At 38.8% G+C, this 288,358-nt stretch overlaps 2 protein-coding genes, 1 long non-coding RNA gene and 1 pseudogene across 8 annotated transcripts; 3 read left to right on the forward strand and 1 right to left on the reverse strand.

Annotated features, from left to right (window-relative positions):
* The first annotated feature begins 203 nt into the window (after positions 1 to 203).
* Positions 204 to 71,726, forward strand: LOC132771466 (uncharacterized). The gene is made up of 4 exons (XR_009631073.2): positions 204 to 361; positions 61,770 to 61,815; positions 63,915 to 63,991; positions 71,111 to 71,726. It is a non-coding gene; the product is annotated as an uncharacterized lncRNA (long non-coding RNA).
* A 1,848-nt stretch (positions 71,727 to 73,574) lies between these two features.
* On the reverse strand, positions 73,575 to 136,763 carry RBM26 (RNA binding motif protein 26). Of its 5 annotated transcripts, none has more exons than XM_067466867.1 (25): positions 136,307 to 136,763; positions 124,860 to 124,978; positions 122,776 to 122,912; positions 122,197 to 122,285; positions 121,453 to 121,670; positions 119,039 to 119,299; positions 117,708 to 117,947; positions 113,716 to 113,853; positions 112,833 to 112,973; positions 111,396 to 111,504; positions 108,323 to 108,482; positions 107,530 to 107,694; positions 105,922 to 106,053; positions 104,126 to 104,197; positions 100,360 to 100,488; positions 98,694 to 98,768; positions 95,521 to 95,691; positions 95,236 to 95,340; positions 94,410 to 94,619; positions 92,908 to 92,994; positions 89,750 to 89,863; positions 85,088 to 86,187; positions 83,752 to 83,824; positions 82,235 to 82,430; positions 73,575 to 75,082 (listed from the first exon to the last, which is right to left on the reverse strand). In XM_067466867.1, exons 1-22 carry the CDS (start codon positions 136,375 to 136,377, stop codon positions 86,098 to 86,100), a joined length of 3,033 nt encoding a protein of 1,010 aa, XP_067322968.1. In that variant the 5' UTR covers positions 136,378 to 136,763; the 3' UTR covers positions 73,575 to 75,082; positions 82,235 to 82,430; positions 83,752 to 83,824; positions 85,088 to 86,097. The 5 variants fall into 5 exon arrangements, with proteins under 5 accessions (XP_067322968.1, XP_067322966.1, XP_060625495.2 ...); XM_067466865.1 differs by having other exon boundaries at positions 73,575 to 76,762; XM_060769512.2 differs by having other exon boundaries at positions 73,575 to 82,430.
* Positions 136,764 to 170,041: 33,278 nt separating this feature from the next.
* On the forward strand, positions 170,042 to 214,580 carry NDFIP2 (Nedd4 family interacting protein 2). 2 transcript variants are annotated; one of them, XM_060769510.2, is made up of 9 exons: positions 170,042 to 170,285; positions 193,606 to 193,765; positions 193,988 to 194,124; positions 198,865 to 198,924; positions 202,293 to 202,380; positions 205,960 to 206,084; positions 209,244 to 209,310; positions 210,890 to 210,995; positions 212,387 to 214,580. In XM_060769510.2, the coding sequence occupies exons 1-8, from the start codon at positions 170,232 to 170,234 to the stop codon at positions 210,991 to 210,993; spliced, it is 795 nt and encodes a 264-aa protein (XP_060625493.1). In that variant the 5' UTR covers positions 170,042 to 170,231; the 3' UTR covers positions 210,994 to 210,995; positions 212,387 to 214,580. The 2 variants fall into 2 exon arrangements, with proteins under 2 accessions (XP_060625493.1, XP_060625494.1); XM_060769511.2 differs by lacking the exon at positions 198,865 to 198,924 and having other exon boundaries at positions 170,044 to 170,285.
* Positions 214,581 to 264,460: 49,880 nt separating this feature from the next.
* Positions 264,461 to 273,281, forward strand: LOC132769967 (eukaryotic translation initiation factor 3 subunit G pseudogene; annotated as a pseudogene).
* The last annotated feature ends 15,077 nt before the right edge of the window (positions 273,282 to 288,358 follow it).

The following is a 288,358-nucleotide window of genomic DNA, read 5'->3' on the forward strand; positions in this document are numbered from 1 at the left end:
TTTGTACATTTCTTCTGTTTTTTTCCTCCTTGATAAACCTATTTTATTGGCTTTAAGTATGTTTTAGATTATCATTTTAAAATGAAATGTTATAATTGCAACTTTTCATGCAATTTTTTTGGACAGAAAGGTTGTACTGAAATGAAATTAATTAATTCATTCATTAGTCAGTTAATGAATTGTATCTTGTTCTTTATTTTTCAGGCTGCAAGTGGAAAAGTCTGTAGCTGATGGAAAGTGTGCCTCATAATCAGACAAGTCAAATGCTTTATTTGTTGAAGTTGCCAAATGATTTTGATATAAAATCAGACAGAGCAACATGTGTGTGCTGTTTGTAGCATCCTGGAATTTCTTAAACAAGGTGAGTATTCATATCTCTCCCCATACAAAGTTAAACACTACTTATATGGGGGCCATTTCGAATTTACAAAGGAGGGAGGGACAAAAATAAGAGAGCCCTCCACCAATACCAATACCACCTACCTGTTGTGATTTTCCAAGCCAAATTGAAGATGATTTGGAGCAAAAGTGAAACCTCAAGGAGAGACACTGTTGTATAAATTTACTTTTACATTAACCAGCTAGTGGAGAGATGGAGTAGCGCAGAAATGTTACATATTACTACATTTAAACAAGAGAACATGAAACTAGTCTCTATTACTGAGTCTTGAACAATTTAGAACCAAAAGGATGTGCTGAGAAAAATGACGGAGAACAACTGTTGTTGGTCAGCACGGTTTCAGGAAAACATCTTCTTTTTTTAAAAAAATTAAAGACCTACGTGTAATTGTTGTCCCAGCTAAAGGAATTCCATTGAATCAGTTGCTGAATAAGTCAGTTAAAGCCCTTTCCACACAACTGAATAAAATCCCACATTATCTGCTTTGAATCAGGTTATCTGGCAGGGCAGACTCAGATAATCAAGTTCAAAGCAGATATTGTTGATTATCTGCCTTGATATTCTGGGTTATACGGCTGTGTGGAAGGGCCCTAAATCCACACTGCCATGTAATCCAGTTCAATGTGGATTTTATACAGCTGTGTGGAAGGGCCTCTCTTTGTGAGTACATTAGAGCTCTCCAGACATCTGGAGAGGACTTTCTCTTAAGGTCATTTGGAGAGAACAAGCCAAAGGGCCTTCTCACAGCCCTTCTAGATAGGTCCTATACCCCAGGATCTGATCTCAGGTTTTCTGTTTATCCCAGATTATCTGGCAGTGAGGACTGAAACAGAAAATGTGGGATCAGATCCAGGGATATAGGGCCTGTCTGGAAGGGCCCTCAGGGGCTACTCCCAGCCTCTGGAACTATCTTCCTAGAGAGATAGTTGGCAGGTATTAACTTTTTCTGCCATTTATAAACACATGAGAATGGAGCTTTTAAAGCTAATGTGGCTGGAATTTTCAGGGGTGTGCAATTTTTGATAGATTTAGTATTTTAACAGCATACATTGTTTAATTGTTTATTAAATTTTATATTTATATTTGAAGGTCTTTGGACTGTTTTAAGTAGTGTGTATATATATATATATATATATATACACACACACACACACACACACATACATACATATATATTCACTGCCTTGATTCCCTATATTAAGAGAAAGTTGGGATAAAAATAAAGTAAATAATAAAATAAAATAAATAAAAAAAGGCAATCAAACTCTCATAAGAGATCATTTCAATCTACTCTTTCAGATCAACGGCACCTGGTGGCTTCCTCATCAGTGGGGTTTCAAATCTGGTCCAAGTCTTTCTCCAAACTTGAAAAGCCTTATTCTAAATATTAAACCTAATTGGAGATTTAAAATTTGGATTCACTGTCCATTGATACAGAAGTCACCAGCCATCACTGTGTGTAGCTGTAATCCAATCATTATTACTTTGGAAGACATCCCTTTGAGCTCAGTGACCTATCTTCTTAGTTGACATAGGATTACAATGTAAATGATTCAGGTCATCTCATATTTCTACACATTGAAATATCCAAGAGTTTGTTCAAACTGGGATTTTAAAAAACTGTAAGCAAAAATAATACAATTTACTTCACTTATTATGTTATAAATGAAGTGCCTTGTAATAAATTTAACATTAAAAAATCATTTCCGGCAAATTACTCCAATAAAATCAATAACTATTAGGCTCAGCTGGAGAAACAAATAAATTACAAACTATTGATGACTTGGGGGTGGATGTAATTGTCATTGTAAAAAAAATAAAGAGATAGAGAAAAAAGAAGAGAAATAAAGACCTTTTAATTAGAGAAGAAATGAAAACGCAAAATATCTAAAGTGGCAATTTAAATCTGTAAAAGTCTTAAGTTGAGAACAGTCCTTTATGCACTGCTTTTACATTCTGTAAACATGTGTGCTTGTTTCTATATAATTGAGCTACACACAATATATGATATTCTATCTATCTATCTATCTATCTATCTATCTATATAAAGTCCTACCGTTGTTGTACAAAGATATATACATTTAAAACTCCAAAACATGCCCTGGATGTTGAGAAACTTGCATGCTCAATTTTCATTTTTTTAAAAAAAAAATCTTTTAACTATTAAAAAAACTAGTAACTATTTAGACAGATTTTTTTCGGCATACTTTTACAACAGGTATACCACGTTTTCTCAATAACTAAGTCTAGCCTTTCCTTCAGCTTGCAAAACACAGTACTGCCAAGAACACTTTTGCCAGGGATAAAACAGATATTTCTTGGTGTATTGACATCACAAATTTGGGGTGCTCTTCTCCTTGAGCCTCTCCAAACTCAAGTCTGGCTAAATGACTTAAGGCTTAGGCAATATTTATTCTAGATATTGGATGGGATTATCTCTATATATGTTACTTTATCACCAGATGAAAAACTTGGTGAAGATACTCTTCCTTGATCCAACAGTAGAAATATGTCTTAAAATGTTACTTCTATAAATATCTCATTGCAGTTAGAGTTCCACTCATGGAACCAGTGTTGTGTGAAATTCAAATCTTGGATTACAACTTTGGAGAACAGGGTTCAAATTCCTGCTTGATCATGAAAACTCATTCTTTGTACTTGTAACGATAACTTTTAGTTATGTCAGAAGTGAATTGAGAATACATTTTTAATATATAGAAAAGTTACAAACAAAGTTAAAAACTTCACATTATCCTAAATTTCCTTTGACTAGAAGCTGGCCACTTTGAATGCCTCTGGTGTCACTGTATGAAGGTCCTCCATTGTGCATATGGCAGGGCTCAAGTTGCAGACCAATAAGTGGTCTTTGGTTTGCTCTTCTCTACGCTCGCTTGTTATGGACTCCACCTTGTAGCCCCATTTCTTAAGGTTAGCTCTGCATCTTGTGGTGCCAGAGTGCAGTCTGTTCAGCGCTTTCCAAGTTGTCCTGTCTTCTGTATGTCCAGGGAAGAATTTCTCTTCTGGTATCAGCCACTGATTGGATTTCCGAGTTTTAGCCTACCAGCTTTGGACTTTCACTTTCAGAGGTGTTCCTGCGAGTATCTCTGTACTATTTCTTGATTTAAGGTCTTGGCTTGCTGGTTGATATCCAAACAGAAGATGGGCTGGAGATGTCAATGCCTTGGTCCTTTTACACCACGACATTAACTAAAACAGTATTAACTCCACAACAAAAGTAACTGGAAGTTACGGTTCCATCAAACTTTTCCTTCTTTTTGTTACAATTGTGCCCTGAGACCTTCAGAAGAGGCCCTTGCTCAGGCCCACCACTCATTTTGGATCAGAGAAAAGGGTAGTGGATTTTGTTATGAGAAAAGAGAAGGGCTCCAGTCATATGTTTTAGGCTGGAACTACTGCAGCTTGTTGAGTTGGCAGGGCAACGCAATCTCTTCTGTCTCATCACTGAAATATTCTGCCCCCCCCCCCCCCCTGGACTTGGTTTTTGCAGGGCAGGAGTTGCTCAGCACAACCATGGTATTCCCAGGTTGTTAAAACGGCCATTGGGTTTATTTTCATTTAAGTGGTTATGTTTTCAGCATGTACTGTCGGCATGATATTATTAAAAATGATTATTATTGATTCCACACTCTCTGCTACACAAATGTTTTCCAATACATCTAATTTGAATTACTAAACTGATTTCTCATGAGTAATACTAAGAGATTATTACCACCAAGAGGAAGATGTGTTGAACAAACACCAGAAGTACAGTGACATCTGAAAGCAGGTTCCAGAGAAATCTCTAAAGTAATAAAGTGTGGTTCCAATGGCAAAAACTACATGCCAAACTTTGTGTGTAAAAGGCACTTTTCTAAACACACATTTTATGACACCTTGGCTTTCCAAAGCAGCTTCTCCTGCAAAGTTGCCTCTTTTTCATCTCCTGCTTTCTCTTCCAATAACTAAATGTGACTTTTCATTAGAGCCCCCATTTAGACGTGTTTTCCCTCCCCCTCCCCACAATTTGAAAGATGGAAAAAATAGCAAGCACCACGGAAAACCTGCTGCTGCCATTACCTTGATTAAGGCACAAAACGTTAAAAGCAAATTACTGGGAAAGTATGAAACAATTTGCCCTTAATGTTTCAAGTCATATCTGTAAAAAATATGACTTAAATATAGTTTTATTAATAATACATATTCTAATTAAACGGCTAGAGGTGCATCTAGCAGGAAAAAATTGAATCTTCACCAGGTTTCACATACTGGTATGATTCATGGGCAGTAAATATGCAAAGCATTATGCCCATAAGGCAATCAAATTGAAGAGCTGATATGCATGTTTTTAGCTAAAAAAGAATGAAGTTTAAGGCTGGGGAAGGGAGGATAAAAAGAAAGACTTGCTGGATCAGGGAATGTGCTAAACTTAACTATTCCATTTTAGAAAGTACCATTCTCCCACCAGTAGAAATGCTTCGCTCCTGTTAACATTTGCTTGCTCCCGAACAAGTGTTTGTTATTGCCTTCATTATTCTCATGGCATAAGGTTCTCCTGCGTCTGTACATATGTAAAAGAACAATATCATAGAAATGAGCCATAAAACCCTAGGATAAGAGTTATTGTGTCAGTGTAGCTTAGCATGAAATGTTTTTCCTGCACACTGGTTTGGGGTTTGAAGCACTCCATGATCTGCTGATTTGTGGGCATGGTTTCACCCTGGTTGTTTAGAAGCTCTTGACAAGAGAAAGAGAGAAAGAAAGAAATGGGAAGGAGGGGAAAGGATATTTAAAAACGCAAAAACATACCCTCCAGTATTTCACAGATGAAATATGCGGCCAGGAGCCAGGACACTCGTATCAGAGTGAGGTCAAGACAGTAAAAGTTATTGACAAGGAAAAGTGTACCAGGAGACACAATAGCTGTTTGCTTTTGCCTGAGCCTACAGCCCTGAGTCCCCTTTGGAGGACATAGGGCAGGATAAAAATAAAGATGATGATGATGATGATGATGATGATGATGATGATTGGCAACTTTTCTACCCGTGCTCTCTTCTCTCCCCTGCTGAGTTAATGAAATGCAACAATGCTTGTACTTTGAACTCAGTTTGCAGCAATTTGAGTATGAGGTTGATGACAAAAGACATAGTAAGGATATATCAACACATTTTAGAAACAGGAGAAAAAAGTGTGAGGAAGAAGTTTAAACACTATCAAATCAGACAGTTGGAGAGTATGCGAAAGGAACTCTGCAAGTGTAGTTTGCTCTGTTGCTTTACATTTTTCTACCCATTTCCTGAATTGTGATAAAACTGCAAAAGAACCATTATACAATCAAGTTATATTAAGGATCACTAAAATGGAACCATTTTTGGAAAGTGTTGTGGGAACGACAGTTGTAGCAGGAAATGTAGCAACTGCTGAAGGCACAGAATGATTGAAGTAGGAGACCCAGGCTGGATTACATATGTTTGTACATTGCTGGAGCATCCACTCGGTTACATCAAGTCATGACCTGCATGCATGTGAAGGGGAAAAATAAAGTAGTTTGCAAATGTGAGCTTCAGGTCTGGAATGGGTGCAAAGGATGAGTTAAGTGATTTGTATCGGACAGGCCCGTAGCCAGGATTTTGATTCGGGGGGTGCTGAGTTTGATTCGGGGGGGGGGGTGAATTTGATTCGAGGGAGGGGGCTGAGGATCTACTCTAGCAAACCTTTTGTATGGTTATCCCAATAGCCCCATGCATATGGGATATATTGAGCTCTCGGCATTGCTGCACAAAATGATCTAATGATTATAGCGTAAGCTAGAGCCACTCCATAGCTGGCCAAATTGAAATGTAACGTGGGCATGGAACCTTACCTCTCTTTTATACTTCCACTATATATTAGAAAACTTTTTACCCAGGCTAGATTTGAGCAGCTTGACATTAAGTCCAAGTTGGGATGACATCAGAATATTCCCTACACGAGGAGAACCTGTGGTGTTGTGAGGTAGATGCAGAAGTGGAGGACTCAGAATAATTTTTCTTAAAATGTCCCTACTACAATAGGATCCAGTCTTACTACTTAGAGTCTCTGCTGGAGAATCATACTTATTTAGAGATTAAGGAGAAATTTCACATCCTCCTATAGGGTTCAGATAAAAACTCTATTTTAAAATTGATCCTTTTTACGTAAAAAGCACTGGCCATCCTTGAGAAGATGGAAGCAGAGAGAGGTGACCTTGCTGCCATCAACAAAATTCAAACTTAAAAACTTAATATGGACATGCCACTAGTTTTACCTGCCCGCACCCCTGCCCAAACCCTAATTTAAGGAATTAATCAATTTTTAATCTTTTAAATTTTTTTATCTTGTAGTTGCACAATCATTTAGGAGTGGGTTGACAGGCCAGTAGGCCAGGATGCCTTGTATTCACATATGGTTTTACTGTATGTATGGGCAAGTGTGTATGTTTTGTATGTTTTGCATGTTTTGATATGGTCAAAACTCACTAATCAATAAAGAATTGTTGTTGTTGTTGTTGTTGTTGTTGTTGATGATGATATATTGAGCATGGTGATCAGATCATGATATGAATAAACATAACAGTTTAAATAATGTACCAGTAAGGCCTTCTCGCAGGCTACCCTGAGAATTTTGGGTACTACATGCCTGGTATCAGAGAACCTTGGGCTTGAATTCCAGCAAGCTTACTGTTTGTTCAAACTCCTCCTTCTCAATCTAATCTATGTTGCATGGCTGTTGTGAGGATATAGCAGGCAATCCCATCCATGTGTGCCACCCTTCATTCCTCAGATAAAGAATGGGACGTGTTTGATTTGAGCATTTCACAATAACTCTGGAGACTGGGAGGCTTTGGGCAAGTTACACACTCTCAGACCTCTCTCAAAATCCAATTAATGTACAGTGCCTCACCCCAACCCAAGCCCTCATTAGATGAGAATGGCTGCTCCTTAAAGATTACAAGAATTGTGATCCTTTATTTATGGTGGACAGTTGTGATGGTGTTAAATGTAAACTAGGAATGTACATATGGTCCATGCAATTCCCTGAAATGTGAGATAGGCATTCACTTGGAAGGTGGTGGCTTCTATATCAATAAGGCATTGAACCCTTGTCAGTGTTCATTTGAGATTTTAAAAAGATGTCCAAGATTCCTAAAATAAGTTCAGTGCTTCAGGTGGCTTTTTTAACATTCTAGTCCCTAAATTGAACTCCCCTCTCCACTGGCAAGGAACCCATCAGCCATCACTGCTATCATGTTCAAACACCTTCATTAATCCTGTGACTGATAATTAGACAATGACTCTTTAGAAAAGTGACAATGATTAGGAAACATCCACCAGCATGGTTTTTCTAAATTAGGGAATGGAGCAGATACTTGCATTGGCATTATATATGTCAGAGGAACAACACATTGCTAATTGGCTATGTCTTCCTACTACATGTTGAAAAATTGGCATCTTCTGAAGTGTAATTTTTGTCCCCACACCTCCGCAATGGAGCAGCAGTGGAAAAAGAAATGCAAGCATGGGAAGATGGTTGTACACATATACATCGGTTTATCCTGAGTTTACCTTTTTGTAGTTTCACAAAGTTTCCACTAGATGGAAATAAGCTTACATGTGTCTTCACTGTAGTAATAAATGTTACAAAAACATTCTTACTAACTTTATTTCCATGAATTGTTACTACTTAATGATTTATCTCGTGTACTTTCTATTTAGATGGCTAGATTTGGAAAGGGGGTTGTAAACTTTTGCACCATTGTCATGAAGGAACAGAACAGGCCTGATAATTCTAGGATATAATCCCAGCAAAATTAAGCACTATTTAATTTAGGACTATGAGAAGAGCATGTTGACTCCACATTAAGGCCCACTTACTCTAGCATTTTGTTCTCATGTTCTCCAACAGAATCATTCTCTCTCCATTTTGTCCAGTAAATAGCATTCAGAGCTATGCTGTAGGTGATCCTGGAGGTAAGAGAGAGCAATTGTCTTTTTCACACATATGCAGATATTTCTACCATCAGAATTCATGTTTTGGATTGTAAAATAAAGGAAATTAAGATACTTCCAAGAATGAAAGTTTCCAGATCCCTCGTCCCTCTGAAGTCACTATCCAAGTCCTGAAAAATGCTGGTAATGTGAGCATAATGTTGGGACATTTTATCATATGTGGTAGTCTTGTGGACAGGCCCAGAAATATTGGACTCATATACTTGTTACGGGTAAACTTAATATCGGAATTTTATTTGTTGAGAATCCTGGGCAATTATTTAAAAAGAAAATCCAGGAACTGTTACAATATATGATAACTGCTGTAAGAATTGATAGAAGGAATCCATTTTCCCAATGTAAAAAGAATGGCTGCTGAAGATCTGTGAAATAGCCAAGATGGCAAATTGATTATGCTGATTAAGGAGATCTCTGGCTAACATTAAGAAAAAAATGGGACCTGTTCATCACTTTTTCACAACAATGATGGGTACATTTATCAACTGTGGGATTCATGAATTAGTAGAGTGTTGCCAAAAGTGGAAGTGTGATCACATTATATTTTAAAGAGAGTAGGCCAATAAAAGTTAACAACCATCAACTAGGAAGTTTTAGTCGCAGTTTAGTTGTAGTGGAAAGTATATAGTTTTGTATTTTTGGTAATTTTATACATACAATTTGCTTATGTATGTATTTCATTTTGTCTTGTTCTTAAATTTAAATAAAACATTGTTACGATCATATTATTTGAAATGAAGAAGAGAGGGCTGCTGCAGGTGGAGGAACCATCCTGTATCATAAGAAGGCCCATTAGATTTGGGCTGGTTCTTCCGTCCCCTGTGTTTGGTTCATTTTAGGATCTCCATAGGTTGGAAACTACTTGAAGGTGCACAACAACAAATTCTTGAATAAAGTAAATCAATAGCAGGTTCCTAAAAGCACTGTGCTGGAAGGAAGATTGTGGTAGAAGACATTCTGATTGGCATAACTAGCAGGGTCTCCTGTGATGACCATAGAGATCCCACAGACTTGTAATTGGAAGGCAACTCACAGGTAACCTAAAATTGTTCCAGGAATGGTTTATCAGCAACAACCCTTTTACTTTACGTGGTAACTAACAGGGAGCTATTCCAGTTTCTTCAGCCCTGGTGCAGTGTGTGTTTTAGTTTTAATATGGCATATAATAGATTAGCATGGAGGTACCAGATTTCAGAAGTAAAGTAGGATCAAATTTGCTTAGTACTTGAATGGCCAAACCACCAAGGAAGAATGGGCCAAATTTAAAGGAAGGCAATAGCAAACAATTGTATTCCTTGCTTAAGAGGACTATGAAATTCATAAATCAAAATGTATCTTGAAAGTACATACAACTGCTGTTAACATGGAGGAAGTCAGGAAATGAAAAAAACCCACATAAAGTTCTTTCCTTTCTTAATGAAATTCAAATAAATCTAGGCCTCGATTAACAAATCTGTTTTTATTTTAAATCCTTTCCATCCTAACTGTAAAGAAATTGCTGATTTTGGCATATTATAATCAAAAACCAGGCTGCAACAATATTCCTATCTATTGCTAAAGTAAAAATCCCACAAGGATGAGGACTCCCTGCCTTTTTCCTAGTGTCTTCCCTCTCCTTGCTATCTATGGTTTAGTGCTGAAACAAGAGGCTGTGCTGTGTCCTATGGAAAAAGGGAGGGAAGCAACAAATCAATAGTCCCTTTAGCAGAAAGCAGCTGAGTACTTCCCTGCAATCATCAAATTTACAGCAAGTTTACAGGCAGCTTATTAACTACCCAAATCAAGCGCATGCTTTAAATAATGCATAGCAATCTGATCAAGATGAGCAGGTTTGTGAATAGATGCCATTTGTTTGCTTCATAGAAAAATTGGGTTCCATCAACTTAATGTTTTTCCCCATCTAAATTTAATATGTGCTTAATTTCAGAGTGAATGGTGATCAATGTGTCCAAATGACTTTTAAATGTTTAGATATGACTCTCTTAGCCTTCATGTCTTTGTTTGTTCTTCCTTCCTCCCTTCATTTTTTTTCGTAACTCATAATAACTTTGATGGGACATTTTTTGTGTGTGAAAAAAAATCACAGTTTGACTTTAAATACAGAATAATAAGAATGAACAAAATGTCAGAGTTATGGATTATGGGAAATGTGCAGGTGGGTTCATCTATGTCATAACTATCAATTTATTATTGCCTCACTCCACTTTAAAGAAACCTCCAACCAAATACTTTAACCCTTGTATACCATTTCCACTTTACTATGCATTTTCAGTAGTGAATGACTATGTGCTTCAATAGATACTTTAGATTTTTTTTTAATATTGTTATGTCAAGAGATAAACACTTTGGTACATATTGGAGAGTAATAAATTGTGTTGAACATTGATAAACTAACGCAATTACCAGCAAGGTCACAGAGTCAGCTAATTTAGAAATATCAGTACTAAGATTTTTGAGTGGTCCCCAGGAGAACTGTGTCCACTTTATTAAAGCAGGAGGGTGAGGAGAAAATGGTACATTAGGATTGATCTTTTGATCTAATTGTGGAACTTGCCCATGCCTTGTTTGGCCAAAAGTGCTTTGTAAGCAAAGAGGAGTTGCAGCTCAGCTAATTGAGGAATATCCCTTACAAGCTAAAGGGATTGTGGGAAATAAAAAACAAATTACAACTTGCACAGTTTTATGGGGCTACTTATCAATGGAAGGTGTAAATACTGCACAATTAATCTTCCTCTCACTACCCAGGGAAAATGTGCAAGTGGTGACACTCCCAAAACCATCTCTCAATATTATCATTGTTCTTAACAATTTAGAAAGAATTTACAAACACATCAAAAGACTAGACCACAAGCTGGTTATTCCCAATTAATTCCACTGGTCCTGAAATAAACAGTTGGGAATATTATTCCATCTATTTAAACATTGTGTCTGTTTTTGAACTAGCCAGATACCATTTGGTTACCACATACTCTATAACCATAATCATAATCTTTATTTATATCCCTCCACCATCTCCTCAAAGGGACTTGGGGAAGCTCATAGAAGCACTACAAGTGAGAAACATAAAATAAACAGTGCATAAACATGTAGACTTTATGCTTACATATAGGCTCTAATGTATTAATATCATTTAGCCATTAAATGACATGCTATTTTTATCTCCATCTTCCAGTTGATGGATGGGTACACAACTTTTACTGGGTTGCATCACATGAGAAATAGACCCAATATCCCATCAAAAAGATATTAAAGATCAATTAATTGAATCCAGAGTTCACACTACTAGGCATGTTCCTGTCTTGTACAGACTGCTCATGTTTCTCCTCCAAAGAGCTGAAGTTTTGTGTCTCAGCTACATAACTCTGTTCAGCCCAGTGGCATTACAGAGCCCTCCTCGGTTCTTCCCATGTCAAATCTAACCATGCTGGAGTATGGCATTCATGCACATTGATGATTCTATTTAGCCCTACATTTATGTCAAGGAGAAGGAGGCTACATTCTGTACAAACCCAGAGCATGGCATTATCACTTTAACTGCAGCTCTATGTGTAAAATAAGCCATTTGGTCTTTCCTTAAGCAAATTATCAGTTGCTGTTGGGTCAAATGACAAACTGGTTCTAGTGCAAGAACAGCCATTCACTGATAAACAACAAGATTGGCAGAATCGGAGATTGTAGAGATGACTTTAGGTTTTTGCTTTAAAGGAGTAAAAGTGGATGAAATGCCACAAAGTGCTGCATAGTTAGATAAAAATGATTCTGTGGTTTTGGAGGGAGAAATAAAAATCTTTCATTGGGTTTTCCACTCCTCCTGCATGTACAGTGGTTAATCCATGCTATTCCTGGTGCGCCCCTTTGGAAGAACATCAAAGATTTTTTAAAAAGCAGCTCCCTTTGCCAGCTTCTTAGGGCCCTTCCACATAGCTATATAACCCAGAATATCAAGGCAGATAATCCACAATATCTGCTATGAACTGGGTTATCTGAGTCCACACTGCCATATATCCCAGTTCAAAGCAGATGATCGAGGCAGTGAAACAAAGGATTTTAATGTATTGTTGAAGGCTTTCATGGCTGGAATCACTAGGTTCTTGTGGGGTTTTTGAGGCTATATGGCCATGTTCTAGAGGCATTTTCTCCTGACGTTTCACCTGCATCTATGGCAAGCATCAGAAGTAGTGAGGTCTGTTGGAATTAGAAAAAATGGGTTTATATATCTGTGGAATGACTGGGGTGGGGCAAAGAGCTCTTCTCTGCTGGAGCTAGGCTAAGAAAATCCAGCAAATGCTACGTTCAGCAAAGGACAAGAGGGATCCTCTCACCTCTGCAGGAGTCTACTGTATACCATGCAGCTGTGGACAAGTCTACATAGGGACCATCAAACACAGCGCCCAAACATGAATCAAGGAACATGAAAAGCACTGCAGACTACTTCAACCAGAGAAGTCAGCCATAGCAGAGCACCTGATGAACCAGCCTGGACACAGCATATTATTTGAGAACACAGAAATGCTGGACCACTCCAACAACCACCATGTCAGACTACACAGAGAAGCCACTGAAATCCACAAGCATGTGGACAATTTCAACAGAAAGGAGGAGACCATGAAAATGAACAAATTCTGGCTACCAGTATTAAAGAACTCTAAAATTACAACAGCAAAACAGCAGAGAGGAAACAACCAGGCACATCTTAACACCTCTCAATAAAAGATTCCCCCAGGCTCAGCCAGGCCTTCAAATGCTAATGAAGGTGGCCAGTTGAAACATTCACACCTAGCTCCAAAAGAGAAGAGCTCTTTGCCCCACCCCAGTCATTCAACAGATATATAAACCCATTTTTCCTAATTCCAACAGACCTCACTACCTCTGAGGATGCTTGCCATAGATGCAGGTGAAACGTCAGGAGAAAATGCCTCTAGAACATGGCCATATAGCCTGAAAAACCCCACAAGAGCCTAGTGATTCCAGCCATGAAAGCCTTTGACAATACATTGAACATCTCTATGGGAGAAACTGTTCCAAGACAAAAAGATTTTAATGTTAAGATAAATGATTATATATGTGTATAATCTATTTATGTCCTGGCGTTGAATGTTTGCCATTTGTATGTTATGTTCCACCCTGAGTCCCCTTCGGGGTGAGAAGGGTGGAATATAAATGTTTTAAATAAATAAATAATGTGGGATTTTATACAGCTGTGGGGAAGGGGCCTTAAACGCCAAGACTTGCTTCCCCTTCTCAGACTTAAATGGAGCCAGCCTCACCCTATCTCCAAAGTGACATTCCCACTGCTAACAGTCCCCTAATGAATCCGACTAGGGGAAATATTACCAATAGAGGCTGGAGGCTGTGATATCACAACAACAAGGAACCTGTTACAGTCTTTAATTTATGTTAGAAAGGACTATTTTTAGCTGACCCTGTTGACAGAAAAAGTCCACCACTTTATATAGGTCTTTCAGAGTTTAGACATTTAGGCATCCCACTTTTACAGCAGTTCAGAAGCCAAAACATTCAATTGTATACAGTCTGTAATCAAGAAGCATGAATCAGAACATAGTCCAAATAGAGAGCTCGGTGAGAAGGCCAAGATCTTCTGAGGAAGACAGACTGAGAGGAGGGGCATGATATCAGACCTCATGTCTAAATGAGCTCCTAGGCTGTTGGAAGTACCGTTGCAGCAACAGCAATAGATGTTCTTGGGGGTGACATGGAGCGTAGTCAGCCCCTTCACCTTCCTTCTTGGCTTTTCTAGACCTTTGTGTACTTAGGTTTTTGTTGTTGTTCATTCGTTCAGTCATCTCCGACTCTTCGTGACCTCATGGACCAGCCCGCGCCAGAGCTCCCTGTCGGCCGTCACCACCCCCAGCTCCTTCAAGGTCAGTCCAGTCACTTCAAGGATGCCACTTAGGTTTTACTTCTTCCTTTTTGTGAGATACCTCCCTGTATCTTCTTCACTGAGGTACAGGGAGTGAAGAAGCACATGGCATTCCGTAATGAGTGCTTTAGGAGAAGGAGGTGCATGAAATACTCTATAATAATAGCTTCAGGTGACCTGCACCCATGAAAAACAGATTTACAGACTTTTATAACCAAGCTAGTAACTCTGTACAATATTTGAATGGAGTTCCTGAAACAATAGGTGTATGTTTTTCTTTTTGCATTACAGCAGGCATCTGGAATACTTATTTTTATTTTATAGCCATAAAGTCACAACACTAGCTAGTTGTATTCTGCTATTATAAATATGAAATACAAAGGCAGCAAGTGGCCATTGACCTGATTTCAAAAGCTCTCCATAAACATTAGTCTCTTCCTTGGCAGCCATCTATGCAGAAAGAAAGACAGAAAGAGAAATGGGTGGTGGACAAAGAAACCATGAACCCACAATGGAGTGCAGCTGTTGATTGCAAAGGATTCCTCACTCCTGCCCTAAGAGGTCCCTATGCCTAGATTTTTAAGTACAGGGTTGGGAGGAAAAGCTGTCCTCATCTAGGTCTAGATATCGGGAAATCCATCTTCTGATTCCTTCTTCCATGGGTTGTGAGAACATTGGAAAATCAGGAACAAGTAGCACAATTATTCTGTCCCATCCCTTTTGGTGATCCAGCCACTGGTGGATCTGCTTCTGGTAACATTATATAGTCTATACAAGGCTATAAAGGAAAATTAAACATATCTCTGCATGCTCCATTGATGGCTATTTTATTTTAGAAAAGCAAAATACATTGGCTTTCTTCATGGACAAAATTAAAAGTTTCTGAAAGTCAAAAATTTGGTTCCATTTACAGAAAGCAGGGAACATGTTTTCTCTGGGGAAAATACTGTTTATTGTGATAAAATGTACATTTTCTCACAGAACAAGTCTCAAAATGCAAAAAGGTTTTTATGTTCATGTCTGAAATATGAATATTTACATTCCCTTTTTCTCCTTACTCAGGACTAAATGGAAAAATCACTAGGGAAACATATGCTAATTCTCTTTATATCAATATGATCAAAATGTTTAATGGCTATTATTAGAACTGAAAAGAAAATATAATCAGTTATTTCATAATCTGTCAAACATTATTTCCTAGTTTATATCCCAGTCAGTCAGAGCTAGTGTCCTATGCTCAGCTATGTTTAAGAAATCAGAAAACAGGGACCCAAATATTCTTCTGCATGGAACCATCCATGAGGAATATTGAGTGTCAGCCCTGAATACATTTGTTGTTTGCACATACATTCAGTACCTGCTGACAGCTATGATCAACCCATATGTAGGCTTTTTGTCTGATCTCCTGAAATGGCAAACTCAGGTACTAAAACATATTCTATGATTCACTCCATCTAGACACCTGCACAACCTGCAGCCCTTCAGATGTTTAGGCCTCTAACTCCCAGAAGCTCTAGCCAGCTGGTTCAATGGCCAAGAATTCTGGGAGCTGATGCTCAAAACACCTGGAGGGCCACAGGTTGTGCAGGCCTTATCTAGACATTTCAGTAGTGGTCTTGAAGGACACTGTTCTTAGGGGTGAACTAGTCTCTTTGATTTGAATGCTATCTTATGATCTTCATGTTGTAATATCTGGTCTCTGTCTTATATTCATGACAATATGAGCTGAAGTTCATCATTTAGGGAAAGCTAATTTTTAGTTGTAATTCATCCTATGAAAACACACAGTTACTGCAATAAGCAAGAATATGGATACTTGCAGTGAACTATCATAGTTTAATACAAATTTCCCACAGAAGGCCCTCCCTTCTGCTTCTTCAATAAAAGCTTTTTTGTTCTTATGAAATTTACAAATAAAGTCCCAATTTACATGTGTTAATTAGAATGATTTATTCTAAATGGTTAATTACAGCCACATTTACATTTTAAGTGATTAGTTTTACAAGATTTGCAGACTTCCAATTGTAAAGGCTGTTAGTCTCATTAGGATTTCAAGCATTCTCCCATATGGGCAGAGCAATTAATCTGTTCAACCCCACTGAGTCATCCAGTTTAGATAATTCTGCACACAGCCGATGCTGGAGCATGCATGCATAGGCACACCCCACTCGGTGCCATTGTTCATTACAACTGATTTCTTCTTTTAGTAGTAGTATTCCAATTAATATAGATTGCATGTTCTAGTTTGGGAATTATGTATATTGGTGCCACACAGATGAATTTCCTTTCAAACTCAAATATATCTTGAAGAAATTGTCTGGATAGAGCTAGACAATATCAAAATGCCATCAGTTGGTGGCACAGTCAAGCAAGTAACCGGGATTTAACTAGTATACCTAGATTGAGAGCAGAAGTGGAGCATGACACTTCTCCTCCGCTGGTCTGTAAATACCCATATTGTGGGGTTTGCGTCAGCTAAACGATGGGCTTGGTGGAGTGAGGGAGGGCATGTGCCATAATTTTACAGTCCATTTTTCTGATTCAAGGTCTGCCACTTTTGAAAGCTCCAGGAGGCCCATGCTGTCCTCAACATGGCAACATCAATATAACACTAAAATGTGCCTTCCACCTCTACCATTAAAATTGTGTCCTATTTAAATCAATAACCTTTCCTCTTCTCTTTCCCTTTGATGTGACTGCACTACAGGAGTAAAATAGTGCTTCCCCCCCCCCCCCTTATGAATGATCAATTAATATAGCCAGAAAGGTACCTTGTGACATTATGGTCTGACTTAGAGATCTATGAGATGTGATCACCATTAAACCTAAATATGTATCATTTTGTACTTCCAGATAATGTACAATGGATTCTTGGTCATGTATACGATTTTACAGAGATTATATTGTAATTTGCCAGTATAATTTGGTGCAACTAATCATTTGGTTGATGAAAGAAAATAGACTACTGACTTCATTAAACAGTAAACAATGAAGTAAGGGTGTTGCAGGAGGGGGAGCCCACAATTTCATCTAGAATTAATTCTCATCATTACTCGCTTGGATAAAAATGGAGATCTTAAAGTGTTAGAAATTGCTGCCTGGAGGGAGGCTGGGTTGGGTTAATCATTTAATATATTTTTTCTCTTGAGGGAATTTGAAATTACAATAATTTTAATCTATGTTTCTGCCTCTTTGGCTAGAATTGTAAATAATAATGTAATATTTCAAATTAGTTCCCACCCAACCAATTGATGCAGAGACTTTTGTTTTGTTTTAGTTTTTGATACAGTGATGTGCCAAATGAGTGCTAAATTTAGGAACTCTGTGTATTACAAACAAACTTCTCCTACTTCATCTGTCCCATTTGATTTCAGAGCATATATTCTCAGCCAGGAAAACTAAGAAGCCATTGTGAGTGAATATATTAAAGGAGGTGCTATGAAGAGGGAGTACACTTCTCCCATTCCTGAATTTCTGTGGTTATGTGAAAAAAGGCAGCTTTTACATGCAGTTTAAACTGCACCACCACCACCACCCCGCCACCACCACCAACACCACCACCTTAACATATGATCAAGTTTGCATTCCCTTTGCCTTTTGATTCCTCTTTTCTCTCTGCCACAAAATACTTTTCCATTCTGGCTCCATCACTGGAAGAAACAGGTGTAATTCTAATTTAAATAGTGTTTCTATAGAAAAATGTATTACAATGTAATATGTGAATATTTCAGAGCTTGGAGTGTTACTTTTAACATTATTAGTTGCAGAAGTAGTTGCCAGTCCTACACCAAAATCATTTTTATGACTGTAGATTTTTTAAAAGGAGCACATTCACACTCTTCAAGAGCAATTAAAATAGTTCCCCTTTTCATTACTTTCCAGGTTCTGCATTCACCCAAGAGTGGCTGCAATTGCCACCCTCAATACCTCCCTTCTCTCACAGACTTTGATCAGATCGAGAAAAGGAGGGATGGAGGCTTTGAACACATCTCCTTTGGGCAGGTCTTTAGGAATTCCAAAGTTTCTAGAAAAAGCTTTTATCTATTCAAGTTTTTCATAATGATTAAAAGCTTTTGACTGTTAACGCTTACTCAGGGTATTTAACTTGCTCCACAACTGACTATATACTTGCTGTCCTTCCAACTGTAGGTCTTCTTTCCTCAGACCTTCCATCACCATGGGACTTATGTCTTCAATAGGATTTTTGGAAAATGTTTGTTAGCTCTCCTTATACATACATACATAGCATTCAAAGGGAACATTGTCTTCTTGTCCTGAGCAGCTTACAGCAGGTAGTAAGAATGTCTTCATCATCAATGTAGAACAATCACTTTCAGTCATTCGGAAATAGAATTCTCTGAAATCCATCCTTTCTCAAAATGTGAAACAGTAAAAAGCTATAGACAGATTTATTTATTTATTTATTTATTTACTGTATTTATATACCACTTTTCTCACCCCTGGGGGGAGTCACAGCAGTTTCTAACATAGTCACAGCAAAATTTAATGCCAAACATACATGTGAAAAACCAAAACATAAAAAAATAAATCAAAAATAACATAAAAACATTTAGACAATAAAACATAGAACTAAAGCATATTAATATAAACATTAAAATCACATAATCTAAACCATAATCTGAGGCCATTCCAAATGTCAGTTTGCAGATGATCCCTGTTCATTTATTGCACTGTTTACTAACCAAAGGCTTGGTGTCACAGCCATCAATTTACTTTCTTTCTGATGGCCAAGAGGGAACGTGCTGATCTAATTTCACTGGGGAGTTCCAAAGCCGAGGGTCCACAACTGAGAAGGCCCTGTCTCTTGTCCCCACCAGCCGCACATGTGAAGGAGGTGGGACTGAGAGCTGGACCCCCCTAGAAGATCTTAATCTCCTAGATGGTTCATAGAGGAAGATATGTTCAGACAGGTAAGTTGGGCTTGAACTTTATAGGCTAAAGCTAGCACTTTGAATTGTGCTCAGTAGCAAACTGACAGCCAGTGGAGCTGATGTAACAGGGGGGCTGTATGCTGCCTTAGCATGGCTGCCACCCATTGGACAGAAGCCAAATTCAACCAAAGTGCTCCCTGGTCAAAAAAGGGTTGGGAACCACTGATCTAGAACCATCATAATCTTGATCTGATGGTTTGTTCTTTCTCAATTTCTCAAGTTAGATTTCAAATGGTTGAGTAAGGTTCTGTACATATATGTGTTGTATGAAGCTTGTTGCTCAGCATTATTCATATAGTTAGAATGAAAGGTTTAAAACGGGGGGGGAGAGGCAGGGTAAAAGGTAACAAATATTCCATTTGTTAAGTTGGTTTTACTTCTATAAACCTAATGCCAAGGCAGAGTTCCCCTGAGACTCTGGCAAGAGAAATCTCTAAGCTCTTCCTTTGAAATCAATCTAAAAATATTTAACATGGTATAAATCCTGTAATAGCAGAATGCATCTTTGTTAGTTCTTGCCAATATTAAAATGATTTACCGAAAAGCTGAGAACTCCATAAACTCTATTTGTCACAAACATCATCATCATTATTAAATTATTCTCAGGTCAGAAAATTCATCAGGCCAGTAAGCAAAAAGTATAACTGTGCATTAGTAAAGTAATCTTATTTTAACTGAATTTCCACAAGCTCTCTGTCATTTTAGCACTTCTTAAAAAATAAAACCAAAGTGCTTCTTCCACTTCAAAAAGCCTCATTTCATATATTTCAGAAATCGTTGCTTTAACACATTTCGAATGTATTTTCATGAATATTTTATCTCAGAAAGCTACAAATCCACTTCAAGTCACAAACAATAAAACTGTGCAGTTAGACTGCAGACAGTAGGCAGCCTATTTTCAGTCACTGCAGAACTCATGGAGATTTTTCTCAGTCATACATAAACACTACAGGGGCCCTAGCAGGAGGCAAAGCCAGGTGGCCACCTTGGCTGGCAATGAATTTATCCAGGGAGGGTGACAATGAATTTTGTCAATGTATTTTGTGTATCATGGAAAGGCAGCAAGTTATTCTTATTGCATTTTACTGGCATTACATGGGGGAGAAACTTGTGGGATATTCATCCCTCCCATGGCTATAACCATTGGTTTCTTTATCTTAAGAGCAAAAGCTTTTGGGAACATTGAGGACATTAAGGGCATTGAGGACATTGGGGACAATGGAGTTTATATTTCTGAGGCTGTTCTGCTTACCCCCTTCCCCCTAGAAACAGACAGAAGTACTATCTCTAACCACTAACACATAAGGTGATGAAGAGGCATAGAAACAAAATTCACCTCTGGTGACAGTCCCTGTCACATGACACCGCGTGTTTTCTGTTACCGCTCTGCCACTTCCCTATGATGAAGCCATCCCCAGCTATTAATGGACAAAACTGTCAGTGGTCCTTGATCACACTATGGATCCTTTGACTTACCTTATGCAATGGCTCGAAGTGCTTCTGTGGCATGCTAGTGATGTCAGAGGGTGGGATTGTTCTTCTCACCCACTCCTCCCTTGCTGAAAAATAGATTTATTTATTTATTGTGTCAGAAGCAAATTGAGGGTACAGTTATAATGTATTTAAAAACACAAACAAAATTAGAAACTTGGCATTATGCTAAATGTTCTTTGACAGAAGCTGGCCACTTGGAGTGCCTCTGGTCTCACTGTGATAAGGCTCTCCATTGTGCATGTGGCAGGGCTCAGGTTGTATTGTAGTAGGTGATCTGTGGTTTGCTCTTCTCCGCACACTTATGTTGCGGACTCCACTTCATAGCCCCATTTCTTAAGGTTAGCTCTGCATCTCGTGGTGCAAGAGTGCAGTCTGTTCAACGCCTTCCAAGTCACCCAGCCTTCTGTGTGCTTAGGAGAGAGTTTCTCATCCAGTATTGGCCACTTTTGTACTCTCGCTTGCTGAGGTGTACCTGTGAGTAGATCTGTAGATCTTAAGAAGCTATTTCTTGATTTAAGGCACTGCCTTGCTGGCTGATATCTGAAGAGAGGATGGGCCAGGGATGCCAATGCTTTGGTCCTTTCATTACAGGCTGCTATTTCCCAATGGATGTCAGGTGATGCAATACCAACTTTTTCATATCAGGGATGACTTGAGAAACTGCAAGTCACTTCTGGTGTGAGAGAATTGGCCATCTGCAAGGATGTTGCCCAGGGAATGCCCAGATGTTTTACCATCTTGTGGTAGGCTTCTCTCATTGTCCCTACATGAGAAGTTGGATCTGACAGATGGGAGCTCACCCTGTCCCCCAGATTTGAACTGCTGACCTTGGCACAAGGGTTTAACCAATTGGGGCACTGAGGGCTCCTGCAATACTGGCTAAGCAGTATAATTTATCCAGTCATGTTGGGCGTAGACATCCTGTGATAATGCAGAATGTCTCATTGAGAGCCACATCCACTGTTTTAACATGGTGAGGTGTATTCCACATTGGGCATGTGTACTCAGCAACAGAGTAGCAAAGCACAAAGGTTAATTTACCTATATTTAATGTAATTGCTAAGTGTTTTTTTTTAAGCAAGTGGGAAGGAAGCAGCACAGAAGAGTGGTATTACAACACCCTCCAAGAAGTGTGGCCTCAGACAGCTGAGGTCTTGCAGTTTTGTGATGACAGCAAGAGGGTGACAATACTAGTAAATGGAGTATGCTGTGGAATAGTGACTTCATGTGGTAAAGTTCTAAGTGAGTTTGGAGTTAGGTTTACACAAATGCAAGAGCTTCATAATCCAAAAAGACACAATGGAAAATACATATTTAAACACATTCTAGCTCCCCATTGCTGCTACCCACCATTCTAGATCGCTGCTTCTTAAACTGGGTCCCTGACCCCAAATGCAACAGTTTCTGAGTGCCATCTGTTTACACGAATCTGTTCAGAACATCTATACTCCACAAAAAGGAAAATTGGCCTGTTTAGCAAGCTTTGCAAATGCTAATTTATTATCAGTAAATGCTGTATTTTTATACCTATTTTTTTAACACCTGGGGTCATGTAAAAGTTTCTGAGGTGGAAACCAGTTACCATTTTTTTCCTCTCAAGTTGAAAAGGGCCATGAATGGAAAACATTTAAGAAGCCCTATTCTAGACAACCACATTTGGGGATATACAAAAGCCTATGGGAAGCCATCAAAACATGCATTCTTCTTTGAAATAGTGGAAACGTACAATAAGGGGAACTGTTAAAATAGTATCAATAGGTAGATAAGAGACTTTTGCACACCACTCCATCTTTGAAGATGAAAACATGATGAAAAGGATTTCAATTTAAGTAGCAGAAGAAAACAGATTACCATTGAAAATCTGCCCAGTTGGTCATAGCCGAACAGTGCAGCATTTTGACATGTTGAAAAAGAAGTTCATTTAGATTCAACTTTCCATAACTAACTATTTCGCTAATGGACTGCTAATGGAACTGAATGCATTTTCTCGTGAAGCTGTATATTTGTGAGGCTTGCTGAAGGGAAAATGTGTTCAAAATCACAAGTATATTTTTAAAAAAACTTACGAATTCACTTTGGTTAATGCAAAGATGCATACGTTTTTAAGCCTTATAATTCATTTCTGAGGGGGAGGTACGCACAAAAGTAAATTCTGAAATTGTCCACGACTGAAAGCTCACATATTTGAAAAATGTGGGTGAACATGCTTCAGTCAGCCTCCAAAAATGCATGTAAAAAGTGGTGGAATTGCAATTGAAAATATACACAAGATCCAAGTAGAAAAAAGTCTTGCAACCCAATGCATAAATAGTTCAGACTAAGAAATCTGCTGGGGATTTTAGAAACAAGATGGACAGATGTTTCAGATCCTGAGGGTTTTGCCTTAAACACATTTCCACAAATACAGACTGTATACCAAAATGTTCTGGAAGGCACTGTCACATTTTAAATGTTTAGCCATATTACATTCTAGGAACTTCCCTGCATCTTTTTTATGACATTCATATTGTTAATCCACTTTCTTCTATATAAATCTCTTCAAATAAATAAAACTGAGATATAAATCAAGCACCACATGAAATAGGATACTAGAACCTTCAAAGACTATATTCTTCAAAGTTATATACAATTCAAGATGCAGACAAAATAAGGTGATATTTTCTGTATTAGAAAACACAAATCAAAACCTGAATGTTAATATTTTTTATGATGTAGGTTGTGGTTTTATAAAACTTTTGGGCCTAAATCTGGTTGCTAATCCCAACTAGAGTTGTCACACATGCCTTCACATAATTTCTGATTGATGGCAACCTGAATCTATCATGGATTTTGGGGAGACTGAGAGAATGTGACTGGCCCAAAATCACCCAGTGGGTGTCCATGGCCAAGCAGGAAAAAAAATCCTGGCCTCCATATTTGTGGTCCAACACCCAAACCATACCCATTGAATCAACTGCTGAATATTTACATATCCTTCATTTCATAAGATCTACTTGGATTGGGGTTAATATCTAGCTTTGCCTAACACATGTTAGAAGGTCTTAGAATTTGATTGTGATGTCAGAGTCCATATTAAAATTAATATTTGGGTATATAAAAGCCCACTTTGAGAAATTCTGCATCTAAAAGCATACTTTTCTCTCCTACAGGGTTGTTGTTATAATTTTAGGTTACTTGTTTTATACTTTTGTCCTGTTTTTACCTGTTGTATGTTATATGTTCACCCTGGAGTGCCTTGTAAGCTGCCTCAAGTCCCTTCAGAGAGATGATGGTGAGATGTAAATAAAGATTATTATTATTATTATTATTATTATTATTATTATTATTTAGTTGATTTCTTATCAAAACTGATGATACTGTTTCAAAAATGCTTCTTTGAGCTAATATTTGATGTAATAGGAACAAGTGCAAGGAGAATGAATAGTGATCAAATGGGAAAATGAATATGATAAAAGTTGCAAAAGAGTTTAAAATTTCCCAGTTTCTCTCTTCTACTTCTACTTTTCCCTCTTAATTTCAACTTACTTCAACTACTATGAACTGAGTTCAAAATACAAAAGTATTTTGGACTCAACTTCCCAGGTGGATCAGGGGAAAGGAAATTGTTGCAGTCTTTCCCAGTTTGTGCCCTCTTCTTCATGAATAACTTGCCATCTGGGCCACACTCTGATGTTGCTTGGCCACATGTTTTCTTCTGTGGGATATTGAAGTGTATGATTGCAATTGAAACAATACTTGCTTTTAATATAAGTTTTTGCTCAGATTATAGTTATCTTTTGATGAAAAATCTAACAGCTTCCAGAACAGGAAAGATTTGAGCGCAAAGCCCCAAACACCAGAACTAAAAGTGTGAAAGGGATCCCAGCTCATACTGGTAGCCAATGAAGAGATCTATGTAAGGAAGGAAGATTGGATCATTTTGAAATATTTAAAACACTTTGGACAACTTTCTTCTGCATTAAGGCGAGAGGAAGAAGAGAACAAGAAGAAAAAGCTGCCAGTAGGTCATTACAATAATCCTGGACAGGCAGATGGGCAGTATCAATGGTCAATAAGCTACAGTTCCTACAGCTGTTCAAAAGATGGAAATTATATGCTTTTGCTATTGTCCCAGTAAAAAGAAACAGAAAGAAACAGAGGTCTGAGGTTGTTTACAAACAAAACATGATTTCTTCAGATACCTGAACTGTGTGAAATATTAAACATTTTTTATTCTCGTGGGTATGGTGGCAAAATAAGAACTAAATTATATGTTATGGACTCTTTCATACTACATAATGATAATACAGTGGAACCCCTACGTAAGTGCATTCCAACTTAAGAACATTTTGAGTTAAAAGTTGTTGCTCAGCCTGGGTTTTTTTTTGACATAGGAGCAACATTTTGAGTTAAGAGCCAGCACCAGAGGGAGTGCTAGCATGAGAGTACGGGGCTTTAGGGCTTCAAGGGAGCAGGCTCTGTGCCTCGTGCCCCCATGCCTCATGCTCTTGTCTGCTTTTGGAGATTATTGTCCACTTTGAAGAACTTTGCATTAGTTGATTTTTGTCCCTGGTATGTTTGGCTTTGTGAAGAGAGAGAAGAGAGAGCAAGAGAGGGAGGCAGGCAGGAATGAGTACAGTATGAAGGAAATGATGCTTCTGCCTCTTCACCTTATGCTTCCTTGTCACAACATTTTAAAGTTGAACTTTCTTTTTTATTGTTCCATGTGAATGTGCAGGTTTTGCCTTGCTGTTATACTGGCCAACACACATTTTGTTACATCAAATGTGCTTCCTTGCCACAATGTTGTGCTTCTACCATTTTCAAGCTGTTCTTTATTTTTAAATTATTGTTCCATGTGAATTTGCATTTACACATTATTTGTTATTTATCAAGTATATTTTCTTATATAAAACATGTAACAAAAATAGTTAGGGGAGAGTGTTTTGGGCCCCTGGAATGGATTAATAGCAATTCAATGCATTTCAATGGGAAATTTGTTTTGAGATAAGAGCATTTTGACTTAAGACCTCAGTCACAGAACAGCTATTGCTGTACTTTGATACCACTTCAATTACCATAGCTCTGTTTTATGGAATTCTATAACTTTCAGTTTTAGAGAAAAGTATTTCGAATTCTCACCCAGTGAACTTGTCTAGTGCTCTACTACGCAAATGCCAGAACTCCTTAAGATGTGGAAAAGCTAAACGCAGGTCCTGCTAATGTTCAGGACATTTACCACCACCACCACCCCAGAGGAAAAACTGTTTGATTGGGAAAGTGTCTGTGGCAACCATGGGCATATTTTGCTTTTTTGATCTCCACAAGAGAAATAAACAAAACAAAAAAACTCAACTTGAGAGAATGTTTAAGTTCCCTGCCAAGACAGCTTAGGGGCCTATAAACCTACTCTCAAATAAAAAGGAAAGTAATCTTTAGCTACTCAGGGTCTAGTGTAAACCTCAGAATATCCCCTGGTTTCATGTACAACATATCCCTACTAAATTTATGTTTGGCAGCCAGTAGGCATGATGGGGAGAAAATAAAATGAAGACTCACAGTTTCCAGAGACTGTCCATTGTGCTTGTAAATTGACTAATATTAATTTGTGGATTTTTTTAGTATGTCATTCTAAATATGAATCAAAATCAATGAGATGCAGGAAAGTAATGAAAAGGAAGTTCTCTCTCTGCCCAGTCCCCTGGCCCTGCAGTGGCATTCACTTGGGTGCTCTTTGAGACCAATTTCATGTATGAATTGATTGCCAAGAAAATTGTAAAATAACCAATTGATTTTAATCAATCTAATTGAGTTAAGGGGCTTTTAAAAATGAATATGTATGGTTACAAGAAGTGAAAATGCTGGTGCAGAACCATGCCATCAATGGTAATTTAGTTTTGCATTTGTTATATGCAAGGAACAATATTTAGCTGAATATTGCATGAATGGAATCTATATGTCTTCCTCATGAGTTACAAATCCTGATGGTGACTGAAATGCTCAAAGGCCTCTCACCAGCCCCTATTAAGAAGCAGCATCCCACCCCATATGGCCCAAAACCAATTGGTCAAAATATGCATAAGGGAACAATATGAGCAAAGAAAATAGAGAGTTCCGCTATGTGAACGTGGCCACTGATAATGCCTGGTGGCTTCTGTGTCCAGGTTGGAAGAGAAAAGTATCCCATATGTCAAACCCTATTCCCCAAGCAGTTTTAGCATCTTAGACAGTGCCTTTAAAATTTGAAACAAAACTCAGGAAAAAAATGACTGGCTTTTGGTACACAACCCATGAAACTTCACCATTGGCCACACTTTGTATATATGCACCGACTGCTGTGCATCACAGCCCATAGGAATCTTCAAAGGTCTGGCTAGTTTCTCTCAGAAAAAACAACAGGAGTATTAGGGCACCTTAAATCTATGGTTTTCAATGGAAACAATATCTGGACAGTTACAGACTAGTTTAGCACTTTTTCATGTATCACTCTTATAAAAAATATTATTTCGGTGGAGACTGAGGAGACTAGATAAGAAGTGCGAGTCGAATGGTCATGCCTATGTTGCTTGCAATAAATGTGTTCTTTGGCATTCCTTCTTTAACAGAAAATTTGGTACTAGAAGCAGAAATCACATGGAAAAAACAAGGATAGGTAACACAAAATAAGAGCTGTTCAACATTTGTTTCAGCAAACATTTTATCCAAAGTAACTGCACACACAGATGAAATAGAAATCAGGCCACTAAATCAGTTGCATAAGTAAGCAAAAACTATTCGAACTTTTTAGAGACAACTTGAAGGCTTCTTTCAACATGTATCCAGGGTGATTTTATTTCATTAATTACTTTTCTTGTGATTTCTCTTTGATAGCCAAAGGTAGAGGTCTATGCTTTTTTAATATCCTGGGGGTAGATTAAAGTAAGGGGTGTGAGAAGCAGGGGTTTCTTAAGAATAATGCCCTAAATATGCCTCGTAAAATCCCCATTGCTGTCAATGGGCCAGATCTTCCTGATCTTTCAGCTGCTGAACTGAAAAACTGATTTTTTTTTCCCCTAGCCAAATTTGAAGGCTCCCAAAAAACCGATGGCGGGGGGGAGTGCGGGTCTGAGCAGGTCTGAGCTACCCAAAAAAACCTTTCCTCCCGTGGTGGAGGAGGAAGTGCCTTCTGATGTTTCCGCCCCACTTCAGGAGAAATGTGGGTGGGGCCTGCTGAGCATTGTCTGATGGTGCTCAGCAGGCCCCATCCAAACCCCAACCACAAGCACCCAAATGGGGCTGTTTAGCCCTATGTGAAGAAATCCCTTGTAGTGTAATGTTAGATTTTAAAAAATTGTGACAACTAGTCTAAAATTTGTTTTTTAAAGAAGCTCACTCAACACTCACCCTAGGATTGTATGATCTAGAAATCATTATTATATACGTAGATGATGATTTTATTACACATAAAGAGGGGAGGCAAATATCCAACTCTTTAGATGTAATTTGACAGCAGCTTGCAGCATCCCTAGACAGTCTGCAGCACAATATCTAGAGGTCTCCACAAACCCCACCCTGGCACAGGATTTTATATATATCTACTCAGACTCAGTACTGAATTCAGTAGGGCTTATAATCAGGTAAGTGGAGGTATGAATACAGCCTTAATATCTAACTGATTAATTGACTAAACATTATAGTCATATATATTATCCTTTTAATAACTGATATTTAAACACCCCGTGCTTGTAAGCTCTTCAGAGGAAGAATAAAACTGTGTGGAAATAATACATCTTTGTTTTTTGTAATTAAGTATGCAGCTTAAGCACACTTACAAATGCCAGAGGTAATGATTCCTTGAAGTTTATCGTTCATGGTAATTCTTTCAGCCTACAAAAAGGCAAGTAACACTGTGACCAAACAAAATTAGAACCATAAATCAGATTAGTCCTTTGCTTGTTTTTTTCATACTAAACAGTCAGTTCAATAAATCACTTGGCAAGGCCGATGCATTATGCTTAGTGCCTTTCTTGTACCTACATCAGCACAATGGTATGTTGTAAAATGCTCTTTGATATATGCAAAGCAAATCAATGGAAATTAAGAAGAACATTTACTGTTTTAAACCTAGGGCTCTGATCCGTGTGTGCTGCTATTATTGGAGGTTGAGATTGTGGTTACAAACCTATAGAAGTCAGAAAGCAGGAAAAAAGAAGAAATAATTTGACAACTTTGTTATGGCAGTTTAACGAAAAGTTCTAAAACCTTATGCACTATTGTTACTTACCTTGATTGTCAAGCTCCCAGGCTCTGCTTTTTTTAAAAAAATGTATAGCAGAGTCTTGCTTATCCTTTGCTCATCCAACATTTTGTATTATCCAACACAGTCTGCCTCCCACCCAGATCCGCAGCTGTTTCAATACATTGTGATGTTGTGGTGCTAAATTCATAAATACAGTAATTGCTACATGATGTTACCGTGTACTGAACTGCTTTTTCTGTTTTGGTGCTTAATTTGTAAAATCATAACGTAATTTGACGTTTAATAAGCTTTTCCTTAATCCCTCCTTATTATCCAACATTTTCGCTTTTCCAACGTTCTGCCGGCCTGTTTATGTTGGATAAGCAAGACTCTACTGTATGTATTCATTAAAGGATTCTTTATTTGTTACTTTATATCATAAGTAACAGGGGCTAATACAAAACACAAACAGCTCTCATATAGTCAGGTATTTCTTTGATAGATGAGGCTCAGCTATAGTTTGGTGAAGTGTGAAAGTTAGTAACTGGCCAAAGGGTATTTGGGGCTTGTCTGCATGGGCCAACCCCCCTCCCACCCAGGTTCACCTCAGATGCATTGTTGGCAGTCTTTATGACACACAGCAACAATTGCAACCTCATCACATGAGCAAAATTGCCTCTCCTACAACCGTTTCACTTCAGTTCAGGGACGGAGCCCAATGGATCCCATCAGATGATGTTGGATCTACTTCCGTCAGGCTCCATCCCTGAACTGATGTAAAACCGTCATAAGAGGGAGCTGCAAGAACATAGAAGGCTTATTCTGTTCTCTTTGAGAAGAACAGGAGGAAGCTGGACAGTGACACTTCCCCCATGTGAAGAGGTAAAGGGCAATGTGGGTGATGCTGGGCATGGGGCAATGTGTTCCCCACACTGGATTTGCCACAATACAAGGTGAATCCCTCTGCTATCACCCAGCTTACTGATCTCAATGTGATGAGGTCTAGAGTGAGTATCCTGGGGGTTCTAACCCAGCATTTGGAAAATGGGGCATACTGTGGAAGCTGCTTGAAGCTCCAAAGTATCCCAGAGCTTTGGGGAAGCTCTGGGATAGTTAGACTGAGTCCATTTTGGACAAATCCTCAGTCCAGATGGACACTGCTGTCATCACTCTTTCCCTGTGCTGATCAGTGCAGGGGAAAGGAAAGGTTCATCCCTGTGTCACTGTATTTGCCACTCCTCACCAGCCATGGAGTCCGGTCAAAGCTGCTGGCCATCACAGGTGCCTTTGCTGATGTCAGAACTGGACGTCTGCATGATAAGCAAGAAGAAGGGGTAATCGACTTACTCCTTTTTGCTAGGTTCAAGATGCTTCATTCTGATATCACAGAGGTTACCATGAAGGACAGGAACTTACGTGGAGCTTTTCACCCAGCTGGGAGGATGAGATGACAATCCAGTGGGACTAGTGCAACACTGGCCAGCCTGGACAATGGCCCATTTCAGCACATATGTGCTGGATCTAGGGGTGCTCCAGGCCAGATTTACACCAGACTAACCTACCTGGCATAGAAGTAGCCTTACTGAAGATGAGCATTATAGCTATGTAGGGCCCTTCCACACATTCCAGAATATCAGCAGAAAATCCCACAATATCTGCTTTGAAATGGGTTATCTGAAGTCACACTCAGATAATGTAGGATTTTCTGCCTTGATATTCTCGGATATAGGGCTGTGTTGAAGAGCCCCTAGTTTGCCAAACAATGAAATGTATGGAAGGGCCCATAGGTAATATCATCCCAGTATCTTTTTTTACACTACACTACTCTGTGCTACTTTAACTCTCATGCCTGCATTCTATGAAATGCTGAGATTCGTAATTTTGGTGAGTCGCTAGGTTCTGGCAAATGTTTTGGAATGCCTCTTAAATCTACAAATCCTAAGATTCCCTAGAATGGAAGCTTGGCACCGTAAGTGGTTTAAAAGTACTATAAATAGGTATTGTGAAAGGCATTTCAATCACTAAATTATATTGCTTTTTGACTAATGAATGACAAATAGTAGGACTGTGCTTCAAATTTGTTCAGATTTGGAATTCAAAACGTAACTGATCTGGGAAAATTTTCAACAAAAATGTGAGTTATCCAAATAGGACTGATCTTATATCTTCAACTTTTGCAAATCCACCAGTAATTAGGATTGAGTGATACAGAGGTATGGATATAAGTGTATTGCCAAAAATTAATGCATTTCTGCCCAAGTTTTCTTTTAAGAAAAATGTTTTGTGATGCCCTTCAAATTAAATCTATATATACATATAAAGCAAGACATGACAAAGCCCCCCTTAAACATTTACTGTCAATGCAAAGAAGCTAGCAGGATGGATCAAATACATGGGGATTTTTGAGGAAGATGCCAGTTTACATGGACCTGTGACAGAATTCCCTGTTTCACACAGAACATCTGACCAGCACTGTATTGTCACCTGTTTATGGTGCCAGAAATCACAATCGTTATGTCATATTAGAGCAATGGTTGTTACGCCAACACCTTGAAACTGAATTAAAAGCAATTATTTCTTCAGTGAACTTTCTAGAACAGTCTCATCTGTAACCTCTCTCTGTCTTTCTCTCTCTTTCCTGGTTTTTGAGAATGTCCTTATGAAAACAGTGCATTAAAGTATGCTGAAGTGCTACTGGCTATAATTAAAGTTCTGTCAGCCTTTCCATTATAAATCCCCTCTTCAAGGTTTAATATCTCAGCGGTTTGTAATCCCATTGGGCTAAACTTGGCACAAGAAAAAAAATCCTCCTCCACAATTTGTCCCCCTAATATATTTAATTTGTATGCTTAAATCCCATAATTCTACAGAAATGCCTGATTGGCAAAAAATAATAATAATGACAATTCTTGGTTTACTTCTCTCTCCCACTCAACCTGCAATTTAAAATAAGAAAAGTATGACCTAAATCTTGCCCATCACAAAAAAGGGATGAGTGGATAGGAATAGAATCCATTTTTCAGATAACTTCAGAAAATAAAATAAAGCAACTCCCAACATGACACTGGATTTCCTTCTATTTTTCTTCCTTCTTATTACAAAGATGCTGTTCAAGAGGAAAGATGAAAATTTTTGAATGGTTGTGCCCTTTTTGAAAATGTAAATAAACCTGGCTGCAATCTGTGAAAGACTTACCATCTGCTTCCTAAACATTGAAACTCTTTGCTGTCAGTTCTTGTGGTTTTTTTCGGGCTATATGGCCATGTTCTAGAGGCATTTCTCCTGACGTTTCGCCTGCATCTATGGCAGGCATCCTCAGAGGGTGAGGTCTGGAGCTGGGAAAAAAGGGGGTTTATATATCTGTGGAAAGACCAGGGTGAGACAAAAGGCTACTGTAAGATGGGCTAGGTGTGAATCTTTTCAATTGACCACCTTGATTAGCATACAATGGGCTGACTGTGCCTGGAGCAAACTCTTAATGAAAGGTGATTAGATGTCCCTGCCTGTTTTTCTCTCTGTTGTTTTAATTTTAGAATTTTTTAAAACTGGTAGCCAAATTTTGTTCATTTTCATGGTTTCTTCCTTTCTGTTGAAATTGTCCACATGTTTGTGGATTTCAATGGCTTCTCTGTGTAGCCTGACATGGTGGTTGTGAGAGTGGTCCAGCATTTTTGTGTTCTCAAATAGAATGCTGTGTCCAGGTTGGTTCATCAGGTGCTCTGCTATGGCTGATTTCTCTGGTTGGAGTAGTCTGCAGTGCCTTTCATGTTCCTTGATGCGTGTCTTTGCTGTCAGTTTTTACTCTTATTTCATCAGTTTTCTCTCATTAGCTCAAGCTGATTCACACAAGTTTTCTTAATTTTATTTTCTCTGGGAAGGCATGACAGTGATCCAAGGATCACTCAGAATTTGGCAATATTTTCTTTTGTTATATATCTTCAAGTAAGCCTATGGCAACACTCTCAAGGCTTTTTTTTTTTTGCCAAGATTTCTGGGAAGGTTGTCCACAGCATTCCTCCAAGGCTACAAGAGTATAGCTTGTCTAAGGCCACACAGGGGATTTCCATGGCTGACTAGAGATTCAAACACTTGTTGGCTTTCATTTGGTCAAATGCTTCAAAGGTGTGCAAGATTTTGAAGTCTCCAGGCAACAAGCACCCATATATCTTCATTGCTGAGAAGAGAACCTAAAACCTCATTAGACTTAAGGGGGGCGGGGGTTGGATTTAACATCCTAGGATGCTTTCACCTCATCGAATGGATGGAGCTTCACTCTGGTCATCACATGATGTCATGTGACTTCCAGAAGAGGCCCCACCTCCAACTGGGGTGAAAGCATCACTGGATGCTTTCCCCACAAAATGGGAGGCCATTATGGTGTCTCGCTGGGAGGATGACACTTCCTCCATGTGATGGGAAAAGTGTTGCTGAGAGGGAGCTGTGCATAAGCAATGGATTTGCCCCACTGCCCCCTTCCTTTGTTGGTGAAGTGGAGCACTTTGTCTGGCCTTTGTAATAAGGACCCAGGTCTCCCCTATCTAATTCCAGGACTCCATCTACTGCACTGTGCAGGCATACCTTAATTAACAAAGCCTCTGACAAACAAACTCCTTTTCCAAAGTGTTTTATGTGTGCTCAGCCCCCAGCACTTTCTATTTGCCTAGCTGGAAGTTGTTGGTTGTATATAAAACAATTAGCATTGAGTGGATAGTGAAAGAGGAACACAAGATTTCAGTCCTAGGTTGCAGTACACAATACAATAAACCCTGAAGTTGGAAAGAGTGATAGAGTTCCCCCCCCCCCACACACACACACACATTTGTGGGTTTAACTTTTCTAGATTTGATTAATATGTTCTCTTTAAGAACCTCTAGATCCCCCAATACAACTCTGTGATCAACCTCTGGTGAAAGATGACCATAGAGTCACAATGGAAGACATAGGGATTCTTAGAGAGGTGTTCCCTAAAGATGAAAAAAATAATTTCCCCCACTTTCCTGGGAATTCTGTGCCACTAATTGCAGTGTATGTAGAGGGTGTGAACCCTGGTTTTGTTGGCTTTTCTTTAAAAAAGTCCCAAGAACTGTATTTCAGTCCACCAGGGATCAGAAGTTTTGAAATCAAGAGGAAATAGTACATGCTTTCAAGTTATAGACACATTTCTCTTTGCTCACTAAGGGCCTGTGTCTGAAACAAATGAGTTTGTAATTCCTTTTTGGCCAGTTTTATTAGAATTCATATAGGTGAAAATATAAAGAAGATACATGGCCACATCAGTACACATTATTCACATCCATAAAGTTTAGAGAATCTGTTCTAGGGAGACAACAAAACATTTGGAAAGTTCAGAAACATGGCCCAGAAAGTTGTGAAAAAGCTAAACCTTTTGAGACAAACGCAAGTAATATATGAAAACCTGTGAAATATGTTCTTATTTGTTTTTTGGAACAAACAATGGTTTTGAGCTTTCTGTTGTTTTATTAAAGTAATGTATTTATTGAAAGAAGCCATATTTCACAGTTTGGACGGGATGTTAAATTTTATTTGATTGTCAAAAGTGATGGGTTTTTTAAAAACCTGAAAGAATGGAGGCCATAAATTAATATGCAATATCATATTGGCATCAACTCTTTGACTTCCAGACTACTCTAATGCGATTTACGCAGGATTTCCCTTGAATGGTAAGCAGGCTCTTCTGAACATTTCTTCTAAAAACAGAACCATGACAGCTTTCCCAACAGAACCCCTCCTGATGTCATGGAATACAACTCCCATAATCTTGAACACACAATAGCCCAACACATCAGTAGGGGCATGGGTTGAGGAAGACTGAATTAGACCACAATGAAAAGTCTTGTCATCAAATCCATCTGTGGCAAAATGGGAGTATTTGAAGTAGGAAAGCAACAGAAAGGAAATCATGTTGTTGAATCCTTTCTCCATACCCCTGAATCTTTTCCTACAGGCCATTGTTATTCCAACAAGACTCTGAGATAAGCATTGGTTTTTATTGTCCTAAACCTCAACTGTGGAGAAATGACTTTGGGAGAGGCAGAAACTAGCAAATACAGACAGCCCGATTTTCATCCACTGGAGAATTCTGTTCTCTGACTATCCTTATGGTATGAAGAGTGAAGACAAAAGCCATGCTATTGTCACAAGTAATTCTTCCATCAGAATTAATCTGGTTAAGAAGATCAACACAGACTATATGTCATATGGCTCTCTTCTCCAAGGCTGGATCTGCACTGCCATATACTCCAGTATCTGATCCCAGATTATCTGCCTTGGATTATATGAGTCTACACTGCCATATTATCCATGTTAAAGCAGATAATCTGGGATTGTAAATTGGATTATATGGCAGTGCAGAATGGACCCAAATCTCCTCTAACAGCTAGGAGCATCAGCTGCCTGAGATGCTAGACTTACTGAACGTCATGATAGGTCCAGCTCTAGCTCAGTAGAACATCCAATGCTTTATGAGTTGCAGATGGCATATACTGCTGCTGCAAATCTTGCTGTATGCCTTTAAGTTGTTTCTGAATTATGGCAACTTGAAGACAAATCTATCATGGGTTTTTTTCTGGGGCTTAAATGGTGATTCATCCAAGATCACTCTAGGCCTCCATGGCTGAGTGGAGAATTCAACCCTGGTTTCCAACGCTCAACCTACTCCACCACACAGGCTCTCTCTTGTGCATGCCACAACATAAAGGGGTTGCTCAGTATATAGAAAAAAAATGGAAACGCAGTCTGAGATTTGTGAAATAAAGAAGATGAGAAAAACAATAAAACCCATAATACTCAATAAATTATAAAGAATATTAAGAGAGCAGAGAAATGACACGAATAAGTGGATAGCATGGGGCTTTGAGAAATTAGGTAATAAAGGCAGTAATAAACAAACAAGTGACAAAGTAAAGTAAAGGAAACAAGAAAAAATGAAAGGGAAAACATGCTAGTCCCATTACTCTCAGGTGTGGAAATATAAATCGCTTGCACAGGAGCCAAGGTAGTCCTTGATCTTTCATCAACACTGCTGTATAATTCAGTTTCTGAATCCAGATTATTTTATTTGAATTGGATTATATGACAGTGAAGACTCATAAAATCCAGGGCAGATAATTTTGATTCAAAAACTGGATTACATGGCAGTGTGGAGCCACCTTAGTTTCTGTGAGTCAGTGGGAGACTAAACTCCTCCAAAAATGTTACTAGTTGAAGCAAAATTCTTCAGGTTTCAATTAGAATTTCAGAGATGTTTCATTCAAAGACAATCTTCAAATTTATTAGCAAATATTTGTAATTTATTCTTTGATAAATTAATGCTAACCCTGTACATTTATGTAAAACTACCCTGCAGAAATTTATTAGGTGACCTTGGACCAACTCTGATTCATGGTGGCACTATCTGCAGGTGTTCTTGGCAAGATTTCTTCAGTCGGTTTGCCATTATTTCTCTCTGAGGCCCCATTTACATTGCCATATACTCCAGTTTCTGAATCCAGATTATCTTCTTTGAGTTGAATGATAAGGCCATGTAAATCCATCCTAAAGCTGAGAGAATGTGATTTGCTGAAGGTCACTCAGTGTTTTTTCCATGGCCAAGTAGGAATTCAAATCCTGGTTCCTTAGTCCATCACTCAAACCATGTGCTGTGTAAATCTAATAAATACATCCAGCAACAAAACCAACCCCCATATGATTGCACTCAAGACAACAGTGTGATGTTCTTTCAGCATAATGACTGTAATTGACATCTGTTTACAAAAAGATGAATTATACAGCTGTTCAAAACAAGTCTTTGTATAAATCACAAAGATTCCTCTTCAAAATCTTAGAAGTATAGCTAGTTTCATAATTCAGCAATGTTACAATTGTACACTTTTCCACCCATGCATGTGTGCGATAACTTTGTGAATTGATTGCAATCAACTTGGGAGTCAGTCTGAACTAATTAGCAGGGGGATTTTAACATAAATTGGATGGATGGAAAAACCTATTCAATTAAACACCTGTTTGGTGAAATAAGTTTATCCCAGTTGATTAATGAGCCTGCAAGATTAAAGAAAAACTCCCAGGAACAATGCTTTTATCCATTGGGAAGTTAAGTCAGAATGGCTATGTGCTCTCTCTGCCTTTTCTGGAAAAACATCAGATTTCCACATAACGGAAACTATTCATAACAGTCTCCAGTTATAAAGCAAATTATTCAGAAACAGGAGCGGGCAGTGAAATGTCGTTAAGAGAGGATCATCAGTGGTTTCTTCACACAATGTAGAAAAAGTTAATGCTAGAATTCAAGGATGGGGCACAAGACGGCCCAGCCAATTCAGGGATAAGAATTTCAGGACTGGTTCCAAATTTAGGAAGATTAGGATATTGTGATTGGATCCAAATTTACTCATTAACATAAATTAGAACTAATTCACAGCTAATAGTCTCAAATTGGTTTACTATTGATTTAGCTCCACGAATGTTCTTGAATTGCAATGTGCCACCCACATTCATGGGTATAACACCTGCAGATTCGATTATTTGCAGGTGTGCTACCAATCCTCCGTTCACCACTTCCAAAGCCCACAACCAGTTGCAGTGGGAAGGTGTCCAGGAGGGTGACTGGGACTGTGATCAGGAAATGAGCCTCTGCTAGTCTTTTCCTCCTCCTTTTCTGCCTGCCTACTTGCTTCTCTCTTCTACAACTGGGACACATGTGAAGGCACCAGTAGCAGTGGGAAAGAGTCTGAGAGGGTGACTGGGGCAATGGACTTGGAGCCGAGCCTCCTCCCTCCCTCCTCTGCTAGCCACTTCTTTCCTCCCTCTTAGGTTTTATACATACAGATTGAGCATCATTTGTTTGAAATTCTGAAATCCAAAAACTCCAACATTTTCCACATGGATGACTGGGATAGTGGGTCCTTTGACTTTTGATGGTTCAATGTACAAAAAATGCATTTTGTGCACAGCAGTATTAAAATATTGCGTAGTTAATCTGTATCTCATTTTATTTTACACTGGAAGCTGCCTTGAGACCTACATCAGAATAAAGGAAGGGTATTAATTAATTAATTAATTAAATAAGCAAGTAGATCTGGAGTGCATCGTGCCATATTGTTCCACATAAACATGTGGAGATAAAAGGCTGTGCATGATTCTGTTTCACAATTCAGGGTTTGGGAAAAATTGGCAATCTACCAGCCAGACAGTCAAAAATGGATCGGGCAGGGGGCAGCCCAAGGCTTAGCTGGAATGGACCTCATGGTACTAGATCTTTTGGTTACATTCTAGAGATTCAGTTGTTCCATGATTGACAAGAGCAGCCGTGCTCATGTTTTTTCCCCCATTAGCCTTGAGAGGAAGAAAGCAGATCGTGTGTCTTTTTGCAAAACTGGTCTATATATAACAGGGTAAACTCCTCCATTTTTCTGTCGTTGCTTAGAATTGCTTTTTGAGAATTCGAATCTTTTTCTTCTGCATTAAATTTTCTTGGTGAATATCTTCCTTATACTTCTTTTATTCTACTAATGTCGTCAGGGAGGTGTGAGTGGGCATGCGTTGGAGGGGTATCCATTTTAAAAGGGCATTTTTGTGTGTTTCTTGAATTTTTTTTTAACTTTTTGTTTTAACCTGACTGGGTGGGATAGTGTTAGAGAAGGGAAGGATAGCCTGACTCCCTTGAGTTCCAATGGGGAGAATATTATTTCAATTTCAATTCCTCCCCAGCCCTACCTTCTGGCTTCTATTCTCTGCCCTGCACCAGGAGCCTTCCTCCCCATGCCTTCCACTCAATACAGTAATAGGATACAAGGGCAGGCCAGACAGGTAAAAGAGTTGTGTTTTTCTGGGCACAGAGCCACTCTACCTCTTTTTTCCATACCCCAGGCACCCCAGATGCCTGCAGTTTGCTCCACCCTTCACTTACACCTTCCTGGTGAGGCGCCCCTTCACCTCACCATCGGGACCGCATTAAGTCTACAAATCCTGATGAATGGATTTTCTTCTACCATACTTGTACAGCGTCACCCTTAATGCTTTCATACAGTCGCTGCATACAGCAGGGACACAGCCACTCCCATTTTTGAGCTCCCCCCACCATATGCAGCAACCACAGATTCTCCAATCCGGATTGGAAGTTTCAGCACCTGCTCTATAAGATGACTCCCGGCATATAAGACTACTCCCGCATATAAGACGACTCCTGTGTATAAGACTACTTCCGTGTATAAGATGATCCCCGTGTATAAGATGACCCCTGACTTTTGAGAAGATTTTCTTGGGTTAAAAAGTAGTCTTATATGCCAGAATATAAGGTAATTTCCAAATTTATCCCACAGATTAATTCTGGCAAAAGGGTCTACAAAGAAATATTGCTTTTCTCGTCCTCTCACCTCTCAGCCTCAGGCTACTAGAAGTTTGAAAAGAACAGTCACTCATGCAAAATGTTTCCCTGTCATATCGTATTTATTAATGTATGAATTATAAATGATTCTTGAATAAACCAAAATTGATACAAATCAAATTCTAAATATATTAATCAAGATTTACAGCAAGGCACATTGCAGATTTCCCAATGAATATTTAGATAAACATCACCCAAAAGATGAAGCAGAATGATAGGAGGGAGACATGACAGGCTAAGAGATGACTTTTAAAAAGCCCATGCAACAGTTACCTGTTAAACAAATCTTCTGCCAAAATAGTGTCTATAAAGTGGTCAAAAAAGTGACTTGTTTGTTATAAGTCCCCAGAATCCCCCATTCTGCATGGCCAGTAGGTTCTGGATACGATAGTCCAAAAAGGCTACTAGTTTGGCTTCTTTCTTTGCTGATCACTACAGAACATATAGATTTGATTCATAAAAATGTGGGAGCATTCTTCTTTCTTTCTCCAGACCAACTTTGCATTTCAACAGTGGAAAAACAACACAACAGGAGCAATTTCCAGTGTTCCGCTGGCATGCACCTTGAAGAGAGTTGAGACATTAAGGTGCTGGAAGCAAAGAGGTATCAATGCATGTATAAAGTGATTAGTGAGATCAGACAGTCCAGATCACTGCTTCTTAAACTGTAGGTACCAACCCCAATCGAGGTACCCTTAACCCAGTGGTTCTCACCCTGTGGGTCCCCAGGTGTTTTGGCCTACAACTCCCAGAAATCTCAGCCAGTTTACCAGCTGTTAGGATTTCTGGGAGTTGAAGATCAAAACATCTGGGGACCTACAGGTTGAGAATCACTCCAACCCAACCGTGGAGTCCCAATTTTTTTTGGCAATACTAAGTTTTCTGCATGCCACCTAGTGGCTGTTTTAGACATTTACACAAATCTGTTACTACAGTGTACTCTGCAGAAGATGCTTCAGCTGTACTTCACAAAAGAAGGAACATCAGCCTGTTTAGCAAGCCTTTCAAATGCTGGTTTGTAAATGTTTGATTTTTATACCTATTTTATCCACTAATATACCCGTGTATATTATGGGTCATGTAAAAATTTCTTGGGCAAAAGGGGTTGTGAGTGGAAAAGTTTAAGATGTCCTGGTCTAGATAATGTCTGCTCATGGTTTTAACCTCTCTTTATCTTTCTTTGGTTTTGTACTCAAGGCTTTGACTTCCTTCTTATCTGTTGGCATGACTTCCTCCTATTCTCAAGAAGTTAGTCAGCTTCTTTGTTTTTTCCATTGTCTGGGAAAGATCCACCATGAGGCTTCAACTCTAATAGTGGATATTAGCTTACACCCATATATGACATTCAGCTTTAATGAACTCTTCTAACCAAATTTAGGTCAACTTCTTTTGTCTATAAAATCATAACATAGTGGTAGAATATTGACCTACAATTCTGGAACAAGTATTTAGATCTCTGTCCAACCATGCAAACCTACTGGGTGACCTTGGACAGGTCACACACTCCTAGCTCCAGAAATCTGTTATAGATTTGCCTTAGGGTTACCATAGGTCTGAAACAATGTTTGTACCTTCAAGTTGTTTGTTGTGTTATAGTGACTCCAAACATTTCATAGAGTTTTATTTGGCAGGGTATACTCAGAGATGGTTTTGCCAGTCCCTTCCTCTGAAATATTGCCTAAAGTACTTGATATTCATTGGTTGTCTTCCATTTAAGTACTAACAACAGCTGACCCTGCTTAGCTTCCAAGATCTGATGGAAGCCTTTAAAATATTTAATCACTCATTCTACTATTTAATCATAATGCTTTTATTTATTTAGTTAGTTAGTTACTTATAACATTTCTACTCTGCCTTTCTCCACTCCAGAAGGACTGAAGGCGGCTTACACTAAGGCAACTCTTCGATACCTTCCCAAACAAATTTAGAATACAGATAACAAATAGTTCTACACAAACTTCATTCCATCTTCTTGACTTGGCTCTCAAAAGTACATGGACAGTGTCACAGAATGAACAGGGGAGATGGGGAGAAGTATCACTTCACACCAGGCCTAGAGAGTGGCCCCAGAAACGTGATGAAATATAAACATTATTTCTTCATACTGCCCAACATTTCACAGATAAAATAGCATGCCACATGTTCAAACAACTTCAAAGTTGGGGCAAGATAGCAAAAATTATGAATGAGAATGAAGAGACAAGCTAGAAATATACCTTTCAACATTTCGGTGAATGTAGACACATGTGACAAAGGACACATGTATAAATATGTGAGGGGAAGTCATAGGGCGGGGGGAGCAAGCTTGTTTTCTGCTGCCGTGGAGACTAGGATGTGGAACAATGGCTTTAAACTTCAGGAAAGGAGATTCCACCTGAACATTAGGAAGAACTTCCTATCTGTGAAAGTTGTTCAGCAGTGAAACTCTCTGCCTTGGAATGTGGTGGAGGCTCCTTCTTTGGAGGCTTTTAAAAAGAGACTGGATGGCCATCCGTCGGTGCTTTGAATGAGATTTTCCTGCTTTTTGGCAGGGGGTTGGACTGGATGGCCCATAAGGTCTCTTCCAACTCTAGGATTCTATGATTCTAGGTGCAAAAGGTTTAGAATGAGGAAGAACAAGCAAGCACAAGCGCAAAGATGCAGCAGTTTGCTTTTGCCTTAGTCGATTCGGAAGGACAAGATTTTACCCTGCCATTCCTCTTTACCCAGTGAGTTAACTGAGGGCATTTTTTTTCACTTTGAACTCAGTTTGTAGCAACTGGATTAAACTGAGGCTAAAGGGAGAAGGTGAGAATAAGAGAGGAAACCCAGGACATTTTAAAGGCAGCTGAAAAAGTAGGATGGCTGAGGATTCATCACCGAACACGTGGTTTAGTTATGGACTTGTTTGAAGCAGAGGATGGGGAACATGGGAATTATGCCAAATGCTTCATAGATTAATCTTGAGGGATTTGAAGGAGGAGAAATCATATCACAAATGTCTGAAGTACACAAAGGGCATTGTGGAAAAAATCAGTCTTCTGAAAAGAAGAGAACATATAGGCCAAAATGTAGCAACTCATCATGCTGATTGGGAGTTGTAGTAAAAAAAATAAATCCCTAATTGGTCAGAGATCTGATTCAGTCCTAGAATCTAGACCCAGTCCTAGATATGCAGTGCTTGTGGTGGGCAGACACTACTTAAACAGACACACACACTCTTACACACGCATACAGAAAAAACATTGTAATATGGAGAAAAAACTGTTAAAGGTTCCCTCTGGAGATCTGTGTCGATATAGAGCTGTAATTCCATCAGAGCTCAATCAAGACAATGAAAGGCGAAAAACAAAGAACTCTAAAGGGGCTCAGATTTCTCATGGCTGAACTATAAACTGATGAAATATACAAAGGATAGACAATATAAACTTCTGCTGGGGTGCCAGATTCATTTTTTTAATGGCTTTTCACCACCCCCTGCCTGCAAACATCCGACGTTCATAGTAAACAAGTATATGAGAGGAAATATTGCTAGTTTAGCAACTGGGTTTGCATTTCTGTGTACTATAAAGAAAATGCTATAAATGACAAATGTTCTGGACTGAATTAAGACTACAGCTTGCACATTTTCCCCTTGCTTGGTGAAACTGTTGTTATTTCTTTGGGGATACGATATCAGTTTTCCTTCTCCCTTATTCCCCAAGTACTTCCATACACACAGAGAAAGAGGTGTTAGTTAATTTTGCTCCTGGGATGGCAGTGCGGAAGATGTAGAATTTCCAAACCTTCACTTAATGTCTGTGGAAATGAAGATATCACTGGAGGACCAGTGTTCAGGGATTTGTAATGCAGATGGAATAACTCCTGGAGGTTTTTTTGGATTACTTGTCATCTATTTTTTAATGCTCTCGTTAAATTAACAATAATTACATTAACATACAAAAATATTTCTATCACGGCTAGAACTGGATCAACAGCAGTCATTAGGAGAAACAGAGCCATTCATGAGCTTATACTGCAAAACAGCTGGTTGGAAACTGAAACTGTTTTCAGACAATCCTATGAAAATATTCAAAACTTGTGACTTATTCCACTATAATGTTCAAGGAGTGGAAATAATCATTTATTTGTTTTCACATATTTTCTGCCTCCTGGGTAACATCACAAGAGGATTTTATGCAAACATTTCAAGACTTTTCTGAAATAATTTTACGAAAAGATTTGCACATTTTTTTAAAACACAAAATACAAATGTTTTTATCCAAAAATTTCCCCTGCATTTTAAAAATTAAAATTGGCTTTTTACTCTAGCACACTGGTTTTTTAAAAAACCTAGCAGTTGCTGAGGACAAAAATATCTGTGAATATTCTTTACCTTTACAATAGTTTTATCACTTTTCTGATTCTTCCTATTCATCTTCATGACATCAAAAGAAAGGTGTGAGGTGAACAGATTATGAAATGCCATTTCCTTTAGATTTGTGCTCAGTACTCGAGAAAACATACCCTCCAGCTTTCCTGATTTGTCAGGGACAGCCTTGATCAACTCTCTATCATCCCGCTTTTTCAGCTACATCTAAAATGTCCCAGTTACTTTTCCCTCCTCACACTTTCCCCTTTCCTCGGCTTACCTAAATTGCTGCAGAGTTCAATGCTAACATTCGTTTGTACTCAGTTAACTTAGAGAAGGGAAGAAGGAGGGAACTTTCCAGTTGCAAGGCTTGAAGTGAAATCAGCAACACAAGTCTTGTATACTAAGCTTTAAAGGAACTATCCAGAGTGCTGAACCCTATACTGTACCCAAAATAAGTTCAGCATATTGGATAATAGGGATATGTGATCTGTTAAAAATGGTTCAAAAGTCATTACAAAATTGGGGGTTTTGGAGCTTCATTTCTAACGTGTTTCTAAGTATACTTAGTGAAAATATGTGGGACACCAAAAAAATTCATTACTATAAAGAGAGTAACAAAATTTCCTTACTATTTTATTACAGTAATCGCATGTGTGCATAATTACTATAATTGTGGAAAATTCAGGGGGTCCTATCTTCCTCATTTTCAAAGCTGTTAGGGTGAAACTTGCTACAATGGTAGAACACATTAAACCACCAAATTTCAGAATGTTTCATTTATCCACAAATTTTTGGCAAATTTTCAGTTTTTATAAACAACTTTTTTTAATAATGAAGAAAATCTGTTCCTAGTTTCAAAGTGTTATTTCCTGTGTAATTGTGTAGTGCTTACTTTGACAGTAGTTGTTCTACTCTATAAACTTTGTTTTTGTGGTAGAAACTTCGCTAAATTGTAGAATATTAATAAATGTATTGAAACTGTGGCTGGGAGTGGCTACAGACCAATCTCCTCTCCTGATTGGTAGTTTCTAATGCTAATGCATACTGGGAAATGTAGTTTAGGGCAGATCCTGTTGAATTCTTTGGCATAGGGCTCTTCCACTTCCCAAAACACAATGCTCCCTCTTTTCAGTGCTCCTAATGCCGAGATGCCATTAATTCCAGGGAGAGGAATGGCAAAGCAGGTGGGCAGGCAGGCAGCCTTTTTGGCTTAATGGCTTTGCTTTCTTGCACTGAACATAAAACCAACTTTGGGAGCCTTCTGAGATGTACAAAACTAAAATAAAAAAACTGTGGGGTAAGTTTTAATTTTAAATATTTTGTGTGGGCCACAGAAACATTTCGGATATGGCTTCCAACTTATAAAACTTCCAGTTGTCTTAAAATTGACTCTTCCCATTTTTTTGCAAATGCCTATTGGATACTGAGAGTCAGTGTAGTGTAGCAATTTTAGTGTTGGGTCAGAATAGTGGGAGACAGAAGTCTGGAGTCAAAGGTTCAGCTATTGAAACCCACTGGGTGAAAGAGAAAGAGAAAAGCTAATTCCCTTCAGGCAGATTTTTCCAAGAAAACCCCATGATAGGTCCATCTTAGGGGTTATCATAAGTCAGAAATTGCTTGAAGGCACACAACAACAATAGTGTTGGATAGCTCTGTGAAAGTCTGGAATAAAACCTTCAGGGGACTTTTTCAAGAGGGCTGCAAATAAAATTTTTAATGTTACAATAAAATAGTTTAATGTGGTTTTTAAAAGGCCAGGAAGGACCAACACAACCACTCAATAACATTTTTGCAGTAATGAAGAATATCTCACTTTTTATCAAAAACTGATGTTTTAAATCTTCCAAGTCCCACCTATAGCCATCTTTACTCAATGTAAAGTAGAACATTACATTTATTGGTATAAAGGATGTTGCTTTTAACAAGCTGCTTCCAAGTTCTACTAATACCGAATGTAGTACAATACTTCTTCAACTTGTTTTGTAGGAGTTTCTTTGTGTTGATGGGTTCAAAGACGTCCTAGTCAGTTTTAAAATGGGTAATGACTACATAAAGTATGATAGGGATCACTCTTCAGAACAGCAGAAGAAAGCTTTGATTTGCCTTTTACTTCCCAAATACAGAAGAGTGTCAACATCCTTAGGGAAACCAAGTAATGTAGAAAAAGCAACAGATTTCCTTTCCTTGACTAACCCAAATACACGTATTTTAATTCGCCACTGCTGCCTTCCATAATGCAATTCCAGGCTTCCAACTCTGTGGCACTGTCAGTAAAAATTAATTTTAAGAGTGGCACACAACAGCGACTCGAGCCTTTTGCCTTAATTTACTTCTGCGCTAAGAGCAGAGATCAGATGTAGCACCACGGAGGGAAAGGATGGACGGCTGTATGCTACATTGTAGGAGACGACAGTGCTAAATTAATCATGCTCTATCTGGAATTTGCAATTCTTTCAGAGATGCTCAAGATGGTATAAAAAATTTAGTGGTTCACAGTGAAAGCAGGCAAGAGGTTGCAAAGCAGAAAGCTTCAGAGGGCACTTTAAAATGTGAAAGATGCATTACAGTTTCTCACACATGAACATGGTAACACATCTGAATAAAAAATATAATAAAATCAGGAGCAGGGTCCAGCAAATGCATCTGGGAAGGGACTTCATCCCCAAGCAGATGTGCTGGGCATAACTGACAGTCCCATTCAATTTAGGATTAGTAATTGAAAGGGAATTCGTGGACACAGTAGGGCTTTAAAGCAGGAGGGAGGAACCTCTGACCCATGAGTCTAATTCGGGCAGTGGAGATTCCCCATCTGCCTGGGAGTTTCTGTCCATACCCCAAACAGATATGAAAGTGAACAGGATATTTGTATGGATCAAAGGCATACAATGATTTGTAACCTAGGAAGGTTTTGAAGGAAGCTCTGGCTTACAACCCTGAAAGGCTTTGCAGAAAAGATCCGATTTGTAGCCCTGGGTAGCTTTGAAAAAATCAAGTACTTTCTTTTGCAGCCCTTTAAGGTTTTGCACAGACAGACATTCTGTTTTGCAGCTCTGTAAGGTTTACGGCAGGGGGTCTCCAAACTAAGGCCCACAAGCCGAATGTGGCCCTCCAAGGTCATTTACCTTAGGTCGCCCTAAGTCTAATTTGATTTGAAGACACACAGCAACAACAACAACAACTCTCTATTTAACAACACACATTATTTATTTATTTATTTATTTATTTATTTAACAATCCAAATTAACTTGACTATCTCATCAGCCAAAAACAGGCTCACACTTCCCATTGAAATATTAATAAGTTTATGTTGGTTAAAAGTGTTCTTCATTTTACACATTGTATTGTTCTTTCATTTTTTGCACTACAAATAAGAGATGTGCAGTGTGCATGGGAATTTGTTAATTTTTTTCAAACTATAGTCCAGCCCCGCCAGCAGTCTGAGGGACCGTGAACCAGCCCTTGGCTTTAAAAGTTTGGGAACCCCTGGTTTAGAGTGTCACAAAACCTGGGACAAATTAATAAGATTTATTGTTGGCCTGCACATTTTTTCCTTGGTCTCACCATATGCCTTTAGCTCTGCTCACTACAGAAATGCAGTCTTGATACTTCTCCCCAAAGAGCAGAATGCAACATCTTTTAGCATTTTTCTTTTGTTTATATTACTATAAGCAAGCAGAGCTTATCATTACCCAAGCAAAAACACCCCAGCAGCTGTATATGGGGGGTCATCCAGCTCCTGTTGAGTCTATTTTTGCCGCCTGTTGGAGACAAGACTAGTAATGTTGGGGCTGGGACACAAGTCCTGTTGTTTTTGGAAAGTTCCTATACACATCCAACAAAGCACAAGAATAATGGAGGATCTCTCCATTATGACCAATGGGTTATAGGTTGTGTAGACCTGCCTAATAAGGATATCAAGATGAGATACAAAATGAGGCTTTTGTCAATTCCAAGCTTACATATCTAGATAGATGTTAGATGAATTGTGGGAAGTTCAAGGTAAATGCTATGAAGGACCAGCCCTACCATGATAAGAGGTCAATATATTTTATGTTTCATAAAAGGGCAGCAAATTATTATTCATTTATTACTAGGGCTAGGGAATGGTGTTTGCTATATTTTCTGGCTCTATACACCAAAATTAGCAGGCTTTGGGCTCTGGGTACCTTGACCTGGTGGATGGAAAGTAACATCTATTGCTCTGCCTCAAACAGTAAGATCTTTTGAGCTGGTCGCTAGTTTTGACTTCATATAACATTGTTGTCAAAGCCTAAAAAGATAAAGTATTGCCCCAGATCTGTCCATCTTTTCACAAAATCATCAAATAAGTAGTATACAAATTTAGTCTGGAGATTCTGGTTCCCACTGAGCCTTTAAACTCACTGAAACAACTTGTATCACTCACTGCTTTTCAGCTTGACCTACTTATATTAATTTTCCTATTTCAGTCCTTAGTGTTTATGAGTTAAACTGGTGGTTTTTTCAGCTAGTGGCCATAAAATCCACCAACTTAACCACATAAATGAATTTAGATCCCAGAATATAATACACCAGCTTTATTCCCATGTTTTAAAGTGATTTCAGTTAAAGCTGTTCCTTTTAATTCCCATAGTTACTAATACAATATAGTGTTTTCTTTTTTACAAATCTTGCTTTTCCATATTACATTGTCTATATTTCCATCCCTCATTTCTTTGTGACAATGGCATGCAAGCCATGAGTACAGGAGGTCAGCAAACTGTCTGAGCAAAGTATTATTTTTAGAAATTAAGCCTCATGAGCCAAATTGGGCCATTTTAGCTCCCTTTCACCTGTACTGAGTCATGTTTTGTTGTGAGTCCAAATAAAAGGAGACCTACGGTGAAGGTCATGATGTGACATTGCCTCTTGCACTGTTTTTAACAATGTTCCAAGATTTCAGCTACTTCCTTGCAATGTACAGCTGTTCAGTTTTTCAACAAACAAAAAACAAAAAGCCAAGCCAAAAGCAAAACAGTCTTCACAAATCCATTACCTTTTTTTGTCAGAGTATTTGTTTTTTGGGGTTTTTTTTGTTCCACCCAATGTTATCATACAGGGACAAAAAATGCTCAGTGCTGTGTGTGTTTGAATGAACCATGATACAGCCAAGCAAGGGTTCAACACTGGTTTCATGTAGGTGCCAAGTGAAAACCAGGATGTTCACCAAAGTCTTTGAGCCTCATAGATTTATCTCAAATTCTAAGGCATGTGGCTTTAAAACTAATTAACCTCCTGTAATGTTGGGGTGTGCTGCTGTGCCGCTCTTTTCTTTAATGTCCCAAAAACCTCCAGTGTCTTTTTATTCAATCAAACACTGGAAGCAAGGAGATTGTTCAACAGGTTTATTTGATCAAATCACCATGCTGGATTAACAGAAGATTCGTGCCACATCTTTATATCTTTCTTTGTTCTTTTCTGGTATCAGCTGTTATCAGTATTTCTGCACCTGCTTTCCTCCAATTCCTCTCCTGCTTGTTTCTAGACATTTCCTTTTGAACTTTCCCCTTTTCTGAGCTCTCTGCTTAGGCTAGCAACTTTGCACCCTAAGCCCCCCTCCACTCCTAGTCCTTTCACTAACTTATTAGCCATGCTTAATAATGTTTTTAACTTTATTTAAACTGTATTTGTTGATTTAAATCATTTTAACATATGTCTAAGCCATCCTGAGGTTGGGGGGGGGGGGGTGTAGCTACCAGCTGTTGACTAATTTACAGAGAAATCGAATTTTCCCCAAGGAAACACTGGACTTCTCATTGGAGTCAAGAAATCTGCCACTCTAGAAGAAATGAATATTGTTGTTTGCTTTCAAATCATTTTTGACTCTAAAGTGGAACCTATCATGAGTTTTCAGAAACTGAGGGTGTGATGTTCAAGGTCACCCAGTGAGTTTTCATGGCAGGAGCAAGGATTCAAACCTTGGTCTCCAGAGTCGAAGTCCAACACTCAAGCTACTGCATTATATGGATTAATACCTTAACTTTAATTACCACTATGAAGGTAGTCCTCAATACATTGTTATTCTCACAATGGTCAGGGAAAACCCTACAACACACTTAATTGAAGCTGAAGTTGGAGATTTAGAAAATGCTAACTCCCCTTTAGATTTTTTTTTTAAAAAAAACTTGGCATTTTAGTAGCGGTTTTTATTGAATACTTATTCATGGTGCTACAGCAATTTGAATGTTGGTTGCATGATGCAGAACTTAATTAGATACTAAGTAAGCAGTTCATTAAATAAATCTTATCCTGATTGTTCTGGGAAATGCCAGATGTAAACATTGTGTTTCCAAATGCAGGGCTCAAGTTGGGGTGGAGAGAGAAAGAGTTTCCTTGCAATTAGGAATAAAGATGTCTGGTTTTGTGGGTGTCATTCCTGCAAGACAAAATTTTATTACTTGGATTTCCATTTGGAAAATCATTATATCTAGATCTGCTGAATTATAACCCTACCATGAAATAATATTGTGGAAACACTAAGTTAAATTTGGGAGGGAGTCCAAGTGTTTTCAGCCATAATTGTATTCATCTGCTACAATAGCTGCAGTTGGATAACATCACATCATTGGGCAATAGCTCCTCAAAAAGATATAAGCTGGGAGCCACAACAAAATCAACAACCCCCCAAAAATGTACATTGTGAATATATAATGATGGTTCTATTCACTAACAAGCAGCTTTTTAATTATACATGGGCTTCCACAAACACGTTAGTTCAGAGAGGCTTCAATTCACCAAGGCCTCTTTTCCTCCACTCAGGGCTCCCGGTTTGAAACAGTTTTGCTGCTATTGAAACAGCTGTGCAATTTCATATGTGGTCGTGGATAGTTTTAATGGTTGCATAAAATGAAGAAAAGAACTGAAGGATTATTGCCCTGCCAGTTTCACATAGTACAACAAGCCAGGCTCAGCTTATGTGAGCACACCAGATAAAGTCCACTACAACTGGCACCTGCCAGTTACCAAAGATTTTTGGCAGTTGTTTCATTGACATGATGCAACTGAGTAATATTATTGAAAGACAGAACAGAACCATTCAGAAGGCTAATGTGTGGAGAATGAAGCTGACTACTTCTTGCTTGAGCTAAGATCAGGACTAAAATCAAAGAACATAAATGACAAGGGAACAAGTCGTGAGGATCAAGAAGCTTGGTAAGAGTAGGTGTTGTTTGATAGTTGAACAGGGAGCAATGGGGTCTCTTTCTCTGGAGATGTCCCAACAGTTGGTATTGTCATCTACAAATGATGCTTTTATTGGTTCCTTCATAGCAGAGTGGGGTTTGGATAGATAAACCTGAAGGTCTCTTCCAATTCTGGGAAGAAAAAGTATATGTGCTGGAAGAAAAACATGTGTTGGGTCGCATGCCAAGCAAAAGCCAGGATATGAATTAAAATAAATGAACACATAAAATAGGATGAGTGGATCAAAAGAGAAAAAGACTTGAGCAGCAGTGTCCAACCTCTGTATGTACTGGCTCAGTAGGCTAGCACTTGGCTGAAGGAATCCTCACACAATTAGTTGGGATCCATAATGCATTGATGGAGAACACATACCCGGGCACAGCCGATTGTGATGCAAAAAATCTAAGAGAGAAATAAATTAGAATGTGAAAAGTCCTCCATAATGCTTTCCTCTTCTTTATATAGCAAACTGGCCAACCTACTCAGAACTTCGGGGGGAAATGCTTTTTGGGCAAAGATTATAGCATAAACTAGCCAACATGACCATAGTCCATACTAGCTGGGAGATTCTTAGAGTTGTGCACTAAAAAAAATATTTCTCAAGATCTGTTATTTTTCCTGAATTAAGACTAAAATAACTAAGGACTGAATAATTGGCTTCAGTACCAGAAGCTGAAAATGAATTGGCAGTGTAATGTGGCAGTATAAACATTCAACATGGCTGGGTTGAAACATGGCCATACAGCCCAAAAAACCTACAGCAACCCAGTGATTTCAGCCATGAAAGCCTTCGACAATACATTCAACATGACTCTAGACCGAGAGACATAATAGTACCACTCTTCTGCTTTAGTTATATCTCAGCTAGCATACATGTTGATTTCTTGGCACAATTCAAGGAAAATATTGTCAACATATCCAGGAAGGGCAATCAAAATAATACAAGGCTTGCAAATCATGTTCTATGAGGAATATGATTTGCCTGGAAAAGAGAAGGTTAAGAGGTAACATGATAGATACGTTTAAATATTTGAAAGGCTGTCTTACTGAAGGTGGAGCCAGCTTGTTTTCTGTTGCTCCAAAGGCTAGAATACAGAGTAAAATATCCAGATGATAGGAAGAGAGATTTCATCTAAACATTAGGAAGAACTTCCTGAATGGAAGAGCCATCCAGCAGTGAAATATGCTGTCTCAGAGTGCGGTAGCATCTCCTTCTCAGGACATTTTTAAGCAGAGGCAGGATTGCTGTTTGTTGAGAGTACTTTGGTTGTGCATTCCTGCATAGCAGAAGGTTAAAGTGGATAGCCCTTGTGGTCAATTGTATTTCTAAGTTGCCATGTTGTGTATATTGGCATTTTAATTATATTGTCATGATTCTAATTTATAAGCTGGCTTGAGTCCCCACTTGCGGGGATATGTGAGGCATAAATACAATAATAATCATCATCACAGTCATCATCATAATGAAAAGATTTACAGCACTGATATTATATAATTTAAGCATTGATATTTATTTATTTATTTATTTATTTATTTGCTTGCTTACTTACTTCATTTCTATCCTGCCTTTCTCGACCTGGGAGGAGACTCAAGGCGGCTTACAAATCCGGCAAAAATGTAATGCCTCACAGGTAAACAAAACACATCTCATACAAATATAAACAATCTAAGCATATAAACAATTAAAACTCATAACAATCTATCAAACAAATTAAAACCAAAAATAAAATGCCAAGTCATGATCTCATGTCCAAATAATTTTCCAAAATCCATAGTCCATTATTCAAGCTGTTGAAGTCTCATTCTGTAGTTTCCTATTCACCAAATGCTTGAGTAAAAGCCAGGTCTTAAGTTTCTTTCTAAAAACCAGGAGGGATGGGGCCTGCCTGATGTCACTGGGGAGGGAGTTCCACAACCAAGGGGCCACCACTGAGAAGGCCCTGTCTCTCAGCCCCACTCATCACACTTGCGAAGGGGTTTGGATGGAGAGCAGGGCCTCCCCAGCAGATCTTAAAGCTCTTGTAGGCTCATAGAGGGAGGTACGTTTGGACATGTAAGTTGGATCAGAACAATAATTATGGAACAAGATGATTTTTCTTTAGGAGCATTTTCACATTCTCCATATGCAAAGGAAATGGGAATCTCTAAACAGACGAACCCAACCACTTATCAAGCACAGTAGATCTTCCCATCCCCACCACCCACCAATGAATAGCAGGCACTGTAGGCTATACTTCAGAGGAAAGAACGGGCAAAAACCAGTTCTCAATACTCCTTGAATTTTGAAGTTGTAGTTCTCATACATCCAGACAATATTGTGGACTCAAACAATGATGGATATGGACCAAACTTGACATGAATACTCAATACCCCCAAATGTGAACACTGGTGGAGTTTGTCAAAAATAGACATTTGGGAGTTGTAGTTACTGGGATTTATAGTTAACCTACAATCAAAGAGCACTCTGAATCCAGCCCACAATGGATCTGCACCAAGCTTGGCACACTACCTACATGGCCAACATGGAATACTGGTATGTCGGGGTGGAGGCTGTTTTTGAATTCTTCGAGTTGTAGTTCACCAACACTAAAAAGAAAGAGAAGGGCAGGTGGAGAGATCTTCAGCCTTCTCTGTCAAAAGGGTTCCTATGACCATCAGAAATATGTGGTTTTTGATGGTCTTTGGTGACCCCTCTCAAACACTGGATTAAAGGAATGCTGAGATATAAGACTAGAAATTGGGAAGAAGAGGCACTGGTGAAACTAAAGAGATAATTTCTAAAGGGAAGTCTGTAGTGACTCTTTTTAATATCTTTCCTTGGCCCGGTTTCCTCTGCATAACCCTACCAAGCGAGCTAGGCAGCACTTTCGACACATGAGCATGCCCATCACTACAGTCTCCTGTGTGCATTGTTTCAGTAGCACTCCAAGAGAGCTGCTTTTAAATGTTTATATTTTATTCAGAAAGCTTAATTGGGAGGTTTTTACAGCTCCTGATTAAACAGCATATAACAAAAGGAAAAGTTAAAAACTGCTGGCAAATTGCTGCTGGCAAAAGAGAGATTCAAGCAGCCAGCCCCAAACAAAAAGAAAACACATAACTGAGAGGAGGGGGAGACTAATAAACTTTTGACATTCACTGCACTTTGGATACATATGTCTTTTTCCTTTCTTAATTTCATTGACTTACATATCTACTAAAGGTTTGCTTTTTATAGACTGGCATTCAAAGCAGTTCCTCTCTATCCCAGCAGAAGGAAAAAGACTTTAATATAAAACCAGTCTCAATAAAATAAGTAAATAATGGCTGACTGCAGACAAAGGTTTATTGTGGAAGCACCAGGGACCATTCACTAAAATGTTATAGGCTGGTAGTCATCTGTGTGATATTGTCATCCATTTGTAAACACCCTGTGTTATCTCACTATTGCTGCCATCTTCATTTACTTTTTACTGGGGAGTGTCCAAGTGTTCTGAGATGGACAAAGACCCTTTCACATGACACAGTGTGACCACTGTGGTGTCATTTTAACTGCATATTTTGTTTTCTTTATAATTTGATGAAGCTCTAGAGGAGCTGTCCAGCACAGAATTCTAGACCACTCCTTCAACTCCAAATCTCAGAACTCCATTAGATGCTGACATGGCAGTTAAAGTGGAAACATAACACTATATGTCAGTGTTTCTCAACCTGGGGGTCAGGACCGGGAGGGCTTGTGAAGGGGTGTCAGAGGGGTCACCAAAGACCATCAGAAGACACAGTACTTTCTGTTGGTCATGGGGGTTCTGTGTGGGAAGTTTGGCCCAGTTCTATTGTTGATGGGGTTCAGAAGGCTCTTTGATTGTAGGTGAACTATAAATCCCAGCAACTACAACTCCCAAATGTCAAGGCCTGTTTCCCCCAAACTCCACCAGTGTTTGCATTTGGGCATATTGAGTATTCATGCCAAGTTTGGTGCAGATCCATCATTGTTTGAGTCCACAGTGCTCTCTGGATGTAGGTGAACTACAATTCCCAAACTCAAGGTCAATGCCCACCAAACCCTTCCTGTATTTTCTGTTGGTCATGGGAGTTCTGTGTGCTAAGTTTGTTTCAATTCCATTGTTGGTTGAGTACAGAATGCTCTTTGATTGTAGGTGAACTATAAATCCCAGCAACTACAACTCCAAAATGACAAAATCAATCTCCCACCCCCCACCCCCAACCCCACCAGTATTCAAATTTGGGTGTATCAGGTATTTGTGCCAAATTTGGTCTGGTGAATGAAAATCCATCCTGCATATCAGATATTTACATTACAATTCATAACAGTAGCAAAATTATAGTTATGAAGTAGCAATGAAAATAATTTTTATGTTTGGGGTGTCGCCACAACATGAGGAACTGTATTAAGGGGTTGCAGCATTAGGAAGGTTGAGAAACATTGCTATATGTCATGTGAAATGGCCCAATGGTTCACAAAGTCTCATGTATAGATGCCGTTAGCACTATGCTTCCATCTTGTTTTAAAGAGATGTGATTTTGACATGATAATAATAATAACAAACTTTATTTGTATCCTGCCCCATCTCCCCAAGGGACTCAGGGTGGCTCATAACATTAATAAATACAGTAAAATACATTAAAAATAAATAAACAATAGACAATAATAACACATTAAGTCAATATAAAACAAACAAAATAAGCTAAACACAAATAAATAAAATTAGCATTAAAATCTAAAACATTAAAACATTAGTTAGAACCACTGTAATTCCTGAGTTAAAAGGGGCCTACTACTCGGGATGAGATTTATCCATATAAGCAGAGGCCTTGTTTACATTCATTCATTTATTTATTTATTTATTTATTTACTATTCTTGTATACCGCTGTATCTCAAGCCCGAGGGCGACTCACAGCGGTTTCCAAACAGCAGACAATAAAAACAGCAGTAATCAATATACAAAACAGTTAACTACACAGTTCCATTAATAACCAATAAGCAATCAACAATACACAATTATCGCATTTGTTGACTAATAATTGCCAAAAGCCTGTTTAAACAGCCATGTCTTCAAATCCTGCCTAAATGTCCCGCGTAAATTGTCTAATCTCCCTGGGGAGGTAGTTCCATAGTCAGGGGCCACTAATGAGAAGGCCTTCTCCCTCATCCCCACCAACATTGCTTGCAATTGGGGAGGGATCCAGAGGAGGTCCTCCCCAGCTGACCGTAAGGCCTGAACAGCTTCATAAGGGGAGATGTGGTCGCATAAATATGCAGGACCTGAACTGTGCAGAGCTTTATAGATTATAATCTCCACTTTGAATTGGGCCCAGAAGGAAATAGCATGCACTTTAAGATTTCCATGACAAAGGCCTGGCTCAACATGCACTTCATTTAACCCATGTGATCAGTTTCATTTTTATCACATGTTTGCTTTTCAATCACCATTTGAAATAGCACGAGAGTGCTTTTGATTTCCACACTTCCACCAGTTGGGAAGATGTGGTCCTCCACTCCCATTTACTTTTGCTATTAAGCAGCCTGAGAATGAATGGCATGAAATGGAGTCTACCAACTTCTGGAGTCCACAGCCTTCTTAATCTATATTCCTATAATACAATGAAACCTCATTATGTACTGGAGTTTAGTTCCAAGATCCCCCATGGGCACAAAATCTTTGATTGCATAAGACCACAGCATAGTAAAATGGTGTTCCTTATATAAAATAATAACACTCTTGTTGTTTTAATATTTTCTCAATTTACTTAGAATCTCAACTTGAACCTTCTAATGGAAATCTTAAGGTGCTTGCTACTAGGCTCAGAACTACTCTTGTATTGAGGACAGACAATAAAAACAAGTACAACTTGCACCGCTAATTGCCAACCAAGGCAAAATGCTATGCTTATGAACTGAGGCTAAATATGGGAAACTAAAGAGACCAAAATCCACTAATTGCAGAAATGCAAATGTATCTAAACACATAGACACTCAATGTATGCACACAAATACAAATGTCAACAAAACAAAGGATTGTTACATTCACATTTAAAATAAATAATTTGTTTTCTTGAAGGATGAAAAAAAATCTTCACGTGTGTGGAAATAGTCCTTGTGTCTTTACTACAGACAAGTAGATTTCAAGTCCTTGCACAGTAAATGTCCCATTTTCTTTATTACACAAGAATAGACTCCAACATTCAACCAAGGGAACCCATTTTTTTCAATTTTAAATATGGGATACCTCAGAATGCTCCATTACAAAATGTCTATATCCCAAAGACAATGATACCCAAACAAGATCACAAGTTAAAGAAGTACTGGTGGGAAATATCAAGATGTGCTAAAACTACAGAATTGTAAAGAATAAGATGAGTACTGTCAACATACAAAGAGCAATATATATTGATGAAAGTGGTCAGACAAGAAACATTGCCTACTTACTGTGGTTGTGAGTCTGAAGAATGGCAGTACTATGCACCTAACATAAATTGGGGTGCATAGATAGATCATAGACACATAGAATCCTAGAGCTGGAGGGGACCTTGTGGGCATCTGGTCCAATCCCCTGCCAAGAAGCAGGGAAATCACATTCAAAGCACCCCTGACGGCCTCTGCTTAAAAGCCTCAAAAGAAGGAGCCTCCACCACACTCTGGGGCAGAGATATGAATGATGAACCTGGTCAGACACAGGAGTTCCACAGAGACAATTCACTTGCCTTGTATAGGGGAGAAGGAGACATCAGAACCATCTATCTGGGACAATATAGCAAAGATGAATGCAAGTGAAAGGAAAAGGAAAGAATTGCTGCAAAAGAAGAAACAGTTTCTATGTGTGTGAGAGAAATGACCAGTCATGGGATTGCCATCAGGAACATATCAACGGTGAAACACCACTTTAATAGATGAAGTGTTGCTGGATGAAGGACATGTTTGTGGATGTTTTCATGAAGCTGTTCCTCAGAGATCATCAAGAAGATGTATGAGAGATTACTTTTGTGGACATGGCATTGAAAACATGGACAATATGCTTGCTCAAGTAATTGTGTGCCTGCAGAGGACAACTGACTGTTCTTTCTTTGGCTTGTCTGTTCTGTTGCTTCACCATCATTGCACGACAGCTTCAAGAAAAATACAGGGAACAAAATCAACCTCTGTACACGGCATTCATTGACCTTGCAAAGGTATTCAACATAGTGAATCAAAGTGTTCTTTGGACCATCCTCCAAAAAATCGGGTGCCCTGACAAATTTGTGAACATCCTGCGGCTCCTCCATGATGATGACATGATGGCAACAGTCTTGGACAGCAATGGCTCTCCAAGTGACCCATTTAAGGTGGAATCAGGTGTCAAACAGGGATGTGTTATTGCCTCAACCTTATTTTCCATCTTCATCGCTATGATACTTCATCCTGTTGATGGGAAGCTTCCCACTGGAGTGGAAATCATCTATCAGACAGATGACAAACTATTTAACCTCAGCAGACTGAAAGCTAAAACCAAGGTTGCAACAACATCTGTTATAGAACTCCAATATGCTGATGACAATGCCATCTGTGTACATTCAGAAGAAGACCTACAAGCCACTCTAAACAACTTTGCATATGAGAAGCTCAGCCTGTCATTGAACATCAAGAAAACCAAAGTACTCTTCCAGCAGGCACCAGCCAATCTGTCTGCAATGCCAGAAATACAGCTTAATGGTGTAACATTAGAAAATGTTGACCATTTCCACTACCTTGGCAGCCACTTCTCCACAAAAAGTCAACATTGACAATGAAATACAACACCGCCTGAGCTCTATGAATGCTGCATTTTTTTCAAATGAAGCAGAGTGTTTGAGGGATACCAAGGTGCTTATTTATTTATTTATTTATTTTATTTACTTTGCTTATATACCGCTGTTCTCAGCCTGGGGGCGACTCACAGTGGTGTACAACATAGGAGCAACAAAATTCAAGACACAGTATAAAAACAATTCACAATCCAGCAATTATACAAAAACATCGTCATTACTACGAAAACCATTCAGCGTCGTCTCATCGTCCAAACCACAATCCAATATCATAAGGCTATTGTCCTCCCAACCCTGATATATGCCTGAGAAACGTGGACTATCTACAGATGTCACATGCAACTCCTGGAATGATCCCATCAGCGTTGCCTCTCAAAAATCCTGCAAATCTCTTAGGAAGACAGGCAGACAAATGTCAGCATGTTGGAAGAAGCAAAGACCACCAGCACTGAAGCAATGGTCCTCCACCATCAAGTCCGCTGGACCGGCCACGTTGTCCAAATGCCTGATCACCATCTCCCAAAGCAGCTACTCTACTCCGAACTCAAGAATGGAAAACAGAATGTTAGAGGACAGGAAAATAAATTTAAAGATGGGCTCAAAGCCAACCTTAAAAACTGTGGCATAGACACCAAGAATTGTAGAGCCCTGGGCCTTGAGTGCTCTAGCTGGAGGTCAGCTGTGACTAGTAGTGCTGTAGAATTTGAAGAGGCATGAATGGAGGGTGAAAGAAACGGGCCAAGAGGAAGGCGCATCAAGCCAACCCCGACCGGGACTGCCTTCCAACTGAAAACCAATGCCCTCACTGCAGGAGAACTTGCAGGTCAAGAATAGGGCTCCACAGTCACCTACGTACCCACCACCACATACACCTGGAGAACAATCTTACTCAGACAACAAGGGATTGCCTAAGTAAGTCTGTCACTTCACCACCAATCGATTGATACTTTTGAGCTTTGTTCATTTGTCCCATCCTCCTCTTAGTCATGTCTCCTATGGGAGAAAGCCACACCTTTCTCTTTCTCCCTAAACACAGTTGACTAGTAAACTTTGTTCCATCAGAGATAATATCTTTTTCATATGTCTGATGATTTCAAATACTGGAATTCAGATAGAGAACTGAATTTGATAATTCAATTGAACTGCAAACCTGTACTTTTTTTTTTATTAAGAATGAGCCTCACCGAACCCATTAGATATAATTATTTACTAGATATGAAGAGGTTTGCAACATTACCTTAGATAAAATAGTGTTTGAATTCAATTGAGAGATTGATTTGCATTTTCCTAATGGATAGACTCAACCAAGGAAAGCCATGGTGCTGAGTCCGCAATATCTGAGTGGTGCTGTTGACGACAGGATGACTTGTAGGTCTCATTTATAGGATCACCATAAGTCAAAGTTGATGTGAAGGCAGCCAACTAAAACTAATATAACAGTTAGAGCAAACTTATTTTCTAGTCTTCTAAAGGGAAGGACCCTAATAAATTTATTCAAATTACAAGGAAAGTGGGTGATTTTGGGATCCCTTCCTACACTACAGTATAAATTGAGAGCTTCCACAATTGCATCTGCCTTTTAAAATAAAATGGAAAATACAATTACAGCTGCATCCTTTAGTTGTTTCCCAAAACTTTAACTAAATTCCATGTGCCTTGAGTTTGCTCACATGCTATTTTGAAATATGGATGGGCTTAAACTAATTGCCAAACATTTATACCTTCTCAAAAGTTTAGGAGTGCATTAGAGAACAACCTTCCCTTTGTACTAAACTGCTGGAGTACATGCTTACTGGAAGTAATTGTTTCTTGAGATGATAAAGTGAAGTATTTTTGGAGGAGGCTTAAAATAAAACTCTTTAATTAGTAACCATTATCTCTCGAATAAAAGATTCATTGGTACTAAGTCTTTAAGTCAAACTAAAGAATGCATTTGATCCCTACTGAGCCTCCAAATGTAAAGTTTAAAATGGAAATTAATGTAGTTTGTTCATTCATGAGAAGTCACACTCCTGTTGCTAGTTTAGATGGTGTTCTTTTTTATATAAATACAACATCCTTATTTTTAGGTACTATCCATGTCTGATGCGCTTCTCCTGAACAATTTATGTCTAGTTATTTTTAATATGGGAAATCCACATGGTGCCTGTATGCTTCATGTTCACATACATAGGCCATTGACAAAGACAGTTTCTGTGGGAGAATCTCCTGAATTACAATGACTTGGTAAAGTAGAAGGCACAGAAGGCAGATTCCATGCTCTCTTTTCCCACTACAGCTCTCTATGTCCTATCTCAAGTACCTCGAGTGAATTGAATTGCTGGGAAAAGAAGAGGAATCACTCAAATTCAATTCACTCGAGTGAATTGAATTGCTGGGAAAAGAAGAGGAATCACTCAAATCAGACTAGAAGTTAACTTGAGTGGGTCTTCTGTCCCCTCTTGCAGTTGCATCCCATTCCTTATTGTTCAGAGCATTCCCTCAATTCCCCAAAGAAACATTTTCAAGGATGCTGATAGCTCTGGGAGTTTTCCTTCTGTGAATATTTTTTAATTTATTCTAGGACCATTATCAGAGTTACTCTTCCTATTCCAGTGTTTCCCATAGACGAAAGAATTCAACTAGATCAAGTGTTGCAGTAAACAGGAATAACACTGCACAAAGAAAAGGATGTACACATGCAACCATGTTCTCTATGCATGGCATCATAGTGTCTTGGCTTCAGGGCCAACCTACCATCGGGTAGAATACAGCAACAACCTCAAGCAACAGAAATGGATCTTTTCTTCAGGGCCAAACTTTTCATAAGGCAGTTCTAGTTATTGAATGGATACTTCAAAGAATACAACCAACTGAGCATTCATTTTGGCACTAGTGTAATATCTTCACAGAATTCTGGTTGATATTTGGAATTGATAAGGAATTTATACAATTTTTGAGACAGTACATAAGTTTCATGGGACCAGGATAGGTTTCCATTCTTACCCCAAGAACCTACCATCTCAAATAGCTTGCGTGTGCAGATCTTGCATGCTTTTTGCCAGTTGCTCCTTATCACAGGGCATTCACTATCTACCTTTTGCATTATAATTGTTTCCATTTTTCATAGGTGCAGGGACTGAGGTCAAGAGTGTGGACATTCCTGTATAGAGAAGGTAAATGATGGAGTTGAATTTGAGCCTATAAGTCAATGGTCCAAGTTCAGCACTCTGTGGACCATTAATAGCTTTAGGCAAAGAAAGCAGTAACACATGGAAAGTTATTGTACCTAAAGCACCTACATTAACTAGGTGTGCTGGATATAAATCAGATAACTGCCATTCCATATACATATTACAATAGAAAGGAGCAGATACACACAAGAAAGGCAATGAAAGGAAAATTGGAGGATGAAGATTAGAGAAGAACAGGAGAATCCAAAGCGGAGTCTCATATAAACCTTATTGGGAATAGACAGTTCTTCCTTCCTTGAGTTCTTGGTAGATGAGCAGTAAGGATGCAAACTTTTTCAAATGTTGTTTTTGTGGATAAGAACAAACATTTTTTATCTCTGTGTTGTGAGAATGCCCAAGAAATCGACACAATTTGAGGACTATTTGCAGGTTAGGGTTTATTCTGTGAAAAATAAACATAAAACAGTCTTTTCTACACAGAAATATTGTTTCCTGCATAGGGGAATACTTTCTGTGCAACCCAACACCCTAGAACACTTCCACATTTTCACACAGAATAAATTCCAAACTACAAAAATTCTTATCTATCACAGTTTTTTCCCCCCACTGGGAATAAAATATTATTTCCTCCCTTAAACATGGTTTAGGGGCCAATGTCTCAGGCCAAATTGTTCTGTATCTAGTCTGTCAAATGTTCTCCTTTGGATCATTTTCCTCTGATGAAGAATGTGCTCTTTGGTTATCACTTGTGGAGAGACACTATGTTGTGTTCAATAGATAAAAATCTAGAAATTGATATATATATATATATATATATTTTAAAAACAGTTTTAAGGAGGAAAAAGAAAAATTTATTTATACAAGTGAGATGAATTTGGTCTTGATCAATTTAAATAATCAACAATAGAAGATTCCAACCCTTCAATTTACATATATATTCTAATAATCCCTGTTTAAAAAACTCCCAGCAACACTGGTCTATTTGGACTGTAATTTCAAAGGAAAATATGGCTAACATAAACACACTTAACATTAATGCTCTGTGTAAGAATAATGGCAAATTACCTACTTTTGGAGAGCAAAAGACAGATGAGATCTCAGTTCACTTTCCTGATATTTATTATTTATTTATGACATCTATATGCCACCCTTCTCACCCCGAAGGGGACTCAGAGCAGCTTACAAGATATATTCTGCATACATACAATATATTATATTGTTAGCATAGCAAAATATCAGTATTATATATTACTGTATTGTACTATACCATTATATTGCATTATTATTAACATTACATGTAATATAAATACAAATAGTTTTGACATCTACCCTTGAATAAAGAGATCCCCCCCCCAAAAAAAACAAAACCAAAAAAACCAACAATATATGGTGTAAGAGAATACATTTCATTTTACTAATTCCTGCCTAATTTTCTAGGCCTGTTCTCTAATGCTAAGATACAGGGGGATAGATTTAAATTTAACATTAGAAAAGACTTCTTACCAATGAGAGTGGTTTGACAATGGAACCAATTGCCTAGAAAGGTGGTTGTGGGTCTCCTTCTCTCCTTCAAAAATAGTCTAGATAACTACCTGCTAAGGAGGCTAGCAGATGTTCCTGTAATGATCTGGATGTTGGAGTTGGTGGTCTAGAAGTCCCCTTCCAACTCTAGCATTCTATTATTATATTTAATTTTGATTTATTGATTTCACTTTCTTCAGTGAATTACTATAACCACAAATACACAACTGGCAGTTTAAAAGTACTCTTCTTCATTATTTTTTAATAAGAAACAATATATGCACAGCCCTAACCTGGACAGGAACCACCACATATGGAGTCAGGTGGGGTTTTAAACTTTTTACCCAAGCTGCTTCTTATTTCAAGATTTACTCTTTCTATATGGAAGATAAAAGGAGAAGCTCCTCTGATCCTCCTTTTCAGCTGCCATGTCTTGGGGATGCAGGCTTGGAATAAGATTTGCAGGGGAAAGTTAAGCATGGCACATTAATTCAAATTTGTGGTGCCATGCTGCATGCTTGTATGTAATGTGTCCCATGTATTTTTCTTTTTGCTCTCAGATGATAAGTGAATGTGTGTACAACTCAAACTTCAGCAGGACGAGAAGTATATGAGACTTCCTCCAATGTTGTCTAAGGTAAAGGTAAAAGTTTCCCCTGACATTAAGTCCAGTCATGTCTGACTCTGGGGTTTAGTGCTCATTTCCATTTCTAAGCTGAAGAGCCGGTGTTGTCCATAGACACTTCCAAAGTCATGTGGCCAGCATGACTGCATGGAGCGGTGTTACCTTCCCGCCGAAGTGGTACCAATTGATCCACTCACATTTGCATGTTTTTGAACTGCTAGGTTGGGAGAAGCTGAGGCTAACAACAGGAGCTCATCCCCATCCCATGGATTCGAACCAACAACCTTCCAGTCAGCAAGTTCTGCAGCTTAGCGGTTTAATCCACTGCACCACCGTGGGCCCTAATGTTGTCTAAGAATAGCAGAATTCTTATTCTGGTAGATGTAATAAGAAACAATCCAAGAAGGATCTAAATTGCAACTTTGTCTATGTCGCTATGTTGGTCTCCGGGAAATAAGGGAAATTTCAGTGTCTGCAATCCCATTACAGAAAGGATGGGCTACTAAGACTTACAAGATTTCTTTAAAAAATAATTAAAATGTGGTTCTACCTAATGCTGAAAACGGAAAGTCAGTTATAAGTGAACGATCAACTGCAATATTTAAAAATGCTTTTTTCCCCTTGTACTGCTTTCCATCCTTCTCCCCAAAATATCATGCAGAGGGTTCCATATTTCCCTGAAAAAGAAAACTGCCCAACAGCTGATCGTTGCCAGTCTTTTAAAAATATGACTTATACTCCCCGAAGCTTTGATGCAAAAACAATAATTAGATAGAGGTCATCTACATCAATACTATAAAATTGCAAAGAACAATATCCCAGGTAATTGGTCTTGACCAATGTAAATAATGCCCGTCCCTTTTATTTACCTTTAGTTTCCTCCCATAAAGAGCCTACTGGGCTGGAGGAAGTAAGAGCCTAGCAAAAAACTGAATCCCCATCTATCAGTATTAATCTCACACTTTACTGAGGCGCCATCCATTTATCTTGCAGACACAAATTAGAAATTCAAGAGTTTTAACAAATGAGCCTGCAAATGTAAACTTATTAGGCCATATATTTTTACTACACACTGTGCAGTGCCCTCCACAAAGCTGTCCCTTCAGAGAGTGTTTTTCTATTTTGTGTTATTGATGGCAGCTAACTAATCACATTTTTAATGTTGTCTTTGGGGAGGGCTGTTTGAGTGCATGGGCAAACTAAACTACCCAGAATAAATCTACCTTATTAAATGGTTGAAATTATGTGTCTTTTACGATAAAGAAACTCTCGAGCATTGTTACATTTGCTAACCTGCTTCTTCTCCCCCCAGAAATCAAAGAGACTTGGATTAATTAAAATAATACATCAAAACTGGGGATTGTACCAAACGTGTCTGGGTATGAGGGAACAGACAAGAAAAATTGGTTAATTGGTCTCTTTATCCCTATTCACATGCCATCTCCACTGAAACCGGCTAGCCTTTAAAGAAAGTCTTAAGGCTAAGCAAACTGAAGCCAACAAGGAGCCAAAGCACAAAGGTTTTGGATCTACAATGGATACACCTATTTTTATTTTGTGAAATAATGCCTGATTATTTCTCTTAATTACTGCAACCAAGGCCTAAATCAAAGGTTAGAACTGTATGAGCTGCAACTCCCAGCCTTCTTCATCATGGGCTATTATGGGGATGGCTGCTAGGAGCTGAAATCCCACCAATATATTTAGGGTTTCCCAATACCCATACTTGGGCAAAATCAAATTTCTAGGCTCATATAAAGCTGATCTAGCTGACCTGTCCCAACGCATCTCCCTCTATGAACAATTTAAGATCTTCTGGAGAGGCTCTGCTCTCGATCCCACCTCCTTCACAGGTGCGGTTAGTGGGGACGAGAAACAAGGCCTTTTCAGTGGTGGCCTCTTGGCTCTGGAATTCCCTCTTCAGTGAAATTAGATTGGCCCCTTCCCTCCTGGCCTTCAGGAAGAACGTAAAGACATTGCTATGGGACCAAGCCTTTGGGCAGTAAGTAATGCAGCACAAGGAATGAATAAGAAATAAGTGCAATTTGACAACCAGAATGGCTTCAGACTATGATTTTGGATCACATGATTTTAAATGTTAATATTAAGATGTTTTAATGCTCTGTTTTAAATTGTCTAAATGTTACTTATATTTATGTTTAATTGTTTTAATTTATAGTTATATGTCATTGTTTTAGTTATATGCTTTGATTGAATGTATGCTGCCATTGAATTTTGCCATTATTTGATGTATATCGTTTTGAGTCCCCCCCCCCCCCCCCCCCCCGTGGTGAGAAAAGCGGTATATAGATATAGTAAATAAATACATCCACTCAATGGACCACCAATGAATTATCTGGCCCTTTCCTGATAGATGTAACTAAATTAGATTGAGTCTTAAGGATTAGACAAAAATTAATCTTAAAACCACATGTTGGAGCACTTGTCTAAATGTATAGTAGTTAGATCACAGCTTTAAATTTGATTTAACGGGCTTGTTTTTTTCTCCAACATGATATTTTCTATAACCCCCATTATTCCCAACCATGGACACACTACCTGTGGATGATTGGGTTGCAGTCTACCATGTTTGAAAAATGCCGAATTGGGGAAGGCTAAAGTCAGTCATAACCCTTCAGAATCCCTTGATGTAAATCAATTTTCCCATGATCCAGACATTTCTCCACTCCTTCTTTCTCCTCTTACTTTCCTTTTGATCAACCATATATGGAGGGAGAAATCAACTTTTATAACACTATTGCAGGCATGGCATCTAGTTGGCAAGAACAATGGGGAAAATGACTATTTATTATATATTCTTTTCAGTTTGGGAGCCTCAAGAATCAAGGTAGCATATTCTCCTATTGCATTTTAAGTTATTTTCATGTTTGTTATTCTGTTATACATATAATATGGACATTATGTAATAGTGATCTGATAATGATTTGCATTTTTCAACAAGTTCTAGAGGAACCATACGGCTGTCTAAGCAGCCTGACCAATGACATCTGTTTTGTATAATCTCATTATTCTTAACGTTGAACAAAATGCTGTAATTATTCTAGAAGCTTTTATGACTTTGTGGAAGGGCTTGTTAAATCATTTTAACCAACGATCTGTAGAAACGCTAATTACCATTTTATGACTCCCATCCCAGCAGCAAATACAAACATGGACACGATTGAAATTTTCATCATAATATATCAATGATGTGATTTTTTTCCAAAACACTGGTCAAGTAAAACAGGACTAAGGTAGCCAAATTTAAGCACTTGAGCTTATAGTGGTTTATCTCAAATTCTTAATAGTGAGATCCGAAGGGGGAATTTCACAAAGCTTGGGAAAATGTACCTTAATGGACTACTGTTCTCAGAATCCCCAGTGGCCAAAATGTTGATACGCTAGCACTCCACCAGGGAACTACCACCCAGAAATCCCATGTAAGGGAGGAAGGGAAATGGAAGCAAATTGGTAAATAGTCACAATTGTCCAGGTATTCTGTATCAAGGAGACCTCCATCCTGATTTTTTATAATTCCCTTTCAGCCTTGTTGACACGTTGCCCAAATCTATAGCTACAATTGATTCCTATTTGACAATTACGGAGTAAGGATACAACAAAGAGAAAATTAATGAAGTAACTATCATGTATGGTGTGGTTTTAAATTTTTGGCCTTCTATCAATAGTAGAGCCCCATGGCACTCAGCAGATAAGAGTCCAATGCTGCCGATGACACTTTGGATTGCCAAGATAGAAGTGATCTCAAGAAGGGAGCTGTTGACTTTTCGTCAGCCCAAAGGGCTATGTCTATTGACTCTACCCAACTCTCCAAAGGGAGAACTCACCCATGTGCAAAGTGGGCACCTTGTTTTTTAAACTGCTTCAGAGTCCCAAACCACTTTAATTCACTCTTGTACACAGTGTTACATATTCTGTCTGTCTGACACTAGCAATCCCAAATCCAGAGCCCTTCCTCCTTTAAAGGAGGCCCAAAGTGTGTATCTTTTGGCTTTATGATCCTAGGGCAATTGGTAATTTCAGTTACGTTTGCTTTTTCATGTGTTGGGAGTGGTGAAGAGAAGCAACTTCTCTACAATTGCTCTTGTGGTGATAGGATACGCTCACGGGGTCATGAATAATCTTCCTGGGAGACAGGGTCTTCATTTCTCATTGACCCATGATGTCATGGATGACTGTACATTTTGCTTCAGGTACCCAACTATCTTGGGCTGGCCCTACAATGATCCGAAGTCAAAAAGAAAAATCTTACTGTTTGCGATTCATGTCTGATCTCTTGGGATAAGCTTCTACAAAAGGTGTTACAGTAAGAAATTATGACTAGGAGTTGAGTAAGGAAGAGGGTAAGAAAGCCCTGCCCCTAAATTCCCCTAGTTAGACGAAAGTCAACTTCTTGCAGGGGAATAGATTTCCAACAAGAGATGCATGACCGTCACAAATCAAAGCACATAGGAGATGCTTGCTAGTTTCAATAGACAGAGGGAGAGCAAGCATTGGGGAAAGAGGTTATTTGCCCAGGTAGGCAAGGGAAAATGAGAAAAATCCCTGCACAATACACAGAGGTACTAATGGAAGCAGGAGAGAGGACTGCTGTTAATCAAATGTCAATAGATGTCTAATAGGAGGATAAAAAGGAGCTGTACATTTGAGACCTAGGGGAACTGCACAAAACAGTTTCCCACTAATATTTGTTCAAAAATTAAATGGATTGTTAGACTTTGCACATATTTTATGTCAGCTTTGTCCAAACATTCCATGAAGCAATTTCAAAATCTGGGCAAGAAAAAAGAATACCAGAGAATCCTCTAAAAGTGAACTCAGATCATTATTTACAAGCTCGGGAAGCATTAAAATGAGACAATAAACCAATGTAAACTGTCTAAATTATCTCATTCTTTTACTTCTGAGGCAATATACTTGTGTTAAAATATCAGATCAGTCATTATCTTAGTACTACTGAAGTGCTGTTTGATTTATACAATAATAGTACGGTTAACAATAGTGAAAATTACAATAATCTCACATCAAAACCAAATTAGAGCCTGAAAAAAAGAAATAGAAGATATCAAAAGCAGTCTGTCCAAATAGAAGCTGTTCAATATCATAGAAACAGGAGGCTTTGGTGGAGTTTGGTTCCAGGACACCTCCACAAGCATACAGACACACGTTAATACCAAAATGTGTGGCTTCCCAAGTCCCATTATATACAATGGTGTAGTAAAACAGTGTCACTTTATAAAATGGTTTGATTTGGGGAATTTTTAAATATTTTTTGCAAGCTGTGGATGGTGGAATCCATGAAAGTAGAATCCATGGGTACAAAAGGCTGATTGTACAAAGAAAAAACAGTTGATACCTATTCAAACACTATTCTTTATAACTTGCTCTTTTAACAAAAATCACATACAGAAACATTGTGTTTCTCTTCCTTCCCACATGATGAAACCACATGGATTATAAGAGATATGCTTTTAGTTTAAACTTGCATGAACTTATCAATGGAAGAGTTTAATTACTGTGGATTCTGAAACAATCAACAGAGCAATACTATTTTAAACAGTACTGAACCGAATGTATTGTATGTCATCCAAAGATCCTCAGATATAAAATTTTAAATACAAAAAACCTAAATTTTAAAGAAACATGTTTTTCAGTAATTTTTAAGGCAACTGTTTAAATAACAACATATTAAGAAATCAGGTGAGGGATACACACACTTCTATAGCTGCCCTTCATAAGTTGCTGTTAGGTTTTTGCCAACTCTTTATATATATTTATAAGATAAAACAGTCTATCAGTTAAAAATACCTCAGAGCTTTTATTCACGATAGACCCTCTAAGTAAGGGGGAGATCCGTTTACACAGAATACATAACATGTAATATTGGAATGCCACAAGTAGGAACAATTCATATAACCTGGGGCATCACATACAGATGTCTATATTATGCATCTGTTACTGCTGGCACTATAGAGGGATGCAAAATGGAGTAGGTAGGACTAGTTTAACCGTTAAATTTTAAGATTTGGATGCCTGGACATGTGGGGACACCCTAACATCGTAATCTAAAGAGTGACAGTGTGGGTGTGTTCTGAAGGACCAGCTGAAAAAGTTCTTTACCTTCTGTTTTAATGCACTCACAAATAGTATCCCTAGAACCTTCTGAGAAACACAGTCTTGGGTGGAAGGAGGATTCTCTCTCTTTCTTCGCAGTCAACAGAAAGGTTGCACAACTGTTTCTTGTCATATGTGACACACCCATGGTGAAATCCTCAGAAAATTAAGGAATTTTGCAAGGAATCTGCTTACAGATTTGGAAAGGAGAATTAGAATGCAGAACTGGTGGAATGGAGAAAGCAATTTTGACTGATTCCCGCATGTCACCCCATCCACCCAAATGTGGCCAGATGGGTCTCTGCCTTTTCCCAAGGTTTTTTCCTATTTTGATCACATGCATGGGTCAGGAATCCAGTACAATAAGACCATTAAGCCAAAGGTTAGAAATTAATTCCCTCACCTAAAATGTTTTTTTTTTCTTAAAAAAAAAGATATTTTGAGACAGGCAACCAGAAATATTAAAATATTTTATATCTATATGGTAATAAAATTTCTCAGAATATTAATCTAAAATGCCAGGCTGTTTGTTTAAATTAGCAGTGGATTTAATTAGTAACTTTAGCAATACATTCTAGCACATAGGGCACATAGAATGAGAGGGAAGAAATAGCAATCCCACCCAGCTCACAACTGGAAAAAAAAATCAATTTAGGGGATATGACGGCAGTTGTCTTACCAGGTTTTTAATTATGTGTTTGTTTGCCAAGGTGGCCTAATTTAGTCAAGTAGATGAGGCAACATTAAAAGCTGGTAGGAGAGGTAAGTAATCCCCAGGGTGGGCAGCTTGTGCAGACAGTTTAAAAAGGTACCCGTACAGTTGCATGAAGCCGTGGAGAATTTGAGAAGGGGGTCTGCATGATAAACAGCGAAAAGGCAGCAAATCAAATTTTTCACAATTAGTTGAACAACAACTGTGACAGGTTCAGCGCTTAACGTTTTCATTTGTGTGCTCAAATTTGGTTATCTGTCCTCTTTTATGCAAATGTGATGTGACAGGAGAAGCTGAGAGCACTCAAGCAGGCCGATCACTCACAACAGGAGCCGGAGCCACACAGCTGAGAGGCCTGGATTAAATGGACTGAGAGCTGATGGAGAAGTGACAAGGAGGAGCGGTGCAACTCTCAAGAAATGATTTAAAACTTCCCCGGGATGAGGAACGGAACCCACGGTTATAACCTTTAACGCCACTCTCCCATATCCCTAAGCAGAAAGACACAACTCGAATATATACCAATTCTTGGTATACTTCATTAAACCTGATGCGTTTGTCCTCAATTAGGAAGTGGAAAAAATACATGATGAAAATTCTAATAATTGGGTTATGCATCTCCTTAAGTTTCACTTTATGGAAGAATGCTTGGGGAGAGAAAGAGGAAATAGTGTGAACAAAGAAAAAAGGTGTTAGCTCAAGAGTACTGCATCACAATATATAAAGCAATTCATATTAAACTTAATATATTTTTCCATGTATAGATTCAGCAATAGAAATGGTTCAAGCAATACAAACAATTGGCCAATCAATTTTATGGCACATCAAAGAACGCAATGATTATGATGCCTGATTAAAGCGGAAAGGGTATTTGCAACCCGATCCTAAATCTCTGTTCCAAAACCGTGCATTGGATTTTGTTAAATACTGCAATGAAAGAAAAGTTCTGTTCAAAAGAAGGTTATCTGGATAACATGACAGACGATTAAGTGGATCAACTTTTTATAGTGGATTTCATTCATTTGTTGACAACAAACACCCATTTGTAAATATAAATCAAAGGGGAAGTTGTAGCTGGATTTTCTCCATCTTGATCAAATGGTGAATATAGTCATGACACAATAGATTGCTAAGAGGTTGTCTACATAGAGCCCAAAAATGTACTCACTCCACTTCAAGTGCTTTAGAAGTGCATGATGTTTAACCAATATCACAATGGAAATGCTTCTTTTAGGTGTTAATAGCATTTTTAGGAAACACACTTTTTGTCTTGAGTTTTAGAAAAGACTATTTTTTACACCTATGTCAGGATCCAGATGGAATTGGAGGGAAGCTAAGTGGACAGATTGGTGAGTCCAGCAAGTTTTGTGTGTTTCACCATTTGTGTGTGTGTTCCATTCAGTGCAGATTATCAAAGGCTAGCAGGGTTTCTGAAATTGAGGCATCCCTTTCAGAACCAACAAATGTATGTATAGATGGGAGATCAATGATCATGGCGGGAAGGGTCCCAAAATGGTTTAACTTGTGTCAGCTTCAGTGAGTGTGACTGTGTGAGCAGGTGAGTGTGATTGTGTTATCAAATGCATAATTAAGCTAATGAATGCATGTACCCTCCTTCTGCCTTCCATGTTTGTTCATCTTCCCATCTGAATGAGCAAAAGAATGGCTGATGGCTGATGAGGGAGATGTGGATGCACACACTCTCCCTGTCATTCTCATCCAATCACCTTCCCATCCAAAGTGTGGAATGTGCCCTCACTCCATCTTTCTTGCCCGATCTCACCCCTCTCCCCAATCAGGAGGGTGTGCACGCTTTCTGGCTCACTCACTCACATAGGTGGAGATCTGCATAAATACATTATTGGTTTAAAAAAATGCTGACACAAGGTAAACCCCTTTGGAACCCTTCCCACCATGATTTTTGGCCATCTCACATTTCCTAAGGTCAGAACAATATTTTGGGCCGATTTATGCCTACGAATAAGTGACCCAGAATTTTGGGGTCAATTCTGTGGCACATTTTTTTCAATTTATAGAAAAGTATATATAGTAGATACTTCAACATCTTTTCCTAAGATTTACATGCCACTATTGGAAGGCTCCCACTTCTCTGTGAATAAATCCCATCGAACTCAAGGAAGCCTAGAAGTCTGTAGTTATTTCAACTGCTCTACCATCTGGGGTACTTGAGGTAGAATGCCATAAAACCATGCCAAGTGTATCTCATTCACTACTATTACAGTTTGGGAAAATGGGATTTTAAAAGTGGCATTCAAAGATTGGACCTAATAGAGCACCAAGTCTGAACAGATTACAAAACAGACAAATAAAACCCCTCAAAATCATTAATACATTGCCAGAATAAAAGCCAAGTCTAAAGACTGCCTATCTAGTCCTTATTCAAGTATGTACATACTCTCAAAGATGTTTATCTTCAGGTTTTCATAAGATCAAATTCTAATGTACAATTAAAATTTAGAAGTTTAGCTGCTGGAGAGAGAAAAAATAAACTGCTAATACATAAACCATTTTATGCTAATTGAGAAAAGTACTCCACAAAGCAATTTTACAGATCATGAATGAATAATCTTGGTTTCCAGTTAAGAAGAATCTTAGCTACCAGCTAAGAAGAATCTGAAGATGGAAGGAAAAACAGACAACCTTCTTGGTTTTAGAGAAGACTGTGAAAACCTGAAAAGAGTGAACATATCCTGAGAACATTCTGTCATAACAAAAAGTTGAAGACAGCACCAAAGTAACTAAAAATATTTATTAGAAAAATATAGGAAATCAATTTTAAGAGTTTTCTGTAAAAACCAAAATAACACAATCCATTTCTAAGACAGAATTAAGCAAGGATCATTGCAATGTAATCATTACATATGTGCGGTCAGCAATATAACACATTGTGGAAGAATCCCAAATTTCCCTTTTGAGCACACATGGAACTTGGAAGGGAGGGGGGACTTTCAAAATTAAAAACTTTTTGGATTTGGAGACTTAAAGCAAGGAACCATTTCAAAACTAGTGGAGCATAAGAAACATCTCATCCTTTGTAAGAAGCAATTTATAGGATTCTAGTATTGCAATTAAGTCTGTGTAGGAAGACAGAAGGAAATATCAATCAGGATACCTAGTCATAGTCACAGCTAAGCATTAAGTGCTGTCTCCCTGGCACACTAAGGGCAGAGACACACTAAACCCTCCTTTCCTCACATATTGGCTTTGGACAAGAAAGTCTTGTACTGGCAACCTATATAGGGAAAATAGTCACTCTGGGGTGCTTGAGGTAGAATGCCATGAAACCATGCCAAGTGTATCTCATTCAACTGCCTTCTTCAAATATTAGCTAGCCTGGCCTCCAGAATCCACAGGCACAGAAAAAGCTGATACCCCATCTCCCCTGAAAATGGGATATGATGGAAAGGACTTTAGCAGCACAGACTGAACCTAATGGGGTGATTCAAAATGAGGAGAACCAAGCAAAAATGCCTCTCAGCAAGAGATCAGAACTAATCTGATGCCAGTGTGCAAGACAACAGCACCAAGCTTGCCTGTAAATTAGTCTCACTCAATAACCTTTGGCTCCTCTATGACATGTTTACATGGAATGAATGAGTGTACACATGTTGTTTTATACAAAACTTTAGATTTGAACATAATTCAAAACTTGATCAACAAAAGATCAAAGTTAAAAAAAGCCTTATTTTAGGAAGGGGGAAATATGTGTATTCATTTTCTTTTCAGCCAGAACAAGACAAAGAGAATGCTAGCTCAAAGGGATCCAGTGTAGTGGGTGGACATACATAAATGAATAACTGCATGTGAGCTATTGCATAGGAAACAGGTAACTATGGCAAAATTCCTTCCCTTCCCTTTTCAGTCTTTCATGCCACCTAAAAAACACAACCAAATGGTTTCCCAAATATGCCAGAACAGTCTTATGGATACCCAAGGGTTTACAACAGTTGGGAAAATCTGTCCTCGATAAAACTGAATCCCCTTGTTCTGTCAGTGAGAAAGCATCACTGAAAATTGCCCTTTGCAACTGCTTGCTTGCACCTCTCCCTCTGAACTCCTCATAATATCAAGACATTTAATATCAGCAATTCTTCAAGTCTGAGCCAGAGCGGGTGCCCACTTCAAAATCAGCTGGGAGTCATCCTTCATGTTCAGAAGAGCAGAATCAATCTTAATATGCAGAAGGACGGAGTTTCAAAAATAGTGCTATTAGCTGTGCAACTGTATGACAGCAACGCCTAGAGATGGAAGACCAGCAATACAGATTTAATAGATCCAATTAGGTAAAGTTGTTTATGTAATCCAACACAAAAGATAAACCATTATGAAAGGAATGCATCTTAAACCAGGCAAGTAATCCCAACACATAACCATAAGTATCATCAGCATAAATCTACTAATGCATTGATATTTCAGAATAAGTAAACTCTCTACAAACTGTCCAGTGACAATTCTATTGAGCAGAGAGAGGGGGAAAATCAGTTCAAGAGCACCTGCCCCTGATGGGATCAAAATGGACTGAAATGCCCTTAAATTCTCCCTTGATTTTTCATATGCTAATAAGGGCAATCTTGTCCTAACTTGAAGTAATGCCCCTCTTCTAGCTCTTCTCATGTTTGGAAAAAAATGTTATCTACAGTCACTATTGTTCTATTTATTGATTCAATATTAATACATTAATCTAATAATGTTATTAATGTATTTTAAATTAAAATAAATAATAGAAAGAATAAAAATTAGTGTATAATTGTTATCAAATTTTCAGGACAATGTACAGAATTCATTATAACAATTAAAATTAGTATATTAAAACATAGTAAACTGGACATACTCAATATTAAAATCATCAACTTTTTGCTCAAATAAGATCTGAATATGTAACAAAACACGCATCAGGTATTACACCTGGCATATTGGACAGGAAAGGATATTCCAAATATGAGGCACCCCAACAGAGCAGCAGAGTTGTCATCTGATAAAGCTAAGAAACCACTACTTGAGTTTTGCTTCTAGCTGTGTCATCTTCCATGTTGCTTTCTGGAAAATATATGGCTACTTAGACTGTTGTCATTGAAGCATGGAGAAGTCTGAACAAATCCCAGTGGGAAGATGTAGCTAGAGCAATGTTAGAGCTGATATGTTTTTAGACTTGTAATGTGCCCCTTCCATCTTCTTAGTGCCCCCCCCCCCCCTCTATCAGTCTTCCCCTACTCGGTTCCATACCTGTTCCATTAACCTGTTAGTTTAAACTGTGATTTTGAACTGTTTTATAATCTGTTTTTAATAACTGCTTCACTGGGGACCTGTGTTTTCCTTCCCAGGGCACTTGTATCCCACTTTGTGCTGGTCAGAGACCGTAATAAAGTACTGTATTGTATTGTAAGAAATTACACCTTTGTTTGTGATCATAAAAATATATCTAACGTGCACTAACAGTGACACAGAAAAAGAGGTCCATTAAATCAAATTCAGTGCAAATGTTAACAGGTTAAAAGCAATGAGGGTTGTATGATGTGTCAAAGATATAACAAGATAATGTGAACAATACATGAATCTATTATGATATGTTAAGGGAAATATATGAGAAAACAAGATATTTCTCTTGTGATCTGTGGGATGTGTATTATTAGCACAAACAATAATACTTCATCTACCACCTGTTGGGTTATAGGAGAGGAAAATTTGGAACATGATGGTTATAAATAAAACCATTACTTATAACTATCAGTGGGAAGTAAAGGAGTAATTCAACAGGCACAAAAAGAATTGGCTCATTTATCCAATATTGAGATTGATACATAAAGCAGAAGAGCTAGCAACAATGTTGATGCGTTAGAATTACTATGCTCTGTAAAATCAATTTGATGTGTTGTTTCTTCTAGTCAGTATGATTTCAGCCAGCGTTAATGATATCTTGTCTAGGAAAAAAACAAATAGCTGTTACCAACAGAAGGAGAAATTAAAACTGGAGATACAGACAGATTTAAAAAATGAATGATGTAAGAACTATGACAAGCTGAATAAATGGGGAGAAAAAATAAAGAGAACAAAAAAGGTGGGATGAGAATTATGGAGAACCATTTGCCTCAGCTGTCTCTAAACTATTATTATTCCCAAGTATAATTTCTGGAGCAATCAAAGATTTTTTTTCAGTATTTTAAGATATTCAATCTTGCTATTGGTTGTTGTTTTGATCATTGTTTTAATTTTGTTATAATGCTGTTGTTTTGATTTTCTTTTGTTTTATATTGTTGTTTTACATATTAATATGTTATGTTTTAACGTATTGCTGGGCCTTGCCCCATGTAAGCTGCCCCGAGTCCCTTCGTTTTTAAGTTATTATTATATTATTATTAACACTCTGGAAAATGTTTTCTACTGTGGTCTTGAAGAAGAAAGTTTTAAAATATTAAAAGAAAATACTAATTCAAAAACTCTTTAAAAACTGCCAAATGCCAAATACAAAAGCACATGGCAGAAATTTTAATGCATCCTTTAAATTTCTAAGAAGAATGGCCATGTTTACCTGTTGGAGAAGCAACAACAACATATATTACAACATGTCAGCAACTCACCAATTTATTACGGAATAAACTATTGTGGATCAGAGCTGATTTCCCCATATGTGTGGACTACTGTTTAATTAGCATCTTTTTTTCTTGTAAGTTGGAAGGTAACATTTTAAATTTTATTTTAAATCATCTGCATAACCCAACAATATTTGACGTGATTGCTCCCATTTCAAAATAAGTTTGATACGAACATCAAGAATGTATTAAAGCTTTTAGTATGAATTCTATAGTAAAAACTGGAGAAATGAAACAGATATATGGAGTGACTGGCTAGCTATGAAGATAGACTCATGACAATTGGCAGCTTATAGGAAGAAAAGACAAAATTTCACCTAGAAAAACAGAATAGAAAATTGCACAGCTCTAGACTCCCTCTCTGTAGAATCAGCTATTCCCTTTTCCAACCATGTTGTATCTATGTGATGTACTCTCTGCAGCCACTAAATGTATGAAGGACAGATGATGCAGTGTCGGTGTAGATAATAGACCTTCCTATTGGGAATTAATAAAGAGTGCCCTCAGTGCCTTCCAGATCATGACACCATAGCCAACTATAGATTTTCCAGAGAGCAAAACAGCAATTGACAATGTTACGACTTTCCTCTAGCAAAATGAATTACAATCAATTTTTTGAACGTCTTTCAAAGCGAAGTAGAAAGGAACTTTAAACTTTTCATGGAAAGTTTTTACATGCAGGTTTTGCAATGATGTAGATAGAGATTTTCACCTAGCTACATAAGCAGTCACTCATTAGATTAGGCCAACAAGAAGAGGAATTAATTGAAGATGAGTTGGTAAGTGCAAAGGAAATGAATTTTGTTCCATTCATGTAGACAGAGTGCCCCCTAGCCCTCAATCGAAAAAGTGCACATATAATATTGGTTAACTTTAAAATATTTCATTTTTCAGATCTGGATTAAAAATATTGATTTTGTGATAAGTAAGGAGAAAGACCTACAAAGGAAGGATATTTCTGAAAAAAAATCCTGTATTTTCCTTGTGATATTCTTCTAGAATCTGGCTCCAAACTACAGGACTAGGGCATTGGAATGATTGAATTTTTCCATCAGGAAAAGAATTACCTTGAAACATTTTAATATCAAAATACACCTGTGAATCAACATCACCATTCAAATATATCACTAGATTAATTTGCCATATCCCTCTATGAATCATGAACAAATTGGGTTTGCAAGGTTTTGATTTTTTAAGTTTATAACTGTTCACTCCGCACTATGTTATACCTCTGATGGAACAGCACTGTCACCATATAAATCTAAACTGGAAGTACTGTTTCTAGTCACTATATAAACTGTTCTCATTTTCAGTTAAACCTGTTTGAATCTTCTCACATTTCCTGCCAACTCAAGAGTAACAAAATATAAAAAGAGGGTCTTAGCACTGTTGCTATGCACCCTCAAGCCATTTCAGATTTAGACAACTCTAAGTAAAATTATCACAAGGTTTTCTTGGCAAGATTGGTCAGATTTGCCATTTCTTTCTTATGAGGCATAGAAAGTTAGATTTGTCCAAGATCACCCACTGACTTGCCATAACTGAGCAGGGATTCAACCCTTCTGTCTCCCAAAGGCCTACTCAAATTGGGTCTTTGACAATTGACTCTTCTCTTTTTTTTTTTTGTTCCAATGACTGCTACGTTTGGCTTAACTAGCATTCTGTCTATTATAGGGAAGTGTGGCAGGAAGTCAGAGCCAGATACTTTCTAAATATTGATCTTGAAATAAAGCAAAACAAGGAGCTCGCTACATGGTCATTACACTCACTTCCTTTCAATGTGTAGTTTTATTATACTGAGTAGTATGCAATTCTAAAGACTTCGTCAGATAGTTTTCAAGCTGTTTTCATGTGTGGAGCTCCATGGAGGTCATTACATGATGTAAGGGCACTTCTGGTGGGACTACATGGTGCTCCTTTTGCTAAATGCATGGAAACAGAGCCCAAAGACCACCTGCAGGAGTTGGTTCTACTCCAACTTCAAACTGGAGAAAGCAGGGAGACAACAGGGAAAGGTATAGAAAGGACATGGGATGGCTGGTCACCCCAGAAAACTGGGAAAGACAGTAGGGAACGGAGTAACACGGTTCACTCTCCTCCCCCCCCCCCTTTTTTTGGTCGTGTCAGGAGCAACTTGAGAAACTGCAAGTCACTTCTGGTGTGAGAGAATTAGCCGTCTGCAAGGACGTTGCCCAGGGGACGCCCGGATGATTTGATGTTGTTATCATCCTTGTGGGAGGCTTCTCTCATGTCCCCGCAAAAGGAGCTGGAGCTGATAGAGGGAGTTCATCCACCTCTCCCCGGATTCAAACCTGTGACCTGTCAGTCTTCAGTCCTGCCGGCACTGGGGTTTAACCCACTGCGCCACCGGGGGTTCCTGCTTTTCCCCAACCTATCTGATGAAGTCTTTAGGTATGCCATGCTTCAGACAGCTTACAAGAACTGACCCATGGATATTGCAATTGCCTTAAAACTGCTTTTTCTCTTCCTGCCCCCATCAGTTTTGTGAAAATTGATATGGCAGCTTCCTTCTTCAACTGATTATCTGAACATTTGGGGGGAAATGAAACACATTATGAGTGTGAGTTGAAAAATGGCTGCCTAACACAGAACTGCCTGACAGGAAATGTGAAACTGCAAAAAAGCTCAATAAAAAAATTCAGAATGATGCCAAAAGGGACTCAAAGAATACTTTTTAATCACTTTTGTCTGATTTGCCAACCACAACATTTTCTAGACAAACCGGACCTGTCTTGGTTCATTATGTCCTAGGAACTACTAAATTAGAATATGGCAGCTAACTTTACTGGCTATCTACTGTAATAAAAACTGAACTTTTATTTATTACTATAGTTATTGTATTACTTCCTGATCTTTTATTACAAGAAATATCAATAGTGTTTTCCCCCCAACCTTTAAGGGGTTCTATAGTTTTGGGATAACTAAAGAATTGCTTTCTATGATGATTATTGCTAAAATTGTTTGTATTTTTCTGCAAGCCAATGAACTGATGTGAAAAGTGGCTTGTAGACAAGAATTAGACAAGAACTGGAAATGAACGTATTGGTCACAGTACAGACTTAAATAATATACATAACCCCATGAAATACAACGGGAAAAGCTGGAAGTGTAAAACTAAAAACATTTCTGAACCCCAGGAAGAATTACCTCTTCTCAGAATCACAAGACACCCTTGTTGCTGCTTAATTCTTTTTAAAACAGGACAATCCTCTTATTTTGACTAAATATTTCAGCCAGAATCCAACTGAACGAACCTTTGTTACAATATTTTAAAAGTTTGCACATAAAGAAGCATTTATTTTTTTTGATAAAAGCAATGTCTTATTACATGAGATTATTCAAAGGGTAAATAAGTCCAAATTCATGTGAAATTCAATCACAATTGAAGACTTCACTGTATCCTGACAGAACCTGTAGGGAAGTCACAAAGCCAAATTTGTTCCCAATCAATTAATCTGTGGCCAATAACTAATTACAGTCACTTTCCTACGTTTGTTGGTTTCCTTTTCATGGGATTATTTGCAAGTTTGTAGTTGATGCTTAATTAGCTTGACCATCTTACCTCACCCACTCCTCCTATCTCTCTATTGCTGCCCTGCCAGCAGAACCAGCACCTCGCTCCCATCCTCCACTTCCACCTCAAAGCCTCATCCGGTCATTATTATTAATATTACTTTATACTCCACTGCTTCTCTCCAAAAAAGAGACTCAAAGTGGCTTACAGTAAAACTGATACAATAAAATTTAAAAACATACAAACACTAAAATAAAATTAAATATTAACTGTATTAAAAAAATAAAGTTAAATATTAAATGCCTGTTTAAACCAGCCTAAACTAGCAACCCTAACAATAACTATGCAGAGGCAAATATCATAAAATCGACTGTGCACATTGTGAAGCAGCTCCTTTTTGTTGATCTCTTTGCCAATCAGTTAACTTGTATGTGTCAGAGCTCCAGCATTACAGATGTAAAATGCCGTCAACTCTATGTAAATATTAAAAATATCAAAATTATGCCTATTGTCAGAAAATAATTAACAGTGCTATTTTTAGGAAATAGTTTACCCTAGGGTTTACCCTAATATAACACAGTATTACAAAGCACAATAGTTGTTGTTTTTAAACACTGGGCAGCTAGCAAAATATAATGATCCCTTACCAAGTGACTTTCAAATCAAGTAAATGCAGGTACTGAAACTATTTCAAACTGGAACCTTTGAACTGGAACCTAGATTTCAAATTTCATCTAATAAGGAAGTCCTGATGTTATCTCTCCCTCCCACATAATGAAGTATACTCTCAGAATTAGTAGAGAAGATGTTTGGCATAAGGTTTTGTGCTAACTTTGATTGTTATTACTTAAGAGGTCACAGATAAAAAGATATGATTCCATTTTTTTAAAAAAAATCTTAAATGTTAAGCTTAGCATTAAATTGCGGACCTGACAGAACACTATTCTCAGAATAGAAACCTCAGAAAATTGGAGCATTTGATAAAGGCAAGCAGGGGAGACATACTTCTTTTGTGACCTTCCTTAAATTAATCTATCTTACAATTCCAACCCACTGAGTCTATGCCAATATATAAAAGAGGCAAGTTAGCTATGTCTCTGTCTCGTTACACATTTACCAAAGTGACACTGTGCTAGACCTGTTCCTTGCCCTACATACGATCATGGGTTATCCTTCCTATTATCACTTTCCATCCAGTTATTTGAACAACTTTTTGGAAAAGTTGCATGCTTAGTAAACCAACATGCTTAATTAATATTGAAGGGTACCTTCATTTATACTTTTCTAAAGGCAAAGCATTTAAACATCAATTGTATTCTTGCAGCACAAAATTGTTTTCCAATTCCCAAATGATGTGGACAGAGTAAATATGGTAAGCTGATGTGATGACCAAGTCACATTTCAAGAAGACTCAAAGTACTGGAAAATCTTTGCAGCTGAATACAGCGCTCCTTGGAGGGCTACCTGAAAAAAAAAGAAGGAAACATTTCAAAACTATTCTTGCATTCATTTATAGTTGTTGGCAACATAATGCAACTAGTGTCTTGCAAAATCAACTAGAATTGTGTCAGAAACCAAAACATAGCACAAATGCTAATGATTTATCATCATGTAATATTTTACCATCCATCCTGCTTCTTTACATCCGATGCGGCACAGAATTGTGATAAAGATGTCCTCAGATTTTGGCAGGACTCATAACTGGCTTTCCCCATGAATCCATGCAAACTGCATTTGCAATTCATCTATATTAAACAATTGTCACCATGGACACATGGATTAAAATTAGTCAATATAATGTAAGATCTATAAGAGCACAAGTTTATGCTTCAGATTTCTAGCACTAATAATCTAGCATGCACTTTAGTCTTCTTTGACGATTACTGAAAGCTGAACAATCAAAGCTATTAATTTGCTTAACTAATAGCTTCTTCAGAACCATGTGACTCCCATTCCCACCTTCATGATGTTGGAAGAGTTTAAAGAAATAAAATTGTCATGGTTCCATTGTATACAATTAGAACAATGGTTTAAAAATTGGGGAAAAAATAATAGAAATGGAAGCCAACTTAATCAATTTGAACAAATAATACAGAAGGGAAGGGCTGTAGAAGAACATGAAAACTTGAGAGGTATAATTAGCAAAATTTATAAGATATTAATTGAAATGAATAAGGGAAAAATAAAAAAGAATACCCTTAAGGAGATTTGGGAAGAAGATTTAGGGATAAAAATAAGTGAAACAGAGTGGCAACAATTATGGGGACAAAGACATTTAAAAAATCTATCAATACGGGTTAAAGAAAATTATTACAAGTTAATATGGAAGTGGTATTTGACACCAGTAAGAATAGCATATATGAATAAAAATAACTCAATAAATTGTTGGAGAGGGTGTCAAGAACCAGGAACATATGTACACATGTGGTGGCAATGTAAATATGTAAATAACTTTTGGGAGAAGGTATTTAGAGAAATAGAAGATATAATGAATATTAAAATTGATAAAAGTCCTAGTATAGCTTTATTATCATTATATAATAAGAAGCAATTGAAAAAAGAGGATAAAGAAGCGATAACAAATTTATTAACAATAGCAAGATTTGGAAAAAAGAAATGAATATAGAAATAGAGGAGTGGTATAAGGAAGCATGGAAATTAGCAATAAATGATAAGCTGACATGTATATTAAAGGTTAAAAAAGGTATATGGAAACAAAGCGACTTTGATGCTGTATGGGGAAAATTTGTGGTAAATGGTTTAAAAAATAAGGAAGGAAAGTTACCGTCACAAGAAGAAATGAGATTTTGGACAGATGATATGTAAAAATTGTGGCTTGAGACGGGTGGAAGGGAGCACTGTGGTGAAAATAAAAAGGGGGGGGGGGATATTTAAGCAGAACAATAAATAACATGTTAAAGAGAGTGTGTTGTATAAAATGTAACAGTAATAACAAATGTATAACAAATGTAGCAATTGTGATTAATCAATAAAAATTATTATAAAAAAAGAACCATGTGACTAATATTTTCTTGAACTTGGGCTTATTTTATACAATCTAAAATCTAAAAAATTAACAAAGCATCTTCTTTGTAACCATTTACAACACCAATCATTACAATTAAAAGAATCTTATTACAGTTATTGCTATTTTTTTCTTAAACATATAGTATTTCAAAGGAAGTCTCCCTAAGGATTTGATTGGGAACATTTTTGTTTAATTTTCATTTTTTAACATGACGCATTATACAAAGAGTTTGAAATGAGGGAAAAGGCATCAATTCTCAATTTAACTATTCTAAGAAACTTAAATTGAATCATAATTTAAAACAAAACACAGCACAAATGGCCCATTCTAGGAGAAAGCTTTGGAACACTAAGCTTTGGAATTTCTGTGAGCTGAGGGTTCATAGTAGGAATTTATTAAGGTTAGGCTCAATGGTAAGGTTTCTTGTATTCCCTGAACCTGTTGTGAATTTCAGCCTACTTTTCCCAATCCCAATGGTGCAACTTACAATTAGGAAGTTACCATGGATTTTTGATACCTTCCCCAAAGAAACTAAGCAGAAAGGGTCTTTTGGCTCAAACTTAGATTGGCTGGGACAAAAAGCACCCCAAAGCAAAATGTATTGCTTTTGTACTTCTGCTTTTGTATAAAAAAAACTGTAGATGGCAAGTAAACAACTGCCAGAATTCACTAAGGCAGTTATAAATGCATTTATGTAGAGTCATGTACTCATGATCGGCTTCTATTCACAATCTCTATGTGTTCACTAGTTTGGTGAAACCTAGAGACCATTAAATTCCGCCAATATTATTTTACCAGACAGCAGATGCTGTGAGCAACAACTGTGCATTCCCCTTTTGATCAAGAAACAGCCAAGTGACACAGGAACGTGTTCCACATAAGGAGGAATTGCAACAGGAACTCTGCATCTGACTGTCATACCAAAGGACACTCACAGGAGGGAGTCATAATATCAATCAGCTGCATCTGAATTAAGAGGAAAAGACCCTTGCTTGTACTCTCCTGTGATGGAGAGCTTTATTTAACTCTTTGTATAATGTGTATAACATTTAAGTGGTTAATAGTACATTAAATCAAACATGCATATACCTACCAGTCATCTTACTTCACTTTATTTCTTAAACGTGAACCTTCACCACACAATGAGCAAGTCCTCTTCAGTTCCCAAAATATGAGACATTATCTCGTTATGGAAAGCCAAAACTCTCTCTGAAAGTCACATTCTGACACGGAGCAGTTTGAAATTTCTAGTGTGCTTTAAAGTATTTTGAGCACATAATATATACATAAACTAAACCAATTGCGTTAATTATTTGTTTCTGATGTAGTGTTTTAGCTCATAAAGAAAGAAAAATAACCATAGTGATTCAGCTCTTTTTGTGAGTATGGGGGGTGGGGATCACCACTTGGAATGGTCTCAATTCTTTTTTTTTCTTTTTTAATTGTTTTTTTTTCTCTGTCATGGGCTATGATGTTCATTATTGCTTTTTTTCTCTTTTTTTCCCAAGACCATTCCATTACTTTATTTTTTTAAACATCTTAAGGTGATAAGGAGATATATGCAAAGCAGTTGTACACTGTATCATTAAAACTTATACGTAAAATACGTACACAAATCCAACAAAAGGCTAGTACATAGTAAAGCCTAAGCATACTACTATGCAATATTATGAATACATAACTTTAGAGACTTCCGTTTAGTACTGTTATCTATCATTTCTGAAAACATTCACAAAGATCTTAAATGCAAATTTCCATTCCGTATTTGGAATAAAACAAAAAACAACCTGTTATAACAACTCGTGGTCGTTTTGTTGTGTGACCAACCCCTTAATTTACAAAGAACCCAAAGAATTTGGTACTGTTTCTGTAGAATAAAAACATTGCATATGTTCCTACTGTGATGTCGTAAGCAATCATTTACTGAAATGTAAATGCAAGTTCAACATCAATCACACAAATATAGGATCAATCAGCTTCATGTGTCTTATCTGAAACCCATCACTTTTACTGAAACTCTTTGTAGTACAAATATGCAAAAGTACATTAGGAAATGCTAATGTAACATAGGTACAGTCCTAGCACTGTTAATAACCAGTTGAATCATCTTCTCCAAGAACGAGATTCATTGTCGTCATCATCTTCATCATCATCTTGAAGCAAAGAGTCATCCACCAACGATTCTTCCTGAAACTACAAAGGAAATACTGTTAAGACATTGGAGGAGGAATACTCCCTCCTTAGAAAAAGAAGTGGAGGCATTTAGATTCTTGTGCATAAATTGCTAGCTACTGGCAAAACACAAGATTTATGTATATCAAAATGTTTTATATATCAGCCATCAACAATATTTATTTCGTTCACTGTAAAGGTACCAAAAGGAGATATATACCTTCTGTTGAAATTCAATTTATGTCAATAGCTTTTGATGCGGCAAAGTATATAATTCAACTGTGAAAAGTCACCTTAATAGCTTGGATTTATTATTCAATTGGCCAAATCATAGTTGCTTTCCTAGTTAGAAAACAAAGACCAATGTCTAAAATCACGACAATGACCTGAATGTATTCCTAAATGAGAAAGTGGGCATGTTGTGAACAGGAGCTCCTTTGAGTCAAATCAAAGCTTCGCATTTTCTTCATCATGTAGCCACACCATTCCTGTAGATTTCTGGCTTATTCTTGCCTACAAATCAGGAAATGCAGCTTGAAACAACTCTAATATGTTAAGCGGGTGAGATAAACAATCTATGTGTTTTGTTATTGGCATGACTGAACAGTCTGTTGTGACCCACAATCTCTGGTCTGTATGCAATAATAAACCAGGTACTAGGAAAAGTGAAATTTTAAACTCATGAAGAATTCTCTTCCTCCCTCCTGTGAAATAAGAAAGGGAAACTGTATGAGCCCAAGACTTTCCTAAGGTTGACAAGGAGTCCTGGGTTCGCATTATATGCAAATATACCCAGTGCCTATATTTAGCCACTATTTTTTTAGCATTGGATCAAGCTAAAGCATTGTGTCCTCTCTCCCCTTTTGGCTCAGATAAAAGGAAGAAATGAACAATGCTGGCTTCCATTTTCAATCAGCTACAGTTTACTGTTATATGTGTGTCTGAATAAACTGTGGTTCGTCTCTAAACCAGACGTAAGAATTGTGTAGTACATAGACCATGTGTGTGCCTTCCAGGTTTTGCATAATTCAGTCCCTGATTGTGCCTCCCACCCCAGCACACAACTCAAACTTTCAAATGATGGCTTTACTTTAAATCCTAGTCCCACTCCAAAATCTACAGCCAAATCTCATTGACCACATTTTTGGTCTCTCATGGGGCTGAACTCTGTTTCTGCATATCCTGTATAACCCTGAAATAAACTATGCTTTGTTGAAACAACTTCAAATTGAGGTTAATGTTTGCACAAACTGCAGTAAACATGAAGTATAATTCTAGGTTAGTACATAAAGAAACACTTGAAATGGAAGTAATTCTTTACATCTTTCTCCATGTGAGAATATCAAATGAAGGGAAGGGAATGCCCAAGGCACAATTGCAGACAGTAAGGCCTTGGTATTACTGGTGGTACCAAAATCCATGGATCCTCAAGTCCCATTAAATACAATGATATAACAAAATGGTGAACCTTATATAAAAGAGAAAAACGTGTGCTTTTTTAAATTTCTTTTAAATTTTTCACTGTGGATATGAAGGGATTACCATATAGGAAATGTGCAACTATGCATTAGAACTATGTCTCACTAAACTATTATGCAACTCTTGACAGACCATACAAAACATATCAAAGTCCATGTCTTCAACTCAGTAAATATACAGAAACATATGAATGCTTTTGATTTTTCCAAAAAATCTTTTAGAGTTCTTCAAAGACGGGCCTAGTTATTAATCCTGAGGATGGAACCTACTGATGTACTACCAGAAAGAGGAAAAAGGCCTTCCCTCCTATCAGAAGACAACAACTTTATCTGCTTTCCTTTGCCACCACTCTGGGAGTCTGGGAAAGTGCAACTGCTGGCATCATTGACTGTTATTAGGCTGGAGAAGTGCAGCAACACAATGCCCTAAATTTCTTGAAAAGGACAGAATAGAGCCTAAATAAAAAATGTCAGCACATGACCTTGCTTTCTTCTATCAAACCAAAACAGACATAATTATAAAAAGAATAATCAGGGAAGAATTTAAATAAAGTTTAAAAATGCTATTTTTTTTAAAAAAAAAAAAAGAATATGCTTCTACTCCAAGACTAGAGCCAATCAACTCCAGGTGAGAAGTTCTCAAAGGAATTTTCATAAATGAAGTATGTATCTTCCAAGAGGTGCTTACACAAAGGTCAGAACTAAAGAACATAAATAAAAGAATAATGCCCTGACACCGGGAACAGCAAATATGACAAGATTTATGGCGAAAGCAGTGTAGGTTCTCACTTATAATTTACTCTACAAGCTGATACATCTAGGACCTGGTGATTACAAATATTCAATACCAATACTCCTAGGTGTCTGTATGAGAAGAAGTAGTGGATTTTTATCTCAGGAAAGGCTGACATTTAAGAAATGCAAAAGGCTTGAGGGAAATCTGATTGGAAATCCATTATGTATGGGAATTTATTGAAGAAAAGAGAGAGCTGGTTCAGTAATAACAGAAGAGAACGCAACTATAATCAGATTAAGTAAACCAGAAAAAAGGCCAATATCTGTAAGGACCGGAAACATGTCTTAAGTAAAAAAAAGACTTTAAGGATATGAGTTGCTAAAACTACAAGAAACTGTAAAGTTTGAAAAGGTGAAATCAAAGAAGACCAGGAGGAAGAATGTGGTTTCAACATAGTGGAAGTAATTAAAAATCTGTAAGGTAAGGTCTGTGTTTCAATCTCTTTCAATGGATGCCAAAGTAATGGTGTGAGCATGCTGCTTTTCGTGAACACCAGTTTGGTACCACAACCTGAAATCTCTGCTTAGTCATAAAGCAATCTGGACAGCTCTACTCTGGCAGATCTACTCTCACAGAATTTTTGGGAGGATAAAAATGAGGTAAGTCTGAACTACCTAAAACAGTAGAAAGGAAAGAAACGTGTGATTTAAATGTTATCGCAATTTACAGTATCTGATAAATCAATGAAATATAGAAATACAAGCATTTCTCTTTAAAAAAATCTTAAAGTATTCCTATATTTAAGGTTAACGTCTGAACAGAAAAATATTTTTTTGAAAAGACAATGCAAGCTTTCCAAAATCATTGGCTATGACAGTACTCCTCTGCAAATAATCTGTCTCTTTTTTATCTCGCCCGAGTTTTAATTAGTTTTAATTAGTCTCTTTTTTAATCATTACATGTAGCCCGCCCATTATTATTGTGATTGCTTTTTATATGCTTCATTACACTACCCATCTTTATTAACAATCAATTAATACTTTCTTTGAACATTTCCCCAAACATTTCAGTTAGGGGAAAAATGAAACTGGTGGGCTGGACAGAAATATTTATATAGATTCCTTGCCATCAACCATGAATTATATTCAGTTATTACTGACTTCATTTAGTGAATTTTCCCTCCTCTTCTAATTTCTGACAGCCAACTCCACCAATCAGAAAAGGAAAATGGTGTGGATCACTGATTATGTTAGTATTGCAAAGCCACCAACTGATTCAAGACTAGAAATAAATCTACTTTGGTTTTTTTAAAAAAGTCTTCTATGTCTTTTTCTTAGTGTATGGAATAATTTAAAAATCACACACTCACTTCTTCTTCATCTGGCTCTGGCTCTTCTGTTTCTACAGTGGACATGTTAGTGATTGGCTTGTTCCAGGCTAACTTCAAGTCCTGCCCTTTGAATCGAGCTCCATGGATAGCAGCCTAAAAGGAACAACATTGTCTTTGAACACTCTGTTAGGAAGAAAATGTTTTCTACTATAATTAATATTCCAAAGAGAACAGACGTCAGGGCTACAGGGCAGATGTAAGAACACCTCTTCATGCTAAGCTGAGATTTAAGAAACCATCCCAGCTCTTTCTGTTTGTGGGGACCACATTCTGCATATACAATTTTAAGAACAGTTCACCATGCCACTTTAGCAGTTTAAGCATCCTATCAAAACCAATTTGTAATAAAGCATACATGTTTCTTTCTAAAAAAAAAATTTAAATGCCACTGCCCATGCCAAACTTCTTTCGGGAGTTTTCAATATAGACATAAGAAAGCTCTCTGCTGGGGTTATGGCAGGCTAGAAAGCAGAGCAGGTTTACTAGCATACAACAGACTGGAGTTTATTTATACAAAGCAATGCCTCTAAATAACAAGAGTACACAATGCAGTATAGAGAACTGCTTTTTCTAAGTCTTGAATTATAAGGAAATGAAGGTAATGTGATACAAAGCAACCAAGTGCCTCTGAATAACTTCTCCATTGGTATTTTGCTTTGGAAATACTGCTATTTTTTAATCTTCTTGTGTGACTGAAGCCAGGGACTTCCTCAAACAAAATGAGCCTATGTAAAATAAAAATAAGACTAAAATAGTGAATGTAACATATTTTGCTGAAAAGGATTCCATTTTTCAGCAAAGATCTAGTAATTGAAATGTTAAGAAAAAGAGTTAACCTATGGGATATTTGTGTCTTCTTAGGCACCACATGCATTAAGTGGGTGCTTTGGAAATAGTATGTTCAAATTAAAGTAACATGAACTAGCATAAATCAGCGTTAGCAACATTCCGAAATAACTGCCACAGTCACAAAAGATTTATAGTACAATCTGAAAGTACAGCATAATGTGAAATGTGGAAACAATTACATGCTCAATGACATCTGAACATGAATTGTGTGATATTAAAGTCCCCAGGTATAAATTTTAAATCTATACATATAAATTTATGATAAATTTTAAAAGATTCCATGCCTATTAAAATGCAGCTCTGGAGAGGTTTTTTTGGCCCATAGTCTCATCACAATGTCACAAACTAGCATTTTTAAGAATATGTGACATTTGAGTTCAGAAATAACTTGTAATCTTTGAAAGAAATTACTACAGCATAAAAATGCAACGGTTTATGATGAGGGAATCCTCCTCTCCCAAGCGCAAATGTACATGACCATAAAACTTAAACCTTTTTTATTCAAGGCAGTAAAATATTAGCTACCATTATTTCAAAGAAAGTATTTATGAAGCTGTAACTTCTTTGGTGATGAATATTTACTGGCAATTACTATTTATAATATATTTGATTTACTAACAAGTAGAAATTAATTGTGTAGATTTATGCATATGAACCTTCTTTTGATGTTTTCAAATCTATCAGTTTGCTATGGTTTTATTTGAAAAAATGCTCGGCTACTATACCAAACTTATACTTCTTCAGAATTCTGTGAAAAGCGAACAGAAGTGTATTTTATGTGACATGAGCTTATTAATTAATTAACTAACTAATTATATTTCTAACCCGGGGGGGGGGGGGACTCAAGGCGGTTTACAACATATTAATGGCAAAATTCAATGCCAGCATACATATAGAAAGGAAAGAAAAAATAATTAAACACTAACATATAACTATACATTAAAATAATTAAAACATAAGGCATAAACAACATTTAAACACTAAGACAAAAGCATTAAAAATATCTACTTTATATATATTAACATCACATGATCCAAAAAGCTAATGTAATCAATTTCAAACTCTCCTACTCTGGTTTCGTATGAATCTGTCACCTACTTGAGAGTTTAATTTTTAATATCTGAGCTGAATACTTTCTTCATAGATATAAAATAGTTAAATACTATTAAATAACTATTAAATGCTACAATTCATCAGATTCACAGACAGGTCAACAATGTCACAAATAATCCAAAACTTTCTGGATACTTTCATACACCACACATTTCTCCAATTAAAAATTGAGGTAGAAAACTAAGAATAGTCTAATATTCTAAAGTTAATAAGAACTAGACAGAGGCCAATCTTTCCCACAAACTACTAAATAAATAAAAGGCCCCCTGGTGGCGCTGTGGGTTAAACCACTGAGCTGCTGAACTTGCTGACTGAAAAGCTGGCAGTTTGAATCCAGGGAATGGGGTGAGCTCCCACAGTTAGGCCCAGCTTCTGTCAACCTAGCAGTTCGAAAACATGCAAGTGCGAGTAAATCAATAGATACCACTTCTAGAGGAAGGTAATGGTGCTCCATGCAGTCATGCCGCCCACCAGACCTCGGATGTGTCTATGGACAACACTGGCTCTTTGGCTTAAAAATGGAGATGAGCACCACTCCCTGGAGTCGGACACGACTGGACTTAATGTCAAGGGGTAACCTTTATCTTTACCTTTTTACTAAATAAATGCTGAAAATTAAGACCCACGACACTCTTCAGTATAGATATTCCTACCATTTCCCCGTCACAAGCTGCAGAAACAGTGATAGAATGATGTGAGGAACACTTCTCCCCAATTTTCTTACTTTGCTCTCAGAATGTATTTAGTCACTTCTGGTGTGAGAGAATTGGCCGTCTGCAAGGACGTTGCCCAGGGGACGCCTGGATGATTTGATGTTTTTATCATCCTTGTGGGAGGCTTCTCTCATGTCCCCGTATGAGGAGCTGGAGCTGATAGAGGGAGCTCATCCGCCTCTCCCCGAATTCGAACCTGCGACCTGTCGGTCTTCAGTCCTGCCGGCACAGGGGTTTAACCCACTGCACCACCGGGGGCTCTCACACCAGAAGCGACTTGCAGTTTCTCAAGTCGCTCCTGACACGACAAAAAAAGAAAAAGAAAAAAAAGAATGTATTTAAATAATCTAAGCTAAAGGAAAACCATTACTATAAAATGATATAGCATTCCAATAGAGTTGTTTAATTTTATCCTGTTTTCTTACACAAAAGAAAAAGAAAAGAAAAGAAAGACGGACTTACTGCTTCAGCCTCTGCTCTTGTTTTGAAAGTGATCACTGCATGGAGAGATGAATCATCTATCTGGCAGTCTTCAATTTCACCATATTGCTTTTTAAGAGGAAGTAAAGAATGAAGGAGTTGAAATATTTCTTCTCCACGCAAATATTCAATTGCTAATGTGATTTAACAATTCCAAATCTACCGTGACAGTAGCGGATCCAAAACAATTCCGCAAAGTTTTAAAAATGGGCATAAGGCAAACAGAAACATACCACAAAACTTATACAAATTCTAAATAGCTGAGGAAAACAAATATTCAATTTTTGAAAAGGCCACAGAAACTACAGATTACACTACATAACAAAATTTGAAAAAATTCTGTTCTTTGTTTGAAAATGTTATTCCTATTTAATTGTGCGGTACATTCTTTGAAAGTAGTTGTTATAACTTTGTTTTTGTGGCTGCCACAAACTATATTGAATTGGTTGAGACTCTACGAGATATTAATTGAAAAACTATAGCAAAATGTTCTGTAGGATGTCCCACAAAAAAAAAAAAAGTTTTTGGCATTTAATATACTTCTTCCATGTTTTTATGACAGAAGCAATTAGGAAATGACATTTATAACCCAGGAACAAAAATTGTGTTAGACAGTGTAATCAGTTTCCTTGGCTTAAAGAATTATTATGGTGGAACGTCACATTACTGTCAAAGCAAACAATTGTGCTAAACAAGTCGTATGTGTAGTGAGAATTATTTGTGAAGAAGAAACATATCTGATAGGTCAGTCCTTCCTTACAAAATTTGGAACAAAAATTCAAAATGTCATCGTTAGTCATACCTGAAGTTTATCTGGGAATTTTTAGTGAAAAGAAAATTCTTAGACTACGCCATGTGAAACTGCCTTTAGTGAGAATTATGTGACAATAAAATCTGTGCAAGAAAACCTAGCTATCAAACATTTTAATGAATTACAATGGCCTCTTAGTTTATTTTTCTACAATGGACAAACACACATAGCAGCAAGACACTAAACTAAGCTCCATTATGTGAAAAGTGGTATTAGGTGTATCTCTCTGAAAAAATGATTACTGTTTAATTATTAGAAAACAGACAAGTTATAAAAGCCATCGAAACTAACCTTGTCGTCAAGACGACACCCATCTTCTCCTGCTTTTTTTAAATAGTTTTTTTTATAATCTAGGCGAAAATACATTTGGCATTTGCCTGAACATTCTTCCAGAAACTCAAACTATAAATCTGATTTCACAACATTCTTCCTAAGTATCGTTTAACTGGCCAACTCCCAACAGCAGACCTCATGGAAAAAAGGAAGACATAGGTGGAAACAATAACCCCTCAACCGCTGCAACCCTGTAAAGAGCTCCAAAACAAGCTTTGAAAGGTTGTGAACCCATTGAGAGTGAGTTTTTGAGTAGTGTAGTTAAAGGAAAAGAAAGCATAAGAAAATTAATTAGCTCAAAAATCAACACCAATAAAAGAACCATAAATGTGGTACATACCGCGAAGTGAGGAAGGAGATCTTCACGGTCATTCTCGGTAAAGGCAGAGATTTCAAGTGCTCTGGGACGGTGATCCACAACAGCATGAACAGGAACCCCTCTTCCTCGACCACGGCCCCTTCCTCCCCGGCCTCTCCCACGGGACACTCCTCGGCCACGTGAATGAACTCCTCTTCCACGACCCGATGAGAGGATTCCTCGTTTTGCAGCCTAGCAATTAACAAACAACAATGCTTGACATTCATGTAGACCAGGCATGGGTCAACTTCGGTCCACCAGGTGTTTTGGACTTTGACTCCCACTGGCTTTTAGGAATTGTGGGAGTTGAAGCCCAAAACACCTGGAGGGCCAAAGTCTGTCTATGCTTGATGTAGACCAATTATGTAAGATTTGTTTGTGTTTCTACTGCCTAACTTGCAGGGGTTCTCAAACAAAAGGGGGATAAACATTTCAATGTAAGTCAGACGATTGCAACTTGGGGACTGCCTGTATATTTACTTACTATACTATACTTCTTTTAAAGCAGTGATTCTTTCCACACACAAAAGGACACAGAACTACTATCACATCAAAACAGCAACAGTGCCATCTATAGGTTCATTCTAAAAATGCATACAATACACAAATATTCTACAAGGATGTGTTTCTTTAGTAATTAAAATTCATGATAGCAACAATAATGATTTCAAATACTTAAATCCACAAAATCTCACTTCTTTAAAAATAGAGGCCCATGATTTATTTTGAAATTAATATACTTATCAATGATTAAGTTTACACAGTGAACAATTTGCAATCTTGACTGTCAAAACTGAAATAAACTTACTTCCAGTTGCAGTTCTGTGTACTTTCTTCTTAGTTCAGTAACTTCTTCCCCAGCTTGCATCTTCTTATACAAATCCAATTCAGTATCCAATAGCTCTTTTTGCATCTAAAGAATTATTGAAATGATTCAGAATGTATTCCTTAATTTGTGTGGGGGAAAACATGGAATTCAATAACCCATCCTCACATATAACACTGAAAAAGCAAGTCTTGAGCAAAGACATTTATGAAGAGAAGGAAAAAGAGAATGGGGGGGGGCAATATAAAGAAAATAACATATGAATACCTGTACTTTTGTCTTAATGCTTTTCAATGGAGCATTTGCTGGGGAAGAAACTCCTTTCAACTCATCCTTTAACTTGGTGATGCTATTAGTCAAAGTTTCTAAAGTTTTCATGATTTCAGCTTTATCCTCAGTTTTCATTGTCTTATTTTTTTCCAGCTTTGAAATCAGCATCTATCAAAATTAAATGTGTTAATATTTATTTATCGTGTCGGGAGCAAGCCAAACAGTTGTATTGCATTAAAGACAAACAAACAAACAAAACACAAGGCTTGCAGACTTGGTATTCTATTAAATGTTCTTTTGTTACTAACAATCTACAGAGAAGTCTATCTATGTACACAAAAATGCCTTAATTTGATCGTGTTAAATTCAATTTACTAACTCTCAAGTTGCAATATATTCTTCCCCATAGAAAGCCACTAAGGAAAGTTGCTAAATATTTGAATTGTGTAAGAACACAGTCCAGTAAAACTAAGGAAATGGGGGAAGAGGAGGTCCGATTTGAATAAATTGACTATGTTATGATATAGACTGTAGGGATTGCCATTGAACTCAATATATTCAAAGGTAGATTTTGAGAACTCTTCCTTACAAATTTCTGCTTTTTGTAATATTTGCGTAGTATTTGCTAAACTTGTTGTTGTCAAAGTATTAATGGAAAAATCTAGTAGAGCTTGCGGGAAGTAATTAAAAATAATTGGGAAATAATTAAAATTAATTAGAAATAATTCCAAATGATAGTAATGATAAAAACATACAATACCTAGAATTAGAAATATGTTAAAAGTAATTAAATATTTAAAATAACCAAAATTATGAACTGAGAAATAATTGGGATGTAATTATGAATTGTTGTTGTTCATTCGTTCAGTCGCCTCCGACTCTTCGTGACCTCATGGACCAGCCCACGCCAGAGCTCCCTGTCGGCCGTTATCACCCCCAGCTCCCTCAAGGTCAGTCCAGTCACTTCAAGGATGCCATCCATCCATCTTGCCCTTGGTCGGCCCCTCTTCCTTTTGCCTTCCACTTTCCCCAGCATAATTGTCTTCTCTAGGCTTTCCTGTCTCCTCATGATGTGGCCAAAGTACTTCAACTTTGTTTCTAGTATCTTTCCCTCCAGTGAGCAGTCGGGCTTTATTTCCTGGAGGATGGACTGGTTGGATCTTCTCGCAGTCCAAGGCACTCTCAGCACTTTCCTCCAACACCACAGCTCAAAAGCATCGATCTTCCTTCGCTCAGCCTTCCCTAAGGTCCAGCTCTCACATCCGTAGGTTACTACAGGGAATACCATGGCTTTGACTATGCGGATCTTTGTTGCCAGTCTGATGTCTCTACTCTTTACTATTTTATCGAGACTGGACATTGCTCTCCTCCCAAGAAGTAAGCGTCTTCTGATTTCCTGGCCACAGTCTGCATCTGCAGTAATCTTTGCACCTAGAAATACAAAGTCTGTCACGGCCTCCACGGTTTCTCCCTCTATTTTCCAGTTGTCAATCATTCTTGTTGCCATAATCTTGGTTTTTTTGACGTTTAGCTGCAATCCGGCTCTTGCGCTTTCTTCTTTCACCTTGATTAGAAGGCTCCTCAGCTCCTCCTCGCTTTCGGCCATCAGAGTGGTGTCATCTGCATATCTGAGGTTGTTAAATGTTTCTTCCAGCAATTTTCACCCCAGCTTTGCATTCATCCAGCCCCGCACATCGCATGATGTGTTCTGCATACAAGTTAAAAAGGTTGGGTGAGAGGATGCAGCCTTGCCGTACGCCTTTCCCAATCTTGAACCAGTCTGTTGTTCCGTGGTCAGTTCTGACTGTTGCTACTTGGTCCTTGTACAGATTCCTCAGGAGAGAGACAAGGTGGCTTGGGATGCCCATCTCACTAAGAACTTGCCACAATTTATTATGATCCACACAGTCAAAGGCTTTAGAATAGTCAATGAAGCAGAAGTAGATGTTTTTCTGAAACTCCCTGCCTTTCTCCATTATCCAGCGGATATTGGCAATCTGGTCTCTTGTTCCTCTGCCTTTTCTAAACCCAGCTTGAACATCTGGCAACTCAATTATGAATTAGGAAATAATTAAATATAATTAGGCAATCAGGAAATAATTAAAAGTAATTAAAATATAATTAAAAGTAAATAGGAAATAATTAAAAGTAACTAAATAAAATTAATGAAAAAATAAAAGAAATAATTAAATGTAGTTAAAATAATTGGGAAATTGGAAAATAAAAAGTAAAAAAATAATTATAAAGTAATTAAAATAATTTAAAAGTAACTACATAGATGTTATTAAAATAGGATTTAATTAAAGCAATTAGGAAATAGCTAAACATAATTAAGAAGTAATTGGAAAATAAATAATTAGCAAGTAACTAGCAAGTAACTAAAAGTAACTACAGCTCTCGGCTTAGTAAAATGGCTGAAAAATTACGGGACCTATAGTGAAAACTAATTTTTTAAACCCAGGGTAGGGAACTGTCAAATTAACAATTTGTAAACCACTCTAACATACTGAAGGTGAAGAGCAGAATATAAATACTCTGCTCTTCAGAGTATAAATTAATATTTCTTTGCTCTTCTAAGAGAGGTCTTCTAGCTGGTTTATACTTCTTAAGACAATATGAATAAACGAGTACGAGGTTGGAAACAAGTTCAGCCAAGAGACTATGAGCACTACAAATTTCTTAAGTGTATATCTGGAATCATTTCTATAGGTTGCATTCAAATAGTGCATTTCTGTTCATAATAGGATTATTTACACTAAAAACTGAGTGCACCCTATTTTGTGACCAGATTTCACTGAATTCAGCCTCGTTTTCAAGCATAATTTAAAATCATCAGTTCTCTGAGATAAAAGACCACAGGACACAGAGGCAGAGCCACCATATTACCATTTTCTCCTTTATTTGCTTAGTCTATCCCATCAACAAAATGGTTCTAAATATTCAATTGAAAAGCAAAAAGAGATTATTCCTCCACCCCAAGGTTTAAAAACTTTGCTTGAATATTTACACAAGAACTGAAAATATAGGGAAATGTTGCTTCTGTCTTTCTTGAAACTCCACTCCATTGTTTTCAGACCACAGAATTATACTGTAATATTACTAGTCCTCAATTGCAGATTTCATGATAAATATTCTTCAGCAGCAATCCAATCACAGTACAAAAACTTTACCTTTTGTGTTTCAATGTGCTTTTCTAAAATCTCTTGCTTTTTCTTCCTCACATCTTGCTGAAGTCTTAGTGCTTCCTGGAAGCATAAAAGCAAAGAATATTTCCACGTTCTATAAAAGTAAGTGTTTGCAATTACACTGCTTATTAAAGAGATGATCAACTACAAACAATGTGTGTAGTATAAAGCATTACATATTAAATTAATATTTTGGAATCAGATATGTGCCATATATGTGTTTTGTGAAGAATTCATACATATTAACATATTGATTTGAAAGAACTCTGAATTCCTCAAAAGGCAAAAGGCGACTGCCAATAGAAAACACTACAAAATACGTTTCAGAGTTTTTTGTTTTTTTTTAAAAAAAAGAATAAACAGACCATGACACTCTGGCAGAAAAACATTCTACAGTGTAAGGTTCAATATTATATTTTAGCACTGTTGTAAGAAAGCATTATACTGGTTTACGGGACCTTCAATTCTGTTCTGCTCCTCTTCTTTTATGCCAGCAATTGTTGTGATACTGATTTAACTAAGAATAGTAAAGGTTCACTTGCTTATCACTAGACAGCAATTTTATGTGACAAAGGTGACCAAACCAGAAAGTTCAAGAGCTATTCAAGAAGGAGCTTACAGTAAAATATGAAGCACATTGAGCTTGCCTTATCAATGGGCTCATGATTTTCAGTCTGAACCCACAGCAAATTCAAAGATACACAGCACAGTACATTTGGAAGCATAATAGGAAGCACAACCATCCAATGTAACAAGGTTCCTTCACAAGGAAGAAGTAGTATTTCTCTTTCCAACATAAAACTGTCCCCTGCGTTGTTTCATAATGTTTATGCATCATGGCACACCAAATCTGTATAAGTTTCACTAACCATGCAGAATTTAAACATAATTTCCTAGCCATCGTTACAAACTACCAGTTGGATGTAATCCCAGTTAGCAAACACACACGTGCTACAAAACATTTCACCAAAGACGGAAAAGATACAGGAGAGAACACACAAGGACTTCTGATCTCCCAATCATGGTTAGAAGGTCACAATCATTGTATTGCCCAAGGAAAAGCACACTTCACCTATGACTTGCAAGTCTATGTACAAAACAGAAGAACACATTATCAAAGTAATAGCCAATTAGCCTCCAAGCCTAGACCACATAAAGGTATAACCCAGAAAACTTTTAATGGTAAATGACCAAAAATGCTCTATTCCTCAAAAATGTTGTTCAGGAAAATAGTTTCAGCTTAATTTTATAGTGTAAATGTACATCAATATATCCCAAATTGCAGGTGGGGAGATAGTTTTCTAAACTAGATGCAGGCGGGGCCGTAGCTGGGGGGGGGGGGGGGCATTAAAAGTTCAACCCTGCCCTCAAATGTGTCAGGTTAAAAAAGAAACCTGGTTTACTCATAAACTGGTTAACCAGTTAAAATTCATGAGTACACCAGGTTTCGGGGGAAGGAATGTTAGAACCCTTTCGGGAGGATTAGAATCCTTAACCACCCTCCCCCCCCCCCCCCCGCTATAGCCCTCGATTCAGGGTCTATGAAACAGAAGATAACTTTCTCTATGAAATGGATAAAATACTTATTGTAATGTTGCAGTTCTCTACATCAAATATTGTTGTTTTATAAAAGAAGCGTAGTTTAATTTACCTGTTTTTTCTTCTGTGCTTCACTAGAATCTAGCACGGAAGGGTTAACAACAGGCAACGTTTTCTGAGCTGCCTTCAAAGCAGCTGGATTATACACGGTTTTTGTCAAGCCAGTAGAAGTAGACAATACCTACAGAAAGAAACCCTTTTATTTTGCTGACAAATTTTGAGTAAATGACAAGTAACTGATTCAAAGCATTACTATAAATGCTGTGTTGCTGCGATCGTGAAGACTGGAAGAATATAAAAATGTGAAAGGGCTAAAAACACTTGTATACATCCTAAATGTCAGGAACCTTGTATACATGTTATGGGAAAACATAGCTACAGAACTTGGAACCTGAGCCCTGCATGCAGGTTGAGTCTCTCCTGCCACTGAGAAATACCAGCCTTCACAATGTTACTTGCCATGGAGTTCCCATTGTATTAATCTAACAATAAGCTGGAGAAATGTTTACAATTCACATAGTTTACAAAAGCAGAGAACTCTTCAGCTGGCATGTATTAACTACCTCTATCAAATGCCCAACTGTCAGTTATACTCTTAAAGCAATGCTTCTTCCACCATGTGATGTGTCGGGAGATTTTCTCCCCACTACGCCAAGGACAGGCACCAGTTTTTTCTTTCTACCTGGGACACTCGGCAGATAATTCCTCAGAGATCAATACCACTCCAAGGGACCACCACCTAAGGTTACAGAAAGACACAACAATACTCAACAGCCACTGCATGTATCCATTATTGAATTATGCTAGCTTTAAAAAAAAAAGCCAAGCCATCACTTAGCTGGAAGGAACATGCCAAACTGCATGATGTCGGAAACAGTCCCCCACACACTCGGTAAAACTGACTTGGGGAGTTTTCCTAACCTGCAACCTGTTAATCAGTTAAATCAGTGGTGTGCTACTTGTGGCTTCTCTGACCCATTGGCAGCATAGACTCTGGAACAGATAAGATACTCATTTGTGCAATACAAGGAAAAACAATATTCCAAGTTTGCTGCTTTTCTATCACTAATAGCAGTAGAGAAATAGCTCTTAGCAGCAACTACTAAGCAACAGGAAATGTTTTTCTTCCCTACTGCCAGCAACTCTCACTCCGAAAAAGGAAGGGAAGTTTAAACCTCGTCATCCCTGCAAGCTGAGATGATGCAGAGCAGGAAGACTGACAGTGTATAAATATGTGCATGCTCCTAGTCACTACTTTGCTACATTCATTTAGCTAGGGAAGTATGTCCATAAGAATAACATATTTCATGAATAAACATAACCTTAGCAGATATTCATGTTCTTCTAAGTATTTATTTTGAGAGAAGAACTTTAAAGTTCCTATTGAATAGTGTATAAGTCTAGAAATTTTAGTCAAAAAATCAACCCAAAAATGTTGTTCACCTCATCCATAAGTAAACTTGAGAAAAAGTCTTATTTCTTATAATGAATGCCTAGGTGATAAAATGGTGGCTGCTGCCAATGACGGCATTAGTGCTTTTCCTGCAACAAACATTAACCCTCAACTTATCAATGTGTCACATCAAAATTTAAAATTTTGACTCCAAAACCTTCCCTCAACGTATATACACGAGGTCAACTAAAATAAGAATATATACAATATGAACCCCTACTGTACTGACTATAAAATCCAATCCCCCCCCCCTCGCAATACACAAACGGCTCTAAAACAATTATGTTTCAGCAAAGGATGAAACAGAGAACTGCCATTTTAAAAAGAGTCCAAAGCTCCCTTAAGTGTCTGTCCATAGAGTAAATCATGCCATTCTTTGAACCTGGTCCACTTTTTGCAGGTATGTACAAAACTCCAGCATTAGGGGAGTAATTGTTCGGTTTAGTATATAATAATAATAATAATAATAATAATAATAATAATAATAATAATAATATATTTTTTAAAAATTGTACCTCACCATATCTCCCCAAGGGGACTCAGGGTGATTTCCAACAGAAAAAATGGAAAAACATTCAATGCCAAAAGGTGAACAGTAACCACTAAACAACCAAACTAAAACCAATAAACAAAACAATATAAGAACTTATGACAATAAAATAAGATATTCAAATAGTTATAAAGAATGAAACCAATCCAAATCAGACATGCACCCACATAATAAGGATCTAATATTTATTTATTTATTTATTTATTTATACATTTAATAAAGCTAAAATACTTTAAAATTATTAAATAAGGACTGCAGTATCTAATGTTTAGGTCTGTGATGAAGCGTGCATGGAGGCAAGAAGGTTGCATTTCACGGCTCAGTGTAGGCTAGGAATGGGTAGATTGCCCTCTGTGTTAATTTCAACAGGATTGAAGTTTGTTCTACCCTAACTGGATCACTGAACACACACGCACACACACGTATATGTATATTTTTAAATCAACATGAAATTCTTTAGCACACAATAAAACAAGTTCATTGGGTGATCCAAAGGTTGTCTTGTAATCCTTTCTTTTGAAACACTTTTTCCATTCATCTTGGACTTGCTAAAGAACAGGAGATTCCATGTACCTCACAAGGACAAAGATGGCTATCACAAGGACAAAGTATGAGAAAAGAGATGGCTGACCCACAGGTACATTTTAAGAAAGGTTCTTCTTAATAGCAATATCAAAGAACCTATTTCAAAACCCCACACCATCACAATCTATTCCAAATGGATAGCCAAGAAAAGAAAACAGAAAACGCTTGTCTCATTCAATTGAAAGGATTTATAACTCAAATTTAGCTCTATCTGGTAATTTGTTTCATCCCACATAGGAAGAGTTTTAATGATGTTAACCAAATGGTTTCACATATGCACTCTATTTTGGAGGGAAGAAATGTTTTAGTGGTTTGTTAAGCAATTTTACAAAGTATTGTAAAAACTCACAGGGTTGCTGTGAGTTTTCTGGGCTATATGGCCATGTTCCAGAAGCATTATCTCCTGACATTTCATCCACATCTGTGGTAAGCATCCTCAAAAGCTGTGATGTTTGTTGGAAACTAGAAAAGTGGGGTTTATTCTATAACTGCCACGAGAAATGCATTCTGAGCCACCAAAACTTATTTTGAATATTTACAAAATCTGCCAGTTTTTAAATATCCCTATACTCATTTTTTTTGCTATACTGATTCTCCCTACACCTAATCCTTCAAATAGTTCTGGCACTAAAATGTGGATATAAGTGACTCTGAAGCACTTATACTGATTCATCAAGAAGAAGAACCTAAGCTCACATTCAAAAGGCAGGAGTAGGAAAATTGAAAGTCAGTGTCTACCTTCAACAATGGGCCAACATCAGAAACAAACTACTGTTAAGTGTACAGCCTGCTAACAAGTTCTGTGTTTTTATGGAATGAGGCAGCACACTTCAGCATGTTACAATATCACAGACTACCTCAGAATTCTGAGCAAAAATGTTTGTTGGAAACTAGAAAAGTGCCTACAACAGCCCATCTTTAATCTTGCCATAATTTGGTCCATTCTGCATTCAAATATCCTATCTAACAGTACTAAAATCTACCCAATCATACAAAGGCCCATCCAAACAGAAACAGTTTAGGTTTCATAAAGATGCCTACACAAACACATATTTTATCATTTAGCATTTCAAATGTTTCCAATCAATTTCAAAATTATATCAATGATGGTATAAATGCAAGCAACCATCTTGCATTTGCAACATGTAAAAAAAATTCTACAGAAGCAGAGTTGTGGTATTGTAGTTATAAAATAGTTATATCATAGTTCACTCAGCGTTATTGCCTTACCTTTTCAGTAGTTGGATTAGGTGGTTTAGGCACAAACCCAAGCCTGTCCTTCACAGAGAGTTTTGCTACATTCTAAGAAAAACAGAAATAATTATTTACAAGTTTGCCATCGAGGTAGCATTTGAAGCACATTGAGACCAAGTAGTCAGTTTCACTACTAGGATGACAAATGCCTATTCTGACAGTAATAATAAAAATGAGAGAGAGTAGATATTTCTATCAAAGGTCAACCATGTTAGCTTCTGGTAGCAAATAATAATAATCATAATGGTGGTGGTGGTGGTGATAGTAGTAGTAGTAGTAATTGTGGCACCTTAAAGACTAAGAAGTTCAACAACTAACTTTTTTTTCATGCCAAGAGCAACTTGAGAAACTCCACGTTGCTCTTGGCATGAGAGAAGTGGCCATTTGTAGGGATGCTGCCAAGGAGACGCCCAGATGTTTGATGTTTTACCATCCTAATGGGAGGCTTCTCTCATGTCCCTGTATGAGGAGCTGGAGCTGACAGTGAGCTCAACCTGCTCTCCCCAGATTCGAACTGCTGACCTGTTGGTAAGCAGTCCTGCTGGCACAAGGGTTTAACCCACTGTGCCACCAGGGGCACCGAACACTTAACGATGTTAATTTGGTTTGGTTTATTGAAGGCCAAGATGAAATACTTTGGCCACCTCATGAGAAGACAGGAAAGCTAAGAGAAGACAATTATTCTGGGGAAAATAGAAAGAAAAAGGAAGAGGGGCCAACCAAGGCAAGATGGATGGATGGCATCCTTGAAGTGGCTGGATTGACCTTGAAGGAGCTGGGGCGGTGATAGCCGACGGGGAGCTCTGGCATGGACTGGTCCATGAGGTCACAAAGAGTTGGAAACAACTGAATGAATGAACAACAACACTGAAGGCCAAGTAGCTTTGCAAAGTCTTGGAATCAGACAGACATACAAGCTTAGGAAGCCATGCAGTAATATAGTTGTGAGCATCTAAACAAGAAGTCCAAGAGTTCAGAGAAGGACCTGATGGTGTGTAAGATGAACAGGAATCCAAAAAGAGCAATGATGTCCTGACTCCAGACTAGGATGTGTTTAACCAATGGGGGAAGCAACACCATTTTCTCTCATGGTTCCCTATTTGGGGTCAGGGACCACAGTTTAAGAAGCAGTGCTTTATAGTCCCTTGAGCTGATTAATGATATATCCCAGTTCTCCAGAGCTGAGAGGACACTGCGATGGAAAATGGAGATTGCTATTTTCCTGATTTCACTGGATTCTACTTGTCCACAAGATATGTCAAAAGTACTGGATACTCTCCCTAGTAACTCACATGTGATACTCAGATTATTAAAAATTTTCCTCACACAATTACAGCATTGTTAAATGTAAATTATATATTTTGCTCATGAAATAACTTGTATTTTGTAATACTAATATAACATGCACTAATACCATATCCCATGAATTTTCACATTATTCAACTAGCATGGGAAAAGGAAATTCCTCATAAATAACAACAGTATTACCAAGTCAATATATGAGCATTAAAAAGTCTGGTTTTTCTGAGACATCAGTTTTATTAAGTTCTATTTCAAGTGTGAAAGCTATTTACTCAACTTGGCTGCACAATTTTAAACAATCCTTACTACTATAATATGAGTGATAAATTCAAATTTCCTTTCCAGATTTTTTAAATAAAAATATCTTAATAAATATAGGTCACCCACTTAAGACTGAGGGATTCCTAGTTTAAATAGCATATTGAAGTTCACTTTAAAAATCACGTTTGTAGCATAAATGTTATACCTACCTGAACAGCTTCTGCACCTGCACTCTGAGCTTCAGCAGGTTCCATGTTACTGACAGGCACTGGACCCAATCGCTCTTTGACAGACTGCTTTATAACAGGTAAAATGGGCTGCTGGGGTAAAGGCTGTATAACCTTAAAAGGAAACCAGGTCATCAGAATAGGACATGGAAGACTGAATAATGGTTAAACATTCAAGTACGAATATTCCTATTCTTACCATACTCTCTAAACTCAGGATCCACATAACATATTTCACCAAAGTAGCAAATACTTTAACATCAGTAAAACAATTTATAAAGTTACAATACCAGAAGCCAAATCAAAAAAGGTCAAACTTTCTAACTGAAAAAAAAATCAGCTCCAACACTCTGTTCCTATTTTGTTTTTACTAATGGCAGACCAAGTAAAGTTCTCAGAGTTCAGATGTCAGAATTAAAGCAAAATTCTTTTCAGTATCATGCTACAAGGAATCTTGTGGCTGAGGCTCAAGAGATACTTGCTTCAGTGACATAAAGTGATGTCATGACCAGGTTATTATCATACAGTTATGGTAAATTGGTTACTAAGGGAACTCTGACACAGTTGTATATTAAATCTTCATGAAAAATATCAAATATGTATCTCCTACTGCTATATTTTGCCACCAACACTTATAAAATATTTAATTTACAGATTCTTAAGGGAAGTCAAAATACATAATATTTATAATAAATTTATTGTCGTAGCCAGCTCAAGTAGATATTTCAATGATAGAAGGTGCCAGGCATAGTTTGGATACTGTGCGGTTTTTAAAAGAAGGCATACAAATTATTTTAAGTTATTTTCTGCTCTCATAAAATATTTCCTTTCTTCCTTTGCAATTTCAATTTCTTGCAAACCTTCATTGACATCAGTATGAAACATTCCCTGGAATGTACGTTCCCCACAACTCCCTTGAAGGTATGGGAACATTTTTTGGTATAAAGAAGAAAGCTTCCAGGGTTATATTCTTTTTTCTTTCACTCACTATATTATCTGATACATACACTGGTGCATTTGTATTTATAAAGAATGTAAAGCCTCCTGCTAACCAGGAGTATTTATCACAAATAAGTATTTGTCACTTATTTCAATAAAACTTATTTTTAAATACATCATTATTAAGGATTACAACCTTGACCTTGAACAAAACATAATTTGTTTTCCTTTATTTTGAGTATTTCTCACAGCACCAAGTCATGGCACCATGTCAGGAAAGAAAGGTACAGACTGGGCTCATTGGCAGGAAATAAATCAGTAACAGTATATGGGGATGGGGGCTTAAGATAGAGCAGTTTTTCCACTTTTGTGGGGATCTTGTATACCTAAATCCTGCAAGAGTTGGGGGGCCAACTGTATTCCAAAATGTGAAATAATGAATTTAACTTCCATATATTTAAAGCAAAAGGATAACATGTCAGTATTTGAACTTTTTAATATGGTAATTCTTCTAGTCGTGTGTATTATGAGACTCCAGTAATAGAGATGTAACAAATCTAAATGCTGTATTTAACATCCAAAACAACCCGGAAGACTTTTAAAGTCTAACCAGGCTATCAAAATAAACTATACCCCGTTCCCTGGTATTACCTTCTGTACTGAAGCTGGCATGGGTGGAACACTGCCTTCTCTGTGCCAGTACACCTTAATGAAACGATTATTCAATACAGCTTCTGTGCTTGAAATAGCTTTCTTTGCCTCTTCATGGGTAGCAAACTGGATGAGAGCACCTTCTGGATCTCCCTGGTAGGCAACCTACAATTGTAACAAATAAAACTAGTAAAACAAATTGTATCATAAAATCCAATCTGATCTAACAAGTGTGCTATATACACAAAATTGAGACAGGCACCATCCCAAGAGACTGACACTCTATCACCTAAACACAGTCTCACTTGAGGTGAGGTGACCCACAAAAGGGAGAGAATAAATCAAGAGGGCTAAGGGAAGAAGAAAGGGGCTAATTTGGTTCTCTGGTGGTAATAAAACAAGAGTGAATGCAGAAACTATATACATTTTACATTTGGTTTTACACTAAAACTGAAATGAAAATCACAGAATTTCTAAAACTTCCTGATAATGAAGTTCTAAATGGAGTCCACAACATCCAAGTGTGGAGAAGAGCAAACCACAGACAACCTATTACAGTGCAGACTGAGCCCACCCACATGCACAATGGAAGAACTTCTTATAGCAACACCAGAGGCTCTCCAAGTGGCCAGCTACTGGTCAAAGGACATTTAGTATAATGCCAAATTTTTAAACTTTGTTTGTGTTTTTAAATACATTACAACTGTACCCTCAATTTCGCTTCTGACATGATAAATAAATAACTGGTAACCACTTCTAATACTACAATAAAATAGTCAAGTTACCACTTTACCTGCAAATTCACCAAATTTCCAAATTTGCTGAAGTGTTCGTTTAGTTTGCTGATATTGTTCAGCTCTGGAGGAACTTTCCTCAGTTCAAGTTTGGTATTTTCATTTCCAAACTGCACCTTCTTCTGAAAAGCCGGACTGTTCGTTCTGTTAAAGTTTGGCCTGAAACCGACAACGTTAAATATTGATTTGATATTTATAGCTCAAATGGCTACTTAACTGGATCAACAGCCAGGACACCAACATAATACATTCAAATGAACTGCCAGAGGGACAGAAGTTCTCTACATGCAACTCGAGACTCCATTATTGAAAGAAAAGTGGGATATAAAATCATCACTGTTTGGCTTGGGTCCAGGTTATCTACAGGACTGCCTTCTCTGGTATAATCAGCCCCTTGGGACACTTACGTCCTCTAGGAAGGGTGTTTGCTCCAACCAACCAGAACCCGGCAGGCAACCATCAGTCAGAAAACATTGTCATTAGCTCCCCTGAGACTGTGGAATTACCTGTCAGAAGAGCTCCAACAGCTAAACGTACTGTCAAAATTTAAGACGCAAGTAAAGACCTAGTCTTCTGAAAGGCCTACCCATTCAATTTTGAACTGTGAATTTTAAATTTGCATTCTAATTGATTCATGTATTAATCTTTAATCATTGTATTTTGTAGTTTGGTAAATGTGTTTTGACTGTATTGTACACACCTTTGAGCAGTGCAGATAGGCGAGTAACAAATAACATTTATTATTATTATTATTATTATTATTATTACTACTACTACTACTACTACTACTACTATTATTTCATTATAATCATCACCATCATTATCATACAACATGCTGAAATTCCTTTCCACAGGAGGCTAGGCTGGTCCCTTCTGTTTTACTTTGTCTGCCAAGACAAGACTTTTCAATGTGTAGTTACTTACAGGGAGGATTCTGAGAGGGAGGATGCTTGATTTTACATCTAATGCTTTAATATTGTAATTTTAATTGTTATTTTTTTTACTGTTTTAGGGTTATTTTTTATCATCTTGGGTTCCACTCTGAAAGAAAGGGGCTATGTAAATGAAAGAAATACATAAAATAAATTTACAGTTTTGGCTTCAAGCTGTAGCAGCATTCATACTGATGCCAAGTAACTATGCCAGAGGGAAGTTCCACTCCAACAGGATACTGGTCTTCTTTGTGGCACTAACCCCCTCCCCCATTTGGAATGACTTTACCTTTATTTATTATAAATAAATGGCCATACCTTTATTTATTGTAAAATTACATTATATATTATTACAAATAGAAAATTATATAATAAAAATTGAATGAAAGTTCCAAAGGCTGTGCAACACAGGCAACTGTATTTGCATGCACACACTTACTGGCTTTGACTCTGCTGGCAAAAACAAGGGCGGAAGAAGCTGAACACACCTGTGTGAGGAGAGGAATTCGGAAGCAGCTCGGGAGTAAATAGTAAGCTGGCCTAAAGAAGGCGGCTTGGAGGAGCAACAGCAGCCAGTTAAGTGGGAGGACTGGGGAAAAAGTCATGCCCCACCCTGGCCCAGACTGAATAATTTTGTGTGCTTTACATGGTCCGCAGGGAAGACACTCCCCAATCCTGGGCCACCCTGGCCTGGACTTGCACACCAGTCAAGGAAGCAATCAATATATTTTGAAAAGAGGAGGAGATGATGACAAAATTGATATGCAAGATTGCCTAGAGTTCCCTCTGAGGCCGAGAGAGCATGATACATTCAAGGCAACTATTAATTAGAAATTTATTTTAAAGGAGGGATTGTCTGCAGCTTCCTCTGCTGTATAGTAATTGTGACTTGAGGCCATGAGAGTGTGGCTCATCCAAGGTAACAATTTATTAAGGATCTATTTTAAAAAGAGGGTGGGCAAGCCTCCTTGAGATTGTGTGTAACTTGCTCAAGGTAACCCAGGAGGCCCTAAGGCTGAGTGAGGAGATAAACTCTGCTTAGTGTGACCACACCAACCCTCAAGACATTATTCCCTGCTGGGAAATTCATGACAAAATCGCCATGGGCAGAAACACCCCAAATTGTAAAATAAATTCCTGGGAGGCAAAGGCATAGTAATTAGAACCTTATTATCCACTGGGACATAGAACAAGTGGGAACAAGCAGGGAAAGGCTTAGGAAAAGCAACCTGTCTCCCACCTCCTGCAGTGCTGCCAGTTCAACAGTCCACCTTCATCCCTGTGCCAATCCTGCAACCACAGTAAAAAGGTTGCACTCAAATCATGGCCAGGGATCTTGTGGAGCAATGCAGCACTCCTGCTGATCCAGCCTCAGAGAGAGCAGAAAAAGGGACAGAGGAAGGCAGGCAGGGTTTATAAAACCTCTGGCCCTGCTCTTCCCCGTGTCCTGCCTCAGCAGGCATATACACCAGGCAGTTAACCCTGGTATCTACCCAGGGAGGTCACCAAAGGTTATCCCTCACCCACAATAGCCATGGCTGCAAGGTCTTGGGTCAATTTTGCTTTAATGGCTATTCTAACACCGCACCTTAGATTTGGAACATGCCCAACTTTTGTATTATCAACTCCTGACATCTTTTCTGTGTACTATAATTTCCTAAATATTTATTAAATATTTATATTTAAATCCAGTTTCCACAAGGATTGTTAAAGGCACCAGATCTAATTTAAAGCATTTGTATCCTGTCCTCCTCAACCCCCGAAGGGGGACTCAGGGCGTCTTACAATTGGCAGTCATTAAAGCACAACAATTAACATAAACAGGTCAACAGCAGTAAAAAAATACATTGAAATGCAATAAAAATAAATTAAAAATATTGGCCTTTAAAATATTTACACAACCAAGTCTGAGTCTGCAGATCTAAGTCAGTATTTGGTTAGTATTTAGGTGGGAGACCAAGGGCCAAACCAAATGGTTTCAGGGCTGCAATGCAGCCCCCGGGATGCACATTCTCCAACCTTGTTTTAAACCAAAATTGTGTATCATGTAAAGACAAAGGCATAAAAAGAGAGGCAAATCTGAAATACAATGCATATTCCAGGCATTAATATATGGTTAACAGATCGAGCAACTACTCACTTGTCAAACCAGTTCTTCTTTACTGGGACTCCATCACCTGAACCAATAGTTCTTTTCCGGGACTCAGAATCTACTACTATCCTCATGCTGCTTTTATTAGGAGGTTTTTCTGTGTGAAAGAAAAGAGTACACTGATTAATTTTTAAAGGATGTTTGTCTGTGCATTTTATAGTAGGAATTTCTCTCCTTATTACCATCAGCTGACTAACTGCATTTTTGGAACATACTATGTGCTGTATTTCTTCAAACCCAAGGTCCCTTTGGTTCAGCACTAGTCTCCAACAGATACCAAAACCAGATGCTTCAAAAGGAAGTATAAGAAACCCCACAGGGCAACTACAGAATACATTGCCCAGAAAGCAACATTTCTTTTCAACTCTAGATATTTAGCAGATGGCTTACGACTTGAAGCCTGAAAGGGATTCCTTTGATATTTTCCAATATTTTTTTAAGAGAAGGGAGGGGACAGAGAGGCAGATGTAACATGGAGAGAAGATCAGGAGTATCTTGCAAGTCTGCACACACTACTCTCTTCCACATGGATCTCCCTACCCTTTTTCAAACCCTATTTATCACACAATCCTCTGATATCCAGGATTTAGGTAAGCCCTGCTGTTCCCTAAATCACAAGCAAACCTCAAATAAGCTTCCTCTAGGCAAACTGCCCTTTCTTAACTGTGTAAGGAACAAGATCTTCTAGTTCCTACTACACTAGCTCTTCTTCTCTAGGAAACTACAACAATGTCCTCCTTTAGAATGTACAAGGAAATTAAAATAGCAATTCCACTTCTGCGACATGAACAACATGTCAAATGTGATCACAGCCTGTTACATTCTACAGAAATGTAATGTTAGGAGATAAGGATCACCATCTGCACCATGCATTTAAGACAACCATTTTACAAGAGCTTGTGTAGCTTTCTGGAATCAATCTGGAATGAGCCAAATGTGTTACTTGAATTGATTAGTTCCTGCAACAATAGCAACTGTTTAAATGGTTTTAAATGCTTATGTTTTATTTTATATATTGTTTTATTTGTTATATATGCTGTTTGATTTGTACTGTTTTAATATGTTGTGAGCCATTTTGGGTCCCGTTTAGGGAGAAAAGCAGGATATAAACGAAGAATGGTTGTTGTTGCATAAATTTAACATTATAAAGCATGTACAGAGGAAGTAAAATGATGACATCTCTTCAGGGGCAAACCTAGGATTACACTGTTATTGAAGACAGTACATAGAGAATGCTCATTCTTCAGTCTATCTCCCTATAATAATCATGCACCTCCTAGTCAACCTGCAACTTATATGGCGAGAGAAAAGGGCACTGAGTGGTGAACTCTCACTTTAACTGCTTAGAGCCACATGCATCTGCTCATCTATACTTTAAGGCAATAAGAGTCATAACAGCAGAGCTCAAGAAATATTTCACAGTACCTCTTGGTGGCAGGTCCATATCTCCTGATGTAAGTCCTATCAGATTTGGTCTTTGGGCATGCACCCTATGTCTATACATAGGTCTTGAAGTGCTGGTTATACTTGGTGCTTCAGGATTGTAGCCATCTGTATCATATGTTTCTATTAAAGAAAAATATATAGTTGTACTAAAATGTACAAAGGGCCATGGAATCCCACATTTTCAAACTAAGGATAAATATCAAACACAACAGACTATCTACTGCTAGAAAGTCAACAGAGTGTTTTAGAAATACAAAGTTTCAAATGTACTTCTTAAAATGTATCTTGGCCCCCACTATTCAAAGAAGAGAGATCTGACACCAATTCGAGTCCGTATCAACCAAAGCAGCTCTTTAGATCCTGCTGAAAGTTTTAGATGCAAGAGCATTTTGATGTGTTCAGTATGAGACTGAAGGAAACAAATACATTAAATGGATCATCAGGCTCCCAGAATAGTTTGTCACAAACCATTTCCTTGTGACCTTGGCTATGAAACTACAGCATTTTACTCAAATAGGCAGATTACTATCCAATACTACATTATGTTTATTCTTGTGCCAATAACAATATTCCCTTGTGGGACAATTAAATGTTAGCCAATTAAACCTTCCTGATGACATGTTTTTATCAATAGAATAAGGGGAGTGATTGCTCCCACCACATGCCCTTGAAATTTTCTGCATAAAGATCAGAACCCTCTGCAAAGCAAATGAAAAATCAAAAGGGAACTGCAGAAGGAAAACAAAATCCCACTGCATTCATGTGATATTCATTTTACAATATTCTGAACAGCCACAAAATCTCTGTAATTATAATAAGAATATTCTGTATTATCATAAGCAAAACAATTCTATTACCACACCTGTAAAAAGGGAGGGTGGAGCAGGAGGTGACTGATGATGAATACCCGTTGTTACAACTGTAGGAACAGAACTGGTTGCAGAATTTGGAGGGGCATCCATACCAGAGGGCTGCAAAGGAGGAAGAGGAGGTGGTGGTCCTGCCAAAGAACAATGTAACAAAGCATGAAAAATGAAGCAACCACCAAAAATATAATACAGTTATATCTAGACCAGTGCTTCCCAACATTTCTTTTATAAGGGACCACTTGACCAGGGACCACTCTCCAACAAAAGTACCAAAAGGGTTACAGTTTTTAGTCAACTTTAGATTGGGTTTGGTTATTTGGGGTGCTGATTCAGAAAACTGCATTGGATAAACCAAATCAGCTCTAGTTTCTGATACAGAACATATGCCATCCAACAGTAACCATCTGCTCGCCCACAAAAAAACCATATTTAACAATCTAGAGCTGATGTGGTAATAGTCATCTTTCGTGGGTAGTCAGCCTCTCCCATCCCAGCATCGCCATTGCTTCGGCACTATAAGAGGATTTTGTGAGCCCAGTGTTCTCGTTGCTGCGTGGTTTCAAGGCAACAGTGTAGTAATGGTGAGGCCACGGACCATATTTTCGTTCTTGCGGACCATGTATAGTTATTTATTTATTTACCATATTTATATCCCACCCTTCTCACCCCTTAAGGAGACTCAGGGCGGCTCATATATATAGCAGCGATTCGATGCCACATGGGCATACATCAAGTAAAAGAAACATATACATTAAAACAATCACTAGAAACATATCAAACATTAAAAACCACTTATTTAAAAACACAAAATCCGATACCATAGTCCAAGTTATATAGAAAACTCAATGCAGCTAATGTAATGTACAACTCAATGGGACAAATATGCACTTGTTTCCAAATATGAAAGAATTTTAAGACCACTTTAAGCATATAGATATATGTTTTAACGAATGGCGTTTAAGAGCTAAGAGTCTTGTTATGCTCTCAATCTTATGCCAAATAAAGCCTGCTGGTCTTTACAAGATGTCAAAATGTGTGTTGTTCTGGTGCAGCACATGAGTATTGGCTACTCCTCTGGGAACTGTTCGAGCCTATAGCTTCCAGGGAAGTAAACATCCATTCCATGTTGGTTCACTAAGCAGTATTATCAGAGAGTTCTCTTTAGCTTCAGATGAGGACTGCTGGTGAAAGGCAATATGCCAGTACTACCTATTATTTATTCCAGATTACTGCCTGAACTTCAACAAATCCATACTTCAGCCATCAGAATTTAAACTGAAACAGGCAAAAGAATCTATAATAATGCTCATCTGACAGGTATTCTTTTCAATTATTTTCAAGATCCATTTCAAATGTGCTAGTTTTACCTTCAGTGTCTACATACTCCAGACCCCATATAGCTAAAGGTGCGCCTGTTTGTACATCTCTTTTTCTCAAGCAATAAGACGTTTTAACCTATTTTAATCTATTTTGAGATGTAGCAGATTGCTATAAATTGTGGAATTTTTGTAATGATGGAAAACCCAGATGTTGAACTCTGTCTTCTTTCACGTGATTTTAAAAGGCAGATGAAAAATCATTTATTTCAGCAACCTTTTATCTTAATGACATTTTAATCTCAAGCACTGTAGCGTTTCAGTCTTGTCTTGCGCTGCTATAAAATGTTTTAAGTTATTTGTTTGATTATTGTTTATTATTTATTATGCCTTCGATTGATTTGAAACTTAGTTATAAACCATTCAAAGAATTACTATGCAGCAATATATAAACTTAATATACACAAATATTCATTTCTCATGCTGCTGTTATTTGCTCCCTAGAGTTTTAAAGCATTCTGCAGCCTTAATGAGATAAACAAAATTCAAGCATGACTAATTTAATCTACATCCAGATAAATGATTGCTGTAACATGAAATGTTACAAACCATCTATACTTGTGTATAAGTTGACATCATGTGTAAATTGAAGGCAAGTTTTGAGGTTAAAATTACAGATTTTGATATGACTGTGGATATATTGAAAGCCACTCTCCAAAGGGGAAAGATCCAGCATTACCTCAGGAGGCCAGCCACCCCTAACTCTGACAATTTGCTGCCTTTCCCCACTTCTATCCAGAGAAGGAGATGGTTACTTTTCCTATATATAACTTATTATATTACAGTATTAACCCTTATAAAAAAGGAACCCTCTTCTCTGAGCAAAGTGGAAAAAATTAAAGGCTTAATCTGCTCCAAGAAAACCTGTCAAGAAAGAAAAGAAAAAAGGAGTGGGGGAAAGGAGTTGGAGAAGTGAGAGAAGCAAAAGCGAAAGATTACTGGCAGGGTGTATTTCTGCTGGGATGCTCTAGAGAATACAGCTGATGTGAAGAAACACAGAAGAGGAATAGGAGTGGGGAATCAATTAAGGTGAGGAAGCAAAGAGTGTTTGAAAAAGAAAGGAGGAAGCAAGCACAGGGGAAGGAGAGGAAAAGTGACTTGATGTTTAGGAGAGCAATGGTGGTGGTTCTGCTGCTGCTGCTGATAGTACTGAGTCTGCAGGGTGTGGGCTGGAGAAAGGAATGTGGTGGAAAGGAGGAGACAGGAGGGGCAATGTGCAGCAGACAGCTCTCAGTCTCCCAAGAGCAAGGTGAGGGAGAATGGCTTTTCCCATAGATTAGATCCCAACAATTAATGAGCTCCCTCCACCACCCCACCCCACCCCCCCCCCCCCCCAACAATAACACACAGCTACCAAGATATGAGAGAAAACAATATGTTGGCACATGTTGTAGCTCAGCAGCAGCCAGGGGCTGATGGGTTCACTGATGACTTAAGAGTCAGATGGGATTGTGGGCTTTCCTGGGATTCATTCAGATGCAAGGCCTGAGAATGTAATTGCCTCTGAACCTCAAGTAGGACAAATGCAGGGCCTGAGAAGGTAATTGCCTCTGAAACTCAAGGCCAGTCACAGGAGTGGGAATCAGCTTCTCTAGATAAGGAGTCTAGCAAAGATGAATGAGAAACACCCCTAGGAAAGGACCTGGCTATACTGACCTAAGCAAGGAAGCATATTTGCAGATTAGAGCAGATAGTTAGCTTTGTAGATCAACACAGCAGAAATTCAAGGGCAGATATAATGCTTTCATGTCTGTTTATTAGGAGCTAACAGACACTCTGTTTTCAGTTCAGGCAAAGTGGCTTTCAAGTACAGCCAGGCCTGTGTTCTCTATTCAACTCTTGGTTTTGGATTCTAGTATTCTGGGAGTTCTCCATGATCTTGTTTTATATTATTCAAGTTTTTCTTATGGATTTAAGGTGCCTTTGTATTTTGTGATTATTTTTGGACTGTGTTGCTTTTGGATTACTGATTGCTGAATTTTTGGATTCTACGCATACTCCTGCTTTTTTTTTTAATTATATAACTTTTGTGTATTTTTGCAATAAACTGTTTGCTTCTTCTTAGAACTCATGTGATGCTATGTTCATAGGTGGCTTCAGGCCTGGGGTGTGACAGCACAGCAGCTGTGAGCCATCAAGTCCAACCCAGGAGTAGCCCCAACACCACACTGATGTCAAACAGGAGCCAGGTAGTGTGCTGTCCCCCACCCACCTCATCAAAGAAGGTGATCACAACTCTCCCTCTCCAACCACCCCCCCCCCTCCTTCTTAGTTTTGCCAGCAGTTGTCAGTGTGTAAAATGATGGGAGAAACTCAAGACTCTCAATTTTTGAAATCAGCTAACCTTTTCTCCCCTCATCCATCTTTGCTTGGAAAAAGGGGATGCACTATGCTAGGCACAGGACCCGCATCTCTGTCATGGTTTACTGTGGGTGACACCAACTCTAATGACACCACTGTCTGACACCGACCTATGGATAAATAAACTCATTTCCTGAGTTACATTTTCTCAATTTAAATGCAAATATATACAGCAAACTCCATCATTTAAAAATACCTAGGAAGGGAGCTATATAAAACAAAAATTACTTTTAAAAGGTAAGTTTTACCTGTAACAGGTGGAAGGCTAGGTGGTAGAGGGCCTGGAGGTGGAACGGGCGGCCTAAGGTTTACAGGAGGAGGAGTAAGAATCGGTGGTGGGGGAGGAAGTCCTGGAGGAGGTGGTCCTTCAACAACCGGGGGCTGTGCAGGAAAAGGCAATATGCCCGGAAGGTTCACATCTTCTACAACCACAGGGTCACTTCCATGATCAAAAGGACACATATCTCCTCTCATACAGAAACCCTTTTCTGAAATGATAAAAACAAAGGATTACTAAGAAAGCCTGAAATATTATGTGAAACAAATTAATAGTCTCCTGCTAAGTTTATATTTATTTATGTTTTCGAGACATGACATTGTACTTTGATAAACTTATTTACCATGAAGAAAAGAAAAACATTTTATCTTCGTTCTACTTTATTTAACTTGTAACAAAGCAATATATAAAATACGAATTATATTAAAACACTGAATGAGAATATTAATTTTTTCATACATAGCAAGCTTATTCTCATAATTATCTTGAAGTAATACAAAAATTCCCATTTTATTAGCAGGAAATACAAATAAGTGAATGGTCTTAAGATACAGAAAACTATTCTTTCCACATTTGCTGTTGAACCTTTGTGGATTTGGTTATTTGCTGATATGTCCATTCTAACAGGGTCTTTGATACTTGCATCCATCTCAAGATCTGTTCTATTAACGTCAGGTTTTCTCAGGATCAACCCTTCAGTTGATGGCAGGAAACCAAACTGGTGCATTGGCTGCAGCTGCATTCCCCTGCTTGTTTGGTCAGGCAGAAGAAAACAGGAATGAACAGGAGAATGCAAGGAGCGCGGCTGCATCGGTGTTTCTCACTTGTATACTCACTTGGAAAGGGAATGTGACAGAATGCAAAAAGGGAGGTCAGGTGGTATGCTGATTTCTGGGGTGGACAGAGAGAGCAAGGTAGGGAAGGGCAGAGGAGGCAGAAGCTGGGACAGGTTGATAGGAGAAGGGAAATGGCAACAAGAAGTGGCTGCAGCAGCTGCTCTTACCACAGTAGCACTACCTCTGTCCTTCCTCGAAACCAACACACCACCTGCCTTCTCTTCTCCCTCACCTACATTCAAGGGAATGAATATTTGTGCAAATACATGCAAGCCAGGATCAGCCATCCTGCCAGTCAAGAAGTGTTAATACAGTTTGGAGGCCCAAAATACATTCATAGTATCCATGGTTTTCCCATTTTCATGGGGATCCTTTGCCACAATTCCAATGAAAGAGTAGGTCGCCTATACAGCAATCATGAAAATGCTCACAATATGAATACATAAATTAACCTTTCTAGACTTACCATCATAGTCTCTGCACCGTTTCTTTGGCAGTGGCGGTCTACCATAGGAACTATGGTCCAACTGTTCTTCATGAAATTCCGACCAACTTTCAGTAGTATTATTTCCATGGTGAGCAGGAGCAATAACTGTTATAGTGCTACTTAGTGTAGGCACAGGATAGTGACCAGATGAAATGTTTGTAACAGAAGAAACAGGAGTATAATTGTTTTCCAATGGCTCTGTTCTTTCCAAATCATATTTTGGCTTCCCAAGATCCCGCTCTGCAAGAAAATGGAAATATTTTAACGGTTTAAAAGATTTTAAGATGAATGTACATAACAAGTCTAATATTGTGCTAGTTGACCAACTTAACTAAAATCAACAAATAAATAATAAACTTTATTTATATCCTGTCAACATCTCCCAAAAGGGACTCGGGGAGGCTTTCAAGGCATTACAAGTGTAGTATATAACATAAACGGTACATGAGTATAAAAACAATACCACATAAAAGTTATAAAAACAACCAATATTAACACATAAAATAAAATAAAAACACAGTTTAAAACACAGACCATCTGTAGTTAAAACTGTCTTCGAATCACAACTAAAGTGCCAAAGTGTCAGATGCTACATGCTGTGTTTCAGAGCAATAATAATTAAAATAGTCAACTAATCCAAACAATTTGAAATTATTGTAAATAATCTGATAAGACTCTTATTATATAAACTGGGATTTAAATAAAGATAACTTGCAATACTTTCAAACTGGACAAAATGAGATTAGTTAACCATGTTAATTATTCTTCCTCTGAAACAGAGGTGTCATTTTCTTTCATTTTAACCCAGGGGACAAACAGGTCCCATTTATTCTACTACAAGGAAAATATTAAGAAATATTCTTATTCAGAAATATAATCCATTGGCCTAGAGGAAATGCTAAAACAAAAAGCTCTATTAAAAGGATAGAAATTAATTTAAAATGAACACTGAAAATGAAACCTTGCTACTAACAAAAATAAAAGACCTCAGAATAAATTGCCACTTTAAAAGAGAAAGATCAGATCCATTTTTTAAACAAATTTATTGAAAAGTTTAGAGAAAGTTATTTGCCTTGGCAGGAAAAAAAACCCAAAAAGGAGGTTCCAGACCATGACTACAAATATCCTCTCTAACAGTTATCTCACTCACTTCAATTGAATTATTTGACAGGTCTAGGAAAATAAACATTATTTTATAGCAAAGGTTCTGTCCAAAGTTAGAACAGAGGTTTGATTGAAGTTGTTGATGTGTGCTTTTGAATCTGTTCTGATTTATAACAGCCCTATCACAGGATTTTCTTGGCAAGATTTTTCCAGAACGGGTTTTGCTTCAGTTCTTCTCTGACACTGACAGTATGACATGAATTAGGTTTCCATGATAGAACAGTGATTCGAACCCTGGTCTTGCTCAAACCACCACACCACACCAATTCTATTGATTGAGGGGAATATGATCAACTTCATCAAATGTGTCAATTGCTGCGCAGCCATTCTTTTCTCAAACATTCCCAGGGGGAAAAAAACTTAAGCCAATGATCAGAGATCTTACAGATGCATTCTTACTGCACTCTTTCAATGGTATCGGGATAGTCAGACTATACCTTCTATTAATTAAATTCCATATTCTCTAAATGAAGCTTTACAATGTTCTGGGCTTTGCTGGATTTCTCCTCCCTGCTAAATTTAACTGAGAGAAGAAGAGAGGTATTTCAAATAAAGGTAATATTCAATTTTCACTTCTACCTATAGGGTACAAAGTTTTTAAAAAGTTTTAAGAGGGCAAACTGTGTCTCAACAGATTCCACAATTCTGACTATTTATTTACATGAGGGTAAACTTTATTGAAAGGGTTCTGGGAATTGAGGTCCAAAACACCTAAAGGGCACAAGCTTGAAACCACTGCATTAGTGTGTTGGCTGCAGTGTGTCAACATTTTAAGGTACAATATCATACCATGCTTATTCACCCACAAGTGGAACCTCTTCAGTAAAATTTACCCTCATGCAAACAAATAGCCAGAATTGTGGACTCTGTTGAGACCCTGTTTGCCTTCTTATAACTTTTTAAAACATAACAAAAAAGGACAAAAATCTTGGAAATGTTATCTTACTAATCATATACTTCAAAAAATATAAATGAAACGCTTTCATGAGCTATGTTGTGTCCCCATACATTTCATTAATACAACTTTTGCATGTGCTTATATCCCTTATAAGGGGTTGTTTTGACCTCTGGCTTGGTAATAAAACTGAATTACAGTGCTGCAAAATGAAGCATGTCTAAAAAGTGTGTCAATCTCATGAAACGTTTGGAAAGCTTTGCAGTAGTGTCAAATCATAGCTGTGGGATGGTAATAATAAACACTGCAAAGCAACGTGAAAACTAATAATTACCTCTGCTCCTTGTTCTGCTTCTTGTTCGACTCCTGCTCCTGTCCCTATCTCGATCCCGCAACCTTTCCTTGCTCCAACTTCTACTGCGGCTTCGGCTGTAGCTCCGGCTCCGCCCCCTTCTTCTGTTGTAACGGTCCCTATAGGACTCTCTCCGCGGAGGATTCCGATCATACTCTCTCTTGCGAGAGCGCTCGTCCTTCTTTCTTTCATCCCTGCTTCTAAATATTTTAGATTGTTATACAGAAACACACTCAAAGTTCTAAATAAATTTGGAATCAACAATTTACATCAAAGACAAAACATAACCATAACCATTTGTATAAAAAGTGATGGGTACAGTCATTAAAACTTTGACATTGGTGCAAATGGCATTTTAAATTTCAATATGGGAGGAAAGAAACAGATACTAGAATAGAAGTATTTTTAATTAATTTAAAGTTGGGTCTCTGTGATGTTTTGGACTTGTTACATGTTATTACATTTTTTAGATAAAGTTGTTATATAGGCACTATGCAGTAGATATTGTAAGGTAAGGATCTGCTGGGAGAGGCTAAGAATGGAACACTGAGAGCAAGTGGAGATAAGTCAACTGTCTGAGAGGATTTCAAAAAGGCTGCTGTTTGACATCTGGTAGGAAATGAGAGTAAAGTAAGATTTAGGTATGTGTTCATTGGATTGAATAATGAGAATGAGGGATATCCATTCAGAAATCTGAAGCAATTATCAACTTCACGTGAGAATTACCTGGTTTCTCGGTACCGTGAACTTGATTGAGGGGGACTATGATTTAATCTTCTAGAAAACTTCTTCTCTCGTTCTTCTTCTTTAATTATCTTGACAAAAATTATGGAAAACAAGCGTGAAACAGAATTGCCATTCCAGAAACCAAATTGCCATTTTCAAATCCAGCTTGTAGAAAATTATACCAGAGCTTGATCTCTTCACAACTACAACCTATGCTAATACATTATATGCAACACTTTCTCCCATACTGAAAATGTCATGGCCAAAAAGTTATAAAAGGTTGTAGTTGTGAAGAGTTCAGGCTCTGGCATAATTTTCTAAGACTCTGGTATAATTTTTTCTGAGACATTTTTATGTTAATGCACCCTTACTAAGCGTTCTTCAACACACAATTTTTAATCAAGTCATATGATTTATACCTATAAGCTTCATATCTCTATGATATACATTCTTAAGATCTTTAATGAGCCCCTCAGATCACTATCTCAGTTTTAGATGCACTACAAACAGCACGTCAAATATACAAACCAAAATACAAGATACAAATTGAACACAGAAATAAGCACAAATAATTACTACCTCTTCCTTTTTTGTGTCTTTTTCTTGATGTTGAAAGAAGTCTGGCTTTAGGCTTCCAGATGACGGCTGTTCTGGTGGAGGTAGATAGCTTTTTGTATTCACAGCATCAAAAAGTTTTTCCACAAATATTTGAGTCTCTAAATTATAGCAAGAAAGATACACAAATTATCACTTCCATATTATTATTATTATTATTAAACTTTATTTGTACCCTGCTAGCATCTCCCGAAGGACTCGATGCGGCTTACAAAGGCCGAGGCCTCAACACACAATACAACAATACAAAACCTAGGCAAATTAAAAACAATTAAAGCAATCTAAACAACAACAAACAATGAACAATCCACTAAGACACGATGAAACTGGGCCAGGCCAGAGTAAGGGTACAAGAGTTAAAAGTGCTGATGTGACGGGTGGAATATGAGGCTTATGGGCAAGTGCAGTGTGCGGTGTGCAGCGGTCTTAGCTTTAATAAAGTGCTTATGGGACTTGGTATTGGAGGTTTCCTATTCGGGGAAGGCACATCGGAACAGCCAGGTCTTCAAGTTCTTTCTGAAGACTGCCAATGTAGGGGCCTGTCTGAGATCTTTGGGGAGGGTGTTCCAGAGTCTGGGGGCAACCACGGAAAAAGCCCTGTCTCGTGTCCCCACCAAACGCGCTTGTGACGCAGGTGGGATCATGAGCAGGGCCTCTCCAGATGAACGAAGGGAGCGTGTGGGTTCGTAGATGGAGATGCGATCATGCAGGTAGGCTGGTCCCAAACCGTTCAGGGCTTTGTAGGTAAGCACCTGCAGCTTAAATTGGGCTCGGAAGATAAACGGCAGCCAGTGGAGCTCCTTGAACAGGAGGGTTGACCTCTCTCTGTAAGGAGCGCCAGGTAACATCCTAGCTGCTGCTCGTTGGACCAGTTGGAATTTCCGAGCCGTTTTCAAGGGCAGCCCCACATAGAGCGCATTACAGTAATCCACCCTAGAGGTGACAAAGGCATAGACCACTCCGGCCAGGTCAGTAATATAATGGATAATACTAAGAACCTAATTGTTTTGTGCCAATAGATTAAATGTCCAGTCTGCAGGATATAAAAAAGGCATTGCAAGAAATCAAACCTTATTTATCAATAAAAAAAACTTTATTTATATCCTGCCCCATCTCCCCATCAGGATTCTGGGTGGCTCACAGACATAAAAAGGCAAATATTCAATGCCTTGTACTGCTATAAATAAGTAGTACAATTTAAATAAAATACAACTTAAATAGTATAAAACAAATAGTTATAAAAACAATAACCATTCTGTTTTATGGGGGGCTTTTATCTTGAGGCAAACAACTGTAACGATAACTGACAACATTTGTTACATTTCAACCTTGCCTTTGTCCAGGGAGTTCCCTACTGTTATCCTTACAACTTCAGGTAAGTGAAAACCAAAGGTGACTGTGCCAAAGTGAGTTTCATGCCCAAACAAAGCCTCAATCTCCCCATAATAATTCAATAATAATAACTGAATTATAGTAACTTTTAATACTAGTAAGAGCCAAACAGCACTCGTCTCTGCCCTGTGCTATCTGCTCTATCAGATCATTGGGACAATGCTATCCCAAACTTTCAGACTTGAAAAGACAGTTTTGATAGCATCATAATACACTGCATTCTCCAATCAGAGAACCCCTGAAGCTCAAAGAAAGAAAACCTGGAAGAAAGTATTACTCAAATGCTATAAGCAGAAATGATTTCAGATTAGCAAATATTTAAAGTGATGGAACAGGTTTTATAATCACAACATAGGACAATAGTAATCTTTCAAGGCATTTCAGAACATAGTTGAAAGTGGGAAGCATGCAATAATTTGTCTAATTACAAACAGCTACTAGATCATTAAGAGCTTCCAAAAGTGATGCTTGTTGTATAGCAAAACCATAATTACTGTATCTGGTTTGTACTGCTCTCACTAAATTTCTATGGAACACCATGGCTGTTGGTTTTTATATGACCTATGTAGTGCACACTCAGGGCAATATGTAAGTGAATCCTCAGTACACAGTAGGAAATCAGAACCCATCACAGTTTTGTGTTCACAAGAACTTACCCTTTTGAAGAAACACATCTAGCTGGTCAACACACAGTGCCTTCAGTTCTTTCTCACTTTTGTCTTTTTTGACCAAGGCAAGAACATATTTCGCTAGGGCTGAGGGATCTGCATCACATCTGCAAGTGGAGATTAATACTATCAGTAATTAAGATACATTTAGATCTTACTTCAAGCTGGTACACTATGTTCCATACTTTCACTGTTTTATTGTTTACTTCGCTTGAATGTATACTGAAGAGGCAATTTCTTAATTTCGTCTCTCACATTGTACTACATTTTGAACCATCACTGTGATCACAACTAAATCTTCACACAAAGAGTAAACTATCTTTACTGAAAAACATAAAGTATGTGAAAAAAAATTCCCTGGACTTAAAAATTACTCACAAGCCAAGCTTTTTGAAACATACTAAGCTTCCTCTAATTCAACTTTTAAAATGAAACATTTGAAAAACTGTTAACTATCTTCCATGATTGTTATGTTAGTCTGTTAAGTTTTGAGACTGCCATTTATGTATTATATTTTATTTTTGCTTTGGGCTTTGTACTGTGTTTTATTTTCTGTAAGCTGCCCCAAGTCCGGATTGGAGAGGGAGCAGGATATAAATAAAATTGTTTATTATTATTATTATTATTATTATTATTATTTCATACACAACAAGATTAGCACACAGGAAATAAGATCACTATGCTGGCTTTTGTATTTGATCACAGGTCGGACACTTCCCAAGTATTACTGTTGTTGTTTTTGATATGCTTAATCAAAATTGCTTTTGATTTTTCCATTCTTGTTTTTATTTTACAAATATTCTAAGTATTAAATTTACAGTTCTTAGTTACTATTTCTACAGATAACTATTTAGCTCTTTATATTTCACAAACAGCAAGAGGAAAATAAAGAGTACTGAAGTTATAATCAACAGACAAAATGTTTAGTCTCTTTGGAAGTACAAAGCTAAAGCCAGCTAAGAGGTGATAGAGTTGATAAGAGTTTTTATCCAAATAATGGGATTGTGACCCACATCAAATGCTGATAAATCCTACTATAATATAAATCTAATATATTTAATCAGTCCTGTACAATGGCCTATGTCAAAGAAGACACAAGACTATAAAAAAGGCTATTAGCACTCATGCACTAGAAAACTTGCATTGCAGGGTCTGCAATGTATTTTTATCCCACACAAGTATTCCAATGTACTGTGGGATCAGAGGTGGCCCTAGGTAATTTTCAACGGCAAGCAAACAGTATTTTGGTGCCCCCCCCCAACCAATCACTGATACATATTTTCTGTTCGTCATGGGAGTTCTGTGTACCATATTTGGTTCAATTCCATCATTGCTGGAGTTCAGAAAGCTCTTTGATTGTAGGTGAACTATACATCCCAGTAACTACAACTTGCATATGTCAAGGTCTATTTTCCCCCCAGAGCGCCTCAAGAGTGCCCCTGGGCAAAATCAACTATACTGCAAATGCTTACTTTGCGTAATGGGTTGAGCCGCCCCTGTGTGGGATATCAAAATGCCCTATCGCTAAAGGACTATATTTTATTTTATTTATTTATTTGCAACCTTTCTCTCAGAAAAGAACCCAATATGCTCACAAAAGAAATCAGATAAACTATGACAATACCATTCTAAAAACAGTTAAAACCATCACATTTAAATCAGCATCATGTTAATTCAAAAGTATACAAAAGTTAAAAAATAAAGTAGACATTTCAATATCCCACAGAAGTATTCCAATGTACTGTGGAATAGTTTCCCTGTGAGTGATTATATATGAAAAGCTCCCTTGACAAAAAATAAATACTATCAAGCTGATACACAGCAGGACTAGCCTCCCACAGAATGGAATTCCATAATCTAGGTTCAGTCATGGAAAAGTCTTTCTCTCGTGCTCTCACCAAGTGGTGGCTCAAAAAGTAAACACTTCTCTGTAGAACTTAAGATTATGGCAGGTTTATATAGGGAGATAGTCTTTTTAATAGACTGGACCAAAGCCATATTGGGGTGATGACCTACACTTTGAATTGTGCCCAGAAACCAATCAGTAGCCAGTGAAGCAATTTTAACAAGTGAGATGCATGTTCTTTGTAACTGGCCCCATCAGTATTCTAAATCCACCGAAGTTTCTGAACAGCTTTCAAAGGCAGTTTTCATGAAGTGTGTAATAATAGTCCAAATGGTATATGATGAGATCTGACATATCAAGGAACAAGTGAATCTGGTGCATTAGTTTTCATTGTGCAAATGTACTACTGGCTACTGCCAAAATATGTTCGGAAATGAGTTCGAGAGAGCCCCAAAGCTATGAGTCTGAGAATTCAATGAGAATGTAACTCCATCCAAAAGAGGCAAAGTCCCTATTCTGTAATCTGCTTATTGACTGACCAGGAGAACCCCTGTCTTTTCTGGATTAAGGTTCAATTTGTTTGTCCCCATCTAGTCCATTACTGACAACAGACATTGTTTCAGAATTGCTACAGATTCCTTGGACTCTGAGAGCAAGCTCCTCAGAGATATTCTGTACTGCATTTTCCCCTGAATATCATTTCCCTTATATCCTCAGAGCCTCAGTTTTTCTCCAGATTCACGTTCTACACACAATATAGGTCGCAAATGAGCAAGACATCAAGCTGGTGAAGGAGGCGAGGAGCTATGAAATTGTGAGATGTACACATATCCAACAACTCAATATGCATTTAATAATATTCCAAAATACAAAAAATATGAAATAGAAAACACGACTAGCCCTAAGCATTTTGGATAAAGGATACTCAATCTGTAATTTTCAATTTCAAACTTCCAAATGATCAATTCCAGCAGTTTCATGTAGAAAGTAAACAGCATAGGGGACAAAGCTGAATCCTATGGGAATTCAAAGGCCATTGCAACCAGACATTATTATTAGATTGAAATCTAGTTTCTATAAGACAACTGTCCATTCTGCAATCTAAACTTCTCTGTTTTTCATAGTATTTGATACCTGCGGCTTTACTCCTCTAACTAGAAGTGTGATGATAACAGCAATATCCCTACTGAACGACGAACCTGAAACTTAACTGACTTTCCTCCTGGCCTATTTGATTTAGTAGCAGACAGATCTGGAGGACTGAAATATCCATTTAGATCAAATGAAGTTCAAAGATACTAAGAAGACTTAAAAGTAACAGGGATCTTGAAAAGACTGAGTGTTCTTTTAAATGAAAAATTAACTTTCCACTATTTTAATTATACTTCATCAACCTCATTAAAGAAGAAATAGGCAGGTACTTCCAGGGAGATCAGCACAAGATTTAACAGACACATTTTGTAATTCTTAAAAAGGAAAATCTATATTGTCATGATTTTTAGCATTGTTGTTAATTAATCGCCAGCAAAGAGCTAATGTTTGTGGTTGGTAATAAAACTATATGGTTTTAAAAGGTGATAATACAGATGGTATTTACTGTGAAATTCCACTGACCTGAATTGGGGAGGGGGGCTGGGAGGAGAGAACACAATGGTTTCCCATTTGGAATAACCTGTACTTTCTCATTCTTTCCCCCTTGTTTCTCTTTAGAGAAGGTTTGTTAATGGGAAAATGATAAAGTAGATTAACAATTAATTTTAACTGGATGTCCCAGAAGAATTATCAATGAAATATTTTATACTGAAATCAGAATGATCTACTGAAATATTCTTATTTTTTTCAATTAATTGGGGGATCCTGGTGTGATGTTCTGCTTTTAACACTGAATTCTGGAGACCAGAGTTCAAATCTTGCCTCAACCATGGAAAGCCATTGGGTAACATTGGATAAGTCATACTCACTGAGCTTCAGAGGAAAACAAAAGCAACACACGCATGCACATACATAGAACAAAACTTGCCAAGAAAGCCCTTTAAATTGATACAATCCGAAGGCATACAATCACCAGCCACTACATCATGTTTTCATACTTGGTGTCACTACACCTATTTAATTTATAAGCCACCTTTCCCCCATGACAGACAATAAATGAATACAAAATGACTGGCAATAAATCAATAAAATTTTCTGTTTCAGTTTTATGGTTATTTATTTTGAAATGTTATTTAAACAAAACCCCATAACAGAAATATTTTAACACCAAAGATGACAAAGAAATGTATTGGCCATATTATGATACAATTTTCACTCTTTTGTGGTCCTGATTTTTTTTTTGTCATTTTCATTTTGAAATCTAGTTTCTCCGTCCTTACTAGTATGTTCAAAGAAGATAGGGATTTTCTATAACAATGGCTTAAGATTCTAAACAAATGCTCCTTGGACTTGATAGCATTATTAAGGATAGAGAAACTAGAATAACTAATCTTATGGAAAACATTATGAAAGATACAACTTTCCACTATGCTGGAGACTCTTGACAAAAAATGTAGTGATTTATATAACCAGGTGAAGGAATTTAAAATTTTAAAAATTGAAGGAGATCGCAATGATTATCAGTCCAATTGAGTCTACCCATGGTTATTGGACAAAGAGCAAGTCCCTTCTAGGAGAAAAGTCAGATTCCATCCTCAGTTTACAGACTCATCTACAGAGGAAGACCCTGGGAGAACAACTGAATTTTCATTTTAAAGTCTTTTAATCTTGCCCCTTGTTTTTTAAAGCCAAGTTTCTACACATATGCTTCAACTGCCACAGAACACGAGAAACAAAAGTAACCATGGTGCTTGAGCTATATTTAAACCATCTCCTGTAAAAAAAAATGCAGCACCAAAATCCCAGGGTATTTAATAAGCTTAAGGAATACTTTCAATTTTAATGAGCCTATGGTTCCATAATGTGTATATTTAAAAAAAATTCACATACAGGTGTGTAAAAGGAATAGTGTCATAGGTAAAGTACTACAGACAACAGTCCTAAAAAAATGTGAAAGTCAAACCAAAGCAACGAACTAAGACTAAATATGATGAAAAACCACAGGGAACACTGCAGCAAATGAGTATTAGTAGAAACACTGAAATTGTTTGCCCAGACTGTAGGGACAGCAACTCTAGGGAGTTTTCCAACCCATTAACAAGAAAAACAGGAAAACTGTTTGTTCAAAATAATATAATAAAACCTATTTTCATACTAGTTATTCCATACTCACTGATTTTACATTAAATATTTTATCTTATAAAAGATTATCGGTCTCATTATTTCATGTTTTTTAGAGAGGAAGGGGTATTAGCATACACACCTGCATTTTGAGATTACAGTTAATCCACCTTCCTGCAATGTGTGGTTACCAGGACTATGTTGTGGCAGTGGAGATGTTATACCACAATTTAAAATATTTTCCTATATCATATATTTAAAATTTGGTTGCCATCTGGAGTAATCAAATATGCTTCAAGTTCAATATTCATCAGCTGAATTAGTCTGCAACCCAATGCACAGCTGATATACAGCAAGACTCATTTCCAACTAACTATAAATAAGAACAGGCTGTTTTCATATTGTTTCGGTCTATTATAACAGGAAGTTATATTTATTTACATTTGTGCCACTTTCAGACACCTAGACCACTTTCTAACATTTAGATAAAAGTGCAGCATTGTAATTTGCCACTGATCTATAACCTGAAGTAACTGTTATCTCCCCTAAAATCATTTTTAAAAAGCCAAGGGCAGTTTCCCAACTGCCAGATGTAGCTGCACGGTGATAATCTACTCCAGGCATCTTCAAACTGCAGCCCTTCAACTGTTTGGGCCTCCAACTCCCAGAATTCCTGACCATTGAACAAGCTGGTTAGTGCATCTCGGAGTTGGAGGCCTAAACAGCTGGAGGGTCACAGTTTAAGGATGCCTGCTCTACTCTAAGGCAAGCCGCAGACTGCTATAACTTCTTTCTATTTCTTTTTGCCTTTTAACATTTAGACTGCTGTTAAAACTACAATAGAACATATTATAAATGTATCAAACACAATGGTGCATTTGCCTTGTTCACTCAAAAAGAAAAGTACTATGAAGGTACACATGCCCTGTCTATTTTGTTGTTAAAGAGGTGCCTTTCCAACAGCTGTAGATATTTAATTACTATACCTGCCAAAATGCAGTGTTGGGTTTCCCCATCCCAGTGCCGTACAATGGTTGAAGAAAAAGAAAGATATTGGAACTAGGACCCCTTTTTCATATTGTAGTCCACAGAGTTATAGGTGCATACAGTCAAGCCCCCTTTGCAATCACTGGGGTTAGGGACACAGGACCTCCCACAAAAGCAAAAAAAAGCACATTAAAATTCCTGAAAAAGATACATGAGATCACCTCTCTAGAAATTTCTATGGCTTCTAGAATGGCTAGAAGCCATAGATATGAACATCCATGTAGAGACCCTTGCTTTTTAATGCTGAATTGCAATATAGGATGAGTTTCCCTTTATCCAAAATTAGGATTGTTGATTTCTTTTTATTTTTTGGATTTTGAAATATCTTTCTTTGCATGTACGTACATAATGAGATATGTTGGACATGGGACCCAAGTCTAATAACAAAATTCATTTATAGCTCATGGAGACCTCATATACATTGCCTGAACATAATTTAATTATTTTTTAATAATTGTATGCATAAAACAATTTTTTATACACTGAAGTATCAGAAAGCAAAGGTATCTGTGTATCTGTTGCCCATGTGAACAGTAGTTTGGATTCAGGAATTCTGGATAAGGGATGTCAACATGTAATGAATCAAAGCATTTATTTCTCACCTGGGATCTCCAGATAACCCTATTTTCATGAATATATCCTTCCATATCAGTAATACAGTGGCATCATTTACATCTGAGAGCACAGGCACACTTTTTTTTTCTCTTGTCAGGAGCGACTTGAGAAACTGCAAGTCACTTCTGGTGTGAGAAAATTGGCCGCCTGCAATGACATTGCCTAGGGGACGCCCGGATGTTTTACTATCCTCTGGAAAGCTTCTCTCATGTCCCCGCATGAGAAGCTGGAGCTGACAGATGGAAGCTCACCCCGTTCCCCGGATTTGATCTGCAGACCTTTTGGTGAGTTTAACTCACTGTACCACTGGGCCTCCTAACTGGCACACATCATAGGTCCCAAATGTACACAATATTTTCAATATTGAACCACTATTTAAAGCTATCTTTTAAAAACTACACAATTCCTTTGACAATTCCTATGCTAAGAATTGCTTGCATCTACAGTTTCTGCTGCCTCTGGACAATTAGTAATTACTTCTAGTAAATTTGTGTTACAACTTTGTCATCAAAGATCCCTACACTATCTTGCCTTTGAAACAAGAATCACAAGGATGATTGTAGTAGAGGTAAAGGTACAGATTTTCCCCTGACATTAAGTCCAGTTGCATCCGACTCTGGGCTGTGGTGCTCATGTCTATTTCTAAGCCCAAGAGCCAGTGTTGTTCATAGATACCTCCAAGCTCATGTAACCAATATGACTGAATGGAGCACCGTTATCTTCCCGCCTACTGATCTACTCACATTTGCATATTTTTGAACTGCTAGGTTGGCATAAGCTGGGGCTAACAGTGGGAGCTCACATCACTCCCCGGATTCGAATCTGCGGCCTTTCAGTTAGCAAATTCAGCAGCTCAGTGGTTTAACCCACTGCACCATTGGGGGCTCCTGTAGTAACTGCACTCTTTTTCTCATTCCATGATTCAGAAATAGGAAACTAGGATGTCTCCCAGATTTCAGTTATATTTTATACTGATTAAGCCTCTGAGGTTTAAAATACATAAAATATATGTCTACTTTAATGTTCATAAAATATAACTGGAATCCAAAGCGCAACCTTGTATTCAGTTTTCTGCCATGGCACTTCCTGAAGTTTTTCTTCCACACAGCTTTTCAGCCCAACACTATTTCCATATAAGTAACATATTATGCCGCATATTACAACTCCTACACTTTATTTGCCTAACAAATGCCCACTATAATAATCTCAAAGCAACAGTAGCTCCCTTAAGATCTCGAAGTCCAACTCAGAAGAAACTGAACTGTCAGACTTCATTACAGTATCTGCCTTATTAGACCATTAATATTCATAAAATATCTTTTTTCATAAACCAAGTGACAAAAAATCTGCCATTTAAAATGTATTTTAATTAAACTAGAGATTCTCTGGTTATGCCAGATTAAAACAAAATGAAAGCTCTGAACAATATAGTTAAGTAACAGCTGCCCCAATACAGTAAAATACGTGGAGACTAGTAAAATCTAAATTTTCACTCAAGTCATCAATATTGTAACAGAGCAAGTTATCAAAACATCATTGACTTGGACATCTTATTAAATTCTCCTTTCCATACCTGAATTCTTTTATGTTTGTTTGTTTTCTGCTGGCTGTACACTTCTTTTTTTACAATATTAAAAGTTTCACCCTCAATTGAAAACACAGGAGTAGTAGTAGTACATTTTATTGATTGGCCCATTGGCCATTATCAAAACACTTGACAAACACATTTAACACAAACACATACAGCATAAACCCAAAATACAACAAAAGTTAAACAAGCTGTTAACAAGGAATCAAGATCCCAATCCAGATAAAATATCTGCATCACCCCTACAGTTTACCCTACACCTCCAAATATTCGGTTCTCAGCTGTGTTTCTTTATACAGAAAAAGGGTCCTTACACAGCACTCAATCACAGTGTTCAATCTATGGGTATGAGAAAAAATTGTAAACCAAACTTAAATAATAAAAAACACAGACATGTAAAGATCAAATTACACACTCCTATATGTAACAGATTCAGCTCAAGATTAATACCTTCAATCAAGACTTTCTTCTTTTTTTCTTTTTTTTTCAATCAAGACTTTCCTTCCACAACCTATAGCTCTTCTTGTCTTGAACTACAACTCCTAATATCAATTATGTTTTAAACCAAGCATGCCCAGGTCCCAGATCTGGAAAAGTGGCAGGCTACAAATTAAAAAATCCTAAAGTGTTTGGATCAGTAAAGTCTAGTTCTCACTGTATTTGGATGGCATCGCAAATGAGGGCTTGCATAATTGAATGCCTCTACAAAGACTCCCCCTCAAAATAGTGAAAAAGTTGTCAGGAAGAAGGACGTCAGAATTACAAGTCAGGCTGCCATCCCATCTCCTTGTTACACGTATGAGCTTGCAGGATAAAAGCAGGAGGGGTTAATATTTTCAACATCAGAATGGAGTTCACACACAGACTCTTGTTTTTACAGTTTGAGTATCACTCACCCCAAACCCTTAGGACTAGATATGTTTTGGACTTTTTAGCCTAGACTTAGGATTAACTGCATATCATATACATACACATTGACTGCTTTTAATGTTGAGCATTACTGGACTTAGTAATAACGTTTTTTTAAAAGCTCTGTTTCTAATGTTTTAAAATTTTACACTTCTGGTCTATGATTGTAATAATAAAATACATTATTTCAAACATAATGAGAAATCATGGAGATGGAAGCCAAATTTTAACTCATAGGTGTTTCATGTACACCTTATACTAGAGCTTTCCAAACATTTCACATTGGTGATACAGTTTTAGTCATGCATCATTTTGCGACTTAGTAATTCAGCTTTACTAGCAAACCAAAGAATAACAACAGTTTTATTTCTTGCCTGCCTCTTCTGCTTTGAACTGGAATATATGGCAGTGTGGACTCAGATAACCCTGTTCAAAGTAGATATTCTGGAATATGGGGATGTGGAAGGGTCCTAGGTTATATGGCTGTATGAAAGGGTCCTGGGTCATCTTACTGGAAGAGATGTTATAATAGATATGGACACATACATATATTGTAACAAAAAATACATGGAGAGACAACATATCTCATGAAAACCTTTCATTTATATTTTTAAAAATACTATATATTACTTATAATTATTATTTCAGATTGACTCAAGGCCCTTCCACACAGTCATATAACCTAGAATATCAAGGCAGAAATACCACAATATCTGCTTTGAACAGGGTTATCTGAGTCCACACTGCCATATATTCCAGTTCAAAACAGATAATGTGGGATTTTATTTAGCTGTGTGGAAGGGGTCTCAGAAGTTTCTCATTACCTTCATGTGACACAGGGCCCCTCCACACAGCCCTATATCCCGGAATATCAAGGTAAAAAATCCCACAACATCTGCTTTGAACTGGGTTATCTGAGTCCACACTCAAATAAGAGATTTTCTGCCTTGATATTCTAAGATATGGGGCTGTGAGGAAGGGCCCACACCCATACACTGCTCTGCTCTGGGGTAAAAATGGTTAAGTAGTCAATTGTTATATGTGCATTGAATTATTGCTGTTTTTATTGTGTGTAAACCGCTGTGAGTCGCCTTCGGGCTGAGAACAGCGGTATATAAGCAAAGTAAATAAATAAATAAAATAAATAAAAATACTGGGATAGATAGATCAATGGTTCAACTTACTCACAAACCAGCTTCCTATGTTCTGTGCCACATTTTCAGAGTTCACCAAGTACTGGTAATGATATAAAATTACAAACTTCTGTTTGCATACTAGGCCTCTGTGAAGAGATGCAAAAGCATCATTCCTTAAATACACCAACAACCTTTGTGACAGATGCAACTGAACTAATTTAACCACTGGGCTATTTCCATGTTGTGTGTTCATGATTCTATGTGTTGACACAGTTTGGAAAGAGCTTGACTTCTCAGACCAATGGTTCTCAACCTGTGGGTGCCCAGATGTTTTGGTCTCCAACTCCCAGAAATCCTAACAGCTGGTAAACTAGCTGGGATTTTTGGGAATTGTAGGCCAAAACACCTGGGGACCCACAGGCTGAGAACAACTGTCTTGTCCTAAAGTCAAGATGTCACAACTTTGGAGGCTATTGAGCTCCAAATCAGGCTTTCCTGGATACAAGCCTAGATCTGTGCCCAAGGTAAAGGTTTTCCTCTGACATTAAGTCCAGTCGTGTCGGACTCTGGGGGTTGGTGCTCATCTCCATTTCTAAGCCAAAGAGCCAGCATTGTCCGTAGACCCCTCCAAGGTCATGTGGCCAGCATGACTGCATGGAGTGCCTTTACCTTCCTGCCATAGCGGTACCTATTGATCTACTCACATTTGCATGTTTTTGAACTGCTAGGTTGGCAAAAGCTGGGGCTAACAGTGGGAGCTCACGCCGCTCCCCTGTATTCGAACCTGTGACCTTTCGGTAAGCAAGTTCAGCAGCTCAGTGGTTTAACCCACTGTGTCACAGGGGGCTCCTCTGTCCCCGAACGATGGTCTTTATGGGCCAATCTGAGGCCCTTCTACACAGCTATATAAAATCGTCACTGAACCGGATTATATGGCAGTGTGGACTCAGTTCCAAGCAGGTATTGTGGGTGATCCGCCTTGATATTCTGGGCCAGATGGCTGTGTGGAAGGGCCCTGGGAGGCCAGGCCCCGTGTCCCCATCCACACTTTCCCCCTCCCTCAGCCTCAGCCTCGACTCACATGGGCTCTAAGGTTTTGCTGAGCCAGGACTTGAGCGCCTCGAAGTTTTCTATGATCATTTTCGCCACCATCCAGCACTGGCAGCGAGGAGGGCCCGGGGCCCGAGCCAAGAAAGGGGCGGGACCCCCGGCGGGCGCGGGCACCACACTCCTCCGGAAAGAGAGCGGGCCAGGCAAGGGCGGGGAGCCGGGGAGGAGGAGAGCGGAGGAGAGGGGGAGAGAGGGGGCCCTGCGCTGCAAGGAATGCTGCGGGAACGCCTCCCGCAAAGCCCGCCCGCACTCGCTCCTTCACGCAGCTGCCACCGCCGCCGCCGCACCAGAACAACTAAGATGGCGAACAGGAGCTCTCGCGAGGCTTGGGGGAAGCTCGCGAGAAGGAAACTGGGGAGGCGAGGAGGCGAGGCGCGATGAATTTTCTCCAAGGTGCCGAGGGAGCGCTGCCTTCGCCCACCTCCGGAAGGAGAGGCTCCCCTCCAACCAATACTACGCGGTGACGTCACCTTGACGTCCCATGGAACCCTGGGGTTTGCAGTTTCAGGAGAGGCCTGTGGGGGGGGGAGGGGGCGCAGCGGAAGAGCCACTCGACTACAAACCCCAGAATTCTAGAGGCGTTGCCATGGCAATTAAAGGAGACCACGCAAGCTTCGATCCTTTGGTATTTTTGGACTTCAGTTCCCAGAATTCCTGGCCCTTGAGCAAAGTGGGTGGGGCTTCTGGGAGTTGAAGTTCAGCAGTGGAACTCTCTGGCCCGGAGTGTGTGGAGGCTCTTTTGGAGGCTTTTAAGCAGAGAGTGGATGGCCACCCCTCAGGGGTGCTTAGAATGCGATTTGCTTCCAATTCAATATTCTAAGTTCCAAATAGACCAGAGGCCCATACTTACTTATTTATTTCTCGTATCAGGAGCAAACCAATGTATTTGAGAAAACACAAAGTTTAAAAAGTTGGCATTCTATTAAATGTCCTTTGACCAGTAGTTGGCCACTTGGTGTGCCTCTGGTGCTGCTATAAGGAGGTCCTCCATTGTGCATGTGGCAGGGCTCAGGCTGCATTGGAATAGGTGGTCTGTGGTTTGCTCTTCTCCACACTCGCATGTCGTGGACTCCACTTTGTGGCCCCATTTCTCAAAGTTGGCTCTGCATCTTATGGTGCTGTTTTGTCTGTTCAGCACCTTCCAAGTCACCCAGCCTTCTGTGTGCCTAGGAGGGAGTCTCTCATCCAGTCTCAGCCACTGATTGAGGTTCTGGGTTTGAGCCTGCCACTTTTGGACTCTCGCTTGCTGAGGTGTTCCTGTGAATATCTCTGTAGATCTTAGAAACCTGTTTCTTGATTTAAGGCAGGGGTCCTCAAACTAAGGCCCAGGGGCCGGATGTGGCCCTCCAAGTTCATTTACCCGACTCTTGCTCAGGGTCATCCTAAATCTGAAATGACTTGAAAGCACACAGCAACAACAACAATCCTATCTCATCAGAGGATGGGCCGGAGATGTCACTGCCTTGGTCCTTTCATTATTGGCTACTACTTCCCAGCGGATATCAGGTGGTGCAATACCAGCTAAACAGAGTAATTTCTCCAGTGGTGTTGAGTGTAGACATCCTGTGATAATGTGGCATGTCTCATTAAGAGCCACATCCACTGTTTTAATGTGGTGAGATGTATTCCACATTGGAGATGCATACTCAGCAGGAGAGTAGCAAAGCACAAAGGTAGATGTCTTCAATGTGTGTGGTTGTGATCCTCAGGTTGTGCCAATCAGCTTTTGTATGACATTATTTCTAGCACCAACCTTTTGCTTGATAGTCAAGCAATGCTTCTTATAAGTCAGAGCACAGTCTAGAGTAGGCATCCTCAAACTGCGGCCCTCCAGCTGTTTTGGCCTTCAACTCCCAGAATTCCTGACAATTGAACAAGCTCGTTAGGGCTTCTGGGAGTTGGAGGCCCAAACAGCTGGAGGGCCGCAGTTTGAGGATGCCTGGTCTAGAGTGACTCTCAGGTATTTGGGTGTGCTGCAATGCTCCAGTGGGATTCCTTCCCAGGTAATCCTCAGAGTGCAAATTGCTTGTCTGTTCTTAAGATGAAAAGCACATGTCTGCATTTTAGATGGATTAGGAATTAACTGGTTTTCCCTGTAATAAGCAGTAAGAGCACCGAAAGCTTCAGCCATTTCAAAGCTCCCTGCTTGGGCAGTGATGGCATGATCATCAGCATAGATCAAACTGTCTGTCCCTTCTGGCAGTGGCTGATCATTTGTGAAAATATTAAATATTGGTTGAGCAAACACACTCCCCTGAGGCAGGCCCATCCTGAGTTAGTGGGGTAATAATAATAATAATAATAATAATAATGCTCATTTATATCCCACCTTCTCTCTCCGTACGGAGACTTAAAGAGGCTCACAATTAAAAGAATTACAATATAACTTTAAAAATACAATATGCAAAAATTAAAACAGTATTAATCATTAATATTAAAAACAATTCAAGTTAAAACCACAAAAGCATATAAAACCAGAGCACGCCTAATAAGGAGGGTAAGGAGTGTTTCACAGATGAAAAGTGTGACACTTGATCAAGTGATGTCGGAGTACTCAAGGCCTCACCTACACTGCCATATAATGTAGATCGAAACTGCATTACATTGTCCTTATAGACTCACATACTGCAGTTCAACACACTAACCAGCATAGATGGGACCCAAAATGACAAAAGTTATTTGGAAGGAACATTTGGGAGAGGTTGCAGTTCCCTGAAAAAAAGCTTACAGAGAAAAGGAAGAAAAATGTGACAAAGGGATGAGTTGGCACTATCCCTGTCAGATCAGAACAGCTGAAGAGCCTGGAAAGGAATCCTGGGAAGCTGGAAGACATGTGCAATCTAGATCTCCTGGCCTTCAAGACATCTGTGCTGTTTGTTTCTTAGAGACAAAACTACAGTAAGTTGCCTTCTGAAATGTAGGCTTTTTTTGCTGTCCTAAAATGGATTCTTATACGAGTTCTTCACTTACCGTATATTCTGGCATATGACTACTTTTTAACCCAAGAAAATCTTATCAAAAGTCAGGGGTCGTCTTATGCGCAGGAGTTGTCTTATACGCTGGAGTAGCCTTATGCATGGGAGTCGTCTTATATTCGGGACTAGTCTTATACGCCAGCAGTCGTCTTATAGTCGTCTTATTCAAAACAAGGTTTTCTTTTTTACTTTTTTGAAATAAAAGCGCACCACAGCCACACTTGTGAAATTTGTCATAGATCTTCCTGTGTGGTGTGCAAATTAATGCTGTTAAAAGGAAGCAAAGCTGCTTCCAAGGCACATGAGAAATGGCTGCTGGAATAGAAGAGATGCTCAGACACTCATTCCTGATCCAAACAATTCACCTTGAGAGTTGGGTTGATATCCACACTCATCCAAAACTGTAGTTTTTTCTGAAACTCACGAGCATCCCATAAGTTTGCTTAACGCAGGGTTAAACCAGTTCAACCCAATTACTCTGTGTTAAGGACTCAAGTTCGCTGTCTGGACATTCAGGTTCGACTTCTAATCTCTAGTTCCACTGTTGTCATGTGATCAATGCGCCTTACCCATCAGCCCTATCATCACAATTGTCCTTGCACCAGCACTCCTACCTAGTACCCAGAAACTGATTGTTATCATAGAACCCACTGGTTGTTGGTTGATGTTTTGCTTTTATACTCTTTTATAATGTTGTTGTTTTATTTTATTTCATGCTGCCATTATATATTTTAATGTGCTATTTTATTTTATAATGCTGTTCGGGCTTGACCACATGTAAGCCACCTGAGTCCCTTTGCGGAGATGGAGGTGGGGTATAAAAATAAAGATATTATTATTATTATCATCATCATCATCATCCACTAAGGCTCCTTCTACACCAGTGGTTCTCAACCTGGGGTCCCCAGATGTTTTTGGCCTTCAACTCCCAGAAATCCTAACAGCTGGTAAACTGGCTGGGATTTCTGGGAGTTGTAGGCCAAAAACATCTGGGGACCTCAGGTTGAGAACCACTGTTCTACACAGCTGTATAAAATCCACATTGAACTGGATTATATGGCAGTGTGGACTCAGATAATCTAGTTCAAAACAGATATTGTGATTTATCTGCCTTGATATTCTGGGTTATGTGGCTGTGTGGATAGGCCCTGAGATTTAGTCCCAATGTGAAGTGAGCTATCCAAGGTGCTGAGCCCCATCCCCCAAATGTAACACAAACCCCATACCATCAGGACCAGGACCTGTGGTTTAAAATGGAAGCATGACTGTTTCACTGGCTCTGCTCAGTAACTTTCTGTCTCTGCCTTTCCTCAACTGTGCCCTAGTTGCAGCTATTCTATTAAGCTGCAACAAAGCAGAGAAGGGAAGCAAACGTGTAGCACTTACATCTGATACATGCTTCTTTTGGCTTCTCTTCTCCCACAAGGTCACCTTGTAGTAGCCATTCTACCAGGCTACTTTATGTTTCCATCCCAAGTGGTCATTTGAATAACTAATTATTAAACAATGGTGCTTATATTATCCCCCCCCCCAAAAAAAACCCCAAACCTTTCATCTCACCCAATGTTTTCCCCCTTTGTAGCTTGTCTAGGGCTGTTCTTTTCCGTTATTGACCAGTGAGATGCTCTGATCACATTTCCCCATTGGAGCCAGGGGTAAAATAAATAAATATCTAGTTGGCTTTAATTTGTCATGAACATGCTAGCTTGGAATTATATCCTATATAAGTTACAGAATAATACAAAGAGAAGTCCTAAGTTCCTGATGTAATTAGGCTAGGAGAGAATAGGGAAAACACTTGTATCATACATTACTCATCTATCATGAGATAATACGCATTTGCCTAAATTAGTATGAATGCTAATATTGGATACAGTATTATACAACCAAAGCTACTTGCCTGTCTTCATATGCCCACCTCTTTTCCCATTTTGAGTAATGCATCCCCCCCCCCGAGATATAGAACATGTGTTCCTTCTGATGACTCATTAAACCTTTGTACACTGAGAGGCAAACCACACATATTTGCTATACAAATATGTATAGCAAAGACGATGGCTGCTTCTCTTTTTAAATTAAAAGGTACCCAAGGGATTGAATATTTTTTTTTTTTTTGAGAAGAGGAGGGTTGAGGATGTTTCATCCTTACCCATTTGGTTATGGGTTGTTATTTTTTCCTTGAAGTATGTGCAGATTCCTTAACCTCACAATTCAGTAGACTTCTACTTGTGTCCATTAGAAGTTTTGTAAGAATTATTACATAACACAGCCTATTAAAAAAAATCCCAGTGTCTTGGGTTTTAGGCTTCTTCCCAGGATTGTTTGGGATACTGATTCAGAAAATTGCATTGGATAGACCACATCAGCTCTAATTTATTTGAAATGGTTATCACAGTTTTCTATGGGTGTGCAGATGGCATATGTACTGTAGCTCAAAAACTAGGGCTGATGGGGGGAAACTGGTGACATTTTTTTGGAATTGGCAGGTCAGATATACCAGAATAATATAGGTGTTTTATGATCAAATGTGTGACCATTAATATTGCATAATACGAAACCCTTAAAGGTTTAAAGACAAAGATCCTTAGGCTGAGATTCTTGGTGTTTTTGGAATGCATCGATATCCCTGGCAACCCAAAACTGTCCGGCAATTGTTTGTAGAATGCAATGAGAAGTCCATGGAACCTGGTCAGGATGGATCTGAGGAGCCCACATTGTGCTTGGCCTGTGAAGAAGGAAGTTTGACATTCCCTGAGCCAGACTTTTTTTGCATATGATTTCCCATGAACTATGGAAGCAGACATGAGAGGGTTATCACCATCTGATATCAGATCCGGGCAGGATGGATTACAGGTAGTACATCTTCCCAATTTCTAATATGCATGGTTAATATATTCAAACACTTTAGATTAGTGTGTGGGGCTCCTTTTGAAAAGTGCTGAGAAACTACAGTTGGTGCATAGAACTACAGCCAAACTGTTAACTGCAGCTGGCTATAAGAAACATATAACCATCTCTGGGCATAATTCAAAATGCTTGTGATGACTTATAAAGCTCTTAACAGCTTTGGTCCATGCTATCTGGAGGACCGTTTCACCTTACATGACCCTGTCCAATTTCTAATATCTTTGGGAGAGAACCTTAACTCAGTCCAACCAATTTCCAGACATGTTTGGTTGACAGAGGACCTTATTAGCGGTGCTTTCCCCCTGGTTCCCCAAGGCCAAGAAGGGGAATGGCCTTTGCCTGCATTGAGATCCTCCCAGAGCAATTGAACATCTGATACAAAACATATGCCTATTATCATCATTTTTCCTCTCCTGTATGATTTTTAAACTTCTTTTGCCTGAGGAAGAAACTAGTGCAGCACTGAAAGCTTGCATCATTTTTTTCTGCATTTTGGTTAGCTAATAAAAGTACCACTCTTGCAGATTGTTGTATTTTGCTACATGGCCAACACAACTACCCTTTAATATGAGCTGGTTGTGGTAACACATATCTTAGTTACATTCCATTTTGATTATTATAATATGTTTTACATGGGTCTGCATTAGAAAAATGCACAGAAACTTTAATGGAACAGAAGAGCTGTTGATGAGTTGTTGCAACTTCCTTGTACAACTCAATTGACTGTCAGTCCATTTCCAGGCACAATTTAAAGTGCTGCTGATGTCTTTAAAGCCCTAAATGACTTAGGTTCATGTTCTCTGAAGGATCTCCATAGGACTATGTGCAATATTTTGCTTTTTTTTCTTATTGTGTCTTCTCTTGAATTTTAATTCTACAGATATTACAAAAGTTTATACTAGCAATTTCTTTTTTCCTGGAGAGTTTCAAAGGTGGTAATGGATTCCTTTATATCATCTTAAGCCACATTTAAGACAGTAACACTACCTTAGATCCTGCTGGTAACCTATAACTTAATGATTATTTCTTGCATTATCCTCCACAAAAGTGTCTAGATCTCCTTTAAAGCAATATAAATTAGGGATTGTTAAGGAAGTAAATGGTCATTATATATTGTGTACAAAAACAATTCATTTTTTCTCTTCATTTAGCTTCAGGGACCCCTTATTCTAGTATTGTGTGAGAGAGAAAGAGAGAAACCTAAAGCTAATTTATCCACAAGATAAATACCATATTTTAAACTGTCATCTTTGTTATTGATGTTAACTCCTGTTAAATTGACTTTGACTGATGGCAATGAGAGGCCCCTATGTCAAGAGTCCTGTTCATGCTTTCCAGACTCTTCCTCCTTTCTTGCTGCCTTCTACCTTATCAAGAAGCATTATTGTCTTTTCTGGTGAGCCATGTCTTCTCATGATATGGGCAATGCACAACGATCTCAGTGTGGTGATCATGACTTCTAGGGAAAGTTCAGACTTGATTTGTTACCAATGTAAAAGTAGTAACTTTTTCTCATATGGAACTTGCTCTAGCCCATTGATTGTTTTTCCTGTCCTTTTCTGCACCTTTTCCAGCTCAGAATATTCTTTTTTTTTTTTGTACACAGAGACTAGAACTGTACACAATAGTCCTAGCATGCTTATTGTGATGTTGACAGTTGTATTTTTTATTTTCACCCCAATGATGCCAAACATAAATAAAATAAAGAACACAAAAAGTACCTTTTCTGCAGATGTTGTATATTTTATATACAGAGATTTCTACATAATCCTATTTCTTGTCATTTGCTACTCAGATAGCTTTATGTGTTTTATAATTTATTCGTATATGCCTTATACTCACCTATCATTAGCTATTTGCTCTCAAGAGTTGAGCCTTCCTTGGGAATTTTTGAACAACCATTACGGTTTCATGTATTGTTGAAGGCTTTCATGGCTGGAATCACTCAGTTCTTGTGGGTTTTTTCGGGCTATATGGCCATGTTCTAGAGGCATTTCTCCTGACGTTTCGCCTGCATCTATGGCAAGCATCCTCAGAGGTGAGGTCTGCTGGAACTGGGGAAAAAGGGGTTTATATATCTGTGGAATGACCAGGGTGAGACAAAGAAGAGTTTGCTCCAGGCACAGTCAGCCCATTGTATGCTAATCAAGGTGGTCAGTTGAAAGATCAACACCTAGCCCAACTTACAAAAGCCCTTTGTCTCACCCTGGTCATTCCACAGATATATAAACCCCTTTTTTCCCATTTCCAGCAGACCTCACCTCTGAGGATGCTTGCCATAGATGCAGGCGAAATGTCAGGAGAAATGCCTCTAGAACATGGCCATATAGCCCGAAAAAACCCACAAGAACTGAGCATTATGGTTTCTTCATGGCTCCTATAGTTCCACCAGAGGGAGCTCAAACATTGTGTGGTTTATTGCTTAATAGTGGTTGCCCTGTGCATGCTCTTTAAACATCTGAACTTTTCCCCCACGATAACACACCATTCTGGCATGAGCAAAATGCTTATTATTAAATATGGCTTATTATAAACGCTGAGGTACAATCTCATCATATTTATTATTGTTCAATTCTAGGCATGGCAAACAAATGGGCTCTAGGGTTAGGTCACACACTCCAAGGTACTTCAGTCACAATCATAGTATCCCCCGACAGATGGCCATTCAGCCTCTGTTTAAAAGCATCCAAAGAAGGAGCCTCCACTACATTCCAAGGCAAAGAGTTCCACTCTTATGGTCAGGAAGTTCTTCCTAATGTTCAGGTGGAATCTCCTTTCCTGTCATTTCAATCCATTGCTCTGAGTCCTCGGACCTCATCAGAAGGGGCTTGGGAAGTGTCCTAGGATGCTGCCCATCCCACGACATCACTAGACGTATGGCAGAGGCCCTGCCTACAACTGGAGTGGATGCGTTCTATGACGTTTCCCTCCCAACACGTGAGGCTGCCGCTTGGGCGATGCTTTCCACATGTGAAGGGGAAGCGTCACCATGAGGGAGCAGCACGTGGGGTGACAGATTTGCCCCGCTGCCTCTCTGTTCAGTGATATGGTTGCTGGTCTCCAGGGCAGCAGAAAACAACCCTACTCCCTTTTCCTTATGCCATCCTTTCAAATATTTATACATGGTGATCATGTCTCCTTTCACCTTTATCATCTGCAGGCTAAACATACCCAGCTTTTTAAGCCGTTCCTCATAGGGCATGAGTCTCCAGACCTTTGATTATTTCAGTTGTCTCCCTTTGGACACGTTCCAGCTTTTCAATATCTTTTGTGAATTGGATTTCAATGAGGCCTGATCAAAGCAGAATAGAGGGGCACCATTATTTTCCCATGGCTTTTTTAGCTGCTGCATCACATTGTTGGCTCATGTTCAACTTGTTGGCTACTAAGGCCCCTTCCACACTGCTCCCCAGGATCTGATCCCAGATTATCTTCTTATCCCAGGTTATCTGGCAGTGGAAACTCATATAATCCAGTTTAAAGAAGATAATCTGGGATCAACTCTTGGGATATAGGGCAGTGTAGAAGGGGCCTTAGACTTCTTGCTGAGTTTAGTGCAGTGCACATTACTTTTGCATTTTGATCTACATTATCTGCTTTGAACTGGATTATATGAGTCTACACTGCCATATAAACCAGTGCAAAGCAGAACATCTGGATTTTATATGGCACTGTAGAAAGGGCCTGAGAAAGCATTAACTGGGCATTTGGAGAGTATGTATAACTCTAACTAGTTAACAATTAAAAGAGGGGGGAAGGATAGAAATATAGATATTGTACAGGGTATTATCAAAAATTATCTGAGGAATGTAGCATATTGAGCTTCTGATTTTTGCTGGAAACCTCAAGTAAATCCAGATTCTGAAATCTTAGTAGACTTTGTATTTAAATGGGAATGCAGGCACAGGTACATCAATCACAGAAATGAAAGAAAGACTTGTTGATTCACAAAGGTGGATCCAAGTTAAATAATATTCAGGTGAATTGACTGATGATGATTTGAAAAGATGAGTAAGACTTGTTTGAATTTTTAAAAAATACATTTTAATTACATTAAAATCATGGATTTTTCTGTTAATCTCTGAAGCAGCTCTCTGTTCTGTCCCTAGGAACATTTAAAATAGCTTTTCAATGTTACCTGGAAGTAACTTATCAACTAATGTGGCAGTACTTTGTACCCTATGTATTTTTCTTAATCTCTCTTTTTTTCTCAGCTGCTATTTATACATTTATAATTAACTTGTTTCTATAACTTATATTCAGGCATTCTCTCAACATGGTAAGAGAAAGTAAGTTTAAAACAGTAAAAAACCTGATAACAAAAGAATTAAACCACAATTTAAAAGGCTATTATATTTGAAAACTACTTTAGAAAATATAACATGATTTTACAAATTACCATTATGATAAAAATATAGAACACATCATCATAAAATGACCCCTCCACACAACCAATACATCATTTATTTATTTATTTATTTATTTATTTGAAAAGTTTTTCATCTTCTGGCAAAAGGAGAATCGAGGGGAGACAACCTAGGACAACCTGTGGAAGGAAATTCCCTAACCTAGGAGGTGTCACCAAGAAGGCCCTTTCTTATGTCCTCACCAGATAGACTTGTAACAAACAGAAGTAAATAAAACATCATACACAAGGCTTTTAAATCTCTGGCATATAGGCAGGGGTATCAAACTCATTTTTACTCAGGGCCATATCTGTCTCAAAATAAATGATGTATTGGTTACCTTCAAAAGACCATTGAATACATGGATGCATAATCCCTGTATACAGAGGGCCAACTATTTTTTTTTACATAGTGGTCAGCATTTTTTAGTTTTTCAGTTTTTACCCTGTTTGGGTTCCCAGATGTTATTGAACAGCAACTTGAATCACTTTTGATTATCTGCCATTTGGACTGGGGATAATGGGAATATCTGTGGGAGGCTGTACGTATAAATAAATAGAAGCTCTACCACGGTTTCTGACCCAAAATATACCCTGCAGTCTAATAAAGTGTCACTCAGGCTTGTGTAACAAGTAACAGTATCTTTACTTCTGTTCAAAAGATCAAACAGGGCAACAATATATACAGCAGTCTCTCTGAATTCACATAGAAAACAGAGGGAACAAACAGTCCTTTTAAACAGTCTTTAAAATATGCTTCATGCCTTAGAAATTATCAGGCTTCAGAGAGTTGACAGCCATTTCCTTCCTGGCTGTTTCCAGTCAGCACTCTCTTCACTCTCTTAGGTGAAAATGATAGTTAAAACCATTTGTCCCAGCAGCAAGCTAGAGACAGTAGGCAATCAGAATTCAGCCTCCTGTCATGCTCAGCCAATCCGCTGTCGACACATGTCTTTCCAGTCAACCCACCACATCATGGTGCCTTTTTACAAATCCCCACAATTTCAACCCATTTTCAACCCAACAGCACCTGTGGCTCTGAGATTAGGGAAAAATTAAAGATATTTCAATGTCAGGAATCATATCCACAAGCCTTGAATCTAAATCCAAACCCCACTCTCTTGGCAGAACAAAGCACACCCTTCTAGATGTCACTGTAACACAACTCCCATCGGCTCCAGTCATTATGTTTAATGATGAGAAATTCAGGATTTGTAGTCCAGCATCTAGAGAGTGACATAAAATGACATGGTGGGCCAGATTTGGCCTGTGGGCTTTGAGTTTGACAAATGTGATATAGGGAAATACAGTCTGGATTTTAGCCCTAAACGGCTTGGTAGTACATAAGTATTATTTTAAATTCTGCCTCATTCATTACATTTCCTTCCCATTTATCAGGGTTCTTTCCCATCTACCTGCCAACATTCTGTGTAACATTAGATGGCTCCTCGGGAAATTTTCTTCCTCCAGCTAGTCCCTGCACGTTTCTACTGTTCCCTGCTCAGAGTTATAATGTTCCACCCTATATTGCCCTTTAGCCCTAGTTTTGTCATCTGGTATTTGCACTTTATCTATTAGTCCTGTCCTTACAATTGGTTTGCATCAGCCCGCCTTCTCGAGATCAGAAACTGTTACTATTTCAGGCCACTGGTTGTTGCTTGATTGTTTTTTCTTTTTTACATTGTGTTATATATCTGGTTGTTTTATACAGTGTTATGATGTTGTCATTTGTATTTTAATGTGCTGTTTTAACTATGTTGTTTGAGCTTGTCCCCATGTAAACCACCTTGAGTCCCTTCAGGGAGATGGTGGGGTACAAAAACAAAGTAGTTATTATTATTATTATTATTATTATTATTATTATTATTTTGAAACTTTTAGATTTTCTTTTTTCAAAAGATCTTTTGAGTATCTGTAATCATAAAAATTGACCATATTCTGTTGATGACTTTGGTATATGCAGTTTAAGCATAGTGACAAATGATGACTTTGATGGCAACAGATCCATAAATCCATTCCAATTTTTAGGCCCCATCTTCACTGCCATATAATGTAGTTTGAAGCTGCATTCTATGAGTCTAAACATTAAAGGAGCTGTTAATGGTGCTGAACTTTATCCTCTTCTGCACTTGCCCACCCACCTCCATCCCTGCACATAAAACACACACACATGTCAAGAGATTCACAATGTTGGATAGAGCCTTTAAAATTCAGATTAAATCCAGTATCCATGCCCTGAAGATATGAAAGATACTGGTTGGCATTGTATAAGCATGAGTGCAGGTGAACTTGAATTGACAGAAGCAATAGTTGATCAGGGCAGCAATAAACAGTTATTAGGGGATCCCCCGGTGGCGCAGTGGGTTAAACGCCTGTGACGGCAGGACTGAAGACCAACAGGTCGCAGGTTCGAATCTGAGGAGAGGCGGATGAGCTCCCTCTATCAGCTCCAGCTCCTCATGAGGGGACATGAGAGAAGCCTCCCACAATGATGATAAAAAACATCATATCATCCGGGCATCCCCTGGGCAATGTCCTTGCAGATGGCCAATTCTCTCATACCAGAAGCAACTTTCAGTTTCTCAAGTCGCTCCTGACATAATAAAAAAAAGGGGGGAGAAATACTGTATTTGCTATAATCTGTAAGTGGAAATCCCAAACTATTGTGAGCTAAATAGACAGTTCAGAGAAAATGAGAAATTATCATCTGTGAAGGATATCTGTGAGGAGATGCCATTATTGATAAATACACCCAAGATGCATGCATATTAGACTGAGCTTGCAGAAAAGATACAGAGCAAAAGAACACCACTATGATTATGCGGCAATCAAATTTGACAAGAATATCACAACAAAGTAACAAGGCATATTAATTTAATTTGAGCTACCATTTTGTATTTAATTGCATGTGTATAGAGCAATCTTGCACAAAAATAAAACCACACACACATATTACAAGCTCTCACATACTGTTTTACTACATTTTATGTGAATACGTGCCTTTCTTAGTCTTTATTGACACGTTTACAGAGAGGCAACTTTTTGTAATCACTTTTATTACAGCTTTTTAGTTATTTAGCTAAGGCCATCATCCTGTACCTCTGAGTAGGTATGCTTAAGATTACTTTTGGTTGGACATATCTATGCTTTGCTACTGATGTCCTGTCAGTGTTTTTTTTAATGCAATCATTTATTGTATGGGTTGCTGTGAGTTTTCTGGGCTGTATGTTCCAGAAGCATTCTCTCCTGACATTTCACCCACATCTATGGCAGGCATCCTCAGATGTTGAGGGGTCTGTTAGAAACTAGGCAAGTGGGGTTTATATATCAGTGGAATGTCCAGAGTGAGATATCCTCAGATATATAAATCTCACTTGCCTAGTTTCCAACAGACCTCACAACCTCTGAGGATGCCTACCATAGATGTGGGTAGAATGTCAGGAGAGAATGCTTCTGGAACATGGCCAGCAACCCAATGATTCCAGCCATGAAAGCCTTCAACAACACATTTACTGCTTTTAAAAACACCCACTTCTGTGCATTTGTTACGTTGGTCCACTTACGTTCCCAGTCAGATATGTATAAATAGGTGTATTTGCTAAGGGATATGTCTTCAGCAGATTACTTGCTTATTCCTGAATTAACAGCGTTTCCTGCAACAACTGTAAGGGAGTTAATATGTGAAGATGATTTCATGACACTATAACTGCTAAACATGATCAGCTTTTCTATAGCCGTGCATAGATTTAATGAAATGTCATCATCATGTTATCTGTTGTTCCTGCTCATCTGTTGAACTTGTACTAACTACTTAAATTGTGGATTTGGTTATGTTTTCAGAAGACGTGTTGTGCTTTTTGACAACCTTTTTTTTCAACTTGTTGTATTTTGCTTTCCAAAGCAGTAGCCTTAGGCAGAATGATGCCTCAGCTGGGGACACATAATACTTTTTTTCTTTTGAACCTTTTTTTTTGCATATTTAATTCACAACAGGGTGCAAAGTTAATCTGTGTGTACTTGAAACACAGATGGATCCCATAATTCACTTCCTCCTTCTAGTCCATAAACATGTTCAAACTATTCCCAAAATTCATTTTGTCTGAATAGGAGAATTATTAAAGATCAAAAGGCAAAAGCTGAACTAGGCTGTGCTTGAAAGTCTAATTCATTATCATAGTAGTGTGTTTATTTTGCAAATGAGTGTCATAAAAAGATGTGATGCAGGTAAAATAAGATAAGCTTAATGTCTTTGTTGGGTGACAGTTGAATCAAGGTCTTGCCAGGAAGCTACCCTAAGGTTGCATATAGACTGTAGAATCAATGCTATGGGGGATGTAGTTTTACAAGGTCTTTAGACCCCCTGCCAAAAAGTGATGGTGCCTTGTCAAACCACAATTCCCACATAGCATTGAGTGATGGCAGTGAAACTGGTGTCAAACTGAATCAATTCTATGCACTATAAGCAGCTGCCCAAATCAGAATTTTGTAGAGGTCAGGATTTTTGTCACAGATGGGAAAAAAGAGTTTCTTTTGCAGGTCACATGCATACACGTGTTATTGGTTGCTCCTCATTTAGACCTTGAAAAACTGCTGTTAAGTGTTTCAGTTCTTCTGACCTGAGCATAAAGAAGATGAGAGGCTTATTCTTCCAGGTCCCAATTTGGTTCACTGGGGGGGGGGGGGGCTGTAAAGGACCAAAAAGAGAGAGGTTCACGCCACTGATATAGTTAAAACTGTTTTTAACAAATGTATACATTGATTTATGTGTCACTTTTAAAATCTGTTCATTGTGTGGCTTTACAATATAGAAGACACTAAAAAGTCACAATGCCATACTCTCCAACTTTCCTAATTTAGTAGGGTCAATCTCAGTCCTTTGTCAGCCCATTTTTCCAAGTATTTTTAAAATACCCTAGTCTTTTTACCTTCTATTTACCCCTCCCCACCCCGCTTGGCCTCACCCTACTTCTAACTTTTGTGTCTTTCTCATTTTGTGTCTTTCTCATTGATAACTTTTGCCATCTGGGTCACATTCTGATGTTAGTGGCCACTAATGTCCTGGTTTTCATTCTACACATGTTGGAGATTATTCTTCTTCTTCTTATTATTATTATTTCATGCATTTCTACCCCGCCCTTCTCCCCCTGAAGTGCAATAGTACACTTTTAATGTGGCCTATATAACCCCTCTGTTCAAAAATAAATCCTGTTGAGTGTTTATGGGGTTACTCTCATGTCAGTATTCTAGCATGATATGCTATTAGGTAAAAGGTAAAGGTTTTCCCCTAACATTAAGTTTAGCCATGTCTGACTATGGGGGTTGGTGCTCATCCCCATTTTTAAGCCTAAGAGCCGGCATTGTCCATAGACACCTCCAAGGTCATAACTACATGGAACGCCCTTACCGTCCCACTGGAGCTGTACCTATTGATCTACTCACATTTGCATGTTTTTGAAGTTCTAGGTTGGCAGAAGCTGGAGCTAACAGTGGGAGCTCACCCTGCTCCCTGGATTCAAACTGCTGACCTTTTGGGTCAGCAAGTTTAGCAGCTCAGTGGTTTAACCCACTGTGCCACCGGAGGCTCCCCTACATACTATTACAGGATTGAAAATAAGTATTACAAAATTGCAGACTTCCTCTGATTAATGTATATTTTGTGCATCCTACACATGTTAACTTCCACTTATAGATGCTGAGAAATCACACCCTCCCTTCAAACCTCAATTTCCCCCTTTTCTCCGGAAGGATCCTCACAAGGTGGTCAACATTTTGGTTTCCCACTCCTCTCACTAGAACTCCTCCATAACCTAAGTGACACAAAAAGTGTCTTTGTGACCTATTAGGTACTGGTTTCTGGGAATTTTACTTTCTTAAGTGGAAGAAGGCAAGCTTCCTGCACAGATGAAGCATGACTGTCGCAAGAATAAGTACTGTTTCCTTTTCCTGTTAATTTTCTTGTAGGCGGAACAGGTGGTGAGTGAGTAATATTTTCTGAGTGCAAAGCTGGGGTTACCACTGATAATTAGGACAATAAATGGGTTTCCATGCAAAATGCTCCTTTTCTCATTTCTCCTACCACAATACCCCTTGAACCTTACTATGCTTTGTTTTCAAGACAGAGGTGAGGTAGGCTACAAAAAGTTTCAAATACCCAGCAATAGTCTCTGGTTACTTTGATTGCTCACTCTTCATTTAGAAGTCATTTTAATTTGTTATCCTGTAATGTTTTCCAGATATCTTGGTTTTAAGGTTTGAAGAATTAATCTAATTGGTTTATTCCACATTTATTTATAAACTATTTTTCAGCAAAAACGAATTAGGGCACCTTGGAATGAAAAAGTAAATCAACATTACAGTAGGAAATCATGAAATGTCAATAGAGCAGGACATGACAGAAGATTATAACATTTGGAAGGCTGCATTTTTTTCACTCTTGATCTATGGAAAAGAATATGTGGATAATCAATCCTGTATTTATGTCATATAGAAGGAAGCAAGAAGATTATCAGCAATTTGTTGTTGTTCAATTTGTGTTAGATTTTAGTTTGTTCTTGTAAGCCGCTCCGAATCCTAGGGGAGTGGCGGCATATAAGTTTGAAATATAAATAAATAAATATAAAATAAATTCTAAAAATGAATTGTTGATTTAAAATGGATTAACAAACTAGCTAGAAAAGCATGTCATGTTTAAACATGCTGCCCCCTCCCCCTTTATTTATATAGGGTGTCATATCTCTGTCTTGACTAGTGTAGTTATTATCTTGTTACAACTATGTGTGGTATATATTCTTGCAGAGCTGGTATGGTGTAATGGTTTGAATGTTGAACTAGGACTCCAGGGATAGGGTTCAAATCCTACTCAGCCATAGAATCCCACTGGATTACCTGAGGCAAATCACAGTCTCAAAGTTCCCTTCCACACAGTTGAATAAAATCCCACATTATCTACTTTAAACTGGAATATATGGAAGTGTGGACTCCATAACCCAATTCAAAGCAGATACTATGGGATTTTCTGCCTTGATATTCTGGATGATATGACTGTGCGGAAGGGCCCAAAGTCTCAGAGGTAGGCAATGGCAATCCCCCACTGGACAAAATATGTCAAGAAAGCCTTATGATTAGTTTGCCAAAAGCTGGAAATGACTCGAAGGCACATAGCGACATGTTTTTGCAGTTCATGTGATGTATTTTCCTTGGTTTCCAGGAGCTTGAATATAAGGATTAGCTGTTTTCTCCAAGGATAGGAATGAATTCTCCCAGCCCTGGACAGTAGATGCTGGTGTGTCTAGGCTGTCATGATCTTCTGATAATGCCATTGAGAAGCAGCTGGATCACAGAGAAAGATATGTGGGGAAATCCATATCATTTTAGACACTTCCAATCCTAATTCAGTCGCCCACTGTCTGGAATAGGCACCAAGAGTCACATAGTATGCAAATTCATGTGTAACTTTAGGATTTAGAAATCTTTTCACAAGGCCTTTAGCCTTTTGTCATAGAGTGCTGGTACCCCATCAAAATACAACTCCCTTGATTCCATAGCTTTGAACCATTGCAGTTAAAATGGTATCAAACTACATTAAAAGTACAGAGTAGTTGCATCCCCAAATGAGGGAATTTTCAGTGAGTACTGCTTGCTATCTGGTTTTGTGGTAAGCAAAACCCACTGAAATTCACTCTTCTATGGGCACAAAGGCATATCCAGTGTTTAGTCTGGAAACCTTGTATGATGAATGTCTGTAGAGGGTCCTTGAGATGCTTGAGAACTTCTGCATTAATGTTACCACTGAACTTATCCTTTCCCCTGTGTACGTTCTCTTTTTCTCAAGTGTCCTTGCATCCAAGGTGAGAACTGTGTCATTAGATAAATAAAGAGGGCATAGTAAGAGAGATTACTTTAGTTGATTTTAAGTGACGTCAAAGGACATTCTGATACCAACTGATTTTGTATTCATTCTTATGTAATCAATGTGTAAATATATTTTCTATCTGGAAATAACAATTTGCAGTGTAATACCAGTAAAAAAAAAGCCAACTGTATTCCCCCAAACAAAATACATTTGGGGCTAAATCCAATTGTGTGGTGTAATGGATTGAGAGTTTGACTCAGGGGCACATCTACAAAGACCACGGAGGACAATTTGAAACCAATATTGAAGAATACAATTTCACTGTGCAGATGATTAGATTGTAAACTCTGGAACTGTTTAGAAGGCCTGAATAGTGATTGCACATACAGTAGAGTCTCGCTTATCCAACCTTCACTCATCCAACATTCTATATTATCCAACGCAGTCTGCCTCCCACCCGGATCCACGGCTGTTTCAATACATTGAGATATTGTGATGCTAAATTCATAAATACAGTAATTACTACATAACGTTACCATATATTGAACTGCTTTTTCTGTCGATTTGGTGTAAAACATGATTTGGTGCTTAATTTGTAAAATCATAATGTAATTTGACGTTGAATAAGATTTTCCTTAATCCCTCATTATTATCCAACATTTTTGCTTATCCAATGTTCTGCCAACTCATTTATGTTGGGTAACTGAGACTCTACTGTACACAGAGGGGGAATTTGAACTGATTCCAGGAATCACAGGATCTGTGGCTTGAAAGCTGCAGAGAATGCAGGAGTTGTTTTTTTTTTTTTGGTTTTTTTTTTTTTTGGTTTTTTGCCAGCTCCCCTCTCTGAAATTTACATGTCTGCATCAGTGGAGCACTAAAGGTGACTACACAGTAATTTGCATTATGCAGAGCTGATTTCATTACTTTGCTTGTGTCAGTTACTAGGCTTAAAATACATCACATGCTTTCGTGGCATGTGTGGTCTAGCTACTGTCTTTTGAAGATAGCTTGAAGCTGTATTTATTAAATGGTCAGTATAGATATACCCCAAGACTCTAGAGACCAGGATTCAGATTGCCTCTCAACTATTGAAACTCATTTAGGGTGAATCACACTCTCTCAGCCTCTGAGAAAATAGCCCCTGAAGAAATCTTGTCAAGAAAACCCTGTGGTTCTAAGAGATCACCACAAGTCAGAAATGACTTGAAGGCATGCAATAACAACAATTCCAATTAGAGTAGATTCATTTAATCACTTGTTGAATGGCAATCTAACAGGAGAAAGTGTTGCTGAAACATGGCCATACAGTCCACAAAAAACACAGTATCCCAGTGATTCCAGCCGTGACAGTCTGCAACAATGCATGACAATCTAACACTACTGTTGTTGTAGGTTTTTTAGGCTGTATGGCCATATTTCTAGAAGCATTCTCTCCTGACATTTCATCTGCATCTGTGGCAGGCATCCTCAGAGGTTATGAAGTCACAACCTCTGAGGATACCTGCCACAGATGCAGGCAAAATGTCAGGAGAGAATGCTTCTAGAACATGGCCATACAGCCCGTAAAACCTACAACAACCCAGGGATTCCAGCCACGAAAGCCTTTGACAATACTTCTGCAAGACTCCATGAAAATCTCCAGTAAAGTTTTAACTGTTTTACTGTTACTCATCCCTCTACTGTTTTCCAAAAAAGTTTCTTTTCAGCTTCAGTATCACTTCCCCTTTGATGTTGCATATCCCCACACATTTTGAATCCTGACATTTCGACCTCCTCTCTTCCACGCCTCCGAATAAATGTGATGGTGTATAACAAGGGACACCTAGCTGCCTGTGTGGTGAGCTGGCACGATTTGTTTTGAAACCAAAACGAAACCCTGCTTCCATCAGCATAACTCAAGGACCTACATATGTTTTGTAAACAAAGTGCAAGATACAAAGGCCATGACACATTCTGCATGGGGGCAACCTGGAACAGTGCATTAAGGTACAAAACCTGAAGGATTGCATGCAGCCATCACTGCAGATAAGATAACCTTAATGTAAACAATCTTCAGTTGATCTCCTTCATCTGTTTATATGAAAACAGCCTGTGTGTGGGCTTCAAGGACCAATCTGACGGGTAATCAGATGCCTACCCAGCTGTCTGCTGTCAACCAAAGAGCTGTGCTTGATCGGAGGGTGTTCAGTTTGCCCTTTCATGTAATCCTAGCATTGGTATACTTCAGAGTGGATATTCCTTCCTCAAGTAACATTTGGCTCAAGTTGTGATATCAGGCTTTCCTCATCAAATGCAATTTGTGTGCGGCTCTTAATTTTTAAATTCTGTATAGTAATTCCACTTTGTTTTTTTGTTTTTTTTAACAAACGTGAAGCTTGCAGAAGCCATGTAAATGTACAGTGAACTTTTAACTGCATTCTTCAGGTTCTTGTTTAGATTTCTGTAACAAAGCTTGTTTCTTAATGTAATATGCCCCATGGGCGGTTCTCGTAGTGTTTACTGGCATGGGAGCTTTGCTATCAGCAGGTAAGCATTTCTTTCATGAAGCAAATCCCTGGAACCTATTAGATATGGTTGGACTGCAGCTTCCATTGACTATGATGGCTAGGAATGATGGGAGTTAAAGTCCTCTACATTCCGCCTTGTAGTTTAAGATCCACCGGGGAGGCCCTGTTCTTGGTCCCACCAGCCTCTCAAACACGTCTGGTGGAGACAAGGGACAGGGCCTTCTTGGTGTTGACCCACCGCTTGTGGAATTTGCTCCCCAGTGAGATTAGATTGACGTCCTCCCTCCTTTCCTTTAGGAAAAAACTGAAATCGTGGTTTTGGAACCAGGCTTTTGGCTAGCAGGCACAATGGCACTTTGGACATTGAACAGGACCATATGATAACTGTTATGATAATGGAAATGCCTATATGACTGTATAATTAATGATATTGTTTTAATCTATTATGTATTTATGGTTTTATATTGTTGTTATATTGTGATATTGCAGCATTGAATTGTTGCCAGTGTTAGCTGCTCTGAGTCCCCCCTCGGGGGTTGAGAAGGGCGGGGTAGAAATGTTGAAAATAATAATAATAAAACACTTGCAGGATCATAAATTTCCCACCGATGTGTTAAAGAGAGAAGGTGATCGTTTGAGCAGTCATTGAGCACGCTACTTCAATTTCATTATTATCAAATAAATGCAAATGTATGTACAAAGTAATACACATCCCATGCCCTTATTTTTGTTTTGTGGCAGACATCACCTACATATCATGACCTATGTCTTTAAATGCAAGTTTTCCACACTCTCGGCTAAAGCAAAAGGAGGGCATGCAATGCACAGTTAGATGGTGCTAACCATGGCGGCATTTCCCATTGTAGATGTGCCCTCAGTCTAAGTACACATCATGTCTGTGAGTACAGTACGAGTCCATAGTTCAAGCAGGCTTCATTTTGCCACTATGGGATGAAGCAAATGTGCTCTCACACACATCTTGTTTACTATTAGGTGTTGAGAAAGGCTGGAGTAAGGTTGAAAAGCTGAAGAAGTTGAGAAAACCATTTTAGAAGCAAGAGAAATGGATTGAGAAATTCAACATCTTTATTGATTATTCCTTTTGCTTCAATGTATTCCAGTTGCTTTTGCACATGACTAGGGCAGTCATGTGTGATAAGAGACAGAAGTGATATTCTGTTCTGTGCATGAAATAAGGGACATTGCTTCTTTTTAAAACAAACCCTCTACTGTTGGATTTTGTATTGCTTTTTTCTTCACAATGTTAAATATATATTTTTAAATGAAAGGTCACTTGTTTTTAGTCTTCCAAAGCTGCATCTGGCTTATCCATTATCTCAAGAGAAGAGTCGCCGGAAGCCAATTTGGAGACGTCTTTACCTATCTGATTACATACCGTGGCGCCTCTCATATTATATTTCAGGATACAGTTTTGCTCATTAGATACCGCCAGCTTGTCTGTCCAAGAAGTCTAACAATGACATGACCAGACTGATGTAATAATTCCCCTGAAACAAAATGTGTCACAGAGCAAACACGGAGAAAAACAAAGGGGATAGAAACTAAAGGGGCAGTAGCCCCATGTTAAGTTGGCTTTATTTTCTGGCTGACATGTTTAGGCACACTTATTTCTAGCTTCCCTAGTGGTCACAATGCAGACTGAGGGCACATCTGCACTGTACACTTACTATAGTTTGACACCAGTTTAACTGCCAAGGAATCATGGGAGTTGTAGTTTTACAAGGTCTTTAGTCTTTGCCACCAATCATGCAAGTGCCTCACCAAATTGCAGGTTCCGTAATTCCACAGCATTGAGCTATGGCAGCTACATAAAGTGTTGTCAAAATGTGTTAATTGCATAGTGTAGATGCACACTGAAAAAGTGTCGGACAGAAAGGCAGATAGTAGCACCTCTAGCTATCCATTATCATTCTGTTGAGCCTGATACCCAGTTAAGATGATGTTTGCTTTTTTGCTGAATTGAGTTAATTGGCAAATTTGCCTAGCTGCTTCCTAAAAAGCAGAACTATTCAGAACACAAGGAACCCAGAAGTGGCTGAATTGACTAGTATTCACCTAATCCAATGCATTAGTAGAGTCATGAGTAAGGGTGGTGGCTTAATGCTACATCTATTAATACACAAGTCCTGCACTTATAACAAATGGAAACATCCCAGAGAATTTAAACTAGGAAAACTGAGTTTTGGTAAGCAGCATTTTAAAAACTGAGGTGAAGGGACATGATCTGCCTTCTTCTACCACTTTGGTCAGACCTGACCTGGAACACTGTGTCCCGTTCTGGGCACCACAATTCAAGAAGGATATATTGATCATCTGGAACATGTCCAGAGGGAGATGACCAAAATGGAAAAGGTCAAGATAACCTGTTTGGAGGCATGCCCTATCCAAAGAGTTTCTTTGTTACTCCCACTGATGCCATTTTGGTACAAGATCTGGTATTTGCCTGGACATTTCAGCCCATATTGTCAGTCATAATAATGGATTTGCTGAATATTAAGAGTTTGTTTTAACTGCTGCTTCTGAAGTTTTATTTTTTTTATAATGAGAATGAGCTGTCTGCTGCTTTGATTATTGTATTGTACCCTGCCATCCTGAGTGTTTTCCTTCCAAATGCAAGCATTTCCCAAATAACTGAATGAAAAAAATCTTTTAGATACCCCCCCCCTCCGCCCAAATATGCTTCCATTAGGCAGCCTTCATGACTCAATCCACCTTGAATAAATATACGTTGTACTCATTAATTCATTTACTGAGTATTCATAAACTATGTGCCTTTAAAGATTTCAACAATGAACTATATCATATGAAATAATAACATTCATTTGTAATATCTACATTAGCCATAGCAAATTCATGGTAGGCCCAGCTATATCAGGAAGGCTTCCAAAAGAAGAACTACAAGGTGGCATTTCTTTTTGATAGTATCAAAAATAGAATAGCTAGTGGTGTGGTTTTGTGACTTGCAGTCCTACACATCTGGATGACACCAGGCTGGCTCTGAAAGCTTCATGCAAAACAGTTTTTTGTTGTAGCATAAGTTCTGAAGAGGACTAGATGGATTGGTAAATGGTGGTCAGGGGCGTCTCAACCCATTACGTAAAGTAAGCATTTGCAATATAGTTGATTTTGCCCAGGGGTGCTCTTGAGGCGCTCTTGGGGGAAAATAAACCTTGACATATGCGAGTTGTAGTTACTGGGATGTATAGTTCACCTACAATCAAAGAGCATTCTGAACTCCACCAATGATGGAATTGAACCAAATATGGCACACAGAACTTCCACGACCAACAGAAAATATATATCAGTGATTGCCCCCCCCCCCCCCCGCTGCTTTGCCTTCAACATAGGAAAATGTTGGTAATGAACTCTCCCCCACATCACATTTCTGTCTTTGCTTTCATATTTACATGCCAGGCGACTGATAAAGATTCAAGAAAGAGGCCCAGACTTTCAGGAAAAATATTACCCTCTGAGTTAAATTGATCTGCCTTTGGAACTTGAGTTTTTCATTTGATGGACTATCAGAAGCTGCCTTATACCAAGAGTCAGATGATTGGTGCAGCTATAGAGTTACCCTATTTGGAAAAGCAAAAAAAAAAAAAAAAAAAAAAAAGACACACATTTATCAATTGACTACTTCAAAGCACCAAGTGCTTTGATGACTGTTACTCCTACAGGTTGAGTATCGCTTACCCAAGATATTTGGCATCAGTTTTCAGTCCCCCCCCCCCCCCCAGATTTTGGAATACCTGTATTTGCATATGTATACATAATGCAACTCAAGTAGAAACATGGAATTCATTTATGTTTCATGTATACCATATAAACATAGCCCAAAGCAAACTGTATACAATGTTTTGAATAATGTTGTCCATGAAACAAAGTTTGTGTACATTGAACCACCAGAAAGCAAAGATCTTACTATCTCAGTCACTCAAGTGAAACATTTTGTACTTTGGGTTATTTAGGATTCTGGGTCAAGGTGCTCAAACCATCTATAAACTGGGATTATTTCCATTAGAAAGATTCCTAACCGTCACTGTATTTAAATAACTACAGTTTTACTTCTTCTTCACTGCCTCTTCTAACAGTTGTTTCGCACGTTTCACTGGAGACCCTGGTGGCACAGTGGGTTAAACCCTTGTGCCAGTAGGATTGCTAACCGAATGGTCAGCGGTTTGAATCTGAGGAGTGGGGTGAGCTCCCTTTTGTCAGTTCCAGCTTTTCATGCAGTGACATGAGAGAAGCCTCCCACAGGATGATAAAATATCCAGGCATCCCCTGGGGAACATCCTTGCAGATGGACAATTCTCTCACACCAGAAGTGACTTGCAGTTTCTCAAGTCACTCCTGACTTTTAAAAAACCTGTTTCATTGTGCTTGTGTGGCTGGAGTCTCTCTCAGTTTCCATACACATCTACCCAGTACTCTTGATCTATTGTCTCTTTCTCCCCATCTCAAGTTGCCTTCTCAGTCTCTCTCTGGGTGCTGTATTAAGCCTCCTTCCCTTCTCCTTGTAAACTTCTTAATGAATACCATATGAAGTATTAGAAGGTAGAAAGAGAAGCAGGTGACATTTAAAAAAAACCCAGTCATTTTAAAAGTCTATCATGACAGAAATGTTAGCTCTGAAAAAAGGACATGCCCAGGAAAAAGAAGATATATGGTAAACCTAAACATTTAACTTAGTACTAGGGTCTTGTGGGTTTTTTCGGGCTATAGAGCCATGTTCTAGAGGCATTTCTCCTGACGTTTCGCCTGCATCTATGGCAAGCATCCTCTGAGGATGCTTGCCATAGATGCAGGCGAAACGTCAGGAGAAATGCTTCTAGAACATGGCTCTATAGCCCGAAAAAACCCACAAGACCCTAGTGATTCCAGCCATGAAAGCCTTCGACAATACATTTAACTTAGTACTGATTGCAGTTTAATAGAACACCAGGCTGCTTTTTTAAAAAACATACTTCCACAAAACATAACCACCCCAAGATGAAAACAAATTGTAGGAAAAGCAGCATTATTACTTTTGGAAATTTTGGAGGGTGGAGATTCTCTTTGCAAATAAATTTAAGCTCCATTCCCCTTCCCCACACATTTCAAGGTTGTATTAAAACTAAAAATCAGCTTCTAGCCACTTCCAATTTCATGGTTGGGCTTTATACTATTTTAGAGCAGTTTGGTAGAGAAGAGAATGGGACACCAGTAAGCAATGAATTCAGGGTTTCTCCAATGTATTTATTTATTTATTTATCATGTCAGAAGCAAGTTGAGAATACAATTGTAATGTATAGGAAAAAACCACAAACAAAGTTGAAAACTTGGCATTATACTAAATTTTCTTTGACCAGAAGCTGGCCACTTGGAGTGCCTCTGCACTGCAAGAAGGTCCTCCATTGTGCATGTGGCAGGGCTTAGATTGCATTGTAGTAAATGGCCTGTGGTTTGCTCTTCTCCACACTTGCATGTCGTGGACTCCACCTTGTAGCCCCATATTTCTAGGTTGGCTCTGCACCTCATGGTGCCAGAACAGTTTGTTCAGCATTTCTCCAATAAAGCTTTATTAAAGTTCCTGCCATTCACAACCCACCAATTCCAGTTGTAAAGCATAACAATGAATGTACATCATACCAATGAGAAAAGATATTGGATTTTAGATCCAATCAGAACAAAGTCCATTAAGTTTGCAAGACCACAACAACACATGGCAGGTATGCCAGATCTGGGATCAATGAAGCAATAAAATTGATCTTTGATTCTGGTATCATCTCTGCATATCTTGACTGGAAACCATGCCAGGAATGGATTTCAGGACAACAGTATTATACAGAAGGAAAGAAAGAAAGAAAGAAAGAAAGAAAGAAAGAAAGAGGAAGGAAGGAGCATTTACCACCTACTGCTGCTCTAGCAAAAACTTTTTTGGCACAGACATTATTTTATTGATTGACAAAAGATAACAGTGTTTCTGATCTCCAGACTTTCTCGTGTGTTGCAGTCAGCAGCATGGCACTGACTTTTATCATATCTTGATTGCTATGACTCAGACACTTCTGAAGCCAGCACCTTACCATGCAGGAAATAACATTGCCTACATTATATAAAGAAACCAAAATGCATGTGTCTGATAGCTGTGTAGAAAGCAAAATGTGTAGGATAACAGCGTGGGTTGCAGGAGAACTTTTAACTCAGAGGTGCTCTAATTTAATTTTCCATCACCTCCTACCTTGTGCAGTCACTTCTAAGTGATTCTAAAAAGGTAACGGCCTGAATGGGAGACCTTTGTTGCTATGGTGAACTAGGTGCTACTAAAGATAAACAAGAGAACTTCTAAAATTATGTAGGAGTGAAGTCATTTCACTGGCCCCACAAACATGTCAAAGGAATGGATCAGCCCAAAATAGGTTGTTGTCTGAGGCAAATGTCTAGATACTTGCCTGTTCTTTTTCATTCCATACAAGAAACAAAAACAAAAACAAAAAACCCCGAAGTGGAACAGCTGAACCTTTCTTCAACACTGATTGCATGCTCTCCAACATTTTATGGATGAATAAGTGTGGTCAAGCAACATTTGAGTATGGTCAAAGTAGGAAAAGTTATTAAGGAGGAAGAACACACAAGCTAGGAGAGGCCTCTACAATTTGCTTTTGCATAAGTCTACTGAGAAAGGCAAGAATCAGCACGGTGATTTGAGCATTGGTCTGTGACTCTGAAGATCAGGGTTCCAATCCCCAGTCAAACATGGAAGTCCACTAGGTAACCTTTGGCAAGTAGCACTTCCTCATTGCCCATTTCTGAGCAAATCTTGCCATGATAACTTTACTTTTAAGGTTGTCATAAATAGGAAATGACTTGAAGGCACAAAGCAACAACCAGGAAAGAAAAGATTTGATCCCCTCTTCTTCTCTCCCCACTACTGGTTTTTTTTTTTTTGGTGAGTTTGTGAGTTTTTGTGAGTTTGTGAGGAGCCGTTGGTGGCGCAATGGGTTAAACCCTTGTGCCAGCAGGAGTGAAGACCGACAGGTCACAGGTTCGAATCCGGGGAGAGTGCGAATAAACTCCCTCTGTCAGCTCCGGCTCCCCATGTGGGGACTTGAGAGAAGCCACAAGGATGGTAAAAACATCAAAACATCCAGGCATCCCCTGGGCAACATCCTTGCAGATGGCCAATTCTGCTACACCAGAAGCAACTTGCAGTTTCTCAAGTCGTTCCTGACACGAAAAAAAAGAAGCTAGGTTTGTGCCAATGAAAGCAAGCTGAGGACAAAGAACAAACTAGGAGGAAGAAGAGAAACTAGAACATTTGTACAGCATCTGAAAAAATTAGGAAACAGAGGATTAGAGAGCTTGCTGATCATAAGTCCCATGGTTTGTTGCCCAAGGCAGCTGCTTCACTCTTTGCATACTCTGGGACCATGAAAAGCTGATTAATAGTTGGTGTATGGAACCAAACAGGAAGATGATACATTGTCTTGCTGAAACAATGAGCCACAGTCCTCATTGCAACATTTGTTCCACTTTTTAGATTCAATATTCCTTTATTTCCTGCATGGAGATGAATGGAGAAAATGGTGGTGTGATCATAGGCAATGTCAAGGGTTTACTACATCCGGTTGGCTACCCAACAACTTCACTTGTAATTTCTAATAATATATTATACCCCCTTGCTGTATGGGAGGGGTGTTATGGGTTAATGGGGTGGTAACGGGGATTGTTAGGTTTGGTTCAACCCTGGCCTTGAGGCTTCTAGACCAAAACCTAGACTAAGTACTATTAAGTACCAACCACAGTTTTTTACAATTTGTCATTTAAATACATACACAAAGGGTAACACATATTTTGCGGCTTTGAACTTAAAAGTATTATATTAGCTACAGGGGCTGTTTCCAGATGATATTAGGGGTTTGTGCTTCTTATCTTTGGAGGGACAAGGAACATTTAATGTAAGCTACTTGCTTCTACCAGATGGTGGATGCAAAGCAGAGGGTACCACAAGGACTAGGAAGGAAAGTGGAAGCAACAAAGGGCCCTTCCACACAGCCCTATATCCCAGAATATCAAGGCAGAAAATCCCACAATATCTGCTTTGAACTGGGTTGTCTGTCTGACACTCAGATAATGTGGAATTTTCTGCCTTGATGTTCTGGGATATAGGGCTGTGTGGAAGGACTCTAAGTAAATAATATCATAGCTCTCTGAAAAGCTTTTGCAAATTGCAGCAACAAATAATTTGTGACTTGCAAACTATAGTATGGTGCTGAGCTACTAAATGAGCTGAAGATTTCCATGGAGTCCTTTCCACTTGGCCAAAGTGGAGCTGCCCCTTAAAAAATGCCCCTTAATAAAGAGGAGAATTTACAGTCTCCTCTCCCACCATAAAAACTACAGACACAAGTCCCTCCCACATAGTCATATAACCCAGAATATCAAGGCAGAAAATCCCATAATATCTGCTTTGAACTGGGTTATCTGAGTCCACACTGACATATATTCCAGTTCAAAGCAGATGTGGCATTTTATTCAGCTTTGTGGAAAGGACCTCAGAGCAAATTCCTGAGATAGAAGACTAACTACTCCATCTGCCCAAACTATATGGCAGCATAGCTCTTCACAAATTGCATTTGGCAGTAGCTTTATACAGTGAAGCCCCTTCTACACTGCCATATAATCCAGATTATCAATGCAGATAATCTACATTATCTGCTTTGAACTGTATTATATGAGTGTACACTGTCATATAACCCAGTTCAAAGCAGATACTTGGGATTTTATATGGCAGTGTAGAAGGGACTTGAGATGATTTTCTTATCTGGCCCAATCCTAGCTAAAGCCTTGAGATTAACGGCAGCTTTCTAGATGCTTATTAGCTATTAATATTCCAGGGGTATTTATCAAGTATCTTTTGATCTTTGTGGGTCACCCAAATTCCTAGTTTTACTCACACAGCAGTTAGACAAATGGGTTGTGCTACTGTGCTATTTATAGAATAGAATGGATGGGAGCTAAAGTGCCATTTATATAATAAAATGGAGTTCTGCTTCTATGTCTATATAACAAAGAAATATATTTATTAAACTTTGAGCCTATCCTTCCTCTAGATTTCTAAAAAGAAACTCTTCATAGGATAGGAGCATGTGGCTGGTCCTCCATATCCAGAATTTCTGTATGCACAAATTCAACCATCCACAGTTTGATTTTTTCTTTAAAAAATTCTAAACACAAACCTTAATTTTGCTGTTTTCTACCCATGGGTCCAGCAGATACCAAGAGCCCCCTGTCTATCGTTCTTTTCGACCAAATCCCAGTTCGTTGTAACAATAATTGCTGACAGTGACTGGTCTTACCCTGGCTTTGCACATAAGAAGATTGGGGTCCTGCGGTCCTCCTTAGGTCCACATTATCTTTTTTAAACTGGGTTATCTGAGTTCATACTGCCATATATTACAGTTCAAAGCAGATAATATTCATTTATTAACCATATTTATATACCGCCCCTCTCAGCCCGAAGGCGACTTGAGGCTATTTACAGTCGGCAGACAATGCCTCCCAAACAACATAAAATACAGTTAAAACATTACATATAATATAAACCATATAAAAGCAATAAAACAATAAAAGCCATAAAACACAAGTCTTTAGTGTCTCATCACTAAAATCATTTTTCCGTCGCTTCATGAGATGGGATTTTATATGGGATTTTACTCAGCCGTGTGGAAGGGGCCCCTGACAAGCCCTATATCCCAGGATCTGATCCCAGGTTTTCTGTTTATCCCAGGTTATCTGGCAGTGCGGACTCATATAATCATATTTAAATCAGAAACTTGCGATCAGATCCTGTTGTTGGTGCTCAGCCTTTGATTGTGTTTAAGGATCAGGGTGCTTGGGATGTGGGGAATGATGATAATGAGGTTCATAAAGGTAATGTTTTTCTAATGATATTGATGCAGAGAATGACCAGGAGATCCCTGTTTAAAGTATATTTTCTCATGAGAATGTCCCTGAATGGTGTGGGGATGGTGGTGTGCTCCCTGAATTGCTACCAGAGAATTCCCATGATTTGGAGCTTGAGAACAGCTCGGCACCTGGCCCAGCTGCAGAAATAAATGAGCAAATAGATAGACGTGATGTTATTAGTCAAAACAGAAAAGCAGATCAGTGGCTCAGGCATTTTGCCAGGCTCAGAGAACGAAAGATAAGGGACTCAAGGCTAAAGCGGAACCAATTTCTGGCTGCTTGGGACATAGATTAACAAGGAGATGAAAGTCCCAATCTGTAGTTAGATGAAGCATCATTTGGAATCAAGTCAAGAACTCGTCCCTATTCCTTGGAAGCCTTGCTTTGGAAAGATTCATGTTCAGTACCTTTGACTCCTATTTTTGGATTTTATCATTATGTGATTAAGTGCCTTGGATTCATGTTTCCAGTTGTTTGGATTTTACTCTAGAAGTTTCTGCCTTTGTTTTTCATGAACTTTGATGGACTAATTCCTTGGACTATTTTGTTCTGGCGTATCTTCCAACCTAATTTGGATTTACCTATTCCTTTAAAGTGCTTTTTACTTCTACTGCTTTTTAATTATCTTTAATAAATGGATTGCATTTTTTCTTAACAGTGTGGCGTTTAAAGTCAGAGGGCTTTTCCTGGTCAGAAGTGCATCACCTGGGATATAGGGCCTGTCTGGAAGGGCCCAGAGTTCATACTGCCATATAATCCAGTTCAACATGGGATTTTATTCAGCTGTGTGGAAGGGGCATATGTTGAATTGGTGTAGACTCTAGGGCCCCTTCCACACAGCTAAATAAACTCTCACATTATCTGCTTTGAACTGGAATATATGGCAGTGTGGACTCGGGTATTCCAGTTAAAAGCAAATATTGTGTAAAAGCAAAACGGAAGGTGAAAGGGAGAAACGTGCCAAGAGATCAAGCCAACCCCGACTGGGACTGCCTTCTACCTGGAAGCCGATGCCCTCACTGTGGGAGAACTTGCAGGTCAAGAATATGGCTCCACAGTCACCTACATACCCACCGCCAGGACACCGAACTTGGAGGACAATCTTACTCGGACAACAAGGGATTGCCTAAGTAAGTAAGTAAGCACTGTAGTAGATTGTGGCTTGCTTTTCTCTGCACTCACATGTCATGGACTCCACTTTGTAGCCCCATTTCTTAGTTAGCTCTGCATTTTTTTGGTGCCAGAGCGCAGCCCGTTCAGCACCTTCCAGATCGCCCAATCTTCTGTGTGCCCAGGGAGGAGTCCCTCATTCAGCATTAGCCATGGCTTGAGGTTCCAGGCTTTAGCCTGCCACTTTTGGACTCTCACTTGCTGATGTGTTCCTGTGAGTATCTCTGTAGATCTTAGGAAGCTATTTCTTGATTTAAGGCGTTGGTGTTCTGGCTGATATCCGACCAGAGGATCGTCCGGGGATGTCAATGCCTTGGTCCTTTCCCGACAATGCTACTTCCCGACAGATGTCAGGTAGTGCGATACCAGCTAAACAGTGTCATTTCTCCAGTGGTGTGGGGAATAGACATCCTGAGATAATTTGGCATGTCTCATTAAAAGCCACATCCACTGTTTTAACGTGGCAAGATGTTTTCCACACTGGGCATGCGTACTCAGCAGCAGAGTAGCAAAGCGCAAGGGCAGATGACTTCACTGTGACTGGTTGTGATCCCCAGGTTATGCCAGTCAGCTTTTGTACAATATTATTTCTAGCCATATTCTTGACCTGCAAGTTCTCCCACAGTGAGGGCATCGGCTTCCAGGTAGAAGGCAGTCCCAGTTGGGGTTGGCTTGATCTCTTGGCATGTTTCTCCCTTTCACCCTCTGTTTGTGCCTCTTTGAATTCCGCAGCACTGCTGGTCACAGCTGACATCGAGTTAGAGTGCTCAGGGGTCAGGGCTTCCCATTTCTCAGTGTCTATGCCACAGTTTTTAAGGTTGGCTTGGAGCCTATCTTTAAATCTATTTTCCTGCCTACCAACATTCCATTTTCTGTTCTTGAGTTCGGAGTAGAGCAACTGCTTTGGGAGAGGGTGATCAGGCATTTGGACAACATGGCCAGTCCAGCGGGGTTGATGGTGGAGGACCATCGCTTCAATGCTGGTGGCCTTTGTTTCTTCCAGCACGTTGACATTTGTCGGCCTGTCTTCCTAAGAGATTTGAAGGATTTTTCGGAGGTAACGCTGATGGAATCATTCCAGGAGTGACGTTTGAAGATAGTCCACGTCTCGCAGGTGTATAGCAGGGTTGGGAGGACAATAGGTTTATTAAAAAGCACCTTGGTATCCCTGTGGATGTCCCGGGTCCTCAAACACTCTCTGCTTCATTTGGAAAAATGCTGCACTCACAGAGCTCAGGCGGTGTTGTATTTCAGTGTCAATGTTGTGGAGAGGTGGCTGCCAAAGTAGAGGAAATGGTCAACATTTTCTAGTATTACACCATTAATATATTTTCTAATATTACACCATCAATGTATTTCAGGCATTGCAGATGGGTTGGTTGGTGATTACAACCTGAGCCCTGCCACATGCACAATGGAAGACCTTCTTTGCAGCGACACCAGAGGCTCTCCAAGCGGCCAGCTTCTGGTCAAAGGACAGTTAGCATAATGCCAAGTTCTTTTTTAACTTTGTGTTTTTCAATGCATTTTAACTGTACCTTCAACTCACTTCTGACACAATAAATAAATGAGGAAGATCATACTTTACAAAAGGTTATGATGATTCCAAATAGTGTAAATGCCAATTAACCTCCACAAGGCTCATGCTTCCCAATGGCTAAGGATAATCCTGGTTTTCCAAAAGGTTATGATCTCTAAAAGGTCCAAAAACACTGGTGTTATTTGATTTCTTTTGTTGCTCACTTTGGCATTGCATGTTTGCTTAGGGCGGGTTAGATTATTATGATTAAGAGCGAGGATGAGCCCACACAGCACTCATTCTACAGGGAGGGGTTTGAATGGCCAGGGCGCATGCGCTTGAGGGGGTTGAGACAGGGAGCAGTGGGCGGGGCCTCTGAGCCATGCCCCGCCCCCGCCCCTCTTCCGTCACGTCTCCTCGCGCCCGCTCCTCTGGCGGCTGGAGGGGGAGGAGCTACTGTTGCCGAAGCTTCCTGGGAGGAAGGAAGAGAAGAGAAGAGAAGAGGAGGGGAGAAGGAAGGGAGGCCCCGAGGTGGCCCAGCGTTGCGAGGGGACTCCGAGCCGAGGGAGGCCGGGCTGCCAGGCCGAAGATGGAGCACCTCCAGCAGCAGCAGCCTCAGCAGCCGGCCAGTCGGTACCAAGTGGTGAGTGGCCGCCGGAGGGAGAAGAAGGAGGCCTCCAACCTCTGTAGGCCTGGCCTGGTTGGAAGCCCCCTTTCCTTCGCTTCCTCTTTAGGAGGTACTCCTCCCAGGGGTCTCGACGAGGCCCAGGATGTGGAGGCCTCGAGCAACAAGGAAGGCCCTGCTTTGTTCGAGGAGCCCCGTTGGCCCACCAAAATGGCCCACACTGTAGAATTGATGCAGTTCGACCCCACTTCCATGGCTCCAAACTGTGGAATCCTGGGATTTGTCTTTGGACAGGGATGGCTTGTCAAACTACAACTTCCATAGCATTGAGGGCCCTTCCACATAGCTGAATAAAATCCCACATTATCTTCTTTGAACTGGGATATATGGCAGTGTGGACAGGTAACCCAGTTCAAAGCAGATGTGGTGGGATTTTTCTGCCTCGATATTGCTGTGTAGAAGGGCCCCGAGCCGTGGCCGTTGTGAGGGCCCTTCCACACAACCCTACATTAACAACAATTTTTATTGATTAGCCAATTGGCCTTATCAAAAACAAACTGCAGACATAACATACAATGTACAGCACTCCGGGCCCTTCCACACAACCCTACATCCCAGAATATCAAGGCAAAAACATACTACAATATCTACTTTGAACTGAGTTATCTGAGTCCACACTCAGATAACGTGGGATTTTCCGCCTTGATACTCTGGGATATAGGGCTGTGTGGAAGGGCCAGGAGTGCTGTCAAGCTATTACTTCTTCAGTGCTGCATCCAGACACAGGGGCACCTTTGCATTTTGGTGCTCCTTATTTGTGTAAAATTTACCCTCCAGCTGTATACATGGCTTGGAGGCACCCACACAGGGAATGTTGAATGCACAAGCAATTGCCACATTACAAACAAGATCAGTTAATAATAATAGTAATAACTTTATATTCCACCCTATCTCCCCGAAGGGACTCAGGGCGGATTCCAACAAACAAAAAGGGAAACATTCAATGCCTTGACCAGACCATAAATTCAGATACCAATACAATAACAACCCAACCAAGTCCCAAGATGATTTCGTTCTGTAGGTTTGTTTTTAAGTTGGATTTGCACGCAAGCTGGGACAGGTACTTTTATAAAAGTATATTTCTACCCAGCATATATTAGCTTTAACACTCCTGTGGTGTTTGTTTTGCTGTCTGTGTGTCTGTTCAGAAGATTTCACCTCACTTTCTGTCCCTGTGAGAGTTGGATTTTGAAAAAAATGGCTTGTTGTGGAAATGAGGATTGGTGATAAAGCTTCAGAGGAGACACCTTTCCCCCATGTTAACTCTTTCCTGAGTGAATTTCCCCTTCTAGGGACAAATTTCTCTTATTTCCTGTTCCCTCACCCCTCTTTCCACTATGAGTCATTTGTAAGTTGGATGTTTGTAACTTAGGGACTGCCTGTATCCATTTCTGTGTTTGTATGTGTCACATCGTCACCTCTTGAGGACTGCCCCTTGAGTTTCCGAGGAAGAAGATAGGTTTAACAGTTTCCTTCCACCAATTACAGCCTTGGTTAATGCTTAGATGGGAGACTACCAGTGAACTAAAGTGACCCTGTTTATCTTCTAAAATCAGAAGGCATCTGTCTCCAAGATGATGTTGAGACCCATATACACACACACACATAGCACAAATGTCATGTTTAGACGTGGTTGAAACGTTCCATTTATACGATACTTAAATTGATTTTGTGTTCAGCCTTGACAATATTTTATTATGCATATATGCAAATATTCCAAAATCCACATACAAAAGAAATCCAAAACATTTGCAGTTCTTAGTAAATGGGGCTCCTTCCACACAGCCCTATATCCCAGAATATAAAGACAGAAAATCCCACATTGTTTGAGTGTGGACTCAGATAACCCAGTTCAAATCAGATATTGTGAGATTTTCTGCCTTGATATTCTGGGATATAAGGCTGTGTGGAAGGGCCCAGTATAAACAAGGAAAAGACATGCACAAAAGGAAGTGACTTTGTGTCACCCCTTTCTTCTCTTTCTATCTCTTGCTTCAAAACTGGACTCATAAATCATCCTTCTCTTTCTGATGAGAAGACAAATGTATTGAATGTAGGTTCACTGCATCTCTCTTTTTCTTCTTGGATTCCCATTCCAGTTCCTCTAGATTGTCTTTGTGCCCTTCACATTACCCCCCCCCCCCCTCCCCGCTTTGCCCTTCATGTGCTAGTGTTAGGTATAGTTAGGTAACTGGGCCTGTGGTTGTGTGTACATTTGCCTGGGAGTAAACACCACTGAAACCAACTAGATATTTCTGAGTAAGCAAGTTTGTAGGACTGCGACCTTATCCCTGTTTTCCGAGTCACTCACAGTGAGCCTAAAATATTAATGTGTGTTAGGGTCAGGCTTGTTGTGTTGCCAGTTGATTAAACATTCCTTGTTATGAAACTTATAATTGATATTTGCAAAATGAGCAAGAAGTGCTATTAATAGTTATATGTTAAAAACTATATGGGTGGCTTCTTGAACTTTGATCAGAGAAATGTGAAGCGAACTTATGATTCAATAAACAGGTGACGGTTCTTTGTTAACACAGATCAGCTTGATTGCTTTTATTTCCTGCTGTGGTACAGTATAAAAATAGCCTTGCATATTATTATTATTATTATTATTATTATTATTATTAATAATAATATAATAATTACCAAATATAAGTATTCTAAATAAAAGGGCCAGCTCTAATTAATAAGTATAACATGGTTTACCCTGACTGTGAATTAAAACATGGACCTTGTAAGCAAGCCTTAATTTTCAAGAGCATTCCTTATTTTTAACATCTGTTATCATATTTCAGAGTATTTTCAGATTGGTAATGCTGAAAATATGATACTGTGTCTTTGTATTTTTTTACCTTTGAAAAACAAAACAAAGCCAATGATAGTTGGGATTTCTGTACTTGAAAGCATATTTTGTAATATGTTTGGGTAGCAGTAAGTAAATAACAAATCAATATATAATATTTTTCCTGTGATCAATGGCCAAAAAGGGGATGGCGGCAAGATATTTGCTACATTTGTATCTTTCCTGGGGGAAAAAACCCTGTAGGTTGGAGCAAATAGATCCCTATCTTGGTAACAGGAAGTCCAAACTTTTGCCCTCTGCCTGGACACCCTGATATAATATGTCTTATTATCATTAACCTTTGGACCCTTTCATCATCTGGATAAGAGAACCATTTCGTTCTTTTGAATAATATTTCTATGCCGAAAGAGTCAATATATATTCTCAAGCTCTACAGCCATGTAAACATTTATGCTTTGAAATAAGAAACGCATTTCTGTACAGCAGACAAGCACATCATTTGCAATAGTAGAATGTTTCTTTTCATCCCAACAAACTACTTCTGTGGGCAGATAATCCCATTTGTTTACGCTTGGAAACTGTGGGTGGTGATTTTCTGAATCAGCCAGGCAAACTTGCCATTACATCACAGGTGCCTTTGAGGACTGGCTACTTAGAGAGCTTAAGGAAATGACCAGTTCACTTAACATGTTCCTTTCTCGCCCTATCAAGTGACAAGCCTTTGGGTGTTGAATGACACTTAAAGGGAACAGCTCCTCCCATATTGCTTCTACTTGTTTGCCTTTGCCTGGTGGATAGAACAGAAGGGAGCTGATGTAGCAAACTTTCCCCCAAAGGAACATTGCCAGTTTTTTTAATTGGACACGAGTTGGCCTTTAAACAAACTAACCAGGAGGGAACAAAAACTTGGCTCGTAGTTCAAACTTTCAGGGGCAACGGAGAGAGAATGTGAGAATTTCCCCATGCCTCTGATTTTACATGTCATGGTTCCATTGCACAAGCTTATCTTGGAAAAATAGTGCTGAATGCTGAAATTGTTGGTAATAGTTTGGATGTATTTTAAAACTGTTTTGATTCATGCATGGTATGTAGAAAAAAAATAACTTCAGGCTTGGAGAAGAAATTAAGTTGAATCCCATAACAGTCTGAGTTCTGCTATTGCTATGATCTGCATTCCAGACTCCTTTTGTAGCCAGATTTCAAACGTTCCCCAGAAAATCAAGTTTAAGAATAACTCATTCTGCAGAATTGTCACAAGAGCCAACCTGATCCTCAAGCCATTTTCTCATTCTCTTATCAAGGTCTAGCAGTGTTAAAAATTAAATGGGCCTAAACAGGCAAACTACTAATCAGGTAAATAGGGCAGCTATATGACCCTTTTAGATATTTGCCCAAAACATATGTGATGTATGAAAGTGAAAATTAGTCTGCAATCCAAAGTTTTCTCTCTGTTTTTTATGTATATAGGGCAAGGAAAACAGTGCTCATTAGAAGTAAAAGATGCTCACATATCTATATGTGTCATCAAGTTTAAATGTTTTTGTGTGGGTGGTATATGTGTGGAAATAGACAGGGTTGTTGGTTTGTTAAGAATATCATGTCTTCTGTTGAACTGTTTTGATATTATACTATACATGTAGTCACTCAGTTGGATAAGATTACCAAACAACTGAGCCTTGCTGCCATTTTGAGGATCTCCATAGCTCCTTGATTCCAAAATCTTAGTTTTGTCTATGAAAGATAGATTAAGCTCTGTCTTGGACTGATTTGACACAGCACACATGGCTGTACTTCATTAATATATAACATAGGAATGTCTTCTACTCAGAAACTTCTGGAATATGCATATGACTTCCTCTCTTCAGATTCCTGTTTTTTATATTCGTTTATCTCTTATTTTGATGCTGTAGAAAATTGTGTCATGAATCAGGGTTTTTATATTAAACTAATAATAGTATAATAAAACTTACAGAAGCACGTGCAAGTACCATAACCACATAAAATACACGTAACACACATCAACATATTAGATAATGACAATATCAGTTCACAAAAAAAGCACATTATACAAATTAAATAACAGATCCCAATTAAAAACAGTAAAACATATTACTAATTGACCTTAAAATGAATAGTACAACATCCCAGCCACAGCCCAAATTTGACCATTAAAGTCTGTCTAGTTAGTCTATCTAATTAGTTTTTATGTTCCCCTCCCTGTTGTCAATGCAGTCAGAAGCTGACTTGCATGCTGCATCGTATTTTTGTAAAAGTTGGAGCGTTCTACCAATTTTGTATAAACACTGTCCCATATGGGGCTACAAGGGCTCAAAGGTTTTCTCAATCCCTTTGTACCCATCCTTGTGCTGTGTTCTGAGAACAGGAGGCCCCTAGCACAGCCACCATTTGTAAAGAACCACATATGCAAACATCAGTGGTTCGTTATTTTACCATGTTCACTATGAAATTAGCCATACCACAGCACTATAGCTACAGTAATTTTTCCTGCTCTTCTTGAAATGTTTCCTGTTTACTGCTGTATGGGTAATTTCTCCCAAGTGTTTTAATTCCAAATAACATAACAATTGACCTACTTTGTACAACTTCCTTATGACACAGTTTCCCAGAAATGTATTGGAACTATGAGGCAACTGCTGTTGTGGTAATCCCTCTTTTCCTCCAACAGAAATTGGCTAATCAGCTGTTTAGAAAACTGGAGAAAGATCCAGATTACTAAAACTCTTCCAACCTCCAGAATGTAATGTGTGTGTGTGAGAGAGAGGGAGAGAGTTGTGAAAGAGGCAATTGCCTTGTAAAGATCATGTAAAACTTTGGAATTATGGGATATAGCTTAGTCAGTGCTGTGGCTCCTGGCCAATAAGCTCTCTTGATTGTTTGTTTGAACATGGGAGTCCTACATTGATAGGGATTACTTTTCCTGCACATAAGAGTCAGTTCTTGCTCTTTTGCACAAAGTCAAGTTTATTTGTGCATGAAATCCTGCAATGGAAGTTGTATCCCTCCTTCTCAACCAAGTGACAATATTGGGAGATGTTTTGGGCTCCTGAATGTTATATTCAGCATTTTGGCAGAACAGTTCCCATTCTGGATTGCAGAAAAGATAAAATGCCTTTCAAAGCAAAGATATCAGACATATATTAAACTTGCTTCAGAGCAGGTCTAAGTCCCCACACCCTGGGAAAACAAAGGGTTTTTCTGTTGGTTGTCCCCATTGCAGTACGGTAACTACCACACTGTAATGGGGACAACCCAACCACTCCCCCTCCCAAAAAGCTTTAAAATAAAATAAAAACTTAGCGTGTTCCATCAGGCCTCTTTGCAGGCTTCCTGACACGTACCAGTGTTGCATCAGGAAGCTGGGAGGGGGGAGCCATTTGACTCCCCACCTCCTCATGCAACATTCTTGAGGCCCCCCTCGGGGCCAAAGAAGCAAACTGGGCAGTGGGGACAGACTCCTGGGTGGTCCAAGACTACCCAGTAGCCTGTCCCTACAGAGCCCATACTCCATTAGACCCGGGCCTTTCAGGAAGGCCCAAGTCTAATGGAGCATCTAAATAATTGGTGACCAAGCAGGGGTTTCCTGCTTTGTCACGAATTATTCCTCTTTTACTGGAGGTGTAGTAGTGTCTGGATGGGCCCATAGTTGAGGACAAATTCAAAATTATACAAAATTACCAAATCAAGGTTTGCTTTTTGGAATGTTTTTTAAAAAGTGTTTTCAAGCCATGGATGATTAAATCCATGGACACAAAATCCAAAATACAGAGAACTGACTCTAATAAATGTGTGTTTCTCTGGGGCAAACACTGGGTATATCTGCCCTTTCTTCCCTCTGTGAACTGTCAGATTCAGGTTAAGGGTGAGATTTTGTTTGTTTTTTCTTTAAGTAGAAGTCTTTGTAACTCCAGAGTAAAAGAACTTTAGAAACAAGTGGGATTGGGTCCTCCTTTCAGGCTCCATGGGGAAAGCTCTACTGAATGTGGTTAGGACCAGGAGCAATTTCAAAAACATACTCCATACTCACTGGAGGGAAAGATACTAGAGACAAAGTGCTGGCGTTGGCCTTTAAAGCCCTAAACGGTTCTGGCCCAACTTATCTATCCGAACGTATCTCAGCCTATCAGCCCGCCAGGACCCTAAGATCTTCTGGGGAGACCCTGCTCTCTATCCCCCCGGCTTCACAAGTGCGGCTAGCGGGAACGAGAGACAGGGCCTTTTCTGTGGTGGCCCCCCGGCTTTGGAACACCCTCCCCATAGAGGTACGATCAGCCCCTTCGCTGATGGTGTTTCGGAAAAGATTGAAGACATGGATGTTTAAACAAGCATTCGGTTAATCCGATGTAACGAATTGTGATGACTAAAGGATTGGTTATACACGGACGATGAATTTTGGATTACGATTCCAGTTATGAGATGCATAGGATTGTTATTGGTGGCCCAATAATTTGTACTGTATATGTGTTTTATGCTTTTAACTGAATATTGTTTTTTAAATGTTGTAAACCGCAATGAGTCGCCGATTTAGGCTGAGATATTAGCGGTATACAAGTGCATTAATAAATAAATAAATAAATAAATAATAAATAAAGTTGAAGTACTTTGGCCACATCATGAGGAGACAGGAAAGCCTAGAGAAGACAATTATGCTGGGGAAAGTGGAAGGCAAAAGGAAGAGGGGCCGACCAAGGGCAAGATGGATGGATGGCATCCTTGAAGTGACTGGACTGACCTTGAGGGAGCTGGGGGTGGTGACGGCCGACAGGGAGCTCTGGCGTGGGATGGTCCATGAGGTCACGAAGAGTCGGAGACGACTGAACGAATGAACAACAACAACTCCTTATTATTCATATTTGAGCTCTTTTTGGAATGGCAGGGAGTAAAAAAACAACAGACAGCAGTGCTGAAATCCCATTATCAGCCTTGCGAATAACAGCCAGATCCCATGCATTATTATCCAGTTCCTACAATTAACACAGGGAATACTGATTGTAACAAAAACAACAGGCTATTGCTATTAGGAATGCAGGAGCACATCAGCAAAGGTGGGTGGGTGGATGTTGTTGTTTTTGAGTATACTGTTAGACCTACACAGAACAGAAACAAATGCTGAGAGAATCTAATATTAGTCTTTTGCATGTTCACCAAGAGTATCCTCACATTTACATTTCTGCTTATAAAAATAAGCAAGAAGACCCTCTCAATACACAATCTGTCTTATGCATGCCTGTTTAGAAGTAAAAATACATCTACACTGTAGAATTAAGGCAATTTGATACCACTTTAATTGCCATGTCTCAGTGCTATGCAGATGGAGTTTTGCAAGGTCTTCAGTCTTCTCTGCCAAAAGAGTGGTGGTCCCTCACCAAACTGCAAATCCCAGGATCTCATAGCATTGCACCATGGCAGTTAACGTGGTGTCACATTGCATTGATTCTGCAGTTCAGATGCACCCTCTGAGAGACTAGGACAGTCATGGACAACACAGTAGATCCATAGACATTACACATTTGCATGTAATAATAAGGACTATGAACCCACAAACTGGTGCAGAAGCATTCCTGTGAGGTCACTCTTCTTTTGTTCCCTCAACATCTAGCTTTTTGCAGTGGGAAAAAAAGCCAAATCAAGAAATTGGGAAGGGGGGGGAAATGATTTTAAGTAAAAATTTAGTAATTCAACACTCATCCGTTGTCCATAGAAGGCTAATGACTCCAGGAAAAAAGCTACAAATCCTCCACACATCTTGCTACACTATTCACACACACACATGTATTTATACTCAGCTATTCTAGCCTTAACTCCTTTGTCAGGGTTGGCTATGAACAGACTCTGGCTGCTCATTTCACAAAAAAAAATTCTGAGTGTCCAATCTATCCAGCCTTTTCTACCTGTTCTTCGGCTTTTAGAGTTGGCTGGAAGGCTGGAGGAATCTTCAACACATAGGCATGCTCAGTATAGGCAATGTTTTGAACATGCTCAGCCACAAGACATGTTCAAGGGTCCTTGACTAGCAGTGAAGAATTCAGGAGATTGAGGAAGTGTATGTAGAAGAAGAGAAAGTCCCTTCGCTACTGAGCTACTAAAAATGAGAGGCCCGGATCAGTTGAGCCATTATAATCTGCTCTTCAGACTGGAGCATTGTTTCCAAGCCTGTTTAGCCTGTGCAGTTGTTTGTGGTATATTTAAACAGAAACATTGTTAAAAGCTTCGGGAACATGCATACATTTACTGTGTTTTCCACTGACTTTGTTTCAAACTGACTGGAAAAAGATGGTACACCCACACAGTGACCATTTTTTTCTATTCTTGATGTTTTTAGTGATAGATGGGAATATACAAATAGTAGCAGACAAAGGCAGTTCTATTGTTGGCAGTGCTTCAGGGACTGGACCACTGTCAGAGTGATTTAGATTTAATGCCTTGTGCTGTAGTAGCAAAACACAGGATCCAGGTGCAGGATTTTGAGTGCCTGTGGAAGTTTGCTCTGATGCATGTGGTGTGTCTTCTCACCTCTGCTGAAACAGCAGAAGTTACTGATGGTACCATTTTATAATGTTTCATAAGAGCTATGCAAAAAGAATGGGGTGTATGAAATGATAAGGGCTGGAAAATGTGGTGTTGCCATTTGTCCCTAGTAGTGCATGCTAGGTGATGTAGAAAAAAAAAACCCCTATCAATTTCCTGTGTGACAATATTCTTACAATGCACTGGATAGTTTTTTCCATAACAAAAAAAAAAATCAACATTTAGAGCTCTGAAAAGATCTAGAAGCCATGTCAAGGAACAGGAATAGGCTCCCTATTGGAAAAGCAATATTATGGCAGTAATTCAGTGATCCAGATGGGTCCCCCCCTAAAGGTTTCTGAATCTGGGTTTCATAAAATGTATTTGTATTATACAAGGTAATATTTTTTAATCTTTTAATTATTTTTATTTTATTTAAGTAAACATACATTTGCAAGTGTTTGTTGCATACAGTGCAATACTTTCTATCTATTAATGTTCTTTAATAATTTATCTGATAATATATTTCTATTAAGGGGTCACAGTCTACTATCTAAATAATACATAAAAAGATATCATAGATTCTTACTTTACATCCACTTCTTCCTTGTCTACAGTCTTATAGGATCCTCTATATACATTTTTAATTTAACTTTACATTAAGGTGTTGCCATTCATTGGTTGCCATTCATTAACAAAGTGGTCTAATATTTCTCCTCTTAATAATACCGTTATTTTGTCCATTATCGACATATCTATAATACAGGGTTAGTCAAAATGCATAGGCCAATAAGCCATTCAATTGAATGGCTTATTGTCCTATGCATTTTGACTAACCCTGTATATTTTTCCCATTCTGCTAAAGGAGGTATGTCTGGGGTTTGCCAATATCTAGCATATACTATTCTAGCTGCCACTATTGTGTAAAATAATTTTTTCCAAATTTTCTTTCTAATTCTTCCTCAGGCATATTCAAAAGGTACATTTGAGGTGTCATTTTGAAATTTGTGTTTAACATTTTTTCAAGATATACATGGATCTGTTTCCAGTAATTTTTTACTTTGCTGCAAGTCCACCATGTGTGGTAGAATGTACCTTTTTCTTTCCCACATTTCCAACATTTGTTGGAGCAATTATACATCTTAGCAAGTCTCTCTGGAGAGAGATACCATCTCAGGTGCATTTTATAAACATTTTCCTTTAGGTTTTGACATGCAGTGTATTTCATTCTTCTCTAATATTTTGGGCCAGATTGACAGTTATATGTAATAAAGGTTTACCACCTCACAGTCACCATAGGATTGGATGAAGCTGGAGTTTAGGTAGATACTGCTGTGCTGGCTAGTCAAATAAGAAGGAACAGATGTGTGTAGTTTTACATAGTGTAATACATTCCAGAGGCCTGATATCTTCTGACTTTCACAGAAGACAATTTTCTTCCTACCTGTCCCATTCTGACCCTGAGGTCTACTCCTAATACAATGTTCATCACTGTGGCATTTATTATTATGTAGACTACGTGATTCCTAGTTCAATCCTGCAGTTTTCTGTTAGACAGAAACAGTTGTTTAATATCAATGTATTTCTACTTGTTCTTATTTTAAAAACAAACATTTTTGTCCAGAACATAGCCATTTGTTAACCTTTTTTCTTGTTCTCTTGCTGTTTCAATACCCTTGAGCAAAGTAAAGTATTTCTCTTACTGATTTCAGTTACATTAAAATCTTCCAATAAATACGGAAAACAAAAGGTTGGCCCACAGATTGGTAATGCTCAACATGGATTCCAACCCCCAAGGAAAGGTCAACAGCAATTGCAGTAACCATGGGCCCATTGCATTAATTTCCCGTGCAAGCAAAATAGTGTTTAGAATTCTACAACAAAACCTTTATTATAGATGGAGCAAGAAATGCCAACTGTCCAGGTTGGTTTGTAGAAGGGAAGAGGCACTAAGGGCCACATTACAAATATTAGCTGGACTACAAAGTATACCAAAGAATTACAAAACAAAATCAGCCTGTGCTGTATAGTTAAAAGATAAAAGTATAGATTATAGATAAAAGTCTTTGGTTGTGTCGATCATGAAAAACTATGGGGCGCTCTTAAATAAATGGATGTGATTGTCCATTTATAGAGACAAGCAGAATGATTTCTATTGGCAAGTGTGTATTTGATCACCTATTTAATTCGTTTCCTGATCATATATCTAAAGCAGGATTAAACTAACTTGAAAGAGGCATGAAAATTGAAGGAAGGAAACAATTTATACAAATTTTTGTGTGTGTCAGGAATGACTTGAGAAACTGCAAGTTGCTTCTGGTGTGAGAGAATTGGCCATCTGCAAGGATTTTGTCCAGGGAACACTTGGATGTTTGATGTCTTACCAGCCTCATGGGAGGCGTCTCTCATGTCTCTGCATAGGGAACTGGAGTTGACAGAGGGAGCTCAACCCACTCTTCCCGGGTTCAAACCACTGACCTATCAGTGAGCAGTCCTGCTGGCACAAGGGTTTAACCCATTGTGCCACTGGAGGCTAATTTATACAGATGACAGCATGCAACTAGCAGAAAATACCAAGATTTGAAGCTATTACCGAAGAAAGTCAATGAAGAAATGTGATACTAGATAGAGTCCTGCAGATACTGTGGGCTGGTAGGAAGAAAAATAAATGATTCAGAGAACAAATCAAGCCTGCTCTCTCCTTAAAAGCCCAGATTTCTAAGATGAGACTGTGTGATATCCTGGAAGTTCTTGTAAATAAGACACACTCAAAATGAGGTTTCACTGGAAACAAGTTCATCTTACCAAGGTTAAAAAAAGCTCCTATATACCCTAATAAATTCACACCCGCTCCCCCAGCAGGTTACATTCCAACATCTTCAGTTCTTGGGTTCCCATCACAACCTGGGCCAGATGGACCTTATCTCAGTTGCAACTCCAAGTCCTTGTCTCTCCCTTCCTTTTCTCCATCCTTGGCCTCTCATGTCAGGATGAGCAGTCAGTCGATTCTCACATCTGACACTTGGCATGTTATGAGAAGACATGACTCACTAGAAAAGACAATAATACTTGGTAAGTTAGAAGACAGTAGGAAAAGAGGGGGTGGGTGGGTGGTTCTTTCCAGAAAGATTCAATCAAGGATGTTAGGTCTCTGAGGGCCCTTCCACACAGCCCTATATCCCAGAATATAAAGACAGAAAATCCCACATTATCTGAGTGTGGACTCAGATAACCCAGTTCAAAGCAGATATTGTGGGATTTTCTGCCTTGATATTTTTGGATATAAGGCTATGTGGATGGGTCCTGAGTCTACAAAACATGACAAGAGAGTCTGATATTTGTAGATCTCTCATTCACAGAGTTGCCATAAGTTGACGTTGACTTGAGGGCAGTTAACAGTAAAGATCATGCTAGTCATTTCTGGGCATTTATATGTAGGGACCATAACATGATTCCGCACAGTCTTTTGCGACTCTAAAACATGGATAACTACCCATATTTGGCAGTGTTAATTTTTGTATTCTGATATGCTTAATGTAGCACAGTGGACACTTGTTAAAAAGGATCATGTGAGATAAATCCTTTCTCTAGAGTGCCTATCTTGATGCTCAGGAAGTTGTTACTGAGTCCTTTCAGGACATTGCTCAATTTGGTGAAGTTTTATTTCCTAGCTGTAATGAGAGCTGCAATCTTGCACACATACTTCCTTATAAATAAGTCACAGCGAACCAGTCAAAACTTTGTTCCTTAAAATATACATAACATTTGCATTTCAAGTTATGAAAAATGTGTTCAGAATATGATTAAGATTACTTTGTCCTCTTCCTGTAATTTTTTCAATAGTTTGTATGTATTGACTTTTTCTGATAGTATTTTTTATCATCACTAGTCATGAGTTTTAGAACCTGGGCAAGCAGGCAAATATACTTCATGAGAGCTTTGGCTTCAAAAGAGAAAGTTTAAATCTGCAAGGCTTCTGAGATTGTATATAAGTATTCAACTCGGGAACAAGGAAGAGTTATATTGGGGAAGACTTGGAGCTATGCTTTAGAGCTACTTCTTTCTTACCACAAGTTCTGTGGATTTTTTTTCCTCTTTAGTTTTGAATCAGAACATTTTCTACTTCCCTGAATTAATGGAGTTCCAGATAATAGAACATATATTTGACTTCCGTTCAGCTTTGTTTGCTAAAAGCATGTCAGATTAAGTTTATATGTTGGTTAAGTAGCTGAAAGGTTTTCTTCATTTAGTAATGTTATTTCTTACTTTTTGGAATGTATATTACCTTTCTGAAAATGCAGAACACAAATATTTTTTTCCCTGAAAGAAGATTTTTTTTTTACATAAAGGATGTAATGTTGCTCAAACCAATTAACATTTCTGCATGATGAAGGCAAAATCACTTCTTCTGCACCAACATTTCAAAATTCTCTTCTTCTTCAATAGTTGAACAGAAATAAAGAAGTAACTCAATGACATAGTAATAATAAGTATGCAGCAGAGATAATCCATTTTCCCAGTCCTTTACTTATACAGCTCACTATTTTGGTTATTATTATGAATTCTCTAGAAATATTACAGAAATAGATGTTGATATTTTACCTATGCCAACTTTAAGGCAAATGTATCACAGGACTTACTTGGCAAGATTTGTTTTGTGGAGATTGTCTATCTTCTGAGGTTGAGATGGGGTGGCGGAGGAGGAGACTTGCCCAAGGTCACTCAGTAGGCAAAGCAGAAATTTGAACCCTGGTTCCCCAGTGTCCTAGTCCAACATTAAAACTGCTATATCAAGCTGGCTCTCTAGATAAATAGATACTTTAAATAAATCAGATGTTTTTTCCCCAAAGATTCACATTAGCCTTTTCGAGCATAAAACGGATTTCATTTTAAAAGTGTGTGGGGTGTGTGATTAGATTGGGCAAGAATCTAACAACAACTTTGAGAGTTTTTTTATTTTAGCAGGTAATTTCATAGATTCCAATGCACTTCTTCAAACTCACTGATATGTTAGTGTTAAAATACTGGTATTTTACAGGTGCTGAAGGCTGTCTTCTAGAGGTAGGAACTTTCCCAAACCACCTCGATATTCCTTGCCTAAGAAAATCTTATGAAATTTATGGCGTCACCATACATCAACAGAGGACGAGAAGACCTTTAAGAATAATTATATCATCATGTGGGTGGTATTGGAGTGTAATGGGATACACAAAGATGGAATTTTGTGACAATAAACCTTCACATACTGTGTAAGATGATAACAGGTCTGCCAAGCGACTTAACAGAGTGGAAAGCTTTCGTCTATAGCAGTGGTTCTCAACCTTTCTAATGCCGTGACCCCTAAATAAAGTTCCTCATGTTGTGGTGACCCCAACCACATTTTCGTTGCTACTTCATAACAGTAATTTTGCTACTGTTATGAAATGTAATGTAAATGTCTGATATGAAGGATGTATTTCCATTGTTACAAATTGAACATAATTAAAGCATAGTGATTAATCACAAAAACAATATGTTTGGGGGAGTGTGGGCAACGGATGATGGGATGTGAAGTACCTTCAACCGATGCAGCTCTGACTTCCAGAGACCACAGTGACACCCCTCCCTCCCCCCCCCCCCCCCCGAAATACAGACCTGGACCAAACTTGGCACACAGAACCCTAATGGCCAATAGAAAATACTGGAGGGGGTTGGGGGGAATTGATAGTGAATTATGGGAGAGATAGTCCACCTACATCCAGAGAGCACAGTGAACCCAAATTACTATGGATCTGGACAGAACTTGCCACAAATACTCAGTATGCCCAAATCTGAAGACTGGTGGAGTTTGGGGAAAATAGACATTGGCATTTGGGACTTCTTGGGGTGTTTAGTTCCCTAGCCATCAAAGAGCATTCTGAAATCCAACCACAATTAAATTGGACCAAACTTGAGCTGTGTGGAAGGGGCCTGGGTTATCTGAGGCCCTTTCCATACAGCTGCATAAAATACACATTGAAGTGGATTATCTGGCTGTGTGGACTCAGATAATCCAGTTCAAAGCAGATAATGTGGGATTTCATTCAGCTGTGTGGAAAGGGACTGGGTTATCTGAGGGCTCTTCCATACAGCTGCATAAAATACACACTGAAGTGGATTATCTGGCTGTGTGGACACAGATAATCCAGTTCAAAGCAGACAATGTGGGATTTCATTCAGCTGTGTGGAAGGGGACTGGGTTATTTGGGGGTCCTTCCATACAGCTGCATAAAATACGCACTGAAGTGGATTATCTGGCTGTGTGGACACAGATAATCCAGTTCAAAGCAGACAATGTGAGATTTCATTCAGCTGTGTGGAAGGGAACTCTGCAATCAAAGAGCATTCTGAAACCCCAACAGCCATGGAATTGGACTAAACTTGGCACAGAGAACACCCATGAACACAAAGAGAATACTGGGGGCTCTGGGGAAAACAGACCTTGGAGATTGGGAGCTGCTTGGGATTTATAGTTCTCTGTAATCAAAGCTCAATCCAGCTCTTACATCCATAGGTTACTACAGGGAATACCATGGCTTTGACTATGCGGATCTTTGTCGCCAGTGTGATGTCTCTACTCTTTACTATTTTATCGAGATTGGACATTGCTCTCCTCCCAAGAAGTAAGCGTCTTCTGATTTCCTGGCCACAGTCTGCATCTGCAGTAATCTTTGCACCTAGAAGTACAAAGTCTGTCATGGCCTCCACGATTTCTCCCTCTATTTTCCAGTTGTCAATCATTCTTGTTGCCATAATCTTGGTTTTTTTGATGTTTAGCTGCAACCCGGATTTTGCGCTTTCTTCTTTCACCTTGATTAGAAGGCTCTTCAGCTCCTCCTCGGTTTCGGCCATCAGAATGGTGTCATCTGCATATCTGAGGTTGTTAATGTTTCTTCCAGCAATTTTCACCCCAACTTTGCATTCATCCAGCCCCGCACATCACATGATGTGTTCTGCATACACGTTAAAAAGGTTGGGTGAGAGTATGCAGCCTTGCTGTACGCCTTTCCCAATCTTGAACCAGTCTGTTGTTCTGTGGTCAGTTCTTACTGTTGCTACTTGGTCCTTGTACAGATTCCTCAGGAGAGAGACAAGGTATGCCCATCCCACCAAAAACTTCCCACAATTTATTATGATCCACACAGTCAAAGGCTTTAGAATAGTCAATGAAGCAGAAGTAGATGTTTTTCTGAAACTCCCTGCCTTTCTCCATTATCCAGCGGATATTGGCAATTTGGTCTCTCATTCCTCTGCCTTTTCTAAACTCAGTAATGATCAATTCTGAAATGCCAACACTTCACTGTTGTGAGATTATACATGTTCCAGAGCTGTACAGAATGAGTGAGAAGTAAATATTAATAATGAGCGGTCTTTAGTAAATGGATTCATGACCATAATCATAATATCATAATAACAAAAAAATTGAAAATATTCTATGATTTGTTACTTTAATGTGGCAACAACAATCCTCATTAGTTACATTTTAAAAGGATTGGGAAGGAGCAGATTGAAAGTGTTCTAGCTTTAACTCGCCAAAGAACATATTCAAGTGTAAGTACTTATGCAGATGTTCCCTAAGAATAATTACCGAAAAGGGGTTAATTTTGAAAGTTGGCTGCATAATATTATATCTGTTTATTATGTTACTAATACTTTTCATGAAACTGCATTTTAGGAAAACTATAATTTTAGAATATTATCTTTGGAAAGTTTTCAATTTTACTATGAAGTCTGGTTGTCTGAAGGCCTCTGATAAGCCTTCACATAGAAGAGGCTGTTCACAAAATTCCAGTACAACATAAGAGATACACAATATAGTTCATTTTGCAGACATGACTTGGCTCATATCCCTGTTTTACAGAGGTGGGACTGTGGCAGGTCCAGGAACCATTCTTCTCCACTCATGATATCTGGGAGCCAAGTGGAATGACAATAGATGGTAAACAAAATTCAAAGCTAGAAATGGCATAAGTCCTCATATGGGGGAAAGCTTTTAAAATTATAAATAGTGCAAGGAGTTTTAGAAGGTTGATTGCCAAAAAGAGACAGTTCCTCTCTTTTTGGCAAGAGTCTTTTAGGGATTCTGGAGAGATTGTTGGCTTGGAGAGCCACATGTGGTCCTTTGCCCACCTTTGCTTTCTTCAAAGTGGCACTCTCTCTAAACAAGTAACCAGATAAGAGATTTAGATGGAATCCAGCTGCCATGTATAAGCCTTACTGATCATGTAGATGTGCATTTGTATGCACAAGATGTTTTGGATGTAGATGAAATAAAACTGGTATTGTTTGTTACCCATCTTTGAAGATTCATCATTCAAAACTTAGGAATTAATGAGCACCCTCTAATTACAATACAATACAATTCTTTATTGATTAGTCAATTTTGACCATATCAAAACATACAAAACATACACATACAGTAAAACCATATATGAATACGAGGCATCATGGCCTACTGGCCTGTCAACCCACTCCTAAATAATTGAGCAACTACGAGATAAAAAGGTTAAAAGATTAAAATTGTTTAATTCCTTAAAATAGGGTTAGAGTGGGGGGCATGGGTAGGTAAAACTAGTGGCGTGTCCATATTAAGTTTTTAAGTTTGAGTTTTGCTGATGGCAGCAAGGTCGCCTCTCTCTGCTTCCATCTTCTCACGGATGGCCAGCGCTTTTTGGATAAAAAGGGTCAATTTTAAAATAGAGTTTTTATCTGAACCCTGAAGAAGGATGTGCAATTTCTCCTTATTCTCTGAATAAGTATGGTTCTCCAGCAGAGGCTCTAGATAGTAAGACCGGATCCTGTTGTAGTAGGGACATTTTAAGAAAAAATGTTCTGAGTCCTCCACTTCTGCATCTACCTCACGGCACCCACAGGTTCTCCTCGTGTAGGGGATATTCTGATGTCGTCCCAACTTGGACTTAATGTCGAGCTGCTCAAATCTAGCCCGGGTAAAAACTTTTCTAAGATAGAGTGGAAGTATAAAAGAGAGGTAAGGTTCCATGCCCACATTACATTTAAATTTGGCCAGGTATGGAGTGGCTCTAGCTTGCGCTATGTTCATTAGATCATTTTGTGCAGCAATGTCGAGAGCTCTTTGGTATACAATTGAGCATACCTTTGCCCCAAAATTTGTTAACTCGTGAGGGGCAAAACCTAACCTACTAACTGTGTGGCCAAATCTGCTAAGCCACGATGACCACTCTTTGTGGTTTTCTTGTTCTAGAAGGCATAGGGCTGGGAGTCTGTGTGGTTGCATTTGTCTTATTTTGTACCACCAATTGATCTGCCTCTTCAGAATTGTGGTGGAGATTGGGGGTACTCCCGTCTCTGCTCTCACTGCAGCTGACAGGGATGATCTCTCCACACCTAAGCCAATTTTCAGGTGGCGCAGTTGGAATCTCTCTACCAGTAAAGGGTCTTGCTCACCCCATATTTCAGCTCCATACAAAGCGATGGGGAACACCTTTGCCTTAAGAACCTTCAGAAAGGGGCGCAGAGAGCCCGGGTAATTGTGGTTGCATAATTTATGAATTGCCTGTGCAGCATTATCAGCTTTTGCAATACTTAGTTTTAGATGTTGGGTCCATGCCCCTGATGCCGCAAAATGAAGACCTAAGTATTTAAATGTCCTCACTTGCTCCACTTTGTGCCCGTCAAGGTGCCAGTTGGAAGCCTTAGCTTTCTTACCAAAAACCATTATTTTGGATTTTTCTTTACTTATAGTGAGGGCATTTTCAGTACAATATTGGCTAAGTTTTTGCAGGGACCTCCTTAACCCGATTGGGGTGGTGGATAACAATACTATGTCATCTGCATATATCAAGATATCTAATTAATATGGTTAATGATAGCATGGTAAGTCAAAATGGCTCTTATTCTTTTGTTGAATGTCTACTTTTCTGAAATATGTGAGGCACTTTTTAGAAAATATTAGCATTTGATTTAAATTATGAAGTTTTGAAAAAAATGATAGTAGGTTGATAAGCTTCTCATGTTTAACTTGTTGATGGACAACAAGTTAAACATGAGCCAACAATGTGATGTGGCGGCAAAAAAAGCCAATGGGATTTTGGCCTGCATCAATAGGAGCATAGTGTCTAGATCTCATGTTTAACTTGTTGATGGACAACAAGTTAAACATGAGCCAACAATGTGATGTGGCGGCAAAAAAAGCCAATGGGATTTTGGCCTGCATCAATAGGAGCATAGTGTCTAGATCTAAGGAAGTAATGCTACCCCTCTATTCTGCTTTGGTTAGACCACATCTGGAATATTGTGTCCAATTCTGGGCACCACAATTCAAGAGAGATATTGACAAGCTGGAATGTGTCCAGAGGAGAGCGACTAAAATGATCAAGGGTCTGGAGAACAAGCCCTATGAGGAGCGGCTTAGGGAACTGGGCATGTTTAGCCTGAAGAAGAGAAGGCTGAGAGGAGATATGATAGCCATGTATAAATATGTGAGAGGAAGCCACAGGGAGGAGGGAGCAAGCTTGTTTTCTGCTTCCTTGGAGACTAGGACGCGGAACAATGGCTTCAAACTACAAGAGAGGAGATTCCATCTGAACATTAGGAAGAACTTCCTGACTGTGAGAGCCGTTCAGCAGTGGAACTCTCTGCCCCGGAGTGTGGTGGAGGCTCCTTCTTTGGAAGCTTTTAAGCAGAGGCTGGATGGCCATTTGTCAGGGGTGATTTGAATGCAATATTCCTGCTTCTTGGCAGGGGGTTGGACTGGATGGCCCATGAGGTCTCTTCCAACTCTTTGATTCTATGATTCTGAATTCATATTTCGATCACTGCAGTTATAACGTCTACAGTAGTTTTGTTTTGTACAGCAGTTGTTCCCAACCATTGATCCTCCACGTATTTTGTACTTCAGCTCCCACAACTGGTAAGTTGGTTAGAATTTCTGGGATTTGAAGTCCAAAACAACTGGAGGACTTATGGCTGGAAATCACTGGTCTATAAAATGCTGAGTGCCTTAGCTGTGAAAATATGATGAGACAGAAAAGAAGTACACCAGAAGAAGTTAGATCAGTAGCCATCCCTTTCCTTTTGTAATTTTTCATTTAGGTGATATGCATTTCCCAGAGGACTACACTGTATGCTTTCTCTGAAAATATGTTCGGTTTGGTCCTTAGATGCTAAACAGAAAACAGACCCCAGTTTCAGAAAAACTATCCAACACCTCTCAAGTATAAAAGGTCTCCAGTCTTTCTCAGGTCATTATTCTCTTTTTTGGGCTCATTTTTGTCTTGGAATCTGGCTAGAAAATATTCAGGGAAGTTAGCCATAACAGAGCACTTGATGAACCAACCTGGACACATCATATTATTTGAGAACACAGAAATGCTGGATCACTCTAACAACCGCCATGTCAGACTACACAGAGAAGCCATTTTTTCCCTATTATTATTATTATTATTATTATTATTATTATTATTATATATTTTACAGCTTTTTAAACAAATATTATTTGATACATCTCAACAATCAACAAAATTTTGCCATACAGGACTTATTTCAGTATACATTATTCCAAAAGTGAATATTCCTTAAATGACATTTTATACATTCCTTAGTTATGTATCGCCCATCACCCCCCCCCCCCCCGAACAGCAATTCTAAATGATGTCATTGCATTAGTTTAACCATGTGGAAGCCATTGAAATACACAAACACGTGGACAATTTCGACAGAAAGGAGGAAACCATGAAAGTGAACAAGATTTGGCTACCAGTATTAAAAAACATTAAAATCATAACAGTAAATAAAGAACAACACTCAAAGCAGGGGAACTCCAGAAAAGAAACAATCAGGGACAGCTTATCAGCTCTCAACAAAAGATTCCTCCAGGCAGTAAGAAGCCACACAGACAAGAGTTCTTTCTCTCACCCTGGACATTCCACAGATATATAAACCCCACTTTCCTAGTTTCCAACAGACCTCACAACCTCTGAGGATGCCTTCCATAGATTTGGGTGAAATGTTAGGAGAGAATGCTTCTGGAATATGGCCATACAGCCTGGGAAACTCACAGCAACTCAGTGATTCTGGCCATGAAAGTCTTCGACAACAAAATGAAGACATATATGATAAGCAAAGGAAATAAATGTACTGGTCTCCAGTATTTGTGTGCGTCTGAGATTATATCAATTTTCCACTAAAGGCCTGTGATGTATACTAATTGATGTGCAGGTTTGTCCGAGGCTGAGCTTATATTCAGACTTACACGTTTTCAGGCAAATGTTTTAACAAGATAATAAACCAGAATGCAATAGAGCTTTAGTGTGTTTGGTTTTGCGTCCACTTTTCAGCATGTTTCATGAAAAGTATACTTGACAGTTGATCAGTTTAAACAAAGTTATGTGACATTTTTAAATGGCACATTAGCATCTATAACAGCTTTGCGGATAAACCCACAAGGATAAGTCGTCTGCTAGCTGCTTGCCCCCATTTGCATACTAGCTGCAAAAGGGGTAATGTCTCTTCTTCAGCAGACATCATGCAAATGCAATAATAGCCTCTTAAGAGACCAGTTTAGAAAAGGTCTTCCATAAAGCTGGTGGTGGTGGAAGGAGGAAATAATCTCTCATTTACCAGTCTGTTTGATTGTCAAGTTGAACATGAAGAGAACTAATTCTTCTGCACCTGATATACTAGCTAAGTATAAAAACAACTGAAATCTCTATGCCTCCTCCTTTGGATTGATCACTTTCTCACATGAAATTCCTCATTGAGTTAGAGAACATGAACATGCATTGTGCATTCTCTTTTCTGTTCCTATTCCTTAAGAGACTTGATGATTTTAATACCATTCCAAGAAAAAAAAATCATTTAAAAAAACATAGTGGGGTTGATGTATTTGTGTGTGGTGAAACTTCTCAGTATAGTGTGAACCCTTCCTATATGGCAAGAACAGAGGATTTCCTTCTGTGATCTTAATGAAGTCTTTGGGTTTCCTCAGAAAACAATAAAAATGTTTCTTTCGTCACTTTTTATTTTCTGCACAGTTTTTCTTCTTTTTTCTTCTCTCTTCCCTTTATCCATATTTGTTTCATTAATTGAATTTTTATGAAAACGTAAAATCAATCTTGTTCACAATAAAAAATATTTTTAAAAGAAAACCATAAAATGTCTCACCATCATTTGTCTATTTTCCTGGTTTTATTTGATCCCAACACTTATTTATTGCCAGCGAGAGTTTTAAACTAAAGGTAGACCTACTTGATCACACCTTTGTTTTTTTGCCCCTGGCCAAGGCTAGAATGCGAACCTCCCATTGCCTCTGAAATTGAATATGGCATGTTGTAGAAAAGAGTTAATACAAGCTGTCTTTTTCAGTTACCAGGAGAGAAGACAATGTTGTGGTAATGTAGTGGCTTCCAAGGGGGGGGGGGGAATACTCGCTTTGTGTAGTGAAATCTGAAAAGTGACATTTTCATATGCATGAGTGAATACTGACCTTTAAGAAGAGAGGCAGATCTTGATTATAGAATGGTTTAGAGATGTTCTGTATATTCATTCTTTGATCGTAAGGCATCCTGACATGCAAACTTTGCATCTTCTGTTTCAAAGCAGGAAAATAATTAAAAAGTGGAGTTGTTCTGAGAAAGGTATAATTCTAACATTTGATCTCTGTGATGCTCATGTGTTGAGAAAGAGAGGGAAAAGGGCCCCTTTGTTTTAGCATGTTAACACAGGTGTGGACTTTTGGGTAGTCTGATAATTCCCTACTCCCCACTTTATGTGTGCTGGAATATGTTGTATCCAAGTGTTTTTATAGAGATTTAATATGCACGATACAAAACTGGAACAGAGGTATTTCTGCTAATACTTTTAGTAGTTTAATTATAGTTTAATTACTTATTTGGAAATAAATGAATTGAATTACAGTAGGTAATCAAATATACTATATTTCTTTCTTTAAAGCTTCATAATGAAGATGATCCCTCAGAATCCTCAGTGGTTGAACAACCATCCACCTCTACGGAAAATGCACCAGCTTCTCAAACAGAGGCATCTTTACCCGAAGCAGATACTTCACCTCCACCTTATTGTAGCATTGCTGCAGAAGCAGCTGCAGCATCAGGTATTTCCTTTCACTATATTTCATTCTTAGGTATTTTTTGACAATAAACCACTACTGACTGAAATTTATATTCTTGGAGAACCATGATTTTGTACATATTTTGTAATATAGTATGTTTAATCTAATGTAACTTCTTTAACAGTACTATAGATTCTGGTGCTGGCTGGTGATTTAGATTCCAAATCATGACTTCCTGTGTGTTTGCTTTTTTTACTTTTCCAGAAATTGAATCACCTAATGAATATTACCCTGTGCCACCTCCATACAGTGTAGCTACCTCTCTTCCCACTTACGATGAAGCAGAGAAGGCCAAAGCTGCAGCAATGGCAGCTGTTGCGGCGGAAGCAGCAGCCCAAAGAGTAAGTGAGCAATTTGTGCAGTAGTGAAATATGCAGTTTTTAAATAGGCAACCACGGTTGGCTTCAGTGTTTATTATTTCTTATATTTGTGTGATTTGCTGAGCTTTGTTGATTATAGAAATAAGTTTGGATGTCTTTTTTGGTAGTCGCACAACTTTAAATTTTCAAGTGTCTGCACTTCACCTCCTCACTATTAAAGGGCCATTTGATTGCTTCATTCTTTGCATTATCATTACTCTCACATTGTCTTCATTTCTTGCGTTATCATTACCCTTACATTTCAGAACCCGTAACTGCACAAGGCTTATGTATAGCATGCTTAATTTCAGCAATTTTCTTCCCACTGCAAAACCAGGCAATTTTCAAAGGAACTACTTTTGTACAAAATTTGTACTTGGTTGTTTAGTGCAGAAACCAACATTTTATGCACAGGCAACAGCATTTACTGCACATGATTGAAATTTCCGAATGGAAATATTTTTGATTCAGAAAATGTAGTTTTCTATCAGAAAATGTGATTTTCTGCACAAAACATCATTTGTAACTTTTGTGCAAAAGCCACTTGTATTATCTGTCCAAAATTTCATGTCCTCTTGTGGAGGTAATTCTCCATCCTTCTTTTAAAATCTTGTTTCAATATTTTTTCCTCAAACTTCATCAATTTTTTCTATATTCCTCTTTTAAGTTTTAAATTGCATGTCAACTTATCATTTATTGTCAATTTCCATAATTCCTTATACCACTCTTCAATTTGTATGTTTATTTCCCTTTTCCAATTTCTTGCTATAAGTAATCTTGCAACAGTTAATAGATTGGATATTGCGTTGTTTTCATCTTTTTCAACTATTGTGTTATACAGTGATAATAAAGCAATACTAGGACTTCTTTCCAATTTAATCTTCATAATATACTCTTATTTCTCTAAATACGTTCCCCCAAAATTTACTTACATTTTTACATTGCCATCACATATGTGTATATTTTCCCACTTCTTGACATCCCCTCCAGCAGTTTTTTGAGTAATTTTTGTTAATATTGGTTATTTTACTGCTGTTAAATACCATTTCCATATTAATTTGTAATAGTTTTCTTTAACATGTAATTACCATATCTTCTTGAGAATATTGTTCTTTGTTTTTTTTTCTTTAATTTCAACTATTATCTTATACAAGTTTTACAAGTTATTCCTTTCAAATTTCTATGTTCTTTCATATCTCTTCCATTCTGTGCTATTTGTTCAAATTGGGTAAGTTTCCTTCCATTTCTATTATTTTTAACCAATTTTAAACCATTGTTCTAATTGTATACAATGGAACCATAATTTTATTTCACTAAATGCCTCCATCATAATTTCCTTCTTCATCCCAACATTTATCTAATCCCCTCTTTTATCTAGAAAAAAAATTCCCTTACATTTTTATCCAATATATTTTCCAATTTTTTGGGAATTTCCTTTCCATTATAATTGAAGTTTTTATTGAGCCTTCTGTCATTAACATTTTCCTATATTTATTCCAAATTTCCAGCACGTTTCTCAAGATTTGTTTTTCAATTTCTCTTATTTCCTTTCTTGTTAAATTTTTTAAAATATATATTTCATTTTTTTCGTTTATTTCCTCCAAATCCACTTTTAACCATTCTTAATCCTCCTTATTTATCATCCCTTCTATAATTAATCTCAACGTATTTGCTTCATAGTACTTTTTTATATTGGAAGGTGCTAATCCTCTCTATTTTTGATCTATACCATAATTATATATTTAATCTTTTTCCTTTACTGCCATTACAGTATTTATTTAGCATTTGTTGCCATTTATTCAACTTGTATTCTGGAATTTGCAATGGTAGCATTCTGAATATGAAATTTAAATACAAAAACACACACATTCAGCTGTTTGATTCAACATCGTGTAATGAACATGAATGAACTGAAGTCAGGTTTAACTTCCACAGAGCTACCAATTGTACAAATTTAAATAGAAGGAAATTATAGGTGCATTAATCGTACTCTGAAGAGACAACTTTCCGATGGCTTCTTTATGATAAAAGAAAAAAATGAATAGAACTAAAATCTCCCTCTTAGTGTATCAGCAGTAATAAGAGGACTATACCATATCTTTAAAAAACACAAATGGCTCACTCAGCAGGAAATACATTTATCCTAAGTATATATATGCTCACCAATCATATTCCCCAATCAATTAGAATGTAAATATATTTTTCCCTCTGAGAAAGTGTATAGAGGTACTTCTAAAAATAGATGGTTCAGTTGCCATAATCTTTAAATGTTCAACTGTATGCCTATATCTCAATCAGTGAAACTGTCACAGACGCAAGGTTTCTTCTCTGTTTACAAATCCATAATGTTGAATCTTTGTTTCATATAAGTATACAAAATAAATAAATAACATTTAGATAGGTTAACTTTGTTGGGTGAAATGGGTGAAAGTTTGCCGACCAAAAACATTATCGATCATATTTGTTTACACTGATTGGCAGCAGCCCCCCAGGATTTCAGACAAGCATAGTTATTGTGGTTCACACTAGTGATGCCAGTGTCAGACATGTCCTCTGTCATTGAACTGTGACCACCCATTGAAAGAGAACAAGTGCAGCTATGAACACCTGCATTCCAAAATGGTCAAGTCATCGGCTGCTGACCTAATATTCCAACAGTATAATATTGTTGCATATTGCCTAGTAATATTTTGTATGCATATTATCCTTGTGCAGTTTGGCTGGAGGGTAATCCATTTTTGGCATCCGATTTTCGGGAGCCTCCCAGAAATTGGCTGATGGGAAAATCTTTTCTAGCTAAGCAGCTGAAAGATCCAGGAAGATCCGACCCACTGGCGGCAATGAGGAACTTACGAGGCTCCCCTTTCTGTTCCTGGGCTCCTTTCCTTTCTTCCTTTCAAGGGAGTCTGAGTTTGAGGAATGGGGTTAAGGAAGCACCCTTCCTGGGCTCCTTTTCTTTCTTCCTTTCAAGGGAGCTTGGGTTTGAGGAATGAGGTTAAGGAAGCATGCGCCACGTGCTCCCAAATATAACGGAAAAAGCCGAGCCCGGCAGCCACGTGGGCCATTTCTGGTGAAAAAAACATGGCAGCTGAGCCCTTGCAGTTATGGATATCTTGAGAAGCCAAACAAGCCCAAGAATTGGAAGTAAAATGGCTAAAATGGATCCATGCACATGTCTAATGCATATGAATACTTGGAGTCATACTTATTGTTTTTTACCAAGACACTGAAAGAAGAGCAGCTGAAAAACTATTTTAGTAAGCATTTTATATATTAAAGGATAGTTTATAATAAATAAATAAATAAATAAATAAATAAATAAATAAATAAAATGAATCCCTGTATTGAATCCAGGAAGTATTTGTGGATTTCAACATTAAACATGACAAGGATCATTATTTTGTAATACCAACAAGATAGTGGATCAACTGTAAGCCTTTGGGATTTCAGCAGACCAAAATAACTGACTTAAAGCTAATGTTGACACTTTGAAAAATATCCCTGTTTAGGCTTGAAGTAATTCAGAGCCAGTTTGTATCTAATAAGGCCTCAAATAAAAAACAAGGTTTGGAACGCTAAACTTTCATGCCTTCCATCGACTACAATTCGAGATTTTGTGAAAATATGTTATAGTCTTCTGCTCTGTTTAGAATTAGAAAAATGTGATTATAGTTTTTTAGATGGAACTGCCTATTTCTTGATAAAATTGTAAGGAATCTACTGGCATAGTTGTTTCTTTTGAGGCCACAACTACTGGGTTGCAGGTGTTTAGGTATAGGGATTTTTGTTTGAAAGTAACTTTTCCAGCACGTCCCCATAGGTTATTGTGGAACATTGTTATGAAAATGACAGACTAGTCCCTCAGTAAGAAATTTGGAAGCTGTCAGAACAGTACATGCAACAGTTCATATAGAAATGATGTTCTCACATTTTGGGTACAAGAACATGATAAATTTCCTCTCGAGGAGAGGCAATTTGTAGGGCCTAAGTTGTATGGAAAGCATGTATTCCAGATGTCTCCTCATACAGGAAAGTAGCAGTATTTCAGAATAATATCTGGAGTTATGAAGCATGAACAGCAATGTGACTTTATTTTAATGGTGAAGCATGGTGTCATTGTAGGAATGGCCATGACACGAGCCCATCTTTATCTCACTTCCTTCTTCTCTGTTGGTACAGTTGCACAAAGAAAAATTAATAACAAGTATTGCTACTTGCCTGGCTGCTATCTCTTTTCAATGAAGCTGAAATCATGAGGCTTATCAAAGCCTCAATCACAAGAGAACAGTGATTGGAGCTGGAATTGTTGTTCATTCAATTTGGCACACTCCTTTCAAAGGAAAGAAAATGTAAAATACACTGCTTTTTTCCAAATTATACATAAAGCCCTGGCTTTGGTTCTGGTATTGTCAGCCAGAATCCTGCTCCAGAGCTGATTCAGCACAGACCAGTTTGTTCAGCTTTCATCCCCATCTGATGCACATCCTTACTCAGATGCATGCGTGTTTGTCCCATTTTTCTAAGGTTTTATTGTTTCTCATTTAGGGATACATTCGTGCTATACTGTGACTAATAAGACATCTTTTTTTCAAGCTATTTGCACTTCTTTTTAAAACTTAATAGATTTAGTTTAGTAGGAGCGGTGCCTCGATGTTTTAAAATCTGTACTGAATGCCTTAACACTCCTTTAGTTCTTCTATCTTATTTTCTTTACATGCTTAGCACGGCCAATTTAGGGAATCTAGGAGTCTGTTTGATGAAATATTCCTGAGTCCTCCTGAGGTATGGTACAGTTCTGTGAAGTTCAGATTTTGCAGTGTGTGTTAAAAGCAAAAACCTTTTCTTCCACTTTTTGATGAAATTGTTACGATTCAAATCTCAGCATGATATGTTAACATTTTCATTTCTTTCCTAAAACATATTAAATTACAGGGCAGTCTCCTTCACTTTCAAGTAAGGCTCATTGAGTTCAATCACCTTACTCCTAGAAAAGTGAACATACATAGAACTGCAGCCTCAGGCTTTCTTCCTATTTAAACATGCGAAAGAGCAAACACTGTGGAAGAAAATGGAGTTTATTTCACACTATACATGCATAGCCTTTTGCTGATCGAAAAATACCTGTTTTGTCCTTATAATTGTAGAACTGAATTGCAAAAGATGAGTGTATTATTTGAAAGACCAAGAATTACCAATCCAGTAAAATAGGCCATCCTTCCAGCAGAGCAGGCTGGAAGTGAGGCTGCAATTGTTCCTCCACATTTGCAATTTGACATTTGCAGATTTGATTTGTCATGGATTTGATTAAAATGTTGTATCTGGGAATCTTGAAGTTCTCCAGTGTGTCCCAGTATCCTGTTTTCTCTAGTTATGCTGCAGGACCTAGAGATTTCTAGAGAAAACACCTCTCTTGTGCCCCATTTACACTGACCATTTGATGCAGCTTACAGCTGGTGCTGAAGAAAGTAGTTTCAGTATGCAGATGATTACATAGGAAAACCTGGAACCAGTTTGAGGCCTAGATAGTTATATTACAACAACCACAGAGCAATGATATGTGTGTAGGGCTTTCTTTCACATGTTTTTGTGGGAGTTGATTGTCTGGCCCCCGCAGTTTGAAACTAGTTTCAGAATGCATTCAGTGGTCATTTCACATAGAGCCTAGGAGTTTCTAGATCCTCCAGTGTGTTTCTGTGGTCCGCATCCACTGGAGGTCAACCATAAAGTCATACTGGAAGACCTAGAAATCTTTATAGTGATGTTCTCTGAGTTAAAATAAATAGCAGTTTCCTCATTCACAGTTTTTCAATTTCACCAGGGTTCTGTGCCGCTAATCCCAACAAATGTGGAGGGCTAACTGTGTATGGATATTGCGCGGAGTCCAGCTCCCATCAGCCCTAATAAATAATATATAGAGCCTTCCTGAGTATATATTATTTTTCTACATTTGGCATAGCATGTGAAGGAAAGCTTCACATGTTATGCCAAATGTAGAAAAATGACCAGTGCATCTTTCAGGTTGGAGTTTATTGTTGAACTTAACGGTCACCTTTGACATTTCTACCTTTTTTCTAGTTATGTATGAACAATATACTGTTATGGTTGTGTTACATTACATATAGGACCAAAGTTATGCGAAATTGTATAAGAGCACAGAATGCGGTGTTGAAAACCTATTTATTTATATCCCACTACCCCAGCCCCCCAAAACTGGAAATAAAGTGAATCACAACATTTTGTATAACATTAAAAATATACAAAAAGTAATATTGAAATAGAATTATACTATCTGAAGCATTAAAACTGATCACATCTCAGTAAAATAATCAAATTAACAGTAAACCGTTTAGTTAAAAGAATACTGCTTGGCTTTTTTTCAAAAGTACTTTCATCTTTAAAATCTTGTTTTAATAGAAAACTTTTAGCCTGCCACCAGAAAGAGGAGGTCATTCTAGCCTTACTGGGAAGTAAGTTGAGGGGCAGCCAAACTGTGAATCTTGATGGGGAGTTTACAACCAACACAGGCTAAATTCATTGATCTGTCGTCTGACTAACCAGGAGTACCTCTGTTGTCTCAATTAAGCTTCAGTTTGTTTGTCCTCATACAGTTTTACCTTTCATTTTAGAGGTTGCAAGGTACATTTTTAATCTTTAGGACTGCAAAGTTAAGTATGCAGTCAATGCTTGCTGAAAGTAAAACCTCAGAAACCAGTGAGGAACCTGCATAAAAATCTTAGCAGTTAGATGTTAGGGCTAGTGGCTTTGCCTTATTTGTTGGTGTCGCCTATCAAAACCAAAAACGTATAAAACAGAAGACAAATGAGACAAACCACTAAATCTGCCTATTTATATGAATTCAAGGAGAAAATTGACATTTTTATAGAGATTTTTGGATTACACAGGCACACCATTTATTTTATTTTAATATAACCCTTCTTTTGCACTGCTGAAGTTCAAAATCTTCAGATAAATGTGAGAATTATTCCAGTGTTACAGTTGAGTAACATGTTCCTGATCAGAATTTATGTTACCTTTTATGGCAAATGGCTTTAATTGTGTTTTCAATGGTTTGTTGAAAGGGGGGGAACAGTTGTATTCATGCTAACCAGTTTTAGAGTGCAAGTGAAAACCACAACGTTTCATGGATTAAGGTATCTAGGTATAGTATATAAGTATCTGATACAGTGGACTATACGTTTCCACCACTGTCGAGTAGTCTGATAAGAGAGCTGTAAACAATGGCAACATGAATTGTAAGAACACCATTGCACTAAATAAAATAAGAGTGAAGATTAATTCTACTTAAAAACAAAAAGGAAGACATGCCCATGTTCTAGATTTAATCCTGATGAAAAAAAAGAAGAGAATCTCACAGGTCTACATGTTTCTTGGGGTGAAGGTGGCATAAAATTTTAATTACTGTAGCTTTCCTGAACTTCTGTCCTCTCTAAAGCCGCTATTAATGTGCATGCATTTAAAGGGAAAACATGCCTAAGATAAATTGTTTAGAAACCATGATTTTAACCTCATTCTGTGCATGGTTGTCTTTCCAAATTAATTTCATCTGCATAACAAAAATGTGAAGGCACAATATGGATAATGTTCATTAAAGTTACTAAGATAATAGCACCCTCTGGTGTCGGAAGATCAGCAAAGCATTTAGTTTGTAAAGGTGGTTTGTCTTCTGGGATGAAATATTCATTTCAATCACCAATGGGATTGTATAGTTATTAGAATATGTCAAGTTTTATTTGTGTGCCATGGCTGTGGCTTCAATATCACAGATGAATCAGGAACACCCAAAAACTATTTTAAGAGCAGTGGAACCTCTGCCAAAATAGGCAAAACACAGTTTACTTGGATCATCAAAGGTATTTTGTGTGGAACAGCAAGGCATTTAAACCTGCTTAATGCATGTTGAAAAAGCAAATCTATTTACTGTAACTTGGTCTGTGCTTTAGAATAATAGTATTGATAGGTAATATAAATTATTAGATATTAAACTGTATTGTGAACAGCAAATATTTGTCTGTAGTAGACTTGCATTCTTGCCTGAATTACTCCTCCTGCTTAAAAATATTGTTTGCAAGATAATTATTTTAATTATAGTCAAAGTGTATTGCTTTAAAATATAACTCATAAACTTAAAGGAAGAAGAATATCCCCCAAGGGATGATTTCAGTGATGCAGATCAGCTCCGTGTTGGTAATGATGGAATCTTCATGTTGGCCTTTTTCAGTAAGTATCACATAACGTTACACCTGCAGTTTCTGTAAGTTGATTTGGTATAAAACAGGGATGGAGAACATGGAGTTACTGGACTACAACTGTTACTGGACTACAACTTTAGTTGGCCCTCACCAGTGTAGCCAAGGAGTCATGGGCCAAAACCTGGAGGACGATGTGTTACCTACCCATCCCTAGCTTGTGGTTAACATAGCAAGATGGTTGAACTGGTTAATGATGTTGTCTTCCCAGTCACAGTTGATACAGCATTCCCAACTATGGGAGAGAACATTCTCATACTAGCCCTCTTTATAATTTTGTAGTTTCGCTGTACTGTTTATACACGAGTCCCCCTTGGGGTTGCGAAGGGCAGGGTAAAAATGTTCGAAATAAATACATCATGTAGAACTATAATTAGACCTAGAATATATGCACATGTACAAAAATGGCAAAGAACAACTTGTAATATATAATTTGTTAATATTGTTTATCAAATAAATCAGAAACAATCGGAAATACCTATGATAGTATAGATATAAAAAGTTATAACAATTTTCAATTGAGTGCTTTAAATGGAAATGTTTTGTCTCATTCACCAGTGTCAAAACACATTTCAGAAAATTGTCTTGCTCAAAAAAGCATCTCATTTTGTACAGGGGTGTTAAAGTTCAATGTCTAGAAATCTGTCTTTGTGTTGCAAGCATTGAACATTGACAAAGATCTATTATTGATTATTTTAGAAGTTTGTTTTGGTACTTTTTTTTCTGTCCTGGAAGAACTCGTAATCCAAGTGTGATTAATGACTGCCATCTTGTGGTAATCTTTTGCATTACAGTTTTTAGTGTCCAGCATTTAAACTGACAAGCTGCTGAAAGAATTTCCATATTGCTTGAAAAACATTTATAACAACAACAGCAACAACAACTTTATTTTTGTATCCCGCTACCATCTCCCCAAAGGAACTCAGGGCGACTTACAAGCGGGACCAAGCCCAATAATAACAAAATTAACCAAGTGAAAACACATTTAAAAACACAATAGACATATAATAATCTAATTAAAGAATTAAAACAGTAAAGTACAAAAACATCATAAAATAAACAAAAACAACCTCAATAACCTATTAAAATAAATCAAAAGTAACTTTCATATATGCAGATGTATTTTTATTTATGTAGTTGGCCTTCCACATTTGCGGTTTTCCCTTTCATGGATTTGATTATTTAATGTTTCCTCACCTCTATATTTCTACTATTCTCGCTCTCTACCCATGTCCTTCCAACAGCATCAGCCCCTCAATCCCATCTAAGTCCCCTCCTTATAAGGTATGTTTTTTTGGGGGGGAGGTGTTAGAGTTTTTCACTTTTTGTTTCTGCTGGGGCCCTGCACCCCCAATTCCCACAAATTTGGAGGCATGACTATTTGCTAAATGTATAATTCATTTATCTGCTAAAAATGGCACTTGAAATAATTGACAGTCTAAATAAAACAAATATTATTCAAATACCAAAAAAGAAGAAAAAAAGACTGGTAAGACACTAGTAAAAAAAAAAAAAAGGAATTTGAGCCACCTTCAACAAAAGCCTGACCCAAATATCAAAGGCTTTTAAGAAAAGACCCAAAAGGTCTTTGCTTTTATTGGATACTATTTGTAAGACAAAAAAAAAATACATTGGAGACTGAAATAAGAAAATGAGCAGTATTTCCCCTTAGTATCATGTAAACTAGGACAGTATGACTTGTGACCCAAAAATCCCAACATAGCACACCAGCTACATTTATAGTGTCCATGCCCCAAGCAGGCAGTAAAACCAAGTTTACTGAGCTGCTGGGAGACACTGTGCATGGCATTTAGGGTGTAATCTGTTTAGTAGATGACAAGTTGTATAATCCAGATGTAGGCACACACAAAAAGTAGTAGGCTAATAAAGTAAATTGACACAATTGATTGATACTTTTCAAAATGCCAATCGATTGGATCAAGTTTTAGAAAAATAGAACTTGCTTCTGATAAATGAAAGGGAACTTTTCAAATTTCACACCGCAAAAAATGATGATGCTTTCAAACATTCATACATTGCTATGTTGCTTGATCAGTTCTGTTAGTGATAAGATGCATGTCCCTTTTCTATGCTACTTCACTATTTACAGAAACAATAGGATAATTGCATTTTTAATATTTGATGGAAAGGGAGGATTATGTCTGTTTATTTTAAACATTTAATTCCCTGGGGCCAATTGTAGAGCAACATACAGCATAAAAATAGTTTTTAAACTTTAAAAATACATGTATAACATAGCACTATAATAGAACATAACATAGGTATCAGTAAAGCCAGCTAAAGCCAGTATTAATATTTAATTCTGTATATATCTCTCGTTCCTCTAAAAATAAATTCCATCCTCTGCCAAAAGGTTTTGCACTAGATGAATGGGAAGAGTTTCAAAGGGTTCCACACTAGGAAGGCCCCTTTTCCAGGAATGGCTCTTAAGATCAATCTTAATGGGTAGATTAGTTCCATATAGGGAAGAGAGTTGTTGAGGTACCTTGTCCTCATCAATGTAAGGTGTAGGAAATCCATAATTGCATTTTGGATTGATCACAAAGACCTCAACTTTAAAACAAGTGCATCATTTTCTATTCATTTAGTTTTAGTGTGCCATCTAGTTGCACCATATTTTAACTATACTTTTTAAACACGTTTCCAATTCAGGCACATAGACAATGCATTATAATAATCAGAAGCATGAAGATTATAATTGTAACTAAGGACTGTAGTTGGTAGAGCAGAGTTTTAGTGTGCAGAAAGAAAGTGGAGCCAACAGTTTTGGCAGAAGCAATGGGGTCCAGCAGAGGACCCCATTTGATCTTAGAATTATAGAATCATAGAGTTGGAAGAGACCTCATGGGCCATTGAGTCCAACCCTGCCAAGAAATAGGAACATTGCATTCAAAGCACCCCCAACAGATGGCCATCCAGCCTTTGCTTAAAAGCCTCCAAAGAAGGAGTCTCCACCACACTCCGGGGCAGAGAGTTCCACTGCCGAGCAGCTCTCACAGTTAGAAAGTTCTTCCTAATGTTCAGGTCGAATCCCCTTTCCTGTAGTTTGAAGCCATTGTTGCGCACGCTAGTCTCCAGGGCAGCAGAAAACAAGTTTGCTCCCTCCTCCCTGTGACTTCCTATTTTTTTTAAAATTATATCTGAGTTGTGGAAATAGCTGATACCCACAACTGATTTTGACTACCTTTTTACTGTATCAGTAGACTCCATTATTGGCTACTTCACCACTTTTCATATTGATTAAGACTAATGATTAGATTTTAGGGTCCTGCTTATGTCACGCCAATTCTCCCAACATTTTCCAAGCAAACTGAAGTACTCCACCTTATTCACTCCCCCCACTGATTAGTTTTGTTGCATAGGACTGACACACCAATTTTACTTCTGTTGTTCTTTGTGTAAAGCCTGAAATTTGGAAAACTATTGAATACTCTTTAATAAGTATATTGATAAAGTAAACCTTAATAAATATGAAAATTCAGCTAAAGTGGAAAACTAGTCTTAACAAGGGATATGTGTTTTATTTTAGTGGCATTCATTTTCAACTGGATTGGATTTTGCTTATCATTCTGTATAACTAACACCATAGCAGGAAGATATGGCGCCATCTGTGGATTTGGACTGTCCTTGATCAAGTGGATACTTATTGTTCGAGTAAGTATTATTGTTCTTAATTACAGGGTTTGTAAGCTTCAGGGTAAGGGCAATCTTAATTCCCTAGAGCAGTGTTTCTCAACCTGTGGGTCCCCAGATGTTTTGGCCTTCAACTCCCAGAAATCCTAACAGCTGGAATGTCTGGGAGTTGTAGGCCAAAACACCTGGGGACCCACAGGTTGAGAACCATTGCCCTAGAGTCATGTTTTGTTTCAGATTGCATATAGAACTTAAAACTTAAAATAAGCATCCTGTGTCATTATCTGAAATCCTATGGTGGAACGTTAAGTTCTACCAGTGTACTTAAGCTTGAGATCTGAAGAATATAATATAGAAAGGGAATCTGGCCTGCAAAAAGTTCTGTTTGTGGTAAGTGAGAGAAAGTTCACCTTGATGCCTGAAAGCTGGGGTGGGCGGCAAAAATTCAGGGAGAGAAATGATTATATAGAATTATATAAATTATAAAATTATATATAGATTATACAAAATATTTTTTTACTAATGTCAGTGATTTTTTTGTTTTTAAGTTCCGAATATTTATTGTTTATAATTCAATTGTTCATGGAAGTTTAAAATCATCTAGCGCCATTTGTTACAAAACACAGAATTAAATACCCCAAAGGAATCATTTCCTTCTCTGGCAAAAGACAAGATCGTAGCCTATATTGGGCAAACCTAAAGATGCACTGACCCCCATTGCTTTCCTTGCCTCAGTGCTGTTTTTGGCCTTTTAAAAATACCTCAGCAGGAAAATGGTGGTGATGGCTCTTTGGAACATCCCCCCAAAAGAAGCTCCAAAAGAATAGAGTGGGTCGGGCTTTCTTTTAGGTTCTCCAGGGACAGAATCATTTCTTCCCTTTCACCATTCTACTCGGAGAAGGGGATGGTTTCCTTTCTGATAAGGGTTAATTCTCCACCTTAAGTTTTATCCAAAGGAGGAGGGGAGAGAAAGGAAGGAAGACATTCCCTTTCTGAATAGAGAGGTGAAAGGTATTTTTACTGGTGGTGACCAGGGCCAGCTAGCCCCCCTGAGATAGTGCTGGTACTTTCCCCTCCCTGCAGAATAACTTATTTATGGGTCATATCAAAATGTTGGCCCCAAAACTTGCCCTCCTGACATTGAGTTACCCACAAGTATATATGGTAATATCCCACTGTAGTATACTCATCTATAATAATAATAATAATAATAATAATAATAATAATAATAATTATTATTATTATTATTATACTTCATTTATACGCCACCCTATCTCCCTGAGGGAACTCAGGGTGGCTCCCAGACAAAACAGAAAGGCACCATTCAGGGAAGGCAAAGCAGGGAAGGCAAAGCAGGGCTGACAGTGAGTGGTGGTTGTTTCCTTGCTTGTTTTGCTTTCTCACTTGGTTCTTCCCTCACAACCCAGCATGGAGGACTGGAGATTTCTGTTATCCACTTACCACCTATAACCCATCATTTCCTGTCCTCTTTGCCAAAACAGGGGAATGAGTGGTTGTTGCTGGTTTGGGTATTTAAATAACTGGGGTATAGAAGATACAGAATGAAGAATAAGCTGTTCCTCAGAGCAAGGGTCCTGAAAAGGCTAAAGGTAGCAACACATATAACTTGTTTTGAGCAATAGGAACTAAAACCAGAGCTAGATCTCTGAAAGAAATAGCAACTTAGAAAAATGAAACTCGTGGGTTTTTGTAAGACTAAGAAGCCATAATGATAATATGACTTCCTCTTCGTAGGTACTAAGTGAGGCATTTTCATTATTTTAACATTATCCTAAATGTATTTGCAGGTTGCAGCTAGAGTATGCCCATTAAATCAGCAGGATTTACAAAAGTGTTATTTCATGAAAATGTCATGAAAAAAAATCCCATTATTATTATGGTCTATAATGAATGTTGAATACTGAGGAAAGCTTATTTTTATTTTGGTATTTATTCATTTTTGTAAAGATTTAAAGTAAAACAATGAAAACAATGTTTAAATAATTAAAATTTTCATGGAGTGTTTTAAATTATAAACCTGTGCAAACTAATATGTATCCCAAGCTACCCAACGGTTTGAATTAGAAGCATTTGCTCATGTGTTGTTTCCTTATTGGTTTTTGTAAATGATATAAAGTAAAACAAGGAAAAGAGATGTTTAGATAATTAACATTTTCTATGAAATATAATTATAAACCTGTGCTCGTGCTTTAAATTTAAGAACACTGACCCCTGAGTTGTCTCTTTAAAGTTGACTTATCCAAATACTTTATCCTGGTTGACCCATTATTTTTTGACAGGAAAAATCATTGACAAACTGAAACTAGTTGAGTGTCAATAGAGAAGGAAATGGTGAATCTACTTTTGCTTAAATGCCTTTGTTTTCCCTTTGAACGTTGCAGTGAAGGCTCTGTAGTAGTTGAACTTTGAGCCTGTGCCTCTGGTGAGTTCCCGGAGACACTTGCTTCAGCTCTTTTTATCAGCGAAGCATGTCGTCTGGAGTCTGTTCAGGGCCAGATACCTGTCTCCGAAACCCTCACTCCCTGCCCTCCAGCTGCCTGTTCAGATTCCCACATCACACAGAGGACAAAACTGCCTACCATGCTCACTAACAGGAACGGTTGAATTGGCCCTTCAAGGTTCATTTAGTTGCGTTCAGCTCACTGCTGGGAACTGAATGCAGGAGCATCTAGTTTGAAAATGAAAAGAGTTTAATGAATCGAAGGTCTTTATGGGACTGGTATTCTTGCCAGCGATTATCAGTAGGGGGTGTACAGGAGGTCAAAAGCTCTCCTTTTGTGGGGTCAGCCAAACATCCCCATCTGATAAGATTAAACTAATGTGACTTTTGGTGTTAATATCAAAAGCAGCAGGCTGTTATAATGTATTTGGGATGGCAGACACTGGAAGAGAAAAAAAAAGGGCCAAGACTACTATTTCTAATGGTGAATGTTAGCTTCTAGTGAGCAATGTCTGTTTAATATGCTTTCTCATAGATTGGTTTTCAAACTGCATAAAGGAAAATAACTCAGTCTTTCTTTTCTGTTCTAGTGCTTCATAGAATCTTTATTTTTCAACATGCTGTGATCACACTTTCCTTCTATTATTTCTGTAGATAATAAAATACATTTGTTAGGCTGGTATCCTTCATCTGTAAAATATCTTACCTGTTGGTTTCAGTTTTCAGATTACTTTACTGGATATTTCAATGGACAGTACTGGCTTTGGTGGATATTTCTTGTACTTGGTAAGTGACGAAATTTGAATTTTGTAACTAGAATTTGATATACCTATTCTTTTTAGATAAATAGGAAAATCCAAAGTTGGTTTAAGAAGTATTTGGCATATTTTTGAATTAGTACCTGTATGTTCCATCAGAATTGAGTTGATTGGCAAGACTAGCAAAACAATCTCAAAGCATATGTCATAGGAAGAATTTTTATGTTACTTCATATGAACACTCTTGACTCTTCAGATGAAATAGTTTGTAGAAGAAACAATTATGAGTAAACAGTGAAGTCCATATAACCAGTCTCTAAGCATTTTAAGCAGTACTTATTTTTTTAAATAAACACATTTCTGTAAAATATATTGCTCCATGTATTGTATTTTGGAAATTTGTTATTTTAATTTTTCTAGTCTAGATTCAGATCTCTGTTATGAACCATACTGCAAATATATTTTCCTCAATGTTGCTACAGTTATTAAATCCCTGCTATTTCTGAATTGCTCTCAATGTGGCTGCAATGTACCATCAATCTAAATATAAACATTCTCAAAGTTAAACCATATACTTTTCCTATTTAAGGAGCCTAGTTATCATAAGCAATTTTGTACCATGACTGCTTAGATTGTATAAATTATTTTGAATGCTAGTGTGTCTGTCACTTTGTATTTGATTCATGGAGGCATCCGTTTTTGCCTTAGAAATGCCCCATGCATTAATCATTATTCACTCAGGCAAGGGAAGGGCTTTATGCTTGCTGAACACAGTGCTTCTGTTCCCGTAGTTGTCTTTTGAAAAGCTGTCTGCTAAGCTTGAGGTTTTGGGGGAAGGGGAAGAAAGCGTCTAATTTGAGCATCCGCTGTGTCTCCATAGCTTGGCTCACTTGCCTGGGTCACATTATGAACTTAACTTGCAGGGAGACCGTTAACCAGCCTTATGCATCTAAAGTTGTTCCTAAGCCACACATCTTATAGCTTATCTTGTCTATAACTTTTTTTAAAAAAATCTGTGTGGCGGCTCCAAAATGAAGATGCCCAAGGCTTGTTCATAAACTCAGTGAAATGATAACATGTGCAGAGATGGAAACAACGAGTCATAGAAAAGTAGCCAATGCATAATCACAGAGAGATAGAAGCAAACACACTAATGCAGCCAGTATCATAAAACAAAAAGTCAGGCAAAATTATTAAAATCTTTTTTTAAAGTAAGGCTGTCAACTGACCCATTTCCCCCAGTTTTGATTTATGCTCATTAAATAGTAGCATTCCACTAGAAAACACCAAAAGGTCAATGGAACCATAGTTACATATTTCTCAAAATATGCAGGTGTCAAAGCTTGTCTGAATTGTATCTGGGAAATGTTATCTTTCACACGAGTTGTCATGCATCTTTATCTTTGGCCAATCTGCTTGGAAATAATTCATTCTTTACAGTTTGTAATGTATGTTGATAAAACTGGCTACATGCCAGGTCTTCCACAGACATGCATGTAAAATGGCAAGTTATTGTTCATTCCTTTTTAATTCTTCATGATGTCCATATTGTTCTGTTCCTGTAGAAGCGTGTCTCTTTACATTCCATGTTCTATCCCTGGTTTTAGGTCTCCTCCTGTTTTTCCGAGGTTTTGTTAATTACCTGAAAGTCAGAAATATGTCCGAAAGCATGGCAGCTGCTCATAGAACAAGGTTTTTCTTCTTGTACTAGAGGTAAGCAGTGTTGCTTCCCTTGAAAGTAAGGGTTTTAACTTTATCTGAAGGATAGGCTAGACAGAGAGCCAAGTTATCATTTTGGCTTCCCAATCTTACAAAACACATGGGTTGATGATGCTCCCAGCTTTACAGAAATCATGGGTTTATACATTATGTTTTTTGATCTTCATGTAGTTGATGGGTGGGCTCCTACAGCTTGGCTGAGGCCACGAAGACATATAACAACTTTTTAATAACTAGCAAATGTATGTAGTGTTACACAGGTGTCAGAATGGCCACTGCCCTCTGCTTTCATTCCTTCTTTCTTCTTCCTTTCCCTCTCCACATACCTTTTTCCTTTCTCTTCCTTCCTTCACTACTTTTTCTTTCTTCCTCTCCCCTCTCTTCGTTCTGCTTTCCTGTCTTTCTTCCCTCCCTCCTATCTCCCCTTTCTCCCTTCTCCAACTCTGAGAACGTCTGCCTCACAATGTCACAATGGGAATATGTTCCTTTGTGTTTTTTTCCTTCCTTCTTTGTTTCCTCTCTCCACCTCCTACACATGCCACCTTTGACTCCTAGTGACATTACAGAGGGCCACTTCATTTAGCAATGCCCCTTGTGGTACAAATAGACATAGTTTGACTATGTGTGTGTGTGTGTGTATATATACATACATACATACATACACACACACACACACACACACACAAATAGACATAGTTTGACTATGTGTGTGTGTGTGTGTATGTGTGTGTATATATATATATATATATATATATATATATATACATACACACACACACACACACACACCCAGAGAGACTGACCGATGACAACATTTTAATAGAAACACGATTGGAATTGATATGAATGATCTTCCAAGTAGATCATGTAAGAGGAAAAAGAGTTCCATAACCATGGGGCCACCACTAGAGAACTCTTTATCTCCAGCAAGGACTAGTTACACTTGTGAAGCAACATTTCCGTAAGGACCCCTAACTTTCTTTAACACTTAAGAGAGAAGTTGCTTGCTTGAAATTTTTCAATAAAAACCATAAAATACTTTAAAACACCTTACATTGAGTCTGTACAGCTATCCAGCTGAGTCTTTATCATTGTTGTGGGCCTTCAATTCTGTTCTGACTTTGGGTGCTCCTATCATGAGGTTTTCTTGGCAGGATTTATTCCGTGCCCTCTTCAAAATATAGCACCTGATGTTCCTTGGCAGTCTGACACTTTCTGCTCTTGAACGTTTTTTCTTGTCCTGAATTTTCCCAGATTTAAGTTGAAGAGAGTGTGTTTATTTTTATTTTTACAGTTTCTATGGTTAAAGATGCGACTTGATTATCAAATTACCCTGTTAAATGCAGACTTATTTAAGTAAAGTGCTACTCTTTCTTTCTCCCCAGACTGCATCGCCAGACATTCCTTTCTCGTACCAATGTGAACTTCCAGCCAATCTGTAACCTTCCAAGTGCATAGGGGAAGATGACTACTAGAAGAATAAAAAGACAAATTCAGAGCAGGATCTATTTGCCGCTTAGTGTGAATGACAGGGTGGTGTGTGCTAAAGTGCCATTTCTGTTCATTCTAGTAAATATTTATATTAAGCAATGCCTTTTGTCTTGCACATACCCATGTGCTAATCAATTAACAAGAACTTTGAAAAAGAATAAAGTTTGTGCATATAGTCTGCTAAGCCGTTGAATACAGACAGATTTGGCTATCTAAACTGTGTTTGAATCTGGGAGATTTTAAAGTGGGAGCTTGTTTTCACAGTGTTATGTACGATATCCACTTCCTGGGCTGATGCTTTTTGTTGGGTACAAACAGCTTGTACCAAATGACTCATAGTAAACCACTTGGACTCTGTTCGTATGTAAATTGCGCTCATCCAATTATGCACATAGGACATATTTTATCACCTAGTTTGTAGTTCTAGAAATGCATGTTTTTTTAAAAAAAGCATTTTATCAAAGGCTGATCAAGGTTGTCCACGCATACCTCTCACAGTGTTCTCATCACTGTGAATTTGCTTTTTCCCCTATATAAACATATGCAATATCAGCCTTAATTGCTGCCAATCTAAAGCCTGTACTAGGAAGTTTCTCCCCTGCAGCTCCTTTTTAACACTGCTCTGGTAGTATACCAAATCAGAAGATATAAATTGGAGACATGGGATCACAGAGTTTGCAGTGGAATTATTGGGGCTCTCCCACATTTCTGTCTTGACAGAAAACAAAAGAGCCCCCCTGACGTGATAGCCATGCCACTCCCAGAACAATAAAATCCACTTTTGTATTTGCAAAAAGATGTGTGCAAACTACCACTATTTCCCAGTTGTACACAGCCACAGCTGTTCTGATACATTTTTCCGATCGGATCTGCTTCCTGTTTTGCAGCTAGATAGTTTGATTTAGTAGGAGTCTTGCAAGAAAGTGTTAGGCACAAATCTGTAAGGAGCCAAAAGGATTAAGTTGTGCACCTGAACAAAAAGAAGTCTTCTGATTTCCTGGTCTAATTTTAAGCCCTAGTTTGGTGGAAGAACCTTATTTCCGTGCTCATCATCTCATTAGAAGGCCTAGCATCCACACTTGCACTTTTCTTAGCTAGGTGGACCTCTGCTTGACTCTTTCTCCTTTCCCACCCAGTCTTACTGCCATCAGGTGTAACTGGAGATAGAAGTGTGTGTTCTCCAAGTACTCCAGCTGCATAGCCACCTTGCCGCTTGATGTTTTTAAGGAAGTCTTGCTCAGTTCTAATGGAAAGGAATGGAAATGGCATGGCAGCATTCGTAGCGGGTTAGGAAAGGATGAACAACCTGGATTTTCATCTTGGAGCATCAATTTTCAATGTCATTACATTATGTGAAGATATTTATATATCCATTTATTATTTAAAGGGTAGCTCAAGTGGCTTTAAGAAGTTATTCATTATGCTTTTCCAATGGGAATGAAGCAGAATTTAGGTAAATTGCTACAAGCACAGTTTCATTTTTTTCCTCCCTGATAGCAATGCACATAATAGTACTGATGTTCCTTTTCAGCTGAGAAATACATCTGGGGCTTTCTGGGGAGGCAGTGTGAATCAGCACCCGTGTAGCTTCCTCCAAACATCTCTGGGACTTTGCACTGTGGGATGGAGGGAGAGGATATCTCTGAAATATCTGCAACAACTCTCATCTCAGTTTGCTGCCAATCACTTATCACCTCGCCTCTTGGGAGTGGGAAATGCATATGCATTCTTCTGTTTTATTTCTTAATTTGATCTCTTGCGTTTTTAATACTAACATGTAGAGGAATTATGTGTTGTCTTATTTAGTGCTGTATCCAATTTTGTATCTATTGTATGCACAAGGATAACAGTTTATATTCTTTAATATTTCAGGATTACTTAAAAAAAACATGCAAGATTTTAAGTGCAAATGCCCATCCATGCTTTTCATGAAAACTAATGAGTTCTTAAGTTTCTTTTTGAATTTGTATTTTTCTATTCTTTTCCCTCCCTCCCTCCTTCCCTCCCTTTCTTCCTTTGTTTTCCTTCCCTCTTCATTGTTTGTTCTCACGAGAGACAAGTGAATAAATTGTTTTGTTTTGGAATAAAGGCTCCCAGTTTCTACATTTCACATTTAGGATGCTGCTTCATAACATGAATGCATTTCCTCCATTTTGTTTTAAAAATGGTCAGACTAGTGATGATACAGGTGAACTGTAAACACATGGATATGTGTGTACTCCATGTGTTTTAGATCAAAGCACCTTTTGAAGCTAAAGTACTATTTGGAAGACTCTCCTAATCCTTTTCCTCCATGCCAGTTTCCCTTATTTTAAATCACACATTTCTAAAGCTGCTATTGGCCCCACAAGAACAAGTTGTTATATGTGAGGTAGGAGTAAAGCAACCATTGGTATAAAATTATACTTTAGAGCTGACTGCATTTATAACCATTCCATTGGAAAGTGGAATTGGCAAGATCTATTTTTGTATAGTTTTTCATTCCAAAAAACTGGAGCACAGATTTTTTTTTCCTGTAAAGTAAGTTTTTCTGTAATACGCTGGTGCATCTCAAAATGAATTGGCAACTTAAATATTGCCTGTTGCTGTTTTCTTTTCAATCCTTATCCCAGGGTGATTTGCTCACTATCCCAAAGAAAAGTTTCAAGACAAAGTCAGTTTCATTCATGTGGCTGAAACCCCCCCCTCCCCCCAAACTTTGTGGGTTCTTAAACACGGATTGCCAACTAGCTCCTTGTAGTAGAAGTAAAAGCTGAGCCACTTCTGAATGTTGACTGTAGTGAGCTGGGGCAGATGAGTTTTGAACTCTGTTCACATTACATAATTATATCAGCTATGGTTTCATCCTAAGGCACGTGAGATTGGTGGTTTGGCTAAATAAATAAATAAATAAATAGAGGAGGGTGTTTTTTTTCCCTACCCTGCTAGCTTGGTAATTCCCAAGGTACTGGAGAAGAGATGGATTGAGACTTAAATCAATTTAACTATAGTGTAGACAGGCATTCAGGGTAGTATACTGGAGGCCATTATTACAAGTGAATTCTAAGCACCTCACCATGTTACACACACATGAGCATTCGTAGACATGTGGGATGTGATGTGGAAATGATCAGTACCTTTATGCTGATGAGCATGATACCATCAATATGAGAATGGCTTTAAAACCTGTATTATTCTGGGATGGAAGTAACATTGTAGTGTACAGCAAGTACTTGGCAACAAACACTGATTACTGGTTGTCTGAAAGAAGTGGAATCCAATTAGGAATAATTTCAGAGATGTTGAGGAAATTGGCTTGAGGAAATGGTGGCTTGGAAACATGAAGTTGGCGAAAGGGCAAAGGGAAGTTGAAGTTTGGTCTATACTTCATCCAAGGTTAGGGTTACTACTCCTGCTACTTCCACAATGGCAGGACTTCTTGCTTTGAACATCATTGCTCTCGTCTGCCTTCAAGTAATTTCCAAATTATGATGTCTCTAAGGCAAACCTACAATGGGGATTTCTGATGCTGAGAGTGTGCGGCTTTCCCAAGACCACCAGGTAGTTTTCAATAAGCAGGGAACCAACCCCTGGTTTGAAGTGTTGTAGTCCAGTGCTCAAGTCACTATACCATGCTGGCTCACTTGAACATACAACAAGCCAAAATAACCAATGAAGTTTTAACTCCTTGCTTAGTTACTATGCTAGGATATTTATTTCATTTAGGATGGATTCAAATTTACAGATATGATTAACCATAGAAAGACCTGCACATCATGAAGTTTTCAAAGGATTAATCATATTTAAAGCGTGTTAATCCTGTACAGCAGGACTAGAAACATGAAATCCTCCAGAGTACAATGGGCTGCAAATGCCAGTACTCTTCCCCATTGGCTTGACTGCATAGGGCTACTGCCATTTCATCATAATTATTTTATATGGTCCCATCATTGTACATGGTGTCTTGCAAGTAAAAGAGCAAGAAAAATGGAGGGGATGAAGTCTACCAGATATTGCCTCTTCTCTCCCTTTAAGGTTGGGGCAGTGACAATTGGGATGGAGGGGGAAAATTTCATTTGCAGTTCAACATGATTAGAGAAACCACAATATTGCCACTACTGCTATATGGGGTGGAGGAACAGACTACTGAGGTATTTATCAACAGAGAAACAGAATTGTTATATTTTACTCTGCCTTTTTAGCAATAGCCTAAGGAAGAATTGGGTAGCAGATACTTTTTGTAGTTCAGACAGTTTCCAAATTACAAACAAGATAGGTTCTGTAGTTTTGTTCGTAAGTTGAATTTGTATGTAAGTTGGAATAGCTACATTTTAAAAGTTTAACTCCAGCCTAATATGTATAATATAATATAATATATGTGTGTGAGGAGCTGGGGGTGGTGACGGCCGACAGGGAGCTCTGGCGTGGGCTGGTCCATGAGGTCATGAAGAGTCGGAGACGACTGAACGAATGAACAACGTGTGTGTGAGAGAGTGTGTATGCAAGCTTTAGATTGGATAGGAAGGGTTAACACCCCTAAGGTGTTTGCTTTGCTGTCTGTGCCCCTGTTTGGAAGATTTCACTCATTTTCAGTCCCTGTGATAGTTGGATTTTGAAAAATTTGGCTTCTTGTGGAAACAAGGATTGATAATAAAGCTTCAGTGGAGACCCCTTTTCCTCATGATAATATTTTCAGGAATGAATTTCTCTTCCTAGGGGTAGATTTCTCTCAATTCCTGTTGTCTCACCCCTGTTCTTGAGTATGAGTTGTTTGTAAGTTGGATGTTTGTAACTCAGGAACTGCCTGTACTGAAGAACCCTCTTAAGGGTAACCCTAGTCCTATCTTATATGTTGTTTTCCAGAGATCCTGTAACCAGACACACTGTTGTTGCCCTGCATCTACCATAGCTTCCCCTAACCTGGAGCCTTCCAGAAGTCATTGACTATGCTGGTTTGGGATGATGGGAACACTAGTCTACCACATCTCTAGAGTACTGGGATATGAAAGGCTGCTCTAGAAATTAATTTACTATTAAATCTTGAAAACAATGCACACAGAATTGAGAGGAGTTTGTATTTGACATTCTATTTTCTGTCGAAGATTGATCTATTATTCTATTTTACTTTTTATATATTGGAAACAAGGCCAAATGACTTTCATGTCTAACAAGAAACATTCTTTTTTAGTTTGAGTACAGAGGAACTTCAAAAACAAAAAAACAAAACCCAGCGTCCATAGATACTTAAGATAAATAATGGCCAGATCCTTACTGTGTATCCAGATGAGGAACTGATGGGTAATGAGTTTATTGAGCTTTGCTTTCTGCTTGACCGTTCTGCCCACCCAGAAGGCTCAATAAACCACTTCCCTCTCTTCCGTTGTTCTTTGGAGAAGTGGCCTTCCTGAATTCAGCTATATAAGCATTTAATGAGTGACCTATTTGTAAAACAGCCCTCCTAATTGGCAATTGCAAATGGGAGTGGATATAGAATGTCGAAAGCTTTTCCCTTTTATAACCCCATCTTCCTCTATTTCCCTTCTGAAAGGAATGTTACCAAGGCAGAAATGGCATAAAGTTTGTTCTACTCCAGCGAGTGAAATGCAGTGTTGACAACACCTGTCCACAGCTTTTCCCACCTAGCTGTCGTCAGGCAAAAGGGGACGGGGACAGGGAGAGAAAGACATGAAACATGCAATCAATGGGGGAAGCTTTCAGATTTCACTTTTAAAATAATATCCTGATCTAGATTTAACATCTTTATATAAATAATGGGGCATATGAGTGCAAAGGTAATTTGTTTCAAGGTATCTTTTTTTAACCTCACAGCTGTGGATGAGGCCTCGGTGAATGGAACAGGCAACTGCTTCCAGTTGTCTAGTGTTGGGTAAAGAAAGGCAGGACGGAAAATGTACAGGAATTTAGTTTTCCTGAATTTTGAGCTTTAACACAAAGAGTGTTGATTAGAAGCTGTAGAAAGACGGGCTTATTTGCCATATTTGTACTTTTTCCCCAGCCTGGAGTTTGCCATTATTTGTTTTCAAGTCCTTTCTGATTTATGGCAATTCTAAGGCGAACCTATTATAGTTTTCTAAGGCTGAGGATGTGTGATTTCCCAAAGTTACTCAGTAGGTTTTCATGACCAAGAGAGGATTCAAACCCAGGTCTCCAAAGTTTGTAGTCCAAGACTCAAAACTTTTATCACACCATATCGTCTCAACAATCTTTGGTTATACAGTCAGTATAGAAACATGAAGTGTGTTTTCTCAGGAAAGGGGTTCTGATGTGAATGGATGTTGACAAATGTACCTTGGTGTAGATTTCTTTTTTTTCCCACAAAGGGGCATCAAGAAAATAAAGATTTCTTTCTCATTACTCTAGCTGTTGCTTTCGTTCTAAGTGGCATGTGTTTGAATGCAAGCCATGTCATAGACAGTCAATGAATGATGAAAAGTGAATGATGAAATCTTCCATTCTGCTTGCTTCCCATGCCATCTCTGTGCATTTTAACACACATTTCAGCCTGCCCCTGAGCTCTCTTAGAAACTTATCAAAGGTTCTTCAAGTGAGCCCAGTTACATATTAATCCTAAATGTGCAATTGGCTTTAATGTGTGAGAAAGGTAGCTTGTTTTTGTTCTTAAAATGTTTTCGTTCTCGAAATAGCGTTTGTGGCAGACTTGCGTGGATTGTGGTACACAGAGAAGGGAAGGGGTCTTTGACCCATTCATCATAAAATGTTGATTTATAAAAGCAGAGCTTGTAGTGAATATGTTAGAAATAATATCAGTAATTTCTTGTTGAAGGCTTTCATGACTGCAAACGCTGGGTTGCTGTGAGTTTTCCGGGCTGTATGGCCATGTTCCAGAAGCATTGTCTCCTGACGTTTCGTCCACATCTATGGCAAGCATCTTCAGAGGTTGAGGGTCTGTTGGGAATTAGGCAAGTGAGATTTATATAGCTGTGGAATGTCTAGGAAGGGATAAATAATACTAATTTATTATTACTATTAATAATAGTAATAATTACTATTAATAATAGTAATAATTACTATTAATAATAGTAATTTTTTATTGTTTAGTTTTTAATAAGACATAATAGTGCTATAATATATTTCTAATGGACTATAATGTTCTGCAACTCTCTTGATATACAAGTAAATGACTCAAATACAAGGTAAATCCAGATAGAGGACACAGAAGGAAGCAGTAAAGTGGATCTTCTTGGAAACTTTGTTCTGGCCGATTACAGGGCATATACACATCCATACATATGTACAGGCAGTCTCCAAGTTAAGAACAAGATAGGTTCTGGTGTCTGTGTCCGTGTTCAGAAGATTTCCAGTTTGGGATCTTTTAGACGTCCTCTGTCCCCAACCCCAGTGAAAGTGGAGGGCTGACTTGTCATATCATCTGGTTCAAGCAAGTGCTAGCTCAAGCTGAGCATCGTATGTTGCTATGCTTTGTCCTTTGTAGGGCAAAGTTGATAAGTGATATAATGGAACTCACACGGATGGTTCCCAGGCTTTGTGGATAAATTAAAACAACATCCTCCTCCTCCTCCACTGGCATCCCTGTACTCCCTCATTTCTTCTTAACCATCCGTATTTTGGAACCTCTGTGAAAATGTTGCTCTAGAGCAAAGGTGGGCAAAATGTGGCCTGTGGTTTCCAAGTGGACACCAGAGTTGCTTTTGTGAACCACAGGCCCACACAAATGTAAACAAATCTGGGAAAAAGGTGTCTCTTGGGTCCAAAATGGCTAAGAGTATTAAAATACGGAGATTATGCCTTCTATCTCTCCTAGAGAGTGGGTTGGGGAAACATCTGGGGAAAAATATTTTGGGTTACTTTGCAAGAGGAAGTGAGAACATGCAGTTGATGGCCCCTCAAGTCTCCAAGGGGATAATGCTGAACTTAATTCCTTCCCACATCTCCATATCGTTTTGCTTTTTTGCCATGTCTTGATTGTAAACCTGAGAGCTGGGAACTGTCTTGTTTTCTTTTATTCGTAAAGTACCATATATAGTTATGGTGTAAGAAGGATGATGATGATGTGGCCCCATAGCCTCCCACTGTATAGTGCCATGTACAGTGATGGCATAAGAAGGATGATGATATGGCCCCATAGCCTCCCACTGTTACCCACCTCTGATATGAATGCTGCCATGGTGAAGGCCTGCACTTCAAATGTATCACTACCCTATTGATAATAAAGCAATCTAGAAATGGTTGGAGAGAGGATAGCACAGTTGAACAGCCTCAATAATTGTGTGTGTGTGTATGTAAGAGAGAGAGAGAATGAGAATAAGAATAACAAAGAAGGAAGAAGGAATGAGACTTATGGAGATGGAAGGTAAACTTTCCTTGCACACTTACAACCTTAAGATATAGGGAAGCAGGCAGGGAGGAAATTTTTTTGGGGGTTAATTATTGTTAATTGAATGGCCTAAATGGCCCCAACACTGGGCCATACAGGGACTAGGTTGGGCATGAATCTACCCGAATATAATAGTACTCTACTCTTTTTTTTATACTAACCTTTTCCTGGGGCAAATATAGTTCACATTTATTGAGTAAATCCAGATATGTGGGAGAACTGTGCATTTATCTTATATTGTTAGGAGGCATAATTACATTTAAAGATATCAACTGATATACTAATTGGTATGCTGAAGGAAAGGCACAAATAAAGGTTTTTGTTTTTGTTTTTTAAAAAATCTTAACATTAGACCAAGCAGATACTACTAGATTGCCATATAATCTAGTTTCTGATCCCAGATTATCTGCTTTGGATTATATGGCAGTGAAGACTCATATAATTCAGTTCAAAGCAGATAATCTGGGGTCGGATTATGGAGTCCACCTGAACATTAGGAAGAACTTCCTAACTGTGAGAGCTGTTCAGCAGTGGAACTCTCTGCCCTGGAATGTGGTGGAGACTCCTTCTTTGGAGACTTTTAAACAGAGACTGGATGGCTGTCAGGGGTGCTTTGGATGCGATTTTCCTGCTTCTTGGCAGGAGGTTGGACTGGAGGACCCTCGAGGTCTCTTCCACCTCAACAATTCTATGATTCTGTGATTATGTGGAGGGGTAGATCCATCCAAACAGAGCATTCTGAAGTATTTGGCTACGAATTGTGCCACTAGGGGGCACCAAAGCCAACCAAAACATAGGCCATTCTGTCCCATTCTATGGTTTAAATAAAAGCCATGAATAATGTAAAGTGTTGCAAACATATTCGAATACAGTTAGCAACATTGCATTACCTGTCTGGGGCTCTCAATTTAATAATGGAATGAATTACATCTTAAAAGTGACATTTCAAACTTCACCTCAAAATCACACACACCAACAGCTGTTTTTCCAAGAAGTGAAGCTAGCCTAGTTTTGCTGCCCAAGCAAGGGGAGATTTTTTTTTCACTTGGGTCATAGTGCAAAGGTACTACATTGTCCTTTACCATACCCCACAAGCAGTTAACTCCATTGATCATACCTCTGTGTTTTTAAATCATGTTGCAATGACCAATTTGTATAGATGCAAACTTTAAACTATTTTTAGTATGTTAAACAGCTCAATGTTTCTAGAATAAATGATCCTTTATATTCAAAATGACTTTAAATCAACTTTATTTGATATTGTTATGAGATCTTTGGATACAAATACTTTTAGAGCCATCTTGATGCAGTGAGCTGAGTGTAGATCTAGGACTTTGGGAGACTAGAGGCCCTTCCACACAGCCCTATATCCCAGGATATCAAGGCAGAAAATCCCATGTTATCTGAGTGTGGCCTCAGATAACCAGTTCAAAACAGATATTGTGGGATTTTCAGCCTTGATATTCTGGGATATAGGGCTGTGTGGAAGGGCCCTCGGCTTCATTTATATTGTAGAATTAATGTAGCTTAACACCACTTTAACTGCCATAGTTCAGTACTATGGCATCATTGGAACTGAAGTTTTACAAGTTATTTAGACTTCTCTGCTTGTGGGGTCTTCTAAGGGTCCAATAATTTTTGAATCATGTGATTTTAATGTTTATACTAGGTTATTTTTAATGCTTTGTTTTAATGTTTAAACATTATTTAAGTTAAAAAAGGTAAAGGTTTTCTTCTGACATTAAGTCCAGTTGTGTCCGACTCTGGGGGTTGGTGCTAATCTCCATTCCTAGCTGAAGAGCTGACGTCCATAGACACCTCCAAGGTCGTGTGGCCAGCATAACTGCATGGAGCGCAGTTACCTTCCTGTCGGAGTGGTACCTATTGATCTATTCACATTTGCATGTTTTCAAACTGTTAGGTTGGCAGAAGCTGGGACTGAAAACGGAAGCTCACGCCGCTCCCCGGATTAAAACCTGTGACCTTTCAGTCAACAAGTTTAGCAGCTCAGTGGTTTAACCCACTACGCCACCAGGGGATCAAAAATGTTGTTTATGTTTTATGTTTAATAGTTTTAGTGATTTAAATTTATATATGTTAAGGTAAAGGTTTTCCCCTGACATTAAGTCTAGTTGTGTCCGACTCTTGGGGTTGGTGCTCATCTCTATTTCTAAGCCGAAGAGTCCGTAGATGCCTCCTAGGTCATGTAGCCAGCATGACTACATGGAGCGCCATTACCTTCCTACTGAAGTGGTACCTATTGATCTACTCACATTTGCGTGTTTTCGAACTGCTAGGTTGGCAGAAGCTGGGGCTAACAGTGGGAGCTCACCCCACTCCCCAAATTTTAAACCTGCAACCTTGTGGTAAGCAAGTTCAGCAGCTCAGTGGTTTAACTCACTGCACCACCGGAGGCTCCTTTAGTTATATGTTAATGTTTAGTTCTAATGATTTTTCCTTTCTATATTTATATGGCATTGAATTTTTGCCATTAATATACATATTGTAAACTACCTTGAGTTACCTCCTGGGGTGAGAAAAGCGGTATATAAATATAGTAAATAATACATAAATAAATAAACTGCCAATTTTTTGGCTGAATATTTTTGCAGGTGAAGTTTAAAAAATTGGTTTGGTAGTCTAAGGGTCCTGGGAGCCTCATTGGAAGTTTGGGTAGAACCGGATTGCCATGCAATTTCCATCCCTGTTTTTAGGTTACATCATAGCTTTGTTGTCCATCACTCATGCATGGGCATCAAAAAAATGATGTAGACTCAGGACTTCATACAGTACAACCCAAGTATCCATGGGTCTTATGTGTATGTTTATTCATTCAGTCACTTCATGACCTCATGGACCAGCCCACGCCAGAGCTTCCTGTGAGCCATCACCACCCCCAGATCCTTCAAAGTCAAGCCAGTCACTTCAAGGATAACATCCATCCACTTTGCCCTTGGTCGGGCTTTCTTCCTTTTCCCTTCCATTTTCCTCAGCATCATTATCTTCTCCAAGGCATCCTGTCTTCTCATTATGTGGCCAAAGGACTTCATTTTTGCCTTTAATATCCTTCCCTCCAATGAGCAGTCAGGCTTTATTTCCTGGTGTATGGACTGGTTTGATCTTCTTGTGGTCCTATACTCATGGTTTAATTTATCTTCTGTTCATACAACAGCTTTGAGTGGGAGAGGGGTAGAAGGAAATATTGTCTCCACTGCCACTGCCTTCTCTCCAGCAACAAGGCAGCGCAAAGGCCCCAACTTTAGGGAAAAGGATGGGAATCTACTCTTCCTCCCCCTTGGGGATGAATCCTCAATGGAAGGATGGGAATCACATCAGCTGTCTCCTCAGGAATGAAATATAAATAAGGCTTCAGTTCATGAGAAAGTGGGGAAATCCACCCGAGGTTGGCAATGCTCTGTAGGACCTAAAGATTCATAGAGAGCATATATCAATAAAACCTGCAAATGATCAAATCTACAAAAGTTAAACCTGAAAATGTGGATCGTATGGAGGGCCTAAAGATTCCTAAGTGTTTTCTCTAAGGCTGGATCTACATTTCCACATAATCCAGCTTCCAGTGGAGTCACCCGGAAGACCTAAAAATGCCTAAAGGTAAAGGAAAAGGTTTCCCCTTGACATTAAGTCTAATCGTGTCCAGCTCTGGGGAACGGTGCCCATCTCCATTTCTAAGCCGAAGAGGTGGTGTTGTCCATAGAAACCTCCAAGGTCATGTGGCCAGCATGACTGCAGGGAGTGCTGTTACCTTCCCACAGAAGTGCTACCTATTGATCTACTCACATTTGCATGTTTTCAAACTGCTAGGTTGGCAGAAGCTGAGCCTAACAGTGGGAGCTCACCCCACTCCCAAGATTCGAACCGCCAGTCTTTCAGTCAGCAAGTTCAGCAGCTCAGTGGTTTAACCTACTGCACCACCAAGGGTCCTACTAATGCCTAGAAAGAGCATATTAATAAAATATGCTAATATTGAAATCCGTGAAAAGCGGAGAACTGATTGCATACATCAAGGGAACCACTGACCGCATAGGGAAGCTGATGAGGAAACACAACATACAAACAATCTACAAACCCACCAAGAAAATCCAACAAATGCTACGTTCAGCAAAGGACAAGAGGGATCCTCTCACCTCTGCAGGAGTCTACCGTATACCATGCAGCTGTGGACAAGTCTACATAGGGACCACCAAACGCAGCGCCCAGACACGCATCAAGGAACATGAAAGGCACTGCAGACTCCTTCAACCAGAGAAGTCAGCCATAGCAGAGCACCTGATGAACCAGCCTGGACACAGCATATTATTTGAGAACACAGAAATGCTGGACCACACCAACAACCACCATGTCAGACTACACAGAGAAGCCATTGAAATCCACAAGCATGTGGACAATTTCAACAGAAAGGAAGAGACCATGAAAATGAACAAAATCTGGCTACCAGTATTAAAAAACTCTAAAATTATAACAGCTAAACAACAGAGAGGAAAAAACCAGGCACAGATTAACACCTCCCAGCAACAGATTTTCCCAGGCTCAGCCAGGCCTTCAAATGCTAATGAAGGTGATCAGCTGAACATTCACACCTAACTGCAGCAGGGAAGAGCTCCTTGCCCCACCCCAGCCATTCCACAGATATATATAAACCCATTGTCCTAATTCCAACAGACCTCTACCTCTGAGGATGCTTGCCATAGATGCAGGCGAAACGTCAGGAGAAATGCCTCTAGAACATGGCTCTATAGCCCGAAAAAACCCACAAGAACCTAGTGATTGCATTGATGCCTACTATTAATTCATGGAGACCCAGCATGGTCCAGTAGTTTAGTATTAGGTGTTGGTTTATAAATCCAAGGTCTGCTAATCCATAGAAACCCACAATACTCCCTATCTACAGTAACAATTTAACACAGTTTGAAGCTAGCTTCAAACTGCAGCAGTCAGACAATGAACTCCCACAAAAGCTCACAAAAGATAGCCCTTAATATGCATCAGCATCCTGCTGTTTGTGTAATCATCATTTGGGCCTCAAAGTTGCAGGCTTTCCTATGGAATCATCTGCATAGCAAAACCATTTTCTTCAATACTGATTTGAAACTGCACTAAATGGTCATTATAGATGTGACCTTGGACAAATCACATTTTCTCAACTTCAAAGGCAGAAAAAGGCAACTCCCCTTTGAATGAATCTTGCAAAGAAAATCCTATTATAGGTTGGTCTTAGGATTGCCATAAGTTGGGTATGACTTGAAGGCACAAGGGAACAACTCATGCCTGGGTGATTACTTATGCAGATAATTAGAAAGAAGAAAACCATTAAGACAAGGACTCCTTTCTTCTCCTCAAATGTCCCTTCTCTAATGTTCCCTCTCTGAATTTAATTTTACAGAGTGCGGTCTCTCTTCTTCAGCAATGAAACACACTGTCTGCATGTAAAACAAACAGTTCTTTAAAGCAAAGTCTTGTCAGTTCAATTTTCTCACTTTCTTTTGCAAGGAAGTGCATTGACAAAGCTCCACAGAAAAACAGTCTCCTATAGCCTCGCTTCTCTCCTGTTTGGACTGGATAAAATGCTGTGGGGGACTTGCAGAAAGATCAGGCAAAGGACAGAGATGCAGTTATGGCATGTTTTCTGGATTGTGTAGATAAGGAAGAACACGAAATCTTCATCACCCTATGAGAAAAAAACAACCCAGAGGGAAACCACTATATCATTTATCTTTTTGAGTTATGTCAGAAAGAGAGAAATGTTCTTTTACTCTTCTTCTGTTTTGCTTCTCTCATAATAAAATGAGTGAATTTTTAAAAGCCCTTAAAAGGCTGTGGGGAAGGGAAGAGCACTGAACACCAAATGTAAATCTTGATATCTGCTGGGACTGAAATGAATAGTCTAGAATACCTTAAGACACATTTAGCTAGCTTGGAATCACAGACTGGCCTTGGACCAGCCTCTCTCTCTCTCTCTCTCTCTCTCTCTCCCCCCCCCTCCCCCCTCCCCCCCCCCTCTCAATTTCATTTTCAAAAGATATACGCAAGACAGTCCTATGCAGAGCTAAGTAATGGCAGCAAAACCTGGATGCACATAGCCATTGACTTCACGACTAACTACTTCCAGCAATAGTCCCCTGAAGATAGGAGATGAGTTGGGCTACAAAGGAAAGAAACCTCCACTAGAGATTTATTTATCATATCAGGAGCAAACCAAGGGTACATTTGAATTGTATTTAAAACAAACAAACAAACAAAAAACACAAAGTTTGAAAACTTGGCATCAGGCATGTAGCCGGGGGGGGGGGGGGGGGGCTTGGGGGGCTTCAGCCCCCCCCCCCCCGAAATTCTCATGGTGGTCCACGAGAAAGCCTTACTGGTACATTATTTAAACTGTTATGTTTATTCATATCATGATCTGATCACCGTGCTCAATATATCCCATATGCATGGGGGTATTGAGGTAATGATACAAAAGGTTTGCCAGGGTAGACCCTCTTTCACTCAGACTCAGCCCCTCCCGAACCAAACTCAGCCCCCCCCCCAAATAAAATTCTGGCTATGGGCCTGCTTGGCATTATATTAAATGTCCTTTAACCAGTAGCTGGCCACTTGGAGTGCTTCTGGTGTCACTGTGAGAAGGTCCTCCATTGTGCATGTGGCAGAGCTCAGATTGCATTGTAGTAGATGGTCTGTGGTTTGCTCTTCTCCATACTTGCATCTCATAGTCCCATTTCTCCAGGTTGGCTCTGCATCTCGTGGTGCCAGAGCGCAGTCTGTTCAGTGCCTTCCAAGACGCCCAGTTTTCTATATGCCCAGGAGGGAGACTCTCATTTGGTATCAGCCATGGATTGAGGTTCTGGGTTTTAGGCCGCCACTTTTGGACTCTTGCTTACTGAGGTGTTCCAGTGAGTGTCTCTGTAGATCTTAGAAAACTATTTCTTGATTTAAGGCATTGGTGTGCTGGCTGATATACAAACAGGGGATGGGCTGGAGATGTCACTACTTTGGTCCTTTCACTATTGGTTGCTACTTCCTGGCAGATGTCAGTTGGTGCAATACCACCTAAACAGTGTAATTTCTCCAGTGGTGTAGGGCACAGGCACCTTGTGATAATGTGGCACATCCCATAGAGATATAACAACCCAAATTGGTATCATAGGAGGCTGCACCACTTTCAAACCTGAAACATTTTGCTGTTCCCTCAATTTGCACCTTTAAGGAAATGCTCAGGAAATGTTGCAAAGCTCTGCCTGCCTATTCAATCCATGTTTTGTTTTCTTTCTGAGCAGGCAATGACAGAACAAGGCAAGTACCTTAGAAATGGGATGCAAGCATAGTATGAACCTGCAACAGCTAGATGCATTTAGACCTTTCCTTTCCTCTTGTGTCTACTTTTTACAGATGATTTCTTTAAATATAGCAGAACCCATGGTGCTTCCCCTTTCCTTTTTTGTCAAATTTGTCTGTGTGGAGTGACAGCTGTTGTTGTTCATTCGTTCAGTCGTCTCCGACTCTTCGTGACCTCATGGACCAGCCTACGCCAGAGCTCCCTGTCGGCCGTTACCACCCCCAGCTCCCTCAAGGTCAGTCCTGTCGCTTCAAGGATGCCATCCATCCATCTTGCCCTTGGTCGGCCCCTCTTCCTTTTGCCTTCCACTTTCCCCAGCATAATTGTCTTCTCTAGGCTTTCCTGTCTCCTCATGATGTGGCCAAAGTACTTCAACTTTGTCTCTAGTATCCTTCCCTCCAGTGAGCAGTCGGGCTTTATTTCCTGGAGGATGGACTGGTTGGATCTTCTCGCAGTCCAAGGCACTCTCAGCACTTTCCTCCAACACCACAGCTCAAAAGCATCGATCTTCCTTCGCTCAGCCTTCCCTAAGGTCCAGCTCTCACATCCGTAGGTGACTACAGGGAATACCATGGCTTTGACTAGGCGGATCTTTGTTGCCAGTCTGATGTCTCTATTCTTCACTATTTTATTGAGACTGGACATTGCTCTCCTCCCAAGAAGTAAGCGTCTTCTGATTTCCTGGCCACAGTCTGCATCTGCAGTAATCTTTGCACCTAGAAATACAAAGTCTGTCACAGCCTCTGCGGTTTCTCCCTCTATTTTCCAGTTGTCAATCATTCTTGTTGCCATAATCTTGGTTTTTTTGACGTTTAGCTGCAACCCGGCTTTTGCGCTTTCTTCTTTCACCTTGATTAGAAGGCTCCTCAGCTCCTCCTCGCTTTCGGCCATCAGAGTGGTGTCATCTGCATATCTGAGGTTGTTAATGTTTCTTCCAGCAATTTTCACCCCAGCTTTGCATTCATCCAGCCCCGCACATCGCATGATGTGTTCTGCATACAAGTTAAAAAGGTTGGGTGAGAGGATGCAGCCTTGCCGTACGCCTTTCCCAATCTTGAACCAGTCTGTTGTTCCGTGGTCAGTTCTTACTGTTGCTACTTGGTCCTTGTACAGATTCCTCAGGAGAGAGACAAGGTGGCTTGGGATGCCCATCCCACTAAGAACTTGCCACAATTTATTATGATCCACACAGTCAAAGGCTTTAGAATAGTCAATGAAGCAGAAATAGATGTTTTTCTGAAACTCCCTGCCTTTCTCCATTATCCAGCGGATATTGGCAATCTGGTCTCTCGTTCCTCTGCCTTTTCTAAACCCAGCTTGAACATCTGGCAACTCTCGCTCCATGTATTGCTGGAGTCTTCCTTGCAGGATCTTGAGCATTACCTTACTGGCATGAGAAATAAGGGCCACTGTACGGAAGTTGGAGCAGTCTTTCGCATTTCCCTTTTTTGGTATGGGGATATAAGTTGATTTTTTCCAGTCTGATGGCCATTCTTGTGTTTTCCATATTTGCTGGCAAATGGCATGCATCACCTTGACAGCATCATCTTTTAAGATTTTAAACAGTTCAGCTGGGATCCCGTCGTCTCCTGCTGCCTTGTTGTTAGCAATGCTTCTTAAGGCCCATTCAACCTCACTCCTCAGGATGTCTGGTTCTAATTCATTCACCACACCATCATAACTATCCTCAATATTATTATCCTTCCTATACAGATCTTCTGTATAGTCTCGCCACCTTCTCTTGATCTCTTCAGCTTCTGTTAGGTCCCTGCCATCTTTGTTTCTTATCATACCAATTTTTGCCTGAAATTTACCTCCAATGTTTCTAATTTTCTGGAAGAGGTCTCTTGTCCTTCCTATTCTGTTGTCTTCTTCCACTTCCATGCATTGCTTATTTAAAAATAGTTCCTTATCTCTTCTGGCTAACCTCTGGAATTGTGCATTTAACTGGGCATATCTCCCCTTACTATCAGTATTTCCTTTTGCTTTCCTCCTTTCTTGGGCTACTTCCAGTGTCTCAGCAGACAACCATTTTGCCTTCTTGGTTTTCTTTTTCTTTGGAACGTACTTTGTTGCCGTCTCCTGAACAATGTCGCGGACTTCTGTCCATAGTTCTTCTGGGACTCTGTTTACTAAATCTAGTCCTTCAAATCTGTTCTTCACTTCCACTGTATATTCGCTAGGAATGTTAGTGAGATCATATCTAACTGGTCTGTGTATTTTCCCTGATCTCTTTAGTTTTATTTTAAATTGAGCAATAAGAAGTTCGTGATCTGAGCTACAGTCAGCCCCAGGTCTTGTTTTCACCGACTGGATGGATGTCCGCCACCTTTGGCTGCAAAGGATGTAGTCAATCTGATTTCGGTGCTGACCATCTGGTGAAGTCCATGTGTAAAGCCGTCTTTTAGGTTGTTAGAAGAGAGTGTTTGTTATACACAGCGAGTTTTCCTGGCAAAATTCTATCAGCCTGCGTCCCGCTTCATTTTGTTCTCCCAGCCCATGCTTGCCTGTGATCCCAGTTGTCATTTGACTTCCCACCTTGGCATTCCAGTCTCCTGTAATGAAAATAATGTCTCTTTTTGGTGTATTATCCAGTAGGTCCTGCAGATCCTCATAGAACTGATCTACTTCTGCTTCTTCAGCAGCTGTGGTTGGGGCGTATATTTGGATCACTGTAATGTTGAAAGGCTTTCCTTGCACTCGAATTGAGATCATTCTGTCATTTTTTGGGTTGTATCCAAGCACCGCTTTAGTGAATTTCTTATTAATTATGAAGGCTACTCCATTTCTTCGATGTTCCTCTTGTCCGCAGTAGTAGATCTGGTGGTCATCGGATGTGAAGTGGCCCATTCCAGTCCATTTCAGTTCGCTGACCCCCAGAATGTCTATCTTTAGTCTTGACATCTCACCAATAACAACATCCAATTTGCCCTGGCTCATAGATCTTACATTCCAGGTTCCTATGGTGTGTTGATCTTTAGAGCATCGGATTCGTCGTTCACCTCCAGTACCGTCGGCCGCTAGCCTTCCTTTCGGCTTTGAGCTAGCTGCGTCATCACATCTGGGGCTAGTTGAACTTATCCTCTGCTCCTCCCCAGTAGCATTTTGGCCATCTTCCGACCTGGGAGTCCCATCTTCCAATGGCATACCGACATATCTCTGGTTGTACTGGTCCATTTAGTTTTCTTGGCAAGGATACTGGAGTGGTTTGCCATTGCCTTCCCCAGGGATCACGCTTGGTCTGACCTCTCTGCCACGACCGTCCCGTCTTGGGTGGCCCTTCACGGTTTCGCTCATGACATCATTGAGGTGCTCAAGCTCCAGCGCCCCGACAAGGCGGTGATCCTTTGCTGGAGGGAGTGACAGCTACTTGAGAAAAACTCAGCAGAGGTCAAATAGGTAACTAACCCACTCCCCTGCTTCTATCCCTCATTCACTACGCATATGCAAATGCAATGATTCTAAAATCCAAAAATGTCCAACCTGAGAAACCTTCAGTCCCAAGCATTTGGGATAATGTGTACATAAAACTAAAGTCAGAAATCAAGGGAGCAAGATTTTCCCCTTTCCAGTGGGAAGGAAATTGCTGCAGCCTCTCATTTTCTGATTTAAGAGTCCCTTGTTCATGATGGAAATGGCCTACACCAAGTTATCTTTTACAACGTCTGCAAGTCCCAAACTACAGCAAATTATTAGGTTTAAATGTAGATGTTTCTAAAATATTGCCACCGACCAGGTTGTGATGTGCTTCAAAAACTGAACTGAGAGTTCTGATAGGGCATATTGCACCCGAGCCTCGAGTGAGACATCATTTTGGAATTATCTCTATAGTGTGCTTCTATGTGTGTTCTCAAAAAATGAATCTTCAATCTGCTAGATTTTTGTTTGAAAAACATGGGGATGATGCATTTCTCTGAATCATTTTTCAGAGCTTGGATGGGACAAGTTACAAACAATATGTAATTAATTCCTTTCCCCAACAATCAATGTATATATAATATGATTGTATATTGGTATGAATTCCAAGAGGGACAATTTCACTCTTTTTTGTAGCACAACTGCAACGTTTCGTAAAATTTCGTAAAAGTATGGACTGATTGGATTTTCTCATGGTCCAGGGCACTCTCAGAATTTTCCTCCAACCCCCCAGTTCAAAAGCATCTATCTTCCTTCACTCAGCCTTCCTTATGGCATTTAGATTTTGTTAAACAATAACTAAATAAACTAGTCAGTTACTCCTGAAAAATGAGAAAGTAAGGAGTTACATTTTGATACCTTGTATCTAGTTATGTTGCAAAGATTAAAATTGTGAACTCAGATCATCTACAAAGCCAACCTAGAAATACACAATTGACAGTTTCTTTCAGCCCGAATACTAAATCTGGCACCATCTCAAAGCCAAAACATTTACAAAAAAATTCAGCTGAATAGAATCAACAAACCACTGATTTACACTGCCATATAATAATCAATGTAGACTCATATAAAGCAGATTGAACTGCATTGAACTACGCTTCCATATAATCCCGATTCAATGTAGTTAATCTGCAATCTGAAACTGGATTATATGGTTTTAGAAAGATCTTATCTGTCCTGAGATGAACTGATGTCCCAAATAAGAAAAGGATCCATCGCCTTATCCCAATATTCTGAAAAGCTTGTGCATTAATTGCATTTGATGGCTTTCCTGCATTGTATATATGCATGATTTTTCATCATCATCATATAAAATGGTAAATTTGCACAACAGAATATGTAAATCTGCATTTTCTAAAGCCATATGAAATGTTTTTTTCTGTTTCAGTTGCTTATGCTTAGTTGACAGTTATGCAAATATAGACTTATAAAGTTGAAAACAAAGTACAATTAGATACCTTCCTGAGCATTGCTCCTTTAATAGAAATGTTGGTATCAGAGATCAGGGATGGATTCCTGTGCCAGAAAAAAAAAGCAGTTCAACATGTTTCAGCAAACTTTTTATTCAAATCTAACGATATACAGCACATGTAAAATGAAACAACCAGTTCAGGTAAGCCTGCCAGAAGCAAACAAAAACATTGTGAATCTTTGTTTAAAATGCATACTGGGATGACTTTTAAAAATCTCACCAGCCTCCACTTTTTTGATGATTTTCATTTCAATGACCAAACTTATACAGTAAATGTATTCTACTTTACAAGCTGAAGGTGTCTGCTGAGGCAGGTTTATCACTGCTCATCATTTATTGTGTTTTGCTGTTCACAGATGCTCAATAATGGATTCTGGAGGCACTTGCTGTTGTATACATACAACTGCAGTCAGCCCTTCACATTTGGGGGTTTGATTTTCACAGATTTGATTAAAAAATTCTCTCTAGAAATCTCTGAGTCCTTTAGTGTGATTCTATAGTCAGCTTCCTCCAAAAGTGATGGTGTACAGTAACATTACCTAGAAGATTATCCCATTTTATTCTCAATTTAAACTTCACTGTATTGGTTACTACATAGTAAAGGTAAAGGTTTCCCCTGACATTAAGTCCAATTGTGTCCAACTCTGGGGGTTGGTGCTCACCTCTATTTCTAAGCTGAAGAGCCAGTGTTGTCCGTAGACACCTCCAAGGTCATGTGGTTGGCATGACTACATGGAGCGCCGTTATCTTCCCGCCAGAGTGGTACCTGTTGATCTACTCATATTTGCATGTTTTTAAACTGCTAGGTTGGTAGAAGCTGGGGCTAACTGTGGGAGCTCATGCCACTCGGTGGAGTTGAACCTGCAACCTTTTGGTTAGCAAGTTCAGCAGCTCAGCGCTTTTACCCACTGCTCCACTGGGGGGTCCTGGTTACTACATAGACTGCTGCAAACTAATAATGAAAGTCTATATGAAGGCCAATGCTTCTCAAAAATATTCAGCTAGAAAGAAGCTGAGGAGACAAAAGGGTGGTTCACTGGGTATAAAAAAGTTTTTTTAAAAACAACAACAACAACAACAACAACAACAACAACAAGGAACTGTGCTAGCAGAGGTTCTGTTAAATGATATGTGAATATACTAATCTAAACCAGATACATAGCACCACCAGTCCCACTGTGTGAATATGTACCCTGCCGAAATACAAAACTTCTGCATCTCAAAATCTGACTCTGATTAAAGAAATTAGTTTCATTTAACTACATCTTTAGTATGGTGACAGTGGTGTAGACCTACGATACATGTTATAGGAAGAATTCCAGAACATGAGAATTCACTTGTTCTCCTTCTAAAAAGAGAGGGGAAGAAATACCTTTTTTGCTAGTTGTAATTGCTTATGCCCCAAACAGTCAATATTTTTATAGATGTGGATAATAAAGCAGTACGTGTTTCAGTAACTTTTTTACAGCCCTATGCTTATATTATAAGGGGACTCTGACAGGTAACTTGCAAACCCTGAAGTAAAAATAATACCAGAATGTTCTTCCCTCGAATACCAATGTGTTGGGCCTTGCCAAAGTTTGCATCGCCTGGAGCTTTTGCTTCAAACTGGTTAGAGCGGATGTCCTGAAGAGTTTGATCATTTATTTGTGTGCATCACAAAACCACTGCATAACTTGGCAGCGGATAGGAATGGGAAAGATTTTCCAGGTCAAGAATGAGGTCAGTTGGCAGGACTTGGAAGGAAGCGCACAAGGTTTCTGGCCCTAGCTCTTCTGAAGTTTAGTCTCTTACATGGTTGACACAGGGGGCCAAACTTGTTGTGATGTTAAATGCTGCACTGTGGTTTCTTGCACCCCTCTCTCTTCTTGGCAAATTAAGAATAGCATTAATTTGATTTAAATCTAAGAAAGAATTTGGAACCTGACAATTACAAAGCAACAACCATGAAGCTGGAGTCCTTTGGAAACCCTTTTGAATGTGCTTTCAAACCCCATTGTTACATTATCCATTTTTCTTTGTAGGAATTTTGAACATCCCTTCCCCCCTCCCCCCCTCCGCTTTTTGCTAAATGTCTGGTTTCTGTTTTCAATACATCTACAAAACAGCTAGAGCCAGTAGTGAATCATTGCTGTTATCAAGTTCTCTGACAGCTTGGTTTCAACAAGTCAAGCCTCTCTTTAACCTGCTATTTTAAGCTGGCTGAATGGAAACCTCTACCTGCCAGAACAAAACCCCTTTGCATGTATTAGGAACAATCTCTTATTGTCTTCAAGGATAACACGGTGTCAATAAAAACCAAGAACTCAAAGCCAGTGTGGTGATTCAGAACTTGTAGTAGCTATATTGCTCTTGTGTGCTGCTGTTTCAGTATAAACCTGTAGACAAGATTAAATACTTGCACAATAGGCTGGTCTTTCCATCAGTGTGTGTGTGTGTGTGTGTGTGTGTGTGTGTGTGTGAGAGAGAGAGAGAGAGAGAGAGAGAGAGAAAGAGCGAGCGCACAACCCAAAATGGAAGTAAGAGTAGCATAAGTAAGTGAGAACGGAAATTGTATCAGTGCAAGCCATTTACATTATACTATTACGAGAGATTGGGGATGAAAAATGAAATCACCTGTCCATCTAGGGCAGTGATTCTCAACCTTCCTAATGCCGCAAGCCCTTAATACAGTTCCTTATGTTGTGGTGACCCCCAACCATAACATTATTTTCATTGTTACTTCATAACTGTCATTTTGCTAGTGTTAGAAATCGTAATGAAAATATCCGATATGCAAGATGTATTTTCATTCACTGGACCAAATTTGGTACAAAAACCCAATACATTGAAATTTGAATACTGGTGGGGTTTGGGGTGGGGGGCATTGAATTTGTCTTTGGAAGTTGTAGTTGCTGGGATTTTTAGTTGACCTACAGTCAAAGAGCATTCTGAACTCCACCAACAATGGAATTGAACCATACTTGGCACACAGAACTCCCATGACCAACAGGATTTGGTGGGCATTGACCTTGAGTTTGGGAGTTGGAGTTCACCTACATCCAGAGGGCACTGTGGACTCAAACAATGATAGATATGGACCAAACTTGGCACAAATACTCAATATGTCCAAATATGAACATTGGTGAAGTTTGAGGAAAATAGGCCTTGACATTTGGGAGTTGTAGTTGCTGGGGTTTATAGTTCACCTACAATCAAAGAGCATTCTGAACCCCACCAACAATAGAATTGGGCCAAACTTCCCCCACAGAACCCCCATGACCAAGCTAAACTACTGTGTTTTCTGATGGTCTTTGGTAACCCCTCTGATACCCCCTCATGACCCCCTAGGGGCCCCAACCCCCAGGTTGAGAAACACTGTTCTAGGGCAAGGGTGGCCAAATCATGTCCATGTTTTAGCTCTCACAAGCCCCTACTTCTGTGTCCCCTGCAATGTTTTTTGTAGCAGTCACAAAAAGCCGACCCTTTTCACTAAGCAAAGTATGCGCTATTAATACCTTCTTCACTAGTATATTCATGCTCCCCACAATGCCTCTGTACCTGTAAACAAAGCATGAGGTAATACAGCATCACTGGAAGGGCATACATTTTTTTTTCCAAAGTGCTTTTCTTTCCCAATACTGTAACACTGGATTTGACAGTGTGATATGTATATGCAGTACCTAGAAGGTCTGGTGATATCAAGGCATCTCCTGGATCTACAGAGTATCCAATTTAGTGAGATTTCTGAGATTAAGCCGAGCGTAGATTTCTAATGATATAAGCATTGGGTCAAAAGCTAGAATTATTTTCTCACCTTCATAATTAGCCTTTTAAAATGTGTTCATAATTGCTACAGGTTCCCAGCTGTTCATTTAGCCACTACATGGAAGCCTACTTATTATATTTTGTTTATTTTGTATACTTTTCTCCCATATTCGATTCAAAACATCTTAAAGCACAAAATGAACAGAGCAGTTAAAAGATTATGAAGTATAAAAGTGAGTGAGAAAAAAAATACAGGTAGATTATCTTTTGCCCAAAATACTTGGAACCAGAAGTTTTGGGGATTTCCGATATATATATATATATATATATATATATATAGGCTTTTGGAATAACTGTATTTGCATTTACTTAGTAAATGTGGAATGGAGGAAAGACGTTTGCCACTTATCTGATGCCCACTGAATTTTTCTTCAAGAGGGGGAAGAGAGGAGTCCGCTTACACAGCCCCCTGCAAAATGCAGATTTTGCAGACACTTCATTGGCTGTCATACATTTTACACCCTCTAAGCAAGGTAGCCAAGAAGAGTGGGGAAAATCCCCCCCCCTGTGTTTTTTATTCTTGCTTACCTTCATACAGGTGGCGGTCAATGGAGTTACTCCATCTTTGCCTCTTTCCAGACCACCCATCCCACCGCATGCTGCCATCAACAGGCACTGGATGTGTGACTATCCCCCTTTCTCCCCTTACCACTTGGAGGCTAAAAAATTGGGGGCTTGGAATATGTCCGATTTTCAGTTATACCTTACTCTAACCTGAAGGCTTGTTTAAACGCGAAAGCCCTTGCTTCTCACATGGGAGATGAAAACTGCAAAGGCTCAAAATATCTAGGAGCAGTCACCAAGAAGGCTTTCTGCTTTCTCCCTATCAATGAGCCCCAGAAGTTGGTGTGATGGAGAGAAAGTCCTCTTCCAAAGACATTGACACTTGGGCAGGTTTGTGTGGGGGATATATGGGTATTCAGATAGTCTGGACCTAAACCATTAAAATCAGCAGTTAAGTTGATTTATTACATAGAACACCCATGCAGCTCACTGTATTTTGCAGAGATTTTGTGCGCAGTTTGCAATGCAGGCAAAGTGCAGTGTGGAGGAGACACGCAAGAACACCCTTCTCCTGGGCTGTAGCTCTTCCTGCTTTTCACTCTGAGTGCCAGTTTTTGTTGTTGTTGTTGTTGTCTGTGCCACTTGTGGTACCGATCTATGTGAGAGGCAATCTACTACCAATCATATAGAAAGGAACATAAAATCCAGGTGCTGGAAACTCTTTGACACATAAAAGTGGCTGCTGTGTACTACATTAACAGCATTTCCAATATATGTGCTTGGCCTGAAATGCAAGAAACTTTCACTTGTTTCTCTCTCTCCTTCTCTTTTTCTACCTCCCTCCCCTTCTCTTTTGCTCAGGTAGGCTTGTCCCACATGAACAATGGCTCTTTTGTGCTCCAGAACACATTCCACCACACCTAACATCCGCTTTCACACATAAAATCTTTTTCTCTCACCCATAGCATTACCTGTGTCCCTTGGGCTTTATGAACATTCTTTTGCTTTGGATTTGTTTTGGTTTGTTTCTTTTTCCTTTTCCTTTTCTGAATGGGCAGAAAGAAGAAGAAAATTGTCAATAGAAGGGCTAAACACGTTGTCGTCTTTAGTGATAACAATGCTACTGCTGATCCCTAAGGAAATTAAAGTTCTCCCCATGTGAAAATCATAAACATAATACACTAAATGATCAGGAGGTGACCAGAATATCTTTTTTCACTTTCCTTTTAAATGTTTACTATTGTTTTATTTCTTACCTGCTACAATGGTGCCTAAGCCTTGAAAAACTGGATATTGTTTCTCCTAGTATTAATCCAGCTCAAAAGCTTCTATATTCCTGACTGTCTGTCATAAAAATATCTTGCTCTTCTTTCCTCAGATATAATGTGTCTTGTTGTTGTGTGAATGCACGTTGTTTCTGTCTTATGGCAACCCGAAGGTGCCCCTATCATAATTTTTTGGCAAGATTTGTTCAGAGAGGATTTTGACTTTGCACTCTTCTAAGCCTGAGAGATTGTGTGATGTCCAAAATCACCCAGTAGGTTTCTATGACTGAGCAAGAATCTGAATCTGGTCTCCAAAGCCACAATCCAATGGTGAAACCACTACACCATGGAAATAAAAATATAAAAAAATATAAGACTCCTTGAAAGTCACCAACAGGATTATGTTTTCCTTCTTTATTTTGACTTCCTTCTTTCTCAACCCATTTCCCTCCTTATGCACAAGACTACAATAGCTGTGATTCATAGTGGGGCTTGTAACACAACAAATTTGTGAGCCACTAGGGTTTTTGTGTGTGTGTGGTGAGGGGGCCTTTCTAGGCAGAGATTCCCTACCACTTCCCCAAAGCAGCTTCTTTCTCATTTGCTTTTCCTTAATCTGATTTCCTGTTGTTTTCTTCGACGATGGTGCCTCCCTCTTCTCCAGCTGTTATTTTTCTCCAATACTTTACTATTGAACACAGAGCTGCTTTTGTGTTCCTGACATCCACAGCAGATGTCTGTCTGACTCAAATGCTCCTGAGCACCTGTTGATTTGCCCCCTTCCTTCCCAAGCTCTTACTTTAAAGAGCCCTGCAGAGTAAACACACATCTGGAACCCTGCTGGGGGGAACAAGCCGGGTGGGGAGAGTGGTTTTGAACTGAGTGTGTTTCACTCCAACTCTCCCCTTCCTCCTGTCAAAAAATCACATCCTCAACTGGTTGATTTTTAAGGACTTTGTTGTACTCATTTGCATGCAAATCAGGCTGTGGCCTTCAAATGCAGTCAGCAGTGAAGCAACCACATTAAGATTATGACAAAGGGGGACCTGCAACAAAATGGTGCAACCCAAAATTATTCCCTTAAGTATTTCAGTCAATCAGCTGCATTATTCTTCTGGCTCAACTCCATCCTGTTCTTCCCGTCGAGTTTTCTGTTTCTTTCTGCTCATGCTATTTATTATTTTGTGGTTAGTCTACTGACTACAGTCAGCACTCCATATCCACGGATTCAATCATCCACAGTTTGAAAATGCTTAAAATAAAAGAAAATCAAAAACAAAATCTTGATTTTTCAACTATATATAAGGGGCACTAATGTATTATACCATAGTATATAATGGGACCTGAGCATTCATGTATTTCAGTATCCACGGGAGATCCTGGAACCAAGCCCCACCAGATACCTATATGACTTGGTGGTATTTTTTGGGGGGTGAGGGGGTGGGGGTGGGGTAGTGGTGTGGGAAGGGATTTTATTTCCTACAGGTATTTCCCTCAAAATATTTGTTGTCTTTCAATAACCGCTGGGATTTTCTTCAACTCTATTAACACCACCTTTTTGTGTTCTGAGTGCTTTCTTTTTCACTATATAACCAATGGCTATCTCTATAAGCATTATGCTCTGATAGAACTTCTTGTGCAACTTTTATTCTTCAAGAGTGTGTTTTCGCCTGTTGATCTAGTATACCTTGGCTGAAAGGTTTATTAAAATGATCAAAAATGAGCCGTACTATAATGCATCATTAAAAAATTTGTAAGAAGGATGAGAATAGGGGAATGATATTAAGAGAAATGTCTGTGTGTATGTGCCTTCAAGTTACCTGTTGACTTATGGCAATCCCATGAATTTGATAGGGTTATCACAGGCAAGGAATACAAAAAGGTGGTTTTGCCAGTTCCTTCCTCTGAAGTATAGCCTATAGCATTTGGTATTCACCGACAGTTTCTCATCTAAGTACTAAACAGAGCTGACTCAGTTTAGGTTCTAAGATCAGATGGCTATGACACCTCTGAGGTATTCAGGTAACTATACAGAGCCCCAGTTCATCCATTTGTCAGGACCGGTGATACAGCCTACAGATCTGTGATTCTACCATACCTCTTGCACCATATATTAGAGGGTAATTTTGGTAGGTAGTTCCCACGTCTATTAATCTGCTTTGGCTGAAACTAGCAATTGAATTTAACTGGAAGGATACAAAAAAAATCTATGGCTTTGTGCTGAAAGTAGGATGGGCCACTTGAATATTAGGATCAATAGCATGACTGAAAGAGGGAATGATGAAACCGAATAGCAAGAAAGTTCCGAGTGACATGGGTGGAACTAAAGCTAGCTGACTGAGCATTACTAAAGCCATACATGTGGAAGATAGTTTACTGTTGTGTGCTTTCAAGCTATTTCTAGTATATGGAGACCCTAAGGTGAACTTATCATATGGTTTTCTTGGGAGAATTTGTTCAGAGGAGGCTTACCGTCACTTTCCTCCGAGACAAAAGGAAATGTGAATTGTCCAAGGTCTCTAATCAGTTTCCCTGGCCTACTCGGGGTTTGAACCTGGGTCTACTAGAGTATTGGTCCAACACTCAAATCACTATGCCATGCTGGCTCTGAGAGGTTTTCAGAACAAATTCAGAGGGCTGCCCAAATGGTGAAAAAAATCTACTGATCAGCTTGGGTGGAATTAAAGATTTAGACTGATCATTTTATATGTTTTACAGCTTGTGTTGCTGGAGAAAAGAACTTGGTGGTTCAGCAGACATTTATATATATCCAGAGTTCCCACAGAGTCAATTTCCTTTAATTTCATCAGAAGAACAGAATGGTTTTCACCCAAATGGTGAAAAAAATCTACTGATCAGCTTGGGTGGAATTAAAGATTTAGACTGATCATTTTATATGTTTTACAGCTTGTGTTGCTGGAGAAAAGAACTTGGTGGTTCAGCAGACATTTATATATATCCAGAGTTCCCACAGAGTCAATTTCCTTTAATTTCATCAGAAGAACAGTAATGGTCGATGACAGTTTTAGCCTAAAATTTAAAGGAACTATCCAAAATTCTGAATCTTATTCCCCACAGCACTGTCTCCTTTTTTTTTTAAAAGAGTTTAGACTGAAGCCTGAATAAATCTTTTAAAGTTCAGATGCAAACTGAAACTTTTTGTCTGTATGTCAGGAGCGACTTGAGAAACTGCAAGTTGCTTCTGGTGTGAGAGAATTGGCTGTCTGCAGGGATGTTGCCCTGGGGACGCCTGGGTGTTTTGATGTTTTACCATCCTTGTGGGAGGATTCTCTCATCTCCCTGCATGCAGAGCCAGAGCTGACAGAAGGAGCTCATTCACACTCTCTCCGGATTCGAACCTGTGACCTGTCAGTCTTCAGTCCTGTCGGCACGAAGGTTTAACCCACTGCGCCACCAGGGACTCCTAGGGGAACTATAAATTCCAGCAACTACAACTCCCAAATGTCAAAGTCTATTTTCCCTAAACTCCACCAGTGTTCACATTTGAGCATATTGAGTATTTGTGCCAAGTTTGGTCCAGATCTATCATTGTTTGAGTCCACAGTGCTCTCTGGATGTAGGTGAATTACAACTCGAAAACTCAAGGCCAGTGCCCACCAAACCCTTTTGGTATTTTCTGTTGGTCATGGGAGTTCTGTTTGCCAAGTTTGGTTCAATTCTATTGTTGGTGGATTTCAGAATGCTCTTTGATTGTAGGTCAACTATAAATCCCAGCAACCACAACTTCCAAATGACAAAAATCAATCCCTCCCCCCAACCCCATTAATATTATTCAGATTTGGGCATCTTGGGTATTTATTTGCACCGGGAGCTCCCAATCTGGAACTGATTCATCACTTTGCTGGTAGAGGAGCCTAGCGGGGTTTCTAGAAACAAACTGGATATTTCATCTAAGGTCCATGGAGGATTTTTTTAAAAAAGAACTAAAAAGCACAAAACCCACACCTGCACAAGTCCTTTATGGCTGAGCTTTGTTTATTAAAATCACAGATAGTGGGACATGCTTTCTCATCGTCTCTTAATCCAACTATTCAAGGCTTGCAGGTGATACTCAAGATGACAGCATCAGCAAGGACACCAGTACACTTTGGCCAACAACCTTTTGAGTCAAAGCCCTCATGAAATAGACTTGACTTTTTTCAGTGTTGACATTCATTTCCTTTTGCAGTGAAACACCCAGGACATTCGCGAGCAGAGGTTGATCAAGGGTCCCTGAGTGCACACCCACAAGTAGTAGCGATCCTGCATTACCACATTATCAAGGTTTTCCACTGGACAGGATCTTGGCCACGAAAAAGTTACCCCTGAATGAACCTTTCTTATCTTCTTTCCATATTTTTTTTTTTGCAAATGGCATTGCTGGAAACATTTTTATAAATGCATCTGGAAAGGCTCCTTCTACTTGAATTGTCTACTCCCAGTGTCAGTTTTATCTGATCTTGTCCTCAAAAATCTTACTCCTGCCTGAGCAATCTTCTTCCTGGGTTCCAGCTGACAGTTCAGGAGCTCTTCTTCTCACTGCCTGCTTCCTCCTTTTGTTTATGTATCTGCCAGTCAGTGTCATGGGGTACTTCCTGTTCCATCCCTTACTTGACAAGGTTAAGCCAGACTGATGGTCTGCAGTTGTGCTTTACTTCATTCCATCACCACTAGGCCCACCCCAATCAGACATTCTTTTGGAGCAAATGTATAATATGTGGCATGTGCTAGGAACTGAAGACTGGCCAAATGTTATGTGTTAGCCTCTGTATTTTCACATTTGCTAATTCTCCAAGGAGGGGGAATGGAATGGCATCTATGAGGGGAGAGGAGAAGGAAGGATCAAAAAGACTCAGCACCCCCTTCTTCTTCTCTCATCTCCTACCTCACAGGGATAAACCTTAAAGCCAAATCTGTCCACCTTACTTAGGTGTCAATTCACACAGTGAACAATCCTGGGCTTATAAATGGAAGGATTGCTCTGAATCATAGGAACACATTGCTATGTATTTTGTTAGCCTGATCACTGTGAAAAGACCCACCACTAGATAAGGAATGAAAATCAAGAACTTAATGAAAAGTACATGTTTCTTGATAGCTGGAAAAAAATATCTCCTTTGCCTTTGGGAAGGAATGGATTTGAATTCTGGAAGAAACATTGATTCTGAACTTGGACACAGAGAGCTGAAAGCTAAGCCAGATACAGACTTAGAGACTGGAAACTTTCAGATTATTTCATATCCTCCTTTTTTCCCTAGTTCAAGATCTGAAACAGTTTACCACACAAATTAAAAAGAGTGCTGTTGAGATCAATCATCATAGAAAAAACTGAAGCCCCTGGTGACACAAAGGCCCTCAAAAGGATGGTAAAACATCAAAGCATCCAGGCATCCCCTGGGCAACGTCCTTGCAGACAGCCAATTCTCTCACACCAGAAACAAAATAGCAAAAATCAGTTTCCAAACAATTAAATAAGCTATTGGTTTAAAACAAAAACTACATTAAGCCAGTTTAAACACATTTAGAAGTCAAAGGCAATGGCAAAGACAAGAAGGACAACAGTTCTATTGGGTTTAGGCAGTAGAACCAAATAGGAAAATCTGATTGTATTATCAAGATTGTACAAGCAAAATCAAAAAGTAAAAAGTAGCAAATGGAAAACGGGATGCATTTAAATAGTAATTGTCAATACAGTAAAGCTGTCAAAATCAGCTAGTGGATTACAAGCTCAAAGTGTATTTCTAACCATGGGTGCATGTACCTTGTAGAATTAATGCCATTTGACACCACTTTAACTGTCGTGATTTAATGCAATTCGATCACGAGAGTTGTCATTGGGTATAGCACCAGCCTTCTTTGGAAAAGAATGCTAAAGACTTTGTAAAACAAAAACATCCATGATTCCGTTGCATTGAACCATGGCAGTCAAAGTAGTGTCAAATTGCAGTGTATATACACCCTTTTGCCACACTCATGAAAACACCATCCATTTCAATGAGACCACCTTCCTTCCACCTTAAGTATGTCGGAGAATGCAGATTCACCTATCCATACATGTAAAACAGAAAGATGTGCTTACGGTCAACAGAAATTAGTACTTTGAGTTCCTGTCCCTTTTTGGTTACATAACAGAGCCAGTAGAGAAGGTTGCAGAGGCAATCTACATGCCATAGGCATGGAAACATCTTATGTAAGACAGATGAAAAGAGAACACTTCTGCCATGTGAAGATTGTTACTACTAAAATGACTGTCAGAATTGGGTAACAGATTATTCCTTTTATAACACACACTTAAGAGACAACCCTGCAACCCTGACACTCTTTTCATCTGAAACATTTTTGTTCTTTAATGTAGTCTGCAGTTATCCAAGTCATAAGAGGAGTACTTACAGTTTTCCACATACTCTGTAATTATATAAATAAAGGAAATCCTATTAATCTTTCCAAGGCCAATATTATGTAGGCTGTTTAAAAGGGTTCTGAAACAGTACAGACTTGCTCACTCGTTGTCTTTCCAAACTCTCTATTTGATAATTAGTAGGAGAAAACTAAGCTTCAGCTAGGGAGTTCCACAGTCTTTACTCAGAATCTGTAATGGCTTTGGTTTAGTCAGTCTATTTAATTATTTAGAGTTTTGTCCATTCCTAGATCTTCCATGATCATCTACTTTCAAAAACTATTAAAAACACAATCTGAGTTATTAGAAATCTTCCTAAACTTCTGTGGATGATTATTGTATCAAGCCAATCTGTAGTCATGAAAATCATAAAATTAAAGTATGTAGGGAAAGGTACAAAGCATGAAAATTGCAAGAATTTGATTTAAGAATGGGTAATTTGAAAAACTATGTTATAATTTTGGGATCTGCCTATCTTCATGACCACATCCCCTCTATGTACCTGTGTGAATGTTAATACCTGCCGGGGAGGCCCTCCTCTTGGTCCCACCACCATCACAAGTGTGGTTGGTGGTGACGAGGGAGAGGGCCTTCTTGGTGGTGGCCCCGGCTTTGGCATGCCCTCCCCAGGGAGATTAGGCGGACCCTCACACTGTCCTCCTTCCATATGGATCTGAAGACATGGATGTTTAAACAAGCCTTTGAGAACATCTATCCCCAGTGGTCCATAATCAGTGACACAGCACGGCACTTTCTCCCCATGCCCTTGTTCCCTAGCTATAATTTGCAGTATCCCATTCCCATGTCTTGTTTACAGTCTGGCCATGTCTTACGATAGTTGCCACTATAGGTTATTGGGTGTTGTTTTGAGTTTTAAATTGTTGTTTTATATGCTATATGTTTTACTTTATTGTATTGTACTGTGTATTTATTATATTCTCTGTTTTAGGTACTTTGTGCCATATGTAAGCTGCCCTGAGTCCCTTTGGGGAGATGGAGGTGGGATCCAAGAATAAAGTTGTTGTTGTTGTTGTTGTTGTTGTTGTTGTTATTATTATTATTATTATTATTATTATTATTATTATTATTAGAAACACAACAAGATGAGTCCACAGCAGACAAGATCACTATGCTGGCTGTTGTATCGGATCACACGTCGGACACTTCCCAAGTGTCTATGACTGTGTGATGTATCAGTGAATAACGCGTGCAGATCCCAGAAAGGTGACCTTCTGCAGCTGGCAAATAGTAATTTTGTCAGTGTCGATTGTGTTTAAGTGCACTCCAAGGTCTTTAGGCACTGCACCAAGTGTACCGATCACCACTGGGACCACCTTTACCGGCTTGTGCCAGAGTCTTTGCAGTTCGATCTTTAAATCCTCATATCGTGTCAGCTTTTCCAGTTGTTTCTCTTCAATCCTGCTGTCACTTGAGATTGCAACATCAACAATCCATACTTTGTTTTTTAACACAATCGTGAGATCAGGAATATTGTGCTCCAGAACACTGTCTGTCTGAATTCGGAAGTCCCAGAGGAGTTTGACGTGTTCATTCTCTGTAACTTTTTCTGGCTTGTGATCCCTCCAGTTCTTTGTTGCAGGCAGATGGTATTTGTGGCACAGGTTCCAATGAATCATCTGAGCAATGGTGTTATCCCTCTGCTTGTAGTCTGTCTGCGCGATCTTCTTGCAGCAGCTGAGGATGTGATCTATTGTTTCATCTGCTTCCTTGCAGAGTCTACATTTGGGATCTGTCGTCGACTTTTCAATTCTGGCTTTGATGGCATTTGTTCTAATGGCTTCTTGTTGTTGTTGTTGTTGTTGTTGTTGTTGTTGTTGTTGTTGCTCTTCTTCTTCTTCTTCTTCTTCCCTCAGTATGTTTGAGGAATATTTGGAACATGGAGTTTAAAAAAGTACTATAATACCTCTCTCTAATACTGTTAGGGAATATTTGACCTTGTCTGTTGCAAATGTCAGTAAAAAATGAAAAAGAAAGTTATGCATCCTCAAATATATACACAGGCCAGGTGGATCCTCTTTGCAGGTGGAATTGGATCCAACCTCTAGGAAGCTGGAACAATATAGGAATATCACAAATAGTTGGGAAAGATTGCCTAGAAGAACTGGATTGTCCTTTGTTGGTGTCAAGCAATCGTTTGGGATAGAATTGACAATTATAGTGTAATAGAGGAACTCTCCCCTGGATGTACATTCTTCCTATCTTCTCTGGTTCACAGATCCTAAATACTTCAAAAACCCATGGATAGCAACAATGGTTGGCTAGGCTGAACAGAGAGGTATCTCTAGCCACAGGAGTTAAAATAATTAAAAGGGAATATTTGAGTGGTGGTGGAGAGTGCTTTATACTCCTTGCTACCCTTTCGTATTGGTTCCAAAGTACACACCAGAAATAATGGAGCCCTAGTGTCACTCCATATATAATCAGCTGGAAACAGTTTAATTCAATATAATTCAAGCACTAGTATTCTGTTTTTACCTCTCTCTGTGTGCTCTCTCTTTGTTTACAACACCACACTAGTCCAGAACCTTTTCAAAATGGATTGCCAAGGTCAGATGGCCAGCCTGAGCATTTCTTCTGGTTATTTGGATGCTCTGTTTGCCGTTATGAGAAAGCTCATCCTACTTTGGGTCATCACAGTGGGAAACAGAAGAAATCCCATTAATCTTTAACAGGCAATTTCTACACTTGATCTTAGCCACTTATAACCTGGTGATGAATTACTTCACTGTTTGGCAAATATTAAATAACATCTCTCTGTTGTGTGTGTTGCTGTGGTAGTGTCTGTGATCCACATGCCACAGCTGGCTCCAAAAAGGGCTGCTGTTCAGTCTCAACTTGCCTGCCTCTTCCTCTCACTTGTGTCCTCCTGTTGAAACACAGCTGGTTTACATCTGTAGCAATGGTTGAAGGGACACCTTAAAGTGGTAATTGCCAAGAAGATCCGGAGTGGGTGGGTTTGGGAGCTGCCAATCTTGAGAACAATTCTTGGCTTGACAAAAGCTTGCATGTCTGAGATGAAACCATTTATCTCACTTTACATAACTAGAGAAATTGACTTGTTCTTTCAGCCTGTGTCTTTTCGTTATCAAGAATTCCAGGGATGACTCAATAACAGAGAAAGTACAGGATAGATGGTCATGGTGTCACTTTGGAATGAGAGTCAGAGGCTTTAGCTGCGAAACCAGTACCTTTATCCAGGATTAAGTCTAAATTAACTTAGTAGAACTTACTTCTGAGTAGACATTCATGTGCTATCAATGTGATGCTGGATCCCAAAGCAAACAATAACAATCTTGATCATGTCAAGAAAAAGTCTAGGTTAAACACACTGCTGCTTGATGTTCTGGATTTCCATGAGATTGAAACCTTTAATCAGGACTGCCTCGTCAACATTTTTTGTTGTTTATTATATCATTATAAGTGTTACAGCACATCCTATCATCCTATTGTCTTGCTATTGTGGCTATAATTCTTTTTTTAAAATAGATGAACCAGATACAAAGCAAGAATCAGGGTACAGGAAATGGTAATGATGCCACTAATGTGACTGCCCAAGGGCTTTCCTTTTGACAAGGGAACAGATCCATCCTCCCAATCCCAGCTGCTGCATAAGTATGGTCTACATAGCCCCTAGCATGCGTAAGTATAGGTTATGTAATCACAATTGTATGACAGGATTCCAGCTTATGTGTTCTACTTGTAGGAAATTTGAGGATCAGGACTTGCTTTTTTCAGATAGGAAATGGAAAAGATCTTTTATAGATTATTTTTAAGAAGGCAGTTCTATACTAAAGCAATTCAATGTGCCCTCAAAACATGGTTAAATTGCCCTTGATTGAGACATCTTGGACAAACAACATTGCAATAATATTAATAATAATTTCTAGAACTGGGTAAACCCAATAGAAGTGCATGGCATGCCCTCCAAGACTTCAGAGATTGAAAATTGGGACACATGTAGCCAAATTACACCAGAGTGTGATAGAAAACAGGAGGCACGGCAGGATGAGATACATGTTATTAATGATGAAGAACACACAAAACTATTGTTTTAAGCAGAAAACTTTTGTGATTTATGTACTTTTAGGAAGGGCAAGACTCTGTCCCTCATCTCCTCTCCATCCTACTGACTTGAGGGTTAAGTAGTATTATATTTTTTAATTCAGGTTGCAGCAACTAAAATAAAACAAGGAAAAATGGAAAATGGGAGGAGAGAGAAACCAAAACATTTTAAAGGCAGCTGAGAATGTGGGATGATAGAGGTCTGTCCTTCCTAAATAGGCTAGTCGAAAGCCAAAAAGCCCATTTAGAAACAAACACAGAATTAACTATTTTACTATTTTAATCCTTTTCCAATTAGCATTATTTTAGCTGATTAGCCATCTGCTTGTCAATAACTTATTAATCAATGAAGTTGAAATATATACATGTCTCAGTATTGATGCCTCCCTCTGATATTGAAGAATGTTTGTGAGAACTTACGATTTAATGAACAAACAGATAGACTGTGTTCAGCATTTTCTTTTTCATTCTTTTTTATGGTACCAAAACATAATAAAAAATATGAACCCACAGCTTGGAAGTGCCGTGGCATAAATAACAAGTTACTTGGAATTAATTCCTGTACCACATAAAAAGGCACAATTAACATGACAATTAAAACTTACCAAGTGAGGACTTTATTCCATATGGAATATTAATGTAATTTTGAGTTATTTTGTAATGATGAGAGAGTGGCCTCACCAAATGATAGAAGACAAATGTCATATCATCATTAACTAGTGTTGTTTCTCTTCACATGGTGCTGATTTAGGTTAACGTGGTCTTGAATTGTTTTAACCAAGGTCTCTGGTAGCTCTGAATTCTCCCTGAAAATCCAGCGCAAATTGTGACTTCAGGCCTGTGTAAGCAGTTAGGCCTGTTCTGAGACACAACTATTTACACACATCCTATATTCCCCAGGCTTAAGTGGCTCAGGGATATGGGATGGCATTTACCACCTCCCCCATTTTTGTTATTGTGGTCACCAGCACATGACTAGTGTTGGCCGCTTGTTATTTGGAGTGACATTTGCTGGAGCCAGGAGGCAATCAGAGAGGAGAGAAAGGCTAACATCACTTCAGGTGATGAGCTATTGCTACTAGCCATGTCATGCCCACTGGCCACCAAGATGACAAGCATGCAGCCAGGGTAAGACCCTCTCCCTTCACCCTTATTTCCAACTAAAAGCTTATATTGAAAATTATATGAATTCTTTTCTTCATATTCTATTACTTTATTTTATTGAACTATATAAAATAGAAGGCAGAGTTGCTCAAACTGTAATAACATCTTTAACAATCTCGGGCAGTCCAGATACCGTTTTCCACACCCTGTGTTGAAACTGGGGAAAAGACATAATCTGCTGGACAAAGAATCTTACTGTCTTTCAGCAGGAGACCATTTACTTGCCATCCCGAACTTCCCCTTTGGGGATCTCAGCTATCCACTGGACAAAGGAAGAAACTCTGATTGCACTCTCATCAGCAAGAGTTCCTTTTCTGGGAACTTGTCTTTGTCTTCCCTTCATGGGAAGATGTCAGAGAATCCAGGACTCATTGTCTTCCTATCCAGGAACCAGTATCTACATAATCCCATCATTCATCTTCTTGGACTCTCATTGTCTCCAGCATTCCACTGCCACAAACCCAGGGTAGATACACCTCCGGAGACCTCTTCACCCCTGAGACTACCTCCATTGGCTCATTGAGAATTTCAGGGCTCCTCCACCCAGCTAGGAGAGGCTCTCCTGCTGCATCAACACCTCCTTCCTGACCATCAGAGACATGGGAAACCCTGGCTGGCTTTCTGGTGCTGGCCAATCAAGGGGATGGGAGGGAATTTTGAACCATAGCAATGTTAATGCATGAAAACTCTTATTTATAACGATGCCTGCTTTTTCCATGTGCTTTGCCCTTGTACCTTTGAGCACTTTCTGCTGTATAAGTGTCCCTTCTGTGCAGATTGAATAAAAGCTTCTATCATTTGCTTTCAACCTGGTGATATTACTGATTCCTGACTTGAAATGTTTGCAATCAGTGAAGCTTGCCAGGCATCCCTCGGTATCCATAGGTCCTTGAAAAACCTGAAATTTCTGGCATGGTTCTAGGTTTTCAGTTACAGCAGTGTGGAGAACCAGGGAGGGATCTTTGTTGTCACTCCTAATTTGGTTTCACATGCTGGAGAAAGTGTTCAGAAGATATTTGAGATTGTGTGAACTTTGGGGAATGGCAAGTTTGTAATCCTCCAGCTTCCATGCACATCTTGTTTGGATCGTCACAGAGTCAGGCAGGGGAAGGCAAAGGGGAAGGTTTCGTCCCCACCCTGCCTACATTCCTTTATCTTTTGGCCTGCTTCTTTAACCAGTACATTTTCTTGTTGTCTTCTTGCTTTTCTTGGCCTGCTGTCAGGTCAGGAATCTTTCAAATCACAGTTGACACTGCTGATGCAGTGATAAGTGCTGTCTATTACAATAAGTGAGACTATTTGTCCAACTGAAGTATAAATAGCTCTTAAGGTTCATTTGCCAGGAGAAAACATGCCCAGCCATGAAAGCAGAAGCCATGTGAGCTGTTCAGTCCTTTGGAAAGAGTTCTTTGTGCATTCCTCTCATTCTGTCTCTAGAGTTAAGATAAGTTGTATTTCCCTTCCTCAGTGCCCCCTCCCATATAAGAATGTGCTTCAATATTCACCAAATGAGATGACACTCCATACCAATAAAGGGTGCATCTATGTTATACAGTTAATGCAGTTTGATACCACTTTAATTACCATGGCATAATGGTGTGGAATTTTGTTGTAGTTCGATAGGGCACCAACACTCATTGGCAGGGAAGGCTAAATGTATTGTAAAACTAAAATTACTGTGATCCCATTAATTTGAGCTACGGGAGTTAAAGTAGTGTCAAAGTGTATTAATTCTGCAATGTAGTTGCACCCAAATTGGATTTTAGTCCACCAAGGCATATCTCAGAAAGAAGTGCTAGTCTTAAAGATTCTTGGTGTGTGTGTGCGCGCGCGTGTGTGTGTCTGTGTGTGTGAGAGAGAGACTATCATGACTAGCTCTCTCAAAATAACCCCCCTAAGGTAACATAATAATATCTACAAATGAAGTTCAGCTTCACTAACCCAAGTTCTCTGGAACTATGAGTATATCTGATATTGGTAAATTTATGGTGTTTTCTGTTTATTACCAAAAGGATGTTATTGTCAATGAGAGCTACTATTTAGTGGGAGTATGGCAAACTTTAACAGAGGGTTTATTTCTTTCCCCCTTCTATTTATTGATAAGCCCCCCCTGGTGGTGTAGCAGGTTAAACTGCTAAGCTCCTGAACTTGCTGACCAAAAGGACAGTGGTTTGAATCCGGGGAGCAGGGTGAGCTCCCACTGTTAGTCCCATCTTCTACCAACCTCGAAGTTTGAAAACATGCAAATGTGAGTAGATCAATAGGTACTACTTCCACTGGAAGGTAAAAGAGCTCCATGCAGTCATGCTGATCACATGACCTAGGAGGTGTCTATGGATAATGCCAGTTCTTTGGTTTAGAAATGGAGAAGAACAACACCCCCCAGACGAGACTTGATGTCAGGAGAAACCTTTACCTTTACTTATTTATTGATAGCGACAAATTAATCAATACCACTGTGAGGATACAAGAATCATAGAACCATGGAGTTGTAAGAGACAACAAAGGCCATCCCATCCAACCTTCTACTATGCAGGAATATAGAGCCATAGTACTCCTGACAGATGGCCTACAATAACAACTAAAAAGCCAATCTAGTGGCCAACGTTCACTGAGTACTAAAATCCGAAAGTCCATTCAGCATTACCATAGTCCTTTCCAGATTCTGGTCATCATTACCTTGTCAGTCTGCCAGATTACCCAAAGGCCTGGTCCCATATCCATGTTTTCAGCTTCCTTCTGAAGGAGAGGAGGGATGTTGATGACCTAATTTCCCCTGGCAGTGAATTCCACAGGCAAGGGGCCACCACCGAGAAGGCTCTGTTCTTCGTCCCCACCAGTCTCACTTGTGATAGAGGTGGGGCCGAGAGCAGGGCCTCCCCAGAAGATCTTAAATCCGAGGTGGGACATAGAAGGAGATACGTTCAGACAGGTACTCTGGGCCGGAGCCGTATAGGGTTTTATAGGTCAAAACCAGCACTTTGAATTGTGCTCGGAACTGGATCGGCAGCCAGTGGAGCTGGCATAGCAGAAGGGTGGTATGTCCCCTGTATGACGATGTTATGTCCTTTCCCGACCAACTCAGCCAATAATCTTCAATGATAGCACTATATAACCTTATTTTTGTTCCTGGGTTATAAATGTCATTTCCTAATTGTTCCTAATGGAAAAAGTTTTTTTTTTGCAGGATAACCTGTAGCACATTTTGCTATAGTTTTTAAATGAATATCTCATCAAGTTTCAACATGGTTTGTGGCAGCCACAATAATGAAGTTTCTGAAGTATAACAACTACTTTCAAAGTACTGCACAATTAAACAGGAAACAACACTGTCAAACCTAGAGCAAAAAAGTTTCAAATTTTGCTGTACACTGTAATCAATGAAGTCTTGAATCAAGGAAGTTACATATAAGCAAAAATTAAGATTCATGTGTCAAATAAATACAGCACTTCATTTTAAGTACCAATTAGTCTGTACTCAAGTCTGGAAACTTGTTTCACTTGCAGGCATACATAAATAGTTTCCAGCAAGGAGGCAACAGATTTAACAAAGTGTTTATGACAGCACGATCCATAAAGTCTATTATCTGGAAAGATGGCATTAAAGAGGTGCTTAAATTGAAAATCTAAATATGCTTAATGATGAGCAAGCTCCATTGGACACAGTATGGTTTGTTTCTAAGGGAATACTTAGCTTTGGGCATGACATGCTGCCCTGGACACACCAAGGCTTATTCTTGTGATATTTAGAATTGTATTAAGAACCCTCCAAATCTCATTGGTTTGGCTGTGGGTATCCTCATTTAAAGTACCTTGTGACCTAGCATTCCTTATAAATACATAAGACTGTGGCTTCTCTATTGTGCATTGTGGTATTTATAAAAAGCAATATTTGTGATAGCTGCCCTTAGGACTAGTAGTCACTACCTCCGAGACCCAGTCTTATAAAATCAGAAAACTGTAAAGCTAGCATAGTGTAGTGGCCAAGGCAATAAAAATTTTGTCATTCTGTAGGTTTGTTGTTGTCATTAAGGTGTTTTTGACATATGATGATGAGCCCAATGTATTTTCTTGACATGATTTATTCATAGTGGACTTGTCACTGACTTCTTCTCATGCTGAGAAAGTATGATATACCCAGGATCACCCAGTGGGTTTCCAGGGTTTAGTGGGGATTTCAACCTCCTAAAGTTCTAGCTCAGTGCTCAAATCGCTATACCACATGGGCTCTACATTTTTAATTACTTATTTAGGTAATCTCTCATCCAAGTATGATGGCCCTCCACATATTATGTCTTGGTGGTGGGTCCATAGGTGACTGTGGAGCCCTATTCTTGATCTACATGTTCTTCCACAGTGAGGGCATCTGTTTCCAGATAGAAGACAGTTCTGGTCAGGGTTGGCTTGACCTCTTGGCACGTTTCCCCCTTTCATCCTTCATTCATACCTCTTCAAATTCTGCTGGTTACAGCTGATGTCCAGTTAGAGTACTCAAGGGCCAGGGCTCCCCAGTTCTCAATGTCTATGCTAGTTTTTAAGGTTGGCTTTGAGTCTATCTTTAAATCTCTTTTCCTGTCCACTAACATTCCAGTTTCTGTTCTTGAGTTGTGGGTGTAGCAACTGCTTTGGGGGAAACTGTGATTGGGCATTTGGACAATGTGGCCAGTCCAGCAGAATGGATGGCGTAGGAACATCGCTTCAATGCTGGTGGCCTTTGCTTCTTCCAGCATGCTGACAGTTGTCCACCTGCCTCCCCAAGAGATTTGCAGGATTTTTCACAGCCAAACCAATGACATCTGCAGGACTATTAGTAACACTCTAAATAGCACAAGAGTAAGTCTTGATGTGCAGGAGTAAAGCCTGTTAGATCAGTCTACTGACTGAGAGCAGGAAAAGGAAAACCTTTTGAGGAGACTATTATTGGAATAGGAGGGCTTGACAAGTGGGCAGCAACATGTTTTTTGGTGTAAATCTCAAATTGTGCAATTACACCTTCAGACTGTTGCAAGTTTGGGCTTGTTCCTTTGCTTGAGAAGGGCGGCATCCAGAAAGGGCTTCAGCATATAAAGGACCTCATAACATGTGGATTGGTTTCAAAGGACCCATCTACACTGCCATTTAATTCAGTTTCTGAATTAAGATTATTTTCTTTAAACTGGATTATATGGCAGTGTAGATTCATATAATCAGCACTATCCCTCTCAGACTGGGAGAGTAGGAAGGTATGTTGTGGCTCCATATGCATATTCCTTTACAGAGCTTGGCTAAAGGGTTCTGAAAGTCATAGGAAAAAAGTAACTTTTCTGTACTCTTTTCCTTCTGCCTACAGTCCTGTATAGATTGCTCATTAGATTAAGAAGTGTCTGCTCAACTCTAATACTTTTAAAAGTTTGCTTGCTTGTAAAACTACCCCTAAAGCTGATTTTTGTGACAGAATTGTTGTGAGGACAGAATGAGTCTGCCACCCTTGAGTCACTGTGGGGTAAAGTGGAGCTCAAATGCAGAGGTTTTTGGGGAGGCAGTGACTTAATGCAAAGGGTTTGGCAAGAAGATGAAGTCTCAGTTTTGTACACAGAAATCCGTACATAAGACTTCAGCATTAATCAGCTCTAAAGCAATAACACATTACTTGAGAAATGGTAACTATTGCATATTTCTGGCTCCCACTTGCCAAATGTAATAAGAAACCCATGCACATTAAGACATTTAGGATCCAAAAAAAACCAAAGGGCCACATTAATAGACAGAATGCAGATGTCTTAAATTTTTATGAGGCCCCGGTTTTAATAGCAGCTGTCTTTTCCACATGGTATTAGTTGTGACCATCTGTAGATTAAGATGAACTGCCAGTTTCTCTCCAAAGTTGGCGAGCCCAAACAAGACTGCCACATGCTTTTGGGTGCTCTTTTCATTGTAGGCAGGCCCAGCTCCTCTTTACTTAACATTCAACCCCTTTGATGAATGGAATCAATTTTCAGTGAGGGCTCTCCCCCAAGTAAAAACAGCACAAGTTGTGTGGATTACACATTTAATAGACAGCACTAGAGTTGCTTCGTGGGAAATAACTCCGTTTATATGTTTTAGGAGGGCAGAGCCATTTGGCAGGACACTGTATAGCATTGGTACATGATTCAAATCAATTGCAGATGACTTAGCTGCACAGAGAGGAAGAGCACACTGCTGTTATCAATATATCAGGAGTGGAAGTAGATATGTGGAGCACAATTTTCTATAAGATCAAGGGGTGATTTCAGTAGATCATCAAGAATTTCTGACTTTCAATGATAAAATACTAACAACAACAATAATAGTTCTCATCCACCCCTCTGAGAAAGACAACTGAAGTTGTTGAAGCTCAAGGGAAGGGTGAGATCTAGAGACTTGATGTTTTTGTGTAAGCACTGACACAAATTATTGAGCTGTGATGCAGTTGGATATATCCCATGCTTCAATTCTAAGTTTATAACACTTTCAAGATACACAACACATTATGCCACATTGTTCTATTTGTTTTGTGTGTGTGTGTGTGTGTGTGTGTGCCAGGAGCGACTTCTGGTGTGAGAGAATTGGCCATCTGCAAGGACATTGCCCAGGGGACGTCGGATTTTATTGATGTTTTATCTTCCTTGTGTGAGGCGTCTCTCATGTTTCCACATGGGGAGCTGGAGCTGACAGAGGGAGCTCATCAACGCTATCCCTGGATTCGAACCTCTGACCTGTGGGTCTTCAGTCCTGCACAAGGGTTTAACCCATTGGGCCACTGGGGGCTCCTATTGTTCTGTGTGAAATATGCTCAATATAGGCTTGTGAAGGTATCTGATTGTTGATGCTCTCTTTTGCACCCTTGTTGAAGTCACTCTTTAACAAAGCCATTCACCTGAGCTTTTCATTCACATTAATGGTGTATGCATCATTAATCCAAACTGAAGATTAGGAAGAAATTGAGTACTTGATTGTACTTTGTTTTTTTTAAAAAAAGAATATATTTTTATTCTGTATTCTGCTTCTTGCTTCATGATTAGATTGTCAGTTTTTTTTAAAAAAATTGTAGCCATAATAGTGCAGTAAAACTATGACAAAATCATGACAATGCAACCATAAAATGACATTACAAATATCTCTGTGACTGCTGAGAAGTTTCACTGAAAGATCTCAAAACCCAACACCTGAAGAGGAGGTTAAGAGGGCTTTAAATAAACAATAACAATAATATTTCAAAGATGTCAAAAGGAATAGGGAGCAGGCTTGTGTTCTGCTGCCCTAGAGACTAGGACTTGTGCAATGGGTTCAAATCACAAGAAAGTAGATTCATCTGAACATGATGAAGAACTTTCTGACTGTATGAGGTGTTGATCAGTGGAACTCTCTGCCCCAAAGTGTGGTGGAGACTCTTTCTTTGGAGGCTTTTAAGCAGAGGTTGGATGGCCATCTGTTGAGGGTGCTTTGATTGTGCTTTTCCTGCATGGGGTTGGACTGGATAGACCTTGTGTTCCCTTCCAATTTTATGATTCTGTGATTCTAGATTGGTTGTGAACAGTAATTGGTGAACTTGGTTGAAGGCCATAACATTGATACCAGCACAAAGCAGGGTGCTAGAAAGAAGCAATCATAGCCTGTGGTTGGATTAACATCTGATTGCCTTCCCAGCACATATTTGAAACCATGGGAAAAGTTGACTAGCAAATGGAATAAAAATTATTTATCGAGACAGACTATTTTATTTTTTCTTAAAAAACCACAATGTCTGCCATTCTCCCATGCATAAAGATTGTGGGATAAGAGAAATGAGAGAGGGAAGCTTATGAGGAGCTTCCGTTAGTTAAGTAGAGATGCATCTCTCTCTGCTATAGGAATCAAATGTTTTTCAATGTGTGAATGCCAACCCTTCTCTCTGATGTATTTTCCTGACTCTTAGCATTGCCTTGGGACCTCATCAGACAGGCAGGGGAAAAGTGGGGGACAGTGGAGGGAACTGTCTTACTCTGTTCCCTTCTGTCCAAGCCCATCTGCTGCCATCTCACATCCTTTCCACCTTCAGGGCTATCTTTTCTCCTCTTTGTACCATTAGGAACTGAGTAACACCCAACTCCTCCAAAGGCATTCTGGGCTCCATTTCGCCACACTACTGAAACGGAGCCCACGGAGTCCCACCAGAAGTCGCCCCACATTCTGTGATGGGATCCACTAGATTCCATTTCAGTAGTATGGAGAAATGGGGAGAAGATGCAGAGAGGATTGATAAGGTCCTTGTTCCTTCCCCAAAATACTCTGTTGGCATGGAATTCTCCCTCCCAACTGGCTTGAGTAAACTGATAGATATTGACTGGTTCAATAGACCTACAATCAGAAGCTTTAGTATCCAGTTCAATGACTTTTTCTGATGACTTTCAGAACCCTTTAACCAAGCTTTGTTAAGGAATATGCATATGGGGCCACAGCATACCTTCCTATTCTTGACAGAGAGTTCAATGACTTTGATTGAACTATTGTGCTCAGCATGGTTAGTTTTGGGTGCCAGCTCCCAGAATCCTCTAACTTGCATAACTACCGGTTACCCTGACTGTGTGGCAATACAGTGCTCTCCTGATAATGGAGTATATTGAGCCAAGCAACTGTGGGAGGACTCCAGAGTGTTTCTTCAGCTGCCCGTCTCAATGCAACCCACAACTGTATTGTAGACATGATTTCCCAGTGCCCTGATGCGCAGCACCTCACAAACTCTTTGGTTAGGATGCTGCAGGACAGACAAGGCAGCTTGTTGCCATTTGCAATGTCAAAAGTAGCCATCATGCCATAGCTCCATTATCAAAGGTACATCTGACAATGCAAGATTTCAACCATGTTTGTAAAATCTCTGTCATTAAGATAAGTACTTTTATCTATGCACCTCTGAGCTGCTGTGTGTTTGTCTTTTTTTCATCACCTTCTTTTAGTTTTTTCCTCAGAGTATCATATTATCAAAAGTTGCCACAAAATAATCCTAGAACTACCACTGCTGTTGAGAACAGTTTGCTACTCTATTTTTGTTAGTTAGAAAAAGAGAGAGAGTTTATATAACAATTGACCACAAATATCTGTGCACTCCTATATTTCTAATGCTACCCATTACAATACCCTCCCCAAGTGGAATATATAATTCCAGAAAGTTCCTTGGGTCCAAACCACAGCATGTGTTCTAATTTATCCAACAACTGGAAACCATCATCAGGCAAATTGGCGCTCACACTTTTCCCTCCCTGCTTTTTCATGAGTTAGTGAGAGGTGGAAAGCGAAGCCAACAAAACAGCTTTGGCTTAATGCTCTGTGGTATTTCATTGAATCGAAGGACAATATTTTGCTTTAGAAAAATGGAAATGTGGTCTTGGAATTTACATACAGAAACTGAAGTGGGACTCAAATTACCATGCTATTTGCTGGGAACAAAATTCTGTACTCCCAATCTCTTTCCTAGACATATCTGATCTATACTGCATACTGCATACTGCATACTGTTCTTAATATGAAGAAAAGAGGGAGCGGGGGTGGGGAGAGAAACAAGCAATATCTCTCTAGATCAGGCATAGGCAAACTTTCTAACTTGGGGGCTGCATGGTGGGCCAGAGTGGATGGGTCGGGTGGGAGGGAGGGGGTTCTCCTCAAGCTCTCTCCCTGCATTTTCCTCTTTTTCTTCTTCTCGTTCGGAGGCAAAACGTGAAGGAAAGACGGGAAACGTTTGAATCCCTCATTATAAGATGGTGGAAGGGAGAGGAAAAGTGTATCCATTAGACCCCATATTGCCTACTCCTGATATAGAATCCTAGAATCCTAGACCTGGAAGAGACCCCCAAGGGCCATCCAGTCCAACCCCCTACCATGCAAGAAGGCACAATCAAAGCACTCCTAATAGATAATCTCTGAGGAAAAGCCTCCAGAGAAGGAGAGTCTAACACAGCCTATGCCACTCTCCAACTCTCAGGAAGTTCTTCCTAATCTTTTCAGTCGAATTTCTTTCCCTGGCATGTGAAACCATTGCTCCCTTGTGCCCTGATCTCTGGAGCAGCAGCACGTCAGTCCCCCCCCCCCCCCTCAATCAATGGGTCACCTGTTTAAATCTTGAAACATGGTTCTCATATTCCTTCTCTACCTTCTCTTCTCCAGGCCAAATATCACCCAGGAGGAAAGGAGGAAGCAAAAAGAGAAGGAAGGAAGGAAGGAAGGAAGGAAGGAAGGAAGGAAGAGAAAGATGGAAAGAAGGAAGGGTGGAAGGGAATGGAGGGGAAGGAAGAAAGAGAGAAGGAAAGACAAAAGGGAAGGAAGGAATGAAGGAGAAAGAGAGAGAGTGAAAGGCTAAAGGACAATTTGAAGTCAGACATTGTATCCACAAACCCTGTATCTAAATTCAGTCCCCACTTTCCTGACCAATTTATCTGGATTGTTATATTTTACTATGCTCTTATTTTAATTGCATTTTTGCTTTAATTTTGTGGGCCTTTTGACCCATATGTAAGCCGCGCCAAGTCCCTTCAGGGAGATGGTGGTGGGATATAAGAATAAAGTTATTATTAAAGTTATTAAAAGGGAAAAATTGCAGTCTTCCAAATGTAACTGTCTCCCAACTCCCATCAGTTTGAGTCACAATGTCTAATGATAAGGAATGCAGGAGTTGTTGTCAAGCAGCTGGAGGGCCACATAAAATGATATGGAGGGACGGATTCAGCCCGTAGACCTTGAGTTTGACAAATGTGGCCTAAATCCATAGCCAGTCCCACCGGTAGTTAGCCTGCTGGAGTATTTCAGTACATTTAAATGTTGGCTAAAACCTAGATGGATTGGTGCATTGACGATATATCAACAAACAAAGATTTTAGAAATTGGGTTATAGAGATCAAAATGTATGAGTGCCGCATTGCTACACAGTTAATAACAAGGTAGAAAGTTAAGGAGGAAGATTTCAAATCACCTTCACTGCTGGCAATATTTGGAAATTACTGTGGCAGTCTAATCATATGTCTATTTGTCCAGAGGCAAGTAACACATATTTTCAGTTCCTCTTTCTGTAGATGTGTATGTGTATCCTCCATGGAAGACTTTGTCAGCTTTTAGATATCTTGCTTTCTGAACATTTACAATGTATGCATTTCAGGGCAGAAATTATTGCTAAGGAAGAAAATATGGTTTCATTCACAAACATTCCAGCAGAAAGATACTTTAATCAGTCTGTATTTTGCATTATATTTTTGAGGAGAGTTTACCAAAGCCTCAGACATCCAAGAGAGCTTCAGGTATCTGAATTACCAAGCACCGAATGAACTGTTGCCCAACGCCAAATATTTTTCCATTGTGACAGATGCATATTCCAGATATCCGTTACTGGCGGTTTTTCATCTACCTCATCGGATACTTTGCTTCCTGCTCTGAATCCAGTATTAAGCACATGTGGTATCCCCTCTTTTATCAAATATGACAATCGGCCAGTGTTCAGGAATCTAGCTGTTCTTGGGTTCTCTCCCCCTCTAAAGTATTTTGGAACTTTTTGGCATTTCAGATATAAAGAGGATCATGTCTTCTTGGCCAGAAACCAATAGCAGGGTTAGGATACTTTATGCAAAATGATTTAAACTCAGGATTATAAACTGAATTCTATTAAAAGCTCTCTGTAAATGCTTTTTGAGATACTGCAGGCTTGTACCTTATCCTGGAAAAAGAAAACATCTGGAGGATATAATGTTTTCAACAGGAAAGAAAGAGGAATTTTATGGCTACGTGGAACATCTTTCAGTTAGGAATCACTGACACAATTTAAGTGCAATTTCTTTTTATTTAAGAAATCTAAGAAAATTTCAGGTGCTCAGTATGTGATTGACAGAGACACTGGTCTCCTGAATTCAGGTAATTGCAGCAGGGGTGGGCAATTGGGGCCTATGTAATTACTGTAGTAGGATTTATTTTAAAAATGTGAGTGGATTGACATTATGTGAATTATGCGTGAATTCCATTTAAATCAGTGAGGCTAAGGTACAAAAATGTCCTTGTCAAATTCTTTCCCAATGATATGAACTCAAACTTTGCAGTTTGCTTTGTACCCATATGTACTTGTGAGTCATATGAATGTTAAGCTGTCAGTTGCCTGTCCTCAGTTGCTTACAGTGGGCTTTTTCTAGATCTATTGTGTGTCCATATGTATATACATGTATTTTGTTTTATTGTATTATTTTATTGTGACATTCATGTATCTGTTTTCAGCTGGTTTCCCTACATTCGGCTTTGTAAAACCCCATAACAGATCTCCATCCTTGCAAACAACATGTAGAGAAGCAGCAAACCCAAAATAGTTTCTAAAGTATGTGGGTTCGACACTGGCAATCTTATCACATGGGCCACCAGAATTGTTATGTATTGTGGAGAATTCAGCGGTGTCTATTGGGGTAGTGGTGAGGAACATGTTACCCCATGTCCTGCATCCCCCAACTCACCCATTGCCCCATCTAATGGGGGAAGCATTGACTGTTTGGCTTCCACCGTTGATCTCAGTTGAATATAGGAAGATTCCATTCTTGCTGCTGTGGCAGCATGTGCTGGTTTGTCTTCCCTTTCACCACAGAGCCCTGCGCATTGTGGAATGGGAGGCAGGCTCCATGGCAAAAGAGAAGGCAAACCAGTACATGGCACCAAATTTACCCCCTTTGATGCGATCGTGGCAGATACATCATCATAGATTTAGCATATCTGCATGCACAAAACAATTAAAAAAACACAATACAGTTAATAATAATAATAATAATAATAATAATAATAATAATACCACCAGCCAAAGCAGTTCACAATGTGACTATCATTAAGGCAACAACAAAGTATGCCATGAAATGTTATCTATCTATCTATCTATCTATCTATCTATCTATCTAATCTAAACAATAATATTTCAAGGACAGGGGCATATATAAGACCTTTACTAGTTTTAATGGTTTTAACCAATGGGATGGAAGATTTCAGTTGAACTTCCTGAGAGTAAGTGTAGGTTAGCACAGAACCAATTACTCAGAGAGGTGGTAGGGTCTCCTTCACTGGACATCTTCCCCAAAAGGTTGACCAGCTACTCACTGGGGATACTGTTACTGAAGTTCCTACACTGAGCAAAGGATTGGACTTTTTGAAGGAGTAATTCTAGATCTATATGATTTGGTTTCCAGGACTCTCTACATGTCTAGATTTTCCTGTCTTAGTTGTCCACACAAATGTATTGATGAGGGAAGGAGATCTGAGAGATGTTGTGTGGAGTTTCTTCAAACTTTATGATTCTATGAAATGCAAAGTTGTCTATGAATTAGGACAATCTTCTTCAGGAAGATCAACAACTTAGGAGTCTTGGTGGTTCTACATGATGAGATTGTAATGGATCTATTATGTTAGCAATTATGTGGATTATGTTATGTCTTGTTTATTTACATTGATTTATAATTTATTGAGTTGTCTGTGATTGTTTATTGAATTCTTTATATATTACTGTTAGCATTGAATGTTTGCCATTGTGTATTTTGCTGTAAGCCACCCTGAGTCCCTTCGGGGAGATAGGGTAGGCTATAAATAAAGCTTAATTCATTCATTCATTACCCAGTGCTGATCCCATACTTTAAAGTACAGGCTGCCCCAACAAAAATTATTGAATCATTGTGGATGATACAACCTCTTTTCCCATCATTTGCCCCTCACTTATGTAATGTGTGAACGAACTGCTGTCTGATCCCAGCAACGTAATTTCAAGGATCCATGGATGTTCACCAAAGGAGAATAAAAGAATAATAGTATTTTTTTAAAGAAAAGAATCTAGTATTGATGAGTACACTTTTAGCTTGGTTGGGAGCAAGGACAGGGAAGAGAAAGAGGAAAACCAGCCTGGAATTCAAGCTGAACACATGTGTCTGGATTCCTTTATGGTCTCCTAACACATAGTTGATTGTAAAACCCTCCACTGACAATGAAATTAGTGTCATGGGTTTTTTTCTTTTAAAAAAAGAAAAGAAATAACAGCTTCGGCCTCTGGGTGCACCTGTTTATGGCTTCTTGGCAGACTTGGTCAGGAGGTTATGCGTATGTATGAATGACTCGGTCTGCCTCTGCAGCTGTTCAGCAACCATTAAAATACTACATTTATTTAGCTTTTCCAAACTCCACAGTTTAGGCTAATAAAAAAGGAGAGAGGGTCTAATGCTATGTCTGGACTGTGACAATAGTTCAGGCTACTGATGCAGCATGTGGATTTTTAATGTCAGTGTTAAGACTTATAGGAAGGGCCTCTTATCAAGCCAACAATTCAGAGTTGCCAAGGGAGCGAGCGAGATCATTTCTGAGTCAGAATTTATGAGCTGGGGGGAAATGTTCTAAATGTACTTATTTATTTACTTTATTTGTATGCCGTTTTTCTCACCCTGCGGAGGACTGGGGTGGGGGTGGGGGGTGGGGTGGGGACTCAAAGCGGTTTCCAACATGTATACCACAAAATTCAATGCCCCACATACATAAAAACCTAACATAAAACAATGATAATATACAGCTATCAATTAAATCATAAAAATGCATTGACATTTAAACATTAAAATATGGAGTTAAAACATATTAATATAAACATTAAAATCACACAATCCAGCAATCCTAGTCCAGGGTTGTTCTAAATATCAATATGTATTGCATTTGATCCTGATCATTATTGTTTACTGTTCAAAGGCTTGGTCCCATAGCCAGGTTTTTAATTTTTTGAAGGCCAGGAGAGAGGCTGATGGTCCAATTTCGTTGCAGAGGGAGTGCCATAGCCAAGGAGCCACCACTGAGAAGGCCCTGTTTCCCATTCCCACAAATTGCACTTTCGAGGAAGGTGGAACTGAGATCAGGGCTTGCCCAGATGATTTTAATCTCTGAGATCGTTCATAGAGGGAGATACGTTTGGACAGGTAAGCTCTCTGAATGTACTCATGAAAAATGTTTTGATTGAAAAAAAAAAAAAACATAACCCTTTCTCCTTTTGAAGTCAAATGTGACTGTCCCGGATTCTCTTTGCATCTGTTCAAGGAGTTATTCATTGGGATATACTAAGATACTTAGAACAGGGTCCTTTGAATAAATGTTGTTTATTACTAAGATTTCATTTTTTTAGTGGATCTATTTTAAGTATGGTTATGTGATCCTAACTGGCAAAGATGACCAAGGCTAGCTGAGTTTGTGCCAAATCACAACCCAGCCCATCTAAGAGTATAGGAAATTACAGTAGACTGCCATGATTTCCCCCTAAATTTGCAATGGTATAGTGGTTGTGTCTTTGATCTGAAGGAGGTTTGGATTTGGTAGAGCTCGGATCACATTCATTCCATCCTTTTCTTATCTATTTTTGGTGTCTGCCAGTGAATTTTGGCCAAATTGTTTTAAAATAGCAAATTCTTACTGAATTACCAATCAGCAGATTTCTGAGACAGGCAGTTGATGAGGGGGTCTCCTGGTGAAAGAGACTTGCATCTAATTTTACACCATTATGAATTAGTTTTGCTCTGTAAATTAGGATCCTACCCATTGGATGTGTGTCACTGAGCAACATCCAACTGTTAGTCACAACTAGTGGGAATCTACTGAATCAATGGGAAACTAGTAAAGTAACATTGTGTAGATTCCATTAAATGATAGGATTTCGTCTAGTTGGGATAAACAACTGGTTCCCAATTGGGAATGAAGTCAAAATGTAGCTTTCTAAATTTAGTTTTCTTTGTCCATGGCAGAGTAGGGAGGAGACTTTATGTTAAGAGAAGGGTGTTGCTGTAATTAATTTTAGCTCTTTGCCTTTGGAGAATTATAAATCTTTTTTTATTTGGGGTGGAGGGTGCCATGTTCTACAACACGAAGACCCCTAGAAATAAAGGCTCAGAGAATAAAAATGGATTAATGATGAATATGATGATTATGTCCCATTCATATATATAGTATTTTAATGCTGGCTCTGTTAGTGTACTATTATGTTTGAGCTATCATCTGTAGAAAAAAAAATACCATGTGTTTAATGTGGTGGAGGCTCCTTCTTTGGAGGCTTTTAAACAGAGGCTGGATGGCCATCTGTCGGGGGTGCTTTGAATGTAATTTTCCTGTTTCTTGGCAGGGGGTTGGACTGGATGGCCCATGAGGTCTCTTCCAACTCTATGATTCTGTGATTAAAGGGTTTTTAAAGTGAAAAATCTAATTTTAACAACTGACAGTATTCTCCCAAAGTGAATGCATGGAAACTTTATGGAATATCAGACAGTTTGGCTCTTAAAGCAGACAGTGGACAGCAAGGAGAATGGTGATATAATACATATACTAGTCTAATAAATAGCTCTTGTACATTTTCCAACCAAACAAATCCTTCTTTGCAATTTCCCTTTTTCACAGTGCATCTGCATAAGACTCATGAAGAATATGAAGGGGAATACAATAGAGGAGCATATGCTACTGTGAAACACAGATCTGCTTAGATACTTCTGTTAGGAAAACAAGCATATAAGAAACAGATAGTGATGGGTACTCCCTTGAACCAATCGAAAAGATCTGATAAAACTATAAATCACAGGATTCCATCAGTTGGAAACATAACAGTTCAAATGTAGTATCAGAATACTATAATTGTGTAGCGTACATAGATACACATTAAGAGACCCATCAAAATGCATGCATATTTAGTACAAACGTGCCACTGCAACATAACATAGCTTCGCTTGGCTATATTGTTGCATGGAGAGTGGAGGCCAAATTTATTCTTTGGATGCAAGCAATGGACTCTCATTGAAGGAAATCAAAGCCACATGGGAGAAGCTAGTATGTTTTTGATTAAAATGGACTTATAAGTGTGATCTTTGGTTGCTGAAGTTTTATTGGTCAAACTGTAGAAATGATCTAGAGATGAAATGTACATTCTTAACATATGTTACATACATGAGAAACTGTGTATCACCTGTCTCTATTCAATGACTTTTTTGTGTTTTGATATAAGGCTCTGAAACAGCTGAAAAAATTGTGCCAGGAAAAAGTGATCCCAATGCTCATTGGCCTGCTTCTTTTATAGAGTTAGCTCTCTTAGGAGCTGCTTATTGTCCTTAGAATTTGAATTCAAGAGTCTTACCATAACTGGCTGCCTAGCTCTTAGGTGGTCTGCTTTTCTAATAAATTATCTTCTGACAGTACTATATTCATAATTAAATCAATCACTTCTGGAAGGGACAACATTGGGCTTAATGCAAAGGACAAGAGAACTTTGCAAAGAAAATTCTTAGTTCACTCCTCTCTTCAGTTTCAGTACTCTTTAGCATGTAGTAAGGTAGCCACATTGTTCCTTTGCAAAATCAAAGGAAGATGTCTTCCTTTAAGGTGTCTTCTGGCACCTTAAGGACTAACACAGGCATGGGCAAACTAAGGCCTAGGAGCAAAATGCAGCTCCTGGTGCTTATATCAGGCCCTCCTCATTTTCCCTGTCCTCTTGGCAGAAGGACATGGTGACCCACTGTTTCCTTATGCCAAAAGGGTGGTGGAGGAAGGTACATAGGAGCTGAGAGCCCTCTGGATGTCACCCTGAAGATCGGGGGAGAAATATTGGGGCAGTCGCTGCATGTCCTGCCTTCTTCCCGGAATAAGGATGGGGCGAACAGTCCCATCCTTAGGCTGGGAGGACAATCTGAGGATGACCTGGACCCTCCCCTGCCCTCTCCTGGCCCTGCCCTCTCCCAAACCCTCCCCCTCCTGGGACTGCTCCACCTAGGATATGCCTGACCCCCCTCTCTCAAGGCCAATCCCCCTCCTTTCAACCAGGCCTGCAATGCGGCCCCAAGGCAAAAAAGTTTACCAATGCTTGTCTAACACATTTTATTTGATACAAGCAGTCATGGATTTGAACCAACGTCTTCAGATGCCAGTCTTCAGTAATTTCCGGTGGTGATGAATCACAATATTCTTGGCACACACAGCTTTGCATGTATTGTATGGCAGTGTAGATGGGGCCTTCGTAAGGTGAGAAATAAAAAGCTACAATTCTCCCACCCACCAGAAATAATTTTTCCTTCCAGTCATTCTCAAATTTAAGGACTAAGAACCCCCTCAAATTGGTAAGAAAGTAACTTTGGTGTAGGATTGTGACCATGAAAATGGCAGAAAACCAAAAGGCAGAACAACCTCCATTTTTTATTTCCACTTGCAGCCTTCAGGGCTGCTTTTTAGTTTAAAACAACAATACCAAACTGATGGAGAGACTATTCTAACATCCCTTGTGTAATACATAGTTGGATGCACAGTTGCATGGGAAAATGAGTTTTTATTAATGAACACAACATACCTTCTTTGATCGGAATGCATTTGGAGTGCTGAAAAGATTCAAAAAGCATTGCTTCCTGCACCAGCAGTAAGCCTTTATACTTCTCAGTAGTTCACCTCTACCCAGCTGCTATTTCTCATTAACAAGTATTTGGCTATCCCAGCAAACTTGGGAGTGTTGACACTTGAAAGGCAGGCGTTGGCAGACCCTCAAGTGTAGCGGCATGGAGGTGGGCACTGTGGATGGAGGAATGTGTGTTGCAAGGAACTCTTGAAAATATCTTATCTCCACTGAACCCCATATTATATCCTGCTTTATTTGTCCCATATAATTCAGTGAAAAAGATTATGAAAATTAGTCTTCCACACCCACAGAATTCCATCATTTTGCAGATGCTCTCCTTGTTTTCTTTTTGGTAGAAAAATATAAATCTATCTATCTACCAACCTGTCTGTCTGTCTGTCTGTCTGTCTATCTATCTATCTATCTATCTATCTATCTATCTATCTATCTATCTATGCAATGGAATTTGAAGAGAAACAAATGAAGGGCAAAAGGGAGAAGTGTGCCAAGAGGAAGGTGCATCAAGCTAACTCTGACCGGGACTGCCTTCCACCTGGAAACTGATGTCCTCACTGTGGAAGAACATGCGGGTCAAGAAAAGGGCTCCACGGTCACCTATGTATCCACTGCCAAGACACTACATTTGGAATGCTATCATACTCGGACAATGAGGAATTGCCTAAGTAAATAATGTAAGATAGATCTATCTATCTATCTATCTATCTATCTATCTATCTGTCTATCTATCTCCACCCATCATATTCTGGCATTCCATAGTCTTTCACTTTGAGGACATAGAGTTTTGCTTGATGCATTTCTTCCTTTTGCCTTGTATTAATGCCTCTTCAAAATCCATAGCACTTTTGGTAACAGCTGACTTCCAGTTAAGAATGGTTGAATGCTTGGGTTTCCCAATTCTTCATCCATCTATTTAGTTATATCCAAGTTGATGATCAATCAGGTGAATGATCGATCATCTTCCCACTGTACATTTCTCATTATTTTCATTGCACATTCTAAAGTTACATGGAGGACCTTATGGAGAAGTGAGTCTCCATGGAGGCTCTCAATATGATTTAAAATATTGATAATATCAATAATCTAACTTGTAGTGAGAGTTTCTAACTACAGAGAAGACTCCACTCTTCAGATAGTCGTTCTCACATTACACTGTTATGGAGGAGTGGGAGTTAGCAGTCCCACCCATGTCACATGTTTATTATTCACACTTACAGGATACCTAAAAAGGGAAGTTGTTTGCCTGACAACTTATCCATTTCAGGGATGCACTGAAATTCTCATACTCCCTTACATTGGCTATACTGGATACAGATGATGCCACAAACATGATCTATCTGGGTTGTCTCAGTGGGCAAGAGGTGCTTGTAGATGGGACCTTGTGGATATTAATTCCATAAGATCAGTAGCACTCATCTGAACTACAACACTAGCAATCTCTAGCAGGGAATTCTAAGTACCCACCAAATTATAAATACTTAAAATGGCAACAATGTAATACAACTGTGCAGTATGGAGGCATCATTAGATGGATACATGTTTGCCACATTTGCACTTTTCATTTTTAGATATTCACTTAAAACATGTATATGAACAGATATGTTCATTTGCATGTAATTTATATTTTAAAAACATACATTAACATGTTGTGAGGCTTGAAATTTGATATGGGAACTTTCTACATAGGCCTTCTCAGGTGGTGGCATTTAGAAAGTACATTTTTAGAATTCATCCTTTTCCTTCCTCGGAGCTTTCTTGACATAATACTACAGTGTGAAAATCAGGAGATATTTGGATATTTCTGGTCTTTACCTTACACCTACAGGTGTAAGTTGTACTACTGTTATAATTCACTAATGATGGGAAATACATTAACATCTAACACAGGCAGTTTTGACTAAGTCTCTTGTGTAGTCTTTGTGCTTCCTGTCATGTAGAACCACAAACCAGAAATATCCCACCACCTGAAGTTTCCTTTCCTCAGACTAAGCTCAGTTGGATTACGCATGATTTTGGCCACAGCAGTTACATCTGCTTCTAACTTTCTTAGATGTGGTTTATGTAAGTTAAAAATTCAGGAGATGGCATTCTTTACTTTGTCAATATTGAACTCAGTGCCCCAACTTCCTTTACACAACTCCTTCAGCTCGCCAATGTCTTCTCTCTCATCTTCCAACCTCAAAGGCTTATTTCAGATGCTATGAAACTTTATTTGGACTAAGTAACCAACGGCGGGTTGTTCTGGGGCCAGCTGTGATTTAAGAGTCTAGTTGTCCATGACTATGGTCTAGTGTAAGGGAAGCGCCAAAGAGGAATTTAATACAAAAACAGTCCATAAAATTATGCAGATTTCTGTATGTATTAATTATTTTAAGATACACGGCTTACAACCAATACACCAAACTTGAAAGGAAAACTGTTGTTATTATTTGCCATCTCAAGTTGAGCCTGTTAGAGACCTTCAAGCCAAACAATTATCAGCATTTTTACTCACATCTTGCAAGCTAACACTGTGGCTTCCTTCATTGGGTGTATTTCTTCTTTTCCTACTATTACCTGTCTGTTCAAACATCATTGTCTTTTCTAGTGAATCATTTCTTCTTATAATATCATCAAAATATAACAGTCTCAGCACAGTCATCTTGGCTTCTAAGGAGAGTTCAGACTTGATTAACTCTTGAACCCATTCATTTGTGTTTTTAACAGTGAATTGTATTTGTGGAACTCTCATCCAATGCCATATTTCAAGTTAGTTGACTCTTCATCTGTTTATATGTGTATGTGGACATTTATTTCACATTTTTCTGCCCCACAGTTGGCCCAAAATGTACGTTATCACTGCTGTACTTCTGGACTATTTAGGGAATTATTCTGTTTCAGGCCATAGCTAAAGCCCGGCATGCTACGGACTACATGTCCTAAAAGAGACTTGCTCTTTTTGTTTCTTCTGTTGACAAAAGTTCACCCTCTTGGTCATTCACAGGTGGCTCTCTAACTGCAGGGAAGCAATAAGTCTTCATTCTCATACATTTTCAGAGGAAAGACTTGACCCAAAAACTCATTGCAAATAGGATGATGGTAATAATCTAGATCAGTGATTCTCAAACTGTGATCTGCAGAGCTCTTAGGGCTTCACAAAGCATAGTCAGGGGCTCCACGGGGGCCTTTGGGCCCACCTTTACCTCTGCATTGGAAGTAGGCAGCCTGTGGAGCCCACTGCTCCCTATGAGGCCTACAGGGCTCTCTGCCACTGGCACCATGGCCTGCTTTGAATGTGCTTTTACTGCAAGTCAGAAGCAGGTTGGACTGGATGGCCCCTGGGTCACTATTATTATTATTATTATTATTATTATTTCAAATGATGGATAGCCATCTGTTGGGGGTGCTTTGACTGTGCTTTTCCTGCATTACAGAAGGAAGTTAGACTGGGTGGTCCCTGGGGTCTTCTTTTGAAATATTGTTAAGTTTATGTTGGTTAAAATTGTTCTTCATTTTAAGTATTGTTTGTTCTTTCTTTTTTTATGATAAACAAGGTATGTTTAGTGTGCATAGGAATTTCTTCAGTTTTTTTAAGTTTGTCCACACAAACATTCGCCATCCATCTTCCACTGGCCCAACTCATCTGTAAAATTTTAAAATAAAATGTGATCCCTGTGCCCAAAAATGTATTGGGGTTCCATGAGAAACCTTTTTTCTTCAAAAAGTGCTCTGTGGCTTTAAAAGTATAAGAAGCCCTGATCTAGATGCTCCATGACAGCCAAGGTTCTCTGTTCTGTGTTGCACTGAGGCTTGCTTCCTGCCTCTTTGGAAGCCTACAGTTTCCCCTCAGCTCACATTTCTTTCTGCTGCTTCTTCTTTTTCCTCCAGGGCTGGCCATGCCAACAGGCAATTACAACTCCAAGTCCAATTAGGGAGACCAGATGGAAGAGGAAGGAGATGATGATAAATGCATCACCCGTGATCTGCTCAAGGATATACCCCAAAAACCATGAGTGATTATGTCTTCATGACTTTTATCACCAGCGAGGAGGACTTGAACTGCCAAGAGGAGGATTACCACATGAACAAGTTGAAGGGCAGAAGAGTGTGTCCTGCAGCATCTGCAAGAGTGACCACTGTCCCACTCACTGCCCATACAAGGACACCCTGGGTCCTATGCTGAAGGAGCTGGCTGAGCAGTTGGGTCTCCTCACAGGTGAGAAGGAGAAACTGCCATGAGAACCAGAACCTGTTCAAGCTCAGAAGAACAGAACTGGGAAGTATGTACCACCCAGCCTGAGGGATGTAGCTAGCCATGGAAGAGAGTTCATGCAGCTGAATCAAAGAGCAGATGACAATGGCACCATTCATGTCACCAACCTATCAGAGGACACCCAAGAGACTGAACTGAAGAAACTCTTCTCTCCTTTTGGGTCCATATATTGCATCTACTTGGCAAATGACAATACAATTGGCCAATTGAAGGATTTTGCCTTTATCAGTTTCCACCACCGGGAAGGTGCTGCCATGCCCATTGTAGGTGTTAGGGCTGGGCGGTTTCGTTTCGTTAATTCGTAATTCGTTAATAATTCGTTAATTTTTTCAATTACAAAACGATAACGAACCATTCTGGAGCAATTATTTAAAAAAACGAATTTTCAAAAACGTTTTGTAAATGCTTCGTATTTCGATATTGTATTCGTTTCGTTGTTGTTTTGAGGTCGTTTCGTTATTATTTCCGCATGTCTGGACCAGTTTTATGGTTTAATTAGTGAAAAAAAATTATAATATCACACCAACAGTCAACAACAGAGGGAGAGGGAAGCTTCAGAAGGTTTTGGAGGTTTTTTAGTGTATTTCGCGGTCGCGTCCGCCATTAACGAATCGATTCGTTATTGTTTCGGAAATCGATTCGTTAATTTTTTACCATTTATGAAATTTTGTAAATATCGAACTTTTTAAAAGGAAAATTTTGTAATTATTTTAAATATCGAAACAAAAAAAACCCCCAAATACAAATCGATTTTAGAAACAAATTTTTCCGTTGTTACCCAGGCCTAGTAGGTGTGTTTGATTTTGGCTATGATCACTTGATTCTGAATGTTGAATGAGCCAAACATTCCACCAGCTGAGGCTGGCAACTCTACATTTGTCTTTGGAAATTTTCCGATTCTGTTCTTTACTGGGTAATTATCCGAGGGTCCATCTAGGCAGGCCCAAAACACAGGGCCTGTCCCAGGTTTACCAAAGAAGTCTAAATGATGCCTCAGTTAAACCCAAATTAACCTGGAATAAACTGGGATTTCCCAGTTTACTACAGATTAATAAAACACCAGGAAAGACACATACCTTAATGTAAGGTCTGTATCTTTCAAGTTGTGGACTCTGTGGCAATTGACTCCCAGAATGGGATGGAGATCCCTCCTCCCCGCTCCTAACCCCCGGCACATTTATTTATTTACAGCATTTATATACCGCTTTTCTCACCCCTAGGGGGACTCAAAGCATCAGTTTGATGTGCCAAGAGCTTTCCATAGAGGGCCTGAGCATGCAGCCAGGCCCCCCACATACATTTTGTGGGGAAAGGGAGAACATGGAGCCCCCCCCAACCCGGAAAGCCTGGGATTTGGGGTGGGTGTCAAGATTAAATCCTAGGAGGAACTGGCATATAATATCCCAGTTCCTCCTGGGATTTAGTAATGTTTGTAAGGGTCCTGAGGTGACTAGTTTCTTAGAAGATCTTGCTGAACACATTTCCACCCTTCCGTTGGCCTTATTTCCAATCTCTTCATATTGAGACAAATATGACAATTTGGTTTCTACACACCCACCCACACACACACAAACCTTTTTCTAATTGCATAGATGTTGGGCTATCATAATCTCACCATTTTTTTATAGACATCCCGTTTTCACCTTTGGCTTAGTGTGCAAAATTTGCAGGTGGGGCCACTGGAAGGTCAGGAGTGGGGTGAGTTGTATCCAAGGCAAGCCACGTGCCACTGAATAAGGAACATAATCCTGTGAAACAGTAGAAGCACCTATCTATAAAAATACCACAAGAAAACATTCATCAGCCCAAATTTATGATAGAAAGTCAGAAATGAAGAGCTTTTTGCATGCCTCTGTGAACAACCGTATAATACATTTCATCTGATTTTTTTTTTTTGCAGGACAAATCTCAAAAATGACACAATAGGAAGAGAGAGATGTAGACAAGGTATTTCTTAGCAGAAAGAATTCTTCTGAAGGAGAAACTCTACATTTCAAAAGCAATTGCGCTGTTTGGAAAGAGACAAGAGGAAGCTGGTGCAGACAGTCTTTTCCCTCCTTCAAACAAAGACACACAGACTTAACCTGCCGCTGAACCTTTGCCCTTGAGTGACCAGTGCTATTAGGACAGCGGTCAAAAGGTTGCAGAGTGACAGAGGATGGTGGGTTATTGAATGAAAATGAAAATACAACCCCCACACCCACTTTCATGACTCTGTGTGGCTTATAAATGGGCCATAGCAAAATGATAATAGAAATCTTAAATCTATTTCACTCAGTTCCAAATAGGTCATTTCAAGTCATTGATAGTTTCCATTGAAATGAGCATGAGAAAAGAACTGAGTATTCATTTTTGCCTCCTGATATGTTCCCTGTTCATTTTGTTTGGCTTTTCTGTGTGTTTAGGTTAAAATGTACATAGTACATTCAGCCCCACTTGATGTGGCAAGACACAAAAATGTTTCCTGTAGAGTTGTATCTGTGATGAATTCACTCATGGCACTCATCACTTCATCATAGAGGGTGCATCTGTACTCTAGAATTAATGTAGTTTGACACCACTTTAATTGCCATGGCTCAATGGTATGGAATCCTGGGATTTGTATTTTGCTGAGCACTCTTTGACAGCGTATGATTTCATTTTATGTAATCCTGAGTTTTGTGTGTCCCATTGGCATCTTTTCTCAAAATTGTTTGGAAGGAAAGAAGAAATAGGTCAGTTGGATATTTTGCAACCACCAGCTTTTCGTATTGATTTTCCTACACTACAAAACACATTCCATTTGGGGTCGTTAGAAAAGGATTTTCCTGACATCCTTAATTATTTTGAATGAGCATTCCCCCCTCTGTGTTCCTCATAGACGCCAAGTTTTGAGAAGGAAGTGCTTTGTCTCTCAATTAAAAATATCCAAACAACCCCACCGAGTCATGATGAGAGAAACCAAAACAAGTCCTCAACTGGAGATAAATGGAGGCTGGCTGATCCTGATTCGCTGGGAGGTGGACGACGGCCCCAGTTCTGACCCCCTGACCTCTGGCATACCAGGTGGTGAGCCAGCACAAAGGAGACTTGGCTGTAGATGCTGCTTGGGGGTGCATTACATAGGGCAGATTGTAAACTTGTCCATTTCTGAGTGCCCCATGGGGTTCCCCGCCAAGTCAGCAGACATAACCGAGGCCGAAGGAAAGTAAGCCTATCCATAAAAGCACCTCTGATTGCCGCTATTAATAAAATTGAGGCTGTAAACACATTTATAACCATGTTGTTTTCTACACTGGGTGGGGCAGGGCCATAAAGTTAGAGCAATCAAAGGACAGGCAGGAGGGTGATGGGAAGCAAGGGATAAAGGCCAAGGAATAGAATGTGGGGAGAAGAAATCTGGGCATGAGCTTCAAATGGATCCACTGGGGGGAAAAGTGTACCTATCACCATCATCATAATCTTTAAATGTGTTCTTCATTTTGTAGCCTGCTACATAATGGAAATGATGGTGGCAGCAGCAGTGGTGGTTACTTTCTGAATGCTTTTTTCTTCAACCAGGAGGGAAAAAGATTTGGAGTATTTTACAGATCCTAATTGATTGATATTGGTTAGTCTCAACTAGAGCGGATTCATTGCATCCTTTTCTCAAAGGCGAATATGCCTATATGAAAATCCCATCTATTCTAGTTAGACTACTAATATTCTAGTTGGACTATTAATACATTTTGAGTCAAAATACATATAAATAATAATAATAATAATAATAAAAACAATAAAAAGCAAGATAGCAGGTCTTGCGTGGATACCAAAAGCTCTGGATACTCAAATCCCATTATATACATCGATGACTCTTATATAAAATGACAGTATCAAGGTTTGCTTTTTGGGTGTTTTTAAAAATATTTTCAAGTCATGGATGGCTTCATCTGTGGATGCAAAATTTATGGGTATGAAGGGCTGATGGTATTGAGAATTTATAGGGATAATCAATTATGACTGGGCTGTGGCACAGCTAGTTAGTAGCCAGCTGCATTAAATCACTACTGATTGAGAGGTCATGAATTCGAAGCCAGCCCGAGTCGGAGTGAGCTCCCAACCATTAACAGTCTAGCTTGCTGTCAACAAGACAGATGTATCTGTCAAGTAGGAAATTTAGGTACCGCTTTATGTGGAAGGCTAATTTAACTAATTTATGACACCATAAAACCTTGCAGCAGCATGTATAAGAATAAGGAAGTACTCCATCAAAGGACTCGGTATCACAAGTGGATGGTGAAGCGGCAGCTCCCCCTGTGGCCTGAATTGAGCATGGCCTCGATTTGGCTAGAATGCCAAATTGTCTCTGTGTCTGTCTAAATATGGTGTATGTCTAATGGCATTGAATGTTTGCCATGTATATGTGCATTGTAATCCACCCCGAGTCCCCTGTGAGCTGAGAAGGTCAGAATATAAATACTACAAATAAATAAATAAATAAATAAATAAATAAATAAATAAATAAATGGTCTGAGGTTGATGATGGAAATAACAAAGACAAGACTTTATTTACTGCACTGACCTTTCTTTCTTTCTTTCACTTTTTTCTGCAAAAAGATGAAACAGATGCACCTCTGAGATTGTCAAATTCAGAGAGAAAGTTGGTGCATAGTTTGGTTGCTTGCACATCTGGAAGTCAATGAGAAAAGGGAGTGCTTGTCCTTTGCTTAATTCAATTATTTCATTTATGTATATATTTTAATCACATCCTGTCCTTAAACATGTTCTTCTCATATGACAAGTAACAGAAAGCAACACAAGAAAGGTGAAATAAAAATGATGAGTTGAAATTGTGTGATCCAGATTTGATGAAACAATTTAAAATATAACAAAAAATTTACAAGTATAATCTCATAAGTTTTAAAGTTATTTTAAGGAATATTTCTGGATATTTCAAGAAGCATCTGACCAGGGATTTATCTCTATGTTTTATGTCATTTTCTCTTAATCCTCGGTATTTGAAAGGTGAGTCAATGGCATGCATTGTGATGTAGGGTTGGAAAGAAAAGTGGCAGTAATAATTGCACAGTTTATTAGATGCTGTGGTTTAAAGACCACCCTTCACAACTTGCAACTTTCTTTTCTAGATGTGCTGATAACCATTATCCCCAGTCAGTAATCATATAGTAAGTTTTGTTCTCAGATTGGGGAAGTCAATTAAACTCTCCAAAGAGTGATTTTGAAGCAGCCAACAATAAAATTATGTGACTTGCTTGCATTGGTATCAACCAATGAACACAAGGACATTTTCTCTGTCACTCTTATGATTTCCACTGTTGATGTTCATGATGATAATAATAGTAATGTGTTAACAGCTTGCCTAGCTCAAAGTTAAATGAAGTGGATTTGATTGTGGAGGGCAATTCACAGAGTGAAGCAATTTTTGTCAACTCCATGCCCCCCACGGGCCACATCAATATGTTCCTGGTGACCCAGAAATGACCCCACATCACTTCCAGTTTGGGTTTTTGCTCAGTGTTGACCATTTTGAGGATGGATTTGGAGAATTATGAATCAAAACAAACTGACTTATTTTAAGGACATTTTACAGCAATTTGGGCTATGTAGTGACCTACCCACCCCAAAACATTAAAACTGGGGGTGCTTCTATGGGCTTTAGGTGTCCTGGTTTGCTGAGGGAGGGGAAAAGAGTGACTGTAGCATATGGACTACAAATTTCCCATATCTGAATTAGTTGTCCAAATTTACTAATAGTAAACAAAACTATTAGGTCTTTTCTACTAAGATTCCTTTCTCTGCTTTTGATTGCATATATGAGGAGCCCTAGATCTGCAAATGCTAGATCATGGCAACATCTCTTCAGTGTTTTCAGCCAGAAGTCATTCATACACTTCTGAGAGATGCCAAGAATTGGACTGTCTATGTTCATGGCAGGCATGTGTTCATATAGGTTGGATCTTCACCGCCATGTAATCCAGTTTCAGAATGTAGATTAACTGTATTGAACTGGGCTATATAAATCTACATTGCTATATAATCCTGTTCAATGCAGTTAATCGGCATTCTGAATATGGATTATATGACTGCATAGATTCACTTTTAGGAAACTATCTTTTCTCAAAATATTCAGGAAAAACAAATCACTGTTGTCATAGGAAGTCATTACTGTGATATATGGCACACAAAATGAACTCTATGTATCATTCTATTTTCCTGAATCTTCTTCATTATTTCCAAACTAGATTTGGCCTACACACTATTGAATGGTTAATGAATGTGTATGTAAATCCAATGGATCCAATGGGTCTGCTTTAATTGAGACTAATTTATGAGTTCAAGTCAGAATTTCAATCTTGCAAATGTGCTCTTTAGGGAGGGATTTATTTACATATTTATTTATTTTTCTGCCAAGTAATATGCTGCCATCTCACTATGACACAATAGCCCCCAGTGGCACAGTGGGTTAAACCCCTGTGCCGGCAGGGCTGAAGACCTACAGGTCACAGGTTTGAATCCGGGGAGAGGCGGATGAGTTCCCTCTATCAACTCCAGCTCCTCATGCGGGGGCATGAGAGAAGTCTCCCACAAGGATGATAAAAACATCAAATCATCCAGGCGTCCCCTGGGCAACATCCTTGCAGACGGCCAATTCTCTCACACCAGAAGCGACTTGCAGTTTCTCAAGTCGCTCCTGATACGACACCCCCCCCCCAAAAAAAAACCCTATGACACAGATGTAGACACCCGCAGAATACAAGGTCTTTTGGTTTCTGCCAAGCTGCAAAGGCTCACATCACAACTTTATTTGCAAATTGAGATGTAGCAGATATGAAATGAGGTTTCAGCTGTACATTACTTCAATTGTTGCTTTTGTTCAGTGGATCAAGTTGCACCAGTTCATATGAAACATTCCAAATTACATCTCTCTCTCTCTCTCTCTCTTTATCTTTCTCTACACTGCAAAATCTGTCAGTTTTTGAAATGTAGTTCTTCCAATTTTGAAGCAGGAGTACAGGACTAAAAACCTCATCACACTGGTGAGATACTCCGGATCGATTTGACAGCCTCCACGGCAAATGAGGGTGGGGCAGCAGGGCAATTCCAGCACCTCACACCATGCCTTGCTGGCAGCTAATACTTCCCTATCACAAGTAGCCCTGTTGTTTGAAATGGAACATGAGGAGGCTTCCATGTTGATGGAATGGTGTCCTAGAACACTTCTGTCCCAGTTGTGTCCTTGAGCCCTCCAGAAGTGAGAATATATTGTGTGGCTTGTGGCTCCATGGCTCAACTGGGGCAGAAATGTCCCAGGATACTGAAATTTCCACATGTGAGGAGGTTGTAGAAGCCACACCTGTCAACCAAATCACATCCTCTTTCAATGTTGTTTTGATGCAAAGGCACACAATTCCATTAGAAGTGCACATATCTTTTTACAACACTAATGGCTTCCTGCTTGATGAAGCCACCGATTCCACCATAACTGATATATTTGGCAATATATTTGGTGTGCTGATATATTTGGGAAAGGAGTAATGGTTTGGATTTTGTGCCAGTGAAGTGAAGGATAGTGAAGGTGGTATACGTCTCAGGGTACAACATTGTTCTTCAGATATGCCAAAACTGTCATATCCTAGTTTATTATGTTAGGAAACTCTCTTGCCAAAGTTAAGCAACCTTTACATCTCATTTCTTTCAAAAGCAGAGCTGAGATAGTAAAGAATTCATTTATGTAGAAACAATGGGCTGTTAAAGATTGAACTGTGACATCCAATGTTTGCACCATATCACTCTACACTAGAGAATACTACTTGTGATTTATTTATTTATTTGCGGCATTTATATGCAGCCCTTCTCACCCTGAAGGGGACTCAAGTCCATGAGACAGATGAGTTCTGGCTATTAACATAAGTTCTATTACTTCCAAGAGGGTCAAGATCTTACCGGCAGTGCAGTCCTATGATTATCTTCAATGCTGCGACCCAGGGCCTCTGAAACATCTAAACAATGGCTGGGCTTTGCCTAACAAGGTGGAATCGAGGAAGTTACAACTTTTCTGCTCTTGCTTTTCTTTCTCATCCTTCTTTTTTGCTAATCCATCCTATTGAAAATAATGGGAGACACTGATCTATGATAATTCCAGATCATGGGTGAATTGGAGGCATGGCTGGGGACCCAGAGAAGAGTTATGCATCCTTTGAATCAGTTGTCTTGCTTTTTCAGACTGGCATTATTAGCAATCTGTGTAATCCCAAGAGGAGAGTTCAGGTGGGTATGGTGGCGGTGGCACCTGAACATCCCTGTTTTATATGTTTGTGGGAGGAGTCTCTGCTTGCAAAACACTACTTAAGACTTTTAGAATTTGCACTCTCCCTGGAGAGTAAAGGAATGATCAAGTGGCAGAGAATATTGCAGGATCCAGTGGAAACAAACAATTTCCTCCCACTGCAACTCCATTCTGTGCTCCCTAAACTAAACTGGAGGGTTTCGAAGCCCTGCGGATCTGGTTTTTGTGTAACACTGAAGGCTACAGGGAAATAAGAAGATGGTAAGAACATTTTGTTATGACTCCTGATGAAATGTTGGATTTAGCTCAAATTGCAATGTGATGGATAAACATAAAGCACACATAACTATGGCGAAAACACACAGATGTTAGATGAACACTGGTTGAAAACAACAAAAAGCTTTTTTGCTTCCATTAGTTGCATGTGTTATCTTGTATTTTAGTTGTTGTTCAATAAAACCAAAGAAAAGCGCATAGAAGGATATGGGACCATTATTCATTGTCATTAACATCTGCATTCTGCATACACTAATCTGAACCATGTGGCAAGTAAATAAACTATTTCTTTTAGATATATTAAATTCCTTCTTCTGATGATAAAGGACATTATTGGATTTAAATAAGGGATTAAATAGGAATGATAAATCAGAACAGATTGCTCATAGCTTTTGGATGTCATAACAAAGTGCCACTCCAGCTGGTAATTTCAGTTCAGTTCATTAGTCCTTAATTAATGCTCCAGTAACATAAAGAGTAAACAACAGTTGCTCTGCTTTGTGGCTTAATTAAGCAGAACAAAACTTTCCAAAATGTGGAACCTCAGAAGCGGAAGGTATTGTACTGGTGCGCAAGAGGCTGCCAACAATAATATGAAAAAATTGCCTTGGCCTTGCCAAGACTGCTTCCCTGTGAAGCTGAAGCTTCTGCAAGTTCTATGAAGAGTTTTCTACACACAGGGGTTCTTCTCCTTTTCCTGCCTCACAGCTTGATACAAGATATTTTTCAATGTCAGACCTCTTCTCTTCAGCCTAAAGGCTGCCCAGCCCTCTTGAAAAACGTGACTACAGTTGTCATCCTAAATACGACTGCTATTGAGGAAGCATTACTTGGACATTTTACTTGGAAAAGCAAACAACCTACAATTTTCAGAATTCGTCAACCAGAATGATATACTCCCAATATTTCACAGATGAAAACTTGAACTCATGGGTCCACAGCCATTAGCCATATTGGCTCATGGACCCAAGAAGTTCTAGTCCAAAAAGGGAATATTTCCCAACTCTCTAAATGAGATGTTCTGTTGTGGATTTATGAAACTATCATTGGAATGATTGGCTTTCTTTACTGTACTGAGCAACTGTGGAAGAAAATCTAAAGAAGAATTTTATTCATGTTTGATGGACTATTGTTACTCTCCCCCCCCCCCCCCCATGATTACCATCCCTGAAGCCTGATCATACTAGGGTCCAGATCATTGAAAGGACTATAACTTCTATTGTGCATGGAGGCCTAGTTTTCAGAGGTAAGACAGCAGACTTTACTGTTCTTTAGTTCCTTCCCTGCTCAAGATGAATGGTTCCAATCTTCCCAGATGAATGGTTCCAATCTTCCCAGATACTTGGCTTAGTTGATCCCCCCCCCCCCCAAAAAAAAAGGTTCAAAACTCATTTCAGATGTAGGGGGCACTTGTGGTTAGATTCTAAAGTCAATTCTGATCTTTCATAGAATTTTTTTTCAAAACTTTTTGAAACTTCTGAGACTCCAAATCCATTAATGGTTTGAACATGTTATATTTCCTCTTTCATTGGATGGTCTTTACTTTGAAAATAGTTGTTCTACTCCAGAAACTGTGTTAAATTGGTGGAGAACAGAAATCATAGTACAGTGTTCCCTCACTTATTGGGGTGTTCCATTCGGAAGTGCCACCGGCTCCGCTTGCCCTCCCACGACTTGGAGCGCTTGTGCAGCTGCTCCTCCCAGGCCATCCTGAGAGTGCCTGCCTGCCTCTGGAGCCAAGCAAGCAGCAGCAGGCAGGCCTTTTTGGCTGTGCCTCAGGGCACCAGCCACAAGAAGAGGAGGGAAAAGCAGAGAAGGAAGGAATTTCCTCCTCTTGCTTTTCCCCGCTTCTTGTCCCTGGCTCAGCTGAAGCCAAGGCAGAAGGACAAGAAGCAGGGAAAAGCAAGTGGAGGAAATCCCTTCCTTCTCTTCTCTCCCCCCCCCCCCCTCCGCTTCTTGTGGCTGGCCCAGCTCAAGCCAATCTGCTTGCTTTTCCCTGCTTCTTGTCCCTCAAGCAACATTATTTCTTCATTGTAGGTGCACCACAGAAGTAGGGCAAATGTAAAGCAATACGGGCATTGCCTGAAAAGACAACACAAATATATCCTCTCCTCTCCCCTCCCCTTCTTTCAAGAACTGAGCAGAGGAAGTGGATGGAAAGAGAAAACTGAAAATGTAAAGCAGGATACAACCCTTTTATCCCTCATTCATCGGAGGAGGTGCAGGCAAGGAGCAAATAGAAGAGGCCCACATTGTCGGCTAGATCTACCACTCCATATAATATGGATTGAACTGCATTGCATGGGTCTAAACTGCATTATATGGCAGTGTAAATCCAGAAACCATTGACTGCCTGGTGACATTTGAGGAGGCTTGTTTCGGAATGAAACCCTGAAAGGAAGGAGAGGAGAAAGAGACCCCAGAAAGAGGAGAAAAGACTGAAGAGTGACTTAAAATGGATGGCAGAGAAGGGTGAAGATGGGGATCAAGATGCATGCAAAAGAAGTGAGTTGGAAACAAAGGAGGACAATGTCCTCCTTTGCTTCCAACTTGCTTCCTTTGTATGTGAGAGTTTATTATGTTACATTGTCACCTTTTCTTCTTCTTTTGAACACTACACAGACTTTACGTGCGTGTGTGTATAATCTAAATAATAAAGCTTGCAAACATTTCTATTCTAATTAAAATGTACCAATCCGTCAATTATCCAAAGTCTCTTGAATTTAAAGTATATAAATAATACAAAATATATCTATACACCATTAATCTTGTTTTTAATCAACAAATCTTAGTGTGGTCATCTTCCTCTGGTTCTTTATAAATTCCATAAAGTGTTTCCATTCTTCTTGAAGTTTCTGTGTACTTGTTTGTTGTAAAGCTAATTTGTCCATTTTGGCCATTTCAAAAACTTTTGTAATCCAATCTTCTCATGTTGGTGTGTTTTGTTGTTTCCATACTTTTGCATATTCAATTCTTACTGGTATTGCCATATAAAGAAAGATTCTTTCTTGATGTCTCACTATCTATTTGTCTAATAATCCCAATAAAAAGAGTTCTGGTGTCAATTGAATTTTATATTAAGTTCCCATGTCTCTCCAGAATTCGTTAACCTTTGGGCAAGTCCACCACAAATGGTAAAAAGTTCCAGTCGTTTGATTGCATTTCCAACTATATCGGATCTTTTATACATCTTTGAAAGTTTTTTCTGGAGTTATATACCATCAATATAGCATTTCGTAAAAAAAAAAATCTTTGATGGTGTAACTTTTTGTGAATTTTAGTAGTTTTCTTTCCAAAGGTTTTCCCATTCTTCTAGGTTTATTGGTCAGCCTATATATTTCACCCATTGAATCATGGGTTCTTTGATTTGTTCATCAATTATAAAATCTTTCAAAAATTTGATACATTTTCCCAATTTTCTTGTTTTTGATCTGTAGTAGCTGGTTCCATTGATTCTCCGATTCTTGTATATCCTGTCTGTCTAGTCAAAGTCTCTGTTGAAGTTGAAACCATGTCATTTTTAAATCTTCTTTTCGTATCTCTTGTAGTGTTTTTAATTTTTGTAGAGTTTCTTTTTTAATAGTTGTTTATAGGGTATATATTTTCTTCTAGGTGTTCTTAATTGTGGAAATGCCTCTTGTGGTTTTGTCCATGCACATATTTTATTGTATTTTTTTATATTTATTCCATATTCTCATCAATGATTTTCTTGTCTGATGTTTCTTAATGTTGAAGTCCAGTTCATTTTATCATAAATCAGATATGCATGCCATCCATATTTTAAACCCAGTCCCTTCAATTGTAAATAGCCTTTCATTTTTTTTAAAAAAAAAACCCCATTAATTTATCCATGCCTAAGCTGCTGCATTGTAGTACAGTCCCATATTTGGTAGTGCCATTCCTCCTCTATCTTTAGCATTTTATAAATTTTTCATTTTTATTCTAGGATTTTTATTTTTCCAAATGAGTTTTGTCAGTTCTTTATTCCAAACTTTAAAAAATGCTTCGTTTGACAAAATTGGTATTGTTTGAAATAAATACAATGGTTTTGGGATTACATTCATTTTGATAGTTGATATTCTTCCCAGGAGAGACATCTTTGCAATTCTTTATAAATCCCATGGTCTGTTCTAGAAACTAAAAGTTTAAGAAACAGGTACATCAAAATAATCATATTGAATTACCTCAATTAGTGGTGTTAATAGTAATCAGATTCTAACATCTAACATTATTAGATTGATTGTGAAAATTATGTGAAGGAACTCATTGCATGATATCCAGCTCTCCCAGAGAAGGCAAACTGAAAGCAAGACCAGAAGGGTAGATCATCCATAGAAGAAATAGACCAGATTCTCTGTGGCTGGCTTGGTATGTACTTGTGTCAGGAATGTTAAATTTTTTAACTGTTCACCACACATTAGCAATTGCCCTGCAGCACTCTGTTGCACCCGGTGCCAAAGTTTGGGAATCAAACTGCAATAATCCGTGAGCCACCATTGTCTATCAAATAATTATAAATTGCATGTCTGTGTGTTGTTCAACTGGTGAACCATCCACTCTGAGAGAGCATGAGTTCCGTGGCCTTTTCTCAGCAGGTTAGCTGTGTTTGTGAATAGTTTCCATGGGGATTCCAATGAGTCGAGCTTCCTCAAATTTGAAAAATGAACAGATCATGACAACAGGACAAATTACTGTGGTATTGTGCCATCCATTTTTTGTGTTGCTTTGTTTTGTTTCAAGAACCACAGCTAGATGTCATGTTGGCATGAAGAAATGCTGACAACAATGTAGTTTATTACAAGCCTAGCTCCAAATAATACAGTCCTATGGTGGTCAAATCAGATGCTATGTTAAATGCACAATTTAATATGGTTACTAACCATTTAAATATAAAGTAGATGGTAAGTGAGTTTGATTTGATTGGGACTAGGGTCATTGCATGAAATCAAAGGTTTTTGTAACAATTTCTGCCTCCTCAATTTTCCTAATGTGACCAAAATTCAATTGTTCATCCCAATTAGAATAGAGCCACTGAATCTAAAAAATAATGGTAGATCAACATACAAATGGAAATCTCATTAGTTTCATTTATCTACTCTAGTTATAAACTAGCATGTGAGACTTAGGCCTATGGTTTACTCTATGAATATAGTTATTTTGGATACATATAGCAGCATTCCTGGGTGACAGGGGGGTAACAGCATTTGAAGGACAAACAATCCCATGTAAAAAAATTTCCTAATCTCAGATCATAAAAATAAAACAATCACAAGTTAAATATTGATCCATTTGATGACCCTTCAGGACACCCAAAACCAATTGCCTGAGACCACCTCCTGACTTTTCTAAAGATAGGGACAAACCTGGAAAGAAACCATCTTGCAACAACAGAGCACATGTTTTGCATCCAGTTTGCTATCCTTGAGTCTGATCCCTGGTATTTCCGGTTCTTTACAGAATCAAGTAGCAGGTGATCTCTTGGGGCACTTCCAGACAGAAGAAAAACCCGTGCTGAAGAGGGTTTTAGACCCCACTGCACCCAAAAAATCCCTCCTTGCCCTCCACCTCCTGGTACATTGTTTCCTTGTGCCAGGAGGGTGTGAGGAACATAATGGTGGCCAGGTAAGTTTTCTTTTATTTTAAGGGGTAATTTTGGGGGCTGGGGGTTGGTGCCCTCCCAGTTTTTCAGGCTTCTGGAGCCCCCAAAACCAAGAAGGCTGTGTGGATTGGGCTCAGGGATCATGTAATGTGGTCCAGATCCTGTTAATCAGCTACTCAAAATTAGTACTTCTACATCTTTCTAATGATTGAAAATTTCTAAATTCCCTGCTGTAAGAAAAAAAACTAAAATAAATTACTCATGATGGAGAGAAGAATTCAGAATACATCTTTCTCTTTGACTATTACATTAGTCTGTTGCCCAAATATTTTGGTTCAGCTGTTCTGTATGCCCTGTGTGTGCTGGCATTTGCTATGCAGATGTACAGAAGCTGACTATCTATCCAGACTAACAATGATTCAAAATGCATATGTTAAAGAGGTTGGTAGGGAAAAGGATAAATAAATAAATAAAATCATATCCACAATGGTTTCAATTTGAGGTGTCTGGCAGTGCAGAGTTATTTTTATCCGAGGATGCTTTTAATTTGATTTCTTTTTTTTAAAAAAAATGCTTTACCATATGTTCATCCAGAAGTTCAAAAGGATTGGTAACAAACATTTCATCTTTTTTTTTAAAAAAAAGAAAAACCCAATGGTTGGCATTCAGCCCTTGTGAAGAAGCATATGCAGTCAAATAGTTTGTCTCCACCAAGCTGTTTCCCTTAATGTGTTCTTAATTATGATCCCATATATTGCTCATTGTGACTGGCTGAACAATATGGCAGCAATTTCTTAACAGGACATGCTGTTCTTTGAACTGTAAGTACAGAGGGCCAGAACGGAACCAGATCAGTGGGACGGAGTGCTGGGAAGTGAAGCCAGATGTAGCCTCTGGAGATCCATTTCCAGATGTTCTCCAGAAAGGAACCTGAGCTCACAGCTATGAATGCTTTCCCCTCCTCTTAGGAAATACTACAATGATGGTGATGAAGGTGATAATTAATATTATTCCTAGGGTAGATGTTCTCTTATTGAGATCTGCAGCTCTTTGAGGAACCTATCAGAATGTTAAAATGTAACATTTGTGGAAAGTGACAATACACAAAGTATCCAAGCTTCAGGTGAGAAGGCCGGTATAGAAAACTTCTAAATAAATAAATAAATATGTAATGATGTTGCACTTTGTTGTATTTATATATTACTTTACTTGCATATATGCTGTAAACCGACCTGAGTCCCTCGCTGAGGTGAGAAGGCTGGTATAGAAAACTTCTAAATAA

Source organism: Anolis sagrei, chromosome 3, assembly GCF_037176765.1.
Source record: "Anolis sagrei isolate rAnoSag1 chromosome 3, rAnoSag1.mat, whole genome shotgun sequence".
NCBI lineage: Eukaryota > Metazoa > Chordata > Lepidosauria > Squamata > Dactyloidae > Anolis > Anolis sagrei.

Bases quoted from the DNA above. Each gene is read 5' to 3' on its own strand.
- RBM26 (XM_067466867.1), bottom strand. From the start codon at position 136,377: ATGGTGGCGAAAATGATCATAGAAAACTTCGAGGCGCTCAAGTCCTGG. The intron at 117,948-119,038 runs GTAAGTCTAGAA...TTATCATTTCAG, and splicing joins ACGGTGCAGAGACTATGATG to AAAAGGGTTTCTGTATGAGA. The intron at 112,974-113,715 runs GTGTGGTAATAG...TTTCTTTAATAG, and splicing joins TCCACCCTCCCTTTTTACAG to AAACATATGATACAGATGGC.
- NDFIP2 (XM_060769510.2), top strand. From the start codon at position 170,232: ATGGAGCACCTCCAGCAGCAGCAGCCTCAGCAGCCGGCCAGTCGGTAC. The intron at 198,925-202,292 runs GTATGGTACAGT...ATAAACTTAAAG, and splicing joins TATTCCTGAGTCCTCCTGAG to GAAGAAGAATATCCCCCAAG. The intron at 202,381-205,959 runs GTAAGTATCACA...GTTTTATTTTAG, and splicing joins CTTCATGTTGGCCTTTTTCA to TGGCATTCATTTTCAACTGG.